Source organism: Mobula hypostoma, chromosome 5 (genome assembly GCF_963921235.1).
Source record: "Mobula hypostoma chromosome 5, sMobHyp1.1, whole genome shotgun sequence".
In the NCBI taxonomy this organism is placed as follows: Eukaryota; Metazoa; Chordata; class Chondrichthyes; order Myliobatiformes; family Myliobatidae; genus Mobula; species Mobula hypostoma.
In genome coordinates this window covers 169980005-170268362 of record NC_086101.1, presented here as the reverse complement: position 1 = coordinate 170268362, position 288358 = coordinate 169980005, and the positions used below count along the sequence as shown (strand labels likewise).

Sequence of the window (288358 nt, the reverse complement as noted above, 5' to 3'; positions counted from 1 at the left end):
GACCTCTCTCATGTTGTTCTGCTGGAGTTTCCACTCAAGCTTCCTCCTGTACCTGTCTTTAGCCTCCCTGATCCTGGCTTTTAGGTCCCTCTGTATTGCCCTCAGCTGCTCCTTATTTCCATCTCTAAACGCCCTCTTTTTAGCATTCAGGATGTCCTTAATGTCCTTTGTTACCCATGGCTTGTTATTTGAATAACAAAGGACAGTTCTTGTCGGAACATTGCAGTCCACACAGAAGTTGATGTAACCAGTGATGCACTCTGTGAGCCCATCAATATCCTCTCCTTGTGGCTCACAGAGTGCCTGCCAATCTGTCACCTCAAAACAACCCTGGAGCGCCTCATAAGCCTCCTCCGACCATTTCCTCACTGCTAGTCTTCAGAGCCAGTTGATTTGAAAGTCCAATATCTCAAGGGAGGCAGAATACAAAACAGGAGCAAAGCGCTGCTATGTTCTGTCCAGTTCTCGACAAGCACTATGACAACAAGAATGGAGTTAAATACTGTCACGATTAAATAATAATTACCTGACACGTGCAAATTCACAAGCGCAATTGCCCGTGGTTGTGACAGGGCCCCCCTCTCTAGGCACAGCCCCTGAGGCGCCACAGACCTGTGTCCGCTGGAAGTCCTGGATCAGTGACTTGTCCAAGATGTCCTTCACTGGGATCCAACTGCATTCTTCTGGGCCATACGCTTCCCAGTCCACAAGGTACTGGACGTTACCACGTACCCAGTGAGATGCCAGGAGGCGCCACACAGTATAGACAAGGGAACTATCTACCAGGCGGGGAAGAGGGGGAGGTGGGGTGACTGGGGCAAGGGGATAGATAGTAACTGGCTTGAGCTGGGAAACATGGATTACTGGGCAGACCTTCAGTGATCCTGGCAGACACTGTGTACATACATCTATTGATGGACACATCTTCAATGATGTTCCTGGAATCATCGGGTGTTTCGGGCCTTTCAACATCATACAACCTCCTCCAGGTGACCCAGCCGGGGCTGATCAGACCCCAGCTTGTGTCCAGATGGCTAATTACTTATGACTCCATGGCTCCCCTCTTTTGAGCCACAGTCATCTTGAGGCCCTGTCTACCGCATCGGTGGTACTGCGGATGGCTCTCCTCTTCCTCTCTCCCTCGATGCCCAAAATGCTGAAGGCTCTAACTAAAGAACGGGCTACGAATCCCCTACAACCAACCTCCACTGGGAGACACCTCGCTCTCCATCCAGCCTGTTGACAGTTGCTGACCAGTCCTGCGTACTTGGAGAGCTTCCTTTCAAAGGCCTCTTCCAAGCTATCTTCCCATGGGACTGTCAGCTCCAGCAGCACCACTTGCTTAGTTGACTCAGACACTAGGACAATGTCTGGTCGCAGGGTGGCGGCTGCGATATGCTTGGGGAACTTCAGCTGCCCTTCGAGGTCCACCAACAGCTGCCAGTCCCTTGCAGAGGTCAGAATGCCTGCAGATGTCCTTTTGGCAGGTATTGGCTGCTCCCCAGCTCTGACAAAGGCAGTGGTCTGCTTGGAGGATCAGGACCGCTTCGCCCACTCAACTCCTGCGCTGACGGCTTCAGCGATGGTCTTCAGGACCTGATCATGCCTCCACCTGTACCGTCCCTCACCAAGTGCCCTTGCACAGCCGCTGAGGATGTGCTCCAGGGTTCCTCGCTTGGAGCACAGTGGGCACGCAGATGACTCTGCCTTGCCCCATGTGTGCAGGTTTGATGGGCTTGGAATCACATCGTACATAGCTGGATGAGAAATTGGATGCGGTGTGGTTCGGCTTTCCAAAGATCAGCCCAGGTCACTTCCCTCTCAACCGCATTCTCCCATCTTGTCCAAGCTCCCTGTTGCTTCATTCCCACCGCCTTGCAGGCTCTCATCTCCTCCACTACTGCCCTCACCTCCTCCTGAACTAGACGACACCTTTCCTTCCCTCTGGTGTCCATTTGGGGAGTTGGAAAGGATCCTAGCCCAGCTCGGCCTGTGTGACCTCTCCCACCAGCCTCCTGTGATGCAGCCTCGCCTCTGCCTCCTGAACAGCTTCCTCTGCCCTCCACTTCCTGCCAGTACTTACTTGGATCCCTGCTCTAGCCACCTTCGGGTCACTTGAGTCCCTATACTGTAGCACTTCTCTGGCTCTTGTTACCTTGAATTCTTCCCCCAAGGATTTGAAGGGCAGTTGCAGTTTGTTGTGGTGTCCATAGAGTACGATGCTGCTCAGGCTCTTTGGCAGCCCCAGCCATCTCCTGAGGTGGTTGCTAACCCTCCTCTCTAAGGTTTCGACTGTCAAGATCGGAACTGCATAGACGAGGAAGGGCCACAGGATTCTGGGAAGAATGCCATGCTGATACAACCAGGCTTTAAACTTCCCAGGTAAGCCAGACTTGTCCACAGCTTTCAGCCAGCCATCCAACTGGGTGCAAGTTGCCTGAATGGATGTTGTATCCCTTAAAGAGCTGTCAAAAACTTTCACAATCTATAGGACACTTTGTTGACAGCCTTTTCCACTACAAACAACAGCACAGTGCCAATTTCCAGTTCTCAACTTTTAGGGGAAGATCCCTTGATGCCAACCAGACCTTCTCTCCTGGCTTGAATGGCCATACCTGTTGACGGAGTTGATCAGCCTGCTGGGAATGCTGTTTCTGGGCGCGCAGCAGAGAAGCCCTGGCTCGTCTCCAGTTGCGCTTGTAGCGCTGGGTCAGCTGTTCAGCAGCAGGAACTCCTACATCGATCTCCTGATCAGGGAAGAGCGGGGGCTGGAATCCCTTCTGGCATTCAAAGGGAGGTATACCAGTGGAGGACGACTGGAGGTTACTGTGGGCGATCTCTGTCCAAACCAATTGGGAGCTCCAGGATGTGAGGTTGGAAGAGGCAAGACAGCGCAGGGCTGTCTTCAACTCCTGGTTCACTCTCTCAGTCTGGCCATTAGATTGGGGGTGGAAGCCAGACGAGAGGCTGGCCGTTGCTCCTACAAGAGAGCAGAAAGCCTTCCAAAAGTGGGAAGTGAATTGTGGTCCACAATCAGACAGTATGTCTTGAGGAATGCCAGGGAGCCTGAATGCATGTTGAACCATGAGTGTGGCAGTCTCACGAGCCGATGGGAGCTTAGGGAAGGCAATGAAGTGGGCAGCCTTGCAAAATCGATCCACAACGACCAAGATGGTGGCGTTTCCATTAGACAGGGGCAGACTAGTGATAAAATCTACTGAGAGGTGGGACCAGGGGCGGTGGGGCACAGGCAGTGGACATAACAGACCCGCAGGAAGCTGGCGTGATGTCTTGTTCCAAGCACAGGCGGGACAGGCAAGTACAAAGTCGTGGACATCCTTGAACATAGATGACCACCAAAATTGTCTCTTTATAAACTCCTGAGTCTGTTGAATTCCCGGATGTCCAGCCAGACGGGAGGAGTAACCCCATTACAACATTTTGGAACACACTGCAGCAGGGACAAACAGCCGGTTGGGAGGTCCCCCATCCGGGCCTGGATCTGATTGTTGGGCGGCTCTCACCTCTGCCTCTATTCCCCAGATCACCGGAGCAGCGATACACAAGCGAGGAGGAATGGGCTCTGGATTGGCATTGTCCTCAGATCTGTCGAACTGCCGGGAGAAAGCGTCGGCTTTTGTATTCTTGCTGCTGGGACGATAAGTGAGGACAAAATTGAACCGTGTGAAGAAGAGAGCTCACCAGGCTTGATGAGAGTTGAGTCACTGAATATAGGAGAGGTTCTTGTGATCTGTCCAGACCAAGCTGGACATGCTCCTGTCCATGCTCTGCCTCCTCCAGCCAGTGTCGCCATTCCTCCAGGGCCTCCTTGACAGGCAGAAACTCCCAGTTCCCGATGTTGTAACTCCTCTCGGCTGGAGTCGAGCGACGGGAAAGAAAGACACAAGGGTGCAGCTGGCTATCCTCAGGCGAACGGTGAGAAAGGACGGCTCCAATGCATACATCGGTTGCATGCACCTCAACAATGAATGGTTGAGATGGGTCTGGGTGTTGCAGCAGTGGGGCAGTGGTGAAACATCGCTTCAACTCGAAAAATGCTTGGTCAGCATCGTCCGTCTAGTGGAATCCTGCTGAGGTCTTCTTGGTGAGAGCATTAATTGGAGCCACGATGGAGCCGAAATTCCAGATGAAGTGGCGATAAAAGTTCGCAAACCCCATGAAGCCCTGTACCTGTTCGACTGTAGATGGTTTGGGCCGCTCTGCAACTGCCTGAACTTTACTAGGGTCTATTTGAACACTGGATGGGGTAAGTATATAGCCCAAAAATGACACCTGGTCTTTATGGAAATCGCATTTTTCAGGCTTGGCATACAGGTTATTTTCAAGAAGGCATCTGAGTGCTCCTGATGAGAGTGGGAATAGATAAGGATGTCACCTAAATACACAAACTGGTTCAACAGGTCCCTGAGCACGTTGTTAACCAAGGCCTGGAATAAAATTGGCCAGACGAAAAGGCATCATCAGGTATTCATAGTGCCCATTAGAGGTGCTGAAAGCCGTTTTCCACTCATCCTCTTCTCTTATGCGAACCAGATTGTAAGCATTGTGCAGATCAATTTTGGAAAACATTGTTGCTCCCTGGAGATGCTCAAACGCAGATGCCAGCAAGGGAAGAGGGTAGCGGTTCTTCACAGTGGTGTTGTTCAGGGGCCGATAATCGATGCAGGGATGGAGCTTGCCATCTTTCTTGCTCACAAAAAAGAAGCCCGCTCCTGCCGGCGAGGTTAACGGACGGATAAACCCCATGCTCAATGCCTCCTTAATTCCTCCTCCATGGCCACCATTTCAGAACGAGAGGGGGAAAAGAGCCAGTGTGGGGGCAGGGTGGTGGCCTTTCTTTTACTGAAAACATCAAGGAGATCTGCATATTCAGCCAGAATCCCAGACAGGTCCACATCCTTATCTGACACAGGAGGGGATTCACAGGATTGAGCTGGACCCAGGCAGTTAGACAGGCATGCTCGTCCCCACTCTTGGAGTACCTTCAGAGACCAATCAATCTGTGGGTTATGTCAGGATAACTAGGGGAGACCAAGTACCTGTGGCAGTTCAGGTGAATTAAGCAGATAGAAAGATATTTTTTCATGATGGTCACCTTCAAGCACCAGTTGGAGGGGTTTGGGTGGAAAGGCAGGTCTGGCCGGTTTCCAGAGGTCGACCATCCAGCGCCTTGACATTGATCTTTTCTCTTAATTCCTGAGTTGGTACTCCCCATCTTTGAGCAAGAGAGAGGTCCATAAGATTTCTGGCTGCACCCGAGTCAATGAACGCCTTAAATTCATGGGTCTGAGACCTCCACGACAAGGAAGCTGCGAGCATTACAGAATTAGGGGAAGCCGTCAGTAATTCCCTCCCTGCTGACAGGCATTCTCTTTTACTGGACGCTTGGAGCATGCCACCAGGAAGTGTCCTGGATCACCATAATTCTCCAATTCCGCTATCGTTCCTCCTGAGACAGGTGCATGCGCCCCACTTGCGTAGGCTCCTCCATGGGCTGGCTGCTGCATGGTGAGGGAGGCAGAGAGGGTGAGGAAAGACGGTGATCAGGTGAAGGAGGGAGAGAGGGCAGGGTAAGACGGTGATCTGACGGCACATAGGACGTTTGAAACATTCTTTCCCTGCGCCACTCAGTTACCTGGTCGTCAACTCAAATAGCCAGATTAATCAGGTCGTCCAGACTATCCTGCTCGTCCCGGACAGCGATCTCACACCGGACCCCCGCATTCAGTCCACGCTGGAAGGCAGCGATGAGGGATCTCTCATTCCACCCTGTCTCTCCTCCAAGAGACTGGGCTTGTCGGCACGAGGTTATCTGCCTCATTGCCACTGTAACTTCACTGAGAACAGATTCCATTGCCTGTAGCTTATCTCCTACCTGACCAAGTTCAGCTGCTCTCTTTCTGCTGGGTCCATCTTTCTGGTCGAGACTTGCTGTCACCATGGTACAGATATGGTCCACGTGACCAGTGGTGTGCCTCAGGGATCTGTTCTGGGACCCCTACACTTCATGACTTTTATAAGACCTGGATGAGGAAGTAGAGGGATGGTTTAGTAAATTTGATGATGACACAAAGGTTGGGGGGTGTTGTAGATAGTGTAGAGGGCTGTCAGAGCTTACAACAGGACATTGATAGGATGTAAAACTGGGCTGAGAAGTGGCAGATGGAGTTCAACGTAGATAATTGTGAGGTGATTCATTTTAGTAGGTCAAATATGATGGCAGAATATATCATTAATGGTAAGACACTTGGCAGCGTGGAGGATCAGAGGGATCTTGGAGTCCGAGTCCATAGGACACACAAAGCTGTTATGTAGGTTGACTCTGTGGTTAAGAAGGCATACGGTGCATTGGCCTTAATCAATCATGGGATTGAGTTTAAGAGCTGAGAGGTAATGTTGCAGCTATATAGGACCCTGGTCAGACCCCACTTGGAGTACTGTGCCTAATTCTAGCCACCTCACTACAAGAAGGACGTGGAAACCATAGAAAGGGTGCAGAGGAGATTTACAAGGATGTTGCCTGGATTGGGGAGCATGCCTTATGAGAACAGGTTGAGTGAATTCAGCCTTTTCTCCTTGGAGTGACGGAGGATGAGAGGTGACCTGATGGAGGTGTACAAGATAATGAGAGGTATTGATCGTGTAGATAGTCAGATGCTTTTCCCCAGGGCTGAAGTGGCTAGCACGAGAGGGCATAGTTTTAAGGTGCTTGGAAGGAGGTACAGAGGAGATGTCAGCGTAAGGTTTTTTTTTACGCAGAGTGGTGAGTGCGTGGAATGGGCCGCTGGCGGTGGTGGTGGAGGCAGAAATGATGGGGTCTCTTAAGAGACTCCACAATGGCTACATGGAGCTTAGAAAAAAAAAGAGGCCTATGGGTAAAGCCTCGGTACTTCTAAGGTAGGGACATGTTCAGCACAGCTTTGTGGGCCTGTATTGTGCTGTATGTTTTCAGCGCACAGACTTAGTGTCCAGTGAGACGAAGGAGAATTCCAGCCAGGAAACACCCCACAGAGCTGAAGATCTCTCCACACCTGAGTCACCTCAGCACCAAACAACAGATAAAGTGAGTTCCTCTTCGGCTACCCCAATCCATTCATCAAGGGAAGACAGGATCAAATGGCGTAGATCGTCAGACAACGTCGCCTGGATGCGGTTCGATGATGGTCTAGACGGCATCCTGGAAGATGCCTTAGCAGGTCCAGTACACAGAAAGATCGACTCACTCACGGCCATAACGTACAATCTAGCTAAGGAACGATTTGGTCCAATGGAGCAGAGAAGCCAGCCCAAATTATTGCGGCAACCAAATAGGAGGGAAAGGGAAGTTCGTCGCTTGAGAGGAGAATTAAAGACGCTCAACAACAGGTTTAAAACCAGCTTACCAGCCGAAAAAGATGGTATTAAGAACTTAACCAGTATGCTGCAGGAAAAGCTGTGCAAACTCCGGAGGGCGGAGCATCTACAACAACAAAGAAGGAGAAAGAGAAAAGGCCAGTGCAGTTTGTGAGAGATCCATTCAGCTTCACCAGGACTCTTCTCAGCCAACAAAAATCTGGTATACTATCCAGCTGCAAGCCAAAGGTAGAGGAGTTCCTGTGGGAGGCACACAGCAACCTACGGAGGGGTCAGAGACTAGGAACCAATCGGGCTGTGCGTAGACTGGAAAATCCATCAATTGAGCTCAAATGTGAAGGAGCCTACATGGCAGGAAATGCGGGGCATCATCCAGAAAGCTAAAGTATCAGCTGCCCCAGGCCCAAGCGGCGTACCTTATAAGGTGTATAAGAAATGCCCAAAACTTCTTCGGAGGCTGTGGAAGATCATGAGAAAGATCTGGACCAAAGGTACTATTCCATCAAGTTGGAAATTAGCAGAGGGATGCTTTATTCCAAAGGAAGAGGATTCTCCCACAATTGCCCAGCTTAGGACAATTTCTCTCCTGTATGTGGAATGTAAGATTTTCTCTTCTGTGCTCGCAAGAAGGCTGACTTCTTACATGACGCAGATCTGCTATATCAACACATCCATCCAGAAAGGCGGTGGTATTCCAGGCTTTTCGGGGTGTCTGGAACACACCTCGATGATTAGCCATTTGATCCGTGAGGCCAAGCAGAAAAAGGTGACCTAACAGTTGTCTGGTTAGACCTCGCGAACGCCTGTGGGTCTATTCCACATGACCTCATCCTAGAAGGACTGGACCACTACTACATCCCAGTGGCTATTCGAGACATGATCACCAGCTACCTAGGAGGATTCAAACTCAGATTAACATCAGCCCATTTCACAACTAGTTGTCAGGACCTCCAGAAGGAAATTCCAACAGGATGCACCATCTCCCCCACCCTAGTTATTATGGGAATGAAACTCCTATTATCAGCAGCAGAAGATGTAACCCGTGGCTCAACGCTGCAGTCAAGCATTGTTCAGCCGGCTCTATGAGGGTTCATGGACGACATCACCATAACAACTGTGTCATATGTCCCAGCAAGATGGGTGTTGGAAATCCTAGATAATGTAGCCATTTGGGCAAGGATGTCCTTCAAGGCCAAGAAGTCCAGGTGTATGGTGATCAGAAAGGGCAAAGTTACTAGCAAGTTTAGCCTCCAAGTTCAGGGTGAGATCATCCCTTCCACTGAAGATAACCTGATAAAATGTTTGGGGAAGTGGTTTAACTTGTCACTGACAGATGGGGCCCAATGTCACCAATGCTGTGAAGCAGACGGACAAATGGCTGAAGATCGACAAATCCGGACTTCCTGGTAAATTCAAGACCTGGCTGTACCAATACGGCATTCTGCCCAGGCTTCTCTGGCTCTTCACACTTATGGGTTCCCCATGACTGCCATAGAGGGCATCGAGAGGAAAACCAACAAGCACCTGTGGAGATGGTTGGGAGTTCCTGCTAGCTTCTCTTCAGTGGGCCTCTATATTCGATCTGGGCAACTGCAGCTTCCCCCTTCATCTGTTGTGGAGGAATTCAAGGTGGCAAAATGCAGAGCCTTATTAAGCTTGAGAGATCCCAATGATGTCTTGGTAAAGCAAGCAGTGTTACAACCAGATCTGGGCGCAAGTGGGCAGCCAACAAAGCTGTGGAGCTCGCAGTGCATCTCTGAAGCTGCAAGATAACATCGGGAACCCCTGCGTCGGGTGGCAAGGCCTTGGCTCAAGTTCACTTCCAGCAGTGGGGAAACGCAAGCGTATGAAACAAGCAAGACATAGTACAGGCAGAAGTACAGACCCATGAGGAAGAGAAGAGGATGTCAAAGGCAGTGGAACAAGGGTCCCAGGGTGCCTGGACAAAATGGGATCTGCCCAAGCGCAAGAACTCATGGGCAGAGTTATGGAGACTGGAGCCCTTCCGTATTTCCTTCCTCTTGCGGTCCGTGTATGACACCCTTCCTTCACCATTACATCTGTACACATGGGGGATGAGAGAGGACCCGAACTGTAAGCTCTGTGGTCAAAAGGGGACACTGGCTCATATACTGTCCGGGTGTAAAGCAGCTCTAACTCAAGGATGGTATAGGTGGCTCCATGATAAGGTGCTTCTGGCTCTTGCTGACACACGAGAGCGAGAGGGACGCAAGAAGAGGACGGCTGGCACAGATTTGAGGAAGGCCATCACCTTCATCAAAGAGGGAGCCAGACCTTTCGTAACCAAACAACCAAAGCCCAATCTGTTTCTAAAGGCCAGATCCTGGGAGATGAGGGTCGATATGGGAAGGAGGTTGCAGTTCCCGGATGTGGTGCACACAACGCTATGCCCGGACATTGTCCTGTGGTCAACTGAAGGCAGGAAAATAATTCTGGTTGAGCTGACTGTGCCGTGGAGGAGGGATGGGAAGAGGCCCACGAGAGAAAGGCCTTTGAGTACCAGCCCTTAGTGCAGGAGAGTAAAGACAAGTGATGGCAGGCATGGTTGTTCCCTGTGGAGATCGGCTGCAGAGGTTTCCCAGCCAAATCAGTATGGCGGTTGTTGTCAGCTCTGGGCCTGGACGAAAGGACCAAAAAACTCCTGTGTCTCTTCAGTTTGGTTCCCACCTCCCAGCAATCCTAGTTTAAACTCTCCCCAACAGCTTTAGCAAACCTCCTTGCCAGGATATTGGTCCCCCTGGGATTCAAGTGCAACTTGTCCTTTTTGTACAGGTCACTCCTGCCCCAAAAGAGGTCCCAATGATCCATAAATCTGAATCCCCGCCCCCTGCTCCAATCCTTCAGCCACGCATTTATCCTCCATCTCACTCTATTCCTATACTCACTGTCATGTGGCACAGTGAGTATAGGAATATACTTTCACAACCATGGATTCAGCTGCGCAGTTATATGGCAACTGCGCTTGTGAATTTGCACGTGTTAGGTAATTATTATCTAATCGTGATAGTATTTAACCCCATTCTTGTCGTCGTAGTGCCTGACGAGACTTGGACAGAGCATAGCAGCGTTTCGCTGCTGATTTGTATTCTGCCTTCCCTGAGATATTGGACTTTAAAATCAACTGGCTCTGAAGACTAGCGGTATTCGTTAAATGCTTTGATGTTCTTTTCAGCTGCAGTGTAGGCTTTGTTTTCCTTTGAGTGTTTTAGTTAATGACCCTGCTTTGCCTGGCTTTTATTGTTTTATTTTTATAGAAACATAGATAGGCCAAAATATGAACCCAATGGATAAAGGTTTAATATCCACTATTAGAGATATGTTAGCGATTTTGAGGCGAGCCCCCTTTGACAAAATTAAAACTGCCTGGGAGCATGATTTAAATTTTCCTCTGTCCGACGAGGTTTGGGATTCAATTCTCAAGTCAGTTAATTCAATTTCTTTATGTGCTCACAACTGCCCTTTACAGTTCAAGGCTGTACACAGGGCTCATATATCTAAAACTAAATTATCACAGTTCTATCTGGATATTAGTCCCTGTTGTGACAAGTGTAAAGGGGGCGAGACTTCCCTTATTCATATGTACTGGGCTTGTCCTAGCTTGGAGAAATTCTGGAGAGATGTCTTTTTAACTTTATCCCATATACTTAATTGCTATTTGAAACCTAACCCTCCCATTGCTCTTTTTGGCACCTCGGGAGAAGTTGGCACGCATCTGAGTCTGACTAAACATCGTACATTGTCTTTTGCCTCTCTTTCGGACAGATGTGCAGACCTTCTTAAGTGGAGAGATGTTAACCCACCCACTCATGCTCAATGGCTCAGAGACATTACCTTGAAAAGATTCACTATTCACTTCTTAATTCGGACATAAAGTTCCAAAAGGTGTGGGGACCTTTTCTTGAATATTTTCATAATTCCTGTTTAGATTAAGGGTTTATCCCTCCTCTTTTTTCCTTTTGCATTTAAATCCCTTACTTCCAGCTTCTTTCGGTTAAGACTTACGGTTTTTTTTGACATGTAAACATATTATAGCTCAGGTAGTAGGCAATATACCTTCTTTTTATAACTACAGCTCTGTGGTGATAAAAGTTCTGACCAACTTTTCTATACATCATAAGGTTGGCTTGGAGTCGGGTAGTACTTTATACGATTCCACTATGGGTGCTTTTCCTTAACTGTTAAAAAATGTACATTTGATATGTTTGTTTTGCACTGTATAAACCTCTTTTTTTAAACTTTTTTTTTGTTGTTGCATAGTGGACACTTATAAAAAAATTAATTAAAAAAGAAAAGTGTGCATGGAACTGGAGGAGATAGCAGAGATACTTAATGAGTATTTTGCTTCAGTATTCATTACGGAAAAGGATCTTAGCGATTGTAGGAATGACTTACAGCGGACTGAAAAGCTTGAGCATGTAGATATTAAGAAAGAGGATGTGCTGGACCTTATGGAAAGCATCAAGTTGGATAAGTCGCCGGGACCGGACAAAATGTACCCCAGGCTACCGTGGGAGGTGAGGGAGGAGATTGCTGAGCCTCTGGCGATGATCTTTGCATCATCAATGGTGACGGGAAAGGGTCTGGAAGATTGGAGGTCTGTGGATGTTGTTCCATTATTCAAGGAAGGGAGTAGAGATAGCCCAGGAAATTATAGACCAGTGAGTTTTACTTCAGTGGTTGGTAAGCTGATGGAGAAGATCCTGAGAGGCAGGATTTATGAACATTTGAAGAGGTATAATATTATTAGGAATAGTCAGCATGGCTTTGTCAAAGGCAGGTCATGCCTTATGAGCCTTATTGAATTTTCTGAGGATGTGACTAAACACATTGATGATGGTAGAGCAGTAGATGTAGTGTATATGGATTTCAGCAAGGCATTTGACAAGGTACCCCATGCAAGGCTTATTGAGAAAGTAAGGAGACATGGGATCCAAGGGGATATTGCTTTGTGGATCCAGAACTGGCTTGTCCTCAGAAGGCAAAGTGTAGTTGTAGACAGGTCATATTCTGCATGGTGGTCAGACACCGGTGGTGTGCCTCAGGGATCTGTTCTGGGACCCCTACTCTTCGTGATTTTCATAGATGACCTGGATGAGGAAGTGGAGGGATGGGTTAGTGAATTTGCTGATGGCACAAAGGTTGGAGGTGTTGTGGATAGTGTGGAGGGCTGTCAGACATTACAGCAGGACATTGATAGGATGTAAAAATAGGCTGAGAAGTGGCAGATGGAGTTCAACCCAGATAAGTGTGAAGTGACACACACAAACGTGAACGCAGCAGGCCAGGCAGCATCTCTAGGAAGAGGTACAGTTGACGTTTCAGGCCGAGCCCCGTCGCTGCGTTCACCAGCAACATTTATGTGTGTTGCTTGAAATTCCAGCATCTGCAGATTTCCTTGTGTCTAAGTGTGAGGTGGTTCATTTTGGTAGTTCAAATATGATGGCAGAATATAGTATTAATTGTAAGACTCTTGGCAGTGTGGAGGATCAGTGGGATCTTGGGGTTCGAGTCCATAGGACACTCAAGGCTGCTGCGCAGGTTGACTCTGTGGTTAAGAAGGCATACGGTGCATTGGCCTTCATCGGTCGTGGGATTGAGTTTAGGAGCCGAGGGGTAATGTTGCAGCTATATAGGACCCTGGTCAGACCCACTTGGAGTACTGTGCTCAGTTCTGGTCGCCTCACTATCGGAAGGATGTAGAAACCAAAGAAAGGGTGCAGAGGAGATTTACAAGGATGTGGCCTGGATTGGGGAGCATGCCTTATGAGAATAGTTTGAGTGAACTCGGCCTTTTTTCCTTGGAGCGACGGAGGATGAGAAGTGACTTGATAGAGGTGTATAAGATGATGAGAGGCATTGATCGTTTGGATAGTCAGAGGCTTTTTCCCAGGGCGAAAAAAGCTAGCATGAGGGCACAGTTTTAACCTGCTTGGAAGTAGGTACAGAGGAGATATCAGGGGTAAATTTTTTTACTCAGAGAAATGGGCTGCTGGCGACGGTGGTGGAGGCGGCCTGGACAAGTACATACAGCTCAGAAAAATAGAGGGCTATGGGTAACCCTAGGTAATATCTTCGGTAAGTACATGTTCGGCACAGCTTTTTGGGCTAAAGGGTCTGTATTGTGCTGTAGGCTTTCTATGTTTCCATGCTTGTGATTTCCTCAAAGAATTGCATTACGTTTGACAGGCAGGATTTTCCTTTCAGGAAACCATGCTGGCTTTGGCCTATCTTGTCATGTGCCTCCAGTTACTCCGTAATCTCATCCCTAACAATTGATTCCAACAACTTCCCAACCACTGATGTCAGGCTAAAAGGTCTATAGTTTTCTTTCTGCTGCCTCCCAAACCTTCTTAAATAGTGGAATAACATTTTCAATTTTCCAGTCATCTGGTACAATGCCAGAATCACTCGATTCTTGAAAAATCATCGTTAATGCCTCCACAATCTCTCCAGCTACTTCCTTCAGAACCCAATGGTGTATTCCATCAGGTCCAGGAGATTTATCTACCCTCAGACCATTAAGCTTCCTGAGCACCTTCTCAGTCATAATTTTCACTGCACAAACTTCACTTCCCTGACACTCTTGAATGTCCGGTATACTGCAGACATTTTCCACTGTGAAGACTGATGCAAAATATGCACTCAGTTCCTCTGCCATCTCTGCATCTCTCATTACAATATCTCCAGCATCATTTTCTATTGGTCCTATATCTACTCTCAACTCTCTTTTACCCTTTTTATACTTAAAAAAGCTTTTAGTATCTTCTTTGATATTAGTCACCAGCTTCCTTTCATGATTCATCCTTTCCTTCCTACTGAGCTTCTTAGCTTCCTTCTGCAAGTTTTTAAAAGCTTCCCAATCTTCTATCTTCCCACTACCTCTGGCTTCCTTGTATGCCCTCTCTTTTGCTTATACTTTGGCTCTGACTTCGCTTGTCAGCCACTGTAGTGTCCTTCTTATTTGGAATATATCTGTCTTGCACTTCCCTCATTTTCCGCAGAAACTCCAGCCTTTGCTGCTCTGCTGTCCTTCCTGCAAACGTCTCTTTACAGTCAACTTCAGCCAGTTCCCCTCTCATGCCACTGTAATTTCCTTTATTCCACTGAAATACAAACACATTGGATTTTATTTTTTTCCCCTCTCAAATTTCAATGTGAACTCGATCATATTGTGATCACTGTTCCCTAAAGGTTCCTTAACCTTAAGCTCTCATATCACCTCCGGATCTTTGCAGAACACCAAATCCAGGACAGTCGACCCCCTAGTGGGCTCAACAACAAGTTGTTCTAAAAAGCCATCCCTTAGACATTCTACAAATTCCCTATCGAGGTCCAGTACTGACCTGGTTTTCCCAATCCATATTTCTGTTAAAATCCCCAACGATTATCATGACATTGCCTTTCTGACACAACTTTTCTATCTCCTGCTGAAATTTGTAATCCACATCCCGGCTGCTGTTTGGAGGCCTGTACACAACTGCCATTAGGGTCCTTTTATCCTTACTATTTCTTACCTCAACCCATAGAGTCTCTACACCTTCCAATCCTATGTCATCTCTTTCTAATGATTTAATATTATTTCTTATACACAGAGCCACACCACCCTCTCTGCCTACTAACCTATCTTTCCAATACACCGTATAGCCTTGGACGTTCAGCTCCCAATATGTCAGTACCTCCAGTTGAACTTTGTCTTTTTGTGTGTTTTCCCCCTAGCCATCAGTCTGTGGTTTTGTATTGCCATGTGCTCGTTTGTTCCCATGCCCCATGTGCTCGTTTGTTCCCATGCCCCATGTGCTCCTGTCCCTGCTCCTGCCTCTGTATTGCTGAGTACTCTGTCTCTCACCTGTTTCTCATTATTACCTGTATTGCTGCCACTTCTGTCTCATTGTGCTCCACCTATCATCTGCCTCTCTGTTTATCGCTCAGTGTATTTCAGTCCTGTGTTTTCACCTGTTTCTTACCAGATTGTGCCAGTGAGTTTTCCTGAGCCTTTCCGGCATTCGTATCTGAACTCCATCTGTCTGAATATCGACTTTGCCTGTTTCCCGATTCTGGTTTTTGGATTTCTCTGGATGTTTTGATCGCTGCCTGAACTTTGATGCCGACTCTGTTTGCACCTTGGGATTTGTTACTCAATTAATATCACTGTGTGCACAGTACTGGGTTTGTGATTGGATCCCTATTCTAGCACCCTGACACAATGGCAGCCATTTCATTTTTTAGCCAAGATTCAGAGATGGCCACAACGTCACATTTAACAATCTGTAGCTGAATTTCAAGATAGTCCCTTTTATTCCTTATGCTGCATGCATTCAAATATAACACTTTCAGACCAGCATTTGTTGTTTTCTGTTTTAACTGCACTACGCCTCTATTCCCCTATAACTCATGCCACTGGCTGTGATTAAGCCTCATTTCCTGCCTGTTCTTTCTATAATCTCTGTTGCACACTATCTTTGATTTATTTCTGTTTCCCCCTTCCTCAAACCTATCACTCTGGTTCCTATCCCCCTGCCAAATTAGTTTAAACCCTCCCTAACAGCTCTATTAACTGTGCCCACTAGGATATTGGACACCGCTGGGTTCAGGTGTAACCCATCCTTTTTGTATAGGTTGTACCTCCCCTAGAAGAGGCCCCAGTGATCCAGGAATCTGAAGTCCTGCCCCCTACATCAGTCTCTCAGCCACGCATTAATATGCCTGATCATGCTATTCTTGCACTCGCTAGCACGTGGCACAGGCAGCAATCCTGAGGTTACTACCCTAGAGGGAGTTCTACTGCAGGAAAAGATAGTAAATTATAGGTATGCAGACTTTCATATTGAAGTATAATTATATAGTAAGCAAAGTGAGTCGATGCAGCTAGCTTTACATTTGGCATATTTTGGTTTAAGCTGCTCAAATCTATAACACATGTTGCGACAAACACCTCCTGAATAAACATTTTGATTTCCAACCATACGTGGCAAATACTAACATATAATAGGATTAAACTTTGTAATTTAATGTCACTGCTCCAGACCCACAAAAAGGGCATTTCCTTTAACTATCTATATTATAAAATATTTTCATGTCATAAGACTAATATGTTCAGGGTTAAAAGTTTGAGTCTCATCTTCCCAAACTACTTTAGGGAGGCAGAGAGCCGCAGAAGTTCACAGAAAATAGGATATTCTCCAATTTCTAACAGACTGTAAACTAGTGAAAAAACAAACTCACTTAAAACAATTAACTAAATCTAATCATTAGAGTGTGACCCTATAAGAAAGATTGAAAACTTTTCAGCATAACTGACATTGGATCATTATATTTTAAAGCATTGAAAATGAGCAAATCTTATGAAACGACTAGCTGAAAGATTACTTACAACTGCAAGAAAATACAACTCCAAGGGTATAAAGATTCTCAGTCAATTTGACAATTAGTAACAGTGGGATCAGTGCTTGAAAAATGAAGCGGCAAAATCTGAATACAAGGAATCAAAATTTAACAGGGCTGTGGAAATTTATAACTGCTTGAGTCTGCTTATACAGACCAATTGATTTAAACTCAGACATGCAGATCGTAAAAAAACAAGTATTGTCCAGTGTCAACAACATTGATTTTCTGTTCTCCAAGTCCAGTCTTGCATCTTTGACAAGGTTAGCAGATGTGATTGGTACAAAGAGATCAAGAGGGGGAATAAAAAAGATTATGTGTGAATGAGAAACAGTGACTTCTTATTGGTGAAACAATCCGGTTCCGTCGGCTGTGTAAGTCTAGGGAAGACAATCTCCGACCCTGCCAAACGTGGGAGATTGAAGTGCAAGCCCACCAAATCCCTGTTAGTGTGGATGCTGCGTGATTCATTACCCTGTTACAAGTACGTACCACGGAATAATGGACAGTACGCCACATACAACTAAACGATTTACCTTCATAATTCTTAATTTGACTAAAGGGTTAGTAAAGAAAAGGCAAAAAAAGGGCCCATTTTAATGAAAAAGACTAATGTGCACATGTTGAAGCTCACGGTTTTCCCTCTGCCCATCCCCCTTCGATCTCCCTGACCATCAAATTATTGCCCCGCTCCAGATAGAGTGCTACGATCTCTTCTTTCCAGCGTTTTCTGAACTTCATCTCCTGCTGAACCAAAATCCCAGCTCATACTGGTATCAGGCACACAACATGAAAATACATTTCCTTCATTGGACAGCTCACATTCCAAAACACCCGTCATCTCTAACCATAACCCAAACACTGCTTCTACAGAAAGACTATTATGTTAGCAGTGAAATCTTTCCTAGGGTGTTACACTTTCACCCCACCAAGATTAGGCATGTCCTCATGACATTGAGATAATTTGCCACCCCTTCATATAAAGCAAAGTCCAACCCAGGTGTAAATGGCACTGACACAGCTCACCAAGGCGATAGGTGCCACACTCTGTTCCGCCAGTGCTACATAGGCCAGCCTATCTGGGGGCCTCCTGATTCTTTGAGACCTCATTACCCTATATCTACTTCTTCAGGTTCAGACACTCCTTGGCTTTGACTAGGTGACCCACACACTCCCTCATCTAAGCTCATTATCCAGCCCAGTGCGGACATGCATTTGCTCAGAAGCAGCTCGAAACACCGAGTGAACAGACAATGTCTTCAGAAAGCTCTTTCCAGCTCTCTCCCTGCAGGCTCCCATTAGCCTCCTCATAATGAGTATTTGTCCCCACAAGAATTGAAACTCCGCCCCCCTCAACAGGGTCCGGACAAACTAGCGCTAATGTATCAAGGACCTCAGCCACCCCCACATCTGCCTCTGAAAATTCCTGCTTCACTGACAAATAACCATCATATAGATAATCATCCGCACTAAGACGCCAGATCTCTTGTGCACTGAGTGGTGTCAATGATAAATGTGTCAAAATACTGGCTGTAAAATGAATGGTACAGCAAAGTGATCTGCGACTCTGTGTCAAGTATGGTTCTAGCATAAATACCCTCTATTTGTAGCGATACACTGGAGCTTGGCCCCGCTAAACCTTCAAAAGTAGGATTTTTTTTTTGCTTTAGAGTGCTCCATGATAGTTTGCTGGGAATGTGTTCCCCGAGACAACAAGCCACCCCCTCACTGGGTCTCTTTTAACTTTTCCCAATGTCCCTGTATGCTTAGGTACCCGGGGGCTCACTCTCTGAGGAGTTTCCCGTCGTTCACATTCCCAGCTGAAGTGTCCCTCTTCACCACAGTTATAACAGACAATGCAGTCTGCTCCCCTTCTCGTGGGACCCTGGCTACTAGCAACCCTCTGCATAGTCCGACCTCTTAGAGGGTCCGCCTCCCTATCAGCTCCATCATACGGGGGCCACATCCGCTGATAAAAACCGGGACATTTCAGTTCTCAACTCTGCCACGATTTCCTCTACCACTCCCAAGGGTTGGCTATCCGTGGTCACTTCAACACAGGGGAACAATACCAAGGACTGTACCCTGCTGATGAAGGCCTCCCACGCCTCCAACGTGTTCTCCTCCTCCCATACTTCTCTGATCAGCTCAAAAAACGAGTGAGGGGGGCGTATTTTATGAGACAGTCGGTGACCCCAAGCAATTAGGTTCTGGGACTAGGCGCCCTTCGCCACTTGGTCCATTTTTAACTGACTCACCTCAGCTGTTTGAATGGTCCCTCTACACCGCAAGCAATTCAGCTGCCTCTCCAGCCAAAAAATCTAGGTAGAAAGCTTCTTCCCCTCCTCCTGACACCATTGGGCTTCCTGTCATGCCAAACACCTTTCCCAGTGTTTGCACGTAGACCACAGAAGTGGCAAGGGGGTTCTGTGCCTTTACAGTTCTCACTACGTCAGCAGCATGTCCTCTAAAACTCTCAACCAATCGTTGTCATTTTACATCATCAAAGCACCGCCATTCATCTAACAATTGAGAGGTCTGCTCTGCCCAAGTCTCATACTCCTCTTCCCCTTCAGGGGTGGGCTTTGTTCCTGAGAACAGGCGGAGCCTACGGTAGCTGGGATTTTGAACCTAGGCATTTTTCCATTTATTTAGCCAGGGAGGTAAGGGCTGCTACCATCTCAGAATTCTCACTCCTCACTGAGGGACTCATTAGACATTCCAAATCAGACCATTCCTTCCCCTCGCTCCGCAGAAACAAGAGCAGCCTGTCTTTGAAGTCTTGCCCCCAGCCCTGAGTGACTCAACTTGCAATTCAGCCCGCTCCCCTACACTCTCCTCCTTCCGGAAAGTATTGGCAGCCCACAACCTCCCCCCCGCCACCCTCTCCCGGGGCCCCAATACTATCTGGCAGTTCCACTGCCATTATGTCAGCACTAGTCTGGACTAAAACAAAGACTTTGCCCGCCATTTTATCAAACCTTTGCCCCACAATCTTAACTTTTCCTACAGCTTTAATAGTACTTAAAATTCGAATTAAAAATTCATCAGGGATACGAATGTCTACCCCACTCAACATGCACACATTCGTTACCAGTAACCCAATGGATTCACATCACTGCTCAACCTCAGCAACAGTGATAACCACGTACTGTAATCACTTTCCGTACAATAGTTTAGCACAGACTTAAACACGCAACCCACTGTATCAATACTCAGGGCAATCAGACAGCATCCAACAAAAATTGATCCCGGATGAGCCCCCACAACTGAAACACTCCCGTTCCGTCGGCTGCGTAATTCTAGGGAAGACAATCTCCAACCCCAGCAAACGTGGAAGACTGAAGCGCAAGCCCACCAAATCCCTGTTTGTGTGGATGCTGCATGATTTGCTACCCCGTTACAAATAAGCACCACGAAATAAAGGACAGTACACTATATATAATTAAACAATTAATCACAATTATCTTCTCTAGAAGGCTGCAAGCAATTTAAACATCACAGTGCGGAGGGCAAAAATGCACAACCTCACCCAGACACAAAAGCCAGACAGATCTCAAAGAATGATCTGACCTCTTGAACCATAAATAACCCATAGAAACAACCAGTTTTGGAAAAAGGGAACTCTGACATCCACACTGTCATCAACTGCCTAATCATTCACTCAGCCTCTTAAAGAGACACTGTTTTTTAAAATACAGTTCCGGAAGCATTTTTCACATCAAGTAACACAGAAATTTCCCTGGCTAAACACATTGACGAAGGTAGAGCTGTAGATGTAGTGTATATGGATTTCAGCAAGGCATTTGATCAGGTACCCCATGCAAGGCTTATTGAGAAAGTAAGGAGGCATGGCATCCAAGAAGACATTGCTTTGTGGATCACTAACTGGCTTGCCCACAGAAGGCAAAGAGTGGTTGCAAATGGGTCATATTCTGCATGGAGGTCGGTGACCAGTGGTGTCCCTCAGGGATCTGTTCTGGGACCCCTATTCTTCGTGTTTTTTATAAATCACCTGGATGAGGAAGTGGAGGGAGGGGTTTAGATTATGAAGACACCTAGTCCTCTTTTATTGTCATTTAGTAATGCATGCATTAAGAAATGATACAATATTTCCTCCGGTGTGGTATCACAACACACAGGACAGACCAAGACTGAAAAAACTGACAAAACCACATAATTATAACATATAGTTACAGCAGTACAACAATACCATAAATTGATGAAGAAGTCAATGAGCACAGTTAAGTTCAAAGTTTCTCAAATGTCCCACATCTCACGCAGACGGGAGAAGGAAGAAAAATTCTCCCTGCCATGCCGACCACAATCCGACTCTGAGTCATCCGAAAACTTCGAGCTCTGATCAGCTCTCTGACACCGAGTACTGAGTGCCATCTCCATCTGAACGATTCAACCTCCTTCTTGGTCGCCAAAAGCAGGCAAGGCTGGGGATTTTGAGGCCTACCCTCCGAAAGATTCCCAACCACACAGTAATGACAGCAGCGAACGGGCGTTTCAGAAATTTCTCCAGATGTTCCTCTGTGCTTTCACAGAGTCGGTTAGTAAATTTGCTGATGACACAAATGTTGGGGGTGTTGTGGATAGTGTGGAGGGCTGTCAGAGGTTACAAAGGGACATTGATAGGATGCAAAACTGGACTGAGAAGTGGCAGATGGAGTTCAACCCAGATAAGTGTGAGGTGGTTCATTTTGGTAGGTCAAATATGATGGTAGAATATAGCATTAATGGTAAGACTCTTGGCAGTGTGGAAGATCAGAGGGATCTTGGGGTCTGAATCTATAAGACACTAAAAGCTGCTGCGCAGTTTGACTCTGTGGTTAAGAAGGCATACACTGTATTGCCCTTCATCAACCGTGGGATTGAGTTTAGCATCTGAGAGGTAATGTTGCAGCTATAGAGGACCCTGATCATAACCCAATTGGAGTACTGTACTCAATTCTGCTCGCCTCACTACAGGGAGGATGTGGAAACCATAGAAAGGGTATTTACAAGGATGTTACCTGGATTGGGGAGCACGCCTTATGAGAACAGGTTGAATGAACTGAGCCTTTTCTTCTTGGAGTGGAGGAGAATGAGAGATGACCTGATAGTGGTGTACAGGATAATAAGAGGTATTGATCATGCGGATAGTCAGAGGCTTTTTCTCAGGGTTGAAACAGCTAGCACGAGAGGGCATAGTTTTAAGGTGCTTGGAAGTAGGTACAGAGATGTCAGGGCTAAGTTTTTTTACGCGGAGAGTGGTGAGTGTGTGGAATGGGCTGGCGGCGGTGGAGGCAAAAACTATAGGGTCTTTTAAGAGACTCCTGGATAGGTACATGGAGATTAGAAAAATAGAGGGCTATGGGTAAGCCTAGGTAGTTTTAAGGTAAGGACATGTTTGGCACAGCTTTGTGGGTCGAAGGGCCTGTATTGTGCTGTAGGTTTTCTATGTTCTATGTTCCAGATAATAAGTTTAAAGAAAATGTACAATTAATTCATTAACTCACAAGCTACTTGGCAAACATCTTTATAGCCTTCGCAGTCTTTCTCTGTCAAACATTAGTGAACACTGTCTATGAGCCTATGTTGGGGGTGGGGGGGTGTGAGTGTAGGGTTCCAAGCAAATTAAAATTAACTTCTGTTAGCAAAACATCATCTGCGCAGATGTCGAGGAAGAAAATTAAGATTTATGCTTATTTCTTTGATTTCTTTTCACATAAACTCTGTGAGAATGAATCCTTATTTGCTAGCAGAGATTTTTGGTAGTGATTTGTGAACTCTGTAAGGGCAAATTACCATTACCTGAACTGTATGTATTTTATGCATAATCTTCAGAAGTTTTTTTACAATATTTCCATATGACACTCGAGGTCTTTTGAACATTGTGTCTATCTCATCAGTCACATTCCCAATTTATAACCTCTCATATGCCCATCAATACTCCACACCACACCCCCCAATCCTCCGATTCTTTTACCACCAACCTGCAGGCAATTTAGCAGCAAGAAACCTGGTCAAACTACACAAAGGCAGTACCCAAATTCTGAATTAACTCTGGGCTGTGGAGCAGTGCTCAGACTGTTGTGTTACTATTATTAGTAGTCATTATTATTATGTGCTGTGTTGTATTACGTGGGCAATCATGATCTTATCCATGACTATGACTGTTCTTGGCAAATGTTTCTACAGAAGTGGCTTGCCATTGCCTTCTTCTGATCACCGCCTTTACAAGAAGGGTGACCCCAGCTATTATCAATACTCTTCTGAGATTGTCTGCCTGGCGTCAGTGGTCACGTAACCAGGACTTGTGCTATGTACCAGCTGCTCGCACGACCATTCATCACCTGCTCAGATAGCTTCATGTGACTCTGACTGGTTGTGAGTGGGGGGGGAGGGGGCACCTGATACCTCCTTTGGTTGAGATGCATTTCTACCCGCCAGTGCTGATGGTAGTTCAGTTGTGCTTGAACTAACAGGTCAATAATAGAAGTTGGAACAGAACAGTACGTAGGTGGAAAATTACCACTGAACCAAGACTGGGTTCAGGTCATTGTAGTTCCAACTGCTCCTATCAAAGAGTCCAATGAATGGGACGATAGAAATGGGTAAAATCTGCTTACCTGTGCCCATGCAGGTTCGGCAAGTTGTAAGGAGCTGTGGGCAGGTTAGTGGTTAAGGCCTCTGACAAGGACCCATGTTGCAGGCTAATTTATTTTCAGTTTATTTCATTTAGAGATACAGCACAAACTGGCCCTTCTGGTCAACCAAGCCTTGTCACCCAGCAACCCACCAATTTAACCCTAGCCTGATCACAGGGCAATTTACAATGACCAATTAACCTACAAACTGGTACATCACTGGACTGTGGGAGGAAACCAAAACACCTGGGGAACCCCCCCCCCAACACACACACACACACACACACACCAAAGAAAGAACAAACTTTTTGGAAAGCTATTATGGCATTTGGGAGAGCAAGCGAGATGAAATCAGAAATTGCTAGAAGATAGTTAGCTGGGTTTTGGGGAGGGGCTGATTGAAAGTTGATTCTCTGTCTGAAGGCCTGTGACTTGTGGGGTCAGTGTTGGGATCCTTTACTCATTATGTATGTAAATGAATTGAATATGAACGCACATGGCATGGTTAGCAAGTTTGCTGATAATACTAAACTAAATTGGTAAATTGTTTGTTTATTGTCACATGCACCATGATACAGCACAAAGTCTGCCTCAGATATCATCTATACACATCAATTCATTACAATGTAGGATTCAGGAATGCAGTGATTTAAACTGGCTGTTGCAGAAGCAATATCAGTAAACTGGAGAACATGCTGACCGTTCAGCAGGCAAGGAAAAGTATGAATAGTGCACGAGACATAAGGGACCAGGAAATTGTAAACTCTGCTATGACAGGAGTTATTGAGGAACAGAACATGGTAGATAGGTGGAAAGAGAAAAAAAAAATCAAAAAATGGCTGTGCAGAATGGGAGAACATATCTGGTAAAGTGCATAGAATGGAACACCAGTGAATAGAGAAACTGCAGTGGAGCTAACTCAATTTGAATGCAAGAAACTGACAAAACCCCTCAGACTTGGAGGAGATGAAATAGACTGCCATTTGTGCACAGTACTGAGAGACAGTTCAAGGGAAAGGAGGAACACCCAGAAGCATTTACTGATGGATTGTGGTCTAGTCATAATGAAACCTGAGGAAGAGGATTGATTCATAATCGATTGGCAGGAGACAGTCTTCACTAATGGGTGACAGAGAGAAAAGACGAATGTAAAAGATATTAGACCTTTACCTAGTCTCCACTAGGCTAATGAATTAATCCTACATTCCATCTAAACTAATTATCTATCTGAAAGCTTCTGTGTTATTTTACAATTTTAAGAAACATCTTTTTAAGAGGCTGGATGAATGAGAAGTTGTGCAAAGTCCCGTCTACTTCTCCCACTTTTCCACTGTCCCTTAGAACCAATAAATATTGAGAACATGAGTAGCATCCTTGAAAGTGAATCCAGAGGTTGTGGAATCAGTTTACTGTTGGTCTGAGTGCAGTATTACTTTGTACCAACTGGAACTTTTAGAGAAAGCAGTTTAGTTGGTTACCAAGATTTGGTAAAGAAAGAGTATTCAGTACTGTGCACTATTTTATCAGTATAATTTAAGCTAGAAGAAAAGATGAACACAGGGAATGGAGAGAGCTTCGAGCTGCTGTAGGTGACATAGTTTAGGCTAACTGCCTTTTGCTCAGTACATAACTTGATCCTGATCCAAATAGGTGAAATATAATATTGATGGCCAGGAGTACACATAGGGGAACCATGGTAATATAGCAGTTAGCATGTTGCTATTACAGCCAAGGGTGTTGGGAGTTCAAAGTTCAATTCCAATGCCATTTGTAAGAAACTTCTATGTCCTTGTGAGTGCATGCATTTCCTTCCACAGTCCAAAGACGTACCGCTTAGTAAGTTAATAAGTCATTGTAAATTGTCCTGTGATTAGGCCAGGGTTAAACAGGGGGATTACTGGGCCAGAAAGGCCTGTTCTTCCCTGTATTTTAAAATAAAATAAATAAATAAAAAGTTGCATACCACTAAAGGCTGCACAACAGAATGAAAAATTTGGATATGACAGGAAGACTATCTTTTCTTTCATATGTGAATGCCAGCTGCCCGATTTTCAATCACTGGTGGGATCGCTCTGCTGCTGGAGAGGGGAGAGGCTGTCGTTATGCCCGGAGAATGTTACACAGATTTCCTGCATTTTGGATATGGATATGGACTTGGACTATAGTCGTTTTTTTTTAATCCCCTGTCTTATAGTTCTTTATGTTCTGATTTTCACCCAAACTTTCTCATTTTTTTGTGTGCTGTGGAGGGGGACTTGGGGGTCGATGTGCCTGTTCCATTTTTGTTTGTTTTTTGTGCGAGGGAGTGGGTATTTGGGGGTTGAAGATCGTGCTGCTGTTCTTTTCTTTTTTGGTTTCTTGGCTATCTGGAGAATTTCAGAGTTGTATACTTTGATAATAAATGAACCTTTGATATTTTGCAGATTAGGCAACCACATGAACCCTTGGGGGTTCTCACTATGGCTGTTCTCAGTTACTGAAAGAATGTGTATAGAATACTATCAGCAATAATTTAGAAATGACTGTTCTGCAGCCAGTGTTCAAAGATACTACGGTGGAGATTTTTGGGATAACGACAGAGAGACAAGTAAGCATTCACTGCATGTCATGGAGGTGGACAAGGGAAAAAAAATAATAAATTCCTTACACAATAAGTTTAGGATGAACTGTAACAGTAGATTAGAAAATTAAGAAAGGGAAGTTATCCTGTCCTATTATCAGTAAGTGGACTGTCTTGTTGGAATCCACCAAATTACATGGATGGCTCAAAGACTAACAGGATGAATTTGAACTAGAGACAGGTTATTCCATCCTTACAATAAGGCCAAAAGACATGGAGTAGAATTTAACCCATCAAGTCTGCTCTGACATGCCATCATGGCTGATTTATTAGCCCTCTCAACCCCATTCTCCTCGTAACCTTTGACGCCCTATCAAGGACCTATCGACTTCCCCATTAAAATACTCTGGTCCTAGACACCCCCATGACAGGAAACATCCTCTCCACATCAGCTGCGTCGAGGCCATTCAATATTTGATAGGTTTGAATGAGATTCCCTCCCCCCAATTACACTGTTCTAAAATCCAGTGGGTACAGGCACAGAACCACCAAACACTCCTCATGTGTTAATACCTTTGATTAGGAAAGGTCTCTGGAATGGGAATCACAGCAGTAACTGCAGATGGGCCTAGAACAGCCATCGGACATCCTGGCAAATACCAGGGGAGGCAGTGCACTCAACAAGCTGGTAGGCTGGTCCACAAGTCTGTGAGAAAATAAATAAAACATCAAATGTCAAAATGACAGCTGTTCTACCCTCTCCTGGTTTTTACTTATTTGTATTTGCTCTGACCTGTAAGTGTTAGTTATGACTAAATTTCTCAAAGCCATCCCTTTCAACAACTTCAACATGAGCTGCGGGCCAGGTCTATGTTTTCCATCACTGATTACCCCGCAAGGATGAACTCCCTGATAAAGGAAAAGCAAACGCTGTGGGAGTATTAACTGTACCAGTAGCAAAAAACACAACCTGTTCTGATACATGCGGGTCATATCATTTCAACCCAGACAACCTGCAAGACTTGGGGCATAGAGACTTTACTAAACTTCTTACTAGTCTTCCAAAGCAATCTATTCACAAAATTCAACTCATTTGGAACACCTCTGCTAGACTTTTAACTAAAACCAGGATGAGGGAGCATATTACTTCGTATTAACTACGCTGCACTGCCATCTTATATAGTTTAGAATTAAATTTAAAGTTCTCTTTCTTGTTTCGAATGCTGTCAATGGTCTGGGACCGGTGTACATCACAGATTTGTTGATGTTTATAATCCTGCTCGAGCTCTCAGATCTTCTTCTGCCGGTTTCTTAAATTTAAACAATCATTCTCAAAACATAATTGACAGATCAGCTTTTTGTGAACCATGCTCCTAAACTGTGGAACTGAATACCTAAAACTACAGGGGATGTAAACTCAGTTGACATGTTTAAACGCTAGCTCAAGCCCATTTATTTAATCATTTTGTCTTTTATTTTTATGTTTGCACTTTATCCCATTGTAAAGCACTTTGAACGACATTGTTTGTATGAAAAGTGCTCTACAAATAGGTTATTACGAAACGTGTGTTTACATGAGAAATAAATGAAATGGCAATAGAAGGGTTAAAAGAGCAATTACCTCATTATGGAGGTAATTTCAAACAGGTTATTTAACCCTCAGAATGTGGCTGAGAAGGGATGAAAGATTGAAGATTAGTTTTATTTGTCACGTACATCGATACATCAACAGAGGAATGGATTGCTTTCTCATCAATGATCAAAACAGTCTCAGATGTGCTGGGAGCAGCCCACAAGTGTCACCATGCTTCTGGCACGAACAGAGCATGCCCATAACTTACTAACCCTTGGATCTTTGGAATGTAGGAGGAAACCCATACAATCATGGGAAGAACATACAAACCCCTTACAGACAGTCTTACAGCTGGCACCTGAAAGTATTACAGTAACTTCTTTAATCAGTTAAAAGAGAAGTCAAGATAATAACCAAAACAGAACAGTAAACAAATTAAGAAAGAGATTTCAAAGGTTCATTTATTATCAAATTATATAGCTACATACAACTCCGAGATTCAGTTTCTCCAGATAGCCACAAAACAAAGAAAGAGCATGAAAGTCATTCAGAGAGAAACATCAAACCCACGCCCCGCACAAAAAAAAACAGCATCCCAATCATCAACCAGCAATACACCCCAACGAGTTTGCTCTGCCATTTCATCATGGCCGATCCGATTTTCCTCTCAGCCCCAATCTCCTGTCTTCTCCCTATATCCCTTCATTTCCTGACCAATCAACAATCTATCAACCTCTGCCTTAAATATAAACAGTTGGCCTCCACAACTGCCTGTGGCAAATAACTCAACAGTTTCACCACTTGCTGGCTAAAGAAATTCCTCACGTCCATTTTAAAAGGACAGTCCTCTATCCTGAGGCTGCATCCTCTGGTCTTGGACTCTGCTACCATAGAAAACATCCACCCTATCAGGGGCTTTTATGAGGTAGAAAAACAGAAAACATAGAAAACCTACAACACAATACAGGCCCTTTGGCCCACAAAGTTGTGCTGAACATGTCCTTACCTTCGAAATTACTAGGGTTACCCATAGCCCTCCATTTTTCTAAGCTCCATGTATCTATCCAAAAGTCTCTTAGAAGACCCTATCATATCCGCCTCCACCACCATTGCTGACAGCCTATTCCACGCACTCACCACTCTCTGCATAAAAAACTTACCCCTGACATCTCCTCTGTACCTACTCCCAAGCACTTTAAACCTGTGCCCTCTTGTGGCAACCATTTCAGCCCTGGGAAAAAGCCTCTGACTATCCACACGATCAATGCCTCTCATCATCTTATACACCTCTCATCCTCCGTCGCTCCAAGGAGAAAAAGCTGAGTTCACTCAACCTGTTTTCATAAGGCATGCTCCCCAATCCAGGCAACATCCTTGTAAATCTCCTCTGCACCCTTTTTATGGTTTCTACATTCTTCCTGTAGTGAGGCGACCAGAACTGAGCGCAGTATTCCAAGTGGGAAAGAATGAGATCACCCCTCATTCTTCAGAGTTCTAGTGAAGTCAGCTCCAGAGCCATCAATCGTTCTTCATGTGACAAGTCAGTTAATCCTGGAATCATTTTTGTGAGCCTCCTTTGAACCCTCTCCAGTTTCAACACATCCTTTCCAAGGGGCCCAAAACTGGTCACAATACTCCAGGTGAGGTCGCACCAGTGCCTTATAAAGTCTCAACATTGCATACTTATTTTTATATTCCAGTCTTCTTGAAATGAATGCCAACATCACAGTTGCCTTCCTCACCACAGACTCAACCTGCAAATTAACCTTTAGGGAGTCCTGCACAAGGATTCCCAAGTCCCTCTGCATCTCCATTTTTGTATTTTCTCTCCATTTGGAAAATAGTCAATCCTTTCATTTCTTTTACCAAACTGTATGACCGTACACTTCCCAAACCTACATTCAATCTGCCATTTCTTTGCCCACTTTCCTAATCTGTCTAAGTCCTTCTGTAGCCTCTTTACTACCTCAAAATTACCTGCCTCTCCACCTATTTTCATATCGTCTGAAAACTTTTCAACAAAGCACTCAATTCCATCATCCAAATTATTGACATATAACATTAAAAGAATGATTCCAACACAAACCCCTGTGGAACACCACCAGTCACCAGCAGCCAACTAGAAAAGGCTGCTTTTATTCCCACGTTTTGCCTCTTGCCAATCAGCCATTGCTTTATCCATGCTACAGTCTTTCCTGTAATACCATGCTCATAGCTTGTTACGCAGCCTTAAGTGACACTTTGTTGAAGACCTTCTGAAAACCCATGTACACAACTTATACCAATTCTCCTTTATCTTCGAAGAATTCCACAGACTAGTCAAGCAAGATTTTCCTTTGAGGAAACCATGCTGACTACGGTCTATTTTATCACGTGCCTTCAAGTATCCGAAGAACTTATCCTTAACAATCAACACCAACATCTTCCCAACCACTGGTGTCAGAGTAACTGGCCTACAATTTCCTTTCTTCTGCCTCTCTCCCTTCTTTAAGAGTGTAGTGACTTTTGCAATTTTTTAATCTTCCTGAACCATTCCATTATCTAGTGATTCTTAAAAGATCATTACTAATACCTTCACAATCTCTTCAGCCATCCTTTTTAGAATCCTCAGCTGTGCACCCTCTGGTCCAGGAAACGTATCTATCTTCAGACCTTTCAGTTTTCCAAGAAGCTTCTGTCTAGTAATGGTCCCTTCACACACTTCGTGATCCCTGACACTTGGAACTTTCACCATACTGTGAGCATCTTCCACAGTAACAACTGATGCAATATAGTTATTCAGTCCGTCTGCTATTTCCTTCTCCCCCATTAAACCCTTTCCAGTATAGTTTGCTCATGGTCCAATATCCACTCTCACCTCTCTTTTACACTTCATGTATCTGAAGGAATTTTTGGTATCCTCCTTAATATTATTGGCTAGCTTACTTTCATATTCCATCTTTACCTAGCCACTTTTTTAGTTGCCTTGTTTTTTTTTAAAAACTTCACAATCCTCTAAATTCCCACGAATTTTTTTCTCTATTATATGCCCTCCATTGGGCATTTACGTTGGCTTTAACTTCTCTTGTTAGCCACGGTTATGTCATCTTGCATCTAGAATGCCTCTTCCTCTTTGGGATGTATATATCCTGTGCTTTCGAATTGCTTCCAGAAATTCCAGCCATTGCTGCTTTCCCATCAGCCTGCCAGTGTTCTTTTCCAATCAATTCTGGCTAACTCCTCCCTCATGCCTCTGTTATTCCCTTTAATCCACTGTAATACTGATACAACAGGAATTCTGCAGATGCTGGAAATTCAAGCAACATACATCAAAGTTGCTGGTGAACGCAGCAGGCCAAGCAGCATCTATAGGAAGAGGCGCAGTCGACGTTTCAGGCCGAGACCCTTCGTCAGGACTAACTGAAGGAAGAGTGAGTAAGGGATTTGAAAGCTGGAGGGGGAGGGGGAGATGCAAAATGATAGGAGAAGACAGGAGGGGGAGGGATAGAGCCGAGAGCTGGACAGGTGATAGGCAAAAGGGGATACGAGAGGATCATGGGACAGGAGGCCTAGGGAGAAAGACGGGGGGGGGTGACCCAGAGGATGGGCAAGAGGTATTTTCAGAGGGACAGAGGGAGAAAAAGGAGAGTGAGAGAAAGAATGTGTGCATAAAAAGGAGTAACAGCTGGGGTACGAGGGGGAGGTGGGGCCTAGCGGAAGTTAGAGAAGTCAATGTTCATGCCATCAGGTTGGAGGCTACCCAGACGGAATATAAGGTGTTGTTCCTCCAACCTGAGTGTGGCTTCATCTTTACAGTAGAGGAGGCCGTGGATAGACATGTCAGAATGGGAATGGGATGTGGAATTAAAATGTGTGGCCACTGGGAGATCCGGCTTTCTCTGGCGGACAGAGCGTAGATGTTCAGCAAAGCGGTCTCCCAGTCTGCGTCGGGTCTCACCAATATATAAAAGGCCACATCGGGAGCACCGGACGCAGTATATCACCCCAGTCGACTCACAGGTGAAGTGATGCCTCATCTGGAAGGACTGTTTGGGGCCCTGAATGGTGGTAAGGGAGGAAGTGTAAGGGCATGTGTAGCACTTGTTCCGCTTACACGGATAAGTTCCAGGAGGGAGATCAGTGGGGAGGGATGGGGGGGACAAATGGACAAGGGAGTTGTGTAGGGAGCGATCCCTGCGGAATGCAGAGAGAGGGGGGGAGGGAAAGATGTGCTTAGTGGTGGGATCCCGTTGGAGGTGGCGGAAGTTACGGAGAATAATATGTTGGACCCGGAGGCTGGTGGGGTGGTAGGTGAGGACCAGGGGAACCCTATTCCTAGTGGGGTGGTGGGAGGATGGAGTGAGAGCAGAAGTACGTGAAATGGAGGAGATGCGTTTAAGAGCAGAGTTGATAGTGGAGGAAGGGAAGCCCCTTTCTTTAAAAAATGAAGACATCTCCCTCGTCCTAGAATGAAAAGCCTCATCCTGAGAGCAGATGCGGCGGAGACGGAGGAATTGCGAGAAGGGGATGGCATTTTTGCAAGAGACAGGGTGAGAAGAGGAATAGTCCAGATAGCTGTGAGAGTCAGTAGGCTTATAGTAGATATCAGTGGATAAGCTGTCTCCAGAGACAGAGACAGAAAGATCTAGAAAGGGGAGGGAGGTGTCGGAAATAGACCAGGTAAACTTGAGGGCAGGGTGAAAGTTGGAGGCAAAGTTAATAAAGTCAACGAGTTCTGCATGCGTGCAGGAATACTGATACATATGACTTTAGCTCTCCTTCTTAAATTTCAGCGTTTATTTACCTTAAGCTCTCAATTCTGGTTCATTGCACAACATCCAATCCAGAATAGCTGATTTGAGCCCTCGTGGGCTCAACCACTAATAGGCATCCGTTAGTCTCGTGAGACCATGGATTTGCACCTTGGAAGGTTTCCAGGGCACTGGCCGGGGCAAGGTTGTACAGAAGACCAACAGTTGCCCATGCTGCAAGTCTCCCCTCTCCACGCCACCAATGTTGTCCAAGGGAAGGGCACTAGGGCCGATACAGCTTAGCAATGGTGTCGTCGCAGAGCAATGTGTAGTTAAGTGCCTTGCTCAAGGACACAACACGCTGCCTCAGCTAAGGCTCGAACTAGCGACCCTCAGATCACTAGACCAACGCCTTAATAACCACTTGGCCATGCACTCATCCACTAATTGCTCTAAAAAGCCATCTCGTGGATATTCTAGAAATCCTCCCTCTTGGAATCCAACACCAACCTGATTTTCCCAATCTACCTAAATATTGAAATCCTCCATTACAATTGTAACATTGTCCTTTTGGCATGCATTTTCTATTTCCCGTTGTAATTTGTAGACTACATTCTTACTATTGTTTGGGGATCTGTATATAACTCCCATCAGGGTCTATTTACCCTTGCAGTTCCTTAGCTCTATCCACAATGATTCAACAACTTCCAACCCAATGCCACCTGTTTCTAATGATTTGATTTCATTTTTTAACCACAGGAACAAGGCTGCCTTCTTTGCCTTTCTTGCGATACAAAGTGTATAGTTGGACATTAAGCTCCCAACTATAATCTTCATTCGGCCATGATTCACTGACGCCTACCACATCATTCATGCCAATCTATAACTGTTCATAAACTCATCTACCCTATTCCATATACTAAGCGCATTCAAATATAACACCTTCAGTCCTGTATTACCCGTTTCAATTTTCGAAGAAACGGGCGAAAAACACAGGAAATAAAAACCATGTCTGAGAAAGTCCACAGTCCATAAGCGCAATAGTCCAGTCCACACCGCAGAACCACGGTAACATCTTCCTCCGCTAAAGAAAAGAAAGAGCACAGAACCAACACACCTGCCTTCTTGGACAGCAATCAAAAGGAAGGTAGTCGGCGCTGAATTCTTGCTCGCCATCGCCACTCGCCTCGATGTCTTAATCTTCCTCGACGCTTTAATCGCCAAAGTGCGGTCGGTTCGCGTCCCGTCTCGAAGTTTCTTCGCCTTGAGACTGCCCGAGTACCCGCGCGCTTCCCGGAATCTTCTGGATCACTCAAATGTTCTTCAGACAGTAAATCGCAGGCTCCAGTAGTTCCAGAAACAAATTTAAGCCGGTCAGCAAACGCAAAAGCAGTAAAATAGATATTTTCGTGGGTTAATCTGGAAGATATCAATGGAGGGAGCGTTCTATGCTGGCGCCATCTTAACCGTAGATTGATCATATCGATGGTAATTCATCCTGATGAGAAATTAAGATGAACATGGAAGTCCACCCTTGGATTAGAATCTAGACACGTATTCCGGTGTTAGTACAAAGGAATATTAACGTTGTGTGTTGTTAAAGGCCCGTCGAAAAGGGATGTTAAAACTTGGCGAGATTGGTTGCAATCACAAACAGCAGAAAAGCGGCAGATGCTGGAAATCCAAGCAATTCGCACAAAATGCTGGAGGAACTCGGCAGGCCGGGCAGCATCTATGCAAAAAGAGTACAGTTGACGTTCCAGTACAGTAATGCATTCGCCCCACCTTCATCAGTCACCTCTCTCACTTTATCTGCCTATGGCATACCTCTGGTGCTCCTCCCTCTTTCTTTCTTCCATGACCTTTTCATCTCATATCAGATTCCGAATCAGAATCAAGTTTATTATCACCAGCATGTGTATTGAAATTTGTTAATTTTGCAATACATAATATAGAAAAAATAATAAATAAATTACAGTATATGCATTATGAGTAGATTAAAAATAGTGCAAAACAAATAATATATTTAAAAAGTGAGGTAGTATTCACGGGTCAACGTCCATTTAGGAATTTGATGGCAGAGGGGAAGAAGCTGTTCCTGAATCGCTGAGTGTGAGCCTTCAGGCTTCTGTATCTCCTACCTGCTGGTAACAATGAGAAAAGGGCATGCCCTGGGTGCTGGGGATCCCTAATAATGGATGCTGCCTTTATGAGACACCACGCCTTGAAGATGTCCCGGATACTTTGCAGGCTTGTACCCAAAATGGAGCCGACTAAATTTATGACCCTCTGCAACATCTCTCTGGAGCTTCTCCTCCTTTTCTTTCTTCCATGGCCTTCTGTCCTCTCCTATCAGATTCTTCCTTCTCCAGCCCTGTATCTCTTTCCCCAATCAACTTTCCAGCTCTTTACTTCACCACTCCCCCACCTTCCTGGTTTCACCTATCACTTGTGTTTCTACCTCCTCTCATCCCACTTTCTTACTCTGACTTTTTTCCCAGTCCCGATGAAGGGTCTTGGCTCAAAACGTCAACAGTACTATTTTTCCATGGATGCTGCCTAACCTGCTGAGTTCCTCCAGCATTCTGTGTAGATCTGTTTCAAAATTAATTGCTATAAGCAAATTACAAAATCTGTTTCAGTGCAAGGAAAGTAACTTGATCCCAAGAGTGTGTTATCTTCAGAGCTATTTGGAATTAAACTATACACAGGATTAATATTTCAAACTGAAAGTCAGGCCGCAAGGTATAAGCTTGTACAGATGGCAGCAAATTCTTTCAGATTTAGATATGCAAGCTGAACTGTCAGTCAAAGGTTAAATCTCTGTAAAGTCATTACAAAGCAGAGGTTCTAATATCTCCAAGATATTTTGTAATGGTTTAGGTCGTAGAGCAACATAGCATGGATACAGGTCCTTCAGCCCATGCCAACCACATCTCCCATCCTGCTCATCCCAATTTAATGCACTTGGCCCATATCCCATCAGACCCCTCCCTTTCATGTACACACAAGCTTTTTAAACAATACCATTGAAACTGTCTCAACCACTTTCTCTGGGAGCTCATTTGAAATACCATCCTCCACATGCAAAAGTTGCCCCTTGCATCTGTTTTAAATTTTACCCCCACCCTAAACTTATGTCCAATAGTTCCAGGCTCCCCCTTACCTCAAGGAAAAAAGAATGTTATCGTCCAACTTATTTATGCATCTCCTAATTTTAAACATTGACATTAATTCACGTTCATTCTCCCACATTCAAAGAAACAAAGATTTAGCCGGCAAACAACAGGAATTCTGCAGATGCTGGAAATTCAAGCAACACACATCAAAGTTGCTGATGAACGCAGCAGGCCAGGCAGCATCTGTAGGAAGAGGTGCAGTCGACGTTTCAGGCCGAGACCCTTCGTCAGGACTAACTGAAGGAAGAGTGAGTAAGGGATTTGAAAGTTGGAGGGGGAGGGGGAGATCCAAAATGATAGGAGAAGACAGGAGGGGGAGGGATAGAGCCAAGAGCTGGACAGGTGATAGGCAAAAGGGGATATGAGAGGATCATGAGACAGGAGGTCCGGGAAGAAACACGGGGGGGGGGGGTACCCAGAGGATGGGCAAGAGGTATATTCAGAGAGACAGAGGGAGAAAAAGGAGAGTGAGAGAAAGAATGTGTGCATAAAAATAAGTAACAGATGGGGTACGAGGGGGAGGTGGGGCCTTAGCGGAAGTTAGAGAAGTCGATGTTCATGCCATCAGGTTGGAGGCTACCCAGACGGAATATAAGGTGTTGTTCCTCCAACCTGAGTGTGGCTTCATCTTTACAGTAGAGGAGGCTGTGGATAGACATGTCAGAATAGGAATGGGACGTGGCATTAAAATGTGTGGCCACTGGGAGATCCTGCTTTCTCTGGCGGACAGAGCGTAGATGTTCAGCAAAGCGGTCTCCCAGTCTGCGACGGGTCTCGCCAATATATAAAAGGCCACATCGGGAGCACCGGACGCAGTATATCACCCCAGTTGACTCACAGGTGAAGTGTTGCCTCACCTGGAAGGACTGTTTGAGGCCCTGAATGGTGGTAAGGGAGGAAGTGTAAGGGCATGTGTAGCACTTGTTCCGCTTACACAGATAAGTGCCAGGAGGGAGATCAGTGGGGAGGGATGGGGGGGACGAATGGACAAGGGAGTTGCATAGGGAGCGATCCAGCGATCTTGGCGGAAGTTATGGAGAATAATATGTTGGACCCGGAGGCTGGTGGGGTGGTAGGTGAGGACCAGGGGAAACCTATTCCTAGTGGGGTGACACCTCCCTCCCCTTTCTAGATCTTTCTGTCTCTATCTCTGGAGACAGCTTATCCACTGATGTCTACTATAAGCCTACTGACTCTCAGAGCTACCTGGACTATTCCTCTTCTCACCCTGTCTCTTGCAAAAACGCCATCCCCTTCTCGCAATTCCTCCGTCTCCGCCGCATCTGCTCTCAGGATGAGGCTTTTCATTCTAGGACGAGGGAGATGTCTTCCTTTTTTAAAGAAAGGGGCTTCCCTTCCTCCACTATCAACCCTTCTCTTAAACGCATCTCCCCCATTTCACGTACATCTGCTCTCACTCCATCCTCCCACCACCCCACTAGGAATAGGGTTCCCCTGGTCCTCACCTACCACCCCACCAGCCTCCGGGTCCAACATATTATTCTCCGTAACTTCTGCCACCTCCAATGGGATTCCACCACTAAGCACATCTTTCCCACCCCCCCTCTCTCTGCATTCCGCAGGGATCCCTCCCTATGCAACTCCCTTGTCCATTCGTCCCCCCCATCCCTCCCCACTGATCTCCCTCCTGGCACTTATCCGTGTAAGCGGAACAAGTGCTACACATGCCCTTACACTTCCTCCCTTACCACCATTCAGGGCCCCAAACAGTCCTTCCAGGTGAGGCAACACTTCACCTGTGAGTCGACTGGGGTGATATACTGCGTCCGGTGCTCCCGATGTGGCCTTTTATATATTGGCGAGACCCGACGCAGACTGGGAGATCGCTTTGCTGAATATCTACGCTCTGTCCGCCAGAGAAAGCAGGATCTCCCAGTGGCCACACATTTTAATTCTACATCCCATTCCCATTCTGACATGTCTATCCACGGCCTCCTCTACTGTAAAGATGAAGCCACACTCAGGTTGGAGGAACAACACCTTATATTCCGTCTGGGTAGCCTCCAACCTGATGGCATGAACATCGACTTCTCTAACTTCCGCTAAAGCCCCACCTCCCCCTCGTACCCCATCTCTTACTTATTTTTATGCACACATTCTTTCTCTCACTCTCCTTTTTCTCCCTCTGTCCCTCTGAACATTCCTCTTGCCCATCCTCTGGGTCCCCCCCCCCCCGTCTTTCTTCCCGGACCTCCTGTCCCATGATCCTCTCATATCCCCTTTTGCCTATCACCTGTCCAGCTCTTGGCTCTATCCCTCCCCCTCCTGTCTTCTCCTATCATTTTGGATCTCCCCCTCCCCCTCCCACTTTCAAATCCCTTACTCACTCTTCCTTCAGTTAGTCCTGATGAAGGGTCTCGGCCTGAAACGTCGACTGCACCTCTTCCTACAGATGCTGCCTGGCCTGCTGCGTTCACCAGCAACTTTGATGTGTGTTGCAAAGACTTAGCCTGGCCAACTTTCCCTATAACTCAGGCCCTCTCGTCCTGGCATTTATACTAATAAATCATTTCTCAACTCTTTCCAGTTTAACCACATATTTACTGTAACAAAACTGTAACTTTTGACTAAAACTGTACAAGGTACTCCAGATGACTTACACAACTGCAGTGTAATGTTCCAAGTGGTTAAGGTGTCGGTCTAGTGATCTGAAGGTCACTAGCTCGAGCCTCAGCTGAGGCAGCGTGTTGTGTCCTTGAGCAAGACACCTAACCACACGTTGCTCTGTGACGACACCGGTGCCAAACTGTATGGGTCCTAGTCCCCTTCCCTTGGACAACATCGGTGGCGTGGAGAGGGGAGATTTGCAGCATGGGCAACTGCCGGTCTTCCATACAACCTTGCCTAGGCCTCAGTCAACATCGAAAATAGATGGACAGCTGAAGAAGTAAAAGCCAACATGTCAAACACCTTTTTCAACATCTGACCATCTGGGGCACCACTTTCAGCAAATCATGCACCTCAATGCCCACATCACTGTCTTTAGTGTTTATATCAAATAATTTTCCAGTGGTTGCGTGTTATCAACAAAGATCAACTTTATTCGCTGTATACATTTACAGGTATAAGGAATTTGTTGTGGTGTGTTGGTGTGACATGCAACAAGAAACAACAATCAACAATTATAAAGAGTAAAAAAGATATAAAAAATAAAGTTAGAGGCTAAAGTATAGATATGGAATAAAGCATGCAAAAATCACAATTACCACCATGCATTTACAATGTGAACACCATTATAAAAATGGTTTTAAGTGTTTACAGTACAGTGACTGAGGTCACTGATTAACAGAGATATGGTGGGCAGGGGGTGTAACTGGAATGGTCATTCAGATTAGCTGCTTAAGGGAGGAAACTTCTAAGATGGCTTGATGTTTTAGTTTTAATAGCCATTGTTTTAAATTATGTAATATTGTATGTTATGTCTTGTGTAATGTTTGTATTTATTTTGTTTTTAGCATTTTCTTGGTGATAATAAAGTCTTCTGGGAGCAGGCCAGGCAGCATCAATGGAAAAGAATAAGCAGTCGAACTTTCAGATCAAGACCATCATCAGGAGGTATGTTGCTTGGATTTCCAGTATCTGCAGATTTTCCTTTTTATCCTACCTGGATGAGCTCAGGCCTAATTCAGACAACAGGTGTACAAGAACGCTGAATATGGCTTGAAAAAAAAATTTGAAATTGTCTGCATTACTGTACAGCTGTATGAACATAGTTGTAATCAGAATCAATTAGCTCTAGTGACACAAATTATCTCCATGTAAGAAGATAATAAACACAGTATACCATTAAATCCCTTAATTGAGTTAATTCAGATTAAGAATCAACTTTCTCGAAGGGTGTGCTGACTCAATAACACTCATGGTAAGTTTATTTGTTTCTTTGTCTTATTCTAATTCACGGCAAGATATCAAAAGGTCACAAAACACAATCTTTTCTAAGCGTCCTTGGATTTGGTGGGGGGGACTTAAAATTTAAAATACTGATTAGCTTTATCCTGGACATCTTAGTAACTATGTTTTTAAGAATCCAATACGTAATTTTCTTAAACATTTTTGACCAAATGCTCAAAAAAAATTGAAATGCAAGTAATGTAAATGTCTCCCACTTTACATTTACTGATAAATTACTTTGTCGTGTGCAGCTTTATCTGTATTTTGGGTGACAGTTGAACTAGGAGGTAAGTGTGGCGATACAAATGTGTTGTTTGAATAGTTTCTTTTAAGCTGAAATCCATAGAGTATATTTATTTTAATCTAGAGATGCAGTGTGGAACAGCCCCTTCCAGCCCAACAACCCACATTGCTGGGCACTGCCTAGCAACCCACACACTTAATACTAACCTAATCACAAGACAATTTACAGTGACCAATTAACCTACCAACCTGCATATCTTTGTACTGTGGGAGGAAACCAGAGCACCTGGAGGAAACAATGTACTTCCTCCTGACCATCTCGTTTCTTCCCAGCTTGGCCAATTTTACTTAAACTGATTCTCAGTTTTGATCTGCCAGAAACATAAATGAATCCATTCTTCTGAAAGGTGGTACGGATTCACTGTGTTCAATAATCATTTAGAACAGAGCGCAACAGTAATTTAAACTCTTGTAATCTGCTTGATTTTGCTCCATCACATCTGCTCCAACATATTTCTCCCATCATCAAGAATCTAAGGAAAGAATTTTCAAGTTATTTTCTTTCATAATCAGCAAAGATGCAAATCTCAATTTTACTGATTTAGATTAATTCCAACAGGTATAACTTGTTCCATGGAAGTCTTAAAAGACATTGATTATACTACCAAGTAATACACACAAAATTTTAGAGGATCTTAGCAAGTCAGGCGGCATCTACGGAGGAGAAGAAACAGTCGACATTTTGGGTCGAGACCTTTCATCAGGACTGGAAAGGAAGCAGGCAGAAGCCAGAATAAGGAGGTGTGTGAAGGGCGAGCTGTACAAGCTAGCAGGTGGTAGGTGAGACCTACACATCTTTTTAAAATTTCAAAATATACTTTATTCAAAAATAAAATTATATACAATAAACTATTCAATAACTTTCCATCCTTTACATACGTTCCATTATGGTCTGTACATATCTATACTTTTGGCCAACCATGTGGCATTCCATTGGTTCACCTTACCACATCATTGTTGAGGGGTATGCTCCCCGTCACTCAACCCCTCCCACTCCAGCAGGAGAAGAAACCTAAACCGTGGTCCTTCCCCACCGGGCCCTTGCAGTGGCTGCACCAAGTTTCAGGTCATCCCTCAGCATGTACTCCTGCAGCCTAGAATGTGCCAGTCGGCAGCATTCTCCCACGGACATCTCCATGTGCTGGTAGATCATCAAGTTTCGGGCTGACCAAAGAGTGTCTTTCACCGAGTTGATGATCTGCCAGCAGCACCGGATGTTGGTCTCCGTGTGCATCCCCGGGAACAGCCCGTAGATCAGAGAGTCCTCTGTCACGCAGCTGCTGGGGATGAAACGTGACACTAGCCCGTCCATCCTCCTCCACACCCTCTCTGCAAACTGACAGTGTGCAAAGAGGTGGGTTACAGACTCCTCCTCACTTCAGTCCTCCCGTGGGCAGTGGGGTATGGAGACAACGTTCTGGGCGTACAGGGGGGATCTGACTGGGAGGGCCCCTCTCACCACCAGCCAGGCGAGGTCCTGGTGCCTGTTGGTAAGATCTGGCGATGAGGCATTTTGCCAGATGTACTGGACCTACACATGAGAGCAACAATAGAAATTCATTACATTTTCAACTGAAGATGCTGGATGCGAACTTTCAGGGATGTTATCAATAGACCACATTTGATTTAAACCGAATTAATTCTTAAGCCTGGAAGCCAACCACAGCCTACCCTCAAGACTTCTTTTTAGATATAACCTATTCTATTTCCCAATGTTTGAATTTGAATAGTTTGATTAGATTAATTTTATTAACATGCAAATGATCTCAAATTAAATTATTATGATCTTCCACCTTCATTTGTTGGGATTTATTTCCTGTAAGTACCTTTTCCTTCCAACCATTTTACTTGGTTTAATATGACACTTCTACCCATCCCTCCCTACCTAATTTATATTTATGGGCAAATGGACATAAAATACAATAAGTTACAAAACAAAGAAATTTTGTCTGTCATGAAAATCCAGGAGGTTTAAATTGTCAGTCACTATTATGCATGACCCCACAGGAAAAGGGAAACATCATTTATCATTCTTGATCACATAAGGTTAAAGAAATACCCAATTTTCTGTTCAAAGAAGTTAATAAACATGATGGTTAAGTAAGTGGAAATTCAGTACATTTTACACTTATGGATGCAAACCATAATGTTGGTTTTTTAAGGCTACTAACAGTAGCATTCAATATTTCATTCCTAAACAAAAAGAAACAAAGCTCACTTCATTCTGCTACAATCTCACAAACCTCTACCACAGCAGAATGATAATGTTCTAGATCATAATAGCCAGCCACTGCAGAGCAAAACTGAGTCAATTTACTGTTGATGTTTCAGGCAGAGTCTCTGCTAGCCTGATGAAGGATCTTGGCCCAAAATACTGACTGTTCATTTACCTCCACCAATGCTGCCTGACTTGCTGAGTTCTCCAGCATTTTGTTAAAAATCACTCGAGAGAAGCTATCAAAGGAATAAAGATAGTCTCATTCAATCCCATTTCACCAACAGCAAAAGAAAGGTCTTGGATCAATCAGTCACTATTATTTGATTGAATTCACCCCAGGTATGGGCCACAGCACACCATTCCATTCTGTGAAATGTTATTTGAAAGCCATGAAGGGGCTTCTATGTAGATTGCTAACCTGGTATTACACTTCCCACCAGCTCGGAAACACATGAATGCAGTCACTAGGGAGCAATTATTCAAATAAATCTCATCAGGTTCAGATCTTCAAATAATCCCGATTTCTCTCTGCAACTTTCAATTAACCTTACTTTCAACTGATCCTGAAAAAAAGCTGTCTTGATCTAAACTCTGATGGTGGTTGCTACCAAGTATCAACTCTAAAAGGATCCGCAGTGTCTGGCAACAGTGATTTCATCAAGGTAGCTGAGTACCAATCATGTTGATTAATTCCCAATCACTAAACAGAAATACAAGAACACCAATTTTTAACAGATATCCAGTACAACATAAGAACGTAAGAGATAGGAGCAGGAGTAGACCATCTGGCCCGTCGAGCCTGCTCCACTATTCAATAAGATCATGGCTAATCTGGCCATGGACTCATCGCCACATACCTCCCTTTTACCAATAACCCTTAATTTCCTGACTATGTAAAAATCTATCCAACGTTGTCTTAAATATATTTACTGAGAGCCTCCACTGCTTCATTGGGCAGAGAATTCCACAGATTCACCACTCTCTGGGAAAATCAGTTCCTCCTCATCTCCGTCCTAAATCTACTCCCCCGAATCTGGAGTCTATGTCCCCTAGTGCTAGTCTCACCTACCAGTGGAAACAACTTTCTTGCCTCTATTTTATCTATTCCTTTCATAATTTTATATGTTTCCATAAGATCTCTTCTCATTCTTCTGAATTCCAGTGAGTACAGTCCCAGGCAACTCAATCTTCCTCATAGTCTAACCCCCTCATCTCTGGAATCAGCTTGGTGAACATCCTCTGGATCGCCTCCAAAGCCAGAATATCCTTTTTCAAGTAATGAGACCAGAACTGCACACAGTACTCCAGGTGCGGCCTCACCAGTACCCTGTACAATTGCAGCATAACCTCCGTGCTGTTAAATTCAATCTCTCTACCAATGAAGGCCAACATTCCATTTGCCTTCTTGATAGCCTGCTGCACCTGCAAACCAACCTTTTGTGATTCACGTACAAACACTCCCAAGTCCCTCCGCACAGCAGCATGCTGCAATTATTTTTTACTATTTAAATAATAATCTGCTCTTTCATTTTCCCTTCCAAAGTGGATGACCTCACATTTAGCAACATTATACTCCATCTGCCAGACCCTTGCCCACTCACTTAACTTATCCATATCTCTTTGCAGAATTTCCATATCTTCTGCACAATTTGCTTTTCCACTCAATTTGGTATCATCAAACTTAGATACACTACATGTGGTCCCTCTTCCAAATCAATAATGTCACCAGTTGCAGATATGACCCAAGTGCAGAGTGAGAGACACTGAAGCGGGTTGATATTTCATGGATTTTAATGCGAATAGTGTTCAATGGAAAAGAAAACAATAAACTCTAGGCCAAACAGGACCGTTAGCTAAAACTCTCAAATGGTGAACGAAGCCTACACTGCAGCTGAAAAGACCAACTAAGAATAAAATAGATACTGCCTGTCTTCAGAGTCAGTTGACCTAACTGTCCAATTTCTCAGGCAAGGCGGAATGCAGGCAGCAAAGCATTACTCTGTCCGTGTCCAAGTCTCGACAAATACTACGATGGAATGAATGGAATTAAATACTATCACAATGAAGTAATAATTAGCTGACACATGCATATTCACGAGCACAATTACCGTATCTGCTGCGCTGCCGAATCTGTGGTTGTGACATATAAATCGTTAACAGTTGCGGGCCCAGAACCAACCCCTGTGGCACACCACTCACCGCCAACCAGCGTAACACCCACGTATCGCAACTCTCTGCTTTCTATTAGTTAACCAATCGTCTATCTATGCTAATTCATCACCCACAACTCTGCATCCTTACCTCATGGATAGGTCTTTTATGTGGCACCTTATCGAACGCCTTCTGGAAATCTAAGTAAATAATGTCCATCTGTTCCCCTCTATCCACTGCACTCATTATACCCTCAAAGCACTTAAGTTTGTCAAACAGGACCTCCCTTTACTGAATCCATGCTGTGTCTGCCTTATGGATCCATTTCTTTCCAGATGCCTTGCTATTTCTTCTTTAATGTTAGCTTCAAGCATTTTCCCAACTATAGATGTGAAACTAACTCACCTATAGTTACCTGCCTTTTGCCTACATCCTTTTTGAACAGTGGCGTGACATTCGCCGTCTTCCAAATCACCGGGTCCTGCCCAGAGTCCAGAGAACCTGGGCAAATCATCACCAAAGCTTCTACTATAACTTCTGCCATTTCTTTCAGCATCCTGGGATGCATTCCATCAGGACCAGGGGCCTTATCTATCTTCAGGCCCACAAGTTTGCTCAGCATTACCCCTTATAGTGATAGCTATTGTATCGAGGTCCTCACCTCCCATCACATCCACAACATCTCTCTCTGGCATGTTAGATGTGTCCTCGACCATGAAGAATGACACAAAATAGTCATTCAAAGCCTCGGCCACTTCCTCATTATCCAATATCAATTCCCCCTCTCGTCCTCCAAGGGCCCTACATTCACTTTAGCCACCTTTTTCAGCTTTATATAATTATAAATATTTTTGCTATCCATTTTTATATATTGTGCTAGTTTATTTTTATAACCTAGCTTTCCTTTCTTTATTTCTCACTTAGTGGTACTTTGTTGCTTTTTAAACTTTTACCAATCTTCTAGCTTCCCACTACCCTTGGTGACTTTGAGCTTTTTTTTGCAGTTTCCATCTGGATTTAATGGAAACCTGTATCATTCCCTCACACGACACTTCTCACGCTCTTAAACTTTTCGATGATTTTAAGTTCCCTGGCCCCCACCGCTTTATTTTCACCATGGATGTCCAGTCCCTATATACTTCCATCCCCCATCAGGAAGGTCTCAAAGCTCTACGCTTCTTTTTGGATTCCAGACCTAATCAGTTCCCCTCTACCACCACTCTGCTCCGTCTAGCGGAATTAGTCCTTACTCTTAATAATTTCTCCTTTTGCTCCTCCCATTTCCTCCAAACTAAAGGTGTAGCTATGGGCACCCGTATGGGTCCTAGCTATGCCTGCCTTTTTGTTGGGTTTGTGGAACAATCTATGTTCCGTGCCTATTCTGGTATCTGTCCCCCACTTTTCCTTCGCTACATCGACGACTGCATTGGCGCTGCTTCCTGCACGCATGCAGAACTTGTTGACTTTATTAACTTTGCCTCCAACTTTCACCCTGCCCGCAAGTTTACCTGGTCAATTTCCGACACCTCCCTCCCCTTTCTAGATCTTTCTGTCTCTGTCTCTGGAGACAGCTTATCCACTGATGTCTACTATAAGCCTACTGACTCTCACAGCTATCTGGACTATTCCTCTTCTCAGCCTGTCTCTTGCAAAAACGCCATCCCCTTCTCGCAATTCCTCCGTCTCCGCCGCATCTGCTCTCAGGATGAGGCTTTTCATTCTAGGACGAGGGAGATGTCTTCATTTTTTAAAGAAAGGGGCTTCCCTTCCTCCACTATCAACTCTGCTCTTAAACACATCTCCCCCATTTCACGTACATCTGCTCTCACTCCATCCTCCCACCACCCCACTAGGAATAGGGTTCCCCTGGTTCTCACCTACCACCCCACCAGCCTCCGGGTCTAACATATTATTCTCCGTAACTTCCGCCACCCCCAACGGGATCCCACCACTAAGCATATCTTTCCCTCCCCCCCTCTCTCTGCATTCCGCAGGGATCGCTCCCTACACAACTCCCTTGTCCATTCGTCCCCCCCATCCCTCCCCACTGATCTCCCTCCTGGCACTTATCCGTGTAAGCGGAACAAGTGCTACACATGCCCTTACGCTTCCTCCCTTACCACCATTCAGGGCCCCAAACAGTCCTTCCAGGTGAGGCATCACTTCACCTGTGAGTCGACTGGGGTGATATACTGCGTCCGGTGCTCCCGATGTGGCCTTTTATATATTGGTGAGACCCGACGCAGACTGGGAGACCGCTTTGCTGAACATCTACACTCTGTCCGCCAGAGAAAGCAGGATCTCCCAGTGGCCACACATTTTAATTCCACATCCCATTCCCATTCTGACATGTCTATCCACGGCCTCCTCTACTGTAAAGATGAAGCCACACTCAGGTTGGAGGAACAACACCTTATATTCCGTATGGGTAGCCTCCAACCTGATGGCATGAACATTGACTTCTCTAACTTCCGCTAGGCCCCACCTCCCCCTCGTACCCCATCTGTTACTCTTTTTTATGCACACATTCTTTCTCTCACTCTCCTTTTTCTCCCTCTGTCCCTCTGAATATACCTCTTGCCCATCCTCTGGGTCACCCCCCCCCCCGTCTTTCTTCCCGGACCTCCTGTCCCATGATCCTCTCGTATCCCCTTCTGCCTATCACCTGTCCAGCTCTCGACTCCATCCCTCCCCCTCTTGTCTTCTCCTATCATTTTGCATCTCCCCCTCCCCCTCCAGCTTTCAAATCCCTTACTCACTCTTCCTTCAGTTAGTCCTGACGAAGGGTCTCGGCCTGAAACGTCGACTGCACCTCTTCCTATAGATGCTGCTTGGCCTGCTGCGTTCACCAGCAACTTTGATGTGTGTTGCTCATTCCCTCACCATTATTTATGTTTTAAATTCATTCTTTTTTTTTTGCTCAGCATAACAAAACTTCCAATTTGCATGAGCTTTTGTTCGATACCTTCTTTTATTTTCTTAGTTATCCAAGGATGACTCTTCCCACCCTTACTGTCCTTGCTTTTAACTGGAATATACTTTGGTAGAGCACCATGAAAAATCTCTTTGAAAGTCTTCCACTGTTCAACTGCCCCATCATATAGCCTGTGTTCCCAGTCTACACTAGCCAAATCCTCCCTCATCCCATTGTATTCTCCATTGTTTAGGTATAATACATTGGTTTTAGATTGAACTATTGCACTCTCCATTTGTATGAGAAATTCAATCATACTGTGATCACTCCTTCCAAAAGGATCCCTAACTACAAGATCACTAATTTTACCTGTCTCATTGCACAGGACCAGATCTAAGATAGCACATTCCCTTGTAGATTCAGTAACATGCTGTTCAAGAAAGCCAACACGGATGCATTCTATAAAGTCCTCCTCAGGACTGCCTCGACCAACTTAATTAACCTAATCTATGTGCAAGTTAAAGTCCCCATGATACCTACTGTTCCATTCTTACATGCCTCAGGTATTTCTCTGTTTATTGCCTGTGTCACTGTAATGTTATTATTCGGTGGCCGATAGACAACTCCCACCAGTGAGTTTTTCCCTTTACAATTCTTAACCTCTACCAAGATCGATTCAGTATTCTGCTTCTAAGATCTTACATTGTCTCTCACTGTCGCCCTCTCATCTTTAATTAAGAGCACCTCCCCACCTCCCTCGTCTTCCTGCCTATCCTCCCGTATTACCTCATATCCTTGGATATTTAATTCCAATCCTCTCCACCCTACAACCCCATCTGTAATGGCCATTAAACCATACTCTTTGTACTGATTTGAGCCACAAGTTCACTGACCTTGTTTCAAATCCTACCTGCATTCAAATAAAGTCCCTTTACACTCATTGAGCTTTTAAAATATTGTAATCATTTACTCTTTTCTCTTTTTTACCTTGTGTTTTTATCCTCATCTTTATCCACACTTTTCTTTGTTACTTCATCGATACTTCTCCAATCTGTTGAACCCACCCCCTATTATTTAGTTTAAAGCCCTATCCACGGCCTGATTCGCTAGGATCCAGGTCCCATCATGCTTCAGGTGGAGCCATCCCATTGGTACAGCTCCCTCCTTCCCCAATACTGGTGCCAATTTCCCATGAATTCAAACCCACCTCTCCCACACGAAGCCTTGAGCCATGCATCTAACTCTCTAATCTTCTTGACCCTATGTCAATTTGCACGTGGCTCTAGTTGTAATCCGGGGATTACCACTCTTTTGGTTCTGCTTTTTACTTTAGTCCCTAGCTGACTCTGAGTCCCTGAATGGCTCCCTGAACTACAGTGCCACAGTTAGGTTGCTCATCCTTCCTACAGCCCCCACTGTCAAGCAGACGGGGAGCAAAAATCTCAGACCTGTTGGACAAGCTCAAGGGCTGAGGCTCCTCCAGCACTGTCTCTTGGATCCCACAGTCCGCCTCACTCGCAGTCGCACTCTTTTATCCCTGACCACAGACCGACTTTGAGGCAGCTAATCTAATGGGTGTGACTAATCTAGGTAACTCTCTCCCTCCTCGATGTGCTGCCGTGTTTGATGCTCAGATTCCAGGTCATCATCTTTGAGCCCGAGTTCCTCAAGCAGTCACCAGAAACCACAATGGGGTCCACCAGCTCCCACATCATGCAGCTACAGCACATTACCTGATCCTGCATCATCCCTACTTTATTCAATTAGCTGTAATTTAGTGACTTTTTATTCAACCACTACAAAAGCCTTGCCTGCTACTTTCTTGTGCCTCCTCTCCAAAGCCTCAAGTTCCCACTCCTACACTGGTCCCCTCACACAATGACCGCTCTGCTTTGACCCCACTTTACTTTTATTTGCTTCTGTTAATAAATTGCTAATCGATTGGTCCGTCACTAATGCGCTGATCCCCGCAAAATACCCCTTTTTAAAAATCTTCTCCCCAACCTGTGCGAAGCTCTCTCTCTTTGAATCGATTGGTCTGCTGCTAACCATACACATAAAGTTAGGGAAGCAGAAATATAACATTTAAAACAAATGTAATTTTAAATTCTACGTTAATTTTGTAATTTAATGAGAGATTTACAACTGATAAACAGAGTCATATACATGTGGATTACTAACTTGGTATCATTCCAAAAATTAATGATATGCCTCAGAGAAGCTACTTTTCAAGGTAATTTGCAGTTATGCTAGAGATAAACACACCTGCTTGGAAAATGCCTGAAACTGAACCTGGTGAGCTTTTAAAAATGCATACACAATATCCCCAAGATCACCTAAGTGCACCTCAAAAAGATAGTGTGATTTTACTCTTACTTATTAGATCTTAAAAATCTCATTCAAGGTTTGGTCATCTCAATAATTTTCTATTCTGCTGCACACTAGCCAGTCTCTCTTATTCTACTGTCCAAGAACTCCACTGCCAATGTCCAATTCACTAATTACGATACACTAGGTTTGTAAATGCACACTGGCTTCCAACTATTTTGAGGAAAAAACTTTATCCACTAAATTTAAAATGTTCATTTTCCAAACCTCTCTAATGTTCCATCCCACAACAATTACAATGTCTCAGTTCTGGTCTTCTTCACATCCCCAAATTTAACTGATAACCATGCTTCAACTGTAAAGGCTTTTCACTCCTGAATCTACTCCCTAAACCGCTCAATCTTTCCTTACAAATGCACCCAAAAATCAATTTCACTGAACAAGCTTCTTTCTGCCAACTAGTACATGGCCTAATATCAAATTAGATAGAGAAAAATCTGTAGATGCTGGAAATCAAAATAACACACACAAAACGATGGGGGAACTCAACAGGCCAGGCAGTATCTGCCGAAGGGAGGAAGCCATCAACATTTCGGTCCAAGACCTTTCATCAGGACTGGGTCTTGGCCCGAAACGTCAACTGTTTCCTCTCTTCCATACATGCTGCCTGGCCTGCTAAGTTCCTTCAGCATTTTGTGCATGTTACTAATATCAATTTACATTTGGGAATGTCCTCCAAGTTCTTAGCTCCTTGGAAGTGGCTACCCAGCCTGATATGGTGGTTAAAGAAGGCTTATGGAATGCTTGGTTTTATTAGTAGAGGCATGGAGTTCAAAAGTAAAGAGGTTATGCTGTAACTTTATAAAACACTGATCAGGCAACATCTTCAGTATTGTATGTAGTTCTGGTTGCCCCACTATAGGAAGCATGTTGAAGCTTTGGAGAGGGTGCAGAAGAGGTTTTCCAGGATGCTGCCTGGTTTAGAGAGTATGTGCTATCACAAGAGGACAGATACACGGGTTGTTTTCTCTGGAACGCCAGAGGCTGAGGGGAGATCTGATAGAGGTTTAGAAGATTATGAGAGCCATGGATAAAGTGGACAGCGAGTATCCGTTTCCCAGGATTGACGCCGGAGGGCATGCATTGAAGGTGAGAGGTGGTAGGTTCAAGGAGGAAATGAGGTGTAAGTTTTTACTCAGGGAGTCGTGGATGCCTGGATTGCAGTGCCTGGTAATGTGGTAGAGGTAAGTACATTAGAGGCTTGTAAGAGACGTTCGGATAGGCACATGAATGCAAGGAAGATGGAGGGACATTGACATTGTGTAGGTAGGAGAGAGTCCTGCCGAAGGGTTTTGGCTGAAACATTGACTGTACTTTTTTCCGTAAATGCTGCCTGGCCTGCTGAATTCCTCCAGCATTTTGTGTGTGTTGCTTGGATTTCCAGCATCTGCAGATTTTCTCTTGTTAGGGCTTAATATTTAGGCGTTTCTGATTTGCTTTTAAGCTGGTTCGGCACAACATTGTGGGTTAAATGGCCCGTTCCTGTGCCGTACCCTTCTATGTTCTTGGGACATTAAAGCTATATAAGATATTGTTGGAAATTTTCTGAACCCACTGATTACACCAGAATTACAGGGAAGGAATCATCAATAGCAGCTTTTGGACTTAGCTATATATATGAGTAGTCCAGATGTTGGACAGTTTCAAAGTAAACACTAATTACTTGCCATCACTAGAACCTCAAAATCCTGACAAGGGAATTCCTGTGGTTCGATCCTGATGTTTTTGACCCAAGGTTCTTCATAAGTCAAGAATGAGGCATAATTCTTACGATGTTGCTTATGAGAGTTTTTATTAAGTATTACGACAACAAAATGAGGGGAAAGGAAAAGGAGAAAGAGCAAAAGACAGAGTCTGGTGGCAGGGGGAGAACAAAAGATTAAAGAGAGCAAACTAACATGACTTGGCCTTCTTATATCAGTTTACTGAAAACACACATTTCAATCAAATCCCATTGCTTAAATTAACCAAGATAGCCATATGCAAGTAATGCGTTACCTGCCAATGAAACCAAAAAGTTTCCAGAAAGATATAATTGCTAAAAGATGCAACTACTAAAAAACACACTGAACAATTTCATGTATCTAGATGATCATCTTAAAATGTAAACAAGCACAAGAGAGTTAAACCACAAGGAAAATAATTATACATTTCAATGCAATGCTGCCAAAATTGATTCTTACCAAAGCATAAGGATTACATTACTCTCTGCTTTTTAACAACTTAATTATATTTCCTACAACGTAACTAAAAGTCTATCCCTACATTACAGAACTAGAACATCATGCAAGATCAGCTACGAATCCAGTTTGGATCAATAAGTCACTGGAATGCTGTGACTGATTGTCTCCGAAGACTAAACTACATTATGAAAGCTAGCGCCCAATGTAGACTGAAAAAAATATTTAAACACGAGGAATTCTGCAGATGCTGGAAATTCAAGCAACACACAAAGTTGCTGGTGAACGCAGCAGGCCAGGCAGCATCTATAGGAAGAGGTACAGTCGACGTTTCAGGCCGAGACCCTTCGTCAGGACGAAGGGTCTCGGCCCGAAATGTCGACTGTACCTCTTCCTGAAAAAAAATTGCCATTTTTAAACTAATTAAGTGGCTCCACATTATTTTCACAAAATGATGTCATGAGATTGTGATGCTGAATGCTTTGCAAATTACCTACTGAATATTGAAGTTCTTAAATAGAGTAGTACAAGGCTGTTCCACTTTGGAAACATCTTCACCATGTCCAGGGGGGCAGAGCCTCAGACTAGAAGAACACCCCTTTAGTTCAGAGAGAAGGAAATTTTTCAACTGGAGGGTGATGAATCTGTGGAATTCATTGCCACAGACAGCTGTGGAGGGTAAGTCAATGGGTATATTTAAAGCAGAGGTTGATAGTTTCTTGATTAGTAAGGGCGTCAAAGTTTACAGGGAGAAGGCAGGGGAACGGATTGAGAGGGAAAAATAAATCAACCATAATTAAGTGGCAAGGCAGTCTCAATGGTGTAATTCTGCTCCTATGTCTTCTGATCCCAACTTAATTTCCTGGCCAACATTTATTCATTCAAAGCATAAAAACAAATTAAATAACGTTAACCACACTCCTGTTCAACACATTCCCATTTCTCGCTTCCCACTTACGAGAGTTTACTATGCACTAAATGGCTGGAAGTTTTCCTACAATCTAAGTGAAATCGCTCGACTTTAAAGCACTTAGAGTTATTCCAGTGCCATAATTCCCCTCATAAATACAAGTGTATTTCTAAATGTTTAATCACGTTCATCAAAAATGTACATGATTGAAATCAGTGTGGAAAGGTTAAAATGAATCTGGTACAGGTAAATATTGTGGCAGAAGACAACTTAAGCAGCAGGGTAACATCATTAATGAGTTTAGTGAAATAACATTGGTGTAGTTCCATTGTGTGTCTTGATTCTGAAAGATTATACAGCAGGCTGTTCTACACAAAAGCTGGTGCAGTGTACAGGCTCTCATTTCACCATTCAATAATATGACACATCTAAAATGAAAAAACTAACATGTGGCTTCTGCAATCAACTGGAACTTCTCCATTTAATGTTTCTTTTATGATTACTCACTGAGTACATAAACTAATGATATCACACAGCTTATGCAATTCAATACTTGGGCAATAAGCTTCCCTGTATTAAAAGAGTCTGATTTTAAATATATGCAGTACACAGAAAACTGGGGATATGTCCAAACATTATGGTGTTGCAAGTCTATGCTTCCTCACATAATCTATACCTGCACTAGGCAGCACAGGGATAGGCCATAACTGCTGGCTTAGCTGCTGACACCCACATCCCATAAACGAATAAATAAAAGAAACTTTCATTATAGCTGAATACAATGATTCAAATGCAATTTCCTAAGCAATCCTTTGATTTAATGATGATTTTTTTTGAGTACGTGCCTTAGCTTCAAAATAACTATTAAGTTGGTGCAATTTCCCTGCCTTTCCTCATAGCGCCATAATTGTTTAAAAGTGCATTTCAAAATTCCTCAATTATACTTCAATTCTCCTTTCAGACAAAATATTCTAGAACGTAAAAGTTTTGCTGAAAAGACATTCTCTTCTTGCTTATGATGTTTTCAGTAAGTACGTTAAATCCATGCCTTTGATTGATTATAGGTCAGCACCGCACACAGGCCCTTTGGCCCCACTAAATCTGTGCTGACCACAATACCACATTAAACTCTATGTCACTCCACTCTTTAAGAAAGGAGGAAGGAAGCAGAAAAGAAATTATGGACCAGTTAGTCCGACCTCAGTGGTTGCAAAGATGTTGAAGTCAATTGTTAAGGACGAGGTTATGAAGTACTCAGTGACACAGGACAAGGTAGTACAAAGTTGGCATGGTTTCCTTAGGGGAAAATCTTGCCTGATGACCCTGTTGGAATTCCTTGAGGAGATTACACATAGGATAGCTAAAGAGGATGCAGTAGATGTTGTATATTTGGATTTTCAGAAGGCCTTTGACAAGGTGCCACACCTGATACTGCTTAGCAAGTAAAGACCCCATGGCATTACAGGCAAGTTACTGGCATGGTTAGAGCATTGGCCGATTGGTGGGAGGCAGCGAGTGAGATAAAAGGATCCTTTTCTGGTTGGCTGCCAGTGACGAGTGGTGTTCCACAGGGGTCGGTGTTGGGACCGCTTCTTTTTATGCTGTATATCAAAGATGAGATGGTGGAATAGGTGGTTTTGTTGCCAAGTTTGTAGGTGATATGAAGATTGGTGGAGGGCAGGTGGTGCTGAGGAAACAGGTAGCCTGCAGAAGGACGTAGACAGGTTCAGAGAATGGTCAAGAGAGTGGCAAATGAAGTACAATGTTGGAAAATGCGTGGTCATGTACTTTAGTAGTAGAAATAAATGTGCAGACTATCTTTTAAACGGAGAAAATCCAAAGATCTGAGATGCAAAGGGACAGGCATTCATTTTAAGAGTCCCAGAATACAAGAGCAGGGAAGTGATGCTGAGGTTCTACCGGGCAATGGCGAGGCCTCACCTTGAGTATTGTGAACAATTTTGAACTCATCTCAGAAAAGATGTGCTGGCATTGGAAAGAGTTCAGAGGACGTTCACCAGGATGATTCCCGAAATGAAAGGGTTATCATATGAGGAACATTTGATGGCTCTGGGTCTGTACTCGCTGGAATTTAGGAGGATGAGGGGGATCCCATTGAAATCTTTAAAATGTTGAAGGGCCTAGACAGAGTAGATGTGGAAAGGATGTTTCCTATGGTGGGGGAGCCTAGAACAGGACAACACAGATTCAGGATAGAGAAGTGTCTATTTAAAACAGAGATGTGGAGAAAGTTCTTTAGCCAGAGGGTGGTGTATTTGTGGAATTCATTACCACAAGCAGCTGTGGAGGCCCGGTCGTTGGGTGTATTTAAGCTTAATCGGTTCTTGACTGGACATGGCATCAAAGGCTGCAGGGAGAAGGCTGGGGAGTGGGGCTGAAAAGGGGAAAAAAGGATCAGCCATGACTGAATGGCAGAGCTGACTCGATGGCCAAATGGTCTCATTCGGCTGCTATGTCTTATGGTCTTAAACTTATCCTTCGATTCCCTGCCAGCTCACTCACCTGTCTAAATGTCTCTTAAGTGTCACCATTGAATCTGGAACCACCATCTCCTCTAGCAGCGCATTCCAGGCATCTACCATTCACTGTGGGGAGGGCAGGGGTACAAACTAGCCTTGTAAATCTCCTTTAAACTCCCCTCTTTCACTTTAAATCTATGCCCTCTAGTGTACAACATCTCTTCCCTAGGAAAAAGACATTGACTATTTAGAACATAGGACATAGAAATTTACAGCACATTACAGGCCCTTTGGCCCACAATGTTGTGCCGACTATGTGACCTACTCTAGGAACTGACTAGAATTACCCACTGCATAGCCCTCTAGTTTTCTAAGCTTCATGTACCTGTCTAGGAGTCTCTTAAAAGACCCTATGGTATCCGCCTCCACCACCATCGCCTGCAGTGCATTCCATGCACCCACCACTGTGTGAAAAACTTACCCCTGACATCCCCTCTCTATCTACTTCCAAGCACCTTTAAATCTTGCCCCCTCATGTTAGCCATTTCAGCCCTGGGAAAAAGCCTCTGACTATTCATACGATCAATGCCTCTCATTTTCTTGTACACCTCTATCAGGTCACCTTTCATCCTCCATCGCTCCAAGGAGAAAAGGCCAAGTTCACTCAACCTATTCTCATAAGGCACACTCTCCATTCCAAGCAACAACCTTGTAAATCTCCTGTGCACTCTCTCTCCATAGTATCCACATCCTTCCTGTAGGTAGGTGACCAGAACTGAACACAGTACTCCAAGTGGCATCTGACCAAGGTCTTATATAGCTGTAACATTACCTCACGGCTCTTGAACTCAATCCCACTGTTAATGATTGCCAACACACCACACGCCTTCTTAGCACTGTCAACCTGCGCAGCAGCTTTGAGTGTCCCATGGACAAGGACCCCAAGATCTTTCTGATCCTCTATACTGCCAAGAGTCATACCTATAATACTATATTATATTCTGCCTTCAATTACATTTGCTCTGTCTGAGCCTCTCATTATTTTATATACCTCTATCAATTTTCCCCTCAGCCTCTGTCACTCCAAAAAAAATATTGCAACTGGTACTGCACAGATCACTTCAAATGTGCCCTAATCAAAGTTTTATATAGCTTCAACATGACTTGACAACTTACACGCACTGTATGCCATACAACCTCTTTACTTCTCTATCCACTCTGTTGCCCACTTTCAGGGAGCTGTAGACTAAAAGCCCAGGAATACTTTATACATCAGTGTTTTTAAAGGTCCTGCCTTTTTCAGACAACTTACCTTTAACACTTCACTCCACTAAGGGCAAACCCTCACACTCGTTCAGATTAAACTCCGTCTGCCATTTTACAACTGATCCTCCTTTACCTTTTGATTACCTCTCTCATATCCAACAACTTCCCCAATTTTAGAGTCATCTGCGATTTTACCATTCAGCCCACCCATATTTTTCTCTGAATTGGAATTGTTGGTAACAGCACTCCAGCCAAAATAACAAGACTGCAGCAGAAGAACAGAAAAAGAGTTTAGAATATGAATGGTGCAAAAAGCAAAAAATGTTATCGATGTGGCAAATCCTCCCATGATGCAAATGACTGTTGGTTCAAAGAAAAAGACTGCAGAAACTGTTACAGACAAGGTCACATAGACAGAATATGCAAGGCAGACAAAAAGCACAACCAAGTGAAAAGTCTTAAACATAAAACTCAGCAAATACATAAAGTTACTGGATGTAAACCAGAATCAGGGAACATAGGGTCTGACATAAGTGAACTATCATGCCCAGAACTGCATACCATAACTGAGGCAGATCTCAAAATCACCTGGATCACAATAGATGTCTCTGGGAGCTGGATACAGGACCAGCTTTGTCTATAATTCCCGAGGCTGACTACAATGGACTGTTTTCTAAGCTACTATTAGAGAAGACCTCAGTGACGCTAAAGACTTACACAGCCATAAAAGTGTCTCCCAAAGGCAAACTGAAAGTAAATGTGACATATTGCGGGAAAGCACAACAGTTAAGAGTTTTATGTATTGAAAAGTGGAGGGCCAGCATTTTTTGGACCTGAATGGTTGAGAAAAATCCAACTAGGCTGGCACTCAATTAAAGTTTTCAGTGTGACATCAACAGTCAACGGCAGCCCAAATGGTAGCACTAACCAGAGACTGTCACAGCTGCTTAATGCTAATCTGAAGGCATTTGAGAAGGCTATTGGTAAACTCAAAGGCAGGAAGGCCAGAATTGAACTGGATGAAGCAGCCACACCAAGATTCCATAAAGCATGTCCTTGCGCACGACATCCTAAAGTGGATACTCAACTCCAGAGCTTGGAAGCATCTGAAATTTTCTTCAAGGTTGAGTGGAGCAATTGGGCCACACCTATTGTCCATGTGATCAAGAAAAGGAAGGCCGGAGCCGTTCGCATCTGTGGGGATTTCAAGTTAAGTATCAACCCAGTGCAGTGTACTGTGCAGTATACCCTGCCACAAATAGAAGACATTTTTGCACACTTGGCAGGCAGGGAGAGGTTTTCAAAAATTGACTCATCACAGGCCTATCTGCAAATGGAGATTGAGGACTCAAGCAGGAAGTTCCTCACAATCAACCCTCACAAAGTCTGTTCCAGACTGGTAGGCCTTTGCAGAACATCACCTGTTGCTTATGAGAAGAGAATGCTCCAAATTTTGTGCCAGGAGAATAGCTCTGCTCAACTTGGTATTCCCTATTTTCTCCTTGTTGATCCAGGCTTTCTCATAATTTTAAGGTAAATGGGGGAAGTATAGGGGGAATGTCAGAGGCAAGGTTGTTGTCCCCTCGCCAGAGAGTATTGAGTGTATGGAACAGTGCCAAGGGTGGTGGTAGAGACAGATATAATGGGATCATTTAAGAGACTCTCAGATAGGCACATGGATGATAAAAAATGGAGGACTGTGTGGAAGAGTAGAGTTAGACTGATCTGAGTAGGTTAACAGGTCGGCACAACATCATGGACCAAATGGCCCATATCATGCTTTAATGATCCATGTTCCGCATCTTTTCCGACCCTGGTACTGATGTCACCAAAAACGATCAATTTGCCTATTACACTAAGATCTGCAGCGATTCAGCAGAATTACAACACCACTACCTCACCTCTCCCATGTCCCACCCAAACAATGCCAGACACAGCCATCACCCCAGCCTGGCCCTCTGTTCGGAGAAGTTCAAGACTGCCTGGCCTGGGTCACAGACCGAGCAGCTGCAGCTGGAACGTGGAAGGTGGTGGGGTAGTGTACAGCATCAGGGAATAGAAAAAAAAAGGATATGCTGTGAGAAATGTAGTCACTGAAGAATAAATTTAATCCCCCCTCACTCAATTCCCAATAACAATGAACAACTTATCATTTCCATGACTGCCAATCCTTATCAGCCACTAGAATATATAAACGAAGTCCAGAGCACTTCAAATGATCACACTGATTCAATTCTTTCATGCAATGGCTTGCAGACAAAAGTAACTGCAGTAATTTTCACAAACCCATCTACACAATACCGCACACGCATGGCATTTCTTCACCACAGACCCACCCAAATGCTCAGTTTCCAGTCGCATTTCTCAATCTCCATTTTTTTCCTGCAAAGGTATCAACATACATTAGCAACACACATCAAAGTTGCTGGTGAACGCAGCAGGCCAGGCAGCATCTCTAGGAAGAGGTACAGTCGACGTTTCAGGCCGAGACCCTTCGTCAGGACTAACTGAAGGAAGAGTGAGTAAGAGATTTGAAAGTGGGAGCGGGAGGGGGAGATACAAAATGATAGGAGAAGACAGGAGGGGGAAGGATGGAGCCAAGAGCTGGAAGGTGATAGGCAAAAGGGGATATGAGAGGATCATGGTGAAACGTCAACTGTACCTCTTCCTAGAGATGCTGCCTGGCCTGCTGCGTTCACCAGCAACTTTGATGTGTGTTGCTTGAATTTCCAGCATCTGCAGATTTCCTGTTGTTGACCTACATTAGCTTTGGTTCACATATATTAACAGTCTTGCCAGAGTCAGAAGGAGGTTGATCATGCTACATGTGATCTCAATTGACAAATTAGAACATAACTGGAGAAGTGTTTTACTCTGAGATGAAGTCAGTCAAGTCCCTTCTAGGTGGTCAGATGCAAAAAACACACAGATATTGCAGAAAGAATAGTAGGAAGGGTTATCCTTATGTTGGAATGGACGTACTTTTTGTCAAGCTCAGCTTTTGAAACACAGCAGATGACACTTGTAAAGATCAAAGTATTGCTTTTCAGCTTCCAACCAATTATCTCTGTTAGCTTCTTGTTGCAAACAGGAGCCAGTATTCAGTCCTTAATGTCAGTGGTCCCCAGCCACCGAGCCGCAGACCGGTACCGCTGTGCTACCGGACTGCAAGGAAACGATATGGTTTGGCGATATGAGTCAGCTGCACCTTTCCTCATTCCATCACGCACTGTTGAACTTGAACGCGTGCGAGGTCATTACCCGCACGTTATCCATGTCAGCGCGGGAAGGAGATCAACTCGAGCTTGTAAATGACGGTGGGCTGAAAAGTATGTTTGACATAACATCTCTGCCGGCATTCCGGATCAAAGTCAAGGCTAAATATCCTGAGACAGCCACGAAAGCACTGAAAACATTGCTTCCATTTCCAACATATCTCTGCAATGAATGCAGCGAAAACTAAATTGCGGAATAGACTGGACATAAGGAACCCCCTTCGAGTATCGCAGGGAACAAGTATTCAGCCCAGGGCTCCCACTGATTCAGCGATATTGGTGTGTTGCAATGATTTTAAATGTTCATACGGGGAAAATAGGTGCTGTGTGTTTAATATCCAAACATTACTTAAAATGTTATGATGCTATTGACTTACAAGTGACTTATATAACCATATAACAATTACAGCATGGAAACAGGCCATCTCTGCCCTTCTAGTCCGTGCTGAACACTACTCTCACGTAGTCCCACTGACCTGCACTTAGCCCATGTACTCAACCCTCCATTCCTTTCCTGCCCACATACCTATCCAATTTTTCTTTAAGTAATATCGAACCTGCCTCTACCACTTCTACTGGAAGTTCGTTCAACACTTACTTCAAGCTCCACTGATAATTGACTTATCACTATATTCATGCGAGGAAAATATGCGCTGTGTGTTTAATATTAAATTCGTTAGATAAACCCTTTTAGAAATGAAATTGAGTGTATTAGGGTGGTGATTAACAACCCCTCCCCCACCCGACAGAATCGCCAAAAAGGATTTGTAGAAAAAAATTGGCACATACACGCATGTGCACTGGTGCCCGCGCAAGGCTTCACGGTCATTGTAGTCTTTCTCGGGGTGAGCCGAACGTATTTGACTGCTACTCTTGCCCGTTGGCAACCCTACCCCGCCCCCGGGTTGGCCAGTCCGCAAGAATATTGTCAATATTAAACCGGTCCGCAGTGCAAAAATGGTTGGGGACCCCTGCTTAATGTAACCAACAAGATTCAGTTTGACGTTTAAAGGACAACTTTGAAAACAAGCAGCATCTATAAGCAGACTTACTGGCCTACACTTATTGCTCAAGAGATGCAATGTAAGACACTAGGTTGTTTAGTTTGGCTCATTTCAAACCAGACATCATTCGCTAAGTTGTTTAGTTCAAAGGAGCTTACAGATCAGATTGATATTATCACTTAGCATATCAAATAGCTGATCTCTTAATAGCTGGAAAATTTACACACTCTAGACACAGAAATCAGTGGAAACATGATCCATTCATTTACTCTGTCTAGTCCCATGGAATTATTGCACCCCATGCTTCAATGAGATTATCTCTCAGCCTGTGGTCTCGCTAAGTCTGTTTACTATACCTTATACAACAACTACCCTTATTCCCCTTACAGCCTCATCACAGGGATCAGGCTGGCAAATCTTTCTTGCACTCTCTCTAGTCCTGCCAATTCATATAACAGCTCACATACACAACATTTCAGTTGTGATCTCACCAGGAATGTATATAATTACAATGATATTTTGAACCCCAATGCAGGTCTTCCTCAGGTTACAATAGGGTTAACCTTAACCCTAACCCATTTCGGAGAACGGTTTGCAAACTCAAGTAGTTTGTATGTCAGAAGTGAACAGTTCATCCAGTCTTCCAGTCTTAGTGAGCGAACCTGCCAAACACTTCCAGCTCTACATTGAAACATACAGTAAAATGTGTTGTTTTATGTCAAATCAAATCAGCGGGCATTCTGCTGGGCAGCCCACAAGAGTCGGCAGACTTCTGCAACACATGGCATGCCCAAAACTCCAACCCGTACATCTTTGGAATGTATGAGGAAACCAAAGGAAACCCACGTAGTCATGAGAGAATATACAAAGTCTTTACTCTGATCGGTGATCACTGGTGCTATAACTACCGTGCTGTCTTCACCTGAACAATAACTTGCTACCACAGTAGCAGGTAATGGAGTTGGACTGATTTAGCACTGTTTCAGAGCTCAAAGCAACATCACATAACAAAATATGGAAAAAATAAAGTTGTAAAATCCTCAATTAAATGTTACTGTAAGCTAAACTTTTAATTGTAAATATATTTAATATTTAATGGTTGGTTCAACAAGACTTTGAGGTCAACATGATCCATGAAGACCACTAATTCAAACAATGCAATATACTGTACATAATTTGTTCCCTTACACATTAACTGGAACTAATTAAACATTTCCTTTCCTTTGTGCATTATTGTCTTAAGAGGAATGTGGGGAAAGCAAAGTATTTGAATTAGCATTGGTTAACTGCTTCAGTGCACCAGGTGTACAACTTACACCAACCAGCAGAGGCACATAAATACATATAAATTATCTTAAATAAACACAGAAAACTGGAAACACTGAGCAGGTCAAGAAGCATCTATGGAGAGAGAAAAACAGTTAACATTCCAGATCAACAGCCTTTCATTGGAATTCATAATGGTGACAACAGTTTTAATGAAAGGTCATAAACAGATAAGGTTAATTTTATCTTTCTTTCCATATATACAGAGAATGTAAAATATAGAAACCTACAGCACATTACAAGCCCTTCAGCCTCAATGTTGTGCTGGCCATGTAACTACTCTAGAAACTGCTAGAATGACCCTACCACATAGCCCTCTATTTTTCTAAACTCTGCGTACCTATCCAAGAGTGTCCTAAAAGACCCTATTATATCTGCCTCCGCAACTGCCACCAGCAGTGCATTCATTCCAGGCACTCACCACTCACTCTCTGTGTGAAAAACCTACCGCAGACATCCCCTCTGTAACTCCTTTCAAGCACCTTAAAACTATGTTTCACCCCTAAGAAAAAGCCTCTGACTATCCACACAATCAATGCCTCTCATCATCTTAGACATCTCTATCAGGTCACCTCTCATCCTCCATCGCTCCAAGGAGAAAAGGCCAAGTTCACTCAACCTGTTCTCATAAGACACGCTCTCCAATCCAGGCAAGGTCTTTGTAAATCTCCTCTACACTATATACATACTAGTACATAGTATATACTAACCCACTTGCTGAAAATTTCCAGTATTTTGTATTTTGTTTCAGATTTCCAGAATTTGCATGTTTTGTTGATTTATGCATTTAGAGTTACAGCATGGACTGGGCCCTTACAGCCCTTCGCGTTGCACCACCCAACAACCCCAGTTGAACCCTAGCCTAATCTCTGGTTGATTTTCAATGACCAATTAACAATTGTAAATGGTGTATCTTTGGACTGTGGGAGGAAACCAGAGCCTGCAGAGAACACCAACGCATTCCACGGGGAGGACATACAGATTCCTTACAAATGACATCTGAATTGAACTCCAAACTCTGACAGCCTGAGCCGTAATAGCATTGTGCAAACAGCTACACCAATGCAGTGCTCCAAAAAAAAAATGACACGTTGTTTAGAGATTTTAAAAAATCATGTAGAATCTTTCAGACATTAGAGGGAAAATTAATCTCAATTATTTTCTCCCACAAGGAGTGGAATGTGAAATCCTTCAGGAATTGACACATGTATGAATAAGGGTTTTACAGTGTAAAGAATGTAATCTTATTGCCAGCAAGTTTCAGCTACTTAGTCGTCACCCTACATGCACGAACACAACACAATATACTGTACACACCCAAATGAGAGAACGAAGTAAAGACCAGAAGAGTAGATCTTCATTTGCAAATACCTTCAGTTAGTGACTACAGGCTCTCTGAGGATGGCATATACGACCTATGAAAGAACTTACTACCTACTGTTATGGGTTGTGGAAGCAATCGTAAAATAGTACTTTAGCATGCAACAAGTTCTGTTATGCAATATATTTCACAGGGTAGCTATATCCAACTCATTTTGGCACAGCAAGCATATTTTTTGCTGAGTAATGCATAACAATGAACAAATATACAGAAAACATACTTTTTATTTTTATTTCACTGATAATTTGCAAATCTTCTTTAGGTTCTCTGTACAAAAACATCTACAATGGCAAGCCTTTTTAACATAATCAAATGTCAGGGAGATATAAATTAAACATGTAATCCTGTTAAAGCTTTCAGTATTAATTTTCATTTCACTTTAGACATTTGTGCAACAGCTACTGCATACATAGATATAAAAATTATGTTATTCAATAGTGCATTTGTGATAACTGTACATCCTTCCACACAAGTGCAACTTAATTTGTGCTTCCTTTTCATTTCAAGTTTGTGATGCCATTCCCCCATGAAAGAGATGAATGCTTCAAATATAAGGCATTTTGGAAATTAACAAATATATTTAAACAGTGATAAGATCTGATATTTTTTGGCTCACAAGGCTTGTTGTACAAAATACGAATATATTTATACATATATATATTCTGGTAGATCATTGCAAAGCATCAGTTACCATTATCAAATTAACAAGGACACTAATTAGATTTGCCTCAAAAACATGCACATGTTTATACAGTGTGCTTTGCATAAAGTTCAGCAATGTGTGTGCTGAAGAATTTTCTTAGTTCTGCTCTCTTTGCCTTCATTGTTGGTGTTAAAAGGCCACTTTGAACAGTTAGCATCTCAGGATAGAGATAAATATCCTTCACCTATTCAAATTGAAAGATACAAAGGCAAAGTCAAATCAAGTTTGTTATCATAGTACATACAGTGCCTATGAAAAGTATTCACACCCCCTTGGAAGTTTTCATGATTTATTGTTTTACAACATTGAAGCACAGTGGATTTAACTTGGTGTTTTTGACACGGATCAACAGAAAAGATTCTTTCATGTCAAAGTGAAAACAAATTTCTACAAATTGGTCTAGTTTTATTACAATTATTAAACACCAAATAATTGATTGCGTAATTACCCACCTCCTTCAAGTCAGTATTTAGTACCTTTAGCAGCAATTAGTCTTGAGACTGTATGGATAAGTCTCTATCAGCTTTGCACATCTAGACACTGCAATTTTTCCCCATTTTTTTTTTAACAAAACTACTCAAGTTCTGTCAGATTGCATGGGGATCATGTGTGAACAGTCCTTATCAAGCCCAGCCACAAATTCTCAATTGGATTGAGGTCTGGACTCTGACTTGGCCACTCCAGGCCATTAACTTTATTGTTTTTAAGCCTTTATTTTGTAGCTTTGCCTTTATGATTTGGCTCTTTGTCTTTCTAGAAAACAGATCCTCTCCCAAGTTGCAGTTTTCTTGCAGAATGCATCACATTTTCCTCCAGGATTTCCCTGTATTTCGCCACATTCATTTTACCCTCTACCTTCACTAGCCTTCCAGGGCCTGCTGCAGTGAAGCATCCCCCACAGCACAACACAGCCACCCTGCTTCATGGTACGGATGGTGTGTTTTTGATGATGTGCGGTGTTTGCCTTACACCAAACACAGCGTTTAGTCTGATGGCCAAGAAACTCAATTTTGGTTTCATCAGACCATAGAATCTTCTTCCAGTTGACTTCAGTCTCCCACATGCCTTCTGGCAAACTCTGGTGGGATTTCATGTGAGTTCTTTTTCTCCCAACAGTGGTTTTCACTTTGCCACTCTCCCATAAAGCTGTGACTGGTGAAGCACCTGGACAACAGTTGTTGTATACACAGTCTCTCCCATCTCAGCCACTGAAGTTTTTGTAACTCCTCCAGAGTTGTCATAGGTATCCAAGGGATATTCAGAGACTTGGAAATTTTCTTGTATCCATCTCCTGACTTGTGCTTTTTCAATAACCTTTTCCTAGAGTTACTCAGAGTTCTTTTATCTTCGTGGTGTAGTTTTTACCAGGATACTGGCTCACCAGCAGTTGGACCTTTCAGATAAAGGTATATTTTTACTACAATCAATTGAAGCAACTTGATTGCACACAGGTGATCTCCATTTAACTAATTATGTGACTTCTAAAACCATCAGCTGCACCAGTGATGATTTGGTGAGTCATATTAAAGGGGCTGAATACCTCTGAAATAAATTATTTGGTGTTTTATACTTGTAATTAATTTAGATCACTTCGCAGAGATCTGATTTCACTTTGACACCAAAGAGTCTTTTTCCGTTGATCAGTGTCAAAAAAGCCCAAATGAAATCCAGTGATGGTATATTGTAAAACAATAAAACATGAAGCCTTTCAAGGGGGAGTGAGGTAGTGTATATGTCACCATAAAATTCATTATTAAAGACGTTTGAATGAAATTGTCAAAGTAAATTTGATTTAAATTTGGCATTAAGGGATAATTTACTTACTGTACTTCCAAAATATTTCACCTCTTCCACAAAGGTCCACCTATATTGGTCCTCTTCCCCTGCCCCTGGAATTCAACATTTTCTCACCAGGTAATATTCTGATTTAAAGTTCATGTTGACTGTCCCTCATTTCCTCTTCAGCTAACTGACATTCTACATCTTCCCTTCCATGCTAAGCACACTCCTATTTTCCACACCACTCTCTCTGTCCCACTCCCTTCCCATTTTAAATTCTTACCCTGCCCGATCTTATTCCCTTATCTATTCCTACGCCAGTACTTTTGCCAGTCTCCTCTGCTAGCTGGTAGGTTGATGGGTGATGGCAAATTATCCCTGGTGTAAATGGGTGGTAGGAGAATCAGTAGTTAGAATGGACATGTGAAAGAGAATAGGTTATGATTAGAGGACACTGATCCTACTGGGGATTAAAAATCAAAATTTTCAATATTACAAAAGTATCTAAAGTTGCTATATAAAGAAAAACAGAAGTATCCTCAATTTCATTAATGTAGAAGAGATAGTGCATTGGGAAATCGCAGCTCATCACAATAATTTCAATCCCACAAAAGAATAGTGTTTCAGTTTTTACAGAAAATAGACAAGCTGAAGCATGGAAGGCATTGTTCAAACCACAAGGTGAAGTATGGAGTGTGATGGTCAAACCACTTGTTTAATTTCATTAGTCGAGAGGCCTGGAGTAAAAATATTACATATAGTCAGGGCCCATTTAGGAAATTTGGATAGTGTGTTTTTCTTAAAGATTATCTAGCTTTCTGCCTTTTCTTGGAGCTGTGACCATTCAGATCTTTGCCAGCTTTGGTTAATACATTCTTAGTCTCATCAACAATACGTTTGTGTTAACATGAAAAAAAAGAGTTGATTTGGATGAGTATGTAGGTGGAATGAATCAAAATCAGAATCAGGTTTAATATCACCAACATACGTTATGAAATTTGCTGTTTTGCGGCAGCAGTACATTGCAATACATAATAAAGATAATAAATTACAATTAAATATATATATTAAATAAGTAGTTTAAAAAGAGAGCAAAACAAAGTGAAGTTGTGTACACGGATCCATTGCCCATTCAGAAATCTGAAAGCGGAGGGGAAGAAGCTGTTCCTGCAACATTAGTAAGAGAATGACACCAAAATTGGTGATGTAGTGGTCAGTGAAGTTTATTTACGGTAACAATTGCATCTGGATCAACAGGAAAAGTGGGCAAAGCAATTGAGGTGGAAATTTCACTCAGATAAAAGAAAAATTATGCATTTTTGGAAATTAAACCAGGACACAATAAAAGATGGGGCTTTGGGCTATTGTAAAACAGAGACACGCCAGGGTAGAAGTACTTAAAATTCTACAATGTGGGAGAATTAGGCCATTTGGCCGATTGACTCTGCTCCACCATTCAATCATGGCTGATTAGTTTTCAATACCATTCCCCCATTTAATCCCCTTATCGATCTCTACCTTTAATACACCCAGTGACTTAGCCAACAAATTCCACAGATTCACCATTCTCTGGCTGAGAAAATTACTCCTTACCTCAGTTTTAAAGGGACATCCCTTTATTCTATGGCTCTGCTCTTAGATCCTAGACACCCCAACTAATGGAAATATCCTCTCGTACGTCCATCTATCAAGACCCTTCATTATCTGGTAGGTTTCAGTGAGATCCTCCTATCCTTAAGATCACCAATAAGAAAAGGTTCAAAGATGGTCAGGTTCCTGAAAGTGGCCACACAGCTGAACAGGATGGTAAGGACAGCATATGGCACATGTGTCTTCAGAGGACAAAAATTTGGATTTCATTGTTATACCTAAACAAGATGTTTGTGAGATGGGATTTGGTGTACTGTGTGCAGTCACTATACTATAGAAAGGATGTGATTAAGCTAAAGAATGTAAAAAAGATTCACAAAAATATTGATGGTATTGGAGGGCTCATGTTATAAGGAGAGAGGAGACAGACGTGGACTGTTATCTGTGCAGCATCAGAGCCCGAGGGGTATGCTTGCAGTTCCAGTGGCCTGGGTTCAATTCCTGCCACTGTCTATAAAGAGCTTGTACGTCCTCCCCATTACTGTGTGGGTTTCCATTGGGTGTTCTGGTTTCCACCCACAGTCCAAAAACATACTGGTTGACAGGTTCATTGGTTATTGTAATTTGCCCCATGATTAGGCTAGCGTTATGCTGGAGGATGCTGGGCACTGCATCTCAATAAATAAATAAACGTACAGTTGTTTAGAAAATCATGACGGTCATAGATAAGGTGGATGATCACCGTCTTTTTCCCAGCACAGGGAAGAACTACAGGGCATAGTTTTAAAGTGAGTGGGGAAACATTTAAATTGGGCCCGAGGATCAAATTTTTCCATATGGAGAGTACTGGGTACAGGGAACAAACTGCCAGTGGAAATGGTGAAGTTTGAAATGGAAACAATGAGAAAGTTTGAAAGACATTTGGACAGGTGCATGAACAGGAAAGATTTAGAGGAGCATGAGCCAAACAAAAAAAAGGTTCAAGTTGAGATAGGTGCTTCAGCATGGAAGAACTGGGCCAAAAGGCATGTTTTCCACACTAATAATACTATGATTATGACTCCATCAGAAACTCTCTCCTTAAGTAATGCAAAGGGAAGTTACAAAATTTGGAGGAAGGAAAGAAGGAAGGATATTAAAGATTAATTTTAAAGATATGGCACAGCCAGTAAAACAGTTGCATGCTTACTTGTTCAAATGTTTTCAGTCCAGCTTCCTTCCCAATCGTTAGTAAATTTACTAAAATAGCATCCTTTAAAGCCTAGACAAAATAAAAGGGAACATGAACACACAGAAAGAAAATGGTTAAGACAAGTGGAGGAACAACAATTAATATACCATGGATTCTGGTTCATTGAGACCAGTACATTTTGGCACAATTAAGCAGCTATCCCAACTAGCCAAAGTTTCACGGAAATTAATTAAAAAGGTGCAAAATAAAACACTGCTGTATAACTGAGTAACAAATTATATATTTAAATGAAATACAGATCAAATTAGAACACTAACAATACAACCATAATACTATAAAACTGTGTATTTGTTCCTAACAGCTATCAGCAAAGGAATTCATCCAGTTTACACTGCTTTGTTCTTTTGATTGACTGAAAATGAAAAAACAAATCAGTGCAGACATCTAGTGTAGATAATGGACTGCCTTCATAAAATGCTTTTGATGACTGCATCCTCCAAACCTTCATTTACATTGTAACATTGAAGATGATTGTCGATACCTTCAAATTCTTCAAAGTTCCTAACTTGCTGAAATAGCAAATTCATTTAATTTTCACTCCCAGCCATTTCTCGCATCTCCATGCCTGAATGGTTGAAACCGCAGTGAGTAAAACACTTTTATTCTCTTACTGCCTATTTCTCATCAAAAATCACTGTTCTTTGAACAGAAACACACACAACTGATGCTATTGAAAAACTCTTTTCTCTAAGCACAGTGTAGTATCTAACGGCCACACATTTACATGTGACCAACACCAGTCAGAAACTGTTTGGCAACAGTCTCCTGTCCCAATTAACTGGCATAGTGTCTGTCTCAAAAACAAAACAAAGGGAATCCCAGCTATTTTCCCCATTAGTTTTTGTTCTTTAAGAGTCGTCCCAAATAAGTGGCTGCCCGATAAACTAATAGCCCAATTAACCTGAATCCACTGTATTATGTATCTTAATAAATTAATTATGAAAAATATATCTGACTAGTTACCTAAAATATTTTGAGCCAAATTCAGACAACCAAATTAGAATCAGGTTTATTATCACAGAAATACAGTACCTATAAAAAGTATTTCCTCCCCCTGGAAGTTTTCACGTTTTATCTTTTTACAACATTGAATCATAGTGGACTTAATTTGGCTTTGTTTGACACCGATCAACAGAAAAGAATCTTTCATGTCAAAATGAAAACAGATCTCCACAAAGAGATCCAAATTAATTACAAATATAAAACACAAATTAATTAATTGCATAAGTATTCACCCCCTTCAATATAGTATTTAGTGCATGCATCTTTGGCAGCAATTATAGCCTCGAGTCTGTGTAGTAGGTCTTTATCAGCTTTGCACATCTGGACACTGCAATTTTTCTATATTCTTCTTTACAAAACTGCTCAAGCTCTGTCAGATTGCCTGGGGATAGAGGGTGAGCCGCCCTTTTCAAGTCCAGCCACAAATTCTCAATTGAGTTGAGGTCTGGACACCAATTTGGCCATTCCAGGACATTAACTTCGTTGTTTTTAAGTCATTCATGTGTAGCTTTGGCTTTATGCTTGGGGTCATTGCCTTGATGGAAAACAAATCTTCTCCCAAGTCACATTTTTCTTGCAGACTGCATCAGGTTTTCCTCCAGGATTTCCCTGTATTTTGCTGCATTCATTTTACCCTCTACCTTCACAAGCCTTCAAGGGCCTGCTGCAGTGAAGCATTTCCACAGCATGATGCAGCTAGCACTATGCTTCACAGTAGGGATGGTATATTTTTGAAGATGTACAGTGTTTGCCTTACACCAAACATAGCGTTCAGTCTGAAGGCCAAAAAGCACAATTTTGATTTCATCAGACCATAGAATAGTGGTCGCCAACCTTTTTAAGCCCAAGATCCCCTACCTCAACCTTAGTGAAAGGCAAGATCTATCTACTAAACCATTTAGAGAAAAAACAGCTCAGATTGTACTTCCAATTTGAGGCCTTTTATTTGGGTTAATTGTATTTGAATTACCCAAAATACTTTTGTCAAACTTTCAAATTAATTCAAACAAGAAAACACTGTAACTAGCATATCAAACAGGCCATAGCTGTCTTTCTTTAAGAATATTACAATACTTCACACCTTCAATTCTAAGTTTCATTATTTAATTTTATTTCAACACGAAAAATAAATGAATAAAAATTGACTGTTGCACTCAGTGTGATGACTGGGGCTGAATACTTTCTGCTTGTTCCCTGAAATTTGGCTCATAACTACAGACAGCCAGTCTGAGACAGTCTGTGAGGTGTCTGTCAGTAAGACAGCTCCTGTACTTAGATTTAATCATTTTCATCTGTGAAAATGCAATTTCACATAGATAAGTTGACCCGAAGTAGGCACTGACTTTTAGTGCTATAAAACCAATGCGCACACCGCGCATTGCTGGGGCCCCTCCAGTTGTAATTGCCACCAGTTTATGAATGGGGATATCATTTTCACGGACATATTTTTTAAACCCACTGTAAATATCCTCACCTCTCATCCTCTCCTTTAATTGCAAAAGAGTGAGGAGGTCCTCCTTTGTTGTAAAATCCTGGAAAGCCATTCTGACAAATACAAGAAGCTAAGCTGTTTGCATTACATCCAGGGATTCATCATACTATAGTGATAAATATTCACAGAGTGACAAGTCCTTTAACACTTGTCGATCCACATCCTCTTGACAGTGACTCTACCCTCCTTGTCACTGTTGCAGGGCCAAGCAGTATATTATGTATTGCGGTGGTGATGTCGTTTTTGTTTTTAAAGTCATTAAAAACAGTCTCTGCGGTAATGACCATTGCTTCCTTGAATAAATCGCCATCTGTAAAAGGCTTCTTGTGTTTAGCCAAAAGGTGACTTACAAGAAATGATGCTTCAATAGCAGCCTTATTTTGAGAAGCATGTTTTGTGAAAAACAATTGCTGTGCTTTCAACCCCGATTTCAGCTCCTCAACTTTCCTGGCACGAATTGCGCTCTTTGGGGGGTAAGAGTCTTTATTTTTTTTTTAAATTTTATTTTTATTTGGATAAGGAGTTCACAATTATCATGTACTTTTTTCACACATATAACCTTTTCCATTTTTTTATATGTATAAAACTACAATTATTTATACATTCTTAAGTACACATTAAGATGATATAAAAGCAAAATAAACATTTAAATAGATAATTATGTACTGTGGTAAATCTAACCTATTAGGCTAAGTAATGAAATTAGTTGTTAAGAAAAATGGTAATAATAGTTTCCATACAACCCTTCTGGACCATTTCCACTGGTCCAAAATGTTGCATACAAGCCTATATACCAAACATTGTAGGTGTTTATATCCCAATTTGTTCGTGCTTGTTCCTGCCCGCAGACATAATTATCCAATCCCTACGTACTTATTTACTTAATTTTTTCTTTTTTTTTTATCCCTTTCCCAAATCTTTCCCTTTACTTGTGTTAATTCTCTATTTTCCAAAAAAAAAACAACAAACATTTAGACTAGGGGTGCTTACGTTAGCAATATTACTGTGTTGATGAGAAGAGCAATATAAATCATTAGGAGAGTCATCTAAAGTCTGCTCGCATTGGGGTTATATATTCAATCCATTTATTCCAGATTTGATAAAATGTTTCTTTTTGAGTTCTCAGGGAGTAGGTCAACTTTTCCATTTTAAATATTTCCAAGATAATTTCGTACCAATCTTCTAATGTAGGTGGTATTGGATTTAGCCATTTTCTATGATTGATTTCTTACTTGCCGCTAAGAGGGCCTGCAGCAACTTTATATCTTCCTTCTGTTCAAGGAACAATACATGCCCCAAATAGAGTGTCTCAAAGTTCAGAGGTATCTGGTACCTTAACTAATGTTCTATGAATACCTTCCCAAAATAGACTCAATTTAGGGCAATCCCAGAAAATATGAAAATGATTTGCCTCCTTGGAGCCGCACCTTCTCCAACACATCACATTTGTATCTTTATATTTTTCCTGATATGGGGTCTTGAAGCATCTTATAATGTTTTTCCAACAATGTTCTCTCCAAGTCAAAGAATTAGTCGAGGACCATTGAAAGCTGCAGATTTTCCCCCAAGCCTCCTCTGAAAGTACCAACCCCGCTTCTTTCTCCCACTTCTCTTTAATATACAGTGTATTTACATTTTTAGCATGGGAGAGTGCATTATATAGGCGAGAAACTGATTTACTAGGTATTGAACTGCAAGCCGAATTCAGAATCTTGAAAAATTCTAATTCTACTGTTGATAGGTCTGTATATCTACAACTCTGGTTAACATAGTTTCGTATTTGAAGGTACCTAAAAAAGTCACTATGTTCTAGGCCATGTTTGTCCTGCAGGATTTGGAAACTTTGTAATACTCTTTTATCTATAAATGAGAGGTAGGTTGTAAGACCTTTCTTTATCCATAGCTCAAATCTTTTATCTCCTCTGTTGGGAAGGAATTCGGTATCATATGCACACCATCTAAAGAGTTTTAGCATGTTATTAATTCCACATGAATTAACCACCTTCTGCCATACTTTTTGGGGGGTAAGAGTCTTTAAATTCCTGGTGGTTGGTGTTGTGGTGCCGCTCCAGATTCCCTCTTTTAGTCAGTGCTTGTGTTTGGTGGCACAACATACATACACACTTGTCTTTCACCAAGGTAAACAGAAATTCCTCTTCCCATTCTGGATGGAAGTTGTACGTCTTCACCTTCTTTCGTGAAACCTCCGCCATGCTATCAGGAGATCACAAGCGATTGCCGTTTACGTCACCTCTGCTCTGGGCCAACATGCTAGGCGGCACCTAATTAATTAGCTGGTTTATTTCGGCTTTTTTCTTAAAGGTGTGCTGGGTGCGTTCTGGCCACTGCTGCACCACTGCATTCCTCACGGCAATGTATCGGTCTGCGGCCTGGAGGTTGGGGACCACTGCCGTATATTGATGTTTGCGACAGTCTGTACTCTTCTCTAATCTAATTGGTCACTTTGATGCAGCACAGGCTACGCTGAAAACGCGGTGCATGGCAGGGGGAGCTACACACATGCGCACTGGGCAGAAAGAACGGAACTAAACCCCCGCAACCCAGAAACAATCTCTCTTTACAAACAGCTTTCAGTAGCGGAAGTATTGCTATATTACCATTATCCTAATTAGTATTACTTTTTTTTAAATATATAATGCTCACATTACAGCAGTATTTGTGTATTTACTTTTGATTTTTTTCGAGATCTACTGGGAAAGTCTCAAAGATCGACCGGTCGATCGCAATCGACAGGTCGGTGACCACTACCATAGAACCTTCTTCCAGCTCCCACATAATTTCTGGCAAACTCAAGCCAAGATTTCATACGAATTATTTTTCCCCAACAGTGGCTTTCTCTTTGCCACTCTCCCATAAGGCTGTGACTGGTGAAGCACCTGGGCAACAGTTATATGCGCAGTCTCTCCCATCTCAGCCTGTGAAGCTTTTGTAACTCCTCCAGAGTCGTACTAGGTATCTTGGTGGCCTCCCTCACTTGTCCCCTTCTTGCACAGTCACTCCATTTTTGAGGACGGCTTGCTCTAGGCAGATTTACAGATGTGGCATATTCTTTCCATTTCTTGATGGTTGACTTAACTGTACTCTAAGTGATATTCAGTGACTTGGAAATGTTCTTGTCTCCATCTCTTAACCTGTGCTTTTTAATAACCTTTCAGCGGAGTTGCTTGGAGTGTTCTTTTGTCTTCATGGTGTAGTTTTTGCTAGGATACTCACTCACCAGCAGTTGGACCTTCCAAATACAGGTGTATTTTTACTACAATTAACTGAAAAACCTGACTGCACACAGGTCTCCAAAAACAGATCTCCATTTAATTAATTATGTGACTTCTAAAACCAATTGGCTGCACCAGTGATGATTTGGTGTGCCATATTAAAGGGGGTGGATACTTTTGCAATCAATTATATTGCATTTTATACTTAGAATTAATTTAGATCACTTTGTAGGGATTTGTTTTCATTTTGACACAAAAAGAGTCTTTTCTGTTGATCAGTGTCAAAAAAGCCAAATTAAATCCACTGTGATTCAATGTTGTAAAACTATAAACATGGAAACTTCTGGGGGGTGGGGGGGGGGTGGTGAATACTTTTTATAGGTGCTACTTGTTGTTTTGTGGCAGCAGTACAGTGCAAGACAAAAAAAAAAGTTAAATTAATTCACTGACAAGCTCTGCTTTGCTTCTTATGTTGAGATTTCCAGAAACACACCAACTTGGCTGATGACTCAGTGCTCAATTTTAGAAAGTACCATCTTTCTTACACTATTAAGTTTGGGTCTAAATGCCTGTTAATAACATTATTTGAACGTCTGTAGAATGTTGTTGTTCCTTTGATCGATATTTATGTCATACCTACCAACACCAAAATAGTTTAACTGACCATTTATAACATCACTGCTTCTAGAATCTTTCTACGTGCAAACTGACTACTTTATTTCCTTCACAACCATCAATATTCTACTGAGTATTGCAAGATCCCTGGCAAAAATATTTAAAACACCCTTAGCCATGGGTGTAGTGCTGGAGGACTGGAGTATAGCTAATGTTCCATTGTCTAAGAAAGGCTCTAGGAATAAGCTGGAAAACTACAAGCTGGTGAGCCCGACATCACCAGTGGGTAAATTACTGGAAGGTACAGAATTCTAAGAGACAAGATGTGCAAATATTGGATAGTCAGGGCATGATTAGGGACAGTCAACATGGCTTTGTGCGTGGCAGGTCACATCTAATTAATCTTACAGAACTTTCCGAGGAGGTTAGCAAGAAGTTTGATGAAGGAAAGACGGTGGACTTTTTCAACCTGGATTTTAGCAAGGCTTTTGACAAAGTCACACACGGAGGCTGGTACAGAAGGTTAATTTGCTTGCTATTCAAGATAAAATAGTCAATTGGATTCAACATTGGCTTAGCAGGAGAAGCCAGAGAGTGGTAGTAGATGGTTGCTTCTCTGACTGGAGGCCTGTGACTAGTGGTGTGCTGCAGGAATCAGTTCTGGGTCCATCATTTGTCATCCACGTTAATGATTTCAATGACAATATGGCAAATTGGATCAGTAGACTTGCAGATGACACCAAGTTTGGGGACATAGTGGATAGTAATTAAGGTTATCAAGGATTGCAAATTGATGTGGACCAGCTGTGGAATTGGGTTGCAAAATGGCAGATGGTATTTAATTCAAACAACTATGAGATTTTGCACTCTGGAAAGATCAATCAGACTAAAACTTACACAGTGAATGGTAGGACACTGAGGTGTGCGGTAGAACAAAGGGATCTGGGAATATAGATCCACAGTTCCTTGAAAGTCGCATCACAGGGAATGAGGTTGAAAAGAGTGTTTTTGGAGCACTGGGCACAGAGTTCAGGAGTTAGGATTAATGTTGAAGTTATACAAGACATTACTTGAAGTATCATGTGCAGTTTTGGTCACCTACCTACAAGAAAGAGAAAATTTATAAGGATGCTGCCAGGTTTGAGTTACAAGGAAAAGTTGAAAAAGTCGAGATTTCATTTACTGGAGTGCATTTGAATGAGGGAAGATCTGAAGAAGAATATAAAATGAGGGGTATAGATAAAGGTAAATACCTGAAGCTTTATTTGTCATGTGTATATTGAAACAGAGTGAAACGTGTGGTTTGCGTCAATGTCCAACATCTCCAAGATGTGCTGGGGGCAGCCCACAACTGTTGCTATGCTTCCAGCACCAACAGAACATGCCTGCAGCTTACTAACACTAACTTGTATTATCTTTGAAATGTGGGAAGAAACCAGAGCATCCAGAGGAAACCCACACTGTATGTATGGTTCTTGTGGGAGAGTTTTAAATTGGAGTAGGGAAAATTACGAGGGCATTAAAGAGAGAGCTCATAGTTAATTGGGAGCACCTTTTTCCCTGGCAAGTCCATGTCAGACATGTGGAGGGTGTTTAAAAATCAACCGCACAGAGCATAGGAAAAGTATGTTACTGTCAGGAGGACGGACAGGGATGGAAAGATAAGAGAACCTTGGATGTCCAGAGAGGTGATGAATTTAGTCAAGTAAAAGGAAAAGTATGTAAAGCTTAGGAAGTTAGGATCAAACAAAGCACATGAGGAATATAGAGAATCTTGGAAAGAATAAAGAAGGGAATGAGGAGAGCCAGGAGGGAGTATGAAAAGTCCTTAGCAAGAAGGACAAGGTGAATCCCAAGGCAATCTATACATACATCAAGAACAAGAAGATGACTAGGGAGAGGATAGAACCACTCAAGGATAAAGGGGGCAACATTTGTTTCGATGCAGAGAATGTGAGTGAGGTACTTAATGAGTGCTTTGCTTCAGTATTTACCAAGGAAAAAGATATGGAGGACCAGGAGATCAGTGCTGAGTGTACAAGTACATTAGGAGACTTAGAGGTCAAGGAGGAGGAAGTGTTGGGCCTCCTAATGAGTATTAAGATGGACAAGTCCCCAGGGCCTGATGGAATTTACCCCTGCTTACTGAAGGAGGCAAGAGACAAGACTGCTAGGGCCTTGACCAGTATCTTCATGTCCTCTCTATGCATAGGCGATGTCCCGGAGGACTGGTGAGTGGCTAATGTTGTATCTCTGTTAAAGAGGGGAACAAGGAAAAGTCCTGGGAACTATAGACCAGTGAGTCTCACATCAGTTGTAGGAAAATTGCTGGCAAAAATTCTTAAGAGTCAGGATATATAAACATTTGGAAATCCATGGCCTAATTAGGGAGGCCCAGTATGGCTTTGTACAGGGCAGGTTGTGTCTTGGCAACTTGATTGAGTTTTTTGACAACATGATAAGCGAGATTGACCAGGGCAGGTAGGTGGATATTGTCTATATGGATTTTAGTCAGGCATTTGACAAAGTCCCTCACGGGAAGCAAAACCAGAAGATTAAGATCTGCAGCAAATTAGCTGTTTGAATTCAGAACTGGCTTACGCATAGAAAACTGAGTGCAGTGGTTGAAGGGACATTCAGTCTGGAGGTCTCTAATTAGTGGTGTTCCACAGGGATCTGTGGTGGGACCTCTGATGTTTGTGGTGTACAGAAATGTCCGGGATGAAAATGTAGATGGGTAGGTGAGTAAGTTTGCAGATGATACTAAGATTGGTGGACAGTGTGGAAGACTGGCAAAGAATACAACACAATGTAGATCAGTTGCAGAGGCAAATGGTTCTCAACCCAGATAAATGTAAGGTGTTGTACTTGGTAGGGCAAATGCAAGGAGACAGCACACTGCTACAGGCAAGATCCTTAACAGTGTTGCTGAGCGGAGAGATCTTGGGATCCAAGTTCATAGCTCCTTGAAAGTGGCTACACAGGTTGATAAGGTGGTTAAGGTGGCTTATGGAATGCTTGCTGTTATTAGTCAAGGCACTGATTTCAAAAGTCTGGAGAGCTGGAGGCTGAGGGGAGATTTCATAGAGGTTTGTAAGATTATGAGAGGCATAGATAGAGTAAACAGGGAGTATGTGTTTACCAGGATTGAAATGCCTAATACCAGAGAGTATTGAATTGAAGGCAAGTTGGGGTAGGTTTAAAAGGGGATATGAGGGGCAAGTTTTTTTTTAAACTCAAGAGTTGTGGATGCCTGGAATGTGCTGCCTGGCATGGTGATAGAGGTAAATACATTAGAGGCTTTTAAGAGACATTTAGATAGGCACATGGATGTAAGGAAGATGGACAAATATGGGCATTGTGTAGGTAGGAAGGATTAGTGTTTGGGTGTTTTTGATTTGCTCTTTAGCTGGTTTGGCATAACACTGTGGATCAAGGGGCCTGTTCTTGTGCTGCACTGTTCTATGTTCTATACAAACTCCTTACAGGCACGGGTGGGAACTGAATACCGATCTTACAGCTTGATTGTAAAGCATCACACTTATCACCCCACTACCTTGCCGCCCTTTAAGAGAAGTTTCAACAAATACATAGATAAGAGAGGTGTGAAGGGCATTAATCCAAATGCAGGTAAATGGGACAAGGCAGAAGGACAAGCCAGAACATAGACCAAAGGGCCTGTGTCTAGGCTCTAATGCTCTATGATTCTGACTATTATTCCGAGGCAGTGAAATGTGATAGAGCACCATGAGAACACAAAGTAATTAATCCCTACCCAACTCTACTCATCCTGAACAGTGATCAAACAGGACTATACCCTGTAACATACTGTATATTGGCAAACTTCTGCTACCATTTCAATCAAGGGGAATGAAAATAAATGTGCAACTTTTTTTTTTAAGTTTAGTGAACTCACTGTACAAATGGATCTTTAGATCACAGTACTTGCCTCGTTTTTACATAAATCTTCAAATGATCCTTTAATGTTCCTCTTTAGGGCCCAGTCAGTTAACACCTCAGGATCAGGTATCACAATTCCCACCAGAAAAGCCTGCAATACAAGAAATCAGTACATCATTTCATGTTTCTAGCTTACACCAATATTATGTAAAAAGGTGTTTTTTCATAGATCATTGTTGGATTCAAAGGATTTCTGGCAAAGTATCTTTTAATCATTGTAGGGAAAAGTAAGAGTGCCAATAGAGTGTGAGTGTGAGTGTTTAATTTCCCCTCACTGCCCCCAATACCAAAATATACAGAGCAACATGCATTTAAAAAGGGACCAGTCAATTTTCCAACGTCTATTTGCAAACATGTATACAGAAGATGCTTGATGTTCCCACATTCTGGTGTCTTCTTTAACTTTCTACAGCAAACAGTGCAGAATGATTAATTTCTATAAGATCATAAGACACTGGAGCAGAATTAGACCATTGAGAGTGCTCTGCCAATCCATCGTGGCTGATGTATTATCCCTTTCAACCCTATTCTCCTGCCTTCTCCTGTAACCTTTGATGCCCTCAATAATCATAGACTTATCAACTCTGCTTTAAATATAGCCAATAACTTGGCAATGAATTCCACGGATTCACCACCCTCTGGCTGAAGAAATTCCTCATCTGTTTGAAAGAGATGTCCCTCAATTCTGAGACTGTGTCCTCTAGTCTTTGACCAACCTACTGCAGGAAACATCCTCTCCACATCCACTATATCTAGGTCTTTCAATTTTTGATAGGTTTCAATGAGTTCCCATTTCATTCTTCTAAACTCCAGCGAGTACAGCCCTAGAGTCATCAAACATTCCTCCTTCCTGGAATCATTCTCGTGAAACCTCTACTGGACCCTCTTCAATGCCAGCACATCCCATCTTAGATAAAGGGCCAAAAGCTGCTCACAAAAATATAATCACAAAGAGGAGAAAATTTGCAGTTGCTGGAAATCCAAGCAACACACGCACACAAAGTGCTGGAGGAACTCGGCAGGCCACGCAGCATCTATGGAAAAAAAGCACAGCTGAAGTTTTGGGCGGAGACCTTTCATCAGGACTGGAAAAAAGATGAGTCAGAATAAGAAAGTTGGGGGGGGGGTGGAATTGGTGTTGCACAAAAATCAGTGTGGTCTGATCAATGCCTTCTAAAGCTCCAGCATTACAACCTTTTCCTTTTCAAAGGAGAGAGACCATATGGTTCCAGAAATGAGTGATTTTAGTCATCAAATTATGTTGGAAAAGCTGGGGCTGATTTTCTTGGGGACAAAAGAAGTTGAGAAAGATTTAAAATTTATACCTCTAAGATTATAACACTTTCAAATAAAACAGGCAAAGAAAAACTATCGTAACACAGTATTGATACAAGGACTACAGAACAATGCAAGGTTCTAAATGAGAAATACATCACTACCCACCAACTCCATCTGGTACCTCTTGCCTGTCTGTTTGTGTGGCATAGGCCTAACCAGCTACCTCTGAAGCCACATGAAAACACTGGAGATGCACCACCAATACTACATCTCCATTCCCAGTACCTCCCTCCGGGACAAATTCTCCAACAGTTAAACCCTAACTACAGTCAATCAGCTCCATCACTCAAATGTCATACCTTTAGAAGCTCATGACCATGTGTTGAGAGCATAGAGAAGTCCAGCCCAAATGATAGAATGACTGCACACCTTCCCATAATACTCAAGATTGAGCTCTTTAGCCATGTTAGAGCAAACAAACCTACAGTGGAAGCAAGTCATCCCTCAGCCTGATGGATTGCTGAAGAAACTAAAGCAAATCTACTTGAGAATACTTTCCAGTTCTAGGAAGCCTTTAATTTGTAAATTAGTTTGATGTATTGTGAGGCAAAACCATGAAGTGACCTGCTCCGAGTGTAGTCAGCAGGGAGTTAAATGCTGGGCAGAAGCACAAAATGCTTTGAGTGTGAATAAGCAAATTGCTTGATGGTGCCACTCAATCTAAATTTTAGCTGCAAGGTTCTACTTGAAAGCTGTAACGTTTCAATTGTAAAACAGAACTAAGTTCCAATTAGAAGTGCAGAGACTGGATTTACCTGCAGACTGTCACCATGAACAAACACCTGAGCAACTGGCTCAGATCGTACATAGATGTTTTCAATTTTTTCAGGTGCTATGTACTCGCCCTGTGCCAATTTGAATATGTTCTTTTTTCGATCAATTATCTTCAGAGTCCCATTCTGTTTTAAAAGAAAAGCAACAGAATTCAGTTTTCTGTTCCTTTACCAGAGCCGGCAACACATTTACAAAACATAAAACGGCAGATGCTAGAATCCAAAACAAGAATAGAAATGCTGGAAGAACTCAGTCAGGCAGGATCTGTGGGAAGAGAAACCAGTTCTGTTAATGCAAAACAGCAAATCTTCCTCAGAACTACAATTCATCATATTGTTTTGATCCAATTTCTTTTGATCAGTTGACAACATTATCATGTGCCCTAAATACAAAAAGAAAATTAACAATTGTTAATTTTATCTTTCTAGTATTTCATGGAATGAGATTTCTGCTGAAAGTGTGTGTAATCACTTCAAAATAGCACATAAAACTTTTTTATGCCAGTTTGATGAAAAGGTACAATGTCTCTTTACAATCCAATTCTCAGTCTTTGGTTCCTTAGCGCTTTATTTTAAATGAACAATAAATGAAGATTTAAAAAGAGATACTTGTTTAGAAAGAGAAAATATCCTTATCATCTTCTGCTACTGCATGTTTATATAGAAATAGATATATTACATACATTCCTTCTGCTTGTGCAAGCTCTTTCAAACTTACAGAAAAATCACCTGTAGGATTTAAATTCTGTCACTAAATGAATAAAACTTCTAATACCTAATCATACTGGCATTTATCATATATAAATGTGTATACGTTTACAATGGGATGACATCCCAACTGTTGAAAAACCTCTGCATATTCAAACAACTTTGCTGGGAATCCAGTTACCCAAAAAAGCCCTCTTTTACCACTGTGTTGAGGGATGGTTCTCTGAATGTAATAGTGTGTATTGATGTAGCTTTCCATGTCCTAGATTGAATATTGCTTACCGTTTGCATTAATTACTGTGATGAAAGAAACTCCTGAGGGATGTCCCACTGCTAAAAAAAAGTGTAATGGGAATCTTTCCATATTGTTAAAGAGATAAGTGTGATCAACCAGAATAATCATGGAAGTAGTTCAATGTTCACTTTACCACCACCACACCAGCATCCCTTGAATAAATGCCTGTAATCTGAGTTCATATTGGAAAAACAGCTACAGGATCAGAAATAACTGATAGAACCAAAGACCAGAGTCCAAGACAGCTTGTACATATCCCAAGTGCTGTAGAACAGTGTGCAGTACCATATTAACAATAACATCCTTTCTAGAAGAGAAGGTTATAAAAATAAGAGAAGAAAAATAATGAGTATTCTAACATTTACAAAAAATATAATGTGTAGAATTCTGTACATTTCTGCTTATTCAGAGTTCCACACTAATGTAATTGTCTTGCAAGTCAATTGCACTTAAGTGTAAAGGTAACTGAAACAAGTTAGTCAAGGACATATATACAGAAAAGTGCCAATAACATCACCCACCATGCTCGTGGAATGTTTGTCCCACTCCCACCAGAGAGGAGGCTATGTAGCATCCATGCTGGACCTCCAGGCTCGAAAACAGTTACTTCCTCCAAGCAGCAAGGATGATCAACACCTCCACCGACTAACCTACCCTTCCATACCCCTTATCACCCCCACTTTATCATTTCCTGTCAGAGTCACCTTATGTACAGACACGACTGTGCCTGGAGTCACTTTATGGACATACAGTCTATGTATAAAACCTATCTTATGATTTATTTTATTTATTAAGTGTTTATCAATTATTATCTTATTTTATTTTTTATCTGTGCTGCATCAGATCCAGATTAACAATTACTTAGTTTTCCTTTACACTTGTGCACTGAAGATGACATTAAACAATCTTGAATCTTACCGGCAGCCACTTTCCTATATCCCCTGTGTGCAACCAATCATCCTCATCCAGGGCTTCTGCAGTTTTCTCAGGGTCTTTTAGGTAACCAGAAAACACATTGGGCCCCTTTACACATACCTGAAATAATAAGATTTTATATTTCCATGATAACATAATAATGAGTTACAAGACTAGACCAGCTGGTCCAGATCAGCTTCTCATCAACATCTTAAATGATCTTACACCTCTGAGCCATTTTTCTGCACCATCCAGATATTTTTCATTATCTTAATATCCAGAAATTGTTCAAGCTCTGCTTTTAATGAACTCAGTGATTGAGTTTCCACTGCACTTTGGCAGAGGGAATTCCAAAACGAAAGCACCTTCTGAGTGGAGAAACTTCCCATCATAGACATTAATGATCCACACCTTATTTTAAGCCTAAAGGCTTACCCTTATTCAATATCAATCCCCACAAAATAATGTGATGTACACAAGATGAGGAATATTCAAGCACAATTTCAAACAGATCTGTCATAGCAAGAGCTGTTTCCCACTGCTGCAATTAAAAAAAAAAATCCAATGTTCTAGCAAGCACATTTGATAAGAGTTTTCCAAAAATGCTGTGACCAATTCCACCCTTCAAAAATTCAATCAGTAATGGAGTATAACATATTCAAAACCTTATTCACACAGACTGGCTACAACATGTATGCTATTTGTGCATAAAATGACTTGAGGTTATGTTCTGCACAATATATAAATACCAAATTAAAAACATTCAAACCAAATTAAATATCCACTCTCCGTGAGGTGGTATACAGGAAACTGCCTACTGTGGAAAAAATTGAAAGAAAGATGCATTAAAGTAAGTAACTTACAGAAAGGCCATTCCTTTCTGTCTTTTCATTTTGCAGTGCATAGAAATTAAATATTTGCTCCTGTCACCTCTTCACCTCCTTAAATTAATGCCTCCCAACAAGGCAGAATGGAAAAAAAATGGTCCAGAAAGGAACATGGACTTGAGTTTCACAGTTTCGACCAAGGTGGATCGATATGTGCAAAGTTGTTAATGAGATTCAGGCAGACTGGCTTGTTAGCTAACTAATCCAACTCTACATATTGTAATTATGTAGGTGTAGTCAAGGGTCAGACAAATTATGAGAAGTCCAAACCCATTTGCTGTATCAGTCCATCCATAATTATGGATGAAGCTATATAATTATGAACACACCTCTAAATTGGTAAAGGAAAATTTACTGGGTTCAATGAACTGAGTAGATCTAATTTTACTTTAATTCATTCACAGGGTATGGGTATAGTTATCAAAGCAACAATTTACTGAGTCTAAGAAAGTGCTTCTGCGCCACCATCCTGGATCGCTTCCATTCTTCTGACAAAGGTGCTCACAAGGTAATTAGGTAGAGAGTGCCAGTATTTTAATTCAGCGACCATTAAAATAACAGAGGTATGTTTCTAAATCAGGGTATTACAAAATTTAGAGAGGACCCCCCAAAGCTGGCAGTACTCTCTCACATACCTGCTGCATGTGTACTAGGTGATGGGAGCAATTTGGAAGGTGTGCAATATAAGTGCAGGGTATCTTGTAAATTGTGGTTGGTATGATACCAATAATGTGCCATAAATATTACTTGTCACTAATTAGTGCAAACAAACTTCATCCAGATCTTCCTGCACGTGGGCACAGACGGGTCGATTAGCTAAGAAATTTTAAATGTAACCAAAATCTTTGTAACCATATTTCTGACCTTAAGATGGAGGGAAGGTAGCTAGTGATAACTGAAGAATACTTCGTAAGGAATTTCTACAGCAATTCCCTGGGGGCCAAGATCATTGACTAAAAATAACCACTTTTCTTTCTTGAAGCTACAAGTCCAACCAGAGAAGAACTTTCTAATTCCCAATGACTTCAAGTGTGGCAATAAGGAGTTCTGGATTAACTGGTCTGGTAGGGGCTGCCCCAATGTCAAGGACAGTCATTGAACCTGGAAAAGTACAATGCATCTACCAATGGTCAATTAGACAAGTTAATGCTTGGACACATACAGTACCTGAAATATTAATTATTTTTCTCTCTCCAATAATGTCACATGACATGCTGAGAATTCCCAGCAGTTTTATTTTAAATACAGATTTGGCATTCAGTACTTTACAGCCGAGCCAGCTGCTTGACAAAATTTAATTGTTGGTCCCTGGTTAAATTTCCATAGCCCAGCAAAATTCTTATGAAGCTAACTAGAAAAATCAAGGGCAAAAGTCATAACACCAGATCTTCTCTCACAGCTGAAACAGTTAAAAATATTTGTTAAATTGTTCTATTTCCATTTGCCTTTATCACCCAAGAATCAGAAATCAATCACTCTTCACCTCTTCAACCCTCTGCCAGTCGTACCTGGTTTTCTTGTACAGACTGTGGTTACCAGACTTAAATGCCACAGATCTAGCCCACCTCCTGCTTCAACCATGGCTTTTAGTTTGGGAACCTACAGCAAGTTTCTGGAAGCACACACTCATCCACACAGGTGTTAGTGAAGTTGGTAATCATGGAAAAATAGAGTAACACACACAAAATGCTGAAGGAACTCAGTAGGCCAGGTAGCATCTTTGGAGAGGCACAGAGTCAACGTTTCGGGCTGAGACCTTTCATCACAACTGGAAAAGAAGTGGGGAGAGACCAGCATGTACACCAGAAGTACGTGCTGGCAGAAGACAGCTAAAACCAGGTGAGGAGGCAGGTAGCTGGGTGAGGGAAGGGGAATGAAGTGAGAAGCTGGGAGGGGACAGGTGGAAGAGGTGAAGGGTTCAAGAAGAAGGAATCTGATAGCAGAGGAGATTGGACAAGGGAGAAACAGAATGAGGAGGGACACCAGTGGGAGGTCATAAACAGGATCACCTTCCACTAAGGGCACAGATTTAAAGTGAGAGGGGAAAGATTTAAAAGTCTTCTGAAGGTCATTATCTTCACACAGAGGGTGATACGTGTATGGAACAAGCTGCCAGAGGAAGTAGCTGAGGCAGGTACAGTAACAACAATTAAAGACTTCTGGATAAGTACATAGATAGGAAAGGTTTAGAGACACATGGACCAAATGTGGAGAAATGGGACTAACTTAAGTGGGCACCTTGGTTAACATGGATGAGTTGGACTCAAGGACCTGGTTCCATGCTGTATTAATCTCCGACTCTATTAATGTTGCTGTGCTCTGCCACATTGTTGGCCAAATAGTTTGAAAAATATTTTTATATAACATACTGATGTTTACACCATTTAAAACATTCTACTTACCTCACCCTCCCCTTTAGCAGCGAAGTAGTTCATTTCTTCTACATCAACAAGCTTAATCAGACTGCAAGGCATTGGAGCTCCAACATGTCCTGCAAACGAAACAGGAGATCCAGCTTTGAAAGAGTTGACCTGGATAGACTGAAATACTGTCCGTAACTCAGAACCTACCTTAACTAGCCACTGAGAATTTACTTCTATTAAATACAAACTCTTTTTACTGACATCAGGAATTTTCGCACAAATGTTATATTTCTTCGTTCTTTCACAGAATGTGGACATGGACATTGCTGGGAATATCAGCATTTATAGTCTATCATTATCTGGTCCCAAATTGGAAAAACACATAGGAGATCAGCTACATGGGTGGGTGTAGAGTGACATTTTCATCAAACTTGGCAAGGATGATGGATTTCCCTTCCTGAAGGTCATGAGTGACCCAGATAGATTCTTGCAACATTCCAGTAATGGCTATTATTAATATAATTAGGTTCTTTTTTTAAAAAAAAGAAAACCTCTAGAATTTAAATTATTTGAATTTAACTCCCTAGCCATTCTTGTGGGATTGAACTCATGGTCCAAATGCCAGCAGGTGGTCCAGTAAGGTGAGGATTGAAACCATGTTTTTGGAGTTGAGATGCCCTTCTTAGTAGTGTAATAAATATACTGTTGATAGCAAATTACACAAGCCTGTTCTAAAATAAAAATGGAAAACAAAGATGATTTTAAGATTATAATTTTACAAACATGACATTCCGGATTTATGACATTTCTATAGAGAAAGAAACAAAATAGGCAAGAACTTAACCTATACACCGAGAGTTTATCTGTGCTGCTGCTATGAAACTCTACTGATCAGCACACTACTTTGGGAGAATGATGAGAACAAGGGGAATTCTTTTTCAGGAAAAGATGCAGAGGAAAGCAGCAAAACATCACTACTCAAAGCGGACATGTTTAACTTTAGAAAGGATGGGTGCTCTCTAAATTTGAGTAATTGAGTACCGATTGTTCCAAAATCTTAAAAATAGCTCTCCCTCATAACACATCCAGACAATTCACTTCAACATCTTTACACACTTAGTGAATCAAATTGATGTACAAAAAGTGGCTTTTATTTCAGCACACAAAAGTATTGCTTGACAGAAAATTTGCAAATAATCAATATATCCCTACGCTGGCATTAACTACTGAAATGAGCCAAGGTCTTTGTGTTCGATGTGAAATAAAAGGAAGATCATATAATATAATGAATGTTTAACTATACAGTATGGATCAACTGAACTAACAAAAGAGAAATCTGATCTAAAGCATCTTCGTGTTTTACAACTGACAAACAATGGTGAAATCTTCAGATTACATGATATGGCAAAATTAGAACAATCACAAAAGAAAAAAAAATGATCGTATGACCTAAAGCAGCAGTCATTTTATACAATTCCTCAACCAAACAGCTTAACTTTCTGAATAACCCTGTACAATTTCAAAACCAAAGTACAAGTATTGTACAAATGTTAGGAATGCCAACATCTCACAGCATGAGTATTTGTTGACAAATTAAATGTAATAAAGAACAGATTACTGCCTGGAAGTCAACAATGGCAAATGGAGTAACGGGGGGAACAATGGCATAGTGTTAGGGAGATGATGGTGCAGTGTTTGTCATCACTGGATAAATAAGCTTGATACTTAAGATAATGTCCTGGGGATATGGGTTCAAATACAAAAATCAAAGTTAAAAGTAAATGTATTATCAAAGTACATTATGCATTACCCTGATATTCACTTTCTTGCAGGCATTCACAGTGGTTACAGAGAAACAAAAGAATCAATGAAAAATTACACACAAATCAGAAGAACAACCAATGCACAGAAAACATTGTGCAAATACAAAAAGAAAAAAAACAAAATAATAATTATGAATAAGCAATAAGTATCAAGAACATGAGATAATCAGTCCTTGAAGGTGAGTCAATGGGTGGTGGGAACAGTTTGAAGTATATTTTATCAGATTACATACATGTCACCACATACAACCGTGCGACTTTCTTGTGGGCATACTCAGCATACTGAGAATAGTAACTATAAACAGGTTCAATGAAAGAACAAGTAGAGCATAAAAGTTAACAAACTGTGCAAATGCAATTATTTAAATAAATAGCAATAAATAACAAAAACCATGAAATAAGATAAAAAGTCCTTAAAATGAATAATGTTGGCGCGTGGCCAAGTGGTTAAGGCGTTCGTCTAGTGTTCTGAAGGTCACCAGTTCAAGCCTTGGCTGAGGCAGCGTGTTGTGTCCTTGAGCAAGGCACTTAACCACACATTGCTCTGCGACGACACCGGTGCCAAGCTGCATGGGTTCTAATGCCCTTCCCTTGGACAACATCGGTGGCATGGAGAGGGGAGACCTGCAGCATGGGCAACTGCTGGTCTTCCATACAACCTTGCCCAGGCCTGCGCCCTGGAAACCTTCCAAGGCGCAAATCCATGGTCTCATGAGACTAACGGATGCCTATAAAATGAATAATGGTTGTGGTTTTAGTTTAGTGACGGGGTGAGTGAAGTTGAGTAAAGTTATCTCCTTTAGTTCAAGAGCTTGATTGAGGGGTATTAACTGTTCCAGACCTGGTCCTGGTTGTGTGGGTCCTGAGGCTCCCGTACCACCTTCCTGATGGCAACAGTGAGAAGGGTACACGTGCTGAATGGTGAGGATTCTTGATGATAGATGCTGATGTGCTCAAATTGGGTGGGGGGGTGCAAGGGGAGAAGGGCTTTCCCCATGCTGGACTGGACTGTAACCACCCGAGACGTTGACTGTACTTCTTTTCCACAGATGCTGCCCGGCTTGCTTGGATTTCCAGCATCTGCAGATTTTCTGTTGATTGTGATTAGACCAGTACTTTTTTAGGCTTATCTGTTTAAGAGCATTGGTGTTTCCATACCAGGCCTTGATGCAACCAGTCAGTGTACTCTCCACCGTGCAGCTATAGAAGTTTGTCAAAGATGAAATGCTGAATCTTTGCAAGCTTCTAAGAAAGAAGAAGCACCTTCTTTGTTGCTGTGCCTTCTTTGTGATGGCACTTACAAGCTGGACACAAAGACAAATCCTCTGAAATGACCACGCCGAGAAACTTAAAATTGCCGACCCTCTTCACTTCTGATCCCCTGACAAGGACCGGCTCATGGACCTCTGGTTTCCCCTTCCCGCAGTTAATAATCAGCTCTTAGGTTTTGCTGACTTTAAGTGTGATCGATACAATCACACCAACCAACAAATTCAAGTTTGACTTTTGTAACTGAAGAGTCAAAATGATGACCATGAAAGCCACAGCTGATGACCGAAAAGACCCATTAGGATGGTGCGCAGCTTGAAGTGGAACCTGCTGATGGAGCTGTTCCCTGCACCCAAGGCCCAGCTCCTTTTCACAGGGAATGGTAGATGCCTAGAAAGGGCTGCCAGTGGAAGTGGTGAAAGCAGATATGATAGTGGTATTTAAGATGTGGCTGGATAGACACAGGAATATGCAGGAATTGGATGAATATCGATCATGGACAGGAAGACAAGAATTAATTTAATTCGGGATCGTGTTTGGCACAGAAATTGTGTGCTGAAGGGCCTTTTCCATTTCCACACTGTTCTATGAATTCCTCTAAACACAGAATCTCATGTGGCAGCAGATCATTTCACTGAAAATATCTTAAGGTATAACGGCAGAAAAGGGCCATTCAGCCCCTCATGTCTGCTCTGCCAGTCAATGTTTTTCACTTTAACATTATTTCCCTGTACTAACTCCATCTCTCTATTAATTTCCGAATTTCATCTTGAATATGTGCAGCAAATGAACCTCAACAGTTCTCTTTGGTAAAAAAAAAAACTCCAAAGATTCGCAACTCTATGGGTGGAGAGATTTCTTCTTGTATTTTGGTAAGAACATGCTGAGATCTTGAGCTGTTTTTTTATATTACTCCTGTGTAGGCAAACTCTTATGCAGAGAATGTGTCAGAATCAGGTTTAATATCACCAGCATATGTTGTGAAATTTGTTGACTTTGTAGCAGCTGTACAATGCAATACATGATTATAGAAGGAAGAACTGTGAATTACATTATATATTAGTTAAATTAAATTAGTGCATAAAGGTCGTGAGGTAGTGTATATGGGTTCAATATCCATTCAGAAATCAGGTGGCAGAGGGGTAAAAGATGTTCATGAATCGTTGAGTGTGTGCCTTCAGGGTTCTGTACCTACTTCCTGATGGTAGCAGTGAAAACAATGCATGATCTGGGTGCTGGGGGTCCTTACTGATGGATCTGGCCTTTTTGAGGCATTGTTCCTTGAAGATGTCCTGGATCATACGGAGGTTAGTACTCATGGTGGAGCTGACTAAGCTTACAACTCTGTAGCTTACTTTGATCCTGTGCAGTAATCCCCTACCCTCATACCAGATGATGATGCAGTCAGTTAGAATGCTCTCCATGGTATTTCTGTAGAAATTTTTGAGTGTGTTTGGTGACATACAAATCTTCTCAAATTCTTCATGAATTATAGCTGCTGTCATGTCTTCTTAGTAGTTGCATCGGTATGTTGGGTTCAGTTTAGGTCCTCAGAAACAGTGACACCCAGGAACTTGAAACTGCTCACTCTCTCCAATTCAGAGCCCTCTATAAGTACTGCTGTGTTTTCTGTTGTCTTACCCTTTCTGAAGTCCACATCAGTTCTTTGGTCTTACTGACATTGAGTGCAAGGTTGTTGCCATGATAGCAGTCAACTAGCTGATATCTCACTCCTGTCACCATCTGAAATTCTGCCAACAATGGTTGTATCGTCAGCAAATTTATAGATGGCATATGACAGTTGATTCGACTCTGCCTCTTCTCTTTGTATTATTTTGATCTGAAACAATTATCTCTACTCCCACAGATCTGCGTTTGGCAAAAATAATCTTAATTAGTCTGGAAGGAATTCAGAGCATGTATATTTTTGAAGTCTGCCGTAAATCTACATTATGACACCCTGATTTTATTTGATAAAAGAAATTGGCATTTGAACTGACGAACAAGTTGAGAGTAAACCGCAAAGGAATGGAAAATAATAAGGTGGAATATCCAGAACCCAATCAGTTCAAAAGCAAAATGATGTGAGTCTTTAATGTGCAATAAAGTATTTCTCCCATTTCTCTAACATATCAACAATTTGCCGTCTGGATATTCTTGGGTTACTTTGCTAAAGGGACAAAGCAAAGTGGAGTGGGGAGGGTCAGGTCAGTAGGTTAGAGCTCAGCTACCAAGTCCACTAAATCAACTTTGGCTTCCATTGTTTAAAAAAATGAAACAAAACTTTAAATCTGAATATCTGGTAGGGAAAACAAGCCTTACCTGCTGACCAGTCTCCAGGAACAGTCATTGAGCAGCCTGCTGTACATTCCGTTTGCCCATATCCCTCATAAAACTGTAATGAGAGAAGTCCACAGCTTATTACCATTTAAAAAGTCACACCAGTTGAGAAGAATTGTCGTTCAGCCTTTTGCAGCTAAGATTTTAAAATATCTAAAGTTTGGAGTAACTCATTATGTAGAGCCACAACCTCTCAGTTTAAAAAGAGGAAGAAAGTCGCAGACTTTTTCTCTTCGGATCAAGAAGACAGTGCTAAGAGGCTAAGGATTTCTAGCGAGAAGACATTTTATTTCTCGGAGTAGGAGAGAGGCCAGACTGCGCAGGTGCGTGACATCAGCCAGTTGAGCGCGAACAGTTTAAAAAGAAAACCGCCATATCCAGTGGGCAGTGTTGGAGCGGGCTACAGAGTGAGAGGGTGCAGAGTGAAAGGGCTTTGGCTCAACGGGCTTTGGCGGAGACGGGAAGAGGCTTCCTGCGACCGTTGAGTCTCATAGTAACGGAGTAAGTTACAGTTTTTTGGTACTTAGTACAAACAGTAGCATTAGAGGTATGCATCTAGGATTAGTGTTGTGCTTGGAGTGCCAGATGTGGGGACCCTGGGAGACTCCCAGTCTCCCCAAGGATTACATCTGCACCAGGTGCACTGAGATGAGGCTCCCGAAGGACCTCGTTAAGGAGCTGGAGATGGAAATTGATGACCTTCGGCTAATCAGGGAAAGTGGGGAGGTGATAGATACTACCTATAGAGAGGTAGTGGATAGCACCCCTGTGACAGTCCCCCTCAGAAATCGATATATCATTTTGGATACTGTTGAAGAGGCAGACCTGACAGAGGAGGACCACAGTGAACAAAACTCTGGCATTCTGCCCAGTGCCGAAATCAAGAGAGCAAGAAGAAATGCGGTAGTTATAGGAGGGGATTCCATTCTAAGGGGGACGGACAAGAGATTCTGCAAGCCGAACAAGGATACCCGGATGGTATGCTGCCTCCCTGGTGCCAAGGTACGGGATGTCTCAGATCGAGTCCAGAGTATTCTGAGGAGAGAGGGTGTGCAGCCGGAAGTCCTGGTACATGTTGGTACCAATGACATAGACAGAAAAAAGAGGAGGTCCTGAAGAAAGATTACTGGGAGCTAGGAAGAAAATTGAAAAGCTGGACTTCCAGAGTAATAATATCAGGATTGCTGCCTGAGCTGCACGCTAATGATGGGAAGAATAGCAGAATTAAGCAGATGAATGTGTGGCTAAGTAACTGGTGCATGGGGCAGGGCTTCAAACTCTTGAATCATTGGGATCTATTTTGGGGAAGGTATGACTTATACAAAAAAGATGGATTACACCTGAACTCAAAAGGTACTAATATCCTGGCGGGATTGTTTAATATAACTGTTAGAGAGGGTTTAAACTAAGTTGGCAAGGGGAAGGAAACCAAGGTGTTAGGGTCGAGGAAGAGGAAAATAGAAATAAGTCAAAAATACTGTACAGCAAAGATGTCAAGAAGGACAGGCTGGTGAATATACAGGATAATTTGCTGCAAAATAGAAATATAGCAAAATCAGCAACAGATACTGATCTAAATGTACTGTACTTAAATGTACGCAGCACTAGAAATAAAGTGGATAACCTTGTTGTACAGCTACAGGTTAAAAGATATGACATTGTGGCCATCACCGAGTCATGGCTAAATGATGGATGTGATTGGGAGCTGAATATCCAAGGATACACAGTGTATAGGAAAGATAGGAAGGTAGGTAAAGGGGGTGGCGTGGCCCTGATGGTAAGTAACAATATCAAATCAAAAGAAAGAAGGGACATAGGATCAGAAGAGGTAGAATCCTTATGGGTAGAATTAAGAAATGGCAAGGGTAAAAAGACACTAATAGTAGTTATATACAGGCCTCCAAACAGCAGCCAGGATGTGGACTAGAAGTTGCAGCTGGAAATAGAAAAAGCATGTCAGAAGGAAAATGTCAAGATAATTATGGGGGATTTTAATATGAAATTGGATTGGGAAAGTCAGGAAGGTAATGGATCTCAGGAGAGGGAGTTTGTAGAATGCCTACAGGGTGGCTTTTTGGAGCAGCTTGTCCAGAAGCCTACCAGGGGACCGGCTGTTTTGGATTGGGTGCTGTGTAACAAACCTGAGGCGATTAGGGAGCTGGAGGTAAAGGAACCCCTTGGAAGTAGTGTTCATAATATAATTGAGTTCAGTTTCAAATTTCAAAAGGAGAAGCTGGTATCAGGTGTATCGATATTTCAGTGGAACAGGGGAAATTACAGTGATATGAGAGAGGAACTGGCCCAAGTCGATTGGAAAAGTAAACAAAATGGAGGGACGGCAGAGCAGAATTGGATGAAATCCTACAAGTAGTAAGGAAAATGCAGGAAAAATATATTCCAAGAAAAAAGAAAATCATGAATGGAAAAATGGCACAAATGTGGCTAATGAGAGAGGTTAAGGCAAAGATAAAAGTAAAAGAAACGGCGTACAAGGAAGCAAAAATTAGTGGGAAAAATGAGGACTGGAAGACTTTTAAAAACTTACAGAAGGAAACTAAGGAAGTCATTAGGAAACAAAAGATGAATTATGAAAGGAAGTTGGCGATTAACATAAAAAAAGATACTAAGAGTTTTTTTTTAATATATGAAGAGTAAAAGAGTGACAAGGGTAGATACAGGACCGATTGAAAATGATGCTGGAGAAATTATAATGGACAACAAAGAGATGGCGGAGGAACTGAATGAGTATTTTGCATCAGTCTTCACAGTGGAAGACATGAGCAATATACCTGATAGCCAGAGGTATCAGGGAATAGAATTAGGTACAGTCAAGATTACTAGAGAGAAAGTGCTTGGGAAGCTAAGTGGACTAAGAATAGATAAGTCTCCCGGTCCGGATGAGGTGCACCCAAGGGTTCTGAAGGAGGTGGCTTTGGAGATTGTGGAAGCATTGGAAATTATCTTCCAGGAATCAATAGACTCTGGCATGGTTCCGGAGGACTGGAAGGTCGCAAATGTAGCTCCGTTATTTAAGAAAGGAAGGAGGCAGCAAAAAGAAAATTACAGACCTATTAGTCTGACATCGGTAGTTGGAAAGATATTGGAGTCAATCCTCAAGGACATGAAATACCTTGAGGTGCATGACAAGATAGGCCAAAACCAGCATGGTTTCATAAAGGGAAGATCCTGCCTCACCAACCTATTGGAATTTTTTGAGGTAATCTCAAATAAGATTAACAAGGGAGAGGCTGTAGATGTTGTGTATTTGGATTTTCAAAAGGCCTTCGATATGGTGCCACATATGAGGCTGCTTAATAAGATGAGAGCCCATGGAATTATAGGAAAGATATTGAAATGGGTGGAGCATTGGCTGATAGGCAGAAAGCAAAGGGTGGGAATAAAGGGATCCTATTCTGATTGGTTGCCGGTTACTAGTGGTGTTCCGCAGGGGTCGGTGTTGGGGCCGCTTCTTTTTACGATGTATATCGATGATTTGGATTATGCATTAAATGGTTTTGTGGCTAAGTTTGCGGATGACACCAAGATAGGTGGAGGAGCAGGAAATGTTGAAGAAACGGAAAGGTTGCAGAGAGACTTAGTCAGTTCAGGAGAGTGGGCAAAGAAATGGCAGATGAGATACAACGTTGACAAATGTACAGTTGTCCATTTCGGAAGAAGAAATAATCAGGCAGATTATTATTTAGATGGGGAGAAAATTCAAAAATCGGAAGTGCAAAGGGACTTGGGGGTCCTCGTGCAGGATACCCTAAAGGTCAACCACCAGGTTGGATTGGCAGTAAGGAAAGCGAATGCTATGTTGGCATTCATTTCAAGAGGAATAGTGTATAAGAGTAAGGAGGTGTTGATGAGGTGCTATGGGGCATTAGTGAGACCTCATTTGGAATACTGTGTGCAGTTTTGGGCCCGCTATCTTAGAAAGGATGTACTGATGTTGGAGAGAGTTCAGAGAAGCTTTACGAGGATGATTCCTGGAATGCAGGGGCTAACATATGAGGAGCGTTTGTCGGCTCTTGGATTGTATTCATCAGAGTATAGAAGAATGATAGGGGATCTCATAGAAACATTTTGAATGTTGAAAGGGTTGGACAGAGTAGATGTGGAAAGGTTGTTTCCCTTGGTGGGCGAGTCCAGGACAAGAGGCGATAGTCTTAGAATTAGAGGGTACCCGGTTAAAACAGAGATGAGGAGAAATTTTTTTAGCCAGAGGGTCGTGGATTTGTGGAATTCGTTGCCACATACAGCTGTGGAGGCCCGATCATTGAGGGTGTTTAAGGAGGAGATTGACAGGTATTAATTAGTCAGGGTATCAAGGGATATGGGGAAAAAGCCGGAAATTGGAACTAGATGGGTGAATAGTTTAGCTCATGGGGGAGCTGCGGAGCAGACTCGATGGGCCGAATGGCCTACTTCTGCTCCTTTGTCTTGTGATCTTGTGATCTCTTGCACTAGCTTTAACTGAGTTTTAACAGAGATTCATTGAATATAGGCAGCTGTCATGAAAAGCTGAATCCAACTGAACTGACATTAAGCAAGAGGCAACACAAAAATGGACAGTTATTCAATCAGTTGGATGCTTCCTTGCAATTGAGGTGCTTATGAATTCCAGTACAGCAAGCTGGCCTATGTCTAGGGGTGATAGCAGAAACGTTGCTCGCTGGCAGAGTCAGTTGGGAATTATAGAGAGAAAGTGAGGGATGGTTGGAAGTGGATGAGGAAGAACTGAGACATGGGTATGGAGAAGCTATGAATGTGTGACCCAGGATAACTTGCTGGGAAACAGCAGGATATCAGAGAGCATCCAGTGAATGCATATAGAAATCAGAGCATTGTATGAAAAACAAAGTAAAGGAAAGACAATTTTAAGTGAAGTCACTTAACATTTCTCCAAATATAAATGAAATGCTGTTTATAGGGATAATGTTATATGTATGAAAAATGGAATAAAGGGGGAAAAATGGGGGAAACAAATCAGAATATTGTGTCAACAAGAACTAAATGGGCTGAAAGGGACTGTTTTCTGTACAGATTATTCTCCAGAATATCATTCATGGACATAGTGACTACACAGAGGCTGCATACCCACTAAGACAAATTTCTATCATTACTTTTTTGTTTTGATTTGCAAATGTCAGCATTGAGTTGGGTTGAAGAGTGTTCCTATGAGAAGTGCAGAAACTCCATGCCTAATGGTCTTTAAAAAGTCCATCTGAAAGACGTGTCTAGTTGTCCCTTTGGAGAATCTAGTTCCAAACAGGAGACGAAAATCAACCACAGGGGTCGTGCCAGTGGGACCTGTAAAAAGTTGACCCTCTCAGGAAGCCTGTCCATGTGCATTACTGGGCGATATGGACAATAATTAAAGTCTAAGTATCAGCAGAATACAGATATTCGATCAGCTATGCTAACAGTATAAATATAAATGGCATGATACTCAATACTACCAATGATGGGTAGGCTACTGCAAGTTACTATTTAGATTATAAAGACAATCCCAACGTTACCATCATTTTTATTCAACCAACACCTGGAGCACATAATCACATGCATTTGGCAAACCTCTCCAATTAACTCATATTTGCCTTGTCTTGGGCATGTCTCCATGAATGTTTTTTTAAACACCTTTTCATTTATGATCTCAAAATCTGGATGAACTTCCAAGAGCCCACTTGGAAAGAGCAATCCTGATAGATGATGTCAGGCAAAATTAATACTTTGCTGACTGCTGGTAGCAGAAGGCCATCCAAAGAAACTTGAAATCTGAGGTGAGGCCTGGAAACAAACCTCAAGTGATAGTGCAGACATGAAGAAAGGATGTGAGAACTTGTTCTTGAATTCCAAAGAGATGGCTTCATTCGATTTCTATTTTCTTTGGAGCATCCGCAGTAGGAAACTGATTGAATCCTGAATTGTCTTAGAGGAAAATTTGAGAGAGCCACCACATAGTTTCAGGACTATGATATCTACATTGGTGCAGATGCAAGCAAAGCTGTACATGAGGATCAAATAGTATAGAGTTTCCCACAAACAATTCATTAAGATTGAGGAACCATGACTGTAATCACAAAGAAACATCAGTAACTCTGGTACTATTGTATTAGCATGAAAACCGAAGTGGGATTGATTAGAGAAAGTGCTGCTGGTAGGTCAGTTTTCCCATAGTACTGATCCACATCACTCAAATATCATAAGTGCTTTCTTTCATAATTCACTCTCATTTATTGTACAAAAGATAAAATTAGTTAAAAATAGTAAAGAAATTAAAAGTGCAGCTTACCTGACAACCTAAAGCTGCCCTGATAAAGGTAAGCACAGTTGCAGACACAGGAGCAGCTCCAATTACCATCAGTTTTACTTGACCACCCAGACTGGCCTGTGGACAAAATGGATTGATGACAAGAAAAATGAAGGAGGTTATGACTTCATATCCTACTGCAGAGACTCTGAACACATGACAATGCCTGTATGATGCTTTTCATCTTTTACACAATTTATCTTGTAACATACTGTAATTTTTCTTGCACTGTACTTCTGCCACAAAACAACTAATTTCACAACACATTAATAAAAATAAACCTGACTCTGATCCCATGGCATTAACCACCTTGCAAACTGTCTTTTCCAAAAGCTTCCTTCTGCAAAGCACTATAGGTTTATTATAACAAAAGTGTAACGCCATCTTTATTTATTTATTGACATACAGCATGGTGTAGGCCTTCTGTACCTTTTGAGCTGTGCTGCCTAGCAACCCCCCAGTTCAATCCTAGTCTAATCACAGGACAATTTACAATGACCAGTTAACTTACCAACAGTGCACCTTTGGAGTGTGGGAGGAAACCGGAGCACTCAAGAGGAAACCCACACGGTCACAGGGAGAACATACAAACTTCCTGACAGGCAGTGGCAGGAAATCTTTAAAATTTCTTCCCCTAAGCAGTTAATCGGATCAACCATTCTAGTTAGACCCAAACCCACTGCTGTCCAGTACTCTGTCATTGCACTGTTAACATTATAAACCACTTTTTATAATGCTGTTTATGTTGTAAATACATGCTGGTATTTATGCACATTGTGTATATATATATATAGTGAATAAAGTTGAACCTTCTTTAATTTCAAACAGATTTTTTTTTATATGTCATGGACCCCTATCAAAGTTGGGAACCCCTGGTTTAAGATATAAGTGAGTTCCCAAAATGTCCTGATCACCATTTATCATTCAATAAAGGGGGGATCTGCACATTATTCGAGACCATCTGGGAGGCTGAAAATGTCATAGATGATACTTGTATTGAGGTGGTCACAACCAGAGTACAGGTTTCAGATAGATGGGTGACCACCAGGAGAAGTAAAGGGAGTAAGCAGTCAGTCCCTCTGTGGCCATTCTCCTCAGCAACAAATATACTGCTGAGGGGGTTATGATCTATCAGAGCAGAGCAGCAACAACATACCATAGCTGGCTCTGAGGTTCAGCAGGGAAGGGTAAAGCCAGGCACAGCAATAGTCATAAGAGGCACGATAGTTAGCGAGGTGGATGAGAGATTCAATGGCTGTAAAAGACCACAGGATGGTGTGTTGCCTCCCAGGTGCTAGAGTCGGTGTCTCAGAGTGGCTACAGAAGATTCTCAAGAGGGAGGGTGAGCACACAGGAGGTCATGGTGCACATTGACACAATTAAGCTTGTCCCCATTACCAGTCCCAGCTATAACAATCTTCAATAAAATTACTACACACGAAATGATGGAGGAACTCAGCAGGTCAGGCAGCCACTATGGTACAGTCAGAATAAAGAGTTAATGTTTTGGGCTGAGACACTTCACCTGGATTAGAAAGGAAGGCATGTGTCAATGAGATTATTGCCAGGTTTACTGAAGCCTAGAAAACAATATCCCATTCTATTCAATATTTTCTCAAACATCAACCCTCACATTCCAAATATAATCTAAATTATGGTAAATGTTTATTGCACCCATTAGGAGTGAAACTTTACTTATTGACATAGAACATGAAGACTAAGAGCAAAATATTTGAATTGAGGGCAAGCTGGACATGAGGCAATTATGAGCCACAGATACAATTTAACCACAATTTAAATGTTCAACTAAATTTCCTTCAATGATTGTTCTCAATTTTCCATCCTTTGGTCAAAAGACAGAAACTGTACCGCATAATAGCGCTTAAATAAATGAAGGTCAAAATTATTTTGCTACCCCACTTCATTATGCCTATATCTCTAAAACTAAGAATCTAAAAAACAAGGATCCAGTACATTCTGTGAAGCTTTAATTAAATACAATGTTACAAATGCAATGTACATTATAAAACCTCTCAGATAAAAGCTCAGACAAAACCTCTGGCAAACCAGAGGTCATACAAGAAGCCCAGGTACAAGGTCACTGAGTGCAAAGAGGCACTCACTGACACTTGACAACTATGGCAGAGCTTCCACAATATAACCTCCTTCAAGGCGAGATCATGTGGTGTAAAGTGGCAATGACCCATCATTCCCAGATGAGCTCAATGCTTATTATGCATGCTTTGACTGAAAGAACTATCAATCACATGAGCTACCACAACTCCAGATGACCCTGTACTTTCACTCTCCAAGGCCAACAACTGGGCATCCTTCAGAAGAGTGATTTCATGAAAGTCATCTGATCAAGACAGCATATCTGACCCAGTACTGAAGATCTGTGCAAACCAACTACCTGGAGTATTTACAAATATATTCAACCTCTTGCCTCTGTAGTTTGAGGTACTCACCTGTTTCAAAAAGACATCCACTTTTCTAATGCTCAAAAACAGGGTGGTGCCTGCCCCAAGGATTACCATCCAGTGGCACTTTTATCACTGTACTATGTACATTGAAGGCTTAGTTATAGAGTGAATCAACTCTTGCTTCAGATTACTTAGATTTGCTCCATTTAGCCTGCCACCACAACGAATCAACAGAAGATGGGATTTCTCTGGACTCCACTCCGAACGAAATGGGCAACAGGAACTCGTATGTCAGGCTACGACTCAATTATCACATCCAAACTCATTAACAAGCTTTAAGGCCTGTGGCTCCGCACTTCCTTCATTAACTGGATACTCGATTTCACCATTGCCAAACCTCAGTCACTGAAGATCGATAATATCTCCTCCTCACTGACCATCAACACAGGTGCATTTCAAGGCCATGTGTTTAGCTCCTTGCTCTACTCTCTATACTTGTGACTGTTTGGCTAAGCACAGTTCCATTGGTATCTTCAAGATTGCCGAAGATAAATCATAAGTGGCCACGAGTCAGCTTATTGGAGTAAGATGGGTCCCCTAGATGGGTGCTACTGCAAGATAACGTCTCGCTCAACATCAGCAAAACTAAACAGCTTATTATTTCAGGAAGGGGAAGAGGGGATACAGATGTAGTAGTCCAACTTTGGTAAATCGACAGTAGAGAGAGTCAGCAGCTTTAAATTCCTGGGTGTAAGCATATTAGATGTCCAGCACATAACTACAATCACAAGGAAATTCCACAAGTCTCTTTACTTTCTTAGGGGAATCAGAAGGTTTGGCTTATCCGGACCAGATGAACTGCACCCTAGGGTTCTGAAGTGATAGCACTAGAGATTGAAGGCATTAGTACTAATCTTTCAAAAAATTATTGGACTCTGGCATGGAGCCAGAAGACTCAAAAATTGAAAATATCACTCCACTCTTTAAGAAAGGAGGAAGGCAGCAGAAAGGAAATTGTAGACCAGTTAGCCCAACCTCAGTGGTTGGGAAGATGCTGGTGTCAAATGTTAAGGATGAGGTTATGGTGTACTTGGTGACACAGCACAAGATAAGACAAAATCAGCAAGGTTTTCTGAAAGGAACATTTTGCCTGATGAACTTGTTGGAATTCTTAGAGGAGATTTCAAGTAGGATGGATAAAGGGGATGCATGGATGTTGCATATTTGAACTTTCAGAAAGCCGTTGACAAGGTGCCACACGAGGCTGCTTACCAAGTTAAGAGCCCATGGTATAACAGGAAAGTTACTGGCATGGTTAGAGCATTGGCTGATTGGTAGGAGGCAGCGAGTGGGAATAAAGGATCCTCTGCTGGTTGGCTGTCAGTGACGAGTGGTGTTCCACAGGGGTCAATGTTGGATCTACTTTTTTTTATGCTGTCTATCAATGATTAGATGATGGAATATATGGCTTTGTTGCCAACTTTGCAGATGATATGAAGATTGGTGGAGGGACAGGTAGTGCTTAGGAAACAGGAACGTTGCAGAAGGACTTGACTGAATTGGAGAATGGGCAATTAAGTGGCAAATGAAATGCAATGATGGAAAATGCATGGGCATACACTTTGGTAGAAGAAATAAATGTGCAGACTTTTTAAAAAATGGGGATAAAATCCAAAAATCAGAAATGCTACGAGACTTGAGCGTCCTTGTGCAGAACACCCAGGTAGAGTTGGTGGTGAGGAAGGGAAATACAATGTAGAGTCAGTGGTGAGGAAGGGAAAAACAATGTTAGCATTTATTTCAAGAGATCGAGAATACAAGGGCAAGGATGTGATGCTGAGGCTTTATAAAGGCACTGGTGAGGCCTCACCTTGAGTATTGTAAACACTTCTGGGCTCCTCATCTAAGAAAAGAATTGCTGATATTGAACAGGGTTCAGAAGAGGTTTACAAGGATGATTCTGGGATTAAAAGGGTTATCATACGAGGAACATTTGAGGAGTACAGTCCCTGCTCTGGGTCTGTAATCGTTGGAATTAGAAGGATGACAGGCGATCTCATTGAAATCTTTTGAATGTTGAAAGGCCTGGACAGAGTAGATGTGGAAAGGATGCTTCCCATGGTGGGGGGACATCTTGGACAAGAGGGCACAAACCTCAGGATAGAGGGGTGTCCATTTCAACAACCTTGCACTCAACGTCAGTAAGACAAAAAGCTGATTGTGGACTTCAGGAAGGGTAAGACAAAGGAACACATACCAATCCTCAGAGGGATCTGAAGTGGAGAGAGTGAGCAGCTTCAAGTTCCTGGGTGTCAAGATCTCTGAGGACCTAACCTGGTCCCAACATATTGATGCAGTTATAAAGAAGGCAAGACAATGACTATACTTCATCAGGAGTTTGAAGAGATTTGGTATGTCAACAAAAACACTCAAAAATTTCTACAGATGTACCATGGAGAGTTTTCTGATGGGCTGATTCACTGTCTGGTATGGGGGGTGGGGGGTGCTACTGCACAGGACCAAAAGAAGTTGCAAAGGGTTGTAAATTTAGTCGGCTCTGTCTTGGGTACTAGCCTACAAAGTACCCAGGACATCTTCAAGGAGTGGTGTCTCAGAAAGGCAGCGTCCATTATTAATGGCCCACAACACCCACGACATGCCTTTTTTTCCCACTGTTACCATCAGGTAGGAGGTACAGGAGCCTGAAGGCACATACTCAGTGATTCAGGAACAGTCTCTTCCCCTCTGATTGCTAAATGAACATTGAACCCATGAACACTACCTCACTTTTTAATATATATTATTTCTATCTTTTTTGCACGATTTTAATCTATTCAACATACATATACTGTAATTGATTTACTCAATTATTTTTACTTTTTTTTCCCCATCTATATTACGTATTGCATTCAACTGCTGCTAAGTTAACAAATTTCACGACACATGCCGGTTATAATAAACCTGCTTCTGATTCTGGTCTGTGCCACATTTTCACAGCTACCATCAGGTAGGAGATTCAGAAGACTGAAGTCCCTTACCACCAGGATCAAGAACGGCTAATTTCCTTCAACCAGCAAAATCCTAATCACAACAGTTTAGCAACATTATGAAACACTTGACCACTTTGCACTTGACTTCATATTAATCGTGTTTTCTTGTAAAAATGCATAATTTATATATTTTATCTTATAAATGCTGCTTGTGTGGTGCTTTGTGCCTCAGATGTTGCTGGGTTAGTTTTTCATTGAATCTGTGCACAGATGTGGTTGTGTATATGACAGTGTGGGCACGTGGCCAAGTGGTTAAGGCATTGGACTAGCGACCTGAACGTCGTGATTTCAAGCCCCAGCCGAGGCAACATGTGTTGTGTCCTTGAGCAACATTCTTTTAACCTCTCTAGTTATTATTGGCATGCCTTTCACTTGCCTGTACTTTTCGAAAGACCAAAATGTCCCATATGCTGTTGCGTCGCATTATCCCTTTCCGAAGTTCTTCTATTTTTCGCCAGGAAGCAAGCTGCAATACTTTTCTTTTCACAAAACTATTAGCTTGGCTATGAATCTACAAATCAAAATCAGGTAAAAATTGCATTAAGGGTCACTGACATTGCATACCAAACTCATTTATTTTATCTCTGAATTTAGAGATCACCATTAACTGGAAATAATTAATAAAAAAATTCATCTGGCCTTCCCAATTTAAGCACAAAGGAAGTTAATTGGACCAATTTTATACCACAAAAGTATGACAACAGACTTTACAGTTCTGCAAATACAAATTTGCTTTCACAAGTACTTTACTTTCACCATAGAATGAAACCACTCAGTCCGTGAAGTTTGCAATACTATTTTCCAGAAGACCATTTATTTAACCCATACCCTTGTTTAGTCCCATATATCCATATTGCCCTGCAGTCAAAAGGATTTATGACATCATTTAGGAGTGGCAGAGCTTTCCCAATCCCCCTCTCACTTAGTTTTCTCACCAACTTAAATGCACATCCTCTTGTTTGGGAAGGATGTTAAATAAGATAACAAAATAATATTCAACTTCCCTTTTTTGCATATGTTTAAAGCGGTGGACAAGAAGCCATCCAAGTAACATACTTAGACCTGGATTTCAGAACCTGCTGGAATTGTTCTATTCCAGGTAAGTGGGAAATTCCCTGCACAATGCTGATGTAGAGATGGGAATAATAGGTTCTGGAGGGAAGAAATGGTTGGCAACTAGAAACATCTTTGGTCTACTTTCCTTTGTGCAAGCTATGATTCCAGCTACTTAAAATAGACTCCCTAACTTCCATCAACTTAAAACTTACCAGGGTCTCCGATTAAACATCATGGAATACTTAATGCACACTAACAAATGAAGCAGACATCACTCTAACCATCATAGAAGGATAATGACTCATGCAAACAGGCAAAAGGAATTAGGATTATGATCATATAATTAACCAACTTCAATGACAGTAGTTTGGACAGAATAACCTACTTACATGCTGTAAAGCTGCATTAAACAATTTTTACTACTCATTAGTCCAATCACACTCAGCAAAAGGTTCAAGTTGATTCTAGCTTTTGGTTGGAGTTTACAATTTACTTACAGTAGTCCTGTGGTTTGATTTTGAACAAAACACCCAGAGATAAGAGTGAGGACTGAAAAAGATTCTAGTTTGCTTTATAGATAAAAGTAAAGCTTCTGATTTTAAAAAGAAAATACAGCAGATATAGGAAATCTGAAATTAAAAACATAAAATTCTAGTAGCACTCAGCAGGTCAGGCAATACCCATAAAAAAGAGACAGATTACTGCCAGATTGTTGAAAGGGTCTTTGACCTAAAACGCTCTGTTTCTTTTTCCAAAAATACTGCTGGACTTGCTGATTGTCATGCATTTTGCTTTTGTTTTAGTAAAGCTTCCGAACTTTGTTAAAGAATTCAGGCTCACCTTATCATACATCCTATTAAGCAAACGGGGAACAACTGGAAAGATCGTTGGCTTCAAAACTTTGATGTCATCCATTAACAGTCTGATGTCTCCTTGAAAGAATCCAATCCGTGCACCATGACAAAGGACCACAACCTGTAAAGCAATGCCAGAAAGCAGCAAAGACTCATTAATCACATATATACAGTACGTCCCCAATAGAGGAGAAGGAATCTTGTGTTGCTGAAAAATACAATGGGTTAATGTGAATGAGTGAATAACTAAGCAAGAAGTAAAACCCAAAGTATTAATATTTCCTTTTTCTCTGTATGGACAAGTCAAACATTTGGTGTGTTTCCTGGACTCATGGAAGTATACAGCACAGAAGCTAATCCTCACGGTCCACCTTGTCGACACTAACCATGATGCACATTTCCAAGCAGTCTCATTTGCCCACATTAGACTTGTATCCCGAGATTTCCCTCCTATCCAAATATTTGTCCAAATCCCTTTGAAACAATGTAATATTGTCTATTTTCACTCTTTCCTCTGGGAACTTCACCACACTCTGGAAAAACTTACGCCGAAGATCTCCTTTAAATTTATCCCCTCTCACCTTAAACCTATGTCCTCTAGTTTTAGACTCTCGTCTTGAGTAAAAATAAGATGCTATCCTATCTACACTACTCATCATTTATGTAAGCAGTTCTTTCTTTATATACCTGCACACAAGCATTTAATGTCAAACGTTTTTACATTAGTGTATGGTTTCTAGATCAAAAAAACCTTCAGATTCAACCTCCAAATAAAAAAGATGTTTCCCCTTCTGCTCAGCTATTTAGCTCAATAGTTCTAATTTCTTGTAAATCCCTGGCTTCCAAAGTCTGTTGTGTATTTCAGTAACAACCAATACATTTATTCTCGGTGCAGGAAGTGGTGTTTCCACCTGAAGAAAATGTTTACATACGTGCAAAATGCCACCAAATACACAAAGTGATGGCAAAGGTTGGAATTGGTAAAAAGGTCTAAGTTTTGTTAATTTTTTTTCTATCTGGGATTACTAGCGGGATACACGTGATTTTAACACCTGTGGTTCATCAAAAATGCTGCCTGCTGACTTTCCAATGAAAATGTGTGGGAAGCCAGTAGATTGCCACTGATCCCTTTCCCACCATCTCTTTAAGCAAAGGATTGGAAGGACGTCTATCAGAAGGACCTTGAGATTTGCCTCTACATAAAGAGCATGAATCAGAGGAACTCACAAAAGGAGAATGGAATGCTCAGGGCTGAGATGAAAGCAAAGCCTAGAGGGCACAGTCCTGCCTGAGGAGGAAAGTTAAACTTCATTTCTTTAATAAATAAACCACACTCGGCCACTTTGGCTGTTAGAACATGTGTGGAGGCAAATTGGCCTGCAGAGATGCTGTTCGACCCATTGGGTTCTACTGGCATTCGGAGTTTTCAATAAGAACTATCCTATCCAATCCTAACTACATACTTGAACCGATGAAACCCTCTCACCTGTTCATTTTTCAGGATAAGTGCTATTCTGTACTAAAATACAACTTCTGTAGTTTTGTATACTTTATCTATAAATCATTACACTTAACTTAATAACAAAATGAAGAACCTCATTCAAAACTACCTTCCATCTGATCAGATACACTGGCAAATTCTAGTTGAAAAGTTCATTTCCATGCAAATTGCAAATTATTGCACACATTTTATTGAGGAAACACTGAACATTAGAGGGTATTCACATACCAAATAAGTAATTGATCAAATAAATCCAAAATCAATCCCAAAATATAGAACATAGAATATTACAGCACATTACAGGCCCTTCGGCCCACAATGTTGTGCCGACCCTCAAACCCTGCCTCCCATATAAGCCCCCACCTTAAATTCCTCCATATACCTGTCTAGTAGTCTCTTAAACTTCACTAGTGTATCTGCCTCCACCACTGACTCAGGCAGTGCATTCCACGCACCAACCACTTTCTGAGTAAAAAACCTTCCTCTAATATCCCCCTTGAACTTCCCACCCCTTACCTTAAAGCCATGTCCTCTTGTATTGAGCAGAGCTGCCATGGGGAAGAGGCGCTGGCTATCCACTCTATCTATCCCTCTTACTATCTTGTATACCTCTATCATGTCTCCTCTCATCCTCCTTCTCTCCAAAGAGTAAAGCCCTAGCTCCCTTAATCTCTGATCATAATCCATACTCTCTAAACCAAGTAGCATCCTGGTAAATCTCCTCTGTAGCCTTTCCAATGCTTCCACATCCTTCCTATAGTGAGGCGACCAGAACTGGATACAGTACTCCAAATGTGGCCTAACCAGAGTTTTATAGAGCTGCATCATTACATCGCGACTCTTAAATTTCATCCCTCGACTTATGAAAGCTAACACCCCATAAGCTTTCTTAATTACCCTATCTACTTGTGAGGCAATTTTCAGGGATCTGTGGACATGTACCCCCAGATCCCTCTGCTCCTCCACACTACCAAGTATCCTGCCATTTACTTTGAACTTTGCCTTGGAGTTTGTCCTTTGAAAGTGTACCACCTCACACTTCTCCAGATTGAACTCCATCTGCCACTTCTCAGCCCACTTCTGCATCCTATCAATGTCTCTGAAATCTTCAACAATCCTCTACAATATCTACAACACCACAAACGTTTGTGTTGGCTGCAAACTTGCCAACCCACCCTTCTACCCCCACATCCAGGTCGTTAATAAAAATCACGAAAAGTAGAGGTCCCATATATGAAAGCAAATATGGTTTCATATAAAATCTATAAAATTTTTTAAATGCCCCAACATTTAATACTCATTAAGTTTACTTTGTATCATTTCTGCACAGCAGGCCAAACTAAATATATTTTGTTTAAATGAAAATGTCGAACCTTTTACTGAATTCCATCATCTTATTAAAAAGCAAAGCGACGTAAATTTTCTCCTCTTTCAAATGACAGAAGGAAGTTTCATCACACAAGTGCAGTCGACCACACATCGGTAACACTAATTGATGTCTGGCATATTTCTGGACCATTTGGGGGCCTTGCTGCCTATATCGGTGAAGTCACCATATTATGGTCCAGAAATATACAACCTACAGGCCTATGACTCTGGATGCCCGAAATCTAGAACAACACACACAAAATGCTGGAGGAGCTCAGTTTAGGGAGCATTTATGGAAAGGAATAAAGAATCGACGTCAACTCTTTATTCCTCTCGATAGATCCGTATGACTTGCTGAGTCCCTGCAGCATTCTGTGTATGTTACTCACGTTATGGCCCTTATCGCCATTTTCCATATCACAAAGCCGCATTTTCTGTGCAGGCCTCAAAAGATCAGAGGCTGAAAAGAAATTCTGGTTTATTTATTTACGTTTTCCTCCCTCAGATTCTGTGAGGGTGATTTTCATCCCAATTGTCAGGTAAATGGTTTGAGACTTCTGAATCTCAATTACCTAAATGGCCACAATGCAGAGGTTGCCTCTACTTTCATCCACTATTCCTACTTTTAATTACACTCCTATGAAAATTGGACAATTTTGGCAAGGCTAACAATTATCAGTCATAAGCAACCGTCCTTTGAGTGGTCTCTGGCTTATTCAGGTATCTGTTATTAGGCAATAACATGAAGGGACTCCAAGTAAAGGCCAGATTGGTTAAAATTTCCTTTCCTGAAGGACATTAGCGAAGTAGGTAAGTTCTGGAGAAAAAAATCTACTTAACTATTTGCCAGAACAGATATTAGTTTTTCACCTCTAGTATTTAATTTATTTTAAAAACCCATTGTGTTATAGGGTCATGGGGCACATTGTGGTAGAACTAGATTTAATACCATTGAAGTGTTGGTCCTTGTATTTGGCTTAATGCTCTACAAAAATCATAAGAACATGAAAGAGAAGCAAGAGTAGGCCCCCTCCCTCAAGGCGATTCCTTCATTCAATATGATCATGCCTGATCCATACTGGCCTCAAGTGCTCTCCTGTGCCAGCTCCATATAACCCTCAATTCCTCTATCTTTCAAATACTGATCTATCTCCACCTTAGACACATCTCATGATCTGGCCTCCAACATCCTCTGGGACAGAGACTTACAGAGCTTCACTACTTTCTGAGAGAAGAAATTTCCATGCACCTTTGTTTTGAAGATCCATGCACAAGCTCCTTACCTTGCAGTTTTATCCCCTTTGTTGTAACTCTCCTACTAGTGAAAACATCTCAACAGTCATCCAGTCAGGATCCCTTTAGGATCTGATACGTTGGAGTAATTTGCCCCTCATTCAACTAGCTCTTAGGAATACAGACTCGAGCTGTCTAGCTTCTCTCTCCTGATAAGACAAACCCTTCATTTCAGGAATTACCCTGGACTAATCTCCTTTCGGCTTTCTCCAAAAACATAACAATCACAATACTACAGTAATCCACAAAACAACTAATACAATAGTAATAACTCTGAAGACAAATTCTCCACAAGCCCACTAAACCATGCTGAATATTGAAATACATCTTAATGTTTACAGATTGTGTCTTACCTGTACCAGGCGCTCAAACATGTGTGCAAGTGGTAAAAAGGAAATGTGTATGTCAGTGGGTGATGTCACCCATTGTCCCTGTAAAAACATAACACATGATCCATAGTACACAGATTAACCAGAGACACATACCTCCACCAATCTTTCAAACATATGGCCCAGAGGCAAGAAAGAGATTAGAGTATCATCTGGACTGGGCACATTCACTTTCTACATGATTTGAAGAAAAGAATGGAGTGAAAGGAAAGAGGAAAAAAAGATAGATCAGATCGATATTAAGTTTAAACTGAGAGCGTAATTATAAAGGATAGAGTGCCATTACATCAGAATTTTCCACTTGTTAATTGCATTGCTAGAACCAAGTTCAAGAACTTTTGACCATTTGCTGCAGTATGGTAAACTATAAATACACAGCTTTACATTCAGTACATAAACTACCATTTTCTTTTAATCAAATAAAATTGTATGTGCAACCGTGAACCACAAAGATAAAATAGAAAAAGATGTATAGTCAATTTTACCTCCAGCTGTTCACTGGAAGTTTAACTGTTTCATTTCACTTTTCTGTGTATATCAAGTATTTAAGCCTTAGGTTTTTAGAAAGGCATTATACCTTTTGCCTTGGTTTGCCATACATCTTCTAACAATGTGTATAATATTGTATGTAGTATGTTGCAATCATTGTTTTGCTAACCATAATTATGCCCATTAGTTATGAAAATAATTGAACTGTGATCATCACAATATCTCTAGAGCAGATATTCCCAACCTGGTGTCCGTGGACCCCTTGGTTAATAGTAGAGGTCCGTGGCATAAAAAAAGGTTGGAAACCCCTGCACTCAAACAGATTATCTGTAGGTATCTTGCAGGTAGGTGTCTTTAGTCACTTGCTTAACTGCAGTGTCTAGATTTCAAAATATCATGGATTCTGGAAGCCACTTATTTGCAACAATTCTTAAAGAACAAAAAGCTGGGATTCCCTTCATTTATTTGCGACAATATGCTGCTTAATTGGGACAGGAGCGTCAATCACATGAACTTGTATGGCCGTTAGACACTACACCGTGCTTACAGTGAACAGTTTTTAAATAACACCAGTTGCATGTGTTTGTGCTCCAAAAGCAGTGATTTTTTTGTCACTGATAGTTGGCGAGAAATAAGTAGTAAAACAACTTAGAACTATTTTGCTCACTGCGGCTTCAGGCAATCAGCCTTGGAGATGCCACGAAAAGCCGGGAGTGAAAACGAAACAAATTTTATAACTTCAACCAGATAGGATCTACAAAGAATATAAAGCTATCAACAATCATCTTGAATGTTACAATGAAAATTTGGAGGACAGAATCGTCGAAAGCTTTGTATGAAGACAGTTCATTATCCGCAGTGGGTGCATGTGCTAATTTTGTTCATCTGCAGTCAATCAAAAGAACGCAGTAGCATGTTGATTGACCGTAGCATTCAATGATGGTAGTGAAACCCGTACGGGAGAGCTGTTAAAGTGGAAAAGCCATTGTATTGGCACATTTATCTTCTCTCAACCTCAGAAGTCTAGGTCCAGTGGTATGGGTAGCCAGCGCAAACTAGGATCTTCCTTGGTCACAGTGGATAACCATGACATTTTCTGTGCCTAATCATGTCCTCCGCTCTCCACAAAGCGTTGCAGAACCAGTTTCTTGGCCGTTGGATCTCACTGTTGATCTCATCCGCCCAGTCCGCTGAAGCTGACTTCACATGCTAGGACAGGCATGTTTCTATTTCACAAGCGTACAAGCTCCTCCTGTTTCCCTCATCTAGTTTAGCCTGCCTGTTGAAGTGGTGTATCGGGGTGTGGCCACTGTTGCATGCAAGAGGCTGAGGGGCTGGCGGAGACCAAAAGTGAGCGAGGTGACCCAGAATGGACATGACAAGCTCCTTCACCAGAGGTGCTACTCCTCCATGAACACCCACACATGGCACCATACACTGGATGAATTCCTCCATTGTTAACTACTAGGAACTAATACAGTTTTATAGTACTATAGTAGCATTGGTAGTATTATAATTGGTTCTGTAGTTTACTTAAATACATAATTTGTAACATTCAAGATGTGTTGATACCTTCAAATTATTTTTAGTTCCTAATTTGTTGAAGAAATGAAATAGTTTCATTTTCACTCTCAGTATTTTTACATCTATTTAACTATTTCCATGAAACTTCAGCTCAATGGGGTAGTCCAAATTGGGCAAAAATGTGCTGTGTTTCAACTAACCAGAATCCACTGTACCTCTCTAGTTTTGAAACTTTGGGGAATCTCCCAGTGCTCTGGTATGCCTCTCCAATACCCCCACACAAGGAAATAACAGAGATAATCTGATAAATTCACATCATTGTTGTTTGTGGACCTTTGCCATATACAAAACAGCTAGTCGCGCCAGCTTCACTCAGTCCTCTACTCTTAATACAAGCATTTATGTTTTAGGAGTCATACATTTCACGGAAGGTATAATTATAAAATCATTACAACCTGAAGATTATTCTGTCACTTGAAATCTTTAAAATCCTTACTTCAAAACTGTTACAGATGCAGAGAATCAACTTACATATTGGCAGCACATATTAACAAAGACTTACTGGAAAGGTCTGACATTTACCTCTGTAAGTTTGATAAAAGCAGAGAGATTAGACACAATGTTTGCATGAGTCAGCAGTGCCCCTTTGGGGTTTCCTGAAAGAGCAACAGTAATCAAGTTTAATTATCACATTACAAATCGGCATCAGTCCATCATCACGATCAAAAGCAATGAAAAATTAACATATGTAATTTTAAATCGGGGTCAACTGTTATGACATCAAATGAACTTTTAAAACAAAAACAGTAGATTTCATATATTCTTTCAGCCAAAAACTAACAAGTGACATAAATAAAATAACTGGGACATTGAAATTATTTAACACAGAACTATTTTGTTGCAGTCAGAGAAAAAGATCATTAATACTTTGACAAGAGGAAGTAGGAATGGACATATAAAAATGTAAACAAGGCAGTTTTCTTCGAGGTACTTGCCTGTGGTTCCACTGGTGAAACAAATAACAGCCAAATCATCAGGATGCGGTGGCTGGAATGAGACAAGGTAAAAGATTATCAAATGGAAACTCCATTGGAAAAATTTCCAGCATCACTGAAGGTAACAAATGAGGGATAGTGGATTTCATTGCCTCGGACGGCTGTGGAGGTTAAATTATTGGGATACTTACAGCAGGGATTAACAGCGTCACAGGTTACAGGGAGAAGGCAGGAGAAGGGGTTGCGAGGGAAAATAAATAAGCTGCGATCAAATGGGGAGCAGACTTGAAGGGCTGAATGGCCTAATATTGCTCCCCTGTGTTATGGTTTTAAACCAAAATTATACCCCCACACTTACACACACAAGAAACCAAAATATTTAGATAATTGAACCAGTATGGGTTACTTGCCACAATGGTAGCGTTTTGACAGCAAATAAAAATTAAAATAGCACTCCAGGAAGTTTTGCTATCTCTGCACAGAAGAGCCAGGTGGAACACTTCGCACAGCTGCAGGGATAAGAGCCGGGAGGCAGATCGGTGGGGAGGCACAAGCAGACAAGGAAGCCGCAGCAAAAGTGGTTCATGTGGAAAGTGGAGAGGGAAGGGGGAAGATGTACCTGGTGGTCAGATCCATTGGAGATGGCAGAAGTTGTGCAGAATGGTATGTCAAATGTACAGACTTATAGGATGGTATGTAAGAACAAGGGGTATCCCATCCCTGTTACGTCAGAGGTGGGGGAATGGGGTGAAGGGAGACATGGGGGACATTGAGGAAATACTTAGATAACAATGGAGGGGAGACCCATTTTCCAGCTGCCTCTGTTAAAAAATGAGGGCCAGTCTGCACATCTGTTCAGAGGGTCTGAACAGATTTGCAATGTATTTGCCTTGCCAAGTGCAAGTTGTCTAACCACATAACAGAAATAAATCAGATGTTGAAAATGCTCAGATATCTGGCATATGAAGAGGGCAAAATTTTTAAATTCCATCAGAACCATTATATTCCTGAAAAATCTGTGTGTGTGTCTCTCTCTCTGTGCAGATGCTGCCTTTATTTGCTATTTCAAGCAAATTCCAGTTCAAATATACAGTACTTTGGTTTTGACAGTATAAATAAAGTACTGAAAACAGAAAATGCTGGTAATACACCACAATTCTATTAATTAACAATAATGTATTGTTAATGGGGGTGGGTAGTGAATATGGATAGCTTTGATTACAAAATCAATGAAAGAATATTACTGTCAGTGAGGAAAGGTATTACGATACCAATTTCTGAAGTAATTTCAAAGAACTACACTTGTTCTTGGTAGAAAAGTTTCAAACTCAATATCCTAATTTTCAAAACAAAATTGATTGTTCAAATATTGCTGGATTGAACCATTTGACTAAGTAAAATAGTAATCAAATCTCTTTATTTTCTCAAGTATGGCAAGTTGCAGGACAATGCAAAATTAATATTTTGGTGTGATATACAGATAGAGATTGATTATGTCAAGTTCAAGTTTATTGTCATCTGACTGTCCATATGCACAGCCAAATGAAATAACATACCCCCAGACTATGGTGCACCCACAAAACATATAATACACACAGCACAAAAAAACCAAAATATTACCACAAATAAGTTAATAAAATATATTTAAAAGTGCATATCAGCACAGGTAAGCAGTAAACAATAAACAGCTCACTGTCCCAGTGATGAGATCTCATTGGTGGGGCAGGGAATTTCTTGGTCTCATAGCCGGAGGGAAGCTGTTGTTACCCGCTCTGCCAGTCCTAATCCTGATGGCAGTGGGTTAGAGATTGTGGATGGATAGCAGGATCCTCAACAATGCTTCAGGTCCTTCATCTGCAAGGCTCCTGGTAAAGGTTACAAGTGGGGGGATAGAGACCCTGGTGATCCTCTCAACAGTTTTTTTACTGCCCTCTGTAGGGTCTTGCGGTTCGATTCCTTGCAGTTTTTGTACCACACAATAACGCAGCCAGAGAGGACACTTGCGATGGAGCTCCTACAAAAAGTTGCTAGAGTGGGAGCTTGGAACTTTGCAGGTCTCGATCTCTGCAGAAAGTGTCAATATTACTGTGCCTTCTTGACTAATGAGGAAATGTTGTGGGTCCAGGTTCCATCATCCGTTACGTAGACACAAATGATCTTTGCACTCTTCATTCTCTCCATGGCAGAGCTATTGATGTGCAAAGGAGAGTGGCTGACCTGCGCCTTCCTGAAGCCCACCATCATCTCTGTTGTCTTGCCCATGTTCAAACTCAAGTGGTTGTTCTCACACCATTTGACAAGTCTCTCTACCTACTCTCTGTATGCTGATTGATAAGTGTTGCTGGTGAGGCCAACCACTGCATTATTATCAGCGAACTTGTTGGAGCAGCTGGAGCTGGATCTGGCAGAGCAGTCATGAGTCAGCAGTGTAAACAGCAACACATTGAACACTCAACCCTGGGGGGCACCAGTGCTCATTGTGATGGACTTGTGGTGCTGCTGCCAACTCAGATTGTCTGGGCCTTTTCCAATAAGAAGTCAAAGATCTAATTACAGAGAGGGGTGTTGAGTCTCCTAATGAGCTCTATCCACTAGACTGTAAGGAATGATACAGTGAAATGCCAAAATGAAGTGGATGAACAACAACCATGAGCATGAAGATTTGTCTTCTAGGTAGGGCAGGACAGAATGGAAGGTTGAGGCTATGAGATCATCAGTGAACTGGAAACAATCCAATGTAGGGATTCAAAATGATTCATTATGATCCATTACCAGCCAGTCCAAGCACTTCATGTTTGTTGAGATCTGAGCCACATTGAACTGATCTTTCAAGTCAGTTACAGATGCTCTCATGGACCCCGGAATGTCGGTGGCCATCTTGAAGTCTGCACAGACAGTAGACTGTTGCGAAGGGATACTAAAGATGTCCATTAAGACCTCAGTTAGCTGGGCCACACAATCGCTCAGCACCCAACCAGGTATGTTGTCCAACACCACATCTTTATGCGGGTTTACCCTGGTTAGGATCCTCCTCACCTCGGCTGCAGTCAGAGAGGCTGCCTGTTCCTCGTGGGGAGAAGGGGCTTTACTCAATGGCACATCATTCATTGTACATAGTTCTATAGACAATAGACAATAGGTGCAGGAGTAAGCCATTCGGCCCCTCGATCCAGCACCACCATTCATGGTGATCATGGCTGATCATCCACAATCTGTACCCTGTTCCTGCCTTCTCCCCATATCCCTTGACTCCGCTATCTTTAAGAGCTCTATCTAACTCTTTCTTGGAAGAATCCAGAGAATTGGCCACAACCGTCTTCTGAGGCAGAGCATTCCACAGATCCACAACCCTCTGGGTGAAAAAGTTTTTTCTCAACTCTGTTCTAAATGGTCTACCCCTTATTCTTAAACTGTGGCCTCTGATTCTGGACTCCCCCAACATCGGGAATGTGTTTCCTGCCTGTAGCATGTCCAATCCCTTAATAATCTTACGTGTTTCAATCAGATCCTCTCTCATCCTTCTAAATTCCAGTGTATACAAGCCCAGTCGCTCCAATTTTTCAATATATGACATTCCCGCTTTCCCTGGAATTAACCCAGTGAACCTACACTGCACTCCGTCCATAGCAAGAATATCCTTCCTCAAATTTGGAGACCAAAACTGCATACAATACTCCAACAACATACATCAAAGTTGCTGGTGAACGCAGCAGAACAAGCAGCATCTATAGGAAGAGGCGCAGTCGACGTTTCAGGCCGAGACCCTTCGTCAGGACTAACTGAAGGAAGAGTGAGTAAGGGATTTGAAAGCTGGAGGGGGAGGGGGAGATGCAAAATGATAGGAGAAGACAGGAGGGGGAGGGATGGAGCCGAGAGCTGGACAGGTGATAGGCAAAAGGGGATACGAGAGGATTGTGGGACAGGAGGTCCAGGAAGAAAGACGGGGGGGGGGTGACCCAGAGGATGGGCAAGAGGTATATTCAGAGGGACAGAGGGAGAAAAAGGAGAGTGAGAGAAAGAATGTGTGCATAAAAATGAGTAACAGCTGGGGTACGAGGGGGAGGTGGGGCCTAGCGGAAGTTAGAGAAGTCAATGTTCATGCCATCAGGTTGGAGGCTACCCAGACGGAATATAAGGTGTTGTTCCTCCAACCTGAGTGTGGCTTCATCTTTACAGTAGAGGAGGCCGTGGATAGACATGTCAGAATGGGAATGGGATGTGGAATTAAAATGTGTGGCCACTGGGAGATCCTGCTTTCTCTGGCGGACAGAGCGTAGATGTTCAGCAAAGCGGTCTCCCAGTCTGCGTCGGGTCTCACCAATATATAAAAGGCCACATCGGGAGCACCGGACGCAGTATATCACCCCAGTCGACTCACAGGTGAAGTGATGCCTCACCTGGAAGGACTGTTTGGGGCCCTGAATGGTGGTAAGGGAGGAAGTGTAAGGGCATGTGTAGCACTTGTTCCGCTTACACGGATAAGTGCCAGGAGGGAGATCAGTGGGGAGGGATGGGGGGGACGAATGGACAAGGGAGTTGTGTAGGGAGCGATCCCTGCGGAATGCAGAGAGAGGGGGGGAGGGAAAGATGTGCTTAGTGGTGGGATCCCGTTGGAGGTGGCGGAAGTTACGGAGAATAATATGTTGGACCCGGAGGCTGGTGGGGTGGTAGGTGAGGACCAGGGGAACCCTATTCCTAGTGGGGTGGTGGGAGGATGGAGTGAGAGCAGATGTACGTGAAATGGGGGAGATGCGTTTAAGAGCAGAGTTGATAGTGGAGGAAGGGAAGCCCCTTTCTTTAAAAAATGAAGACATCTCCCTCGTCCTAGAATGAAAAGCCTCATCCTGAGAGCAGATGCGGCGGAGACGGAGGAATCGCGAGAAGGGGATGGCGTTTTTGCAAGAGACAGGGTGAGAGGAGGAATAGTCCAGATAGCTGTGAGAGTCAGTAGGCTTATAGTAGACATCAGTGGATAAGCTGTCTCCAGAGACAGAGACAGAAAGATCTAGAAAGGGGAGGGAGGTGTCAGAAATGGACCAGGTAAACTTGAAGGCAGGGTGAAAGTTGGAGGCAAAGTTAATAAAGTCAACGAGTTCTGCATGCGTGCAGGAAGCAGCGCCAATGCAGTTGTCGATGATACTCCAGGTGGGGTCTCACCAGGGCCCTGTACAACTGCAGAAGGACCTCTTTGCTCCTATACTCAACTCCCCTTGTTATGAAGGCCAACATGCCATTAGCTTTCTTTACTGCCTGCTGTACCTGTATGCTTACTTTCAGTGACTGATGAACAAGGACACCCAGATCTCGTTGTACTCTGGTCATCATCGCATACTATCAGGGCAGAATAGACTCAACATTGAGATATCCTTCAGGTGTTTCACAAAGCCAATCACAAATAAAATTTAACTGAAGTATGAAGGGAGATATCATGAGAGATGATTAAACACTGGTTAAAGGTGTAGGCTTAAAGAAGTATTGTAAGAGAAGGAAAAGTGAGTGAGGGATTCTTAGAGGGGATTTTAATATGTTAAGACAAAATTTAAAATCATAATCCTGAAACTATATGGTTGAATTATTAGCTTGCTCATTAAATAACATTCAAACCAATTGCACTCTAACTTGAGTAGGAGCACTGGAAATAAATACGGAGTTTTACTTACTTTCAGTTTTTGTTTCTTTCCCCTTCCTAGTTCCTATATGGAGACAGAAAAGAAGAATGAACTGGCAAATTATTTGTTTCTCAGGGATAAACTCATGGAAAATCAGATAACACAAATTATATTAACATCCATACATAGATCCCTTAGATAATCTGATCCAAAGCATTTAGTTTCATTTCTTTTCTTTTCAAATCTTTTTATTGTTATATTATACAAAAAAACATGAGTACATTGGAGTAATAACACTTGCAACGTCTCAAAAAAGACATTATCTTAAGGACTGAAAAAAAAATTGTGATAGTTTCATTTCAATCCTATCCAATGGATGGCAATATTTGTATGGATGACTTAATGTTTGTACAAATATTGGAACTCAAAAATAAAAGAAATAACGAGTTACTCAGTAAATTTTACGAGGTAAATGTTCCTTGTTTTTAAGAAATATTTCCAAGGTATATCCACCCCTCCGAATAATGTCAAAAGGAATGAAACACAGTTCATGTTCTGAAACAGATCTCACATCACTGAAAATGTTTACAAAAAAGCAAAGGCATGATGGCTATAAGCAGCAATATTAAACAATGATCTTCTTATCTTTCATCTCTTTGCGCCATTAATTAAAAGTGCATGTACTGCAAACAGGCAGCACACACAATATGAATTGTTTACAGAAATCTCACCTCTATTTCCGCTAAAGAAACAAGCTCAACTCCAGATTTAACTCCTCGTTCTTTTAGATCTTCTCCAAAAGGATCCATGACAATGATCATCTTTAGTTCTGACGTTATCCCAGTTTCCACCCCCTTTAGTAGGGTTTCTGCTCTGACTGCTGTGTCACAGATTACAACCTCAATATCCGCTAAGAGCAAGAAGAAAACTGGTAAATATTTAAACTGTAAGGTCAGTTCCAATTACATTAAAGCTAGATTATATCACAGTGTTAAGAAAACATTATGATCCTTGCTAAAGAATACTTCTGGCATGAGTTTTGCCACATTGCTTCAGGAGATGATAAATGGTCTGTGTGGAACCTTACCTCAACTCATATGACTTCCAAGAACATTCCAAATTATTTTTACCAACCTCACTAACTCACAGTGGATTTGTGGTTTAGCTTGTGATAAATTTGATGATCACACTGCACAACACAGAACTGTAGTGGTTAGCGCAATCACTTTACAGCACGAGCAACTACTGATCGGAGTTCGATTCCCTCTGCTGTCTGTAAGGAGTTTGTACATTCACCCCGTGTCTACGTGAGATTCCTCCAGTTTCCTCCACATTCCAAAGACCTACGGCCAGGCTTCGGGTTAGTGAGTTGGGGGTACGCTACGTTGGCGCCAGAAGTGTGGCAACACTTGCAGGCTGCCCCCAGCACAATCCTTGACTGTGTTGGCCAATGATGCACAATGATGCATTTCACTGTATAGAAACATAGAAACATAGAAAATAGGTGCAGGAGTAGGCCATTCGGCCCTTCGAGCCTGCACCGCCATTTATTATGATCATGGCTGATCATCCAACTCAGAACCCAGCCTTCCCTCCATACCCCCTGACCCCTGTAACCACAAGGGCCATATCTAACTTCCTTTTAAACATAGCTAATGAACTGGCCTCAACAGTTTGCTGTGGCAGAGAATTCCACAGATTCACCACTCTCTGTGTGAAGAAGTTTTTCCTAACCTCGGTCCTAAAAGGCTTCCCCTCTATCCTCAAACTGTGACCCCTCGTTCTACACCTCCCCAACATCGGGAACAATCTTCCCGCATCTAGCCTGTCCAATCCCTTTAGGATCTTATACGTTTCAATCAGATCCCCCCTCAATCTTCTAAATTCCAACGAGTACAAGCCCAGTTCATCCAGTCTTTCTTCATATGAAAGACCTGCCATCCCAGGAATCAATCTGGTGAACCTTCTTTGTACTCCCTCTATGGCAAAGATGTCTTTCCTCAGATTAGGGGACCAAAACTGCACACAATACTCCAGGTGTGGTCTCACCAAGGCCTTGTACAACTGCAGTAGTACCTCCCTGCTCCTGTACTCGAATCCTCTCGCTATAAATGCCAGCATACCATTCGCCTTTTTCACCGCCTGCTGTACCTGCATGCCCACTTTCAATGAGTGGTGTATAATGACACCCAGGTCTCGTTGCACCTCCCCTTTTCCTAATCGGCTACCATTCAGATAATAATCTGTTTTCCTATTTTTGCCACCAAAGTGGATAACTTCACATTTATCCACATTAAATTGCATCTGCCATGAGTTTGCCCACTCACCCAACCTATCCAAGTCACCCTGCATCCTCTTAGCATCCTCCTCACTGCTAACACTGCCACCCAGCTTTGTGTCATCCGCAAACTTGGAGATGCTGCATTTAATTCCCTCATCCAAGTCATTAATATATATTGTAAACAACTGGGGTCCCAGCACTGAGCCTTGCGGTACCCCACTAGTCACCGCCTGCCATTCTGAAAAGGTCCCGTTTATTCCCACTCTTTGCTTCCTGTCTGCTAACCAATTCTCCACCCACACCAATACCTTACCCCCAATACCATGTGCTTTAAGTTTGCACACTAATCTCCTATGTGGGACCTTGTCAAAAGCCTTTTGAAAATCCAAATATACCACATCCATTGGTTCTCCCCTATCCACTCTACTAGTTACATCCTCAAAAAATTCTATGAGATTCGTCAGACATGATTTTCCTTTCACAAATCCATGCTGACTTTGTCCGATCATTTCACCGCTTTCCAAATGTGCTGTTATCACATCCTTGATAACTGACTCCAGCAGTTTCCCCACCACCGACGTTAGGCTAACCGGCCTATAATTCCCCGGTTTCTCTCTCCCTCCTTTTTTAAAAAGTGGGGTTACATTAGCCACCCTCCAATCCTCAGGAACTAGTCCAGAATCTAACGAGTTTTGAAAAATTATCACTAATGCATCCACTATTTCTTGGGCCACTTCCTTAAGCACTCTGGGATGCAGACCATCTGGCCCTGGGGATTTATCTGCCTTCAATCCCTTCAATTTACCTAACACCACTTCCCTACTAACATGTATTTCGCTCAGTTCCTCCATCTCACTGGACCCTCTGTCCCTTACTATTTCTGGAAGATTATTTATGTCCTCCTTAGTGAAGACAGAACCAAAGTAATTATTCAATTGGTCTGCCATGTCCTTGCTCCCCATAATCAATTCACCTGTTTCTGTTTGCAGGGGACCTACATTTGTCTTTATCAGTCTTTTCCTTTTTACATATCTATAAAAGCTTTTACAGTCCGTTTTTATGTTCTCTGCCAGTTTTCTCTCATAATCTTTTTTCCCCTTCCTAATTAAGCCCTTTGTCCTCCTCTGCTGAACTCTGAATTTCTCCCAGTCCTCAGGTGAGCCACTTTCTCTGGCTAATTTGTATGCTACTTCTTTGGAATTGATACTATCCCTAATTTCTCTTGTCAGCCACGGGTGCACTACCTTCCTTGATTTATTCTTTTGCCAAACTGGGATGAACAATTGTTGTAGTTCATCCATGCAACCTTTAAATGCCTGCCATTGCATATCCACCGTCAATCCTTGAAGTGTCATTTGCCAGTCTATCTTAGCTAATTCATGTCTCATACCTTCAAAGTTACCCCTCTTTAAGTTCAGAACCTTTGTTTCTGAATTAACTACGTCACTCTCCATGTTAATGAAGAATTCCACCATATTATGGTCACTCTTACCCAAGGGGCCTCTCACGACAAGATCGCTAATTAACCCTTCCTCATTGCTCAAAACCCAGTCCAGAATAGCCTGCTCTCTAGTCGGTTCCTCGACATGTTGGTTCAAAAAACCATCCCGCATACATTCCAAGAAATCCTCTTCCTCAGCACCTTTACCAATTTGGTTCACCCAGTCTACATGTAGATTGAAGTCACCCATTATAACTGCTGTTCCTTTATTGCACACATTTCTAATTTCCTGTTTAATACCATCTCCGACCTCACTACTACTGTTAGGTGGCCTGTACACAACTCCCACCAGCGTCTTCTGCCCCTTAGTGTTACGCAGCTCTACCCATATCGATTCCACATCTTCCCGGCTTATGTCCTTCCTTTCTATTGCGTTAATCTCTTTTTTAACCAGCAACGCCACCCCACCTCCCCTTCCTTCGTGTCTATCCCTCCTGAATATTGAATATCCCTGAACGTTGAGCTCCCATCCCTGGTCACCCTGGAGCCATGTCTCTGTGATCCCAACTATATCATAATCATTAATAACAACCTGCACTTTCAATTCATCCACCTTATTACGAATGCTCCTTGCATTGACACATAAAGCCTTCAGGCGCTCTTTTACAACTCTCTTAGCCCTTTTTAATGCTTGCCCTGGATTTGTCGGCCTGCCACTTTTACTTTTCCCCTTTGTACTTTTTGCTTCTACGCTCACTTTACACCCCTCTGTCTCTCTGCACTGGTTCCCATCCCTCTGTTGTGAACTAACCTCCTCACACCTAGCCGCTTTAATTTGATTCCCACCCCCCAACCATTCTAGTTTAAAGTCACCTCAGTAGCTCAGTATAGTTCAATGTACATATTAAAAACAAAGTTAATCTTTATCTTTTGAAGCTTCAATTGCCAGAAGCGCAAGTTATTGTAATACAAAATAATTCTCTATTTTTTTTTCTTCCACCAGCTCACCCCCACCTACCAGCCAAAACCAGGCAAATGCTCAGAAATGTTGTTGTCATGGTTCCAGTGAACTCAGCCTACTCTGAGAACAGACTGGAGTCCAGGAAGTTTGACAACCTGCACATTTCAGGGCTGCAAGCAATTAATAAAATTAATTCCAACAAATTAGTTCCAGTTGCATCTCCAATAAAATTAATTTGTCTTGGCAAAAGTAAAACCACAGGTAGTCTGGGAATCAAAATCAGGTTTATTATCACTGGCATGTGTCGTGAAATTTGTTAACTTAGCAGTAGCAGTTCAGTGCAATACATAATATAGAAGAATAGGTATATAAAGTAAATCAATTACAGTATATCTATATTGGATAGATTAAAGATCATGCAAAAACAGAAATAACATACATTCAAAAAGTGAGGGGAAGAAGCTGTTCCTGAATCACTCAGTGTGTGCCTTCAGGCTTCTCGACCTCCTGTCTGATGGTAACAATGAGAAGAGGGCCTGCCCTGGGGCTGGGGGGTCCTTAGTAACAGACGTTGCCTTTCTGAGACACCGCTCCCTGAAGACGTCCTGGGGACTTTGTAGGCTAGTACCCAAGATGGAGCCGACTAAATTTACAACCCTTTGCAGCTTCTTTTGGTCCTGTGCAGTAGCCCCCACCCACCACCCCCCCGCCCCCGTACCACACAGTGATGCAGCTTGGATTACACATTCCAGATTTGTTCAGAGCCTAAAACTGAAATGGCCAATGAAGTATTACATCAAAATACTTATGTAGAGCATGACTAAAATCAGAGTGCAACTGGAGACAAAACGTAAGGAGTGACAGGCCACAAAATATACATTCAGTGGCCACTTTATCAGGTACAGGAGGTAGCTAATAAAGTGGCCACTGAGCATATATTTGTGGTCTTCTGCTGCTGTAACAGCCCATCCACTTCAAGGCTCAACATACTATGCAATCAGAGATGCTCTGATGCAGACTACAGTTGTAATCTGTGGTTACTTGAGTTACTGTTGCCTTCCTGTCAGCTTGAACCAGTCTGGCCATTCTCCTCTGACCTCTTTCATAATCAAGCTGCTTTCATACAATTTATATTTAGTAAAACAGGGTGATGAATATATAGAACAAGCCACCAAAGGTGGTGGTTGAGGAGGGTACAACTACAATCTTTAAAAGACATTTGGACAGATTCATGGATAGGATATGGCCAGACGAAGCAAATGGGACAAGCTCAGAGTGACACCTCGTTCTGCATGGACAAGCTTGGCCAAAAAGCCTAGTTTCAGGCTGTATGACTCTGACTCCACGAGGAGCGGAGCAGAAAGCAATTTGTTTCATGTTCCTGCTGCAGCTCCTCTACTTAGTTGAAATGACAAGCCAAAGGAGCTGAGACAACCCATCAGTTATTTCTGGGAAAGAAACATATTATTTGCCTCCTTGGAGAAACTTCAATCTAAAGCAAACTTTTAAAAATAAAAATATGAGTTTATACAGTTTGTTACCCCTATTTGGGACTAACAACAATTAGTCACAACAAATGCTATGTGAAGAATGGTAGATATTTTGTCTAATTTTCATCCATGACTGTCACCTGCTCATCCAGTTTAATAGTTGATTTACTATAAAGTTGAGCACAGAACATCAAGCTTCACATTTTGAAATGCTTTAACTGGAAGTAAATTAATTAAGGAAAATACATTCTGCTTTATTTCCTTTTCATTCCTCTGTATATCCACCTATTTTTTCCACAAGTGTTTACGTATATGAAGACACGTATCTTTAGTGGCCACTTTATTAGGTATACCTGTTCACCTGCTCATTAATACAAATATCTAATCAGCCAATCATGTGGAAGCACTGTGCCAAAGTCTTCGGCACCCCACATTTTTTAAATTAAACAAAAACATCCAAGGCAAAATTAATCTCTTGGGTTAATGAGTCAGTAGAAAAAAAAAGAAAATCATAGTTTTCCAAACATTCATTTTCCAAAAAATTAAATGTAACAAAAATGTTTGAACTTCATTAAATTAACTTATTAATTAGATCACTTTTGAAATTAAAAACTTCATTATTTTGGGAAGTATATAGCCCAGTGTAAGTTAACACGAGAAAGACTGCAAATACTGGAAATCTAAAGCAACACACGCAAAATGCTGGAGGAATTCAGTTGGTCAGGCAGCATCTTTGGAAAAGAGTAGGCAGTCGACATTTTGGGCCAATACCCCTCTTCAAGACCCAGAAGAATCCTGAAGGAGGGTCTCGGCCCAAAAATATCAAAAGTTTACTCTTTTTCAAAGAGGAAAAACAGATCCAAAATATACATGACACAATGAATTTAATGAACTAAACTGATTAACTGAAAAAGAAGTGGGTATAAATAGAATCGAACTGGGTAAAGGACAACCAGACTAAAAAGTGAGATTGTGGCAGATGTGGTAAATCAACCTTCAAATTATCAATTCTTACACCATGGCAAGAGTGAGCAGAGCAACAAGACACAAGGTGATGATGCTGCATCGGTAAGTTCTGTCCCAAGCAGAAATTTCACTGCAGACAAGAGTTTCAAGGTGTACTGTCCAAGCTTTTGAGGATGCACAAAGAAACAGGCAAGGCTGAGGACCAGAAATGCAGTGGTCGACCACAGAAACTGAATACAGAGACGAGAGATACAGCATCTGAGGTCCTTTCTAAACTGGAAGTCGTCCAGCACTGCTATCAGCTCTGAACTCACAGAAACTATCGGAACCCAAGTACACCTTTTACAGTCCGGAGAAGTCTTGTCAGAAGTGGTCTTCATGGAAGAGTTACAGTCAAAATGCCATTCCTCCGAAGTGTAAACAAGGCAAGAGGCTCAACTACACAGAAAAACACAAGGAATTGGGTGCTGAACAATAGCAGCAAGTGCTCTGACAAGTCAAAATTTGAATTTTTTGGCACAAACAGGAAGCAATTTGTCCATAGAAGAGCTGGATAGCGCTATATGGATGAGTGTCTGCAGCCAACAGTGAAGCATGACAGAGGTTCCTTGCAGGTTTGGGGCTGAATTTCTGCAAATGGAGTTGGTGATCTGGTCAGAATTAATGGAATCCTCTGTGCTGAGAAGTACAAGCAGATTATCATCCACCACACAGCACGATCAGGGAGGCACCTGATCTGACCCAACATCATTCTGCTGCAGGTACAGGAAGAACTTAATAAAGCAGCCAGTGACTGGATGTTCTTCTTTATTTCCCCATCGTTCCTTCATATACTCAATTATTTTTTCATAAATGTTTACTTATATGAAGACAGTTGCACTGAATCAGTACTTTTTTACATTTTAGAAGTCTGAAGATTGGAACTCCTACCCAGAAATCCATAAAAGTTTATGGAACATTACACTGAGCTGACAGAGTTCCTCAGGAGTCTGTGGAGATTCAGCATGCCATCAAAAACCAAGACAAACTTCGATAGCTGTGTGGCAGAAAGTGTGCTGACTGGCTGCATTACTGTTGAGTGGAAAATCCCACAAAAGTTACTGGATTTGGCCTAGTACATCACGGGTAAAAAGCCTCCCAGCTACTGAGCACATCTACATGAAATGTTGCCGTAGAAGAGCAGCATCCTTCATCAAAGATCCCCACCAACCAGACCATGCTTCTTTCTAGCTGCTGCAATCAGGTGCAATGTACAAGTACCTCAGGACTCGCACAACCAAGTTCAAGAACCGTTCCTATCCATCAACCATTAGGCTCTTCAATAAAAAGGGATAACTAGACTCAGTTAAGGACTCCCATCCTGTTATTTCATGATCGTTATTGCTATTTATTTATATCTGCTTTTATACAGTTTGTTGTCCATTGTTTACAGTTACAGTCGTATAGCTTTGCTGAGTATGCCCACAGAAAAAGAGTCACGGCGTTGTATGTGGTGACATGTACGTATGTACTCTGATAATAAATTTTATTTTGAACCTTTGACTGAACTGACAGACTTCTTTGCACGGAAGCACGTGGCAGGCAGCAACTGTGGAAGTGAACACTGCAACCTTTAAGGTTTTATTTTTAATAACGTAGCTAAAATAAAACGCATCTATTTGGAAAAAAGGAAAATGGGATCTGTCCTGAGTTACTCAGTTTCCTTCCTGAGGAAGGAAACTAAAAACAGAAAACATGAAGACAAAGGTAAAGGGCAACAAATTAAATTAACTTAGAGTAAACATACCTTTGTTTATGATATAGGAAACAGCTTCATCTCCCAATGTGTCGTACAATGGTACCACTACCATGGAGTACGCGTAACAAGCCTGTTCAACAATAACCCACTGTAGTGGGATGGAGGAATATTATTACATTTATAAACACTTTACACCATAATTCAGCTAGTTTATTAAAGTGAGGTCAAAGAATTGGAAGATTTTGTCTTAGAAAATGCACAAAATAAACAAGTTTCCCTATGGGATTCATCATCATAATTTTTATTATCATTGAAACTTACTGAACATGGAATTTTACCTCTATTAAAACGGTACCAAGATCCACATAGGACAGGAGGAGGATCTCTGGCCCACCATGCCCAATCCAACCATTGCAGTTACCCGAACAAACCGCATTTAACTAAATTTGTTACTTGCCTTCTATGCCATGATAAGTCACTGCTTGCTTAGATGCTTATTAAATATTTGGAGGATACCTGCCTCCACTAGTCCCTCAGGCAGATCAGTCCAGTAATAGTGTGGGGGTAAAAATACCCCTCAGATCTCTACTCTTTCTCCCACCTCTCACTTTATACAGGTTCTCTTGTTTTAGTCAACCCCACATCCTGAGGAAAAAAGATTTGTACAATATATGCTCCCTGTCCCCTTCATAATCTTGTACGCCTCTATCAGGTCACCCCACAATTTCTCCTTACAACTGAAATGCTTCAATCCAGGCCACATCGTGGTGAAGCTCCACCCACTACAGAGCATTCACATCATTCCAAATGATCACCAGAACAAAACCACATGTGGCTGAAGTGGTGCTTTAGGCAGCTGTATCACACTGTATTATCCCCTCCCTTATATACCATGGCATTCCTGAAGAAGGAAAACATGATTTATGAGCTTGTATCCCAACACTCATGTTCATCAGTTCACCTTTGTGCCCCACCATTTACAGTCTACCCTGAGCTGACATTCCCAGAGACATCACTCTGGCATGCCTCAGTGAAATGAATGGCACAATGACCAAGATAAAATCTCAACACTCTCAATATTTTTTTTCTATCCATTGCACTTAGTAAATCTACAGATAACCATACTCTATGACCAAACCTCCGACATTGTTGATCAAGGTACCACAGAATGACCATCTCCATAGTGAGAACACAAGATTAAGGCAACTTAGGTCTACTTTAGGACTCAGCGAATTATACATTTAATTCACTTATTTTCTGCAAGTTAAGACAATAAGAAAATAAGTGATTTCTACTCCTGTCTGTGTTAGCTCGTACTTTCATGAGGTAGGTTTGGATTGTTTCTATGCCTCTTGAACAGATCATGAATTAATTGAGAATATTAGCATCAAAAAGTAGGACATTCAAATTGAAGTTCCTGCATTTGGTGGAGTACAAGTTGGGGAATCAGGGTTGTTCTGGGACTAATATATTCATGTCAGCCTGGGAATGCTGTCTCCAGTTGGAAAAGGAGATTTAAAAAAAAGAGGAGACGCTGCCCACTTTCAAACTTCATCCCTTTTTAGGGCCAGTGGGTTAACCTCTTGCATCTGCCAACACTAGCCAAATGCAGAAAACTACTTCTTTATGAAAATAACAGGCAGATTTCCCCTGCAGTACTTTCCAGGAAACTTATAAAGCTGATACTTCTGCTCTCCCTCAAGTTGTTGCTTCACACCAAAAAATGCAAGAACAGAAATGAAAGAGCATTTACATGCATTTCAGCGTCATTTTCATGGGTATTATGATTATTGCTTTGAATTAAAACAATTGCTGTATTTATGGCAAACAATACAATTGCTTAAAAATTTTAAGAGAAACTCACCTCCGGTCTGTTTTGGGCAAACACCCCAATATATTCACTATTCCCTCCCCTGTAGCCGCGAAGGAAAATTCCTGAACCCACAAATTCTGCCCTATCAATAACCTAGAAAACAAAGTGAAAATATCAAATCAAACAACTATTTTATTTGCCAATACAGTAAATCAGCTACTTAAAGAGTAGTGGGAAAATCATGCCAGTGTGAATCAATATGGCCCTTGTGGCTACGGGGGTCAGGGGGTATGGAGGGAAGGCTGGGGCGGGGTTCTGAGTTGGAGGATCAGCCATGATCATAATAAATGGCGGTGCAGGCTCGAAGGGCCGAATGGCCTACTCCTGCACCTATTTTCTATGTTTCTAATACCTCAATAACATGAATGCTCGCTACATGATTGTCCATTATCTCAAGTTTTACACTGCACTCAGTGGATACCTTATTAGGTAAAGGAAGTGCCATCAAGTGTATATTTCAGAGAGCAATTTAAATACATAGATCACCTTGCGATATACAAGGCAAGATCTGGACTTCAAAATCTGTTTCATGAAATTGAGACCTACAAATTTATGTGCTGTTTTCCCATTGATTTATTGGCAAATTCCTTAATGCTGGTTCAAAGGTCCTTTAAAAAAAAGGCACAAAGTTCCTTTGTACTTGTTCCAAAACAATGCTGGTAGGCACATTCATGCTGTAACAATAAGAGTCGGGTGGGAAAACCTCCCCAGTGGGGCAGAAGAATCAACACAGGGTTTTGAAGAACGTATTCACGGAAGGCAGTTTACTTGAAGACAAGCACTCAAGGCTAGAAGTTACCAAGGAGACAGTTATGAGGGTATGAGCACCCTGCCTGAATACCAGCATTTCTGAAAGTCCTGGCCTACTGCTAAACTCTTCTCTCAGATGTAAGTAGCAGCAACGATGAACCAGTCAGATATTTTGGTATTAACAAGTCCAAGAGTATGAAGGAAAACTCTGAAAACAGGATCAGGCTAGAGCTGAATGCAAAAGTGTGAAATTTATATACGACAGACACTACAAGAAGCTGTAGAAAGACCTGCGGTTATCATTTAGAACAATGAGATCACCTCTTTTGTATAATTTCTCCAGTTATTTGAAAAAAAAACCTTTTCTAAGATCTTCATAAATGGGAAGCATTGACAACAACCCACAGACTTTCTCAATTTTGAAATAAGTTATTCTGAGTCTTAACTCATCAGAAAGTTTTAGACTACACAAATTAGACTGTTCCATTTTTCATATATGCATTGGCATCTTCATGGAAAAGGAAGTAGTTTACTTACTTCACGATAGGATATCCACTGGTAAGGTTGATTTGGCTTTCTAAAACCTAAACAAGGTCCATTACCTAAAAGAAATTTGAAAGTGTTAACGCTATAGTAAACAACTTTTGATAAGATAATATTTGATTAGATAAGTTTGTTAAAAATAATGCACAGTAATATGAATGTGCTGAACTAAAATCTTCCATGTTGCTACTGCATTGCTTTATGATCATTGCTGGGTATCAGTCCAGTTAAAATGCTATATAAATGAATACTCTGCATGTTCTTACCATCAAGCCCAGGTTGTTCAACCCTTGCACATGTGCATGCATTAAACCATTAGTATAGGAAACAGAGGCCAGTGAAATGAACATTGAAGCATTATGCCATAAATCATTTTCAGCTCATAAAGTCTGTTTTTCTTTCAAATTTACCATTTTGCTATCACACTAACACAATCTCTAATCTAAGCCACCCAAAGAGTTGTTCCTCATTCATTACAATATGCACCTTTTTCCAGAGACAAATATACCAAATGTTGGAGCTCTTCTCCAATAGCTGAGAATTTCACATTTCTCAAAAGGTTTTCTGTGAAGATTTATTTTTTTTTGCTTATCTCCTTTTTAGGTCTTTATTTCTAGCTTACATTTACTGCTTCTAACTACAATTAAAAATCTCACTAGTTCCCCCAACGTTCACAAAAGAAGATTCCTTAACGGTGCAGCATTTACCTTATACCCATAATGACACAGAAAGGAGGCCTCTCAGCCCATTATGAATCCTAGGGTTGCAATTTCATTATTCCTGTTTCTTCTCCCTGTCGTCCGCAACTAAAACAGACCCTCATATATACCTTCCTTGATTCTTTTTCTCATGAACCCATACAAAATACTATTTTATTGCAGTCAATCGACCACATTTACGCATCTTTTTTTGAAGCACAATAAAATCCTATAAACTGATCTAATTATGAGCAAGAAACTTAATCAGGAAGAATAACAAGAGTGCACTTGACTAGTAGTGACTATAAGATACATGCAAGCAGAATAACGAATCAGAATTATTATCAATAATATTGTCCAAGATAATGGCATCAGGTTTTGTTTTTCAGAGCTTCACCAATTCAAGTTGAAATAGAAAAGGAATTAGTTATCCATTGCTGCCCACACAGAAAGGTAATTTTTATAATCACCATAATTTTGGCAAGAAAGCAAGTGAACACAACATACCCAGTGCTCAGCTAAAATTACCATAACTGATTTATTATCCCTCTAAATCCCCTTCTCCTCATAACCTTTGACACCCTTGGTAATCAAGAACCTATCAACCTCCACTTTAAATACACCCAACAACACACACTAAATGCTGGAGGAATTCAGCAGGCCAGCCAGCATCTCTGGAAAAGAGTACAGTCGACGTTTTGGGCTGAGACAGTCCTGCCAAAGGCCGAAACGTCAACTGAACTCTTTTCCATTGAAGCTGGCTGGCCTACTGAGTTCCTCCAGCATTTTGTGTGTGTTGCTTGGATTTCCAGCATTGGCAGATTTTCCCGTTTGTCTTTAAATACACTCAATGACTTGGCCTCTATAGCCATCTATGGTAATGAATTCCACATATTCACCACCCTTTGGCTAAAACAAAATCCTCTTCCTCATCCCTGTTCCAGAGGAATGCCCATGTATTCTGAGGCTCTGCCCTCTGGCCTTAAACTCTCCAACCACTGGAAACATCTGGTTGCCAGCTACTTGAAGGTGCAGTTGATCGTCCAGGGAGTTTTGTTATCTGATTGGTAGAAAGGGTTAACTTGGATGCCATACCACCAACTGTAAATGTGATCATTGATAATCTGAATTTTCTGCACCAAACACGAGCTTCCATTTTTAACCAACATTTAAAAGGATCTGCACATTACCCAATACTTACTTGATACAATCAAACCCCTTTTTAACACATCATATAGTGTTCTTACATCTTGATAGTAGCAACTTATCAGATCATCACCTTCCTTAAGCAGCGTACTTCTCCGAGCACGTTCACCAGTCTGAAATGATTCAAGTCATACAAGCAATTACAAGATTCAGTGCAGCCCCTACAAAGTTATAACTTCGGTTTTCAAATTAGGTTTATGTTTCAGCCTTTAATTATGGATTAACACATTGAGCACATTCAAGTCAGAGAAAGTACTCAAATCGAACTATTTCCTCCCTCTTCGGATGCAAAATCAGAAAGGATAGGAAATACAGTACTCAAGGTGTTGTATCTAAATGCGCGCAGTATAAGAAATAAGGTGGATGATCTTGTTGCACTATTACAGATTGCCAGGTATGATGTTGTAGCCATCACTGAGTTGTGGTTGAAGGATGGTTGTAGTTGGGAGCTGAATGTTGGAGGGATTGGAAGGTAGGCAGAGGGGATGGTGTGGCTCTACTGCTAAAGAATGGCGTTAAATCAGTAGAAAGATGTGACATAAGATCAGAAGATGTTGGATCCTTGTGGGTTGAGTTAAGAAACTGCAAGGGTAAAAGGACATTGATGGCAGCTATATACAGGCCTCCCAACAGTGACTGGCAGGTGGACCACAGATTATAACAGGAAATACAAAAGTCGAGTCAAAAGGGCAATGTTATGGTTGTCATGGGAGATTTTAACATGCAGGTCGATTGGGAAAATCAGGTTGGTAATGGATCGCAAGAGAGTTTGTTGAAAGCCTAAGAAATGGCTTTTTAGAACAGTTTGTCATTGAACCTACTAGGGGATCAGCCATACTGGATTGCATGTTATGTTATGAACTAGAGGTGATTAGGGAGCTTAAGGTAAAAGAACCCTTAGGACCCAGTGATCACAATATGATTGTGTTCAACTTGAAATTTGATAGGGAGAAAGTAAAGTCTGATGTAGCAGTACTTCAGTGGAATAAGGGAAATTACAGTGGCACAAGAAAGGAGTTGGCCAAGGTAAATTGGAAGGAGCTGCTGGAATGGATGTCAGCAAAATTTGTTGCCACATGCAGCTGTGGAGGCCAGGTCATTGGGTGTATTTAAGGCAGAGATTGATAGGCTCTTGATTGGACATGGCATCAAAGCTTACAGGGAGGCGGCCAGGAAATGGGGCTCAGGAGGAGAGGGGAAAAAAAAGAATCAGCCATGATGGAATGGTGGAGCAGACTCGATGGGCCAGATGGCCAAATTCTGCTCCTATGTCTTATGATCTCCCCCCCCCCCCACACACACACACTTCCTCTATTCCTCACCTTTCATCTCTTCTCACCTGCTGATACATAACCCTGGGTCCCCTCCTCCTCTGGTCCACTCTTTTCTCCTATCAGATTCCTTCTTATCCAGCAATTGACTTTTTCCATAAACATCACTTCACGTTCCCCTCCCTCCAACCCCCGCCCCCCCCACCGCATCTTTATATTCTGGCATTTTTCTCCCTTCCTCTTCAGTCCTGAAGAAGGGTCTCAGCCCAAAACGTCAAATGTTTATTCATTTCCATAGGTGATGCCTGACCTGCTGAGTTCCTCCAGCATTTTGCGTGTGGTGCTTTGAATTTCCAGCATCCGCAAACTTCCTTGTATTTTATAAGTACCTCATTAATATTTGCTGTCTGACAACATTTCAACTGATCAAACTGACATTATTTTAGCCACTAAATACATTGGCCATTAACCTTACACATTACTCCCACAACTCATACTCTTTGGGAATGAAATAAACTTTGGATTATATATTTGATGGTGATATTTTTCAGCTTTCAAGTGCTAACCAACCATCAAAGCCTCTAATACAACAGGCAGAAAACAGATGCTTGTTGATAATGATGAACTGTTCACAAAATTGATACAAGTATAATTATAGCCTTACATACCCTGACCTCAGTTCATTCAGAAATGCATGGGATTCAATTACATAAACAACTGTTTAAGATAAAATACTGTTCCCGCAGGCAAATGAGTTTCTTTGAACAGAAGTCCACTGTAGACTGTCATCAGCAAAGCAAGTTTACATCAATACAAATCTGGAGCAGGAAGGTTCAGGAGTACATCCTGTCATAGCTCACATCACAATCTGCTCATTCATTGCCCAAGGAGCATTCTAATTCACCCACTGATATCCTAAATCAGGACTTGATGACTTGAGTAACAGAGAAAGGCTGAATAAATTAAGACTGGAGCAAAGGAGAATGAAGGAATATGTGATAGTGGTATACAAAATTATGAGGGGTATAGTTTGGGCTAATACAAGCAGAAGTAGGGGTCATAGGCAAAAGGTAAAATAGTTAATAGGAGGCTGAGGGGGGAATTTCTTCACTCAGAAGGTGGTGCAAGTGTGAAACAAGATTGCTCGTAGAAGTGACGGTCGCGGGCTTGATTGCAATATTTAAGAGAAGTTTGGATGGGAGGAGATTGGAGGGCTATGGTCCAGGTGCAACTCAATGGTACAAAGTAGAAAAACAAGTCAGCACGGACTAGATGGGCCAAAGGGCATATTTCTGTGCGGTGATACTTTCTGACTCTCTATCACTTTAACCTTTCATCCGTCACATCACTATCTATCTTCTTTTTAAAGCAAATGCTAATTTTGCAGCTATTGCCAGGGTAACTACTCAAGTTTACAGAGCAAGTGGACACAGTTGAAAGGTTTTTCATGAATGCACTTCAGAAACAGGGCATTCTTTGCTCCCAATAACCTCAGTATGTCAAATGTCAATACAAAGTGTGCTACAACCAACAGCGTTCACTGAGTTACAGATTAACTTGTACGAAGAAGCTACTGCTCCATCTTGGCCAGCGAACTGTTTGTGTTAACTTTACTTTATTGACGAAGCCTGATGTGTAACTTGCATCAGCTAATTTGAAGGTTCCATACAAGCAGTGAACAGCATCATGGCACAGCAGGTACTTCCGCTGCATCAAAGCAACAAAAGCCCAGGTTTGATCCTGACCTTGGGTGCACTTTGCGTGGAGTCTCTTTGTGACCAACAGGATTTCACCCCATGTGCTCTGCTTTCCTTCCCACATCCTAACAACATGATTAATGGGCTATTGTAAACTACAGTTACCATAGGTAGGTTTGTGGTCGGGGAAATTTACAATAGCCAGGTGGAAAATCGGAGGGAGTTCATGGGTCTGCAAGCTGGAATAGATCATAGAGAAATAGTTGGGTGGGATTCATCTGAGAGACAGCAAAGACTTAAAAGGGGCTGAATAAGGAAAAAGAAAGTAAAATATGAGAATCCGATAAAGTTTAATGGGGTGAGATAATAGGAGAACAGGAAAGAAAGAGAAAACAAAGGCTGGAATTCAATCTAGAGATTTATTAACTAACTGAATTTAATTCCCAGAACAACAGCAATCTATAGTGAAGTTGAAGGACTAACCCAAAAGGCATTCTCATTGTTATTATATACACAATATCCCATTACCAACTGGCTGAATTTCACCCCAAGCCGTTTGAATCTTAAATTTGCAGTTATTTCTCTTTCAGTTTATGTTTGTATTCAATATGAGAATTGAATTGCAGGTTGGAAATGTGTGTTATGTAATTAGCCCATTAAGGATTAGTTTAACTTTACATGCTAGTCAGATCTTTAACTATTATCGAAGCAGAGAAGGTGGCATCTGTGCCTTTCCAACCAACCTATCAACTTGTACTGTAACTTTTAGGGATCTATATTGCTGCAATGGTAGCTTTGATTTTGCCCGTTTGCAATTGCCCTCAAAAAGGTAGCAGTGAGTTGCTCTTCTTGAACAGTTGCTGTTCTTCGGATAAAGGTATTCTCATACCATTCTCAGATTGGAAGTTCCAAGATTTTGATGGTGACAATAATAAAAACCAAAATACAGTGGATTCAGGTTAATTGGGACCAGTACACTTTGGTGCAAATAAGGAGCTGCCCCAATTAGCCAAAGTTTCATGGAAATTGTTAAACTACTAAAAAGACAAGTAACAAATTATATATTTAACAGAAATACAGGACAAATTAGAAGACCAGAAATGCTACTACAGTTGTACAAACCTGTGTATGAGTTATTGATGGAGAAATTCATTGTATGCTGCCATATATGGGGTCTCCAGGGAGGGGTAGCACCTCTGGTTAAGGGGCTTTTCATCTCCATTCAGGGACAGGTCATTCACCTTTGGTCTCCATCAGACATTCTCTCACCTGCGGCTCCAAGTTGCTGGCTGTATGCAACATTGGCCACACCACTTCAATAGGCAGGCTAAACCAAAGGAGGTTGTCCGGCAGACATCACACACTGGTGAGATAGGGACATGTCCTAGTACGTGAAGCCAGGTCCCGCAGATTGAGCGGATAAGATCAACAGTGAGAGCCAACGGCCAAGGCGGCGGTTCTGCAATGCTTCATGGAGAGTGAAAGCATGATAAGGCACAGAAAAAGTCATGGTTAACCACTGTAATCATGGAAATCCTCAGATTGTGATGACTGTTTGTACCACTGGAACTGGACTTCCGAGATCAAGAGAGTGGAACTGTTTCAGTACAATCGCTTTCCCACTTTAAAAACTCTCTCTCATAGGTTTCACTGTCATCGTTGGATACAAAAGACAACCAACCAACATGCAGACATGTTTTTCTGATTGACAGTAAATGAACAAAATTGGTGCAGACACCTAATGGACTGCCTTCAAACAATGCCTTTGATGATTGCATCCTCCAAATTGTTATTTTCATTGTAGCATTTAAGATGATTATCGATACGTTCAAATTCTTCGTAGCTCTTAACTTGACGAAGTAGTGAAATTGTTTCATTTTCACTCCCAGCCATTTCTGGCATCTCCAATCCTGAATGCTTGAAACCGCAGTGAGCAAAATAATTCTAAATGGTTTTAGCACTCATTTCTTGCCAACTATCCATGACAAAGGTCACTGGTCTTTGAACAAAAAAAAACACACGCCAATATTTAAAAATTGTTTGTTCCAAGCACAGTACAGTGTCTAATGGCCATACAAGGTTACACAACAGGCACGTTCAGCAACAAATGACTGTCCCAATAACGAGGCATAGATCAGATTCTCTTCGTTAATTTGAGGCACTACGTTCTCAGTTTTTGTTCTTTAAGAATTGTCCCAATTAGTCAATGGACCAATTAACCAGAATCCACTGTGTATGGTGTGTGATTTAAAGGCGAATCCCCAATTCCCATTGTAATTCTGGGCTGTGTGTTTGGAAGGTGTTATTAGATGTGTATCTGCAGTGCCCTTTGTACTTGTAGGAATCAATGTTCAAGGTGATGGATAGAGAACCAACTAAACAGTTGTTTTTTTGAGTATTATTAACTTTTCAAGTGCTGTTCGAGGTTTTGTTGATTCAGGCAAGTATAAAGAAGTCTATCACATTCATATGCATGAATCTTTTAAGTTCATTTAGCAATGCTGGCAGTAAAATTCTGTAGTATGGAAAGTTGTTGTATTTCCTATTTTTAAAAGCAGAGCACTCAAAGGAAATCCACACATATCAGGGGAAGGAACATAAACTCCTTATAGGTGATGTCAGGATTGAACTCCGACGCCCTGAGCTGTAATAGTGTCGTGCTAGCCGCTGCTCTGCCATGATGCCTGTTTAATTTAATGTTTTCAACTCCTACCCAAGCTGAACTGTTAGTCACATCAGGTCATCTAAGTATTCCAAGTTTCTCTTCTAATATCAGACATTTTACAATTAATTCAAGAATTGTATTGGAATACCACAGATATTTGAACTATTAATGCAAGTATTGTAGGACAAGTTGCACAATAAGAAAATGACTAACAGGGGAACTCAGGAGAATGCCTTTATGTAATATAGGGTCAGGAAATGGAACCAATACTAGCTCGGGTGATTTGACACAGGTGCAAATAAGAGAGTGCTCAGTCGACAGATGAAGAGGAAATCTAGAAATGGCAGAGATACACAAGTAGGATCACCTGTAAAATAAATTTAATACTGACCAATTAAGGCAAATAGCTGCTTTTTGACATGTGAATGAAGGTAGCTTACAGTGTGGACAATAGAATACCTCTCCACCCACTAAAGACCATGACTGAAGTAAGTACAAACGTTTGTAAATCCTTCTGAATCAGAGGTTCCCAACCCTCTTTTATGCCATGGATACCTGCCATTAACCAAGGGGATCGTGGAACCCAGATGGGGACTGCTGTTCTTAATTATCTCTTTGATGAATTCTATCAACTGGATTTAAAGCAGTAGAAATCAAGGTTATTTTGCAATCGCAGTCCTTCTTAAAGTAAGGATTGGAAGGCGCCCATTCAGAACAGAAATGCGAAGAAATTTTTTTAGCCAGAGGGTGGTGAATCTATGGAATTTGTTGCCACAGGCAGCAGTGGAGGCCAAGTCATTGAGTGTATTTAAGGCAGGGATTGATAGGTATCTGAGTAGCCAGGGCATCAAAGGCTATGGTGAGAAGGCGGGGGAGTGGGACTAAATGGGAGAGTGGATCAGCTCACGATAAAATGGCGGAGCAGACTCGATGGGCTGAATGGCCGACTTCTGCTCCTTTGTCTTATGGTCTTATGTCTTATGGTCTAATTATTGCAAGCTTTCTCCAACTCCGTAGTGTTGCAATTTAGAAGCACAAAATGCAGGTTATATCAAAAAATTCTCACCAGGTCAGACATTGCCCACTAAGAAACTAATAATTTCAGGTTAATGTGTTTTGATTGGGACTGACCTTACGAGTGTTCCTAGCATTTCCTGTTTTTAACTGAGATTTCCAGCATAAGCAGGATTTTACTCTATTTTTGTCTGTATGCAACTCACCCTGACAAAACGAAACACAGTTAATCAACCTGCACAGATTACTTTAATAAATGTTAATATTCACAATACTCTTAAATTCATCAGTAATTTCAAACCTTACTTCAATTTCCACAGACTGCATTGATAGGTTGCATGGTGGTAGGTGTGCTTTGGGTCTCGTAGCATACCAGTATATTGCAAGAGCTGCAATAGTACCAATCCCTATTACAGTGGATGATGGAAGAGAGCACAGGAATTGCTGGACTTCCCCCAATTCTGGAATACGAAGGTGTGTCCACAGTTCCTCTTTTTGCATTGTTGCAGTGGGTTCTTCACTTCTGTAGCCTGCAAAGAAGAGCGGACATAAGTACACATCTACTGGATGGAGGAAGAAATGCAATCAACCCTTTAGGATCATATACCTAAAGGAATTGAAAGTGAATTTTAAACACATTCGCTGACTTCCTGACGAACTGTCTCGGCCAAAACATCGACTGTACCTCTTCCTAGAGATGCTGCCTGGCCTGCTGCGTTCACCAGCAACTTTGATGTGTGTTACATTACCTGCATCAAGCTGTTCCAGATCAATACAAGTTAGAGTAAATATATGACTCAGAAAAACTTAAGCTACCTTCAAAATCATGCCTTGATCACTTCAGAAGTCATGCTGCATGTTCACTTTCCCACAAACATTTATAGTAGACAAATACATATTCAAATCCTTTCATCAGTTTTGCAGTAATATCAACTACTGGCTGGATGAACTTGTTGTCATATATTTTTAAGATGGCATGTGATTATGTAATGATTTCCACAATTTTAAATCTCCCAAATTTTCTCATGTAAATGCTCAAGTAATCAGGAAATAACCTGGAATATAATGATGTGATACTGAGACTTCTTTTACTCAACACCAGTTGTAGAAGGACATTTAACTAGGAACAAAGATGGTGAAACATTACTGTCCAAACTGATTTATATTTCTTGCATTCAAAGCCACTCAAAGTAATTAATTTTCAGAAGTTCTTTGAGTATTGAGCATTGACACTCATCAAGCTAGGATCACTGCAACACACAGAAAATGCTGGAGGAACTCAGCAGGCCAGGAAGCACCTATGGAAAAGAGTAAATAATTGACCGATGAGAGGTCTCAGCCCAGAACAACGACTGTTTAACGCTTTTCCTCAGATGTTGCCTGGCCTGCTGAGTTCCTCCAGCACTTTGTGTGTGTTTCTTAGATTTCGAGTATCTGCATATTTTCTCGTGTTGGCGAAGCTATGATCACTCTTTTTGACAATGAAGTATGTTACATTAATATCGTGCAGCAGCTATATGGTGGAGCTGCTGCATGAAGATACACAGCAGGATTAGCTTCATTTGTCACACATGCATTGAAACATACTGTGAAATGCATCGCCTGTCTGAAGATGTGCTGGGGGCAACCCACAAGTGTCACCATGCTTCTGGGACCAACATGGCATGCCCGCAACTTAATAATCCATACGCCTTTGGAATGTGGCTATAAACTGGAACACCTGGAGGAAATCCACACAGTCACAAGGAAAACCTCCAAACTCCTTACAGACAGAGGTGGGAACTGAACCCTGATTACTGGCACTGTAAAGTGTTACACCAGCCGCTACGCCACCATGCTGCCCTTTTATGCAATGTAAGCTGTTACATTCTCATCCTCCCTCATACCTAGAGTCCTTCTTAACCCAGAACATAAGGCAACAACACCTCTACCACAATTATTCTAAACATTAGTGCTCCAAAAACCAGTGCCCTCAGCCCCCTGCTTCAATGCCTGTGTGGCTAGGTTCTGTTCAATCTCCATCTGTAGGTCTGCAGATGATGCTACCACAGTGAGGTATTTCTCAAAGAACAATGAGTCAAAATACAGGAAGGAGATAGAGAATTTGGTGACATGTCATCATGACAACCTTTCCCTCATGATCAACAAAAAAAGCTGGTCATTGACTTTGGGGGTGGGTTGGGGGGGGGGGAGTGGTGCACATATTCCTGTCTTCGTCAACAGTGTTGAGGTTGAGAGGATTGAGTGCTTCAAGTCCCGAGATATCCTGAGACACATCACCAACAGTGTCTTGATCCAACTACATTGATGTCACAGCCAAGAAAATTCATCAATGCCTCTAACGCCTCAGAAGACTAAAGAAATTTAGCATGTCCCCATTGACTCTTACCAACTGCTGTTGTGACACCAGGGAAAGAATTCTATTTGAATGCTCAAGGGCTTGTTATGGCAACTGCTCTGCAAGTGACCGCAAGAAACTGCCTCCCCTTCATGGACTCTGTCTATACTTCTTGCTGCCTCAGTAAAACAGCCAGTATAATCAAGACCCACCCAACCTCAAACAAGTTCTCTTCAACCCTCACCAATCAGGCAGAAGATATACCACCAGGCTTAAGGACAGCTTCTATCCAGCTGTTATCAGACTGTTGAATGAACTTTCAAAGTATATTTAGTATCTAAGTACATGTATGTCACCTTATACAATCGTGAGATTCATTCTCTTCAGATAATAATGAATTATTAACCAATAAATAGACAATGTGAGATGAAGAGCCCTTGAAAGTGAGTCCATAGATTGTGGGAACATTTCAATGACAAGGCAAGTAAATTTGAATGAAGCCATCTTCATTCTTGTGTGATAAGATAGACTCTTGGCCTCACAAACTACCTTGTTTTGATCAACACACATCAAAGTTGCTGGTGAACGCAGCAGGCCAGGCAGCATCTCTAGGAAGAGGTGCAGTCGACATTTCAGGCCGAGACGTCAGGACGAAGGGTCTCGGCCTGAAATGTCGACTGCACCTCTTCCTAGAGATGCTGCCTGGCCTGCTGCGTTCACCAGCAACTTTGATGTGTGTTGCTTGAATTTCCAGCATCTGCAGAATTCCTGTTGTTTGACCTTGTTTTGATCTTCCACTTTATTGCTCAGTTGCACTGCACTTTCTCAGTAGCTTTTATGCTTTATTCAATATTGTTTTACCTCAATGCACTGTGTAATGATTTCATCTGTATGAACAGCGAGCAAGACAAGCTTTTCACTGTATCTTAAACATGTGACTATAATAAATGAATACCAATAACAGGCCTTTCAGCCCAACATATCTATTCCTACCATGTTGCCAGCAAGCACATTTGTCCCAATACCCTCTAATCCAATGTTTCCAACCTGAGGTCCACAGACCCTTCAATTAATGGCACAACTTCATGGCATAAAAAAGGTTGGGAACCCCCAAAAAACTTTCTCTATCCATGTGCTTATCAATAATATATGGCCTTTAAAAAATGAATAAGCATTTTCTGTAATTTCTGGTGTAAAGCCAACACAAAAATCACCCATTGTGGCCATGTATCTCTTCCCCCAAATGGTACGATTTCCCTTTTAGTGCAGAAATTAAACTGAATCTAGCACTGTTGATACAACTACCAATGCAAACTAATCTGAACTTTCAAAAGTCAAGTAAACAATTTAAGTTTTTTGACAGCGGCATCAGTGAACACACGATCATTCACATGAAAATGCATACATTGTATTATCATGCTAATTTAGTCACTAGAGATTTTGGTAGGGAAAAAAAAATCTTTCCAAACAAAAAGAGCTGTGTATATCAGCTTTCAAAGTAAATTTATTATGAAAGTACATATATTGTTTGTCACCATATACAACCCCGAGATTAATTTTCTTGTGGGCATAATCAATAAATCCATAACAGAATAATAACTATGATAGAATCAATAAAAGACTGCACCAACTTGGGCATTCAGCAGAAGACAACAAACTGTGCAAATACACTGTGCACAAATAAAGAAATGATAATAAATAAATATGCACTAAACATCAAGAATATCAGATCAAGAACTCCTTGAAAGTGGGTCAGTAAGTTGTGGAAAAATTTCTACGATGGGACAAATAAAGTTGGGTGAAGTTATCCCCACTGGTTCCAGAGCCTGATGGTTGAGGGGTACTCACTATTCCTGAACCGGGTGGTGCGAGTCCTGAGGGTCCTTTACCTTCTTGCTGATGGCATCAACAAGAAGAGACCATGTCCAGGTTCAGTCTTTAAAAATTGACCACTCTGTACCTTTGTACAACTACCTTTTTCCATGCATTCGGATCATGAGATTTGTCAATAATTCCAATACAAGAAGAAACATGACTAATGGATGCAAAGAATATTCAATTAAAATTAGCTGCAATCAGTCAAAGGTACAATTTAGCAGATGTTTTTGCATCAGTGTCTGGATTAATTTTAACTGCCTTCTGCACAATAGGCTGTAAAGTAGCTTTCCTAACAACATTGCACAGTAGCTGCCAATTTCTAAAACACTTAAAAACTACTATTCAAAAAAAATCAGCTCTGTACACGTGAAAAAAGTCCAGTGTTACTTATGGGTTTGTCTACATCAGACTCAATGTCAAAAGTAAAATCTAGAAATTACTAGAGACAATCAAAAAGATAGTACAGGGAAGACTAACCTGTGTCCTGTAAATGTAATCTGCAGCAAGTTTTCAAAAGCTGAAAATGGATCCGAAAGCCACAAATTGACCACTGTGTACCTTCGTACGACTACCTTCTTCCATGCAGTCGGATCACAAGATTTGTCATTGCCCAAGGTCACGCTCCAGGTTAACTACCATGTTAATAATAGATGATAACACCAGCAAATCTGATCGGCAATTCACTGTATCTAATTGTATTTCCAGACCTAAAACCAGTCAGCAATGAAATTATTTTTCAGATTCCTGAAATACACGGTGAAATTGAGGCAGCTGTACAAGCAACCGCACATTCCATGTATCAACTCAGTACAGAAATCTGTATGGCTTTCAACAAGAGGATAAAGCAGAGCCGTAATAGCGACGACAAATTTGATAAACGATATTTGATAAACTCTTCAGAAACCACCAGGACACTGCTTTGCAATATCCTATTCCCAGTGATCAAGGTAACACATAGTGAATGGAAAACCTGTTTTACTGGCTGTTTGGTTTTCTGCAGGGTTGGGGGGGGAATTTAGTTTTGTTGTGCCTGAAACTCATTTTACTGGGACAAAGGTGAAAACCCTTAAATTACAGCCTTAGTTGGCAGGACAGAAAAATAGACACCATGAGGAAAGCAGACCGGCATCTGAATGTCACTCCATTTTTAGAAGCACATCAGGCAAATGTAGCACACCAAACTTTCCCAACACACGTAGAGTTTTGCAATGATCTTCTATACCTTGACATTCAGGAGGCATCTGGCATTGCACTGTTGCACAAATAAACTGATATTCTCCAAACACAAATTCACAAGCCCTACTTTGCGTTTTAAAACCTTCAACTAAGAGTAAAATATAAATACTATTAATTCAAGTAGCTCTTCACCATAATAAAGTGAAGTTTTAAAAAGCATTAGCCTAAACTAAATCAACATGGGGTGAAATGTGGCTTATATTAGTAATAGTTTTTTTTCTGCTGTGTTATGGTTTTCTAGCTTCCTTTCACAAATTTGCTCTGAAACACTTGTTGTTCTTATCCAGGAAAATGGACAGTTGGCTGTAAGAGGTGGGGGAGGGAGAGAGGGTTTAGAATTAATTATATTCATTCACGGGATGTTGGCATCATCAACTACTCTGTACTTACTGCCCATCTGAAATGTCAGTTAAGATCACTAGTGGTTCTGGAGTCATATTGCAGATCAAAACAAGTAAGGGCAGACTTCTTTCCGGAGAGTTCATTGCAACCTTGCAACCACTTGCCACAACACAACCCCTCACCTTCCCCAAGGCGGATCTTGTGATAAATTAATAGGTAGACCACAATTAGTCCACCACATTATGCTTTTATTCCCGTAATTCATTAACTGAGTCTACATTCCCTGGTTGCCCTGTGACATACAAATTCATGTTTCTGTCGCTTTTGATATTTGTTCAGTAACTAATCCGGTGTGTTAACAAGCCCAGCTGCTTTAAAAATAAAGAATCTGCCTCGTACTGAAACCATTGCACTTTCTGAACCTCGGCTTGTTTAGTGAAAACTTCCAAACTTCTCTCCTAGCCATGCAAACACTTAATCATTTCTCTCAATCTTTAAAGCAGCAAGTGGTTAAAAAAGTAAAATGTACTTTTTGTTACTGCAATGTCTATGAGCAGCATTAAATTATAAAATTCAGTCAGAATAAGGTTTATTAGCACTGACATTAGCTTTGATTTTGTTCTTGATTCATAACACCAATACACTGCAATACATAAAAATACTACATATATAGGAAAAATTTAGATACATAGTGCTCAACTCTCTTCCCATCGAAGTTCCTGTCCAAGTGTGTACCGCCCCTGCCATGTCCCCTAGTAATTCATTCCATTTACCAACCACCCACTGTTTGAAAACTTGTGCCTCAGATTCCCTTCATATCTTTCTGCTTTCACCTTAAATCTATGTCATTTAGTTTTAGATTCCCCTATCGTGGAGAAAAAAAACTCACTATCCATGCCCCTCATAATTTTATAAACCTCTGCAAGATCACCCCTCTGAATCCTTTGTTCTGGGGAAAACGGTTCCAGCGTCTCCTTATAATAAACCCTCCAATCAAGGCAACATTCCCATGAAAACTGAATTGAAAAAGCAGATGAGGTTAATGAAGAGGCATACAATCTTACAAAAATTTGTGGTAGGCCAGAAGATACAGATTTTTAAAAAGAAAACCATGGCTGAAAGAATATTATAACAAAAAAGATAGAATATGAGAGCGAACAAGTAATATAGAAGAGACAGCAACAAGTTGGCCCCAGGGATGAAGAGGGATTGAGCAGGTTGTGTCTACATTCGTTATGGGCAATGATAAGACAACACACACAAGATGCTGGCCAGTGGCATTGACACTGGACTTTGAGGCGAGTAGTCCTGGGTTCGACTCCAGCCAGCTCGTTGCATGCTTTCCATCCGTGCTGGGTTGAGTGGGCCGAGCTAGCAACTCGGAGCAATGCCACAAGAAGACAATGCAGTGGGGAACAAGAAGAAGAAGAACACAACATACTGGAGGAACTCAGCAGGTCAGGCAGCATCTAGGGAAAAACAGTCAATGTTTCGGGCCGAGATTCTTCTTCAGGACAATTATAAGACAGTTTATTTGTCATGTGATAAATCCCCCCAAGGTGGGGACTGATAGAGTTGGTACTGAGAGAATATTTTCCCCAATCAGGATATCCGGAACGAGAGTGCAGTTTCAGAACAAGAGGCCATTCATATAAGATCAGCACAAACAACTTCTCTAGGAGGATCATGGAATTTTCATGGATCTCCATGATTCTGGAACTTTATATCCCAGAGAGCTGTGGAGGCAGACTCAATGACTGTATTCAAGACAGAGCTTGCCAGAAGAGAAAGAGAAAGTTCCATTGAGGCTACGAATGGATCAGTTTCCATCCCACAGTTATCAGACTCTAAATGGACCTCCTGGAGAATAAGATGGCCTCACATTCTACCTTGTCATGATCTTGCACTCATCATTTACTTGCAATGCATTTTTTTCCAGTCACTTTTACACTTATTTTGCATTGTTATTATTTTTACCTTCCTCTAGCTCAATGCACTGTGTAATGATTTCATCCGTATAAACATTATGCAAGGCAAGTTTTCACTGTATGTTGGCACATGTGAAAATAATAAACCAATCAGGTACACTCTTGGTGAATGGTAGAGCAGGACTGAGAGACTGATTTGCCTTCACCAACTCCCAACTTGTTTTTTTTAAAAAACAAGAGAATAGGTCCGAACAGAACCTTTGCAAGAATTCATTTTCTGAAGAGGGACCATGTCTCAATCAAAAGAGCAAAGTGCCGGTGGAATTCTACAAGTCAGGCAGCATCGGTGGAGGGAAACCGACAGTTGACATATCAGGTAGAGACCCTTCACCTGGACTGAAAGAGTAGAGGGGATATATCTAGTCAAAAGAGATGAGGAGAAAGGCAGGGGGGAGAGTAAGAGCTGGGAAGTGATAGGTGCCTCCAGGTGAGGAGAGAAGATTGGGATTATTGTTGGAGGCCAGGAGGTGACAGGCAGAGGAAATACTGAGCCACAGGTGATGGAATCGGATAGGAAAGGAAGGGGCAGCAAGGAACCAAATTAGGAGATCAGAAGGGCAGATGGCAACAGTAGAGGAAGGGCATCCAGCAGGAGTGTGTTGGTGATAGGGTCAGTGGAGGAGGGAAAAGAAACAGTAACAGGGGGCTGGGGAGTGCTCATGCTGCATGTGTGTACGAGGACCTGGACAGATCAGCAAGAAGAAAGTGACGGAGAGGAAGATAGTTTCCACAGATGCTGCCCGACCTGCTGAGTTCCTCCAGCGTGTTGTGAGTGTTGCTTTGACCCCAGCATCTGCAGATTATTTTGTGCTTAGGAAGTTAACTCAAACTGGAGAATTCAATGTTCATGACCATCAGGTTATAGACTACCCCCATCTAAATTTGACCAACTACATACATGGCAACCGACCCACTGAATATGACCTGAATGTCAGGTTTCTAGCTTCCATTGACCTCAACAAATCTAACATAGGTATCCTCACCCACCCTTGTGACTTAACGCTAAAATACAACCTTTGTCTCTCTTGTCTAAATCAAAGATCATACAAAACTATGCTGCTCACAATTTCATTTTGCACTGAAGCAACACACACAAAAGTTGCTGGTGAACACAGCAGGCCAGGCAGCATCTCTAGGAAGAGGTACAGTCGACGTTTTGGGCCGAGACCCTTCGTCAGGACTAACTGAAAGAAGAGCTAGTAAGAGATTTTCATTTTGCACTGTCCCATTTGTCCATCGTCCCTGCCTTGAGTTGCCTACACCGGCTCAGGGTCCCAGCATGTGTCTCAGTTGTAAAATTTATGTCACGTTCAGACCCTGCACACCCATGCTCTTCCCCAGTTGTGACCTTCAGGGAACTATATTCCTTCCTACCGGTACTGCAGCCTCCTGAACATCTCTTATATTGATTGCTGCTCCTCATAAAAGAAACATCGAGCAAAAGCAATAAATTAAGAATGCAATTTGAAAAAGAGAAGGCAAGCAAAAGCCCATCAAGGTATACTACCTCCTCCACGATAGGTAGGTGCCTTGTGCACCTCCAACCATATATTCAATTCTTGCCCCACTTATTCCCCCCAAAAATCATACACAAAAAAATAACAGGTTAAAACTTGAATCAAATTATCTGGAAAATTCCATGCCCTGAGACAATTCAAACTAGCCTGAGTGATAAGATAAAGTGGGATTAGCAAAGGTTAGAGTTACAAAATGTGATAATGGCACAAAAAATACTCAAATAGGAGTAAAGATTACTGTGTCATTGTAAAACATTGAAGAGCTGCCTACATTGCAACATTACAAAGTATCAGCAGGAAAAAGTGAGAGAAATGCATCACCGAGGCAACACCGGGTCATCATCCAAACAGAACTGTTCACAAATGTTTGAACATGTTAAAACAAATAGGTTAACAGAAATACAGCCCAAGAGCTATGTCATAGTTACTACAGTAAGCTACGGACATGATGGCAAAAACTGGAAAAGGAGCGGCAATTATTGCAGGCAAAGTTAAAACAATCTCATTGAAGATAAACTGCCTGTGAAAACACCACCTAGAAAAGAACTGCAACAAAGGATACAAAGCCCAGTCAGAGATTTAATCGAGTTTTTTTTAGTGTGAAGAGATAATGAACTAATGATCCACCAGAATGTACAAAATATATACATGAAAAAACAGCTCAGCTCATAAACCCTGCCATTTAGTTTATTTACTGCCCATTATGCCACTGGTGTTTAAGGCAGCAATGAAAGTCCTCCATCTCAGGAAGTGTTCACAGCTTCCTTTATCATGTCAGTAGCTGCCTCTCAGTTTTCACGACGGTCAGTCATGCAAATCCCAGGTGGAGGTAGAAGGATACTTCATTGTTGTTTCCGTAATAATTCTGTTTTACCAGTCAGGGTTGTTGGCCCTGGGATGAACTCCCAAACCTGAAGGACCGTTGGACCAGGCTTAGACTGGCCTCAACCTTTTGACCCATTCGGCATGGGTGACCCTGCCAAGAGCCAAAGCATGAAGTCCTGACTCCAGCCAACATGGCTTTCCAGGTCATTGAGGCACACAAGCCTCGAAACCCAATGGCAAGGTTGTCGTCCTCTTGGAGGACCATTTAATATAATCGTGTCTAATCTGCCTCATGCCTTCTGCCAGGTCCCCATGCTCCTCAATTCCCTTAAGTTTCAAAAATTTATCCATTTCCTTTTTAAATACTCCATAATGATCTAGCCTCCACAACACTCTAGAATTCTAGATTCACCATCCTTTGTAATAAGTTCTTTCTTCAGTTTTAAATGACTGTCCCCAATCTTATAACTATATCCCACTCGTGGAAAGATCACAACATCTTATGCTCCCCAAGGAAAGCGTGTTTCAGTAAATCCACCTCTCACTCTTCTAAACTCCAAAGAATACAGAACTAATTTCTTCAGCTGCCTATGATATGAAACAATTTCACCCCAGGAATTAGCTGCATGAATCTCTTTTGGAATTTCTTCAATGCCAGTGTATTTCGTCTTGAGTAAAGGAACCAAAATGTCAGGCAGATAAATTATTCGAGTAAAAATAAGTGAATTTAGCTTTCCAACTTTGAACTTGGCAGCTTACTACCACTTTAGTTGTGCAAGATTGAAAAATATTCATTTCAGCTTGTCGGATATTTGCTTTTGTTACTGTAATGGCTAGAATATCCATACTATTGAATTATAAAGAGATTAGTCCTCCAACTACATTTCACTGGTTTTCTCAAACTACATCTTGTTTAAATCTAGAAAAAATTAGAAGTGTCATGTATGACCCATCTATTAAATTTCATGAGATGGAGACCATTTATTCAATATTTCCACATGATGTAATTTGACCCTTGCCAAATCTATTTGGTGATTTCAATATATGGGGAGAGGAGCGGAAGTGGTGACACTATTGGTTCTATCTGAGGTATCATAATAGCCCTTTCTTTTTCTTTTCCTCAGTTTTCTTTTAGTTTGTATAGATTAGTTTTTTTTAAAAAGGGAATATATTTTTTTTCTTTTTGTTTTTTTTTACGATATTTTTGTATTTTATGTATACTCTTTATATATTTTATTGTTAATCTGTGAGACTTTGGGAGGTTTACTATGTGTTACCTGACTATATGCTTTTACAATTATTAATTAATACAATCCCAATTGTTCTGTACTTTCTTTATAAATGTGTATGATGTTGAAACTAATAAAAAAATTGAAAAAGAAAAAAAGAAAAGAAAAATATTCATTGAAATGAAGGACATTAAAGATAATGAACAATTTACCGGTTTCCCTTCCTCTTCCCTTTGTAAAACCATGTTCCTCCTAGCCAACAAAATTAGCAAGTCTTCCCCTTTCGTTCAAGAGCCTGATGGTTGAGGGGTAGTAACTGTTCTTGAACCTGGTGGTGCAAGTCCCGAGGCTCTTGTACCTTCTACCTGATGGCAGCAGCGAGAAACAAGCATTAGCTGGGTAGTGAGGACCTTTGATGATGGATGCTGCTGTTATGCAGCAGTGGCATCAACTTGGTGATACCAACAGGCTCAATAAACTGATTAGAAAGGCTGGCTCTGTTATAGAGATTAAACTGGACACACTGGACACTGTGGTAGAACAATGAATCCTATGGAAAATCCTGGCAACTCTAGACAAAGTTTCTCACCCTCTGTATGCTACCTTGGCTGAACGGAGGAGCACTTTAGTAACAGATGAAGATAACTGCACAGCTCCAAAGAGTGCTACATGAGGCTAATCTTACTCTTGGTTCTATAATGAGTCAACCTATAGCCAGGGGCCTGATGACTCCCTCCTGTTGGTCAGTTTGAGATAATTTTTTCTTTCTTCTCTTCTGATATTTGTATATCTGTATACTTATGATGCTACTGTGATGCTGTAATTTGGGATCAATAAAGTATCTGTCTATCTTTTCTACGGCAACATTTCATGTAAATGTGCTCAATGGTTAGGAGGGTTGTATCCATGATGTACATTGTGCAGGTGGGTACTTGATGGTCAGCATAGACATGCAGGGCTGAAAGGCCTGTTTTTCTGCTGTTTGACTCACCACACCAAGTTGATCCTGACTGTGCAGATGGCTAGTTTTTGCTTGTTTTCCTGTGCTTAGCTGCCACTTAGCAGAACAGGTTCATTTCTTAGGAAACAGTCCAAAAAGACATGCCAGGTTGGTTAGTCTGTCATTGTAAATTATCCCGCGATTAAATTAAGGTTAATCGGGTCTGTTTGGGGCTGCTGGGTGGCGTGGCTTGAAGGGTCAAAAGTGCCTACTCTGCGCTGTATTGCCAAATCTAAAATAACAATACTCCCACGGGACCATACATGGCACATGTCCCACCCTCAAAGTGCATCATCTCACAGTAACATGCCGAATAGTCCCAGAAAAACCTGTAGTTGACTTGTATTTTCCTGCGTTTGAAATTTTGTGATTTCCACTAAGTTGGCTAAGAATTATTGCTGCAGAAGTATCAGGTTCCCAACAGCTCAGCACGCAGAAACAGGGAGGTCAGGGTGTTCATTCCACGTTCTCCACACTACAGGGGAAATGGAGGGATCCACACCAGATCTTCAGCACAGCACCATCATCAGTCCTGTATCTCTCTGCATACTAAGCCAGAGCCAGTCCTGTTAGGACATAATTCCTGGCGATGCACATTGAGTGATAAGGGAGATGGCAAACTACACAGAACAGTGAAGCACAGTACAGATTGTTCAGCCCATGACTCTTTAACTTGTTCCAAGATCAATCTAATCTTTCACCTTCCACGTAGCTCTCCATTTTTCTTCCATGCACCTATCTAACAGTCTCTTAAATGTTCAAAATGTATCTACCTCTAGGATCACCCTTGGCAGCACAATCCAAGCACCTACGACTCCAAGTAAAATACCCCCTAATGACACCCCTGCCCCCCCCCATATGTTCATCCCCAAACAAAGTTATTGCCTCCTTGTATTAGACATTTCCACCCTGAGGAAAAGGTCTCCAGCAGTCCATTCCATCAAACTGAACACCTCTATTAAATGTAAACACAAGGAATTCTACACATGCTGGGAATTCAAGCAACACACATCCACACATTTTAATTCCACATCCCATTCCCATTCTGATATGTCTATCCACGGCCTCCTCTACTGTAAAGATGAAGCTACACTCAGGTTGGAGGAACAACACCTTATATTCCGTCCGGGTAGCCTCCAACCTGATGGCATGACCATTGACTTCTCTAACTTCCGCTAATGCCCCACCTCCCCCTCGTACCCCATCAGTTATTTATTTATATACACACACACACATTCTTTCTCTCTCTCTCTCTCTCCTTTTTCTCCCTCTGACTATACCCCTTGCGCGTCCTCTAGGTTTCCCCCCCTCCCCCTTTTCCTTCTCCCTGGGCCTCCTGTCCCATGATCCTCTCATATCCCTTTTGCCAATCACCTATCCAGCTCTTGGCTCCATCCCTCCCCCTCCTGTCTTCTCCTATCATTTTGGATTTCCCCCTCCCCCTCCCCCTCCCACTTTCAAATCTCTTACTAGCTCTTCTTTCAGTTAGACCTGACGAAGGATCTCAGCCCGAAACGTCAACTGTACCTCTTCCTAGAGATGCTGCCTGGCCTGCTGCGTTCACCAGCAACTTTGATGTGTGTTACCTCTATTAAATGTAGTACAACTACTTTCATTTACTCACAAGTAACACATGCTTAATTTATACTTTTCAGCATAATAGTTAACAGGAATTTCTGCTATCCATCGTTTTCAGCTATTGAGAAACACAGCATTCGTTATATACTGATTCTTTTTGTTCTTTTTATATTGAATTCTTTTTGCACTGAAACATACAAAATTGCTATCAGAGGTCCTAGTGTCAAAATAATGGACAGAGATCTGATAAAAATATGAAGACTCTTTGGAACCCTCTGAAATACATAATTTTATGTATTACAGTGTACTGCTGCGACAAATAAATTTCACAATACATCTGAGTGATATTAAACCTAACTCTGAGTTTATGTATTGCACTGGGCTGCTGCCACAGAGCAACAAATTTCATGACATACCTCATTCTGATAAGATGCAGTGTCTGTTCTTTATGTTCTTCTAAAAGAAAGGTGGAAGGCTTCAGGAATATTTTATTGAATACACAACTGCTTCACAGGAAGGGATGGAGTGCCAATAATAATCTAAGCAGAGTTCCATAACCAATCCCACAGATCTTCAATCAATTCACATCAGTTAACGAACTGTATCTGAATCACATCTCAACAGTAAGCCAATAATCCAACTGAACAGAACTTAGACTAACTTTCAAAGACTCTATAACTCATATTCTCAGTATTATTTATTATTATTTGTATTTGCAGTTTGTCTTCTTTTGCACATCGATTATTTGTCAATCTTTGCACGTAGTTTTTCATTGACTCTATTGCACTGCTTTGTTCTACTGTGAATGCCTGCAAGAAAATGAATCTCAGGATAAGATATGGTGACAAAAACGTACTTGGATGATACATTTACTTTGAACTTTGAGCAAGTGACAGCTGCATCCTGAATCTTGAATGGCCAATCAACAGGATTAACAACTGAGTTCCATGACGAAGGGTCTCGGCCTGAAACGTCGACTGTACCGCTTCCTAGAGATGCTGCCTGGCCTGCTGCATTCACCAGCAACTTTGATGTGTGTTGCTCCATTATAATGTCTGCAGATTTCATTAATACTCTGAAGAACATCTTGTTTCAAAAAGTGTTAGTGCTGCTAAGTATTATCAAACAGCACAAAAAAAATCTGCTCAAACTCAGCAGGTCAAACAGCATCTAGGATGCGGGTGGCAATGGGGGGGTGGGGGGAAATTATAAAACACAGAACATTACAAGACAGGGCCAGGCACTTCCACCCATGATAACGTGTCTAATTATACTAGTATTTAAATGCCAAACTACAGTAAATGCTTCTACCTGCACAACAGCTCTCCATATTCATGTGCCTATCCGGGAGCCTTTAAACACCTCTATCTTATCAGCTTCCACCACTATTGGTATCAGCACATTCCAGACATTCACCACTATTATGCCCCATTCATCTCCTTTGAATTTGCCCACTCTTACCTTAAATCCATGCCTTCTCATATTAGACACTGCAACTATATCTATGCCCCTCATAAATTTTATAAATTTCCTTCACATCTTCTCTTATCCTCTGTTGTTTCAGAGAAAAGAACCATAGTTTGTCCAATCTATTACCTTGCTCTTGCCCGTCCTTCCTCACAGACTTGCTCGTCACAGAACGGTCGAAGTTTCAGGTCGAGAACCTGTATCAGGACTGCAGTTAGGGGGAGAAGACAGCTAGGATAAGAGGAGAGGGAAGGGTCGGGACGAGGCTGGGGCCAGCGGATGATTGGTGGACCGAGAAGGGGTGAAGGATGACGGGCCACTGGGGTGAGATAAGCAAGGGGGTGGGGTGGAGTTGTGAGCCAAAGGCGGGTGAATGATAGATGACGACAGACAAAAGCAGGCAAATGAAGCCTCCTCAGGGTGGGGAGGGGTGGAGCTAGGTGGATGATAAGCACAGGAATTTGATAAATAAGGATTTGTGTCTCTAACATCTTTCAGCATTTGTCTAGCCAATAAGGTATTTTAACCCAGGTTAGATTACTGTGGTAAGCATTCTAAGGTGAAACAGCACCTATCAGAAAATAAATCTGGAGTCTTCCATCAGGAGTCAGATATCAATACAGTGCAGAAATAGGCCCTTTGACACACCAAGTCCACATACACTATCAAATCCAGATTTTCACTAATCTTACAATTTTAAATATAATTTCCCCATATTCCTACGAGTTGCCAACAATATAGACTCACTCTTACATCGAAGGCAAATTACAATCACCAATTAATCTACAAATTGGAACACAATACCATAAGGTATAGAAGCAGAAGTAGACAATTCGGCCCATCGAGTCTGCTCTGCCATTCAATCATGGGCTGACCCAATGACTTAGCACAACAGCCGCTCGTGGCAACAAATTCCACAGATTTATCACCCTCTGACTAAAGTAATCTCTCCGCATCTCTGTTCTAAATGGATGTCCTTCAATCCTGAAGTTGTGCCCTCTTGTCCTAGAATCCGCTACCATGTGAAATAACTTTGCCATATCTAATCTGTTTAGGCCTTTTAACATTCGGAATATTCCTATGAGATCCCCCCTCATTCTCCTGAACTCCAGGGAATACAGCCCAAGAACGGCTAGACGTCCTCATACGGTAACCCTTTCATTCCTGGAATCATTCTTGTGAATCTTCTCTGAACCCTCTCTAATATAAGTATATCCTTTCTAAAATAAGGAGCCCAAAACTGCACACAATACTCCAAGTGTGGACTCACGAGTGCCTGATGGAGCCTCAACATCACATCCCTGCTCTTATATTCTATACCTCTAGAAGTGAATGCCAACATTGCTTCGCCTTCTTCACCACCAACTCAACCTAGAAATTAACCTGTAGGGTATCCTGCAGAAGGACTCAAGTTCCTTTGCATCTCTGCATTTTGAATTCTCTCCCCCATCTAAATAATAGTCTGCCCGCTTACTTCTTCCACCAAAGTACATGACCATACACTTTCCAACATTGTATTTCATTTGCTACTTCTTCGCCCATTCCCCTGAACTATCTAAGTTTCTCTGCAGGCTCTCTGTTTCCTCAACACTACCCACTTCTCCACCTATCTTTGTATCGTCGGCAAATTTAGCCACAGATCCATTAATACTGTAGTCCAAATCATTGACGTACATCGTAAAAAGCAGCGGTCCCAACACCGACCCCTGTGGAACTCCACTGGTAACTGACAGCCTCTGTATTCCTACTCTGTTTTCTGTTGACCAGCCAATGCTCCACCCACGCTAGTAACTTCCCTGTAATTCCATGGGCTCTTATCTTGCTAAGCAGCCTCATGTACAGCATCTTGCCAAAGGCCTTCTGAAAATCCAAGTACACCATGTCTACTGCTCCTTTGTAATTTCCTCAAAGAATTGCAGTAGGTTTGTCAGGCAAGATTTTCCTTTCAGGAAACCATGCTGGCTTTGGCCTATGTTGTCATGTCCCTCCTCTGTAATCTCATCCCTAACAATTAATTCCAACAACTTCCCAACCACTGATGTCAGGCTAACAGGTCTATAGTTTCCTTTCTGCTGCCTCCCACCCTTCTTAAATAGCGGAGTAACATTTGCAATTTTCCAGTCATCCAGTACAATGCCAGAATCTATTGATTCTTGAAAGATCATCATTAATGCTTCTGCAATCTCTCCAGCTACTTCTTCAGAACCCGAGGGTGCATTTCATCAGGTCCAGGAGACTTATACACCCTCAGACCATTAAGCTTCCTGAGCACCTTCTCAGTCGTAATTTTCATTGCACAAGCTTCACTTCCCTGACACTCTTGAATGTCTGGTATACTGCAGACCTCTTCCACTGTGAACACGGATGCAAAATACACATTCAGTTCCTCTGCCATCTCTGCATCTCTCATTACAACATCTCCAGTGTCATTTTGTATTGGTCCTGTATTTACCCTCAACTTTCTTTTACCCTTTATATACTTAAAAAAGCTTTTAGTATCTTCTTTGATATTAGTCGCCAGCTTCCTCTCATAGTTCATCTGTTCCTTCCTAATGACCTCCTTAGTTTCCTTCTGCAAGTTTTTAAAAGCACCCCAATCCTCTATCTTCCCACTAGCTTTGGCTTCCTTGTATGCCCTCTCTTTTGCTTTTACTTTGGCTCTGACTTCACTTGTCAGCCACAGTAGTGTCCTTCTTCCCTTTGAAAATTTCTTTTATTTGGAATACTTGCACTTCTCTCATTTTACTCTTTCAATATTTTTATTGATTTCTTGCATAAAAGAATACAGAGTACAGAATACAATATAGTAGAATACACTTATAGTCTCAAAACCCCATATTCATGTAAATTAAATTGGTAGTGGGTTTAGAGTTTTCTGTATAATTATTATTTTTCATTTTTGTTGCTCTGCTGTCTTTCCTGTTAGTGTGCCTTTCCAGTCAACTTTGGCCAGTTCCCCTCTCGTGCCATTGTAATTTCCTTTATTCCACTGAAATACCAACACATTGGATTTTTTTGCCCTCTCAAATTTCAATGTGAACTCGATCATATTGTGATCACTGTTCCCCAAGGGCTCCTTAACCCTAAATTCTCTTATCACCTCAGGATCACTGCACGCAACCTAATCTTGTGGGCTCAGAAACAAGCTGTTCTAAAAAGTCATCCCTTAGACATTCTACAAATTCTCTCTCGAGGTCCAGTACTGACGTGGTTTTCCCAATCCACTTTCATGTTAAAATTCCCAGCAATTATCATGACATTGCCTTTCTGACATGCCTTTTCTATCTCCTGCTAAAATTTGTAATCCACATCCCCGGCTGCTGTTTGGAGGCCTGTATACAATTGCCATTAAGGTCCTTTTACCCTTGTCATTTCTTAACTCAACTCATAGAGACTCTACACCTTCCGATCCTATGTCATCTCTTTCTAATGATTTAATATTAATTCTTCTACACAGAGCCACATCACCCGCTCTGCCTACTAACCTATCTTACCAATACACCGTATATCCTTGAATGTTCAGCTCCCAATGGCAGCCATCCTTTAGCCCAGTTTCAGAGATGGCCACAATGTCATATTTTTCAATCTGTAGCTGAATTTCAAAATCGTCCATTTTATTTCTTATGCTGCATGCATTCAGATACAACACTCTCAGTCCAGTATTTGTTGTTTTCTGATTAAACTGCATCACAACTCTATTGCCTGTAACTCATGCCAATGGCTGCGATTAAGCCTCACCTCCTGCCTGTTCTTTCTATAATCTCTGTTGCACGCTATCTTTGATTTACTACTGTTTTCCCCTTCCTCAGCCCTATCGCTCTGGTTCCCACCCCCATGCCAAATTAGTTTAAACCCTCCCTAACAGCTCTATTGAATGTGCCTTCTAGGATACTGGACCCCTTTGGGTTTAGGTGTAACCCGTCCTTTTTCAGCAGGTCGTACTCCCCCAGAAAGGGCCTCAATGATCCAGGAATCTGAATCCCTGCCCCCTACACCAGTCTTTGGGATGTGCAATGAAGCCCAAGGACCTGGAGTAAATTCCCACAGTCATGGGTGGGAGTAGTGGTGGAATGTTTAAACTCTACGAAGAACCCAGAGTCGGCACTGAACACCCCATAGAGTCTCTGGTGCTGTGAGGCAACAGCTCTACTAGATGCTCCGTTGATATTAAGTGAGTCAGCTTTTCCCCAGAATCAGATGGACATCTATTAACATCCTGACTGGCATGATGTTAGGTGTAACCCGTCCTTTTTCAGCAGGTCGTACTCCCCCAGAAAGGGCCTCAATGATCCAGGAATCTGAATCCCTGCCCCCTACACCAGTCTTTGGGATGTGCAATGAAGCCCAAGGACCTGGAGTAAATTCCCACAGTCATGGGTGGGAGTAGTGGTGGAATGTTTAAACTCTACAAAGAACCCAAAGTTGGCACTGAACACCCCATAGAGTCTCTGGTGCTGTGAGGCAACAGCTCTACTAGATGCTCCGTTGATATTAAGTGAGTCGGCTTTTCCCCAGAATCAGATGGACATCTATTAACATCCTGACTGGCATGAATTGGAACGCTAGAGTGTAATGTTGGCACTTTTGTTGTACAATCACATTATAACTAGGAGTACAGATTGATACTTTATTGATTGCTATTTCAAAGGTCACTCTAGTGCCATGAAGAATTGACCGATCAGCTTTACTACTTCCAGAACACCTTCCAAAGCTTAAGACTATGCTATAATTAATGGTGATTGCTTTCTCTAGCACCCAACTCCAGAGATACTTAATCAATAGATAATCCAGCATTTTAATTTTATTTATTTAGAGATATAGCATGATAGCAGCCTCCTGGGCCAACAAGCTCGTGCCCCCCCAACTACACCTGCGTGACCAAATAACCTACCAAACCATATGTCCTTGGGATGCAAGAGGAAACTGGAGCCACCAAGAAAACTCACGTATTCATGGGGAGAACGTACAAACTCGTGACAGACAATGAAGGAACTGAACTGAGGTCACTGGTGCTGTAATAGCATTACACTAACCGCTACAGTACCATGTCACCCACACACCAATAGCATTTTAAACTGTCTTTCTGGCCAAATCACATTTTCCCTACATCTCTTGCTGTGTCAGGAGGCAACTCATCAAAAAAATGCAATCGAAAGTTCTAGGCATTCTACATCACCATGTAGAAGATTCAAAGTACATTTATTATCAATGTTGTAATGTGAGCATTATTGAAAGTAAGTTAATACTAATTAGGATAATGGGGGGGGGGTTCACTTCCGTTCTTTTTACTTCCAGTGTGCTTTGTATATAGTGTTCCTGCCATGTCGTATGGGTTGTGAAAGCCTCTGTACATACATAATGGTTTTGACGTTCGAGATAAAGTGGTTTCTTTGGGCATGAAGCTGTTGAGTGTGCCTTTTTCAAAATAGAAGTTACCACAATCAAAGTAGGTATAATTTATACAACCTTGAGGTTCATCTGCTTACAGGCAGCCAAAAAACAAAGAAACCCCAACAGAACTCAACAAGACCGTCAAACACCCAATTTGCAGAGAAAAAACCTGATCATGCACAGAATAAAAGCAAGCAAACAGCATTCAGAACTGAAGTTCACGAAAGTGAGTCAGACATGAAGCCAGACATCACTGTAGCCGATTCAGGAGCCTGTTAGGTGCAGGCCGCAGCCTCAATTCAGCCCACAGACGAGTAAACCTCATGGAGCAGCGAGTTGAACCACCCGTCTCTGGCCCTGATTCCCTGACCTTTTCAACCTGGCCCAGCACTTAAATCGTCCGAACATCTGGTCATTCCTTCCTCTCGGACCCTGGCCTGCCAAATCAATACCCCTTTGGGCAAAGTGAAAAAAATAGAAATACTTCTGCTTTTAGTATCACCAAATCATTGACTAGATTATTGCCTTTAAAATCATCCTACTCTATTAACCCCACCTCTAACCCTGAGTGCAAATGACCATTTGCAATGATCTCTGCTTCACTTTAAAACAAACTCACACTGGGTTATACAAAGATAATGTGGGAAAGAGAGGATAAGGTTAAATGACGGGGAGGCTCAGGATGAAAATAATTGAGTATCTTAGACGTACTAATTCATGTTAAGATTAAAAGGCATTTTAAATATGTGGAGGAGTACTGGACAGGAAACACATTTAGCACCATGTTTTAACAGCAGGTGTCAGTAAACCAAAGTAAACACACCTTTCCAGATAACTGCAACATTAACTGGGGAAAAAAACAAAGGCCAACAAGTTATTGTTTGTAAAATGGCTGCATCACTTGGCACTTTTCTATCACATTTTTCACTCAGATTCAATCACACTGATAACACATGGATACCAAGAGCAGCAAGTTAAACATTTCATTAAGGACCAATTCTAATAAAAGATATGACAAGTACTAGAAATTTGGAATAAAATATCAGTAAATGCTAAAAATGTTCAGCAAACCAGTTAGCAACTGTAAAGAAAAAAAAAGTTCAGGTCAAATGATGAAAGTCATTGAATGGAACCATCTGCCTCTCCACAAATGACAAATCACATGCTGAGTTTTCCTACAGTTTTCTTGTTTTATTCATAAGTGTCACGTACCCCATGACAGGAATAAAGAACCAGCAGAAATAGAAAACACTTTGGAGTCCAGTATTGCTATACACTAATAATATTTATTAGTATCTAAGCAATACAGTAATATAAATGTAGATAAATCAAACAGGTTAGCAATGATTATATTATATATATGTAAATCAATAAGTGTGGAAATATATGTGAAAACCAAGTTAAGTCTAGGGTAAAAAGATACAGTCTTACAATGATGAGTAAAGTTCAGTCCAGTTCAGTTCGTGGTATTGAGTTGAGTAGGGAGAGGGAGAGATGGGAGAGATGGGAGAGATGGGAGAGATGGGAGAGATGGGAGAGATGGGAGAGATGGGAGAGATGGGAGAGATGGGAGAGATGGGAGAGATGGGAGAGATGGGAGAGATGGGAGAGATGGGAGAGATGGGAGAGATGGGAGAGATGGGAGAGATGGGAGAGATGGGAGAGATGGGAGAGATGGGAGAGATGGGAGAGATGGGAGAGATGGGAGAGATGGGAGAGATGGGAGAGATGGGAGAGATGGGAGAGATGGGAGAGATGGGAGAGATGGGAGAGATGGGAGAGATGGGAGAGATGGGAGAGATGGGAGAGATGGGAGAGATGGGAGAGATGGGAGAGATGGGAGAGATGGGAGAGATGGGAGAGATGGGAGAGATGGGAGAGATGGGAGAGATGGGAGAGATGGGAGAGATGGGAGAGATGGGAGAGATGGGAGAGATGGGAGAGATGGGAGAGATGGGAGAGATGGGAGAGATGGGAGAGATGGGAGAGATGGGAGAGATGGGAGAGATGGGAGAGATGGGAGAGATGGGAGAGATGGGAGAGATGGGAGAGATGGGAGAGATGGGAGAGATGGGAGAGATGGGAGAGATGGGAGAGATGGGAGAGATGGGAGAGATGGGAGAGATGGGAGAGATGGGAGAGATGGGAGAGATGGGAGAGATGGGAGAGATGGGAGAGATGGGAGAGATGGGAGAGATGGGAGAGATGGGAGAGATGGGAGAGATGGGAGAGATGGGAGAGATGGGAGAGAGGGAGAGAGGGAGAGAGGGAGAGATGGAGAGATGGAGAGATGGAGAGATGGAGAGATGGAGAGATGGAGAGATGGAGAGATGGAGAGATGGAGAGATGGAGAGATGGAGAGATGGAGAGATGGAGAGATGGAGAGATGGAGAGATGGAGAGATGGAGAGATGGAGAGATGGAGAGATGGAGAGATGGAGAGATGGAGAGATGGAGAGATAGAGAGATAGAGAGATAGAGATAGAGAGATAGAGATAGAGATAGAAAAAAAGAGATTTGAGCCTTCAGGTGAGCTGACGCCAATCTTCTCGTTGTCCTTCGAAATCCTTTAAAAGTCACCGACTGTGACTTTAACAAAGGGGACCGGTTTTATGTGGTGGAGCTATCCCCCAGGCAAGGGTGGACACATGGACAACTCCCCACCAGTCAACCCCTTTTCCTTTCCACTGCAAGAGCGATGGATCGATCCGCCTGATCGATCCTCCAAAACCCACTTTTCCTGCGGGCACAACAATGCTCATTCAGTGTCCAAATAGGTGTCTGAGGTCTATCACCTGACCTCCTATTTTATCTTCTCGTGCTGAGCATCAACTGTCATTCAAATAACTCCTCCTTCCTCTCTCTCTGTAAGAAATGCAAGCAGGCAAACTGTCCCTGAGAAATATCAACAACCTGCCGAAAATCATAACATCTAGAGTCCATTAAATAATGCCCTCAGTCACCATAGCAACTTACGAGCTGCTCGGTGCTGTCTCCAACTCAGCAGAAATCCAAAAGTTACTTCCAGTGCTTTAAAGTGACAGTCCAATAGTTAGTCTTCAACTCTCCCTCTCTTTTACAAACAAGTTGTTGGTGGTGTTACGAGAATACACCTAAAATTAAGATGTTTGCTGGCCTGGGCTAGCATCAGTGGCATCAGCAGTTGGTCTGCCACCTGCCCTCAGGGGAAGGAGAGATAAGGAACAATGGAGCAGCGTCTGGGGATGTGTAATGAGGGGATGTGGGAGGAAGAGCTGTCTGGAGCGGCTCCCCCCTTTGAACCCTGAACTGTTTGAAGTGATGGACAGGCGATACCCCAGCAGGGGGATAAAAAGGGACAGGTTCGCTAAGACAGACACACACGCCACCCGAGGTAACGAGACCCTGGAAGCGGTGCGCTTCTCACGAGTGGATGAGAAGTACCAGACAACGACAAGGGTGGAAAGGTACGATCAGCGGGAACCCGGTGTGTGTCCACCCTTGCCTGGGTGCCGGGTTCACTGCAGAGGATCGACCGCATCTGGAGGAGGGGTCACAGTCGGTGACCTCAGGTGACATCACCAAGGACCCGCCCAAAAGTTGCTCGTGAGCAATCTCGCTGGTCTGTGAGTGAAGCTGTGCTGAATGATGAGTTGTTCCTATTCTATGTCTCTCTTCCCCCACCTTGTCCATCGCCATGGCAACGATTACCGCGAACTGAACTTTGAGTCATTTTGAAATTTGGTCATTTACCCCTAGACAACGATAGAGCTTGATTGATGCTGTTATCTTAATTCTGTGCACATGTGTGTTTATCATCACTGAACTATTGCATTTATTATCCTTTCGATTACTGTGTTGCTTGTTTCTGTAATAAAACTTTCTTAGTTCTAGTACTCCAGACTCCAACTGAGTGATCCATTTCTGCTGGTTTGGCAACCCAGTTACGGGGTACGTAACATAAGTGGGGTTCTCGTCCGCGATTTTGAACGCTAAATTTGGGACGGAGTAAATTGATTGGGTTAAAATTCCCGAAAGAAAGAAAAGACAAACAGCAGAAATGGAGGTTGAGGAATTTATAAAGGCGCCGACCTTGGAGGCATTAGAGGATGCCAGGAAATCGGAATTGATAGCTGTGGCCAAACGGGTGAATCTTGCCAAGGTGAAGTCGACAATGAAGAGAGAGGAGATACACAGAGCTATTGTAGAGCACTATGTATCTAAAGGTGTGTTTCCCCAAGGTGAGCTGGGGGTGGTGTCTATTGAAAAACCTGCTGGAGACGCGGTACAGGTACAGCTTGAAAAACTGAGACTCGAGCACGAGTTCCGGGTACGGCAGTTAGAACACGAAGAGAAGCAGTTAGAAAGGCAGGAGAGAGAGTTAGAAAGGCGGGAGAAAGAGAGAGAGTTAGAAAGGCAGGAGAAAGAGAGAGAGTTAGAAAGGCAGGAGAGAGAGTTAGAAAGGCGGGAGAAAGAGAGAGAGTTAGAAAGGCAGGAGAAAGAGAGAGAGTTAGAAAGGCAGGAGAGAGAGTTAGAAAGGCGGGAGAAAGAGAGAGAGTTAGAAAGGCAGGAGAAAGAGAGAGAGTTAGAAAGGCAGGAGAAAGAGAGAGAGTTAGAAAGGCGGGAGAAAGAGAGAGAGTTAGAAAGGCAGGAGAAAGAGAGAGAGTTAGAAAGGCGGGAGAGAGAGAAAGAGGTAGAAAGGCGGGAGAGAGAGAAAGAGGTAGAAAGGCAAGAGAGAGAAAGACAGTTGGAGAGAGAAGAGAGAGAGAGGGACAGGCAGTTGGAGAGAGAGGAGAAACAGAGGGAAAGGGAATTTGAGCTGGAGAAGTTAAAGATAAGGGCCGAGCAGGGGCTCGTGCCGAACCAAGGTGGAGGGTTCCGGGCGACCCAGGAGGTTAGGCTGGTTCCCCATTTGACGATACCGATGTGGATCGGTACTTTCTCCACTTCGAAAAAGTAGCTATAAGTCAGGAATGGCCGAGGGATAAGTGGGTTGTCTTACTTCAGAGTGTACTGAAAGGGAAAGCCCAACAAGCTTACTCCGCTTTATCCGCGGAAGATGCCCAGAAGTATGAGGTGGTGAAGGAGGCCATCCTCAGGATTTATGAGTTGGTCCCGGAGGCATACCGGCAGAGGTTCCGGAATGCGAGGAAGCGGTGGGACCGCACGTATTTGGAGTTTGCTCGTGAGATGCAAACATATTGTGAGCGTTGGTGCGCCTCGAAAGGGGTAGAGGGGGATTATGACAGACTGCTACAGCTGATCCTGATTGAGCAGTTTAAAGGTTGTGTCCCTGAGGGTATGAGACCCTACCTCGATGAGAAAGAGGCAGCCACGTTAGCCGCAACTGCTAAGTTAGCGGATGAGTATGCGTTGACGCATAAAATGAAGGTTGCCCCGAGTAAAGGCTACCAGAAGGGTAGTCAGGACGGCGGGGAGAGTCCACCGGAAAAGTCAGAAAGTAAGCCGGGGACTAGTGAAAAGGATAAGGTAGACCGGGAGCAGTCTGGTAGGAAGTCTCCTGGGGTCGTCTGTTATAATTGTGGGAAAGTCGGACACTTTGCGTCCAGGTGCTTTGCCCCAAGGAAGGAGACGGGGAAAGGAAAAGCGGAAATTTTGAATGGCTGTATTGAGCTGTTAAGCGAACCGCTAGGGAAGGACAGGTCTGAAAAAGTCCAGGAAGGGCGCGAGAGGTTTACCTCGGCCGGACTGGTGTCAGTGAAGGAGAGGTTAAAACCAGTTCCAGTGCGGATCTGGAGAGACACGGGAGCGTGTCAGTCACTAATACTGAAGAGTGTATTAGAGTTTAGCTCAGAGACCCAGACTGGGGAGGTAGAGGTCAAAGGTGTTGGGGAAGGGACAGAGTCAGTCCCTTTGCACCAGATACATTTACAGAGCAACCTGGTCTCTGGACTAGTCACGATCGGGGTGAGGTCCGAATTACCGATGAAAGACGTGGAAGTCTTGCTCGGTAATGACATCGCCGGAGGGATCGTGTTCCCAGTCGTGAGATTGACGGGTCAGCCTGCCAGCATGGAGGCCCCGCCCGCGATGGTGAATTTGGCTGAAACATTTCTGCCAACCTTGTATGAGACAGGGTGTAGTGAGATAAGAGGTAGTGAGGGAGCTGGGACGGACGTAGCAGTAGCCAGGAAAGAATTTGTGCAGACGCAGGAGCGAGACGAGGGGCTGATGGTTTTTGCCGAGACCGCTCTCTCTGACACAGCCTTGACAAGCTATTGTGCGGAGGAGGAAGTGCTAAGGAAGAAAGGGAAATCAAGTACAGTACCCGCAGATGAGGAATGGGGGGTGGTGCAAAAGAGTTATGGGGATGAGGTTTTTAACATGGCCCACGAGGTACCCCCCGGTGGACATTTTGCGGTGCTGGAGGAAACAGTTGGTGGAATCATGAAAGAGATTTACCGGCTGCCCAGGGGGAAGAATGTTATTGATCATGACCGACGCGAACTGAGACGGTCACCGGCTTTTGATATGCTAACAAACCTAGTCGGTGTTAGCGTGGAAATCAATGATGCTAGGGGCCCCTTGATAAGAGGAAAAAACCATTTTGAAAAGATTAGGATGGGATCGGTCAGATGGGAGAAGGCTATTGTTTTGGCCAGGTCTACTGATAGGGTCTCTCCCTTAATCCCCGAAGGAGTAATTAAACGACTCGCACCCATGTGTTTGATTGTCCCGAGGAAATGCAAAGAACTGGGACGTTGGGTTATGTCTGTTACAATAGGGCAGCCAAGTAAACAACACCCATATTTTTCGAGTAATTCAGTGACTAAAGGGCTGATGAACACAGAGGTGTGTATTGGCAATTTAACACGGCTGTCTGAAGCCAGTTTGATAGTGAACCTTGAAAAAAATGAATTCGGCCACACGAGAGTCACTTACCTGGGAATTGTGGTGACACAGGGGCAGCTGGCAGTGATGCAAGCTACAGTGCAGGCTATCGCTGACCTCCCAACCCCGACAGACAAGAGGGCCCTCAGAAGGCTTTTGGAGATGGTGGGGTACTGCAGGAAGTTTTGCAATAACTCTGCGGTCAATACCCGTCCCCCTCCTACTAAGCCCTTGCGAGAGAAAATTGAGTCGGAATGGGACGACCCTTGTTATTGTGGTCCGGGACAAAAACCAAATGAGAGGTTACATTGGTCGCAATTCATCAGTGTTTTTGGCCACTATGAAGTTTGCTGAGTTGGAGCCTGGTCTAAGGGATTATTAATAACACGTGTAAAAGGAACAGAAAATGTGATGACTGTCTGTCAAGGTGTTGACAGCTTCAAATTCTCTGTATTAGCTAAATAACTGTTAAAGATGTATATTGTGTATGTATCGGATAATGTAGTCATGTTTGTAATTTTTACCTCCCGGTAAAAATCCTTAAAGGGGGGAAGTGTTACGAGAATACACCTAAAATTAAGATGTTTGCTGGCCTGGGCTAGCATCAGTGGCATCAGCAGTTGGTCTGCCACCTGCCCTCAGGGGAAGGAGAGATAAGGAACAATGGAGCAGCGTCTGGGGATGTGTAATGAGGGGATGTGGGAGGAAGAGCTGTCTGGAGCGGCTCCCCCCTTTGAACCCTGAACTGTTTGAAGTGATGGACAGGCGATACCCCAGCAGGGGGATAAAAAGGGACAGGTTCGCTAAGACAGACACACACGCCACCCGAGGTAACGAGACCCTGGAAGCGGTGCGCTTCTCACGAGTGGATGAGAAGTACCAGACAACGACAAGGGTGGAAAGGTACGATCAGCGGGAACCCGGTGTGTGTCCGCCCTTGCCTGGGTGCCGGGTTCACTGCAGAGGATCGACCGCATCTGGAGGAGGGGTCACAGTCGGTGACCTCAGGTGACATCACCAAGGACCCGCCCAAAAGTTGCTCGTGAGAAATCTCGCTGGTCTGTGAGTGAAGCTGTGCTGAATGATGAGTTGTTCCTATTCTATGTCTCTCTTCCCCCACCTTGTCCATCGCCATGGCAACGATTACCGCGAACTGAACTTTGAGTCATTTTGAAATTTGGTCATTTACCCCTAGACAACGATAGAGCTTGATTGATGCTGTTATCTTAATTCTGTGCACATGTGTGTTTATCATCACTGAACTATTGCATTTATTATCCTTTCGATTACTGTGTTGCTTGTTTCTGTAATAAAACTTTCTTAGTTCTAGTACTCCAGACTCCAACTGAGTGATCCATTTCTGCTGGTTTGGCAACCCAGTTACGGGGTACGTAACAGTGGTAAATAACCCCCTCTCTCTCTCTTCAAAAGCACAGTTAACAGGGGTAAACGAGCACAGTTCATAGGGGTAATTCAGGACCCTGTCACAATAAGAAACATCCTGACCTTAAATGATAAGCACAAAAGATTCTGTGGATGCTGGAAATCCAGAGTGCACACACAAAAAACTGGAAGAACTCATCAGGTCAGGCAGCATCTATGAAGAGGAATAAAGAGCTGACATTTCAGGCCAAGACCCTTCATCAGGACATATTGACTGATTTGGTCCACACCTATGGAAAGAGGGACTTAACATTTCAGGTCAACGAATGTTCACTTGAACTGGCAGAGTTAAAAACAAGCAGCCACAAGAGAGCAGCATCCACCATCAATGGCTCCCATCCATCCAGGCCATGATCTCTTCTCTTTGCTACCACTGGGAAGAAGTTACAGGAGCCTTACCTGTACCTCACTACCAGGTTCAGGAACAGTGGTTACCCTGCAACCATCAGGCTGTCCATCTAGTGTGGATAACTTCACTGACCTCAACACTGAGCTGATTCCACAACCCATGGGCTCACTTTCAAAGATTCATGTCCGCAATCTTATTTATTATTACTTTTTCTCTTTTTGTATTTGCAGCTTGTCGTCTTTTGTCCATTGGTGGTTCATCAACCTTTGTGTTTAGTTTAATTTAATTTATTCTATTCTGTTTCTTTGTATCTACTGTGAATGCCCACAAGAAAGTAAATCTCAGCATAGTACCCTATAATGGTAACACATACGTACTTTGATAAACTTACCTTGAACTTTGTGGGTGTGAAGAGGATTTGAATTTGAATTTATTTAAATCTTCATCCATCCCACAACTTGAGGAAGTAAAAATCTTCGCGTTATCTCTCTGTCGCAGTGTACAGGCATATGAATTTATAAGTTTGATGGCTTGTAGAAAGAAGCTGTCCTGTAGCCTATTGGTCCTGGCCTTAATGCTGAGGTACCATTGCCGAAAGGGCGGAAGCAGCTGAAACAGTGTACGGTTGGGGTGACTGGAGACCCCGATGATCTTCCAGGCCTTCTTTAAGCACCTGCTGCTGTAAATATCCTCAATGGAGATAAATTCACATCCACAGATGCACTGGGCTGTCCGTACCACTCTCTGCAGTGCCCAGCGATCAAGATTGGTGCAGTTTCCATACCAAGTGGTGATACAGCCAGTCAGGTTGCTCTTAATGGCACCCTGTAGAAGGTCCTAAGGATTTAGGGACTCATGCCGAACTTCTTCATTCGCCTGAGGTGGAAAAGACGCTGTCGTGCTTTACTTGCCACAAAGCCGGTGTGTACAGTCCAGGTGAGATCTTCGGTGATCTGTATACTGTACTGAGGAACTTGAATCTACTTGCCTCTCAACGGCAGTCCCATTGATGCTGATCGGGGCGATGTTGATCTGTTCCTCCTGTAGTCCACGATCAGCTCTTCTGTTTTTTGGACACCGAAGAAGCGGTCGTTATCTTGGCACCACTGTGTCAGGATGTTAATCTCTTCTCTGTAGGCCGTCTCCTCACTGCTAGAAGTAAGGCCAATCATGTCATCAGTGATGTTTCTAATAATGGGGGTGTCAAGGAACACAGGACACAGCCTCTGAATAGAAGGATGTCCCTTTAGAACAGAGATTAGAGAGAATTTCCTTGGGCAACTGGTGGTGAATCTGTGGAATTCTTTAATACTGGTGGCTTACGGAGGCCAAGTTATCGAGTATATATAAAGCACAGGTCAATAAGCTCTTGATCAGTAAGGACATCAAAGGTTACGAGGCAAATGTAGGAGAACAGGGTTGAGGGGGAAAATAAATTAGCAGATCGAATGACGGAGCATACTCGATGGACTGAAAATACATACCATAAATTCCCCTACTAAATTTCTTTAGGACCTAAGATTTTAAGCCTGATGTTCCAGTTCTGCTTTTCATCAAAGTGAACTATAACAGTGTATTACACCAATTTGCTGTACTTCAGTCACTTTCAAATTGTTTATCTAAAAAATGTTTAATCAAACAATATTTGAATCAACTTACTCCAAAGTTTAAGAGGCTGCTTTTTCATTATTGCTCAATGTTTACCATGCCCATGAATTTCCTATGCTCCAAAGCTGGTAGAACAAACCATGGTTGTACTTTGTTAGATCTAATTATACTCTCCACTCAATTATTTCCTGGGCAGCTCCATGCGGAGCAAACCTGTAAGTCTGATGTGCCAGTCAAAGGTTTGCTTTCCTGTTCTTCTGAATGGCCTTGAGCCGGAATCCCACAATGATACTCCTGAATGCTATTGTCTTTTTGTCAACAGGATTTAATTTTCTGCAGATTCTCTATACGTAACTGATATAATTTCTCTGTCTTTTTTTTTGGTTAAGACCTGGTTATAATAAAACTCTCAACGAGTAAGGAAGAAACAAGAGCTTTAACCCATCACAGACACCAAAATTTAACAGCATCCTTCCTTTACCATTAATTCCCAGTGGGTTAACACAAATTATATGCACACTTTGAAAACAAATTTTGAGATTATTTTAATTGACTTTCAGTAATTATGATCAATTTTTGAAGCATGAAAATTATCAACATTATCAGACTCATGAATACTTGTAACCAATAGTACAGCTTTCTATAGATGTGTTTTACTTTGCATTATTTGCCTGTTATAAGTTAGTTCCAGCACAAAAAATGCACACATTCAGTACCACTTTCTCACACTGACTCATCATACTTTGATTCCCTTGATCTTTAAACATCCATCACTTTCTATTTTGAATATTGCACACTCGGTGACCTTGGGTGAAGAAACGTCTCATTTCAGTCCTGAGGAGCCATTCTTTATTTTAAGGATACTCCATCCAGTGAAAACATTATCACTATATCCTCATATCAGAATTCAATTCATTGAGACTCTCTCTCATTTTTCTGAATGAGAGGTGGGCCCAATCTATTTAGCCTTAGAATCACAACTGTTTATCACCGACCTAAATGACACAAACTTTGTTTCACATTCTCTCTCCACATATGACAACCTTGTATTGACTATCACATCTAATAAGATACAAAATTCAAATCGAAAGTTGTATTTCACTATTGAAGATCCTGCATGTACGCTTAATTTTACAAGTTAAAAATAAATCACCACAGTCAACACCCACCACAGGAAGGTGATTTCCTTCCTCCCCATCTGACACAAATCAATCAACAGAACCGTCAGTCCGCCAAAACACCCAAAGTCAGTTCACAGTAGTCAGGCAATCTGAAGCTTGGTCACAATGAAGACTTTGCACCAAATACCAAACACATTCAATAAAATGTAACAATAAGCAAAGGTTTTCAAATGATGGCAAATAAGAGCCTCTAATATCATCAATTTCCTGCATCTTCTAACTTCAGATTAGGCGATTTCCTTTTAAAACCACTTCTAACACATAGGATGCTCCTTGCATAGATCACAGTAGAAAAGCTGCTAAAAAGTATTAGCATGTATAAAACAAAGTCTATTGCTGAGGCAACTCGAAGTATTAGCTTTGAAATAGCGCAAAGTCCTTTTTAGTTGTGCTTTGTGAACAGAACATTTTCAAAAATGCTGAGTAACCAAACTGTAATTAAGATATTCAAATGCATATTTGAAGCTAATTTGAAGCATATTTGAAGTAAATTTGTTGTCTGTCATTGGTCCTGGTCTCGTGTCACATCAACAAAGCTGATCTGTGAATTGTCTATAAAAACAAAGAGGTGCATCGGGGAAACAAGAAAACAAATATCACAGGGTGTCATTTGGCCCACCAACTGCATGTAAACTATGCAAGAGAATCAGAATCAGGTTTAATATCACTGGTATATGTCGTGAAATTTGTTGTTCCGTAGCAGTAGCACATTAGAATATGTAACCAAAAATTGCCAGTAAATTACAATGAGTATTTATAAAAATTAAGTAGTGCAAAAAGAGAGCAAATTTTTAAAGTGAGATAGTGTTCACAGCTTCATTATCCATTCAGAAATCTGATGAAATCAGGCTGAGTTTACAACTTCCTGTGTCTTTTTCTGATTCTGTGCAGTAGCCACTCCATACCAGATGGTGGTGCTACCGGTTACAATGCTCTCCACAGTATGCCTATAGCAATTGACCCGCGTCTTTGGTGACATACCAAATCTCAAGGTCTTAATGAAATATAGTTGCTGTTGTGCCTTCTTTGTAATTGCTTCAATATGTTGCGTCCAGGATAAATCTTCAGAAATGACACCCAGGTGCTTGAAACTGCTCACCCTTTCCACTCTGAGCCACCCAGCAGAGCACAGCAGACATCCAGCTTGGCCTATTTCACCACCCTCTAAACATAGTCTATTTTTTTTCCTTTTCCATTTAAGTACATTGCAATTAAATTCATCTTCATAAAATCCGATGGCGTTCCAGGAAAGATACTGGCATGGATAAAGAATTGGCTGACAGGCAGGAGGTATCAAGTGGGAATAAAGGAGAGCTTTTCTAGTTGGCTGCCAGTGACTAGTGTTGTTCCTCAGAGGTCAGAATTGGGACCGCTACTTTTCACATTGCTTGTCAGTAATTTGGATAATGGAATTGATTTCTTTGAGGTAAAGTTTGCAGATGATACAAAGATAGATGGAGGGGTAGGTAGTGCTGAGGAAGCAACTCGATTGCAGCAGGACTTAGCAAATTTGAGGAATGGGCAAAAAACTGGCAGATGGAATACGGTGTTGGGAAATGCATGATAATGCATTTTGGTAAAACGAACAGTAGTGCAGACCATCTTCTAAATGGAGAGAAGGTTCAAACATCAGAGTTGCAGAAGGACTTAGGAGCCCTTGTGCAAGACCCCCAGAAGGTTAATTTACAGGTTGAGTCTGTGGTAAAGGCAGCAAATGCATTGTTGGCATTTATTTCAAGGGGAATAGAGTACAAAAGCAAGGAGATAATGCTGAGGCCTTATAACACACTAGTCAGGCCGCACTTGGAATACTATCAACAGCTTTGGGCACCATATCTCAGAAAGGATATGTTGACACAAGGATGATTCCTGGAAAGAAGAGGTTAGGATATGAGGAGAGTTGGGCAGCTTTCAGCCTATAATCTACTCACTGGAATTTAGAAGAATGCAGGGAGATCTCATTGAAACCTACTGAATGTTGAAAGGAGTTGATCGGGTGGATGTGGAGACGATGTTTCCTGTGATGAGGGTCAAAATTGAGGGGTGGGCTTTTAGAACAGAGGTAAGGAGGAGTTATTTTTCAGCCAGTGAGAGGTGAATCTGTGGAATGCTCTGCCACAGGCTGCAGTGGAGGCCAAGGCTGTGGGTATACTTAAAGTGGAAGTTGACAGTTTCCTGATCAAATCAGGGCATCAAAGGATACAGCGAGAAGGCAGATGTATGGGGTTGAGTGGGATCTGGGATTAGACATGATGGAATGGTAGAGCAGACTCAATGGGCTGAATGGCCTAATTCTGCTCCTATGTCTTATGGTCTTCATTATTATGGTAGTGCATTCCAGACCCTAACAACTTGTTAAGTAGGAGCTTTCCCTCAGGTACTCTTATTCTTCTGTAATTTCAGAGGAAGACCACTCAGCCCCTCAAGCTACTTCCTCCATTTAATAAAAAAATCACAATTCACCTAATTATAGCCTCAACTCCACATTCACACCTGTCCCAACAATCTTCCACAATTTTACTGTTGAAGAATGCATCCAGCTTGTCCTAAAATTATTAAATACTTAAAACATATGGAAATTTAACTCAATAAAGAGTGGCTGAAGTAAAGGCTCATAATGAGATAATTTGTTTTTTTTTAATTGAGAGATATAGTACGGTAACAGGCCCTTACAGCCTGATGAGCTCGTGTAATCAATTAATTTACTACACTGCATGTCTTTTGGAATGCAGGGAAAAAAAGCAGAGCACACGTTAGAAACCCGTATGGTCACGGGGAGAATGTACAAACACCTAATGGACAGTGGGGGCAGGTTGCTGGCACAGTAAAATGTCACATCAACTGCTATGCTATTGTGCTGCCCTGAAGGAAGGTAGAAGAAAATATTAAAACACACCTACTTTACTCACAAGCTTCAAGGTCCATACCAGCCCAGACTCCACTTTTAGTTGTTTACAACATGCGTAAGAGACATAATCAGCAGGTCGTTAAGTAACATTGTGAATCATAATTAGTCCAGAGACATGGAAAAGAAAGCAAAAGTCCAGTAACAGGCAGCACAGCAAAGGAACCCACACTGACTTATACTGAAGTTTAGCAGTAATACATTTCAAGCATCAGATTGGCATCCTGCCTTCAACTGCAGAGTTAAGAGTTATTTTGCAAGACCACTACTTTACCAAAGGGAGCTGTTTCTCCAAACGTTGTTTTATCTGTTTACTTCCTGCCAGTGATCTTTCTGGAATTATTAAATTATGGACAGCATAAATGTGAATCAAAATCAGGTTTAAAAACACTGGCCTATGTTGTGAAATTTGTTGAATTCCAGCAGAAGTACATTGCAATACATCGTAATAAAAACTAAATTACAAGACCTGAAGGGCTGGCAGTGTCCTGATTCCAAAAGAAAAGGATGCAGAAAACAGTCAGTTTCGATGAATCCGCCTTCTGAACATCAAGGGGAAAAACCTTCGTCACTATAACAGTACAGTAGGCCTGCCAGCTACCTGGAGAGAAACAAGAACACTGATACATCTGCACAGAAAGCAGGAATTCCAGGGTTCTCTGTGTGTTTGGAACATACAAGCATGATATGGCACCAGATCCCACACAGCTAGTTAGGACAAAATAAATCTGATCTTCCTGGACCTCATGAATGCACTTGGCTCAATTCTCCATGTACCCTTTCAGAAAGCATTTGTCTTCCTTCAGAGCCCATCACAACACTGGTGAAGTTGTACTTTGAAAACCTGAAATTGAGTTTCACAACGGCAGATTTTACCACAACATGGCAGAGACTGAAAGCAGGCATCATGGCCGGTTGCACTATCACCCCTGGCCTTCACAGTGGCCATAGAGGTCATTTTCCGGGCCTCAAGATGGTGGTAGACGATGAAAGAACAAGTGCTGAACTTCGTCTTCCCCCTTTCAGGGCGTACATGGACAATATAACAACAATGACCACGACTGCAGCATGCACCAAGCGACCACTTGGGAAGCTGCAGGAAAACATCAAGTGGTCCAGAATGAAAATCAAACCCAGCAAGTCACGAACCATCTCCATAGTCAAGGGAAGGCTGAAAGACAAAGTTCTTCATCGGTGATGACCTAATTCCGACAGTGACTGAATAGTCTGTCAAAAGCCTGGATAGATGGTTCAACGCCAGCCTCACTGACAAAGAGCAGGTGCAGCAACTAAAGCAAAATATCACCAATGGCCTGGATAACATCGACAAGACCATGCTGCCTGGAAAACCGAAGCAAGCTCTGGTGCTTACAGTTTGGACTCCTACCCCAGGTGACGCGGCCACTCACTGTCTGAGGTCCCACTAACAACCATGGAAGAAGCTCGAATGAACCATCATGTTGTTGGTAAAGAAGTGGCTCGGTGTCTCAAGGTGGATCAGTAACATCAGTCTCCATGGTAAAGGAGGCCTTGAACTACCTTTCACTGGCCTTACAGAAGAATTCAAGAGTTCAAAGGTGCGTCTGCAGATGACACTTAAAGACTCTCATGACAAGACCACCAGTAACACTGCATGGACCTTATCAACTGGGTGGAAATAGACCCCAGCTGATGCAGTGCAGCGTGCAACAGCACCCCTTGGGCACAGAGACATTGTGGGGCAAGTCCAACAGGGCAGGAGGGTAGGGTTTCGTCTGGCAGCAAGTGGACCCACCTGGCACAAGGCCACAATTCTAGAGTGAAGGAAGATAGTCATTGAGGAAGTGTGTGACAAGAAGAGTCAGACAGAAGTGCAGAGGCTGTCTCCCTGGCTAAGCAGGGGCAATGGATGCGGTGGGAAAGCACAGAGAGGAAGAAAATCAGCTGGAAGGACATATGGAAGATGGAAGCAAACAGACTTAGCTTTCTCATCAGAGCTACACATAATGTGCTTCCCTCACAAAGAAACCTCAACCAGTGGTTCAGTGAGGGCCGAACTTGTTCCCTGTACCCGATTCTGGCAATCCTCAGTATATCCTGACAAGCTGTAAAACCAACTTCACACAAGGCAGATACACATTGCATCACAATTAAGCTTGAAGAGTATGGCAGCAGCAATTGAGACCAACAGGATAGCAAGCAACTCCTTGCCCCCCTAGAATGACTAACGCTCTGACACCAGCAGTGTTTGTCCGGGAGGGAGTGAAAAGACCGACTAATCTCCCTCCTAAGCTAGAAACAGGGTAGACGAACAGCCTGTGAATGGAAAATGCTAATGGATGTTAATAAATAACTCACCTTTTCACGGAAATTGCTACCACCAACCTTAGGCCAGACTTGGTTCTCTAATCCAATTCATTACAGATTGTCAACATCATGGAATTCACAGTCCCTTGGGAGGATTCAGCGGCTGAAGCGTATGAGCGCAAGAGGCTACACTATGCAGATCTAGCAGCTGAAGCTCAACGGCGGGGCTGGAAAACAAAGTTTGTCCTTTGGAACTGGGTCATAGAGAATTTATAGTCACATCCATCATCAAATTGCTGAAGGAGCTAGGGATCCATGGTCAGACTCCATAGCAAGCCAAGAGAACCACATCAGAGGCAGCAGAAAGAAATAATCAGTGGCTTTGGATCAAGCGAAAAGACCTCCCCTGGGCTCCAAGACACCATCAAGAAAATGGGAAGACACAATGAGTTGCGGGGGGTGGGGGGGGGGAATGACGCTGGGACGCCAGAAGACATTGCTGAGCCCTCCAGAGATACAGTGGGCTAATTGATGAAACATTGAGGAAGGAGGGTGCCCACTTGAAAACACCTGCGTGTCAACCCTGTGCCACTCCCAACATCAAGGCAGTCTTGAGCAAGTGTTCATGACCCATTAGCATGAGGGATATTAACATCTTATCCTGTGCTTTTTGATTTTATAAAAAATAAAAAGAGGGAGAAAAAAAAACTGAGGAAGTGTTCGTGGGGTTCAATTTCCATTCAGAAATCTGGTGGTAAAGGGGAAGAAGCCGTTCCTGAAATGCTGACTGTGTGTATTCAGGCTCCTGTACCTCCGCTTTGTTGGTAGCAATGAGAAGAGGGCACATCCTGGGTGATGGGGGTTCTCAATGATGGAAGCTGTCTTTTTGAGACATTGCCTTTTGAAGGTTTCTTGCATATCAGGGAGGCTACTACCCATGGAGCTGGCTGAATTTGCAACTTTCTGCATCTTTTTCTGGTCCTCTACAGTGACTCCTCCATACCAAACAGTGGTGCAACCAGTTAGAATGTCCTCTACGGTACATCTGAGGAAATTTGTGAGTGTCTTTGGTGGCTTACCAATTATCCTCAAAGTCCTAATGAAGTATAGCCACTGTTGTGCCTTCTTTGTAATTGCATCAATACGTTGGGCCCAGAATAGATCCTAGAGATTTTTTTTTTAATTTATTCATTCACGATATGGGCTTCACCAGCTAAGTCAGCATTTATTGCCCATCCCTAGTTGCCCTTGAGAAGGTGCTGATGAGCTGTCTTCTTGAACCGCGGCAGTCGCTGAGGTGTAGGTACACTCAGTGCTGTTAGGGAGGGAATTCCATGATTCTGATCCAGCCACAATGAAGGAATGATGATAATGTTTCCAAGTCAGGACAATGATTGACTTGGAGAGGGATTTCCAAGTAGTAGTGTTCTCAGCTATGTGCTGTTCTCATCCTTCTAGATGGTATTGGTCATGGGTCTAGAAGGAGCTGCCTTAGGAACTTTGGTGTGTTGCTGCAGTCTTGTAGATAGTGCACACTGCTGCAACTGTCCGTCGATGGTGGAGGGGCTGGATACTTGTGGAAGGGGGTTGCCTTGAACTGGATGTTGTCACAGAGCCAGAGTGCATACGTCACGCAACACACATAAAAGTTGCTGGTGAACGCAGCAGGCCAGGCAGCATCTCTAGGAAGAGGTACAGTCGAAGTTTTGGGCCGAGACCCTTCGTCACCATGTGCAACCCTGGGTTTTGTTTTCCTGTGGGCAATCACAGTAAATGCAAGAAACAAAATATAATCAATGAAAGACCACACCCAATGGGGCAGACCACAATTAATGTGTGGGAAAAAACAAGCTGCAAATTGAAGAAAGAAAGAAAAAAATATATATTTAATAACTAAGCAATAAATATCGAGAACATGAGATGGAGTCTTTGAAAGTGAGCCCATAAGTTGTGAGAACTCTTCAGTGATGGAGTGAGAGAAGTTATCTCCTCTGGTTCCAGAGCCTAACTGTTCCTGAACCTGGTGGTGCGAGTCCTGAGGCTCCCGTACCTTCCTGACGGCAGCAGCGAGTAGAGAGCATGGCCTAAATGGTGGGGATCTTTGATGGATGCTGCTGCTTTCCTGTGATAGCAGTCTGTGTAGATGTGCCCAGTGGAGGAGAGGGCTTTACCTGAGACGGAAAGGGCAATATCCACTACTTTCACAGGCTTTTCTGTACAAGGGCATTGGTGTTTCCATACCAGGTTGTGATGAAACCAGTCAATATACTCTCCTCCACACACCTATAGAAGTTAGAGGTGACATGCTGAATCTTTGCAACCATCTAAGTGCAGGCAGGGCTGTGCTTTCTTCATAACAGCACTTTCATGCTGGGTTAGGACAGATCCGCTCAAATGATTTAGTGTTGCTGACCGTCTCCACCTCTGATCCCCTAATGAGGACTGGCTCATGGCCTTCTAGCTTCCTCCTCAAGTCAATAATCATCTCCTTGGTCTTGCTGACAATCAGTGAGATCAGCCCGCTGCTATATGCTGATACAACCAACGGCATTGTTGGCAAACTAAATTGTTCAGCTTATACTTTTCCTATCTAAATCCATTCAAACACCATGAACAGAGATCTGTGTGCTAACTTTGCCCCATCTAGTAAGTAATGCACTTGGAGATATGGATACCCATGAATTTGAAACTGCTTACCCTTTCCACTTCTGATCCCTCAGTGAGGACTGGTGAATGTTCCCTCGACCTCACCTTCATGTCCAAAGTCAATTCCTCCCTCTTACTAACATTGCGTGCAAGGTTGTTGCTACAACACCACTCAACCAGCTGATCTATCTCACTCCTGTATGCCTCCTCATCGCCATCTGAAATTCTGCCAACGATAGTTGTGTCATCAGCAAATTTATAGATGGGGTTTAAACTGTGCCTAGCCACACAATCATGGGTGTAGAGAGAATAGAACAATGGGCTCAGCACAGATCCTTGAGGCAAGTCAGTGTTGATTGTTAGTGAGGAGGAGATGTTTCCTGAACTAGTCTTCAGAACAATAGATGAATGTTCCTGTTATTAGCATATTGTTAAAGGTGTATCCCTCGCACAGTCAGGACCAATCTGTTTTGTCACTTAACCTTCTGGTTAGTTGTATATTCATGGCCTATCCTTCAACACTATGACACTCCCTATGGATGAACACCATCTAAACCAACTGGCAGGAGTGTTCAAGGACATTTTCAACCTTCCACTGCTACAGGCAGAAGTTCCCACTTACTTCAAAACAGCAACAATTATACCAGTGCTCAAAAAGAATAATGTGAGCTGCCTTAATGACGATCACCCTGTAACACACACATCGACAGTGATGAAATGCTTTGAGAGGTTGGTCATGACTAGACTGAACTCCTGCCTCAGCAAGGACAAGGACAGACTGCAATTTGCCTATCGCCACAACAGGTCAACGGCAGATGCAATCTCAATGGCTCTCCTTGCAGCTTTAGACCACCTGGACAACACAATACACCCATGTCAGGGTGCTGTTTGTTGAATTATAGTTCAGTGTTTAACACCATCATTCCCACAATCCTGATTGAAAAGTTGCAGAACCTGGGCCTCTGTACCTCCCTCTGCAATTGGATCCTCGACTTCCTAACCAGAAAACCACAATCTGCGTGGATTGGTAATAACATTTCCTCCTCACTGACGATCGACACTGGTGCACCTCAGGGGTGTGTGCTTAGCCCACTGCTCTACTCTCGAGATACACATGTCTGTAGCTAGGCATAGCTCAAATACCGTCTATAAATTTGCTGATGATACAACCATTGTTGGTAGAATCTCAAGTGGTGACGAGAGGGTGTACAGGAGCAAGATGTGCCACCTAGTGGAGTGGTGCCACAGCAACAACCTGCCTCTCAACGTTATTAAGAAAGAGCTGATTGTGGACTTCCAAAAGGGCAATACAAAGGCGCACATACCAATCCTCAGAGGGATCAGAAGTGGAGAGAGTGAGCAGCTTCAAGTTCCTGGGTATCAAGATCTCAGAGAATCTAACCTGGTCCCAACATATTGATGCAGTTATAAAGAAGGCAAGACAGCAGCTATACTTCATTAGGAGTTTGAAGAGATTTGATATGTCAACAAATACACTCAAAGACTTCTATAGTTGTACCGTGGAGAGCATTCTGACAGGCTGCATCACTATCTGGTATGGAGGGGCTACTGCACAGGACCAAAAGAAGCTGCAGAGGGTTGTAAATCTAGTCAGCTCCATCTTGGGTACCAGCCTACAAAGTACCCAGGACACCTTCAGGGAGCAGTGTCTCAGAAAGGCAGCGTCCATTATTAAGGACGTCCAGCACCCAGGGCATGCCCTTTTCTCACTGTTACCATCAGGTAAGAGAGACAGAAGCCTGAAGGCACACACTCAGCAATTCAGGAACAGCTTCTTCCCTTCTGCCATCCGATTCCTAAGTGGACATTGAACCCTTGGACACTACCCTACATTTTTAAAAAAAATATAGTATTTCTGTTGTTTGCACGATTTTTAATCTATTCAATATTAGTACACTGTATAAATTATACTGAATAAGATTTACTTATTTATTTTTTCTCTTTTATATTATGCGTTGCATTGAACTGCTGCAACTAAGTTAACAAATTTCACTTCACATGCCAGTGTTAATAAACCTGATTCTAATCATTTTAACTCTAATAAATATTCCGAGATACAATGCAGTCCACCTATCCTCCAGTCACAGACACTCCAGGCCTTGTCTTTATTGTTACTTTTTTTTAAAAATCTGGGCATGCTTCTCTTGGGGTTCTGGATAATCTGGAGTACAACTGGCCAGGTAATGATCCTCCTTCCTTTCCAACCACAGTGCAACAAATTCAAAGCATTTATTTACATCTGAAATTTCCAATACAAATTTTAATGTACAAACAGCAAAACAGATTATAGAGAGATACGAGGAGGAAACAGGCCTTTCAGTCCAATAAATATGCATGATAGCATTCACCCGTTTACACTAATGATATATTCACATGACATTCTTATCAACCCTGCTCCCCCACCCCCCGCTGCAGATTCTGCCACTCACCTGCACGCTACCAGCAACTCACTGTGGCCAATGAAGTACTAACCTGCACAGCAACACACACAAAATGCTGGATGAACTCAGCAAGTCATGCAGCACCTATGGAAATGAATAAACAGCCAACGTTACCGGCTCAGACCCTTCAACAGGACTGCTGAAGAGTCCCAGCCCAAAACACTGACTATTTATTCATTTCTACGGATGCTGCCCGACTTGCTGAGTTCATTCAGCATTTTGTGCGTGTTGCTCTAGATTTCCAGCACCTTGAACCAGAGGATTGGTGTTTAGGTGTATACACGTGTGCGGCTGAATGACAATGAACTTGAACAAGCAAACTCTACACTAACAGCAGCTCAGTTAGCTGTGTCAATGTGCTGATTATAACAAAGATCAGAATCAGGTTTAGTATCACTTGTATATGCAGTGAAATTTGTTGTGATATTAAACCCAATCTTGGTTGTATCCTTAGCTGAGCTCAAATGCAATATTAAAGTTGAAATGCTGTTATGCAACTTCATTAGTGGTTGCACCCAATTCTGAACCTCCCTGGAATCATAAGCTTAATTACACTTATTCCCAAATGCAGTAACTTAAAAGCAAAACAATTAGCATTTATCTAACATACTGATATCTCTAGACTAAAATACAAGTTCTGGTCCCACACTATCTCATGTTGCTTATTATTTTCCAAACAGGATCGTAACAAAGTTCAGGCACTAATAAATCATATCTGCGACTCATTCTGACACCACATTAGAGACATTTACTGACATATATAAACTTATTTCCCATCTTTTCATGTACAAGTTAAAATGTGTATCTAAAACGCTCTAACTGCATGTGGTAACTGAATTATTCTGGGCATTGTATCCAACAATAAATACGATTTTAAAAAAAAGAATTCCACTTAAGTTTCTACAACTATACAAGATATCTCAAAAATGTGAATTATGTGAAAGTTTTGGAGCAGGAAATCGTATATACAGTACCACATTCAAGAATGTGGAGAAAGTACAGCACGGTGCAACAGTCTTGGGTAGACTTTTACACAGTACTGTACAAGCCAGAAAGAAATACAAAAGACAGTTCTTCTCCTGGCTACACAGAAGGTAACCTACACAGTAAATTTGAACCTTGTGTGATTGCCACAAAGCATCCAAAAATATCCAGTGCAATTTCTCAACTTCCTAACATTGAAAGACTTCACAGAATACAAACTGTTATGTAGAACATAGAACAGTACAGCATAGTATGGGCCCTTCGGCCCACCAAATTGTACTGACCGACATAAACCTACTGAATCTAACCCTTCCCTCCTAAACAGCCTCTACCACCATCCCCTGAAGTGCATTCCTGACACCCACCATTCTCTGTGTGAACAAAAAAACCTACCCCTGCCATCCCCACTCATCATAAACAAATGTCCTCCAGTGTTCGTCATTGCCTCCCTTTAATTCATAGCTAACCCTCAGCCTCCCAAATGATCCTGAGTTCATCCATCTCCAGATCCCCAATATGGTCTGCAAGGAACTGCAGCTGGATGAACGTCTTTCAGGTGCGGACATCAGGATTAGTAGAGATCTCCCTGATTTCCCCACATCTTGCAACAGGAGCATCCCACTACTGTGACAGCCATTCCCACTGTGCCAGCTGTGCAAGAAGAAAGAAACAGGCCTTGCCCTAACCACCTCTCCAAGCCAAAGCCTCTTGATCCAAAGCCTCGGCTGTCCAATCTAACACTGGGCCGTTCGCACAATGGGCCGCTCAAATACTCACTCCCCTAGATACCAACTTCTTTTTATTGGCTGATGCCAATTAGTTAATCAATTAGAAACTAACAACTTTCAACTGTAGCTGTTTTAGTGCCCTGTTCAGAAAATCTTACCAGCAAGTCCTGAAACCTCCCTCATTCAGACACTTGCAGCGTAGTGGTTAGCATGATGTTATTACAGCTTGGGGCGTTCCAGAGTATGAGGTTCAATTCGGCTGTCTTTCTGAAAGGAGTTTCTGTACTTCCTCCCTGTAGAATGCATGAGTTTTCCCCGTGTCGCCTGGTTTTCTCCCACAGTCCAAAGACATACTGGGTAGGTTAATTGGTCAATGTAAATTGTCCCGTAATGAGGTTTGTTTGCTGGGCGGCATGGCTCAAAGAACTAAAAGGGCCTACTCTGCACTGTATCGCAAAATAAATACTCAGTAGTGGAGCAAATGTTAATTACTCTGAAAGATTCAGAATGCATAGGAAAAGGAACTGCAATGTCTCACGTTTATGTAGGCCACATCTTGCTGGCTTAGATCCATGACAGTGTCTCAGCACATCCATGTGAAGGGCTTACTTGGATGCTTCAGTGCCTCACAGAATATAGTGACATGAGCTAAGTAATATTTAACGATGACCCACCGATAAAATATTGAAGAATGACCCACCCATAAAATAGATCTGAAAGCTTTGTCAACTGGAAAACCTCCAGCAAACCCTCCCCTCTGCTTTTGCATATTGGTTGCAGTCAGGTGTGGTCCTTCATTAATTATATTGTGTGTTGTATTTATTATGATTGCCCACAAGGAAATTAATCTCAGGGTTCTACATGGTGACAGGCATGTACTTTGAAAAGTTAAAAATAAGGCCTTAAGACATAGAGCAGAATTATGCCATACAATTATGGCTGGTTTACTCAAGTCAAATTTATTTATACAGCACATTTAAAAACAACCCACATTGACCAAAGTGCTGTACAGATCAGAGCAGAATAGCTAAAGTTACAAATACCAGAAACACAGACATAACCAACAAGGCAAACAGCTTATAGGCACAAAAGAAACAACACAAGAGCCTAGGCACAAGGCAAAAATCAGCCACATCAGGAGAATTCAAACGCTAGTGAATGAAAGTAAGATTTGAGCCTGGATTTAAAGAAGTCGATGGAGGAGGCAGATCTGATAGGGAGGGGAATGCTGTTCCTCAGTCTAGGGGCTACAATAGCATAAGCACAGTCACCCCTGAGCTTAAGTTTAGATCACAGGAGAGCCAGGAGCCCCAAGTCAGCGGACCTGAGGGACGTGGAAGTAGAATAAGCGGTTAGAAGGTCTGTGATATACAGGGGTCCCCCACCTTCCGAACATTCGCTTTACAACATTTTGCTTTTACGAAAGACCTACATCAGGTCCTGCCTTCACTAACCAAAAGAGGATTTTCGCTTTTACAAGAAAAGACGCCTGCTTTAAACTTGTGCTTACCCCGAGAAAGACTACCATAACCATAAAGCCTTGCACGGGCAGGTGTGTGTGCATGTGTGTATGTGCTGATTTTTTTTCTACAAATCACTTTTGGCTCAATCTTCCCAATCCTGTTAAGTGAAACTACACTGTACATACATTATTTTTACTTTATCTAGGCTGTATATTTATCATATCATTCCTGCTTTCATTATATGTTAGTGTTAGTTTAGGTTTTATGTACTATTTGGTAGCTTATTTTTTGAGTGTGGGAACGCTCAGAAATTTTTCCTATATAAATTAATGGTAATTGCTTCTTCACTTTACGCCATTTTGGCTTACGAAAGGTTTCATAGGAACACTTTACAAGCCAGAAAGAAATACAAAAGACAGTTCTTCTCCTGGCTACACAGAAGGTAACCTACACAGTAAATTTGAACCTTGTGTGATTGCCACAAAGCGTCCAAAAATATCCAGTGCAATTTCTCAACTTCCTAACATTGAAAGACTTCACAGAATACAAACTATTATGTAGAACATAGAACAGTACAGCATAGTATGGGCCCTTCAGCCCACCAAATTGTACTGACCGACATAAACCTACTGAATCTAACCCTTCCCTCCTAAACAGCCTCTACCACCATCCCCTGAAGTGCATTCCTGACACCCACCATTCTTTGTGTGAACAAAAAAACCTACCCCTGCCATCCCCACTCATCATAAACAAATGCCCTCTAGCGTTGGTCATTGCCTCCCTTTAATTCATAGCTAACCCTCAGCCTCCCAAATGATCCTGAGTTCATCCATTTCCAGATCCCCAATATGGTCTGCAAGGAACTGCAGCTGGATGAACATCTTTCAGGTGCGGACATCAGGATTAGTAGAGATCCCCCGATTTCCCCACATCTTGCAACAGGAGCATAACACTACTGTGACAGCCATTCCCACTGTGCCAGCTGTGCAAGAAGAAAGAAACAGGCCTTGCCCTAACCACCTCTCCAAGCCAAAGCCTCTTGATCCAAAGCCTCGGCTGTCCAATCTAACACTGGGCCGATCGCACAATGGGCCGCTCAAATACTCACTCCCCTAGATACCAACTTCTTTTTATTGGCTGATGCCAATTAGTTAATCAATTAGAAACTAACAACTTTCAAATGTTCCTGTTTTAGTGCCCTGTTCAGAAAAATTTACCAGCAAGTCCTGAAACCACCCTCATTCAGACACTTGCAGTGCAGTGGTTAGCATGATGTTATTACAGTTCGGGGCGTTCCAGAGTATGATGTTCAATTCCGCTGCCTTTCTGAAAGGAGTTTCTGTACTTCCTCCCTGTAGAATGCATGAGTTTTCCCCATGTCCTCTGGTTTCCTTCCACAGTCCAAAGACATACCGGGTAGGTTAACTGGTCATTGTAAATTGTCCTGTAATGAGGTTTGTTTGCTGTGCAGCATGGCTCAAAGAACTAAAAGGGCCTACTCTGCACTGTATCACATAACAAATAAACTCAGTAATGGAGCAAATATTAATTACTCTGAAAGATTCAGAATGCATAGGAAAAGGAACTGCAATGTCTCACCTTTATGTAGGCCACATCTTGCTGGCTTAGATCCATGACAGTGTCTCAGCACATCCATGTGAAGGGCTTACTTGGATGCTTCAGTGCCTCACAGAATATAGTGACATGAGCTAAGTAATATTTAACGATGACCCACCCATAAAATAGATCTGAAAGCTTTGTCAACTGGAAAACCTCCAGCAAACCCTCCCCTCTTCTTTTGCATATTGGTTGCAGCCGGGTGTGGTCCTTCATTAATTATATTGTGTGTTGTATTTATTATGATTGCCCACAAGGAAATTAATCTCAGGGTTCTACATGGTGACAGTCATGTAGTTTGAAAAGTTAAAAATAAGGCCTTAAGACATAGAGCAGAATTATGCCATACGATTATGGCTGGTTTACTCAAGTCAAATTTATTTATACAGCACATTTAAAAACAACCCACATTGACCAAAGTGCTGTACAGATCAGAGCAGAATAGCTAAAATTACAAATACCAGAAACACAGACATAACCAACAAGGCAAACAGCACATAAGAAACACAAGGGCCTAGGCACAAGCCAAAAATCAGCCACATCAGGAAGATTCAAACGCTAGTGAATAAATGTAAGATTTGAGCCTGGATTTAAAGAAGTCGATGAAGGAGGCAGATCTGATAGGGAGGGGAATGCTGTTCCTCAGTCTAGGGGCTACAATAGCATAAGCACGGTCACCCCTGAGCTTCAGTTTAGATCACGGGACAGCCAGGAGCCTCAAGTCAGCTGACCTGAGGGACCTGGAAGTAGAATGAGGGGTTATAAGATCTGTGATATACAGGGGTCCCCCGCTTTCCAAACGTTCACTTTACGACATTTCGCTTTTACAAAAGACCTACATTAGTACCTGCTTTCACTAACCGAAAGAGGATCTGCACTTTTACGAAAAAAGACGCTTGCTTTAAACTTGTGTTTACCCTGAGAAAGACTACCATAACCATAAAGCCTTGCACGGGCAGGTGTGTGCACATGTGTGTATGTGCTGATTTTTTTTCTACAAATCACTTTTGGCTCAATCTTCCCAATCCTGTTAAGTGAAACTACACTGTACATACATTATTTTTACTTTATCTAGGCTGTGTATTTATCATATCATTCCTGCTTTTATTACACATTAGTGTTATTTCAGGTTTTATGTGCTATTTGGTATGATTTGGTAGGTTATTTTTTGGGTCTGGGAACGCTCAAAAATTTTTCCCATATAAATTAATGATAACTGCTTCTTCGCTTTATGCCATTTTGGCTTACGAACGGTTTCAATGGAACGCTCTACCTTCGGATAGCGGGGGAAACCTGTAAGGGGGAGCCAGCCCATTTATGGCTTTATAAACAAACAGGAGAATCTTAAAATCAATTCTGAACCGTACTGGCAGCCAGTGGAGGGAGGCCAGGATAGGAGTAATATGGTCTTTCTTTCGGCCACCTGTCAGAAGCTTAGGTCCAGCATTTTGGACCAGTTGCAGATGGGACAGGGATGACCGACTAATCCCAGTATACAGGGAATTGAAGTAGTCCAAGCGGGAGGATATAAGGGTGTGGATGACTTTCTCGAGATCTTTGAGAGAGAAACTGTTTGATTTTGGCAACAGTACGAAACTGGAAAAAACTGGCTTTTACTACTTCATTAACTTGTTTGTCAAACTTAAACGTGGAATCAAATATCACACCAAGGGATTTAACATGGGGTTTGACAAGGGTGGACAGGTTACCAAGACTGTTAGTAATCACTTTGATGGAGTCAGGGGGCCAAATAGGACAACTTCAGACTTGCCTTCAATTAACTGTAGGAAGTTTTGTGCCATCCAACACTTCAAGGCAGTTCATGAGGCTGACTAGATTTGACTGGTCGTTTGGTTTTAGGGGGAGATAAAGCTGTGCGTCATCAGCATAACAGTGGAAAGAAATGTCCTCTTAACCCTTTTTCCTGTTTTATTCTTGAAATCTTTAACACCCTTACTAATCAAGAAACTATCAAACTCTGCTTTATATATATATCCAATGACTTGACTCCACAGCTGTATGTGGCAATGAAATCCACAGTTTCATCACCTTCTGGTTAAAAAAAAATCCCCTCATCTTTGTTCTAAAGGAATGTCCTTCTATGCTGAGGCTGTCTTCTCTGGTCCATTGCCACCACTGGAAACATCCAATACATATCCATTATATCTATGCCCATCAATATTCGATAGGTTTCAATGAGATCACCCTTTCATCTCATTCTTCTAAATTCCAGCGAGTGCAGGCCCAGATCCATCAAAAGCTCTTCATTCGTTAATCCTTTCATTCCTGGGATCACTCTTGTGACCCTTCTCTGGATGATTGCCAATACCAGCACCGCTTTTCTCAGATATGGGGCCCAAAACTGCTCATAATATTTCAAATGTGGTCTGATCAACACATTATAAAGCCTCAATATTTCATCCTTGCTTTAATATTCGAGTCCTCCTGAAACGAGAGATAACATTGCATTTGCCCTCCTTACTACCTGCAAGTTAACCTTCAGCGAATCTTGTACAATGACTACCAAGTCCTTTTGCACCACGGACTTTTGAATTTTCTCCCCGTTCTGAAAATAGTGAATGCTTTTCTTTCTTCTACTAAAGGTGTGACTATATCCTCCCCAGCACTGTATTCCATTTACCACTTACTTGCCGATTCTTCTAATCTGTCCCAGTTTCCCTGCTTCCTCAGCACTACGTACCCCTCCACCTATCTTTGTATCATCTGCAGACTTGGCCACAAATCCATCAATTCTGTCGTCCAGTAAATTAACATTTAATGTGAAAACAGCAGACCCAACTCCAGACATCCCACCCTGCAAAAACTCATTTCAGGGAGGTAGCACCACCACCCCCTGCAACCCCATATCCCCCCAACCCCCAGTTGACCTCCAAGGGTGTATGTATACAGGACATTTGATTATGAAAGAGCACAACAATTCATTTGATCACATATTGAAACTATATATTTTTTTGTTGCCAGTCTTAATGTTCATAGCTAAATGCTAATGCAAATAGCTTTTCTATTTCTTTTGCAAACGTTCTTTGTACTGTGATGTGGCTTGCTTGGCAGACTTGAGCATTTTGCCAGAAGTCTCAACCTCATAGCACTCTGTGTCAATGAATTTGTTAATTTTGCAAGACATCAGATTCACAAGATTCACCATTATATTATATTATCATGGAGTTGTTTGTTTTACTCTATTACAACTTTAAGTCAGTCTACAGGGAGCTTAACCTCATCATGTAGGACATCAATAGAGTAGCTCCTTAGCAGCTAGCCAGCTAGTTTAAATAATGTTAGCTATGCTAATGAATGAATGACACCTGTTAAACTCACCTCAACATGACTTTTACAGTCATTTAACCCACCATGGGCAATAGAAAAGTCACTGTTGCAAATAGTGCAGCGAGCAACACCGTCATTATTTTTGACCCCTATTAGGCAGGGGTACACTTCAGTGTAGTCTGGGGTGAAGTACATTATATATTTTCTTTTTATGGAACACTCTGCCATGGCGCTGCACGACACTAAACTGTACTGATGGACAATGAAAGAGAGAGAGAGATCGACTGTAAAGCCCGCCCACAGAGAAAACTGATTGGTCTCTCTTTGTGCGAAGTAGACCTATCAGGCCCTCTGTCACTCTCTTGCTACATCTGTCTCTCGCTCTCTCTCATCACTCTCTAAAAAAAACGATTTCTGGGTTATTGTATATAATTTGCGGGCATCAGGGAGCCGCTATCAATATGCAGGAGACTCCTGGAACTTCCGGGAGAGGTGGGATGTCTGCAACTCTGACCCCTACTGAACACGACTAGTCACTAGGAACCAATCAGAAAAGGCCCCTTTATTCCCACTCTGCCTTCTGTCAGGCAGCCAATCTTCTGTCTACGATAGTATCTTTCCTGTAACAAAATGGACTATTGTCTTGTTAAGCAGCCTCATGTCCAGCAACTTGTCAAAGGCCTTCTGAAAATCCAAGTACTGTACACAACATCCAGTGATTCTCTTTTGTCTATCTTGTTTGGTTTTTTTTCCCCCCCCAACGGTTGCGTCAGGCAAGGTTTTCCCTTGAGGGAACCATGCTGAGGAAATCAACCTATTTTATCATGTGTCTCCAAGTACCCTGGAACCACATCCTTAACATCCAACATCTTCCCAAACAGAGGTCAAACTAACTGGCCTATAATTTTCTGTCTTTCTTCTCCCTATCTCTCCCTTCTTAAAATGCCATTTTCCTATCCACTTTCAGCACTACACCGAGAAGCCGATTCCACTCTGTGTGTAAAAAAACTTTCCCCTCAAGTTCACATCCTCTAGTATATGATGGGATAAAGATTCGGCCAACTGCCTCCCATAATCTTTAAAACTTAACTAGATTTAAACAGGTTCAATGTTTCAAATTTGCCAATAAGTAACTAACATATTGCTAATTAAATGGCAAAATATCAATAGTTTTAAACCCTACTTCCTGGTATATTTTGTAAATTTAGTCAGCCTTAATGAAGGAACTAAAATTACATTAAATATAAGCGTTGTTTCTTAGAATTAAAATAGCAATCATCTTATTGAATGGCAGAGAGAGGATGTAATGGAAACATATTTGTCAAGAGGCCATTTCATACAATTCATGTCTGATGAGTTCAGAATATTAAACAGCATGACAGATTATCTCTTTGTGTTTACTCAGTGTTTTGACATCCAACACCAATAACACATCTTAATGCAATTTTGAAAAGTATAGTTTCTGGACAGTATTACTCTGACAACGAAAGCAAAGCCGTTAAATCCCAAGGTACACTATGGAGCTCGAGTTCAATAACTGAAACAGGAACCTGTGCCCTAGAGTAACCTTGAAGTCAGCCAGTCAACTGTCTCCTTGGCTGAGAGCCAAACAAGCAGCTGTGCTCCTCCCAGTCTTCCACAAACTATCAATGAACTGTGGTAAAGGTCAGCAAGGATTATTGACTATTGTTTTGTGCTATTCGCATATACAACCAAGGCACAGCTGGATGAATACACAGAGAGTAGATACCCAGAGGAGAATAGTTGCACCAATCCACATTTATACAATGCTCTCTATGCTTACAAAGTGAGCTTTCACTTGCAATGTACCAGCTTTTTCTTCATAAACTACTTCTTTAGGTTCTACCAGTGTTGTGACCAATGCTAATTTACTGAGGATAGAATCATAGAGTCATGAAGTAATACAGCACTGAAACAGGCCCTTCGGCCCATCTAGTCCAAGCCAACCACAGCATCCTTCCTGGTAGTACCAGATGCTGGTATTTGGTCCACAATCCTCCAAGCCCTACCTCTCCCTTCACCTACCCAAATGCCGCTTAAATGTTGCAATTGTATCCTTGTGCAAAGAAGTTACCTCTCACATTTGTGTTACCTATAAATTATTTCTGCATCCTTTCCAGCTTGACAATGTCTTTCATAACAGAGTGACTGAAACTACACAATGCTCCAAGTGCAATAAAGTATCAAAAATATTTCACAACTGTTCAGTGCAAAGTTCAGTATTGTAATCACATTTAACTTCATACAGAATTTAATTTTCTTGCCCTTAATTCTAAACAGCTTCTCAGATGCGAACTCAGACTTAACAACTTGCTGGTTTTTAGCCCATTGCCTGAGCCCACTTTCACCAGCTTTACTAACACCGCCATACAGCCTGACCCTTGTCATGCCGTTGAGAACTTAATCAACATTTTACCATTCCAGGTACTGAACCATCCCATAAATCCTTGTCTCTGCCACCATCTTGTTACTTTGTCGACTGTTCACTCCTCTCCATGGATGCTGTCTGACCTTGCGTTTGGTGCACAAATCCTTCACTTCCCTGCACAAATACTTAATTCCGTGCCAGACAAATTCCTACTCAGCTGACACTTAAAACTCTCGCAACTTCAAAAAGCTTCTTCACTTCCCAAGCTGTCTGTCTACCTTTTTCTGGAAAGTTCCTCAAGCCTTGCCAGCATCCTCTGCCAAAGCTAGTGCTTCACACCTCCTTTGGTGCACTATTGGCAGACGAATCCTACACTTATTGCACAGAGTACCCCACTCAAAATTTCTCCTTAAAGTCCACATACAAACACTTTTCAAGCATGCTCGACTTTGAATCAAGCCCTGGATTTAGGCATCTTATTACATTTGGTACTGCTGCAACAGCAGTAACTTTACAAGTAAATGGATCTTCAGAACTAAACAAAGAAGATGGAAACAGATTCAAGATTTAAGGCAGTGGGTTATTTTCAGAGCATATTAATACATAGAAAATGAACAAATCTGTGGAGCTCCTTGTGCTATTGAAAGGTGCATATAAAATAGGTGCTATTATTCATACCAATCCCTCCTTTTCAGAAAAATATATCTATCAAACTTAAAATATTACCAACTTTAGATTGTTTAAAGTGATTTAATAAGGAGAAAGATTACAACTTTAGATTGTTTAAAGTGATTTAATAAGGAGAAAGTAAAGTCTGGCATAGCAGTATTTCAGTGGAGAAAAGGAAATTACAGTGATATGAGAGAGGAGTTGGCCAAAGTAAATTGGAAGGAGCTGCTGGCAGGGATGACAGCAGAGCAGCAATGGGATGAGTTTCTTGGAAAAATGAGGAAGTTGCAGCATAGCTCTACTCCAAAAACAAAGAAATACTCAAATGGCAAAATACTACAACCATGGCTGACAAGGGAAATCAAAGATAATGTAAAAACAAAAGAGGGCATACAACAACCAAAAATTAGCAGGCAGGCAGAGGATTGGGGAGCTTTTAAAAACCTACAGAAAGCGACTAAAAGAATCATTAGAAGAGAAAAGATGAAATATAAAAGCAAGCTAGCAAACAATATCAAAGTGGATAGTAAAAGCTTTTACAAGTATGTAAAAAAAAATGAGAGTGGATATAGGACTGCTAGAAAATGAGGCCAGAGAAATAATAACACGGGACAAGGAGATGGCAGATGAACTAAATAAGTATTTTGCAGCAGTCTTCACTGTGAAAGACACTAGCAATGTGCCAGTTGCTGTACTGTGTGAAGGAAGTGAAGTGAGTTCAGTTACTATTACAAGGGAGAAGGTGCTCAAAAAGCTGAAAGACCCAAGGGTATACAAATCACCCAGACTAGAGGAACTGCACCCTAGGGTTCTGAAAGAGGTGGCATTGAGTGATTGTGGAGGCATTAGCAACGATCTTTCAAAAATCATTGGAACTCTTGCAATTTTCCAGTCCTCTTGCACTATGCCAATGTCACTCCACTCTTTAAGAAGAGAGGAAGGCAGCAGAAAGGAAATTATAGACCAGTTATCAGTGGTTGGAAAGGTGAAGTTATAGAGCACTTGGTGACTCAGGACAAGATGGGGCAAAGTCAGCATGGAAAAATCTTGGTTAGTCCTGACAAAGGGTCTCGGCCTGAAATGTCAACTGCACCTCTTCCTACAGATGCTGCCTGGCCTGCTGCGTTCACCAGCAACTTTGATGTGTGTTGCTTGATTTTCCAGCATCTGCAGAATTCCTGTCGTTTATGGAAAAATCTTGCCTGGTTAGCCTGTTGGAATTCTTTGAGGAGATCACAAGTAGAATAGGTAAACGGGATGGAGTGGATGTTGTATATTTGGACTTTCAGAAGGCCTTGACAAGGTGCCACCAAGTTAAGACACCATGGTATTACAGGTAAGTTACTGGCATGGTTAGATCATTGGCTGATTGATCGGAAGCAATGAGTGGGAATAAAAGGATCCTTGTCTGGTTGGCTGCCAGTGACTAGTGGTGTTCCGCAGGGGTCGGTGTTGGGACCATTTCTTTTTATGCTGTACATCAATAATTTAGATGATGAAGTAGATGGATTTATTGCAAAGTTTGTGGATAATACAAAGATTGGTAGAGGGGCAGGTAGTGTTGAGGAAACAGGTATGCTGCAGAAGGACATAGATTAGGAGAACAGGTAAGGGAGTGGCACATGAAATACAATGCTGGAAAATACATGTTCATGTACTTTGATAGTAGAAATAAATGTGCGGACTATTTTCTAAACGGGGAGAAAATCCAAAAATCTGAGATGCAATGGGACCTGAGAGTCCTTGTGCAGAACACCCTAAAGGTTAACTTGCAGGTGGAGTGGGTGGTGAGGAAGGCAAATGCAACGTAATTCATTTCAAGAGGTCTTGAATACAAGAACAGGGATGCGATGCTGAGGCTTTATAAGGCCTCACTTCGAGTACTGTGAACAGTTTTGGGCTCCTCATCTAAGAAATGGTGTGTTGGCATTAGAGGGAGTCCAGAGGCGGTCCACAGGGATGATTCCGGGAATGAAAGGGTTATCATAAGAGGAACATTTGATGGCTCTGGATCTGTACTCACTGGAATTTAGAAGGATGGGTGGGGGGGGCAAGATCTCATCGAAACCTTTTAACTGTTGAAAGGCTTAGATGAGTAGATGTGGAAAGGATGTTTCTCATGGTGGGGGAGTCTAGGACAAGAGGGCACAGCCTCAGGATAGAGGGGTGCCCTTTCAAAACAGAGATGCAGAGAAATTTCTTGAACCAGAGGGTGGTGAATTTGTGGAATTTATTACCACAGGCAGCTGTGGAGGCCAAGTCATTTGGTGTATTTAAGACATATCGATAGGCTCTTGATTGGACACGGCATCATAAGTTACGGGGAGAAGACCGGGGAATGGGGTTGAGGAGGGGATAAAAGGATCAGCTATAACTACATGGCAGAGCAGACTCGAAGAGCCAAATGGTCCAATTCTACTCCCATGTCTTACTGTCCTATGATTAAAATGTAACATGCTCCCTTCAAACCATGGAATGAGTTCTACGGCAATGACAGATAGTAAATTATAGGTTTGCAGAGTTTCATATTGAAGTATAATGATAGAATAAATGAAGTGAGTCAACATGGCTAGTTTTACATTTGGCATATTTTGGTTTCGGCTGTACCTATAAGACATGCTGCTGACAAACTCTTTCCCAATAAGCATTTTGATTTCCCACCATACATGGTAAATACTAACATATAATAGGATTAAACTTCGTAATTTAATGTCACTGCTCCAGACCCACTAAAAGGGAATTTCCTTTAACTACTTACATTATAAAATATTTTCATGTCATAAGACTAATACATTCAGGGTTAAAGGTTTGGGTCTCCTCTCCCCAAACTACTTTAGAGAGGCAGAGAGCTATGCATAGAAATTCACATAAAATAGGATATTCTCCAATTTCTAACAGACTGTAAATTAGTGAAAAAACAAACTCAGTGAAAAAAGTTCACTAAATCTAATCATCAGAACATGACCCTGTAAGAAAGATTGAAAATTTTTCAGCACAACTATCTTTGGATCATTATATTTCAAAGCATTTAAAATGAGCAAATCTTATGAAACAACTGTAAGAAAATACCACTCCAAGAGTATAAAGATACTCATAGTCAATTTGACAAAATAGTAACAGTGGGATCAGTGCTTGAAAAATGAAACAACAAAATCTGAATACAGGGAATCAAAATTTAACAGGGCTTTGGAAATTTAAAACTGCTTGAGTCAGACCAATTGATTTAAACTTGGATATGCTGATTGTAAAAAGAACAAGCATTGCCCAATGCTGCCAACAATGATTTTCTGTTTTCCAAATCCATTCTTACGTCTTTGACATTGGTTAGCAGATGTGATTGGTACAAAGAGAACAAGAGAGGGAATAAAAAAAGATTGTGTGTGAATGAGAAACAGTGTCTTCTTATTGGTTTTGAAAATACCCATTTGAGCAAGAGCTCAGTGAGCAAAGATTCCATATGGTGACATAGTCAACCAGTCAGGCCACAGGAAGTGCCACTGACCTCTGCTGTAAGCAACTCCCAGATTAGAACATGCATCTGTAGTTATTAAACAAAAAAGCCATTTTCATTAAAATCCTGTTGTCACATACCCAACTGGCAATCAAAGCCGTTTTTTTACTCTACCGGCTTATTTTTCCCTACACATCATTTTTATCCAAGGGTGGGGCAACTAATTTTGAGCTGAACAGCACATTTAATTTCAATTGTCATTCAACCAATACACATGTATATAACTGAATGAAATAATTTTCCTCTGGGGCCAAGGTGCAAAACACTGGACATGCAGTCACACACAGCACATATAGTTAGGATAGCACATACAGCCACAAAGTAATATTACCACAAATCCCAGAGTGGAATGGCCTGAAGATTGATGGTGAATTTAATATTTATTCATAGGATCTGGACATCAACTAGCAATGTTAGTGGTTTTGTTTTCCTACTCTCAATTGCTCCTCAATTGAAGGGGCAGTGAAAAGTGGTGGATCATGAAAAGTATTTTTCCATCCCCGAATGACATTACTAATAAATATTACTGTCATGGTTACCATCACTTACATGCTGTTTATACTATTCTGTGTGTTTAAGTTTTCCCAGCCACAGTGATGATTGAACTTGAGCCTTCAAATCAATAGTTCTACCTCTGCATACTAGTTTAGGAACAAAGCTGTTAAACTAATCTCTGATTAAATCAACCAAGAGAACCATCACCTGGAACAGGACTGCCTTATTGCAGTAATAAAAACAAAACCAAAGAGCACAAACAAGGAGTGAGACTACTCCAAATCAACATGTCAAGAACTTTACCAACACCCGTCTCTCTTTATACCAAAAACTTGCCCATCAAAAACACTGAACCCACAAAACTTAACTCACTTACTTTTTATAATATTTGTTTTCTTACTACTTATTTAACACACACATATTTACTGTAACTCCACTTTTCCCCTATATTTATCACAAATTATAATATACTGCTGCTGCTAAATTTAAAAATTTCACAACATATAGCAGTGATATTAAACCTGTTTCTCTACTTTGACAGACACAAGAGATTCTGCAGATACTGGATAAATCACGTCCTGATGAAAGGCCTCAGACCAAAACATCATCTGTTGATTCTTCTCCAGGTATGCTGTCTGACCTGCTGAGTTCCTAAGGCATTTTGTGTGTGTTGCTCAAAACATTGATATTTCAAATCATTTACAATGAATTTCAAGTCCTCATAATGAAGCAATTACATATGAATTAGGTTAAAACATTGATACTACCAAATTATCCAGATAAGCATCAAACCCAGTAACAGGGGTCAAGCATTACTGAAATTTAGGCTTAGATTACAATTGGTTATTTGTGATATGGTATCAATGCTTCTGCCAATAAATATTATGCTCCTAAAGATGCAAACGCAATCAGTAAATAAAGATAGCCTTGGTATATAAAAAAAAGACCAGCTTTGAAATTTCTCTTCGCCTTTGGGAAGGAAAATAACTTAAATAACATCCCTTTAACAACAGAGATGAGAAGGAATTTACTTATCCAGAGGGTGGTAAATCTGCAGAATTCATTGCTGTAGAGGCCAAGTCATCAGGTACTTTCAAAGCAGAGGTCGATTGGTTCTTAATCGTTCATTTATTGAGATACAGCGTGGAATAGGCCCTTTAAGCCATGCTGCCCAGCAATCCCCCAATTTAATATGAGCCTAATCCCAAGACAATTTTACAATGACCCACAATCTAGTACATCTTTGGACTGTGAGAAGAAACCGAGGTACCAGGAGAAAACCCACATGATCACAGAAAGAATGTACAAACTTCTTACAAGCACTAGCAGGAATTAAAGCCAGGTCATCTGTACTGTAAAGCGTTGTGCTAGCCACTACACTACCGCGCCATCCCGTAGGCATTACATTTTACAAGGAGACAGGAGAATGGATTGAGAGCAATCATACAAAGATGAGTAGAGGGGCAGGTAGTGTTGAGGAAGCAGGAGTCTTCAGAAGGACTTAAAGATTAAGAGAACGGTCAAAGATATGGTAGATGGAATAGAGTATAGGGAAGTGTATAGTCATGCATTTTTGTAGAAGGAATAAACACATAGATTATTTTCCAAATGGGGAGAAAATTAAGAAATCAGAGGTGCAAAGAGACTTGGGAGTTCTCATGCATTGCACCTGGCTGACGAAACTAATTTCTTCTAAACTCGTCACTTTCAAATGGTCATATCAATTTTCCTTTAATTGATTTATGACAAATGTGTAACTATGTGCAAAATATTAAAAAGATGTTCTTATGAAATTTCCCCATGACCTGCTTAATAAGAAACATTCACAAAATCAATCAACACATACAAAATGCTGGAGGAACTCAGCAGGCCAGGCAGAATCTATAGAAAAAGAGTAAACACTTGACGTTTTGGGCCAAGACCCATCAGACTGGACAAATGAGAAGTTACAGAAGGAGGTGGTGGGAATGGAGGAAGAAATAGTACAAAATGAGAGGTGATAGATGAAACAGGGTGGGGGAGGAGTGTAGTAAAGGGCTGGGCAGATGATTGGTGAAAGAGATAAAGGGCTAGAGTAGGGAGAATCTGACAGCAGAGGGTAGAAGACCATGGAAGAAAGGGAAAGGAGAGGAACACGAGAGGGAGTTGATAGGTGGATAAGAAGATAAAGTGAGAGGGAAATGGGAATGGGGGAGTGGCGAAGGAGTGGGGTGGGGGTAAATTACTGGAAGTTCAAGAAATTGATGTTCATGCCATCAGGTTGGAGACTAGCCAAACAGAATACAAAGTGTCGCTCCTCCAGCCCGAGTGTGGCCTCATGGTAGGCCATGGACTGACATGTCGGAATAGCAATGGGAAATAGATTTGAAGTGCGTGGCCACCAGGAAATCCCATTTATTTTTCTGGCAGATGGAGTGTAGGTGCTTGGCAAGGCAGTCTCCTAAATTGCGTTGGGCCTCACCGATGTACAGGAGGCTGCACCAGGAACACCAGATACAGCAGATGACTCCAAAAGACTCACAGGCGAAGTGTCACCTCACCTGGAAGGACTGTTTGGGCCTGAATAGTAGTGAGGGAGATGATATAGGGGCAGGTATGGCACATATTCCACTTGCAAGGATAAGTACCAGGAAGCAGATCAGTGGGGAGAAATGAAGGGAGCCACACAGAAAGCAGTCCCTGTGGAAAGCAGAAACTATGGGGAGAGGGATAGATGCACTTGGTGGTGGGTTCCTGTTGGAGATGGCAAATTGGCAGAGGCTATGGAGAGTTATGTGCTGGATGTGGAGACTCGTGGGGTGCTAGTGAGGACAAGAGGAACCCTATCCCTGGTGGAGTGGCAGGAGGATGGTGTGAAGGCAGACATGCGTGAAATGGTTTGTAGGTTAATCGGTCATTGTAAATTGCCCCGTGATCAAGCTAGGGTTAAATTGGTAGGTTGCTGGGTGACAAGGCTTGGTGGACCAGAAGGGCCGTTTGTGCTGTATCTCCAAATGAAATAAAGTAAAAATAAATTAGCCTGCAACATGGGACCTTGTCAGAGGCTTTAACCACTAACCTGCCCACAGCTCCTTACAACTTCCTGAACCTGCATGGGCACAGGTAAGCAGATTTTATCACACACACAAAGAAGAAACTTTTTGGAAAGCTATTATGGCATTTGGAAGAGCAAGCGAGATGAAATCAGAAATTGCTAGAAGATAGTTAGCTGGGTTGGGGAGGGGCTGATTGAAAGTTGATTCTCTGTCTGAAGGCCTGTGACTAGTGGGGTCAGTGTTGGGATCCTTTACTCATTATGTATGTAAATGAATTGAATATGAACGCACATGGCATGGTTAGCAAGTTTGCTGATAATACTAAACTAAATTGGTAAATTGTTCGTTTATTGTCACATGCACCGTGGTACAGCAAAATGTCTGCCTCAGATATGATCCATACACATCAATTCATTACAATGCAGGATTCAGGAATGCAGTGATTTAAACTGGCTGTTGCAGGAGCAATATCAGTAAATTGGAGAACATGCTGACCATTCAGCAGGCAAGGAAAAGTATGAATAGTGCACGAGACATAAGGGACCAGGAAATTGTAAACTCTGCTATGACAGGAGTTATTGAGGAACAGAACATGGTAGATAGGTGGAAAGAGAAAAAAAAAAATCAAAAAATGGCCGTGCAGAATGGGAGAAGATGTGTGATAAAGTGCACAGAATGGAACACCAGTGAATAGAGAAACAGCAGTGGAGCTAACCCAATTAGAATGCAAGAAACTGACAAAACCCCTCAGACTTGGAGGAGATGAAATAGGCTGCCATTTGTGCACAGTACTGAGAGACAGTTCAAGGGAAAGAAGGAACACCCAGAAGCATTTACTGATGGATTGTGGTCTAGTCATAATGAAACCTGAGGAAGAGGATTGATTCATAATCGATTGGCAGGAGACAGTCTTCACTAATGGGTGACAGAGAGAAAAGACGAATGTAAAAGATATTAGACATTTATCTAGTCTCCACTAGGCTAATGAATTAATCCTCCATTCCATCTAAACTAATTATCTATCTGGAAGCTTCTGTGTTATTTTAGAATTTTAAGAAACATCTCTTTAAGAGGCTGGATGAATGAGAAGTTGTACAAAGTCCCATCTACTTTTCTCACTTTTCCACTGTCCCTTAGAACATGCAGTTTATTTGTAGAAACAAATTTCTTTAACTTCTAAAATTTTTTAGTTTTCAGAAAGTTATTCACCAGAAAGAAATGAACAATCTAGTAAGTCAGTTTGAAATGAAAGAGTGCGATACTCCATTTAGACCAAAGGATTTTCTTGTACACTGGTGTACAAAATGAGGAATTTGAATTCCCAATGATCAGTTTCTATCCTCAGAGAATGAAAAATTTAGCTGTGGACAGCAAACAATTTAAGTTCTTCAAAACTTGTTTTTACTTGTTTACAGTTAGCAACTGCATTTGTTTCATAAAATGCAAATGATAAAGATTTCAAAGTAAATTTATATGAAAGTACATACAGTAGATATCACCACACCCACCCAGAGATTCATTTTCTTGAGCATTCGCAGTAAATACAAAGAAACAACAGAATCAATGGAAAAAACTGCACACAACCAATATGCCAAAAGACATTATGCAAAAAAAACCAAAACAATTACAAATAAACAATCTAGTGAATACTGAGAACACAAGTTGTAGCATCCTTGAAAATGAATCCAGAGGTTGTGGGATCAGTTTACTGTTGGTCTGAGTGAAATAATGTTTTGTACTAACTGGAACTTTTAGAGAAAAGCAGTTTAGTTTGTTACCAAGATTTAGTAATGCAAGAGTATCTGCTACTAAATTATCAGTATAATTTAAACTAGAATAAAGGATGAACACAGGGAATGGAGAGAGCTTCGAGCTGCTGTAGGTGACATATTTTAGGCTAACTGCCTTTTGCTCAATACATACCTTGATCCTGATCCAAACAGGTGAAATATAATATTGGTGGCCAGGAGTACACATAGGGGAACCATGGTAATATAGCAGTTAGCATGTTGCTATTACAGCCAGGGGCGTTGGGAGTTCAAAGTTCAATTCCGACGCCGTTTGTAAGAAGCTCAAGTGCGAAACCTGTCCCTACACCTCCTCTCTTGCCACCATTCAGGGCCTCAAACAGTACTTCCAAGTGAGGCAACACTTCACTTGTGAGTCTGTTGGGGTCATCTATTGCATCCGGTGCTCCCGGTGCGGCCTCCTCTACATCAGTGAAACCCGACACAGATTGGGGGACCGCTTCATCGAGCACCTCCGCTCCGTCTGCCAAAACAGACAGGATCTCCTAGTAGCCACCCACTCCAACTCTGCTTCCCATTCCCATTCAGATATGTCCATACATGGCCTCCTCTACTGCCATGATGAGGCTAAATTCGGGTTGGAGGAGCAACACCTCATATACCGTCTAGGTAGTCTCCAGCCCCTTGGTATGAACACAGAATTCTCCAACTTCCGGTAATTCCCTCCTCCTCCCTTCCCCTATCCCTATGTCACTCTGCCCCCTCCCCCAGCTGCCTATCACCTCCCTCATGGTCCCGCCTCCTTCTATTACACATTGTGTTTTCCCCCATTCTTTCTTCACCTTTCCTGCCTATCACCTCCCTGCCTCCCTTTCCCCACCCCTTTATCTTTCCCCTTACTGTTTTTTCACCTGAAACCTATCAGCCTTCTCCTTCCCACCCTCCCCCCACCTTCTTTATAGGGCCTCTGCCCCTTCCCCCTACAGTCCTGACGAAGGGTTCCGGCCCGAAACGTCGACTCATCGCTTCCACGGATGCTGCCCGACCTGCTGAGTTCCTCCAGCGTGTTGTGAGTGTTGCTTTGACCCCAGCATCTGCAGATTATTTTGTGTTTAAGCTTCTATGTCCTTGTGAGTGCATGCATTTCCTTCCACAGTCCAAAAACGTACATTAATTAGTCATTAGTACGTAAATTAGCCACATGAACCCTTGGGGGTTCTCACTATGGCTGTTCTCAGTTACTGAAAGAATGTGTATAGAATACTATCAGCAATAATTTAGAAATGACTGTTCTGCAGCCAGTGTTCAAAGGTACTACAGTGGAGATTTTTGGGATAACGACAGAGAGAGACAAGTAAGCATTCACTGCATGTCATGGAGGTGGACAAGGGAAAAAAAAAATTCTTATACAGCAAGGTTAGGATGAATGGTAACAGCAGATTAGAATATTAAGAAAGGGAAGTTATCCTGTCTCATTGTCAGTAGGTAGACTGTCTTATTGGACTCCTGAAAGGGAACCATTAAATTACATAGACTCAAAGACTAGCAGGATGAATTTGAACTAGAGACAGGTTACTCCATCCTTACAATAAGGCCAAAAGACATGGAGTAGAATTTAACCCATCAAGTCTGCTCTGACATGCCATCATGGCTGATTTATTATCCCCCTCAACCCCATTCTCCTCATAACCTTTGACACTAATCAAGGACCTATCAACCTCCCCACTAAAATACTCTGGTCCTGGACACCCCCATGACAGGAAACATCCTCTCCACGTCAACTCCGTTGAGGCCATTCAATATTTGATAGGTTTGAATGAGATTCCCTCCCCCCACATACACTGTTCTAAAATCCAGTGGGTACAGGCACAGAACCATCAAACACTCCTCATATGTTAATACCTTTGATTTGGGAAGGTCTCTGGAATAGGAATCACAGCAGTAACTGCAGATGGGCCTAGAACAGCCATTGGACATTCCTGGCAAATACCAGGGGAGGCAGTGCACTCAACAAGCTGGTAGGCTGGTCCGCAAGTCTGTGATAAAATAAATAAGACTGCAAATGTCAAAATGACAAACATTCCATCCTAGTTTTTACTTTTTTGTATTTGCTCTGACCTGTAAGTGTTAGTTATGACTAAATTTCTCAAAGCCATTCCTTTCAACAACTTCAACACGAGCTGTGGGCCAGTTCTATGTTTTCCATCACTAATTACTCCACAAGGATGAACTCCCTGTTAAAGGAAAAGCAAACGCTGTGGGAGTACTAACTGTACCAGTAGCAAAAAACACAACCTGTTCTGATACATGCAGGTCATAGCGTTTCAGCCCAGACAACCTGCAAGACTTGGGGCATAGAGACTTTACTAAACTTCTTACTAGTCTTCCAAAGCAATCTATTCACAAAATTCAACTCATTTGGAACACCTCTGCTAGACTTTTAACTAAAACCAGGATGAGGGAGCATATTACTTCGTACTAACTACGCTGCACTGCCATCCTATATAGTTTAGAATTGAATTTAAAGTTCTCTTTCTGTTTTTAAAGCTGTCAATGGTCTGGGACTGGTGAACATCACAGAATTGTTTATGTTTATAATCCTGCTCGAGCTCTCAGATCTTCTTCTGCCAGTTTCTTAAATTTAAACAATCATTCTCAAAACATAATTGACAGATCAGCTTTTTGTGAACCATGCTCCTAAACTGTGGAACTGAATACCTAAAACTACAGGGGATGTAAACTCAGTTGACATGTTTAAACGCTAGCTCAAAGCCCATTTAATCATTTTGTCTTTTATTTTCATGTTTGCCCTTTATCCCATTGTAAAACACATTGAACAACATTGTTTGTATGAAAAGTACTCTACAAATAGGTTATTATTAAACGTGTGTTTACCTGAGAAATAAATGAAATGGCAATCAAAGGGTTAAAAGAGCAATTACCTCATTGTGGAGGTAATTTCAAACAGGTTATTTAACCTTCAGAATGTGGCTGAGAAGGGGTGAAAGATTGGAGATTAGTTTTATTTGTCACATGTACATTGATACATCAACATACAGAGGAATGCATTGCTTTCTTATCAATGATCAAAACAGAACGAGATGGGCTGGGAGCAGCCCACAAGTGTCACGATGTTTCTAGAACAAACAGAGCATGTCCACAACTTACTAACCCTTGGATCTTTGGAATGTAGGAGGAAACTGAAGCATATGGGAGAAACCCATGCAATCATGGTGAAAACGTACAAACCCCATTACAGACAGTGGCAGGAATTGAACCCCGATCTTACAGCTCATGCCTTAAAGCGCTACACTAACCTCTTTAACCAGTCACAAAGAGAGGTCAAGAAAACAACCAAAACAGAATAATAAACAAATTACAGTGCCTATAAAAAGTATTCACCCCCCTTGGAAGTTTTCATGTTTTATTTGCTTACAACATTGAATCACAGTAGATTTAATTTGGCTTTTTTGACACTGATCAACAGAAAAAGACTCTTTCATGCCAAAGTGAAAACAGATCTCTACAAAGTGATCTAACTTAATTACAAATATAAAACAAATTACAAATATACAAGAAAGACATTTATCATGTGGGTGATGATTCATATTGATGGGAAATTAGAATGAACATGGTCCACACTTGGATTAGAATCCAGTCACATATTATAGTCATAATACAAAGTGTGTTCTTAATTGAGGCCCGTCAAAAACAGATGGAAAAACTTGGCTAGATCTGTCGCAAAATTAATTGCCATGGACAAAATACAAAATCTGTTCCAGTGCAAGGAAAGTAACTTGATCCCAGAGAGTGTTATGTTCAGAGCTGTCTCAAAATCAACTATACACAGGATTAATATTTAAAACAGTCAGGCCTGTACTGATGGCAGCAAACATATTCCGTCAGATTTAGATGTGCAAGCTGAAATATCAGGCGTTGGTTCCAATATTTGCATGATAGAGTCATAGAGCAATACAGCATGGATGCAGCCCAAAAGTCCATGCCGAACACGTCCCACCCAGCCAGTCCCAATTTCCTGCTTTTGGCCCATATTCCACTCAGCCCCTCCCTACCATGAACCCAAGTGATTCTTAAGCAAACCCACTGTACCTGCCTCAACCACTTTCTCTGGCAGTTTATGTAATATACAAAGTAAAATTTATTATCAGAGTACATGCATCACCATATACAACACGTTCTTTTTCTGCAGGTATACTCAGCAAATCTATAGAACAGTAACTGTAAACAGGATCAATGAACAACAAACTGTGTAAATGCAAATAAATAAATAGCAATGAGGAATGAGCATGCTAAAGTGAGATCATCAGTTGTGGGAACACCAGAAATAGAATGAGTATAGTTATCCCATTTTGTTCAAGAGCCATTTGGTTGAGGGATAGTAACTGTTCTTGAACATGGTGATGTGAGTCCTGAGGTACTTGTACCTTTTACCTGATGGCAGCAGCGAGAAAACAGCATGGCCTGGGTGGTGAGGATCTCAGATGATGGATGCTTGCTTTCCTATGAGAACATTTCAAGTAGATGTGCTCAATGGTTGGGAGGAATTTAACCGTGATCTCCTGGGCTGAATTCACCAGCTGTTGTAAGGTTTTTTTGCTCAAAGGCATTGGTGTTCCCTTCTCAGGCTATAATTCAACCAGTCACCACATATCTATAGAAGTTTGCCAAGGTTTTTGATGACATGCCGAATCTCCGTAGACTCCTCAGGAAGTAGAGGTGCTATCATGTTTTCTTCGCAATTATATTCATACAATGGGCCCAGGACAGGTCTTCTGAGATGGTGACACCCAGGAATTTGAAGTTTCTGACATTCTCCACCTCTGATCCTCCAATGATTACTGGATCATGGAACCCTGCTTCCCTCTCCTGAAGTCTACAATCAGGTCCTTTGTTTTATTGACTTTGAGTGAGAAGTTGTTGTTATGGCACCACTCAGCCAAATTTTCCATCTCCCTCCTGTATGCTGATACATCACCACCTTTGATATGGGCCACAACAGTGGTGTCATCAGCAAACTTGAAAATGGTGTTGGAATTTTACTTAGCCATATGGTTATAGGTGTGAAGCGAGCAGAGCAGGGGGCTAAGTACACATCCCTGTAGTGCTCCTGTGCCGACAGAAATTATGGAGATAGTTTTGCCAATCTGAACTGACTGGAGTCTAGCAAGTGAGGAAATCCAAGATCTAATTGCACAAGGGGGTACTGAGGCCCAGGTCTTGGAGTTTACTGCTTAGTTTTGAGGGGATGATGGTAATGAATGCTGAGCTGTACTTGATAAAGAGCATCCTGATGTTTGCATCTCTGCTGTCCATATATCCCAGGGTTGTGTGAAGAGCCAACAAGTTGGCATCTGCTGTTGACCTGTTACTTCAGTCGGTGAATTGCAGAGGTCCAAGTCACCACTCAGACAGGATCTGACATGCTTCAACACCAGCTTCACTATGGATGTAAGTGCCACTGGGTGATAGTCATTGAGACAGTTACCATACTCTTTCTTGGCACTGGTATGATTGAAGTCTGCTTGAAGCAGATGGGTACCACATACTACCATAGTGAAAGGTTGGAGATATCCATGAATACACCACGGGTCTTCAATACCTGTGAAGGTTTGCCATCTGGAATTGATGCTTTCCTTGGATTCACTCTCCTGAAGGCAGTCTTTTTTCTGATTCTGAGACCACAGAATCATCATGAGACATCGGGGTGTGCGATGGTTCCTCCCTGTTCTGGTGGTTAAAGCAAACATTGAGCTCATCTGGAAGCAAAAGCTCTGCTGTCCCCTATGTCTCAAGGTTTAACTTTGTAGGAGGCTATGGCATTCAAACCCTGCCACAGCTGTCGAGCTTCCCTTGTTGGCTCCAGTCTAGTCCAGAATCTCCACTTTGCCCTTGAGATGGCTTTCTTGAACACGGCCCAGTCCACTGACTGAAGACAATCGAGAAACCATTCCTCTGCCTCCCACGACCATCTCTTAGTTGTCTTGATCTCTGGAGACCTTTTTAGGTTCTATGGAGTACTAGGAATACAGCCAAATGATCTGACTTGCCAAAATGCAGTCTCAAGAAGAAACAACAGGCATTCCTTATTATAGTTTAGAAGTGGTCTAGTGTGCTCGGACCTCTGGTGCAACAGGTTGCGTGCTGGTAATAATTGGGCAGTGTTTTCTTCAAACAGGCCTGGTTAAAGTTGCTGACTGTAATTGGAAATGCATTGGAATGGATTGCTTATCATCATCTGCTGGTGGTATGCAAACTGTGGTCAAGATCATGGATGAGAACTCCCAAGGCAAATAGAATGGTCAACGTTTAATCATGAGGTGTTTTAAGTCAGGGGAACAAGAAATGGTCATAACCTCAGCATCCAAACACCAACAGACAATAGACTGAAAAGAACACGCTGCCACCTTTCTCCTTACCAGAGATCGCGGTTCAATCCAATCTGGAAATAATAAAACCTTCCAGTCGTATCATGGCATCCAGAGTATCCACATTTAACCAACTCCCAGTGCAACAAACAATGGCTCATCTGTCTCTGACACAGCAGCCTTGCCCTGAGATTATCAGTCTTACTTTCTAGCAACTGTATATTTGCCAACAAGATGCTGGCTGGAGGAGGCCTCATCTCCCCGAGCTTCAGTCTGGTTTGTATTCTGCCTCTCTTGTCACGTTGACCCTTGAAGGGACTGCACTTAACTGCTTCACTGTCGATCATGATTTCTGCTCTGCATTTAAAAGTCAAACGTGAGATCTGAAGATCATTGATGATACTTCACAGTCTGTAGTCAAGAGGAAATTTACATGCTGCATATTACAGCGAAAGTAATTCAAAGGGGAGTATATTTAAGAAGAAAACTGGTACAATTTTCTGCAGCCCACAGACAATCCCGGATGTATGCCTGCACCATCTTACCCGCCACACTCTGCATGCAAAGGTTGCCCCTTGGGTCAATCTTAAATCTTTCCCCTCTCGCCTCAACCTGTGCCCAATAATCTTGGGTTCCACTACCTTGGGAAAAAGCATGTTACCATCCACTTTGTCCGTGCTCCTCCTAATTTTAAACACTGATATTAGTTCACCTTTCATTCTCCTACGTTCTAAGAAATAGAGACTTTGCCTGGCTAACTTCATCTTATAACTCAGGCTGTCTAATCCTAGCAGCATCCTCACAAATCCTTTCTGCACTCTTTCCAGTTTAACCAAGTCTTTACTACAACAGGGCAAATAAAGCTGTACAAAGAACTTCTAATAACTCATACAAATACAATGTAACCTTCCAACTCCTATATTCGATGCCCCAAATAAAAGCCAACATGTCAAAATGCCTTTTTCAACATCCTGACCACCTGTGACACCACTTTAAGCCAATTATGAACTTGAATGCCTAGGGCCCCCTCTTTAGTGTTTATATCAAATAGTTTTCCAGTGGTTGCATGTAATCAACTACAAGGATTAACTGCCCCCATCTGTTCCCCACTCTGCCCTTTAACCGCTTGTCACCTGCCTATTACCTCCCCCGTATCTTCTCCCCTTTCCCTTTCTCCTCTGGTCCACTCTCCTCTCCTATCAGATTTCTTCCTATCCAGCCCTTGACCTTTCCCACCCACTTGTCTTCACCTATCACCTTCCAGCTAGGTTCCTTCCCCTTCATCCACCTTTTCACTCTGGCATCCTCCCCCTTCCTTTGCAGCCCTGAGGTAGGGTCTTGACCCAAAACGTTGACTTCATTTCCATACTCGCTGCCTGACCTGCTGAGGTTCTTGTGTTTAGGATCAATTTGATTCGCCATATGCATTCACATGTATTAGAAATTTGCTGTGGTGTGTTGGTGTGACATACAACAAGAAACAACAATCAAAAAGATTAAGGAATGACATAAAAAAGAAAGTTAGAGGTTAAAGTACAGATATGGAAAAAATGTGCAAAAAATCATAAATATCAGTATGCATTTATAATATAATCGGCATTATAAAAAGTGGTTTAAAGTGTTTACAGTGCAGTGACTGAGGTAAATGATAAAGGAAATGCAGGGGAAACTAGAATGGTTGATCAGATTAACTGGTTAAGACTTCTAAAATGGCATAAATAACCATAGTTTTAAATTATGTAATGTTGCAAGTTACATCTTGGGCAATGTTTGTGCTTACTTTGCTTCTAGCATTTTCCTGGCAATAATTACTGGATTGAGCTGTGCTGTGAAGTTTGATTCATTTTATCCTACCTGGACAAGCTCAGGCCTAATTTAGACAGCAGGTATACAAGACCGCTAAATATAGTTTGAAAAAAAAAATTGAAATTGTCTACACAGCTGTATGAACATATTCTTAACAGAATCAATTAGCTCTAGTGACACAACTTACCTCCAAGCAAGAAGATAATAAACACAGTATACCATTAAATCTCCTAATTGAGTTAATTCAGATTAAGAATCAACTTTCTCGAAGGGTGTGCAGACTCAATAACACTCATGGTAAGTTTATTTGTTTCTTTGTCTTATTCTAATTCACGGCAAGATATCAAAAGGTCATACAACACAATCTTTTCAAAACGTCCTTGGATTTGGTGGGGGAGAATTAACATTTAGAATATTAATTAGCTTTATCCTGGACATCTTTTCATTTTGAGTAACTATGTTTGTAAGAATCCAGCATGTAATTTTCTTAAACATTTTTGGCCAACTCAAAACAAATCGAAATGCAAGTAATGTAAATGTCTCCCACTTTACATTTACTGATAAATTACACTGTCATGTGCAGCTTTATCTGTATTTTGGGTGACAGTTGAACTAAGAGGTAAATGTGGCAATACAGATGTATTTGAATAGTTTCTTTTAAGATGAAATCCATAGAGTATATTTATTTTAATCTAGAGATGCAGTGTGGAACAGCCCCTTCCAGCCCAACAACCCACATTGCTGGGCACTGCCTAGCAACCCACACACTTAATACTAACCTAATCACAAGACAATTTACAGTGACCAATTAACCTACCAACCTGCATATCTTTGTACTGTGGGAGGAAACCAGAGCACCTGGAGGAAACAATGTACTTACTCCTGGCCATCTAGTTTCTTCCCAGCTTGGTCAATTTTACTTAAACTGATTGTCAGTTTCGGTCTGTCAAAAACGTAAATGAATCCATTCTTCTGAAAGGTGGTATGGATTCACTGTGTTCAATAATCATTCAGAACAGAGCGCAACAGTAATCTAAATTCTTGTAACCAGCTTGATCTTGCTTCATCGTATCTATTCTAACATCTCTCTAGCCATCAAGAATCTGACTAAGGAAAGAATTCAAGTTATTTTCTTTCACAATAAGCGAAGATGCAAATCTCAATTTTACTGATTTAGATTAATTCTAACAGGTATAACTTGGTCCATGGAAGTCTTAAAGGACATTGATTACATTACCAAGTAATACACACAAAATGCTAGAGGAACTCAGCATCTATGGAGGAGAATAAACAGTCAACGTTTTGGGTTAAGACCCTTCGTCAGGACTGGAAAGGAAGAGGGCAGAAGCAAGAATAAGATGATGTGAGGAGCAGGGGAGGACAAGGCGTACACGTTAGCAGGTGATAGGCAAGATCTACACATGACAGCAACAACAGAAATACAACACATTTTGAACTTAAGATGCTGGACGCAAGCTACCAGGGATATAATCAATAGATCATATTTGATTTAAACTGAATTAACTCAAGCCCAGAAACCAACCATAGCCCATCATCAAGAGTTGTTTTTAAAAAGGTGTAACCACTCAGGATCAGAATCACCTCACTACTTTTTAAATTTCTGTTTGTTGCACTACTTATCTTAATTTAACTATTTAATATACATATACACAGTATATATATATATATATATATATATATATATATATATAGTACACATGCTGTAATTCAGTTTTTCTATTTTTAATCATGTATTGCATTGTACTGCTGCCACAAAGTAAAAAAAAATTCCAGCGATATTAAACCTGACTTTGATTGATTTAATATGACACTTTTAACAATCCTCATCTCCCTATTTACATTTAAGGGCAAGTGGACACAAAATACAGTAAGTTACCAAACAAAGAAATTTTGCTTATGAAAATCCAGGTGGTTTGAACTGTCAATCACTATTATGCATGACCTCACAGGAAAAGGGAAACACAATTTATCATTCAAGGTTAAAGAAATACCCAAGGCCATTTCCCGGTATATTTTACACATAGCTGATTTCAAAGAAGGGACATTTCATTTCACTTTCAGTATGATAGGATGTTTAATTTTTTTAAACAAATTTTCTGTTCAAAGTTAATATACTTGATGGTAACTCTGGAAATTCATACTGTAAGTTTTACACTTACAGGATGAATGCAAATCATTAGGAATGTTGGTTTTTAGGCTCTAAACAGTAGCATTCAATATTTCATTCCTGAACAGAAGGAAAAAAAAAATCACTCCTTTCTGCTACGATCTTTCACACCTCTACCACAGCAGAATGATAACGTTCTAGCTCCTCATATCCAGCCACGCAATTTACTGTTCATGTTTCAGGCAGAAACTCTCCTACCCTGATGAAGCAATCTTGACCTTAAATACTGACTGTTGATTTACCTCCACTGACGCTGCCTGACTGGCTGAGTTCCTCCAGCATTTTGTTAGAAGTCACTCAGAGAAACTAAGATAAGAAGATAGTCTCATTCAATTCCCATTTCCTTTTTAAATCTTTTTATTAAATAAGTATACAAAAAGGTAAGCCATATAGACACTAATACACTGTTAGAATATAATAAAATTACAGAAGATATTAATACAAAAAAAATACTACAAACAATGTAATTTAAACATAACATACCAAGGTAACATAATAGTATACTAATTTTATATATATATCAATAGAGAAAAGGAAAAAAAAAACCCCAAAAAAACCCACCGTGCAACTAACTAAAAGCAAAGCAAAGCAATGGGCTAACTTGAAACCAAACAGAGTTAAAAAACTTAAAATCACGTCCTCAATCCCGACCTCCATTAAAAACAGTGAAAAAAAACAAGGGTATATATTACATTAAATGAAAATATTGAATAAAAGATCTCCAAGTCTGTTCAAATTTAAATGAGGAGTCATAAAGATTGCTTCTAATTTTCTCCAGATTCAAGCATAATATCGTCTGAGAAAACCAAAAAAAGGTAGTTGGAGCATTAAGCTCTTTCCAATGTTGTAAGATACATCTTTTCGCCATTAAAGTAAGAAATGCAATCATTCTACGGGCTGAAGGGGAGAGATTACTGGAAATTTTAGGTAGTCCAAAGATAGCAGTAATAGGGTGAGGAGACCCATTTCATTAACAGCAAAAGAAAGGTCTTGGATCAATCAGTCACTATTATTTGATTGAATTCACCCCAGGTATGTTTCTTGGGCCACAGCACACCATTCCATTCTGTGAAATGTTATTTGAATGCCATGAAGGAGCTTCTATGTAGGTTGCTAACCTGGTATTACACTTCCCACCAGTTCAGAAAGACATGAATGCAGTCACTAGAAAGCAATTAAATCTCATCAGGTTCAGATCTTCAAATAATCCCGATATCTCTGCAACCTTCTTCAAAACTATCAATTAACCTTACTTTCAACTGATCCTGAAAAGAGTTGACGTGATCTAAACTCAGTGGTTGCTGTGTTAAATAAAGAACTTCAGTTCCCAGTGCGCAATGCAGGTGGCACACCCGGAATGGGAAGTGAATGAGTCACACATGCTCTTGGCAGGCTAGAGTGTCCCGAGTAAAATGGGGTCGAGCTGATGCCATTCTGTAAATAAACAATGGATTAGTATTTTTTAACCCATGCAGGCTTGTCTTCATTAAGAACAAACATAAAATGTGTCAGAAGTCAGCATGAAGTCTAAATACGGAGCACAAATGATTACCGCGAGCAACTAAGAGACACTGGTTCCAACTGGGGGAAGCTGCTGCCCAGAGAGCAAATTATGTCTTGAAGCTGTCAAAGTTCACTGGATTCACCAAGTGAATACCAGGTGAGAGCCCAAAAATTCTGGAATGGATAACCCAAATCCTCCTGCAGCTATGCAGATTTCTGGCAGTCTAGCTGATAAATGGAAATGCTTCAAACAGCGGTTCAATATACATTTAGCAGCATGTACAGCCAGAGGCAAAACTGAAAGTCTATCTTACTACATATAATTGGCAAATAGGCAGTGGACATCCATAAACAGCTTTCAAGTTGATGGGACAACCTTGACTTTGGACACTTTAATGACAAAACATGAAGAGTATGTTGTCCCAAGTAAAATCATCACGTTTGAAAGATACTGTAAAAATTCTTTTCCTGTGACCAGAAACAAAGGTCAACTTTGACCAATACTTAGTTGACCTTCACAAACTAAGTCCTGGGAGTCTGGAGATTTGAGATACTCACTAGTTAAAGACAGAATAGTCTGCAGAATCCCAGATGATGGACTTGGAGAAAGCCTGCTCCGTGAAAAACATCTAACGCTGGAAAAGGCAGTGTATGTGTGTAGGGTAGTGAAGACGTCACAAGCACAAACAAAAGAGCTGCACAGGGTAGAACCAACAGTGCATGCTGTGAAAACAGAGGGGCAGAGCACAAGACATTTCACAAAGCAACTGCAAACCAAAACTACAGGCTCAAACAGCAAACGTGGAGCTAAACACATCCCAAAGACGTGTCCTGCCTATGCAATAATTGTGGGAAGAATCAATTGTAGGGTGCCACAAAGCTGGGGCCACCAAGAGAAAGGTGCACGTGGTTGCTGAGGAAATCTTTGTCGATTCCTTATAGACTGCAGGATCTGGCAAGACAGAATGGATTGTTCCAGTGACTATGAAAGAGTCAGTAATTACATTCAAGTTTGACACCAGACCCCAGGTGAATCTGATGTACATTGATGATTGCAAGGCTCTCCAGAGCGAGATATAGTCAGTTAAGTTCAAAATGACAGGCTATACTGGAGAAAACAGTAAAAAAAAATGGGGCTGTATAGTGATCTTCAAGCACAAGGGGCAGAACCTAAAAGGCACAGCTCCTGATTGTTGAAAAGAGAGTACAGCTAATATTTAGGTCTGAGTGCATGTGAAAGCTCAACCAAGTGGAAAAAGTTTTCATTGTGGTTTCAGACCAAAAATAACCATTAACGCTCGTGGAAGAGGACACAGATGTCTTTGAGAGACTGATAATTATCTGAGGTAACTCGAGAAACAGCATCCTAAGGGCTCTGAAGAGGTTATGCAAGAGAAGCACAAGAACTCCACCTTCCACAGACATCCATAGCAGCTACACCAGCATGATAGTCAGAAAGCCAGTGCTGAACAGAGTGATCATGATGGAGAAGTTGCCAGTCTTGCTTACACATTATGCAGCTTTGGTTCAAAGTCTGTCTCTCATCGACTTCCAGATAAAAACTGGAAATCAAAAAACATCTCCATGATCCTCTCTAAAGTTGAAGGGGAAATGTTAAAAAAGATGGGGATACCACACAGACCCAAGGGTCACAACAGCAACAGTCCAATGGAAACCAACAGGCAGAATTGCTATCTAACAGGAGCTCTGTGAATTGAGACAGAACTTGTGCAAAGACCCACTGATCACATGGATGTAGTGCAGGGCTCCATTATGAGCAGAGAATTACGTGGAGTGAGTTATGGTCAGACAGCAAGAACAAAGATGGACAGATAAGATCTTGGAAGAAGGATGTGAAAGAAAGGAACATGTTGATCAGAGTTCTCAAAAAGACATATTAATGCAGCAAATGAAAGCAAGACATCCGGGGAAACAAACAGCAGTCCAAAAAGGATCGTTAAACCACCTCAAGGATGGATTGACAGTTGCTGAGTGAATAAGGGAATGTATTTGCTTATTACAATTGAAGTTAGTGTAACTATCTGTGTTGGAAAGCATTATTATGTCTTGTAAGTTTATGAGGATATAGTTTTGTTGTTTTCTTTAAAAGGGGATGACGTATTATTATTTGTGTACATAATAAAGAACTTTAGTTCCCAGTTTGCAATGTAGGTGGTTACCCAGAATGGAAACGTCATCGGTGAACAGGGCATACATTCAGTTGGTGGGTTGGAGTGTCCCGAGTAAAATGTGGTTGAGTTGAAGCCACTCTGTAAATAAACAATGTGTTAACTTTTTACCCATGCAAGTTTGTCTTTATTCAGAACAAACATAACAGATGACACCAGGAATCAACTTTTAAAGGATCCAGTGTCTGGCAACAAATGATGTCATCAAGGTAGCTGAGTGCCCAATCACATTGAATAATTCTCAATCACTAAACAGAAAAATAAGAGTACCATTTTTAAACAGATATATCCAGTACAAACATACACACAAAATTAGGGAGGCAGAAATAACATTTAAAACAAATTCTATGTTAATTTTGTAATTTTGAGGGAATTACACCTGACAAACATAATCAGTTATATGTATGTGGATTGCTAACTTGATAGCATTGCTAAAATTAACATTATGCCTCAGAGGAGCTCATTTTCAGGGTCATTTGCAATTATGGCAGAGATAAACACACCTCCTTGGCAAATGCCCGAAGCTGGACTGGTTGAGTTTTTAGAACCACATATAGACTTCTAAGATTACCTATGTTCACCTCAAAAAGGTACTGTGACTCTACTCCTGTTTACTAGATCTTAAAAACCTGATTCATGGTTTGGTCATCTCAATACTTTTCTATTCTGATGTACATTGAGCCAGTCTCCCCTATTCCACTCTCCAAGAACTCCAATGCCCATGCCCAATTCATTAGTTATACCAGGTTTGTAAATGCACACTGGCCTACAATTATTTTTTGGGGAAAACTAAATCCACTAATTTTAAAATGTTCATTTTCCAAACCTCTCCAACGTTTTATCCTTTCCACCTCTAGCTTCCTTCCAACCCGCAACAATTGCAATCTCGGTTCTGGGTTTTTTCACATCCCCAAATTTAACTGATAACCATGCTTCAACTGTAAAGGCTTTTCACTCCTGAATTTACTCCCTAAACCTCTCAATCTTTCTTTACAAATGCACCCAAAAATCTACTTCACTGAACAAGCTTCTGGTCTTCTGCCCAAGAAGCACAAGGCCTAATATTATATTATGTTTGATAATATTCATAGCTCCCTGACAGTGGTTCCACAGGTCGATAAGATGGTTAAGAAGGCTTATCAGATGCTTGCTCTTATAAAACTTTATAGAAGTCTGGTTGGGCCATATCTGGAGTACTGCATCCATTTCTGGTCTCTCCCTATGGGAAGGATGTTCAGACTTTGGAGAGGGCACAAAAGAGGTTTACCAGGATGCTGCCTGGTTTGGAGAGCATGTGCTGTCAAGGGAAACCTGGATAAACTTGGGTTGTTTTCTCTGGAGTGCCAGGGGCGGAGGGGAGATCTGATGGAGGTTTATAAGATTACGAGAGGCATAGATAGAGTGGACAGTGAATATCTGTTTCCCAGGATTGTAAAGTCTAATACCAGAGGACATGCACTGACGGCAAGAGGGGGCAGGTTCAAGGCAGATATAAAGTGACAGGTTTTTTTTAAACTCAGAGTGGTGGATTCCTGGATTGCGCTGCCTAATATAGGTGATAGAGGCAAATATATTAGTGGCTTTTAAGAGATGTTTGGATAGGCACTTGGATACAAGGAAAATGTAGGGATATGGACATAGTGTAGGTACGAGGGATTAGTGTGCGAGTGCGTGAGTGTTTTTGATTGGCTTTTGAGCTGGTTTGGCACAACAATATGGGGCGAATGACTTGTTCCTGTGCTGTGCTGCTCTATGTTCTATAATGTCCTGGGACATTAAAGCCATTGTCAAAAATCTTTTGAATCCACTGATTACACCAGAATTATAGGGAAGCCATCACCAAGAGCAGCTTTTGGGCTTAGCTGTGCATGTGTCTAGTCCAGATGTTGGACAGTTTCAAAGCAAACACCAATTACTTGCCATCTGCAGAACCTCAAAATCAAGACAAGGGAACTCCTGCTGTCCAATCCTGATGTTTTTGATCCAAGATTCTTCGTCAGTCAAGAATGAGGCATAAAACCTGTTGCTTATGATGATTTTTATTAAGTATTACGAGAACAAAATGAGGGGAAAGGAAAAAGAGAAACAGCAAAAGACAAAGAGCCTGGTGGCAGGGGGAAGAACAAGACAGAGGCGAGCAAACCAGCATGGCTTGGCCTTCTTATACCAGTTTCCTGATGACACACAATTCAATCAAATTCAGTTGCTTAAAATAACCAAGAAATCCTATTCAAGTAATGAAATACCTGCCAACGAAACTAAGAGGTTTCTAGAAAGATACAAAGGCAACTGCAACCACCAAAGAGCACTGAACAATTACATATAGGTAATTATATTAAAATATAAACAACACAAATTAAACAAGGAAAATAATTCAATCCAATACTGCCAAAAACTGATTCTCACTGAAGCACAGGAATTAAATTGCTCTCTGCTTTTTGATGACTTAATGGTATTTCCTACAACGTAACTAAAAGTCTATCTCTTACAGAACTAGAACATCATGCAAGATCAGCTACGACTCCAGCTTGGATCAATAAGTCACTGGATTGCTGTGATTGATTGTCTCCAAAGACTAAACTACATTATGAAACCTAGCACCCAATGTAGACTGAAAAAAATTGCCATTTTTAAAATAATTAAGTGGCTCCACCCTATTCTCACAAAATGATATCATAAGATTACGTTGCTGAATACTTTGCAAATTATCTACTGAATATTGAAATTTTTAAATCGAGTAGTACCAGGCTGTTCCACTTTGGAAACATCTTCATCATGTCCAGGGGGCTGAGCCTCAGACTAGAAGGACACCCCTTTTGTTCAGAAGCGAGAGGGAATTTCTTCAACTAGAGGGTGGTGAATCTGTGGAATTCATTGCCACAGACAGCTGTGGAGGCCAAGCCATTGGGTATATTTAAAGCAGAGGTTGATAGTTTCTTGATTAGCAAGGGTGTCAAAGGTTACAGGAAGAGGGCAGGAGAATGGTGTTGAGAGGGAAAATAAATCAACCATGACCAAATGGCAGGGCAGTCTCAATAGGCCAAATGGTATAATTCTGCTCTTATGTCTTCAGATCCTAACTTAATTTCCTGGCCAACATTTCTTCTCTCAAGGTATACAAACAGATTAATTAACGTTAACCACACTCCTGCTCATCATATTTCCATTCACGAAAGCTTGCTATGCATTAAATGGCTGCAAGGTTTCTATAATCCAAGTGAAATCCCTTGGCTTTAAAGAGTTTAGAGATATTCCAGTGCTACAATTCCCCTCCCAAATATATTTCTAAATGCTTGATCACGTTTATCAAAAATGCACATGACTGAAATCAGTGTGGAAAGGTTAAAATGAATCTGGTACAGGTAAATATTGTGGCAGAAGAGAACTTAAGCAGCAGGGTAACATCATTAATGAGTTTAGTGAAATAACATTGGTGTAGTTCGATTATGTGATTTGATGTGAAAAGATTGTACAACAGGTTGTTCTACACAAAAGCTGGTGCAGTGTACTGTGTACAGGCTCTCATTTCACCATTCAATAATATGACACATCTAGATAGAACCCTTATGAACTATCATGTGGCTTTTGCAACCAATTCTAACTTCCCCATTTAATGTTTCTTTTATAATAACTCACTGAATATAAACGAATGATATCACACAGCTTGTGTAATTTAATTCTTGGCTAATGAGCTTTTCTGTATTAAAACAGTCTGTTTTTAAATAGATATCGTACACAGGAAACTGGGGATTACATCCAAACATTATGGCACTAAAAGTCAATGCTTCCTCACATAATCTATTGATGCAATAGGCAGCACAGCTTTCATTATAGCTGTAGACAACAATCCAAATGCAATTTCCTAAGCAATCCTTTGATTAATTGATTATGTTTCTTGAGTTTAAAGAAACAAGAACTGTCATTTAGCCTAGCATGCCTTAGCTTCAAAAGAACTACTAAGTTGGTGCAATTGCCCTGCCTTTCCTCATAGTCCCACAATTGTTTACAAGTACATTTCAAAATTCCTTGATTGTACTTCAGTTCTCCATTAGACAGAATATTCTGGAACATAAAAGTTTTGCTGAAAAAAAACATTCCCTTCTTGCTTATGATGCTTTCAGTGAGTACGTTAAATCCATGCCTTTGATTGATTATAGATCAGCACCGCACACAGGCCTTTCGGCCCCACTAAATCTGTGCTGACCACAATACCAAACTAAACCAATCCTTCCATTCCCTGCCAGCTCACTCACTTGCCTAAATGCCTCAGAAATGTCACCTATGTATCTGGAACCACCATCTCCTCTGGCAGCGCATTCCAGGCATCTACCATTCGCTGCAGAGAAAAAAAAACTTGCCTTGTAAATCGCCTTTAAACTCCCCTCTCTCATCTTAAATCTATGCCCTCTAGCATTTGACATTTGTACCCTAGGAAAAATACACTACTTGCCCACATCACACACATCAAAGTTGCTGGTGAACGCAGCAGGCCAGGCAGCATCTCTAGAAGAGGTACAGTCGACGTTTTCTTGCCCACGTCTCTCATTATTTTATGTACCTCTATCAATCTTCCCCTCAGCCTCTGTCACTCCAAAGAAAACAATTCTAAGTTTGCCCAATTGCCACTTATAGTTAATACACTCAAATCCAGGCAATGCCCTGATGAACCTCCTTTGCACCCTCTCCAAAGCTTCCAGTCTTCCAACAATGTGGCAACTAAAACCGCGCACATTGCTTCAAATGTGGTCATGTTTTACACAGCTGCAACATGACTTGCCAATTTGCACACACTGTAGACAAGTACACCAGACACCTTCTTTACTTCTTTATCCACTCTGTTGCCCCCTTTCAGGGAGCTACAGACCAACAGCTCAGGATCCCCCTGTACATCAGTGCTTCTTAACGTCCTGCCTTTGTCTGACTACTTTCCTCTTACTTCACAAAGTGCAACACCTCACACTCACTCAGATTAAACTCCATCTGCCATTTTACAACTTTTGATTACCTCCCTCATATCCACAACTCCCAATTTTGGCATCCTCTGCAAACTTACCATTCAGCCCACTTTTGTTTTTGCCTGACTTGTATACATTACAAATATCAGATCCCTGCTGGTAACAGCACACCACCCCTGCCTACAGGCAAACTAATTTTGAATCCAGTGCAGCAAGTAACCAGAAATACCATGTGCCTTAAAAGTTCTGATTCTTGACTTCTTTTACTTGACTTCGAATATCTTTAATAAATTGATCTTTACTCTCTTGTCCTCTGTGAAGCACAAATGCCCTATTTCAAGATTAGAATACTATAGTTATTCATATTAGAATAAATTGCTGAAATATAAGGTTATATTTCCACATTCATAAATGTAACAATGAAAACTCATAACATCAATACAAAATGAAAACTGCCAAACAAAATTCTCGTTTGCATGAACTGACATACAATCAAAAATTAAAAATAAAATTGATGACTGGAAACTTCCCAAGTGCTGGGATAAAATGTTACTTTCTACAACATGATCCCTCAAATGGGACTGATCAGGATAAGATGGAGGTTTCTAAGTAGAGATGTTACATCAAACAGGAATATTATGAATGCAAATTTATCTGAACTGAAATCTGGAGATGCAAGGACATTGGAAATTCGATACAAGTTCCTGGGCAAGTACCTTCAAGCTGAAACTCTTTCTGTTCAGGAACAGCTCGGAGTTAATTTCAAGAGTAAATTTTGAGTCCAGTACTTTGGCAAAATAAGTTTTTTTTCCCCCAAATTGAAAACTCATGCTTGCAAACACCACAACAGGAATTCTGCAGATGCTGGAAATTCAAGCAACACACATCAAAGTTGCTGGTAAACGCAGCAGGCCAGGCAGTATCTACTGGAAGAGTTTCAGTCGACGTTTCAGGCCGAGACCCTTCATCAGGACTAACTGAAGGAAGATTTAGTAAGAGATTTGAAAGTGAGAGGGGGAGGGGGAGATCCAAAATGATAGGAGAAGACAGGAGGAGGAGGGATGGAGCCAAGAGTTGGACAGGTGATTGGCAAAGGGGATATGAGAGGATCGTGGGACAGGAGATCCGGGGAGAAAGACAGGGGGCGGGGGGGGGAAAACAGAGGATGGGCAAGGGGTATAGTCAGAGGGACAGAGGGAGAAAAGGGAGAGTGAGAGAAAGAATGTATGTATAAAAATAAATAACAGATGGGGTACCAGGGGGAGGTGGGGCACTAGCGGAAGTTAGAGAAGTCGATGTTCATGCCATCAGGTTGGAGGCTACCCAGACGGAATATAAGATGTTGTTCCTCCAACCCGAGTGTGGCTTCATCTTTACAGTAGAGGAGGCCGTGGATGGACATGTCAGAATGGGAATGGGAAGTGGAATTAAAATGTGTGGCCACTGGGAGATCCCGACGCAGACTGGGAATACTGCATCCGGTGCTCCCGATGTGGCCTTCTATATATTGGCGAGACCCGACACAGACTGGTAGACCGCTTTGCTGAACATCTACGCTCTGTCCGCCAGAGAAAGCAGGATCTCCCAGTGGCCACACATTTTAATTCCACGTCCCATTCCCATTCTGACATGTCCATCCACGGCCTCCTCTACTGTAAAGATGAAGCCACACTCAGGTTGGAGGAACAACATCTTATATTCCATCTGGGTAGCCTCCAACCTGATGGCATGAACATCGACTTCTCTAACTTCCGCTAGTGCCCCACCTCCCCCTAGTACCCCATCCGTTATTTATTTTTATACATACATTCTTTCTCTTACTCTCCTTTTTCTCCCTCTGTCCCTCTGAGTATACCCCTTGCCCATCCTCTGTTTCTCCCCCACCCCCATCTTTCTCCCCGGATCTCCTGTCCCACGATCCTCTCATATCCCCTTTGCCAATCACCTGTCCAACTCTTGGCTCCATCCCTCCTCCTCCTCCTGTCTTCTCCTATCATTTTGGATCTCCCCCTCCCCCTTTCAAATCTCTTACTAACTCTTCCTTCAGTTAGTCCTGACGAAGGGTCTCGGCCTGAAACATCGACTGAAACTCTTCCAATAGATGCTGCCTGGCCTGCTGCGTTTACCAGCAACTTTGATGTGTGTTGCTTGCAAACACCATCTACTTTATCATGATCTTGTACATTATTACACTTATTACCTGCACTTTCTCTGTAACTACTACGCAATAATCTACATTGCTTTTTAAAAAATTTTATCTTGTTCTATCTCAATGCACTATGTAATAATTTGATCTGTATGAACAATATGCAAGACAAGCTTTACACTGCATCTCAATACACGTGACAACAGAGAAAAAACAAATTCCAATGCTAATTCCAGGGAGTCTGAAGTCCAAAATAAGAACAACACAAGAAAGGGAGGTCTGGAGTACACATGGGTGCAGAATTTAACAAGAGAAGAAATTAAGAAAATGAGATTACTTAATTTGGGAAGGGTATCTTTTTTTGAGTGCCAAATCTGGCAGCCTTGGATAAAAAAAGGGTCTAACAATTTAGTGGAGGAAGAAGATAGCTGAGGCAAATGATCCAAATATTGTTTGATTTGGACAAACAAGCTACAATCACTATTCATTCTAGTCTATTTCAACCATTGAAATGTCCGAATGTTACTCCCACCCACACGACTGCTGGTCCCTTATTACCCACCTTTGGCCTTGAGAATCATTCCTTCAAAGTCAAGTCTGAAAGACATAGTCCAGTGGCAATTGGAGGGGGAGAATTTGCTGCTGAATCTCGAATCAGCGAGCTTGGAGGGAAAAAAGCAGATGTTAACACTGTAAATCAGCAAGCGATTGTTTTTTTGTCTTCCCTCTTGCTGAGTGACACCTTTCTGTCCCTTTATTTGGGAGAGAAAGAGAGCACCTGTAATATGTCAAATTGGTCGGGTGAGTGATTCATTTTTCTGTACTGCAGATCATGGTTTCTCTTGGGGGCTTTGCTATCGCTTGCTTGCTGGGTGGTGGGTGCCGATGCTTTTTTGCTCTAACAAGTGAGGGTGGGGGCGGAGAAGGGTTGATGCTTTTCCGCTGCTTGTGTGTGGGAGGGGGAAAAGGGGTCTTTGGGGTTCTGACATTTTTACTGTCATTCATTCTTTGGGGTACTCTTCTGATTTTGTGGATGTCTGTGAAGAGCAAGAATTTCAGGTTGTATGTTGTATATATTCTCTGGTATTAAATGGACCCATTGAAATTTCCCCCAAAACACACCAAAAGCATAAAAACAGAATATATAATCAAAATCACAATAGCTCTTCATTAAATTGCAGTTGAAATAAATACCCACAAATACTCTGAAAGAATCAGATTTTATGAAAATGACACAACTGAAGTTAGTATTTATCCTCTTAATAAAGAAACCACAAGGAATTTAAATTGCAATGGTTCCCATCAATTTAGAGATTACACAGCAATACACATTATTTTTTATTATTATCTGCAGCTATGGGGTAGTGTATATAGTTAACCATTCCAAGGTCAAGATCAAAAAAAAGAATGGCTGAACCAGCAAAGAAGCAGATAGCACTGGGGTTCAATGAAAAAGAAGTTCCTGAGTGTAGGATTTAAACAATGAATACTTCTGACAGCAATGGAATGGAGGATAATGGATAGCAAACGCGTCCATTCAGCTTATAGAACTGAGGTGGGTGGTGACAGAGATAGGGTCAATTGGCAGTTCTTGTTGAATTCAGATACAAAAGTTTAATCTTTTCTTTCGCACTCGTGTGAGGTTCAACGTTGTTAAGAATGGGGATGTCTTGGAACCTTTCCCCTTTCCTTACTAATTAAGTACCTATCAACCTCCACTTTAAATGTATCCAATGACTTGGCCTCCTCAGCCATCTGTGGCAATGAATTCCACAGACTCACCATCCTCTAGCTAAAGAAATTTCTCTCTGTTCTAAAGGGACATGCTAATATTCTCTTTGTAAGCCCAAAAATAGTTATGGGAAGAAAGCAGAATGGGGTTGAGAGGTAAAGTAAATCAGCCACAATTAAATAACAAATTTAAACACGAGGAGATCTGCAGATACTGGAATTTCAAGCAACACACACAAAAGCTGCTGGTGAACACAGCAGGCCAGGCAGCATCTCTAGGAAGAGGTACAGTCGACATTTCGGGCCGGGACCCTTCATCAGGACTAGTTATTCAAAGAATTGAGAAAGGGCCAAGTGATCTGGGAAGAATTCTGCTGGTGCTCATTTACAATTAGTGAAATGCATGTATTCATCACCAGGTTGAAACTGTAATTACTTCGATATTTCTCTTTCACATAAATGCACTAGATAGTTTAAAGATGCACTGAGGTGAACGACTGCCAACATAACTACTCTTTTGAGCTTTCATCTATGTACAATCCTGTGCAAGGTGCTCAAGAAAGCCATTCAACATTTTTTATGCTGAGACAACCAACTTCTCCAAGGCAACCAAGTTTATTATTTACACTGCAGGAATTTAAATGGACAGCAACATAAAAATGCAATCCCATTACTTGCTGCTCAATGCCTTATGATACTCAAGCTATGAAAGGGTGCTTTCATTGTGGCCTGTGGAAGGCTGATACATCTCCATGTACTCAACAGCATATGGCTTTGTCATCTGCCCCCAAGCAACTCTTTCCCTTGGTTTATTTTAGAAGACAAACTGGGAGATAAATGCTGTAACATCTACAAGCCAGAATTGCAAAGTGAAACACTGACACTTTTAGGGAGGTTAACACATTTTTGCTCAGCGGTTTCATTATCCTAGAGAATCAAGTAGATATTGTGTGTATCTAAGGGTGCTGGTACAGCTGCCAAATCCCACAGACACTGCTGTTGTCAGCTCATGACTTCTACTTCCCTGTTCCCGCACGACAGAAGTCTGCACACAGACCAGCAAGTTGCTCAGAGATATTCTCCAGATGCAGCTCCAGCTTTCTGCGTCAGGTTTATTGGTTGAACCAGTTCTGTGGCAGTGGTAGAGAAATCCACTAGCCATGCAATGCACAGCTGACCACAGTGGAAGACTATGAGTTTGGTTTAACCTCAGCCATCAAGCTTCTGCCCGCCAGGCTCTGAAGTGACAAGATGCAAGTAAAGAAACAAATGCTTATGTGATTTCCCATCTGGTACAACTGCCGGGCACAGAAGCCAGATATTCCACCCTGTGAAACTGACTCAGAAATTTAGATTCTGGTTACTCATTACATGATCTGCTGGTATCTGAGCTTGTGCTGTGCAGAGTGAGAGACAGTGCACATGGAGAAAGCAGGGGTTTCCAGAAACATGGGAAGGATGAGGACTGTTTGGATCCAGAACCTCAGACACATTAGGTGGATGCTCCACCCACACTGCTGCAATGTCCTCCTCTTCCTCCTGAAACTGAGGAATACAACTCCCTACATCCTCCCAGGCTGCTCCCTTCAGTAAGAACAGTTTGAAAGAGAAGCACATTCACATTTGACAGTATTTAAAAAATGAGCAAACATATTGCCAGCTTAGAAAAGAATAAAGAAAGAATGAATGGGATACTGAAAGACAATCCTATGAGGTCTTTCAGCAATTCCTGAAGCTTGTTTGGAAGGAGAGCCTTGGTGACTTTAGGTCTGCCCAAAAATATAAGTGTTAATATGAGCTTGTCTGGACAATTGTTCGCACAAGTGAATGTATATCCTTTGGCATTGCCACACATTGTATTTATAGCCATGTGAGTAAACGAGATATCATGAACAGTTGGACTTCTGTGAACCTATCAGATTTTATATTTTTATTAACCGTGTGGGAGTTGAAAGTACAAAGTAATAACCTTTTTCTGAGCAGCTGCACACAAAGTCTTACCTTGACATTGTACCAATGTCGCAAAACAACCAGCAAAGTTCCAGGAATTAAAGGAGTGTGCTGGCAGTTGTTGCCTCACCAAATCCAAGGCCATTCCAGAAAAATCCACGTCAGGCTGCTTGCCTCCATTACTTACACAACCAGGACTTAAAAAAAATAAATTACCTCCCATCTGGACTTCCATCACTCTTTCCAGGAAATGTCCCTTGGAGTCAGTAACCATTGTGCTGCATTGGCAACACACATACCTGCTCCAGATGGAAAACCGTTAATGGCCTCTTTAGAGACTCAGAGAGAGCTCAAGTTCAGTGTTGGGATAGTTGTTCTGTTGCATTGTGCTATTTGCCATACAAGTGCTACGAGAAAGCAGGTTCACAGGTTTGGTAGTGAGACAGAAGACACTGATTATAATTAACATTTATTTACCAACAGTAAAACATTCGACTTAATATCCAAGCCCCTCGCAAGATACACAACTACAAAACTAAATATTCAACAAACAGATACTTAGCCAAGAGCGCATGTAGACCCTCCTAAATCTGGGGCATACTTTCGCAATGGCTCTTCAACACTGGTCACGAGCTCAGTGTGAAGTGGGCTCTGGAGATGAAAGAAAAAAGGCTGAGCCTCCCACACATGCTATTCTTATAAGTGCACAAAATCAGATACCAGTGCTGTGGCACACAAGGCAACCAGTGGGAAAGAGCTGTTGCATCTTCGAATGAGCAGTCAAAGCCACTTTCAACCAACAAGTAAACTAACCCCCCTCCACGTGACAACAAGGCAGCATTTGCAATTTCAAACATAACACCGAGTCTTAAATGCTAAGTACTGATAACACAATATATACAGTACTTCTGCAACTGTCGGAAGTAGAACACATTACATGGTTTTAACACTGATATCCAATACTTAAGCCAGAGTTGCACTTGAAGTTAATTCTTCAATGTTACAGGCCGTAACTCAGGCCTGTTGTTTTCAAAATCTAAAGCAAAAGCGATGGGGGTAGAAATTCATGCTTTGTCATTTCTACTAAAGGACACCTACACAACAGCAGCTGCTGTATTCTTTTCAGAAAAACCTAACTCTTATCAGTGTTAGTCTTTGGTTTGTCCTGTTTTCTGTGATATCACTCCGGAGAAACATTGTATCATTTCTTAATGCATGTATGCATTGCTAAATGACAATAAAAGAGAATTGAGTGTCCTCATAAACTAACTGCAATGAGAGTTTGTTCAGATAAATCACAAAACCTTTGGCAGATCTTCTGGATACTTAGCAAACTTGCTTGCATTCATGTTCATGCTTCAGGAATCAAGGTAACATTTCAGTTGCTGCAGTAGTTGGGAACAAATGCACTGAAGATAAGGTACTGGGTTATGTGCTCAAGCAGAGAGACATTGGCATTTATCAAAGTTGTGGAAGAATATATCCTTGTAAACTCCAATTTAGGCAATGACATCATCCAATGGATACCACAGCCAGGGGTCTTTGCAGAAGTCACCTGTTGCTTATGGCAAGAGCATGCTCCAAATATTGCGCCAGAATGGCTCTGCCAAACTTGGTGTCCCCGATTTTCTCCTTGTCTATCTAAGCTTTCTTAGAATCATGGCTCATATGAGAGGGCATAATTTTAAGGTGAATGAGGGGGTGGATGTCAGAGGCGAAGTGTTTTTTTTATTATAGAGAATACTGAGTGTATGGAACGGTGCCAAGGGTGATGGTAGAGACAGATACATTAGGGTCATTTAAGAGACTCTCAGATAGGCACATGGATGATAAAAAATGGAGGACTGTGTGGAAGAGTAGAGTTAGAGTGATCTTAGAGTAGGTTAAAAGGTCAGCACAACATCATGGGCCAAATGGTCTGTATCATGCTCTAATGATCCATGTTCTGTATCTTTTCCGACCCTGGTACTGATGTCACCAAAAACAATCAATTTGCCTATTACACTAAGATCTGCAGCGATTCAGCAGAATTACAACACCACTACCTCACCTCTCCCATGTCCCACCCAAACAATGCCAGGCACAGCCATCACCCCAGCCTGGCCCTCTGTTCGGAGAAGTTCAAGACTGCCTGGCCTGGGTCACAGACCGAGCAGCTGCAGCTGGAACGTGGAAGGTGGTGGGGTGGTGTACAGCATCAGGGAATTTGAAAAAATAGGATATGCTGTGAGAAATGTAGTCACTGAAGAATAAATTTAATCCCCCTCACTCAATTCCCAATAACAATGAACAACTTATCATTTCCATGACTGCCAATCCTAATCAGCCACTAGAATATATAACCAAGTCCAGAGCACTTCAAATGATCACACTGATTCAATTCTTTCATGCAGTGGCTTGCAGACAAAAGTAACTGCAGTAATTTTCACAAACCCATCTACACAATACCGCACACGCATGGCATTTCTTCACCACAGACCCACCCAAATGCTCAGTTTCCAGTCACATTTCTCAATCTCCATTTTGTTTTCCTGCAAAGGTATCGACATACATTAGCAACACACATCAAAGTTGCTGGTGAACGCAGCAGGCCAGGCAGCATCTCTAGGAAGAGGTACAGTCGACGTTTCAGGCCGAGACCCTTCGTCAGGACTAACTGAAGGAAGAGTGAGTAAGAGATTTGAAAGTGGGAGCGGGAGGGGGAGATACAAAATGATAGGAGAAGACAGGAGGGGGAAGGATGGAGCCAAGAGCTGGAAGGTGATTGGCAAAAGGGGATATGAGAGGATCATGGTGAAACGTCGACTGTACCTCTTCCTAGAGATGCTGCCTGGCCTGCTGCGTTCACCAGCAACTTTGATGTGTGTTGCTTGAATTTCCAGCATCTGCAGATTTCCTGTTGTTGACCTACATTAGCTTTGGTTCACATATATTAACAGTCTTGCCAGAGTCAGAAGGAGGTTGATCATGCTACATGTGATCTCAATTGACAAATTAGAACATAACTGGAGAAGTGTTTTACTCTGAGATGAAGTCAGTCAAGTCCCTTCCAGGTGGTCAGATGCAAAAACACACAGATATTGCAGAAAGAATAGCAGGAAGGGTTATCCTGATGTTGTAATGGACGTACTTTTTGTCAAGCTCAGCTTTTGAAACACAGCAGCTGACACTTGTAAAGATCAAACTATTGTTTTTGAGTTAAACCTCCAACTAATAATTTTTGTTTAGCTTCTTGTCGTAAACAGGAGCCAGTATTCAGTTCTTAATGTAACTAGCAAGCAGTAATCTGTTTGAAGTTAAAAGGGCAGCTTTGCATACAAATACTGCCTGTAGAGCAGACTTACGGGCCTACAGCACCTACACATATTGCTCAAGAGATGCAATGTAAAACAACACGTTATTTAATCTTGCTTCTTTCAAACCATACAACACTGGCTAAGTTGTTTAGTTCAAAGAAGCCCGCATGTCAGATTGATATGATCACTTAGCATATCAAATAGCTGATCCTTTACTAGCTGGAAGGTTTATGCACTCTAGACACAGCAACCAGTGGAAATATGATCTCTGCATTTTCCCTGAATTATTGTACAGTATGTTTCAATAAGATCATTTCTCAGCTTATGCTTTAAAAAGTCTGTTTAATACTCCTTATATAACAACTACCCTTATTCCCCTTACACCCCCCCCCATCTTAGGGATCGGGCTGGCAAATCTTTCTTGCAACACACATCAAAGTTGCTGGTGAACGCAGCAGGCCAGGCAGCATCTGTAGGAAGAGGTGCAGTTGACGTTTCAGGCCGAGACCCTTCATCAGGACTAACTGAAAGAAGAGTGAGTAAGGGATTTGACAGTTGGAGGGGGAGGGGGAGATCCAAAATGATAGGAGAAGACAGGAGGGGGAGGGATGGAGCCAAGAGCTGGACAGGTGATAGGCAAAAGGGATACGAGAGGATCATGGGACAGGAGATCCGGGAAGAAAGACAAGGGTGGGGGGGAGGGACCCAGAGGATGGGCAAGGGGTATATTCAAAGGGACAGAGGGAGAAAAAGGAGAGTGAGAGAAAGAATGTGCATATAAAAATAAGTAACAGATGGGGTACAAGGGGGAGGTGGGGCATTAGCGGAAGTTAGAGAAGTCGATGTTCATGCCATCAGGTTGGAGGCTACCCAGACAGAATACAAGGTGTTGTTCCTCCAACCTGAGTGTGGCTTCATCTTTGCAGTAGAGGAGGCCATGGATAGACATGTCAGAATGGGAATGGGATGTGGAATTAAAATGTGTGGCCACTGGGAGATCCTGCTTTCTCTGGCGGACAGAGCGTAGGTGTTCAGCAAAGCGGTCTCCCAGTCTGTGTTGGGTCTCGCCAATATATAAAACGCCACATCGGGAGCACCGGACGCAGTATATCACCCCAGCCGACTCCCTCTGTCCCTCTGAATATACCCCTTGCCCATCCTCTGGGTCCCCCCCCTTGTCTTTCTTCCCGGACCTCCTGTCCCATGATCCTCTCGTATCCTTTTTGCCTATCACCTGTCCAGCTCTTGGCTCCATCCCTCTCCCTCCTGTCCTCCCCTATCATTTTGGATCTCCCCCTCCAGCTTTCAAATCCCTTACTCACTCTTCCTTCAGTTAGTCCTGACGAAGGGTCTTAGCCTGAAACGTCGACTGCACCTCTTCCTAGAGATGCTGCCTGGCCTGCTGCATTCACCAGCAACTTTGATGTGTGTTGCTTGAATTTCCAGCATCTGCAGAATTCCTGTTGTTTGCGTTTTTAAATCTTTCTTGCACTCTGTCTAGCCCTGCCAATTTAGATAACAGCAGACCTACACAGCATTCCAGATGTGACCTCACTAAGATCTTGCTTAATTACAATGAGATGCTTTTATATTTTCAACCCACTTGTAATAAAAGTCAATGCGGTTCTTTCCCAGGTTACAAGGTCAACCCTAACCCTTATCCTAACATCCAAGGGCCCACAGACCCCAACTAACCCAGAGTGCACCCAGACTAACATTGGCCACACCCCCACAAATGAGCTGACTTGTGTGAAGAGGAGAGAGATCCAATGAAGACAAGGGTTGGCCCTGGTTAATGAAGGCCAGATCAAAGTGGCAGGGTTGCGTGACATTGAACCTTGAGTGACGAGATCAAGCACAAGAGGGATGATTCTCCCACTGCTCGCATAATCACAATCTAACCAAACAGTGATGCGAGAAAGAACAAGCAAGTTAAGACCAAGTCGGGTCCGCAGAAAACAAGTCACTATTAAATTCAGAGTGTCAGGGTGGAGTGACACTGAGTCTCCAGGAAACCCTGTTAATTTTACCCTTGGGATCAGAATTAAAAAACAAACAAAACAATAGTGCAAATAATCGTGAACTATATACAATGGATACAAAACAAAGATCAGTGCAATTTTAAATAGGGAAGTTACATCTTACTTTGAGATTAAGCCTAAAAACTAGGCCTCAAAGTATTCTACTCCCCAGATGGTCAAAGTAACGTCAAAGAACGAGGTCTAAAATACACAAACCCCTGAAATGACATGGCTTTCATTATCTTGGTCCATGGGAAAAACACAAGCTGGGCCTGATCAATCCTGGCTGGGTCACCCAGTGATTAAAGACCCAAAGACCCCAAGTTACATTACTGATTGTGTGTCATAGTGCACACCCGGTTAATTAAGCCAAGTGGTGTCAAACCAGGTTAGTGAAAGGCAAGGACCAGATTAAAGTGGCTTCACAACACTATATGCTACAGCCCCACTTAACTCCTGACACTAAACTCCACAACTGTCTCCCCCAGCCCCACACATACATCCCCCAATCCTACCCTTAACCCTAATCTTAACTAACCCAGACCCACCCTGACTCGCCCTAGCAACACCCCTACAAACAAGCTGACTTGGGTAAGGAGGAGGAAGATCCAATAACGGTAAGTGTTGGACCTGGTTAATGAAGGCGTGAGCCAGATCAAAGCAGCAGGGTTGACACTGAATGTTGACTGATGAGATCAAGAAGCACAAAAGGTATCATTTTCCCACAGCCCGCATAATCACAACCTAACCCATTCCCGAGAACTGTTTGTAAACCCAAGCAGTTTGTTTGTCAGAAGTAAACAATTCATCCAGCCTCCCAGCTCTGCAGAAGGTGCCTGCATCCCTACAGCAGCTGGCTAATCTTTCCAATCGGGCTGCCAAATGCTTGTTCTCCAGTCCAGGCTACCCATAACCTGGGAAGGACCTGTATAGCATTCTTACCTCTAACTGCTAGCTGTGCCTACAAGTTTTTTCCCAGTGATTCATGTACAAGAACAGACACAAGAGACTGTAGATGCCAGAATCCGTAGCAACAAACAAATGTACTGGAGGGACTCAGCAGGTCAGGCAGCATTTGTGAAGGGAAATAGACTGTTCATGTTTCCAATTGAAAACCTTCATCTGGACAAGGTCAGCTTGGTCCCTCTGAACATCAACACCAATCTTTAAACAGTTCAAAGGCCTACTGCTTTGCTACTTTTTCCTACCAAAGTGGATAATCTCATACTCCTCCAAATTATTACTCTACCACCAGACTCCCGAACTACATGGATAACTTCATTCACCATTACTCACTTTCAAGGACTATTTACAACTCATGTTCTCAGTATTACTTCTATTTGCACAGCATGTCTTCTTTTGCACACTGATTGTTTATCAGTCTTCGTCGTTTTATGTAGTTTTATTTTGTAAAACTCTATTGCATCTCTTTTTTCCTGAAAATGCCTGCAAAAAGATATAAACCTCAGGGTAGCATATTGTAACATATTTAATTTGATAACAAATTTACTTTGAACTTTTTTCTACGATCTCCCAATCCTTACCAATTCTGTTAATCAGTCCTGCTGATACACCTCTGCATCCTACGTACATCCCAGCTTTATATTACATGGAAACTCAAGACATATTAGACTCCACTTCCTCATCCAAATCATTGACAGAACAACCTACTCACAATGTATATCAGTGTAGGTGCAGAGGGACTTGGGAGTCCTTGTGCGGGACTTGGGAGTCCTTGTGCAGGACTCTCAGGAGGTTAATTCACAGGTTGAGTCTGTGGCAAAGAAGGCAAATACAATGTTGGCATTTATTTCAAGGGGAACAGAATATAAAAGCAAGGAAATAATGCTGAAACTTTATAAGACACGAGTCAGGCTGCACTTGAAGTATCGTCAACAATTTTGGGCCCTTTATTTCAGAAAGGATGTATTATCACTGGACAGAGTCCAGAGGTTCACGAGGATGATTCCGGGAATGAAGGGGTTAACATATGAGGAGCATTTGGCAGCTTTCCTGGACTCACCGGAATTTAGAAGAATGTAGGGCATCTCATTGAAACTTACCAAATGTTGAAAGGACCAGATAAGGTGGATGTGGAGAGGATGTTTCCTATGGTGAGGGTACCCAGAACTAGAGGGCACAGCGTCAAAATTAAGGGCCGACCCTTTAGAACAAAATTAAGGAAGAATTTTTTTATTAGCCAGAGTGGTGAATCTGTGGAATGTTCTGCCACAGACTGTAATGAGGGCAAATCCATGGGTATATAAAGCGGAAGTGGATAGATTCCCGATTGGTCAGGGCATCACGGGATATGGTGAGAGAACAGGTGTATGGGGTTGAATGGGATCTAGGTCCAGCCATGATGAAAAGGGAGAGTAGACTTAATGGGCTGAATGGCCTAATTGTGTTCCTATGTCTTATAGGAACTCAATGTGCAAACTAGCTGCCAATCTACAAACAGGAACATGCCTCAAAAATATTGCACTGGCTAGGAGGAAAATGGGATCATCCAAAGGTCACAACAGGCACGGCTTTGCTTTTTTCCAGCCAGTTTTAAAAACAGTAAACCCATAAACATAAGGAAGTCTTCATCTCCTCCAAATACAGAAGTTTAAATCACTTGTTTTTAAATCGTTATATTAGCTACACAGTAAACCTATTTTTCTGTTGGTTCTCCATCAGTTTTGACAATGATGATCAGGAACCTGTGCAGGAAAGTATTTAAAGTGGAGAATCTGCTGCACTGGGGCAGTTCCATTCTCACGACCTCAGAATCCCTATTCCAGTGGTACGAGCGATCATCACAACTGGAGACCTCTGTGTTTGCAGTGGATGGCCATGAAGCCTTCTGTGCTCGCCATTCCCTTCGCTGCAGAACCACCTTCCTGGCTGCTGGATCTCACTGGTGACCTCATCCGTCCAGTCCACCAGAACCGACTTGGCAAGCGAGGATAGGCGTATCCCTATCTCACCAGCATTTGAAATAAACTGACTACCCTCACCTGGTTTAGCCCGCCTGTCGAAGCAGTGTACCGGGGTGTGACTGCTGTCGCGTGTAAACAGCTTCTTGGAGCCACAGGTGAGAGCAGAGTGTCCAGTGAGGACCAAATGAGCATCAGCTGTCTCAAGAGGGGCACACAAGCCCTTTCACTAGGGGCATCACTCTCCTGTGCAAGGCACCACCTAACTTTTAAAACAAAATTTCTATCAGCAAAAGGCATGCATTTATGACAAGTATAAATATTTAAATAGTACTCCAAAAGGCCTCCTCTGCCCTCCCCAACGGCTGCTATAATGCACATCTCCTTTCTAAAATTCATTCAATTATCACTTGTTTGTACTTATTTAAAGGTTTTCTTCCCTGGCTCCTCTGAAGTTGTATATTCAGAGCCAAGTTAAATTACAGCCAGCTTTGTAATAACAGCGCTAGAGAACACAGGCCATTTCTACTACATCGAATGGCTTGTCATATGAAGGGCGTTTGATGGCTCTGGGCCTGTATTCACTTGAATTCAGAAGAATGAGGGGTGACCTCATTGAAACCTAAATGGTGAGAGGCCTTGAAAGAATGGATGTGGAGAGGATGTTTCCTGTAGTGGGAGAGTCCAAGACCAGAGGACACAGCCTCAGAATAGAGGGGTGCCCTTTTGGAATGACGATGACAAGGAAGAGGAATTTCTTCAGCCAAAAAGTGGTGAATCTGTGAAAGTCTTTGCCACAGGCATCTGTGGAGGTCAAGACTTAATGTCTATTTAAAGCAGAGATGATAAGATTCTTCATTGTGCAGGGAATGAAGGGATATGGGGAGAAAGCAGGAGTTGAGGCTGAGGGGAAAATTGGAACAGCCATGATGAAATGGCACAGTAAACTCGATGGGCCGAATGCTAAAACTATAAGATGTTGGTCTGCTCCAATGTCTAATGGTTTTACATCTATAGTGTAGAACAGGACCGCATGGGCAGGGGTGAAACAAAGCATATTCATTTGCCGAGAAGTAAGACTACAGAATTTATTTTCAGCATCAGTGTACTCAACGGAAATATTAATATTTCATATTAGATAAAGTAAAAGATCAAACAGGACAGGGAAATTTGATTTGGACTGTTAGCTCACTGTGGGGTTTGAATGCCAATATAGACTGCTGGGTTCTTTTGGCATGCTCAATGTGACTTTCAATAGCTATAGAAGCTTTTTAAGGGATATTACAAATTAACCTTTTCTGTTTTTGGCATTAATTTACATGTGCAGTTCTGGTTGTCCCACTCCACAAGCGATGTGGATGTTTTGGAAAGAGCACGGAAGAAATTTACTAGGATGCTGCCTAGATTAGAGGGCACAAGCTAGGAGGAGAGTCTGGATAAACTTGGGTTGTTTGTAGGGAGTAGAGGCTGAGCCCTGATTGATGTTGATGAGAAGCACAAGTAAGGTAGACAGCCATTTTTTCACCACACCCCTGCCCCTGGGAAAGATTGTCAAGTATTAAAGGACAGTCATTTAAGGTCGGTGGGTGGGGTGGAGGAGTTTAAATGGGAAGTTTTGTGTTTTTTTTTAAAAAACACAGTGGTGGGTACCTAGAAAGGAGAGCTGGAAGTAGAGTTACTAAATGGTGGAAGTAAACACACTGGCTCCATTCAGTAGACAGACAGACAAGTGGATATACAGCTGTATGGAGGAATGTGGCTCATACACAGGAACAAGAGAAGTAGTTTGCTTCAACATCATGTTTACCTCAGACTTCACAGGCCAAAGGGCCTGTTCCTGCACGGTGCTGGTCTGCGCTACATATAATGTGTCCCACGTGCATTGTATAACATTAACAACAGGAGGGAACAAAATGCTATCCAAACTAAGCTCCAACACACACACACACACCCCCCGCCCCCCCCCCCCGAGGACTGCACCTGGCTCATTTTTGCTTTGTTGTCTTGCTATTAATTCAACGACAAAATTATAACTAATCTTTGAGGCAATGAAAATTTAGTTATTGTACAAATTAAGGATTCAATATAAGATTACAGTAAACATATCTGTACAAGTGTGGCCATGCAGTTATTCACTTACATGTTAAAACACTCCCCACTTGCATTCCCAATTCACCATCTGTAAGATTTAAGATCATTCAAATATTCACCACTTCCCATGTCTTAACTCATACATTCCCAGTTCAGCCATAACCATTGCATTCATTGGCATATATAATCAAGCATTGTTTAGCAACCTCGGCCCTCCTTGACGCTCAACCATTCCTGCACCCTGTTTACACTCCACTTCAGCACCCGTGAGCCCTGTGGATTTTAATCACAGGAGTAAATGAAAATTCAAAAATTCTTTAAAAATTCCAGACACTACAAATCTGAAATAAAAGTAGGCAACGCTGGGGGAAAAATAAAAACAGTAGGTTAGACAGCATTTATGAAAAGAGAAACAGTTAAAGTTTCACAGCTGAGAACCCCCTCCCACCACCCACTCATTACAGCTGAAAGAGAACACACGAGTCTAAGCAGGAGAGATGACAGGCTAATTTCACTTTATTCAAACTATTGCCCAATCAGAGAAAGTAATGTTGACATTAAGGGGCCGATATTGCAAAGGACAGAGAAAGGGGAGAGATCACGATGCTCATTTTCCATCCTCGAATTTCTAGATTTAATGAGTCATTTTTATCAATTACCGACTCCAACAAAATTCTAACACCAAAGATTCCCCTCCACTTTCACCTCTTCAAAGGGATTATTCCCTTCAGAACTGTTCACTCTTTCCATGCCACCCATTATTTTGTTATATGGTACTGCCCCACAGAAGGTCTAATACTCATCCTCTCAGCTCCTCCCTCCCCGTCATCCAGGGAGCACAGAACAGCCTTCCCATGTCTTTCTGCTGTATTCAAGGATCACAATGTGGTTTGCTCCTGAATTTCCACTTGTCTGTCACTTTAATTCCTCATTCCACTTGCACTCTGTACTCAAGTCTATGGCTTCTTACACTTACAAGCAGATCCAGCACAGCTGGAGGAAGAGCAGCTTATCTTTCATTTGGACATGTCACATTCAGCAGAACGATAGCAAATTCTCCAGCTTCAGATAACTCACTCTCCTTTCTGCTTGTGTGAGGACAGGCCATTAACTCCTGGCATCCATCCCTTTGCTATTTGTTCCAGCTGGCCTTCTGGGAATAACCAGTAAAACAGATGACATGGAGAAAGAAGATTAACTTCAATAATATAATATTTTACCCTGTCAGGTGACCTCTCTATGCTCCATCCATTGCTCATGCCTTCTCTACTACTAAAATTAATTAGTCTTCTTTTGATGAAGGGTCTCAGACCCTAAATATTAAGTGCTTTGGTTTTCATTGATGCTGCCTGACCTGTTGAGTGTATCCTGCACTATTTCCTTTTATTTCAGCCATTGCTTTAACCCACTATGGCTCGAAGCTCTGGGATTCCCCACCCAAGACTCTCTAGCTCGATGGCATTCCTGAACAGCAGCTGCTTTAGTACCTCTTTTGCAGCTCAGTGTCAAGCTTCGTTCAACGATGTTATTTGCCAAACTACAGCCAGCTTTACAACTACGCAGATCATAGCAATGTTCTGGGGTGTATGGGGTGTCAGGGAGGGGTAGCACTTCTGGTGGGGGAACATGTCACGTCCTTTTCAAGGCAGTTAGTCTACCGTTGGTCCCCACCTGGCACTCAGATCTCACCTGTGATCCCCGTAGCTGTTTGCATGCCACAGCGGCCGCACCCTGGGCAACGGCTTCGACAAGCCGGCTAAACCAGGTGAGAGTAGCCGATGGGTCTCAAACCCTCGGTGAGATAGGGAGTTGTCTATCCCAGCATGTGAAGACAGACTCCGGCGGATTGAGCGGACGAGACCCATGGAAGGTCCAACGGTCAAGAAGGCGGTCTCTGCAAGCGTCGTGGAACGTGTAGAGCAGGACAAGACACAGAAGACGTCCTGGTCATCCACTGTGCCTAGTCCCATCTCCAGTTGTCTCGACTCTGTCTTGCCACTGGATCCAGATGGGAATTGGGAAGAGAAAGTGAGGCTGACACTGCGCAACTCTCCCTCACTTAAATCCAAGTCACACGCTAGTCTCGACACCATCAATAATGGTGTCAAGGTCCTCACTGACGTTGACGATGGACGAACACACACACACACACACACACACAATGTTCTGAACACGTCTGCTTAAAATGATGAAAACTACGTGGAACATGGAGCAGTGCAGCACAGGACCATATCTACAATGAGTTATGTATCTAAAATAGAAATAGTGGACGAACCAGTTGCAGGGCAGGTTCCGCTGCTTCTACCGAACCTGTACAGTATTTCCGAGTTTTATGGCATCTACGGTATTTTACTTTTGGACAATATAAATGGCACTGTTCTGAAGGAGGGGGGTCAGCAGCAGAGGGAACAGTGGCTGCTTAATCACAAATCCTTGAAAGCATAACAGCCAGTTCACAGTGAAGACAACATACCCCAGACAATACAACTCTGATAAATTGCATCCAGTTGTCTGTAAAGCCTGTTGTCCAGCATCTGACTCACTCAGTGCATCATGCGAGCTGGGGGATGCAAAACACAAGCATGGCGAGCAATCAACTGAATTGAATTGACTTTATTTCTTACGTCCTTCACATAGGTGAGCAAAATTCATTACGTTACGTCTCCATCTAAACGTGCAATTTATAGTAATTTGTAATAAATAGTATGTACAACAGGATTGTAAATATAGCACAGAACTACAATTGTATCAGCGTGAATTATGGTCTAACGGCCTGGTGGAAGAAGCTGTCCCACAGCCTGTTGGTCCTGGCTCTAATACCGCGGCAACACACATAAAAATTGCTGGTGAACGCAGCAGGCCAGGCAGCATCTATAGGAAGAGGTATAGTCGACGTTGCAGGCCGAGACCCTTCATCAAGACTAACACTGCGGTACCATTTCCCAGATGGTAGCAGCTGGAATAGTTTGTGGTTGGGGTGCCTTGGGTCCCCAATGATCCTTTGGGCCCTTTTTACACACCTGTCTCTGTAAATGTCCTGAATAGTGGGAAGTTCACATCTACAGATGCGCTGGGCTGCCTGCACCACTCTCTGCAGAGTTCTGTGATTGAGGGAAGTACAGTTCCCATACTAGGCAGTCAGGATGCTCTCAATTGTGCCCTGTAGAAAGTCTTTAGGAATTGGGGACTCCGCCAAACTTTTTCAACCGTCTGCGGTGAACGAGGTGCTGTTGTGGTTTTTTTTAACCACACAGCTGGCATGTACAGACTAAGTGAGATCCTCAGTGATGTGTATACTGAGGAACTTAAATCTGTTCACCTCTCAATCCCTGATCCATTGATGTCAATAGGGGTTAACCTGTCTCCCATTCCTCCTGCAGTCCACAACCAGCTCCTTTGACAGGGATCAGGAGTGTGGATGGGGACCTGAGTGCACCTGGGGCAGAGGCTCAGAGTGTGGGCTGGGCCTGTGGCCAGAGCCAGCTTTGGAGTCCAAAACAAAGGTCAGAATAGTGATAGGTGTTTAAGATGTTAAAGATCAGCTTTGATGTACAAGTGACAATAAAACATACCATGAACTGCAATATTTGCCTCAAATTAAATCAGCGAGAGTGGTGCTGGGCAGCCTGCAAGTGGCACTATATTTCCAGCAACACAGCATGCCCACAAGTCACTACCTCTAACCATACATCTTTGGAATGGTTGGGGGGGGGGAGGGGGAGGAAACCAGGGTACCCAGAGGACACCCACACCATCACTGGGAGAACATACAAACTACTTACAGGCAGTCAGGCAGTGGGATTGAAACCCAATCTTACAGCTGACGGCGTAATGGCGTAACGCTACTACATCGCCACAGACTCTAGTTTGCATCCAGAGTGCTTGAACATTATAATAGTAACATTTTTAAAAACTGTGAAATAAAAATGTACTTGGGGTTTAAAGGTCTAATATTGAAAAGTCCATGAAGCATTTCCAAAATCCCAAAGATATCATTTTGTCTGAGTTTTACTCTCATTAGGTTTGTAAACAAATAGTCTTCAAAAAAAAACACCAAAACAAAACTACAAATCACTGTATATAATTCCGGAACACAACATGTTTTGAAAATGAATCGAACCTTTGGAAAGTATGTAACTGTGGTTTACCAAGGATAGAACACTTATTATATTGATTGAATGTAGAAATAGGTATTAGAACAGAAAAAGTAACGGACACAAAACAGAGGCATTCAAAATTGGAAGACTTTGTTTCCTCTGACAAGTAGATCAGTTACAGAGTTCATAGAGGTGAATAATCAAAAACTAGAAATGTACTGTTAAAACTTTGCTGATTCAAAATTAATTAGATGTACTTAATGTGAACTTAGTTTCAGGGTTATTCTAAGAAGGCTAGGCCTTTCAAAGAATTGGTATAGACATGCAGAACAGAAAGGCCTCTTTCCACACCACAAATTTCCAAAGTCCCACAGCTAATCCCATGACTTAATCACCAGTGGGATGTGCGCTATTTCCTTCCTGGAACAGCCAGCTGGACTCAAACCTGGAAGTTAAAATAGTGGCATTACTTTCTAAATCAACAGAAAAATAATCCTGCCTAACCAAAGTTGAAATCATGCCATAAATTTTAAAAAGGGGACTACAGATAATGAGTCAAGATTATACCAGACCCCAGTGCAAAGTCCAAATGACTATTTGAGTAAAACATAGGGAGCAATTGCAAGGGGAGGTGAGTAGAGATCCATTTGATCTACATTAAAAATAAAGTCAAGAGTATTTTGAAAAACTGCAATAAAAGTCCTCTTCTCCAGAGCACATCAATATTTAAATACATTTGAAGCTCAAAGACATGTTCTTGATTTATTGAAATACATTTAAAGCCTCTTAAAATAACTTAAGACATATGATATGGTAATATATCAATAATTTGCATTCAGTACATACAATGAATAATCATAGGCATCAGTCTAATTCAGAGTTTATTAGACTTCATATGTCATCAGAAATTTAAGAGTCATTCAAATCCCACTATTGATCCCACTTTGTTCTGCTCCCATGAATTGAACTGCATCAAAAGAACTTACAGGGCCATTGGTTAAATTAATGGAAATCTGACCTTACCAAAGTGCAAATCACATCTAAAAAGGGAAAAGACCAAAGACGTGGTCAAAGGAAACATTTTAAATTCCTTTTGAAGGCAAGGAGGCAAATTACAAGGCAAAGCAAAAATCTTGAAATAATTTTCAGTGCAGACGCAAGGCATCCATCTTGGCAAGGATAAGATAATGAGTACGCTGATGTTTTTATGGAAAAGGACACAAGCTAACATACAATGGATTAATGATGAAGGAATAAGAGAAGGAGGCAAGTAAAAAGGAGCAGTAGAGAATCCAAATAGATTTGGTTTCATCAGCAGAATGGAGAACTTAAATTAGAAGTTGCAGAGAGATAGAAGAAACTCCAGATACGGGCTAATTTTGAACTGAACAGAAAGTGGATGTTGCAGAGGTCTATATTTATCCAGATACAACAGCAAGGTTAATTGACTACAATATTTCAAAAAGAAGTGAAAGTGAAAGAACAGCAAATACGTTGGAGAGAAGCACAAGTTGGAAGACAGTGACAGAGAATGGAAAGCCCATAAGACCATAAAACATAGGAGCAGAATTAACCCAATTGGCCCACAGAAAATACCTACCATTCTATCATCCCTGTCAAACCCATTCTCCTGCCTTCTCCCTGTAATCTTTGATACCCTGACTGATCAATAACCTTTCAACTTTAACTACACCCAATGACTTAGCCTCCACAGATTTATCAGTTTGTCTAAAGAAATTCCTCATCTGTTCTAAATGGACATCCTCCATTTTGAGGTTGTTCCCACTGGTTCGAGAATCCCTACTGTAGGAACATCCTGTCTACATCCACTTGATCAAGGCCTTTTAATTTTTATTACGTTTCCATGAGATACCCCCTCATTCTTCTAAACTCTATCAAGTACAGGCCTCGAGTCATCAACACTCCCCATACAATAACCCTTTTATTCCCAGGATTATTCTGGTGAACTTCCTCTGCAATACCAGCACATCCTTTCTCAGATAAGGGGCCCAAAAACAGCTCACAATACTTAAAGTACAGTCTGACCAATGCCTTATAAAGCCTCAGCATTACATCCTTGCTTTTACATTCTAGTCCTCTCAAAATGAATGCCAACATTGCACTTGCCTTCCTCAACTCCATCTTAGCCTGAGAGGAAACCTTTAGGGATTCCTTCAGGACTCCCAAGTTCCTTTGCACCTTCGATTTCTGAACTTCCTTCCCATTTAGAAAATAGTCTCCAGGCTTCTGAATTATGATGTAAATAGATAACATTACGATGGCCCTTACATTCCCCAACTTCTAGTCTTTCTCATCAACGTGCCTGCTGGATGCTGCGGCAAGTATGTTTTTCCATTGTACCCCTGCGCAAGACAACCTAACATTTGATTTTGAAATGAAGTATGTGTTCCGTCTACAGCCTAAAGTATTCTCTTACCCCACTTACGTCTGTTTTTTTTTAAAAGTTAATTGTTTTGGGAGTACTTTTAACTTGACGGGCACTGATCACAAAATCCTAACGCCCAAATTAAAGCCCAGCATTCTGCAGCTGGATGCACTTTTGGTTGGCTTATTCAAAACCCAAGATCATATAATAAAGAATAATAGTTCTCTAGAGGAAATAATTACCATCCATTCTTCAAAGCACAAGACAACAAAGCTCCAGCATGTTAAATAACAAAAAAAATCAGCAATAATGAATAGCTTCATCACAAAATCTTACTCTTTCACAATGCCAGCATCCTAAGTGCCCTTTCAAATAGTTGGCTTGTTAACCCATTTTAGGAGTCATCCAGATCCTACCTGATGTGACCCATTTTAAAACCTACATTGGTGACATACTGAACCAGACCAGCAAGGGAAGGTTTCCTTCCCTAAAGAATATGTGAACCACCCTGGTTTATGATAACCCTGGTACTTATACGCTTACCACTACCATAAAGCAAGTTTAGTATTTAGTTGCAGATGAATTAAATTTCAATACAGTAAGCTGTTTTGATGCAAGTCCCAAAATAGTGTGTGAATTATTGGGACCACATCCTCCAACTATTCTTAAATATAATTGACAAAAAGCATCTGCTCTCTGAGCCAACGTACAACTTTTTTCAAACAAATTAATTTTAAGATGATATTGCACCAGAGAGGGTGCAGAGGAGATTCACCAGGATGTTAGCAGCATTGAAAGCTACAAATCAAGTGCCGGAAAAATGAAGTAGTATAAATATGTAATGGTAAGAATAGACAGTGTAGGTCAAAGGGCCTGTTTACATTCTATACGACTCTTAAACAGCATTGTGGGAAACTTACTTCACTTGCAAAATAAAACACACATAATTTAATTATCTGCTACTATATTAGTCATAGCTCAGCTGCTCCATGCAATTAGTAATACTCAACAAAAGACTTAGAAGACAGGCAGCAGGGTTAACTAAACATTTCTTTTTACTGGGCTGAGCAGAGAAACTGGAAGGAGTATATATATTGAACATTTCATTAAGAAGAACATGAAGGATAATTTAAAGGTGCTACTCTAAATGACAAGTATAAGGTCACATTTTCAAACAGTGGCTCAAGCAGCATCAGATTTTAGCTGTTTTGTCATTAAAATGCCTGGAACCCACTAGCAATATATTTAAAACAAGTATAGAAAACAAAAGGAAATATCAGATCTGGCATCATCAGTGGAGAGAGGAACAGTTAATGTTTCAGGTCAAAGACCTTTTATCAGTGTCTTTCCTCAGAAAGGAAAGATACTCAAGTCAGAAATACAGGCGTGTACAGGAGCAGAAACATTTTTTTCATTTGAGTAGCCAAGAACAGCTATTTAGAATTAGTGTTCCGATTCCTCTCTGAACACAAGCAGAACTTTTCTCAGCTCTGTATCTTCCCCATTTGTGCATGATTCCTGAGTGGGAAACAAGTGCTTGTACACAGCAAGAAAAGGAGAAGGCAAGAGAAAAAAAACGTCAGCCAACTATGGTCAGAGAAGTGGGGCTGTTTATGGCAATGTATACCCTTGGGATCCAATTAACGAATCTGTATCAGTAGTTGAAAGGAGCCCGTGAGAAAGCAATATTCACTTTTAATCAGCCAGACATTGAGAGCTACTACCTTTCAAAAGCATCAATTGATTCTGCAAGATCCTTCCAGTGTCACAATTGGAAACACAAGACCAAGTTTCCAATCACTAACAAGAGAAAATCTGCAGATGCTGGAAATCCAAGCGACACACACAAAATGCTGGAGGAACTCAGCAGGCCAAGCAGCATCTATGGAAAAAGTCGAGGTTTCAGGCTGAGACCCTTTGGCAGGACTGGAGAAAAAAAAGCAAGGGGTAGATTTAAAAGGTGAGGGGAAGGGAAAGAGAAACACAAGGTGATAGGAGAAACCTGAAGGGGGAGGGATGAAGTAAAGAGCTGGGAAGTGAAAGAGATACAGGGCTGGAGAAGGGGAGAGTCTGATAGAAGAGGACAGAAGGCCATGGAAGAAAGGGGAAAGGAGCACCAGAGGGAAGCCATGGGCGAACAAGGAGGTAAGGTGAGAGGGGAAAAAAAGGGGGGGGGGGCATTACCAGAAGTTTGAGAAACTGACATTGGGTCTCACCAATACACAAGAGGCCACACCAGGAGCACTGGACACAGTAAATGACCCCAAAAGACTCTCCAGTGAAGTGTCTGAAGTGGAAGGACTGTTTGGGGCCCTGAATGGTAGTGAGGGAGATGGTGTAGAACTTGTTTTGCTTGCAAGGATAAGTGCCAGGAGGGAGATCAGTGGGGAGGGATGAATGGACAAGGGAGTAGCGACTGTCCACTATGTTAGAATGCATCCAAATATAAAACAGAAACCAGAGAGGAGAATGAGATTGCTGTTTGGCTTCCCAATAGCAACGTCATACCCTTCTTTAGCATAAGCATGTCAGGATCATTTGTGCACTTTGGACAAGAGCATTCAGCAATTTTCAAATCAAGGAAGATCTTTGATTTACAATCTGACAACTCATTCAAAAGACAAAACAAGTGTAGCACAGATTAAAAAAAAATCTTACTCCTATTTTTTCCAAGCTGATTTTCTACTAAAGTTTTAAATTTGCTTGAAATTTGACAAACTCAGAAATTAAAACATTTGCTGTTTATGACACCTATATTTGAGGGTAGTTGAGTAAATAATATGCATTTCAAAGTTCTCCAATTTTTCTTTAGTGCATATTTGAAATTCCTTTTCATTATATGCATCCAAGCAGAAAAAGCAATAAAGTTCTCTATTCAGTATGGTACTTTGTGCCTTTCCTCTTGCTTTCAATCTGCCAACCTCTTCTGTTGCTGCAGAATAAAATTGGCATAAAATTCCACATACATCATCCCATGCTCAGTTTCCGATCTCTTGTGAGTCTATAAACACTCTAAAATGTTCCTACCCGAGGACAAAGCCTTCCATGGCTCCATAGTTCTTTATCAGGTTCAACTGTACACACATATACCACCAAATGAAACAATGTTCCTCTGGACTAAGCTGCACAACAGAGCATATATACAGTAACTCACACACATAACACAAAATAATATTACAAGTAACCAATATAACGCACTTCATACACTGTGAGACCGTACGATGAGATCCATATGTGGCAGGGAGTTCAATAGTTTTACGGCCTGGGAGAAGAAACTGCTTCCTTAAGAGTTCCTGTCTTCATGGTAGGATACCTCCTGCCAAATAGTGGGAGTCAAAAAGACTGTCAGAGGGAGGGGTCGTTGACAATGCTAAGGACCCTGCATATGCAGCGCTCCTGATAAATATCTGTAATGGGTGGAAGAGAGACCATGATGATCCTCTTCAAAGTCCTCACTATCCTTTGTAGGGACTTGCATTTATCATATGAGACAGCGATGCAGCTAGCCAGGACACACTCTGTTGTGCTCTGGAAGGAGGTGGCTACTGAGCAACTAGGAGAGATCATTCATTACATACACTCCCAGAAACTTGGGGCTCCCAACTCTCTCCATGAAGGAGCTGTTTATGTGGTGAGGAGTGGTCAGCCTGCACCTTCCTAAAGTCCACAAACATCTCTTTGGTCTTGTCCAAGTTCAGACTGGAGTTGGTGTGTTTGCACCTTTCTATCAGCCGCTCCGCCTCCTCTCGGTACACCGCCTCAGTGTTGTTGACGAGGCCGACCCTTGCTGTACTATCAGTGAACTTGTTGATTCAGTTTGAACTGGATCGAGCAGTGCAGTTGTGCGTCAGCAGTGAGCTGAGCACACAGCCCTGGGGAGTGCTGGGGCTCAGCATGATGGAGCTAGAGATGTTTTTTGCCTATAGAATTGGACTGTGGCCTTTCTGACAAGTAGTCCAGGATCCAGTTCCAGAGCGGGGTTTACCCACTGGCTTCTGAGGGATGGTCATATTACACACCACACCGAAGTCGCCAAGCAGCATCCTGACATACGAGTCACCATTTTCCAGGTGGGTCAGAGAGAGTGGAGTGCGGAGGATATCTCATCACCAGTAGTCTGATCTCAGCAATAAGCAAACTGGAAAAGGTCCAATGTAACAAGAAGATGGGATTTAATCATTCCCAAGTTTTTCCTCTTCCACCCTCCCCAACCCCATTCTTGCACCTTGTCCCACTTCAGCACTGATTACTGTGGCCTCTACTGCCTGGACTTAATTATTTAGGATTTTCTTCCAAGTAGGAAATACCAGTTTCAGGCCAACATGTCCAAATTTTATTCTGAAAGCATATATGACAGATAAATTCTGTATCTGTTAATATAACCTCGCATCTTTCTAAATCGCCTGGTGACACATATCGCCTGTAAGGAGTGTTGCTACATTTCAGTGGTCCTAATTAAAACAACTAACTTTTCCCGATACCAGTATTTCTCGTCGAAGCGCTTATCATTTAAGGGATCCCATGCTAACTTTTATGAGCAGTCAAAAGCAGTAAAGAATTACAGGTACTGGAAAACAAACATTAAAATAAATACCTGAATTAACTGCATGATTTTATTTCATGTTAAAGCAAAAGGTCCGCGATTGCATGTTTAATGAGTGCAAAGTTACAACATTAGGCAGACTTTTCAAGTTCAAACAAATTTCAGCACGCTCTGATGTAGGACCGTTCAACCACAGTCAATGAAGTTGGATTCCATAACAGGAGTAAATTAACATTTCCTTGGACGAATAAGATTTTCTCGCCCTCGGCCTAATTAATTACTGAGATCTCCGCAGTAAAAGACGTCCATGATTTCGAGACCATCTTTACTAACTCGGTGCCAGTAAGGCTAGCGATGAAATGATATCAATCATGTGTGAAGACGAACCACCCTTATCTAATTACACCCTCGGCAAGGGCAGACATCTTTCCACGCTGTTAGAGGTTTTGAACAAAGAGAAACATTTTACTTCACATTCTAACTCTCCATTCTGATTTCCCATCGGACACATAGTAACAGTGCTCTCAGCACCCAACGTCACAAACCTCCATCGCAACACTTGACCGCCCGGGCACATGCGCAGGTTGCAGCAGCCAGGCACTGGGTTCGCCTTGTTCTCACGTACTGAACTGTGTCAGTGCCAGACAGACCGCAGCACGCACACACCGAGACTGCAGCACAAACAAAAGCAGCCACCTCGCTTTACCCTCTCGCTCCCTAAGGTGCCTTCAAGAACTTTCACTTTGAAAAATACATAGATACATACAGACCTTCCGCTCCCTCATACAACCACTCCAGCATCTAGACCATGTGGCTCCACGTTAGTGCTCACCCGATTGAATTTACTGATCGTCCACGCAGTTGCAGCCAATCGTTTTCGCCGCCCGTGCTGAAGGAACGAACCGCGCGGTCCTAAAGTCCGAATGTTCGTGGGGCAGTGGATAAATAATTAGTGTTTATGTACCAGTTTACACATTCCCTCCCCCCCCCCCCAAGTCAAGCCACTGAAATTTATATTACAAGAACATTATCTGGGAACATTACATTCTTTTTTTAAATCATTATGAGTACGAGGCAGGAGTCGAACTTTTAATATATTTTTATTTGACTGAACAAATTAAAAATTTATTAAGAAATATTTATGTTATCTAGTACGAATTTGGGGGCAAATAATATATATCTCCTCCCTTTAACATCAACATGCACTATCACGAGTACAATACAGCTGGTATCAGAGAGAATGCAGATGGGGGTAGGGTTTGGGGAACATTGAAACAAAGGTTGCCAGATGATGTGGAAAAGAAGCAGGGAAGGTAGGTAGAGCCAGATTGGAGGTGGGGGGGAGAGACGCAGATAAACAATAGGTGTAAACACATAAGGGATGGATGATGGACAGATGAAACCAGGTGTGGAAGGATACAAGAAGCAGAGCGATGTGACAGGGCGTCTAAGCTGGGGTCGGTGCTGACCCCAGTGTTTGCTTAGCAGAAGATAAACTGTATTGTGTTCAACTGCAGGCTGCTAAAACACTCATGGAATCGGGGTCTTGGACAATATATTTTTTGTGTGACTGTATATTACTGATATCTTATATGTGCTATATGTGGCGGCTGTTTTGTACCTGTGTTTTATACCTTTGCCCAGAGTAATGCTGTTTTGTTTGGCTGTATGCATGGTTATTCATATATGGTTGAATGGCAATTAAACTTGAATTTGAACTTGAAAGGTGATCGAGAAAGAACCCAGGTCTGTGGGTAATGAGAGAATCTGGGTGAACTGATGGGAGTAGGAAAGGAACACAGTCCACATCAGTTCCCCTTGTTTATTTTCCCAGCACACCACCACACCCCCACCCCCGCCATCCCCAACCTCACCCCCAATGCGCCTGCGATTAATCGCTTTCCTCCTGCTGGTTCCCAGGGTGCATCGAAAACCAGCAGGTTTAAAATTGATCCTCTAATTCCCACCTCTAAGCAGACTAACTGTTGAAGTGATTTCATGTGTCAAAGAAACAGGGTGAGGTGATACGTGTCTTCTCAAAATGCCTAACCCTTGAGATGTTGCATGGAACAAAAAATGTGATTTTATTATGTTGTTTCATAACAGATGATAGCCTGTGTTTCATATCACTGTTGAGAGAGGAACGACCTCAGGATCTCATGGTACAGGCCTGTCTCAGTCCTCTCGACCTTATGTGTTATATTTGCATATTTTCCCTGTGATCATGCAGGTTTCTGCTACATAACATGTTAAGCTAATTGTCAACTGTATATTGCACCTAATACACGAGGGTACGAATACAATGAATGAGAATCGTTTAAAACCACTGGCATATATTGTGAAATTTTGTTGTCTTTGCAGCAACAGTACAATGCAATACATAACAGAGGAAGACTGGAATTACAGTAAGTATATATGTGTATATATACATTAAATAGTTAAATGAAATAAGTAATATGAAAATAAAAATGAAAAAGCAGTGAGGTTGTATTCATGGGTTCAATGTCCATTCAGTAATCGGATGGCAGAGGGGAAGAAACTGTTCCTGAGTCACCGAGTGTGTGCCTTCAGGCTTCTGTACCTCCTTCCTGATGGTAGCAATGAGAACAGGGCATGACCTGGGTGATGAGAGTCGTTAATGATGGATGCCGCCTTTCTGAGGCATTGCTCCTTGAAGATGTCCTGGAACTGCCTGGAGGTGTTTTTATGTCCTCCTTGTGACTGCGTGGGGTATCTCCGGGTGCTCCGGTATCCTCCAACAGTCCAAGGTCATGCCAGTTGGTAAGTTAATCGGTCATGATAAATTATCCCATGATTAGGCTAGGATTAAATCTGGGGATTGGTGGGCAAGGTGGCTCAAAGAGCTGGAAGGGCCTATTCTGCTCTGTAACTCAAAAATAGTAAAAAAGTAATACTGTAATAATACTTAGAAGGCTGGTGCCCATGTTGGAGCTAACTACATTTACAACTCTCTGCAGCTTATTTTGATGCTGTGCGGAAGCCCCCCTCCCCTCCCCACCCAACCATACCGGTAACGCAGCCAGTTAGAATGCTCCCCACAATAAGTGGGAATCAATGTGCATGCAAAAGAGAAAAGGTTGCAGGAAAATGAGAGCATGGGCTTGCCCTGGAAAACAACATACAGCCAATGGGATAACTGGCTCCCTTCTATAGAAACCATAGAAACCACAGCACAGAAACAGGCCCTTTGGCCCTTCTTGGCTGTGCCAAACCATTTTCTGCCTAGTCCCACTGACCTGCACACGGACCATTTCCCTCCATACACCTCCCATCCATGTATCTGTCCAATTTATTCTTAAATGTTAAAAAAGAACCCGCATTTACCACCTCGTCTGGCAGCTCATTCCATACTCCCACCACTCTCTGTGTGAAGAAGCCCCCCCCAATGTTCCCTTTAAACTTTTCCCCCCTCATCCTTAACCCATGTCCTCTGGTTTTTTTCTCCCCTTGCCTCAGTGGAAAAAGCCTGCTTGCATTCACTCTATCTATACCCATCATAATTTTATATACCTCTATCAAATCTCCCCTCATTCTTCTACACTCCAGGGAATAAAGTCCTAACCTATTCAACCTTACTCTGTAACTGAGTTTCTCAAGTCCCGGCAACATCCTTGTAAATCTTCTCTGCACTCTTTCAACCTTATTTATATCCTTCCTGTAACTTGGTGACCAAAACTGAACACAATACTCCAGATTCGGCCTCACCAATGCCTTATACAACCTCATCATAACATTCCAGCTCTTATACTCAATACTTTGATTAATAAAGGCCAATGTACCAAAAGCTCTCTTTACGACCCTATCTACCTGTGACGCTACTTTTAGGGAATTTTGTATCTGTATTCCCAGATCCCTCTGTTCCACTGCACTCCTCAGTGCCTTACCATTAACCCTGTATGTTCTACCTTGGTTTGTCCTTCCAACGTGCAATACCTCACACTTGTCTGTATTAAACTCCATCTGCCATTTTTCAGCCCATTTTTCCAGCTGGTCCAAGTCCCTCTGCAGGCTCTGAAAACCTTCCTCACTGTCTACTACACCTCCAATCTTTGTATCATCAGCAAATTTGCTGATCCAATTTACTACATTATCATCCAGATCATTGATATAGATGACAAGTAACAATGGACCCAGCACTGATCCCTGTGGCACACCACTAGTCACAGGCCTCCACTCGGAGAAGCAATTCTCTACTACCACTCTGGCTTCTTCCATTGAGCCAATGTCTAATCCAATTTACTAACTCTCCATGTATACCTAGCGACTGAATTTTCCTAACTAACCTCCCATGCGGGACCTTGTCAAAGGCCTTACTGAAGTCCATGTAGACAATATCCACTGCCTTCCCTTCATTCACTTTCCTGGTAACTTCCTCGAAATCTCCAATAGATTGGTCAAACATGACCAACCACGCACAAAGCCATGTTGACTCTCCCTAATAAGTCCCTGTCTATCCCAATGCTTGTAGATTCTGTCTCTTAGTACTCTCTCCCTCCTCTACTACCGACGTTAAATTTACCAGCCTATAATTTCCCGGATTACTTTTCGATCCTTTTTTAAACACCGAACAACATGAGCCACTCTCCAATCCTCCGGCACCTCACCCGTAGACACCGACATTTTAAATATTTCTGCCAGGGCCCCTGCAATTTCAACACTAGTCTCCTTCAAGGACCGAGGGAACTCCCTGTCAGGTCCCGGGGATTTATCCACTTTAATTTTCCTCAAGACAGCAAGGACCTCCTCCTTTTCGATCTGTACAGTTTCCATGATCTCACTACTTGATTCCCTTAATTCCATAGACTTCATGCCAGTTTCCTTAGTAAATACAGATGCAAAAAAATCATTTAAGATCTCCCCCTTCTATCTTCTAATGAAATATAAATTAAAATTGCTTGAATGTATCGCTGTGGCATGAATCACAAAAATGTTCCTCAGCCAACAAAAGTTTGGAAATCTTTCAACATAAAAAGCTAAGCTACCATAAATCTTCTCTTTGTGAACATATTTTCTGCTCATTATTGCTATCGGTGCACCAGTTTGCATTCATTGGCCACTTGTTGCCAACCCTCAGTACTTTTATTAAGTGTTCAGGAAGTGCTGGGTTTCACTTGCACAAAAAGGGTTTGAATGTTCCACATATTAGCAAGATAAATGTCATCCCTGCCTCTGGGCCGCATGTGAAGTTGGTTTTAGACAGTCCCAAGTCAGTCTGTTGTACCAGCATAAAACTTAACCTATCTGAATTTTAACTGAATATAAGGGGAGAAAGTAAAGTATTATGAGTGAGTTTTCTGGAGTAATGTAAATATAGCAGATACTAATTCAATCAGGAACCCATCTTCCATTTTTATTGTACTTAGCAAGCAGAAAGTTGAAGTTAAACTGCCCGCAGACTAAGAGATGTAGTTTGCAAAATGGTGATCTTGAGACATTTTCATCTGTATCAGCCAAAAATGTGCATAATTGTAAAGTTTAAGGAAGCTTACAATTAGCAAAGATATTTGAACACTCAGGAGTGTAGATATGTACAAAGGAACCATTTGTCAATCCAAAGTATTGAAGTGTACAATACTATTGTAACTATTGAAATTGTGTTGAATCACCTGTTACTTTTGATCCTAAAGGTATAGAAATCTGATGTACATTGAGTTTGCGGGACTATACCGAGCGAATCCGAGAGAACGTCTATTTTTCATGATGAATATCTACACATTCTCCAGTGACTTCGTCACAGCCACAACAGTATGACAAGTGGAAAAAGTGACGTAGATGGTGGATAGAGTGCAGTGTTCTTTGAGGATGCGATGAGGAATGAAGATAAAGATTTGCTTTATTTGTCACATGTACATCGAACCAGGTTCCCTAAGGTTGTTACATTCAGAGGTGGTGGTGGGGACAAGCTCTCACCTATTAAATGCTCCCAGTGGCATCTGCCTCAAATAGCCTCTGACAACCGAGTCCAGCTCCCGGCCTTCACATGTGGCTTAGTTACTGAGCCTGGCAGCACCGTTTCTACTGACAGGAGAAGAGGCAAAGGTGGGTTACTGACACCTTAAAATCAGTCGCTTGGACTGATGGGGCTCATCAGCCGTGGTTGGCAACTCATCTAGGAGAAGGAGAACTCTGATCTCAAACTTGTGGCGTCTTGTAGCTATACCCACTCATGGGGAAGGCTTCGGGAGTAAACCCCAAGGAAAAATCTGGAGCTGGCATCATTAAGACAATCCTACATTGAGTTTTATGCTGACTGGCAACTCCTTCATCAATTGTGGGATTGAGTTTAAGAGCTGAGAGGTAATGTTACAGCTATATAGGACCCTGGTCAGACCCCACTTGGAGTACTGCGCTCAGTTCTGGTCGCCTCACTACAGGAAGGATGTGAAAACCATAGAAAGGGTGCAGAGGAGACTTACAAGGATGTTGCCTGGATTGGGGAGCATGCCTTATGAGAATAGGTTGAGTGAACTCGGCCTTTTCTCCTTGGAGCAACAAAGGATGAGAGGTGACCTGATAGAGGTGTATAAGATGATGAGAGGCATTGATCGTGTGGATAGTCAGAGGCTTTTTCCCAGGGTTGAAACGGCTAGCACGAGAGGGCATAGTTTTAAGGTGCTTGGAAGTAGGTACAGAGGAGATGTCAGGGGTAAGTTTTTTTTTACGCAGAGAGTGGTGAGTGCGTGGAATGGGCTGCCGATGGCGGTGGTGGAGGCAGATACGATAAGATATTTTAAGAGCCTCCTGGATAGGTACATGGAGCTTATTAAAATAGAGGGCTATGGGTAAACCTAGGTAATTTCTAAAGTAAGTACATATTCGACACGGCATTGTGGGCCAAAGGGCCTGTATTGTGCTGTAGGTTTTCTATGTTTCTATGATCCCTGGTGTCTAACTGTATCAGTCTCAGCCATTCCTTTGGATTCATCAGCTGTGTGGAGAGAGGGAGCCTGCTGCCTGGGCAACAGCTTGTCCTCCATATTGTACTGCCCTGGCCTGCACATCACAGACAGGTAGGACGCACTATCCGTGGTCGACCCTGACCAACGAAGGCCTCACTTTGAAACATAGAGTGAAATACGTCATTTGCATCAACAACCGACACAGTCCAAGGATGTGCTGGGGGCTGCCTGCAGGTGGCGCCACGCAGCTTGACTCGTCCGTCGTTGGAGTTCGGAAGAATAATGAAGCTCCCAGAGGAAACCCGGATGGTCATGGGGGCAACGTACTAACTCATTACAGACAGTGACGGGCACTGAACCCCCATCGTGATCGCTGCCACCGTAAAGTGTTATGCTCACGTACAGCTCACTGCTATCATGCTGCCCCACCACTGCGGAGCTTCCCCAGTGATACCGGGCCCTCTGAATTTCTTTCATGCAAGGTAAATAAAGCTTTGCTCATTTATCTGATCAAGGAATGCTTGGTTGTTGCTGATGAATTCCTGAAATTATCACTAATTCACAGGACAAATCATTCAATCTTAATAATAGTGAACACAACAGACACCGATAAATGTAGATAGACACTATTGCTTGCTAGCCAACATGCCTTCTACTGGAAACTGCAGTGTTAATGGTGTACGTGCGCTCATAATTACCAGCTAAAGTTTCTTAAGCCAAAAAATAGCTTTCAGAACTCTTGCTGAAATTCAAAATACAGCAACATGCTGTGATTCCATGTTACTGTAAGAATGCAATCAGATTGTAGTAGAATCTGAGAAATTCTGGTGCTTCAGAAATATGACTTAACCGGTAAAATACATTAAACTCTTGTTACAAAGAGATGATTGGGTTCAGGTGCTTTTAAGACAGGGAGTGATTGAAGATTGGAATGCACTATCTGAAGAGGTGGTGGAGGCAGAGACCCTCATAACGAGAGAAGACTTGAATCATCAAAGCAAAGAAGGCGTTGGGCCTAGCAAGGTAATGTCGGCAGAGGTGACAGATGGTATTGACCTGGTAGGCTGAAGCTCCTTTGATCACTTTGTACTAAAATAGACTTTGTTTCCAATCGTTCCATTTCCTGGAAAAATTGTGCTTAATTTACTTGTATGTTCTCCTTGTGAATACTACTTCTATGATACTATGGTAGCTTAGGAGTTAGCACACACCTTACAGAACCAGCAACCCAGGTTCAATTCCTGCCACTGTCTGTATGGAGTATGTATTTTCTCCCTCTGACTGTGTGGGTTTCCTCCGGGTCCTCCAGTTTGCTCCCACAGTCCAAAAAGCCCCCACTTTTTTTTTCTCCCAGCCTCTCCTCAGCATCTATAACCTGATTCTTGTTGTGTTGTTTTTTCCTATCTCCCCACTGCCCAACCCAGAATCACTAGCCTCTCCTTATTTGACCACAGCGTGGTCAACTAACATAAAAGAATAAAATTCATACCAGTGTAAAACGCCAAATATTTTTGTTTATATCTGTATCCTTTCCAAATACATTGGAAATTTCTCAGAAATGACGGCCCGGCTGCTCCAAGAACACAGAATTTCGGTCGCACATAAGCCAACAGCAATATTGAGGAGAGTATCTTGCAGACCGAAAAAATGAACCGAGCTATTATACAAAACCAATGTGGTCTACAAAATGCAATGCGGGGACTGCAGCAAATATTATGTCAGCCAGACTGGGAGGGAACTATCCACAAGGGCCCAAGAACATAACAGGCTGAGAAGCGACACGGCCAAACCTCGTCTCTACCTGTGAAGGTCAAGAGGGGTACAAATTCGACTGGGCATCAGCGGAAGTCATGGCACAAGTAAACACGCAGCATGCAAGAGAATTCCTAGAAGCACGGTTTTCTGCCAACAATTCTGGAAACAGACATGTAGACCTTGATCCAACATCTTTTTTTCCAAAAATAAACTTTATTCAGAAATATTACAAAATAAAGTTATTTACAATAAATCATGCATTGGCTCTCAGTCCTTATTCAAAATAAAGATGTTTACAATAAATCATTCGTTGACTCTCAAACCTTAGTCAAGAATAAAACTTATTTACAATAAAACTATTTACAATAAAAACCAGGCATTGACTCTCATTCCTTTACCGAAGTTCCTTTATGGTCTATACCTTTCCACATTTCCAGCCACTCCTGTGGCACTATGTTAATTCATCTATCCACACCACTGATCAGGGGCATACTCCTCCCCACCTGACCCCTCCCACTCCCATGGGTGATGAACCCTAAACTGTTCACCATACAGCCAATCAGTGACAAGACTTCCTCCCCACATCACAATTGAGTTTCCATAATGATAACCAATCAGCTGATTGATAAGTATATAAAGGTCGAGCATTCAGAGGACACACCACAATTAACAGCATACTGATGATGTCTCCTCGTATGGTGATGAAACGTATACAAGTAAATTGTCGAGATTTGAGAACAACTCAACCCAACCATTGTACCATTGACCACCCAAGCTATACTTTTTCCGAATTATTTCCTATCTATGGGTAAGCCTAGTAATTTCTAAGGTAGGGACATGTTTGGCACAACTTTGTGGGCCGAAGGGCCTGTATTGTGCTGTAGGTTTTCTATGTTTCTATCTATATATACCTTTATAACTATATCCATATCTATCTATGGTATATAGATGCATAGATATCAAAACATATATAACAATTCAGTTGAACATATTTACATTTATACCTTTAGTGGTGAAAAACTTTGGAAGACCATGTTCATCCCAAGGCCTTACAAAAGTTGTTTGTAGTTTTAGCAGCTCCTTCTCCAGTTACATTGTGTCATAGCACCCACCAATCCTTTCAAAGGGAAAGAAAAAAATGAACAGAGGAGCAGATGAGAAGAAAGGAGTGATGAAAATATTGGAAAGAGAGCTGCAGAGAAATCAGAACAAAGGAGCTTGGACAGCTGGAGAAACAATGTCATGTAGCAGGAGAGGTAGGTAAGGCTGAGGCCAGATTTCCCAGTTAAATCCTGTATAATCCCACAGGAGACTGAATAATGTAAAAAGAGTCCTTTGCTGGCTCACACTACTTCCCGATGTGATGCTTCTGTCATACACACTTGTCACCTGTCAACTTTTTCCTGACAAAAAAAAATTGCAAAACCCTTTGGTCCATAAGCTCGGCGGCAGTTTTGTTGCTCTAAACATGATACAGTACAGAGAAGCAACAGCAACTTACAAACCATATCCTAAATTTGGTTCCATTGATGTGATCGGTTTGGAATTTCTGAGAGAGGAAACCATGCATCTTCTTTTCCTCAGAAAGTCCCTCAGGCTCTAGCTACCAAACTTTTCCTCCAGGAGACTTACAGTTCCTCTAGCATTTTGTGTGTGAAACATCTCACTAATACTGTATTGATACCAATGTGAATATTTTCAAATTGTATTTCTTTTTGAGTTATTTATATGAATTATTTTGTATATAAAACATTTGATCGTGTCAGGTGACTATGCTGCAATCAGATAGCAACAGATTATGGATTTTGGTGGTGACCTGACTAATGTGGGACTTGCAAATGGGGGAATGTAGTTGTGATTGAGTATCCCGAGAGGTGTTGGATTTCTGCCACAGATTACCTGGGGCTTCTGCATGTTCTCAACATATGTAAAACATAGAAACGTAGAAAACCTACAGCACAATCCAGGCCCTTCAGCCCACAAAGCTGTGCCAAACATGTCCTTACCTTAGAACTACCTAGGCTTACCCCTTCTATTTTTCTAAGCTCCATGTACCTGTCCAGGAGCCTCTTAAAAGACTCTATTGTTTCCGCCTCCACCACCACCACCGACAGCCCATTCCATGCACTCACCTCTTTCTGCATAAAATACTCACCCCTGACGTCTCCTCTGTACCTACATCCAAGCACCTTAAAACTGTGCCCTCTCGTGCTAGCCATTTCAGCCCTGGAAAAAAGCCTCTGACTATCCACACGATCAATGCCTCTCATTACCTTATACACCCCTATCAGGCACCTCTCATCCACTGTCTAGCATTCATGTCTCATTGTTATTACACAACACATTTAGTGTAAGTGACTAGAGATGTCAGCTGTGTTTACGTTTTGCCAGAGGCGGAAAAAGTTCTAATCAACATTAAGACAATATTAAACAGTGTGAAACTCCCCACCCATCTCTGATGTATTTTTATCATTCGAGATACTACAATTTAGTTTGTATCATTCAGTACTACATCGAGTCTTGCAGCATTCCTAAGCATTGTGTAGATCACACCTGAACCAACATTACTCAAACTTTAATTGTTGAGTATTCGGGCGATACTTACACTTCGATACAGTGACGAGCTGGTCTCCAAGTTAATATTAGTGCCTTCACTGAAGAGGGAATAACATGCAACTTGCATGGAACTCCTGCAAGACAAAGGTCTTTTGCCATTGACAACAAAAGTTCACAGCAGAACCTTAGAAAACATGGTCCACTTCCCTTATCTCGGGAGACAGCTCTCAGCTAAGACAGACCAATGATGAAAGTTGGCATAATTTTCAATGCAGCTTCACATTGTTGATAAGATTTCTGAAGATCAAGACTGCACAGAGGTAGCATGACTGTCCAGAATAAAAAGGTGGGGGGAGAGGGGAAGAAGGACCAGCTAGAAGGTGATCACCACCCCCACCTTTTTTATTCTAGCATCCTTTCCAGCCTTGAAAAGGGCCTCAGCCTGAACTACCAACTGCTTCTTTATTTTCATAAATGCTGCCTGACCTGGTGAGTTCCTTCAGCACTTTGTGTGTTTTGCTCTGGATTTCTGCAGAATCTCCTGTATTTGTGTATCCATAAAGATCATTTCAGTGCATTGATATAGTACTGGGGAAAAAGAATAACAGAATGCAGCATAAAGTATTACAATTTCAGAGAAAGTGCAGTGTGGGTCGATAATATGGTGCAAGAGCATGGTGGAGTAGATTGTGAGGTTAAGGGTCCTTCTTATCTGCATGGGTGGCATACAAAACGAAGTTATTTCACTGTACCTTGGTACATGCAACAATATCCAATGTTTCAATTTATTTGGGTGGCCAATATAACTTACTTTTGGCTCCCTCTTCAGTTCAAAATTAAGGACTGCTCTGCCAGCAATGATCACATCCTGCGAATAAGGAAACGACGACATTAGGAATGTGAAAACCCAAATAAACTTTTCTCTTCTTTTTCTACAGTATCTTACTATTTCAGTTAAGCGTACCTGGCTGGCCAAGATAGAAAGAACATTTCTTCTCCTAATGATCTACCTTGCACTCCCTGTATGAGGGATATGGGATGAGCTATGAGAAGCCAAAAGACAAGTATCCTGGATGTGTAACTATGCCTGCTTGGATTCAGCTTAATGATCCATGATTTACTGTGGATGTGACCAAAAGAAGGTGTCAAGTCAGTCTCAATTGGCAGTTGTAATGTATCTCAGGAAAGTCAGAGTTAACATAAGAGGAAGGATTGAATAATGCCCACAACATTCATGCAGGTGTTTATTTAATACAATTGTTGTCAGCAACATTAAAGTTAAAAATTCAAGATACTGGATGCTTCTCAGTATATTGGAAAATAGTCCAGTGAGGAGATTGTTCTGATGTTATGAACTGTAACCCAAGTTAGTTTACATCTGATAAGGGGTCACATTTCTCTTACCACTGGTGCACAGTGGTAGGAGAAATCTACAGATCTACAAAATCTTACTTGTTTCAATTACTCTGACAACACCTTCCAAGCCCATGACTCCTACAAACAAAGGGCAGCAAGTTCATGGGAACACCAATTCCTGCAGGTTCCTCGCCAAGTCAATGCATCCTGACATGCAGATATATCATTGTCACTGGATCAAAATGCAAGGACTCCTTGATCACCAACACTGTGCATCAGTGGACACAGTGGTTCAACAAATATGGCTGGTGTGAGGGGCAATTAGGCATGGGCATTAAATGCTGGCCCCACTTACTGTATGATGCTCAGGTTCTGAAAAATGAAATAACTAAAAAATTACCAAGACAAATCTAGGAAGTTATATGAGCTAGAAGTTGGGCCTGTGGTCCATTGAGTCCATGCTGACCATCTATACAAATGACCTTTTTATTTATTTTTCCCATATTCCTATAAACACTGCTCTAATTCTATTCGGCTACACATGAAGGATAACTTCCGCATTGGCCACTTAACGTACCAATCTACAACTCGCAATGAGTGATGTGAGAGGAAACCAAAGGACCTGGGGAAGCAACATGGTCACAGGGAGAAGGTGCAAACTCCAAGCAGGTCAGTAGAGTGTTGAGTAGCATCCATCAGCAAGGACTCCCACCATCTAGATCATGCTCTCTTCTCCCTGCTGCCATCAGGAAGAAGGTACAGGAGCCTCAGGGCCCACACCACCAGGTTCAGGAAGAGTTATTATTATTTTTTTCCCGCATTCTTTTTTTATTTGCTCAGGTTGGTTTTGTTTTGCACATTGTTTGTTGTCCATCCTGCTGGGTGTGCCTTTTCATCGATTCTATTGTGTTTCTGGTATTTACTGTGATTGTCCACAATAAAATGAATCTCAGGATATGCGTATATGTACTTCCATAATAAATTTACTTTGAACTATGAACGTTGAGGTGGCTTTGTAGGAGACTGGAATTGTGAATGGTGACACTGTGCTGCTGGAAAATATCTGATCTTATTTGTTGCATGTAATAGACATTTTTTTCTGTAAATACATTCTTACCTTACAAGTTCATGTCTTTTCCTTCCAGCATGGAGGAAGTAAAGATTCAGAGCATAGTCGGTGTTAGAATGACAAACTATGACGTAAACCCTTTGTGACACCAGATTGCAGTAAACCATTAGATGTAAATCCCAAATCAGAATCAGGTTTATCATCACTGAAATGCAGAGTTATAGAGTCATGGAACAATAAACACAGAAACAGGCCCTTTGGCCCATCTAGTCCATGCTGAACGATTGATCTGCCTAGTCCCATTGACCTGCATCTGGATCATAGCCCTCCATGTCCCTCCCATCAATGTACCTATCAAATTCCTCTTAAATTTTGAAACTGAACCTGCATCCGCCACTTCCCCTGCAGCGCATTCCACATTCTCATTACCCTCTGAGTGAAGAAGTACACCCTTGTTCACTTTAAACAGTTTGCCTTTCACCCTTAACCCATGACCTCTAGTTCTAGTCTCACCTATGAAATATGTCATGAAATTTGTTGTTTTGTGGCAGCAGGACTGTGCAACATATGTAAACTCAGTAAAAGTTACAGGAAATATTTCTAAAACAAGCAGTGCAAAAACAGAAGAAGTGTTCATGGTCTATTTAGAAATCTGAAGTGGAGGGGAAGAAGCTGTTTCTTGCAGTTGCACAAGGACTTGCCAACTTTTAACACATAATGCCCAACCAATGAAGGAAAGCATGCCATCTGCTTTCTTTACTGCCCCTTCTGCTTGGGTTGCCACTTTCCCTCATTAACCCCTCTGTACATCAAAGCTCACAAGGGTCCTGCCACTGATTGTATACTTTGCTCTTCCATTTGACCTCCCAGAGTGTGACACTTCACATTTATCTGGTCTAAACTCGAAAATGCAATCCACCTCTTGATATGCCAAGGTTCATCATGTGTAAATTGTGTTGTGAGCATGAATCTTCATAAGTAGATTAGAGTTTTCATTAACATTGGAAATATTCATCGATGGGGCCTGCTGCTAATACCGTACAATGTTCAGAAACCAATTCTGAAGCAACAGTAACGAGGTGGGGTTTTCCCTCACAGCTCGAGATCCTCCCAAATCCCACAGAAGTGAAGATTGCTAGTTAATAAGCCACTGCGAATTACCACTAATACATGGCTGAATGCTCATTTCTGGGGGGAATTGATGGGAAAAGTGAAAAGGAAAGAGTGGGGACCATCCTGGAAATGAATGGTTCAAGGTTGGCTCAGACATCATTAAACATATGAGAAGAATTAGACCATTCAGCCCATCGAGTCTGCTCCACCATTCCATCATGGCTGATCCTGGATCCCACTCAACCCCATACACCTGCCTTCTTGTCATATCCTTTGATGCCCTGACTGATCAGGAAACGATCGACTTCCTCCTTAAATACACGCACAGACTTGGCCTCCACTGCAGTCTGTGGCAGAGCATTCCACAGATTCACCACTCTCTGGCTAAAAAAATTCCTCTTACCAATGTTCTAAAGGGGCACCACTCAATTTTGAGGCTGTGACCTGTAGTTCTGGATACCCCACCACTTCATTTCCTCATTTCCTCATCCACCCTATGTAGTCCTTTCAACATTTGGTAGGTTTCAATGAGACCATCCCCCACATTCTTCTAAATTCAAGTGAGTACAGCCCAAAGCTGCCATAACATTCCTCATATGTTAACCCCTTCATTCCCAGAATTATCCTCGTGACCCTCCTCTCGACTCTTTCCAATGACAACACATCCTTTCTGAGATATGGGACCCAAAACTGTTGACAATACTCCAAATGCAGCCTGACTAGTGTCTCATAAAGCCTCAGCATTATCTTCTTGCTTTTATATTCTACTCCCTTTGAAATAAATGCCAATGTTGCATTTGCCTTCTTTACCACAGACTCAACCTGTAAATTAACCTTCTGGGAGTCTTGCATGAGGACTCCTAAATCCCTCTGCACCTCTGATGTTTGAACCTTCTCCCCATTTAGATAATAGTCTGCACCGTTGTTCCTTTTACCAAAATGCATTGTCATACACTTCCCAGCACTGTATTCCATTTGCCACTATTTGACCAACTCTTCCAATTTGTCTAAATCCTGTTGCAATCACATTGCTTCCTCAGCACTACCTACTCCTCCACCTATCTTCATATCATCCGCAAACTTTACCACAAAGCCATCGATTTTTTTATCCAAATCATTGACAAACAATGTGAAAAGAAGTGGTCCCAACACCAACCCCTGCAGAACACCACTAGACACTGGCAGCCAACCAGAAAAGGATCCTTTTACTCCCACTCACTGCCTCCTTCCAATCAGCTAATACTCTAACCATGCCAGTAACTAACTTTCTTTTTTTATTAATTTTTTAATTGATTTAAAAGAAGCATAAATACAATCAAGAGGAGAATTATCTCAAGTATATATATCAGTAACAATACAAACTGATATTAAGATAGACATTGTCAAAAACATAGATATTGTTAAACTAGTATGAAATATACAATTAAAAAATTTAAACAGCAATTCTCCTTTTATCAGTGAAAACATTGAGTTTTAAATGAAGAGAAAAAAAACACTGCACTATATATAAAAAAAAACAAAAAAAAAGGGACTGGGCAGTCCATTTTGAGGATACGACCAAAAAAAAGAAAGACTTTCTGATCAAATCTAAAACTTCAAAAAAAAAGATTTAAAGGAGTAATAAATCAAGTTAAATGAAAATATTGAGTAAAAGGTCGCCAGATTTGCTCAAATTTAAAGGATGTATCAAATGCCCGACTTCCTATTTTCTCTAAACTTAATCAGGACATAATAGAGGAAAGCCAGTAAAAGACCGTAGGTGGATTAGAGTCCTTCCACTTCAATAAAATGGCTCTCCTAGCCAGTAAGGTCGAAAGGGCTATCATACGTTGAGCGAAAACAGAAATATTTCCTGCTTCCGATGGGATAATCCCAAAAATTGCCATAAACAAATTAGGTTGTAGATCCAGATCAGATCCAAATCTTTTGAAAGTTTTTTTAAAAACATCCCTCCAAAAGTTATCTAGCTCTATACAAGACCAATACATGAATTAAAGTGGCCAGCTCAGTATTACATCTGTAACAAGTAGGATTGATATTGGAGAAAACACGCATTAGTTTATCCTTTGACATATGGGCCCGATGCACTACTTTGAACTGTATCAAGGAATGACGGGCACAAATAGATGAGTTGTTAACCAAATGAAAAATTTTACTCCATTGATTATCTGAACATGACTCTTGAAATTCCGATTCCCAAGCGCGTTTAATTTTATCATTAGATATCATTCGTGAGCTCAATAACCGTTTATAGATTATGGCTATCAACCCTTTTTGAAATGGTTTAAACTGAGAGAGAGCGTCTGTCATATTAGGTGGATAAACAGAAGGGTAATTTGGCAACAAACCACGTAAAAAATTCCTAATTTGTAAATATCTAAAAAAGTGTACATTAGATAAATCATATTTATCCACTAACTGAGAAAAAGACATTAAACCCTCCCCTAAAAACAAATCTGAAAAAGTAATTATTCCCTTGCTTTTCCAAATTAAAAAGGCCTTATCCAAAATTGATGTTTTAAAAAAATAATTGAGATGGATATTACTAGAAAGAATAAAATTATTTAACTCAAAAAATCTACGAAGCTGAAACCAAATTCTTAATGTATATTTAATAATTGGATTAAAATCTTGTCTACTAATCTTAGAAAACAAAAAGGGAAGAGGAGCTCCCAGTAAAGAGGCCAAAGAGAATCCTTTCACCGAGTTTTCCCCCAAATCCAACTATGAAGGACATTCATGTATATATAGCAGGGAGGAGAGAGAGCAGCGCACCGTGCGTGCGCAGCCCTCCGGTGAAAAATGATATTGTACCTGTTAAATAGGGGCCGTGGACAATTCTAATTTGATGGAGAGGGAAGTGAAAGCACAGAGGAACATCTGGAGACATTTCTGAAACGCTTGTTCACTGCTGTCGTTACTGCGTGGTCAGGAATCTTTTGGAGGGTAGGCCTCAAAATCCCCGGCTTTGCCTGCTGTTGGCGACTGAGATTGAGGTCAAATCGCTCGGACAGAGGTGGCACTCAGTACCGGTGTTGGAGAGCTGATCAGAGCTTGAAGTTTTTGGATGACTCAGAGTCGGACTGTGGTTGGCATGGCAGGGAGAGTTCTTCCTTCTCCCGTCTACGTGAGATGTGGGACATTTGAGAGACTTTGAACTTTTACTGTGCTCATGGACTTCTTCATCAAGTTATGGTATTGTTGCACTGTTGTAACTATATGTTATAATTATGTGGTTTTGTCAGTTTTTTCAGTCTTGGTCTGTCCTGTGTTTTTGTGATATCACACCGGAGGAAATATTGTATCATTTCTTAATGCATGCATTACTAAATGACGATAAAAGAGGACTGCGTGTCTTCATAATCTAATCTGAATAGCGAATCCAAAAAGTAATATATCGAATATTAATTGCCCAATAGTACATTCTAAAGTTAGGCAAAGCCATACCACCATCCTTTTTTAAATTTCTGCAATAAGGGTTTACTCAATCTAGGATTTTTATTGTTCCAAATATATTAACTTTCCCTTAATACCATGGGCTCTTAACTTGGTAAGCAGCCTCACGTGTGGCACCGTTTCAAAGGCCTTCTGAAAATCCATATACAACATCCTCTAAGAATTCCAATCGGTTCGTCAGGCAAGATTTTCCCTTAAGGAAACCATGCTGACTTTGTACTATCTTGTCTTGTGTCACCCAAGTGCTCCATCACCTCATCGTTAACAATTTACTCCAACATCTTCCCAACCACTGAGGTCAGGCTAACCGGTCTATAATTTCCTTTCTACTGCCTTCCTCCTTTCTTAAAGAGAGGAGTAACATTTGCAATTTTCCAGTCCTCTGGCACCATGCCAGAGTCCAATGATTTTTGAAAGATCATTTATAATGCCTCCATAGTCTCTACCACTACCTCTTTCAGAACCTCAGTGTGCAGTTCATCTGGTCTGGGTGACTTATGTACCTTTAGGTCTTTCAGCTTTTTGAGCACCTTCTCCCTTATAATAGTAACTGCAGTCACTTCTCTTCCCTCACACCCTTCAATATCTGGCACACTGCTGGTGTCTTCCACAGTGAAGGCTGATGCAAAATACTCATTTAGTTCATCTGCCATGTCCCTAGCCCCCATTATTATTTCTCCAGCCTCATTTTCTAACAGTCCCCTATCCACTCTCATTTGTCTTATTTTATTTATATACTTGAAAAAGCTTTTACTATCCACTTTAATATTGTTTGCTAGGTTGTTTTCATATTTCATCTTTTCCCTCCTAACAGTTCTTTTAGTTGCACTCTGTAGGTTTTAAAATCTTCCCAATTCTCTATCTTCCCACTAATTTTTGCTTTGTTGAATGCCCTTTTTCATTAGCTTTGACTTCCCCTGTCAGGCATGGTTGTGCTATTTTGCTATTTGAGTATTCCTTTGTTTTTGGCATACATCTGTCCTGAACCTTCCTCATTTTTCCCAGAAATTCACGCCATTGCTGCTCTGCTGTCATCCCTGCCAGCATCTCCTTCCAATTTATTTTGGCCAACTCCTCTCTTATACCACTGTAATTTCCTTTACTCCGCTGAAATACTGATACATCAGACTTTACTTTCTCCAGATCAAATACCTCAGCATGAGGTTCCAAACCTCAGCAATGGAATACCTCTTGGACTAGTCTCAGGTTATGTCTTTTGATTTTTTTTTAAGCACTCGGGTCTTGTTTTTGCAGTCTTTTTTTATCTCCTTTTCACTATCTTGTTTAAATTCCGTCTAATTTATATTCTGTGTGTTGTCTGCACCTATGTGCCTTGATGCCACTTGCAGGCAAGTTCCTCAGTATACAGTACCCGGACTTGGTGTTTCAGATCAATTGAAGAGCAGAATTTTTGACGTTCTCCCTCCCTCTAGTGGCCATATGGAATAACATTCAGGCATCAGTGCAGCAAATCCCGAGAAACAACAGAGGCGTTCAACAGTAAGGCCGGCCTTTACTGTCCACCCATAACTGCCTCGTAACTGAGGAGGCAGCAAACAGACAAACATATTGCTGGGTCATGAGGTTAGTTCAGGTAGGTTGGCTGATCTCCTTCCATTGTCATTAACATGAGGATGAGATTTCTTAACATTTCGGAGTTACTTGAACGAAAATCCCCCACTTGTTGAGGTGGGATTCAAACCCTGGAGCAGTGTTCCAGAATTCAGATTCAGCCACTATGCTATCTTGCCCATTTTATGCATTTTAAAAGGAACCATGCCAACCTCAGGGTGTTCTTTACATTTATCCAATTCACACTGGTGGGAACAATGGAACTGGAACTCAGTGACTCCTGTACCTCATAAAGCGGCCACTGAGGTATGTTCATGGTCTTAGACTGCTGTAGCCTATCCTCTTCAAAGTTCAACAAGTTGTCTTCTGCACACCAGTGTTATAATGTGTTATATTTCAGTTAGTGTCACCTTCCTGTCAGCTTTAACCAGTCTGGCCATTCTGCTCCCACTCCTGTCATTAACAATGCATTTTTGCCACAGAACTGCCATTCATATAGAAACTACATAGACTAGTACAGCACATTACAGGTCCTTCGGCCCACAGTGTTGTGCTGACCCTCAAACCCTGCCTCCCATATAACCCCTCACCTTAAATTCAATGGATGTTTTTTTTTTCGCTATTCTCTGTAAACTCTGGAGATCGGTGCATGTGCAAATCGCCGGAAATCAGCAGATTCTGAGATACCTAAACAATCACGTCTAGCACCAATGGCCAAGGTCACTTAGATCACATTTCTCCGCTATTCTGATGTTTGGTCTGAACAACAACTGAACCTCCTGACCATGCCTGCGTGCTTTTTAATGCATTGAGTTGCTGCCGCAGGACGGGTTGATTAGATATTTGCATTAACAAGCATGTGTAGGGGTATACCTAATAAAGTGGCCACTGAGTGGAAACCATAGCCATCCGGAGTGGAGATTGTTGTATAATTCACTTTGGTGACCAGACTGCAGTAAATTTCTAGAATTAGTCTTAGGTACATAATTTCTATATAACTGTTGTCCATTCACTTCATTTTTATGAAAAAATAATCCTCCTCTATTGTGAGTAGTTCTTGTGACTCCAGTAAACTCCATTCCTTCAATGGATTTAACTTTCAATGTAAATTGACGCTTTTTTGAGAAACATATTCCCCTTCCCATCAGCTCAATGCTGATTCAGTGCAGTGAAAAAGTAAAATATTCTGGTAATTTTTTCTTAGGCTAGCAATGTTCTACACACTAATTCAGGGAAGCACAAATATGGCCTGCGGGGACCACCAGATAACTTCTTTGGCACAGCTTGGACTCTTCAAATTAGCTACAAAAACAGGGAGATAGATGTTACTGCTGATCATCATTATGTGCTGTGTGGTATGATGGGGGTGATCATGGTCTTCTATCTGTCTTTAATCTGAGAAGTTCTGATAAGCTCTTTAGTATTTCTGTCTGTCCATCCCTTGATATAACTCATGAATGTCATGCGCTGTCAACCACAACCTTTCATCAACTTTCCCATCACTGCAAGGTGATCGAGCTTCTCTTTCCTCAGTACATGTCCCAGAAATTCCAGCTGCCAATTTCTGATTGATGATATCAGCTTGCTTCTTATTCCGGCTATTCGCAACACTTCTCAAAAAACCATATTTCTGCAGCTTCGAGCTTTCCTTTATTTTGCTGTGACACTGTCCAGCATTCGCTTTCATATGTGAATGGTGAAAGAATGCAGCACCACAACACTCAGAGTTTCGCACCATAGAAATTATGTTACTCTTTAGTATCTTGCCCAAACACTTGAACGTGCATTTATGTGCAATCCTAATTTCAACAGCAGCCCTCCTGTCAGATGTTATCATGCTCCCTAAGTGATTCCTGCTCACAGGTTTAATTAATCAGAATCAGGTTTATTATCACCAGCATGTGATGTGAAATTTGTTAACTTAGCAGCAGCGGTTCAATGCAATACATAATATAGAAAAAAAAGAATAAGATAAAATAATAATGATAATAAATAAAACAATTACAGTATACATATATTGAATAGATTAAAAATCGTGTAAAAAGCAGAAATAATGTATATTTTTTACCACTAATTTTTCATTGCAACACCAACAAATCACATTCAATACAACCAGTTGCCGATTACATTTTGACTGTTTAACCCAGTCACCCCCAAAACCTCATCGCCATCCCCCTCCACTCCTCATCCCCACCCCCTCTCCACCCCTCTCTCTCCCCTCCACCAACCAACTGAACGGTAGTGCATACACAGACAGAGCATTCTTATTTTGACAGAAGATCCTTTAAGTTAGATATCAAATTTGTCCACATTAAGATTGTGTTTGGTCATGCAAAAATAGAAGAAGATACTAATAGATGGAGACACCTGCCAGCATCAGTCCCAGCCCATATATCGATCATTAAAATGAACATCTTACCCCGCATTAATTTTATCAGCTCTATGATCCCACTTGCAATACAATATAATACGCTTCAGACATATAGAATGGAAAAAGCAATCATAAGAACTAAGCAAAGGTATTATGAGTTAGGTAAGAGAGCACATAAAATTCTTGCTTGGCAGTTGAAAACAGAACAAGCTTCCAAAACAATAAATGCAATTAGAACAAGTACAAATAAAATAACTTATAAACCTTTTGAAATAAATGAAACCTTTAGAAGTTTTTATTCTGAATTATATCAATCAGAACCACAAAATGATGTTAATGAGATAGAAAGGTTCTTATCACAAGTAACTCTTCCAAAATTGAATTCGGAAGAACAGAAGGGATTAGATATGCCTTTTACATTAAAAGAGGTTGAAGAAGCTTTAGGATCACTCCAAAGTAATAAATCTCCAGGAGAAGATGGTTTTCCACCTGAATTTTATAAAAAGTTTAAAGATTCATTATTTCCTCCTTTTATGGAGCTAATATGTCAAGCAGAATAAATACATAAACTCCCAGAATCTTTTTCAACAGCAATTGTAATAGTATTGCCAAAAAAGGAAAGAGATCCTATGAAACCAACATCATGCAGGCCCATTTCTTTATTGAATACGGATTATAAAATAATAGCAAAAATTTTATCGAATAGATTATCTAAATATTTACCAAAATTAATAAATATGGATCAAACAGGATTTATTAAAAATAGACAATTGGCAGATAATGTAACTCGGCTACTCAGTATAATTCATTTGGCATAAAAAAGGGAGGAGAAGAGTATAGTAGTAGCCTTGGATGCAGAAAAAGCATTTGATAGATTGGAATGGGATTTTTTATTTAAAGTATTAGAAAAATATGGGTTAGGAACATCTTTTATAAATAGGTTTAAAACTTTAAATACTAACCCTAATGCTAAAGTAGTGACAAGTTCTCAAATTTCAACACCATTCCAGTTAAAAAGGTCAACTAGACAAGGTTGTCCATTATCACCTGCTTTATTTGTACTGGCGATAGAGCCATTAGCAGAACTAATCAGAATTGATCCAGATATTATGGGTTTTAGAGTTAATCAGGAGGAATATAAAATTAATCTTTTTGCTGATGATGTTTTGATTTACTTAACAAACCCACAACATTTGTTACATAAATTATCTTCTAGATTGGATGAATATGGGAAGGTATCAGGTTATAAAATAAATTGGGATAAAAGTGAAATTTTACCTCTTACTAAAGGAGACTATAGCCAATGTCGATTAGCAACCCAATTTAGATGGCCGGTAAATGGTATAAAGTATTTAGGTATAAGACTTGATAATGATGTAAAGAATTTATATAAATTTAATTATTTACCACTATTGAAAAAAATTCAAGAAGATCTTGACAAATGGATGATACTACCAATAATATTAGTGGGTAGAGTCAATGTTGTAAAAATGAATATATTTCCTAGATTACAGTATTTGTTTCAAACACTACCAATACAATTGCCACAGAAATTTTTTCAAGAGTTAAATAAATGTGTGAGAAAATTTCTTTGGAAAGGTAAGATGTCAAGAATATCATTGGAAAAATTGACATGTAAATTTGAGTTAGGAGGGTTACAACTTCCAAACTTTAAGAATTATTATAAAGCAAATCAACTTAGATTTATTGCATCTTTCTTCGATGATCGAAAACCAGCATGGATTAAAACAGAACTACACAAGATAGGAGAAAATAGACCTGAAGATTTTATATATAAATGGGAATCTAAATGGATACGGGAAAAGAAAGAATCTCCTATATTAATACACTTGATTGATCTATGGAATAAGATAAATGTTGATAATGAAATACAGAAATCTTTATTAGCAAGGAGACCTTTGTTCCAAAATAGTTTATTCCTTTTACAATGGACAATCAACTTTTATATAATTGGCACCAAAAAGGGATTAGATTTATAGGAGACTGTTATGAACGAGGTATATTGATGTCATTTGAACAACTAAAGGATAAATATAAAATATCAAATAACACTTTCCTTTGTTACCTTCAATTAAGGGCTTACTTAAAAGGCAAGCTGGGTCAAACAATGTTTTTGCCAAAACCTAATGAAATTGAAATTTTAATTCAGAAAGGGAAAATTAAAAAAATTATTTCTTCTATGTATAATTTGATTAAAAACAGACAATTGAACAAGGAATTCATAAGTCAAAACAAAAATGGGAAACAGATCTGAGTATTAATATTGATGAAACAAATTGGTCAAGACTGTGTCTTGACAGTATGACAAATACAATAAATGTTCGACTTAGATTAGTACAATATAACTTTTTACACCAATTATATATTACACCACAGAAAATAAATAGATTAAATTCAAATCTATCCGATAAATGCTTTCGGTGTAATTAAGAAATTGGTACTTTCTTACATTCTACTTGGTCTTGTTTTAAAATTCAACCCTTTTGGATAAATTTAAGAGTCTTATTGGAACAAATTACTGGAACTCAACTTGCACATAACCCTGTATTATTTCTACTAGGTGATATTGAAGGGATAAAGCCGAAACTTAAATTGAATAAATATCAGAAAGAATGTATAAAAATTGCATTGGCAGTAGCTAAGAAGACTATAGCAGTTACTTGGAAATCTGATTCGTATTTAAGTATGAATCGTTGGAACAATGAAATGGCTAGTTCTATTCCACTCGAAAAAATTACTTATAATTTAAGAGATAAATATGAAACATTTTTGAATATTTGGCGCCCTTATTTACAAAAGATAGGATGGCATATTTAATTGCTCCGATAAAGATCTTGGTCCCTTGGGGAAACTAACGAATAAGTATACTAAATTTATTTTGAATCCCATGGAGCATGTGGAAACCTTCCAATACCCAGGCGGTTCTTCTTTTTCTCCTTTCTTTCTTTTCTTTTTTAGGTAGGACTATATATGGGAGGAGAGGGTAGATATTATCGTTCCATGTATTCATTTTGAAAACTTAATAAAAAAAATTATATTAAAATGATCCCACTTGCACGCCCAGCAGGATATTGGCAAAAACTGGACTCCTTACTACAATGCTATATTTGGAATGGTAAATGACCCAATATAAAATGGTCAGCTCTACAATCCAAAAAGTCGGATGAGGGATTGGCATGTTCAAATTTTAAATTGTATCACTGGGCATTTGTATTAAAAAGTCTGAGCTATTGGATGGAGGAGGATAAAGTTTCATCATGGAAAAATATAGAACAAGAGCTAATAGCACCAATAAGGTTGAAGGACTTTCTCCTTATAGGTATGTCTACTAAAAAATGTGATTTGTATTACAGTCCAATTTTAACCCATATGCTACAAGTGTTTAGAGCAGCAGAAAAACTCCAAAAATTTAAAAGTGTATGGTGCAAATCATCTCCATTATGGAACAATAATCGTTTTCTATCTGGGGGGAAACCATTCACTAACAGAACTTGGGAGGATAAAGGTATTACTACTCTTCAAGATATTAACGGGGCAAGTACTATCCTTAGCTTTCAAGAACTGATATCTCGAAATAATATCGATAAACACTCTCTTTTCTTCTACTTTAGGGTAAGATCAGCTTGTAAAGCCTACAGCATTCCCTGGGAGTCAGATTTAAAGGGCCATCCCGTTTTAAATTGGATACTGAGTGCTCCAGGACAGATAGTGTCATATATCTATGATAAATTAAACTCCCAGAATTATATGCCCACATCGGGAATGAAAGCCTGGGATAGGGACATATCTGAATTGGGACAAGACTTAGACTGGGATGTGATTTGGGATAACGCTGCTGGTGCTTCAAAAAACCCAAATCATCGGTATGTACACTTGAAATTTTGTCATAGAGCATATTTAACACCGAGAATTAGACATCAAACGGGACTGGTTCCTGACCCTCATGGCTCATTTTGCCCCCACGGAACCGTTGGCTCCTTTATACATGTTGTATGGGAATGTCCAGGGGTTTTTGGTTTGTGGGGGAAGGTTATCAGTACTCTTACAGAACTAACAGGGGTACAATTACCAATGGATCCCGCTGTAATCTTCTAAATGATGACTCCCACCTTTCCCTTACGAAAAAACATGCAAAATCTGGCTGGCAGGCCTGACTGCAGCTAAGAAGATTGTAGTTCAGCGTTGGAAACCTCCCCATGATATTTCAAGTACTCACTGGCTTCAGAGATTTTTGGACATTTCTTACCTGAAATAATGTATATTTTTTAAAAAGTGAGGTAGTGTCCAAGGGTTCAATGACTACTTAGGAATCGGTGGGGAAGAAGCTGTTTCTGAATCGCTGAGTGTGTGCCTTCAGGATTCTGTACCTCCTACCTGATGGTAACAGTACGAAAAGGACATGCCCTGGGTGCTGGGGGGTCCTTAATAATATACAGCGCCTTTCTGAGACACCGCTCCTTGAAGATACCCTGGGTACTTTGTAGGCTAGTACCCAAGATGGAGCTGACTAGATTTACAACCATCTGCAGCTTCTTTTGGTCCTGTGCAGTAACCGCACCCCCCATCACCACCACCCCATACCAGACAGTGATGCAGCCTGTCAGGATGCTCTCCACTGTACATCTATAGAAGTTTTAAAGTGTTTTTCTTGACATACCAACTCTCTTCAAACTCCTAATGAAGTATAGTCGCTGTCTTGCTTTCCTCATAACTACATCGATATGTTGAGACCAGGTCAGGTCCTTAGAGATCTTGACATCCAGGAACTTGAAACTGCTCACTCTCTCCACTTCTGATCCCTCTGTGAGGATTGGTATGTGTTCCTACGTCTTACCCTTCCTGAAGTCCACAATCAGCTCTTTCGTCTTACTGACGTTGAGTGCCAGGTTGTTGCTGCAGCACCATTCCACTAGTTGGCATATCTCACTCCTGTACGCCCTCTCATCACCACCTGAGATTCTACCAACAATGGTTGTATCATCAGCAAATTTGTAGATGGTATTTGAGCTATGCCTAGCCACATAGTCATGTGTATATAGAGAGTAGAGCAGTGGGCTAAGCACACACCCCTGAGGTGCGCCAGTGTTGATCATCAGCAAGGAGGATATGTTATCACCAATCCGCACAGACTGTGGTCTTCCGGTTAGGAAGTCGAGGATCTGTTTGCAGAGGAAGGTACAGAGGCCCAGTTTCTGCAACTTCTCAATCAGGATTGTGGGAATGATGTTATTAAATGCTGAGCTATAGTTAATGAACAGCATCCTGACATAGGTGTTTGTATTGCCCAGGTGAAGAGCCATTGAGATTGCATCTGCCATTGACCTATTGTGGCGATAGGCAAATTGCAATGGGTCCAGTCCTTGCTGAGGCAGGAGTTCAGTCTAGTCATAACCAACCTCTCAAAGCATTTCATCACTATCGATGTGAGTGCTACTGGATGACAGTCATTTAGGCAGCTCACATTATTCTTCTTAGGCACTGGTATAATTGTTGCCTTTTTGAAGCAAGTGGGAACTTCTGCCCGTAGCAGTGAGAGGTTGAAAATGTCCTTGAACACTCCCGCTAGTTGGTTGGCACAGGTTTTCAGAGCCTTACCAGGTACTCCATCGGGACCTTCTGCCTTGCGAGGGTTCACGCTCTTTAAAGACAGTCTAACGTTAGCCTCTGAGACAGAGATCACAGGGTCATCAGGTGCAGCAGGGATCTTCACAGCTGTAGTTGTGTTCTCCCTTTCAAAGCGGGCATAGAAGGCGTTGAGTTCATCTGGTAGTGAAGCATCGCTGCCATTCATGCTGTTGGGTTTTGCTTTGTAGGAAGTAATGTCCTGTAAACCCTGCCAGAGTTGCTGTGCATCCGATGTCGCCTCCAACCTCATTCAAAATTGTCTCTTCACCCTTTATTGTTGTATATTGTCCAGTTTTAGTTGGTGAACCTACAATTACAATCTTGTGTACAGACAGTGATCCTAATTTTTTCATCACTTTTTTTGTCAAATACATATTGATCTTCAGAGGTACCAGCGAGATACAAAGTGGTTGGGTAATCCACCAGTGTGTGAATTTAACACTTGAGGGGCTGAAGTGATAGATAATTTACAAATTACTATAATCTAGTTTAATTCTCTTTTCATTTCAGAAGTCTAGATTGGCATACCTGTGCACTCATTTTATGAGATACAAGAAGCAAGTAAGAAATAATGGAATTAAGTATTTCCTTCTAATATAAGCTTCAAGACTATGCAAGCTTTGGAAATGTAATACCTTTCCAATTGCAGTGCAGTGTGCTGAGGACGCAGGCCCTGTAGACTGCAACTTTGGTGTGCGTCATCAGCTTTCTGTTCTCCCAGACTCTCTTTGTCAGCCTGGCAAATGTTGAGGCTGCTCGTCCGATCTGTCTGTTGATCTTGGGGTCTAGGGAGAGGCTGTCCGTGGAGCCAAGGTATGTAAACTCGTCAACTACCTCCAGCTCATTGTTGTTGATGGTAATGGCAGAGGGGTGCTCAACGCCTTGGCCCAACACGTTGGTCTTCTTCAGGCTGATGGTCAAGCTGAAGTCCTGGCAGGCTCTTGAGAAGCTGTCCATGAGGCATTGCAGTTGCTCTTCAGAGTGTGTTGCCAGTGCCGTGTCGTCTGCAAACAACATGTCCCTGATGAGTACTTCACGAACCTTGGTTTTCGCTCTCAGCCGGGACAGAATGAACAGCCTCCCGTCCGATCTGGTGTGGAAGTAGACACCATCAGTTGATGTTCCAAAGGTGTGCTTCTGCATGACTGCGAAGAAGATGCCGAACTGAAGGGTGGGGGAAGCACACAGCCCTGCTTCACACTGCTGCGGATGTTGAAGGCCTCCGAAGAAGAGCCGTCGAACTGAACGACGCCCTTCATGTCTGTGTGGAATGATTGAACTATCCTGAGGAGCCTCGAGGGACAACCAATCCTGGCGAGGATTTTGAACAGTCCGTCTCTGCTCACGAGGTCGAAGGCCTTTGTGAGATCAATGAAAGCGACGTAGAGTGGTTGTCTTTGCTCTTTGCATTTCTCTTGCAGCTGTCGAAGGGGGAAGATCATGTCGATTGTGGAGCTTTCCGACCTGAAACTGCACTGAGATTCAGGATTTACCCTTTCGGCTATTTTCTGCAGTCTGTTCAGGACCACGCAGGCGAAGACCTTTCCAACGATGCTCAGCAAGGAGATTCCCCTGAAGTTGTTACAGTTGCTTCTGTCCCCTTTGTTCTTATATATGGTGACAATGTTGCAGTCTCTCATGTGGCTGACAAAGAGAGTCTGGGAGAACAGAAAGCTGACGACGCACACCAAGGTTGCAGTCTACAGGGCCTGCATCCTCAGTACACTGTTTTACGGCAGCGAGACCTGGAGCCTCTACTCCAGATAAGAGTGGCGTCTCAACGCCTTCCACCTTCGCAGCCTGAGACGCATCCTGAGTATTATGTGGACTGACCGAGTCACCAACAATGAGGTCCTGGCCCACGCCCAGATACCCAGCCTCTTCACCCTGCTCCAACAACGCCGTCTCCACTGGCTGGGCCACGTACACCTCATGTCAGACAGGAGGATCCCGAAAGACCTGCTGTACGGGGAACTGGCCTCCGGCAAGAGAGTACAAGGGAGGCCCCATCTTCATTTCAAAGATGTCTGCAAGAGAGACATAATGTTATTGAACATGAATGTCGCAAGGTGGGAGGACATCGGAAGTGATCGCTTTCACTGGAGGCTGGAATTACGCAGAGGTCTAAAAAGAGGAGAAGAGAAGCTGAGGCTTGCTGCTGAAGAAAAGCGCACTCGTCGGAAAAACGGCACCAAGACAACACTGGAGGACAGCGCCTTCAAGTGCAGTCGATGCAGCCGAGACTGTCACTCCCGTGTGGGCCTCTACAGCCACAATAGACACTGCTCTAACACAGACTGAAGCAAGACCTTCCAGGCGCAGATCCATGGTCTCGCAAGACTAACGGATGCCACAACCTTTCCAATTTAGATCACATGTAAACTTCTAAAGTGAAAATAAACAACGATACTGTGACTATATACTTGGCAAAGCAGTGTTTTATTTGTTGAAGAATGGGTGCATTAAATTCCATGTAGTGATGCAAATGGGAGTGAAAGCTAGACTGTTATTAGAGTCCAGAACTTTAATACTGATTTTCTGCTTATGAGGCTGTTAAATACTTAAAGATACTGCAGGTAAATTATTCCTAGTGAGGGTGACTAATGGAAAATCAGGGGGTGTACAGGAGCAAGTAGGGCAGAATAAATTAAAGGGAAAGAGTTGGGGTCTGGCATTGCTCTGAGAATTAGCATGGACTTGAGGGGACAAATGATCACAGTCTATATAATTTAGAAGTATAAAATAATATATATTTTTAAAATATTTTAGAGATACAGTGCAGAACAGGTCCAACAAGTCGTGCCAACCGGCAGCCCTCCTATTTAACTCTAGCCTAATCATAGGACAATTTACAATGACCAATTAGTCGATGAACCAATACGTCTCTGGATTGTGGGAGGAAACCGGAGCACTCGGAGGAAAACCATGCGATCACAGGGAGAACGTACAAACTCCTTACAGATAGCGAACTCCGACTCCCTGAGCTGTGACAGCATCGCACCAACCGCTATGCTACTGTGGCACCAGGGAAATAAGGAAACCATTATTGCTCTGATGTTTATCAGAACATAACTTAGGTGGTTAATAAACTTAAGAATTTATGTCTTCAGCTAAGCATGTGAAAATATCAATAAACACACACAAAATACTGGAACACGAGGAAATCTGCAGATGCTGGAATTTCAAGCAACACACATAAAAATTGCTGGTGGACGCAGCAGGCTGGGCAGCATCTCTAGTAAGAGGTACAGTCGACGTTTTGGGCCGAGACCCTTCGTCAGGACTAACTGAAAGAAAAGATAGTAAGAGATTCAAAATACTGGAGGAAGTCAGCAGGTCAGGCAGCATCCCATATTCATTTATGCGATGTGGGCATCGCCAGCTAAGTCAGCATTTATTGTCCATCCCTAGTTGCCCTTGAGAAGGTGCTGAGGAGCTGTTTCTTGAATCACTACAGTCGCTGAGGTGTAGCTTCACTCACAGTGCTGTTAGGGAGGGAATTCCATGATTCTGATCCAGTGACAATGAAGGAACGGTGATATGTTTCCAAGTCAGGATGGTAAATAACTTGGAGGGGGATTTCCAAGTGGTGGTGTTCTCAAGTATCTGCTATTCTCGTCCTTCTAGGTGGTAGTGGTCGTGGGTCTGGAAGGTGCTGCCTTAGGAACTTTGATGTGTCGTTGCAGTGCATCTTGTAGATAGTACACACTGCTGCAACTGTCTGACGATGGTGGAGGGACTGGATGCTTGTGGAAGGGGTACCAATCAAGTGGGCTGCCTTGTACTGGATGGTGTCCAGCTTCTTGAGTGTTGATGGAGCTTCACTCATCCAGGTGAGTGACAAGTATTCCATTACGCTCCTGACCTGAGCCTTGTAGATGGTGGACAGGCTTTGGGGAGTCAGAAGGTGAGTTACACGCCGCAGGATTCCTAACCTTTGACCTACTCCTGTAACCACCATGTTTATATGTCTAGACCAGTTCAGTTTCCTGATAATGGTAACCCCCAGGATGTTGATAGTAGGGGATTCAGTGATGGTGATAGTAGGGAATTCAATGATGGTGATAGTAGGGAATTTAATGATGGTGATGCCACCGAATCTCAAGGAACGATGGTTAGAGCTCCTCTTGTTGGAGATGGTCATTGCCTGGCACTTGTGTGGCTTGAATGTTACTTGCCACTGGTCAGACCTGGATAGTGTCCAGGACCTGCTGCATTTGGGTATGAACGGCTTCACTGTCTGAGGAGTCACAAATGGTGCAGAACATTGAGCAGTCATCTGCGAACATCCCCACTTCAGACCTTACAACGGAAGGAAGGTCATTGATGAAGCAGCTGAAGATCGTTGGTCCTAGGACGCTTCCCTGAAGAACTCCTGCAGTGATGTCCTGAGGATGATGGTTGACCTCCAACCACCACAACCATCTTCCTTTGTGTCACATATGATTCCAACCAGCAGAGGGTTTTCCCCCTAATTCCCGCTGACTCCATTTTAGCTAGGGCACCTTGATGCCATACTCAGTCAAATGCTGCCTGGATGTCGAGGGCTATGACTCTCACCTCACCTCTGGTATTTAGATCTTTGGTCCATGTTTGGACCAAGGAAGTGATGATGTCAGGAGCTGAGTGGCCTTGACGGAACTAAACTGGGCATCTGTAAGCAGGTTATTGCCGAGTAGGTGCTGTATGATAGCACTGTTGGCGGCCCCTTCCATTACTTTGCTACATATATTTATATTAACTACTTAAATAAGTACTGTAAACATAAAAACAAAAAAGTAGTGAGGTAGTGTTCATGGGTTCAATGTCCATTTAGAAAATGAGTGGCAGAGGGGAAGAAGCTCTTCCTAAATCACTGAGTGTGCCTTCAGGCTTCTGTACCTCCTTCCTGATGGTAGCAATGAGAACAGGGCACCTTCTGGGTAATGGGGTCCTTAATGTTGGAAAGTGCCTTTTTGAGGCTCCTTGAAGATCTCCTGGATACTATGGAGGCTAGTGCCCATGATAGAGCTGACTAAGTTTACAGCTCTCTGTAGCTTACTTCAGTCCTGTGCAGTAGCCTCCCCCACCCCTGTACCAGATGGTGATGCAGCCAGTTGGAATGCTCTCCACGGAACATGTGTAGAAATTTGCAAGTGTCTTTGGTGACTTACCAAATCTCCTCAGACTTCTAATAAAATATAGCTACTGTTATGCCATGGCGATTTCTTTAGTTCGCCCAACGGAAGGCAAGAGCAAACCACTGTTGCTAGAAACTAGGTTTCCTAGAATCTATTTGCTAAGAAAACCATGGTCAAACTCACAAAATGTATCACACAACAATAGCGTCAAGAGGTTCTTCAGGACAATTCTGAAGATGCTTTGCTCGGTACGGTTGATTCTGGACAGCAGGGGATCCCCAACCGTCATCAAGCTACTGCTCATGAAGTTCAAGTAACACTAAAGAAAATGATTGCCACTTGGAATGGAAGAACCCTATATCAAGCAGAAAGATTGGACAATGTGATAAGTGAAATTGGAAGACTAAAGATTAACATCATGGGAATTAGGAAGTTTGTTGGATAGGTGCTGGAACATGTCAGAGTAGAAATAAAGCACTAATTTATTCTTGTGGAACATCCCATACTAATGGAGTAGGAATTCTTATGGATGAAAATATGGCAAAAAGTGTTTTAGGACATTGGGCAATATCAGAAAGAGTGCTCCTTGTTAGATTCAGAGGACAACCATTTGATCTAACAATTATACAGGTATATGCACCAACAACAGATCGAAAAAATGAGGATATAGATAAATTCCATGAAGAGCTTGAACAAGCAAAGACTGGATGCAAATCTCAAGATATTGTTATTGTCATGGGAGATCTAAATGCTAAATTAGGACAAGGTGCTGATGGAAATACCATAGGAAAATTTGGACTAGGGGAAAGATATGAAAGAGGTGAGAAACAGGTAGAATGGTGCAAGATGAATAATCAGGTTATGAATACCTACTTTTAAAACCATCCAAGACACTTGTGGACCTGGAAAGGTCCAGGTGATAACACTAGAAATCAAATTGACTTTATTATCATAAACCAAAGATTTAGAAACTCAGTGACTCAATGCAAAACATATCCAGGTGCATACTGTAATGGTGACCATAACCCAGTAGTATGTCATGTAAAAGTAAAACTTAAAAAACTAAAGAAGCAAAAACCTGAACAATCCCTTGACTACTTGCAATTAATTAAAGAAGAAAACTTAAGACAAAAATTTACAATTGAATTAAGGAATAGATTTCAAAGTCTAGAAATAGAATCTGTTGAAGATGAAAGCAATCATGTAGAAATGAAGTTTAACTCTCTAAAGGATGACTTGGTAGAATCAGCAAAGTCAGTGATTCCTAAAAGAGAAAAAAAGCACAAAGAATATATGGATGACAGATGAAATCAAAAATCTAATGGAAGAAAGGAGACGGAAGAAAGCAAATCCTATAGAATATAAGTCCTTAGATTTAAAAAGTTAAAAGCTTATGTCAAAAAGCCAAAGAAGAATGGTTAAACCAGGAATGTGAGCAAATAGAAAGAATCCCTATTACTGATCCAAAAAGGTTACATCAACAAATCAAGAATATCACTGGTAAAAAGCTCCTCTGTTTTTCAGGTGGATGTTTGAAAGCAAAGGACGGTACCATTATCATGGAAAAAGATGAGATTATGAACAGATGGACTGAGTATATTCAAGAATTGTTTGAAGACGATCGAGGCGAGAAACCAGAAATTAAGAAAAACATTGAAGGTCCAAGTATTTTAAAATCTGAAGTTTGTAATGCAATAAATAAGATGAAGAAAGGAAAAGTAGCAGGTCCTGATGAATTAGTAATAGAACAAATTATTGCCCTTGAAGATTATGGAATTGAAAAACTTACTAATTTAATCAATGACATTTATGAGACTGGAATAATACCAGAAGAGATGAAAAAAAACAGCATTTATCACTCTTCCTAAGAAACCTGGAGGAACAGAATGTGAATTACATAGGACCATATGTTTAATGAGTCATATCACCAAGATACTTCTAAGAATTTTGATGATAAGAGCTAAAAGTAAAATACAAGCTGAAGTAGGTAAAGAACAATGTGGTTTTGTGAAAGACACAGGAACAAGAAACGCAATATTGATGTTAAGGATACTATCAGAACGAGCTATTCAAGTGCAAAAAGACTTGTTTGTTTGTTTTATCGACTACACAAAAGCATTTGATAAAGTGAAGCACAATAAGTTATTTGAAATATTACAGAAAACATCTAGATCTAGATTCAAAAGACCTCCGCCTAATCAGAAATCTGTACTGGGAACAAACTGCCGCTGTAAGAATAGATGGAGAAGTGAGTAAGTAACAATATTACAAAAAATAAGAGACATCTTGGGAATCAAAGTTGGCGGTGAAAACATCAATAATTTCAGATATGCAGATGACACTGTGTTAATTGCAAGTATGGAGGAAGAACTACAAAACTTAATTGATATAATTGTTGAAGAAAGTGCAAAAATGAGTCTATCTATCAATTGCAAAAAGACAGAATGTATGGTGATATCCAAAAAGAAGGAGAATCCTATTTGCCGGCTGAGAAAAAACAGGGAAGACATAAAACAAGTACAGAACATTTGCTACTGAGGAAGCTGGGTGACATCAGATGGCAGGTGTGACTTGGACATCAAAAGAAGAATAGGGATGGCAAAAGACACCTTTATGAGAATGAAGAGTGTACTGACCAATACTAAACTAGGCATGACAACCCACCTCAGAGTACTGAAATGTTACGTTTATCCAGTTATGTTATATGGCTCAGAATGTTGGATAATATCCAGTAACATGAGGAAATGAATTGAAGCAACAGAGATGTGGTTTTTGAGGAGGATGCAAAGAATATCATGGACGAAACGAATATCTAATGAGGATGTCACGAACAGAGCAAACACAAAAAGAGAAATAATGTATCAGATCATGAAAAGGCAACGTAACTTCATTGGACATGTGATTAGGAAAGAGGAGTTAGAATGCATGGTAATTATGGGAAAGATTGAAGGGAAGAAAGCAAGAAGAAGACAAAGACAAATGATGATAGAGACAGCAGACAGAGAACTGGAAATGAATACCAATGAATTGATCCACTTGACCCGAAACAGGAGTGTGTGGGCCATGGCAGTCAAAGCTCAAACTGGGCACGGCACCTGATGATGATGATAACTATTTATGCCTTCCTTCTAGCTGCATCAATATGTTGGGTCTTCAGAGATATTGACACCCAGCAACTTGAAATTGCTCACTCTTTCCTCTTCTGATCCCTCTGTGAGGACTGGTGTGTGTTCCCTTGACTTACCCTTTCTGAAGTCTACAATCAACTCTTTGGTCTTACTGATGGTAAGCACAAGATTGTTGCTGTAGCACCGCTCAACCAGCTAATATATCTCGCTCCTGTACGCCCTCTCATCACCATCTGAGATTCTGCCAACAATGGTTATATCATCAGCAAATTTATAGATAGCATCGAGCTGGGCCTAGCCACACAGTCACGGGTGCAGAGAGTAGAGCAGTGGGCTGAGCACACATTCCTGAGGTGTACCAGTGTTGATTGTCAGCGAAGTGGAGATATTATTTCCAATCTGCACAGGTTGTGGTCTTCTGATTAGGAAGCCAGAGATCCAGTTGCAGAGGGAAGTACAGTGGCCCAGGTTCTGGAGCTTTTTGATCAGAACAGTAGGAATGATTGTGCTAAGCACTGAGCTGTGGTCAATAAACACATCATAACGTAGGTATTTGTATTGTCCATGTGATCCAAGGCCATGTGGAGGGCCAGTGAGATTGTGTCAGCCATAGCCCTATTGTAGCAATAGGCTAATTGCAATGAGTCCACCTCCTTGCTGAAATAGGAGGTGATTCTAGTCGTAACCAACCTCTCAAAGCGCTTCATCACCGTAGATGTGAACGCTGCTGTACAATAGTCATTAAGGCAGTTCACCCTGCTCTTCTTGGGTACTGACATGATTTTGCCCTTTTGACACAGTTGGGAACTTCAGACCGTAACAATGAGAGATTGGAAATGTCTTTGAACACAAGCACACAGGTTCACAGAGCCCTACCAGGTACTCCATCATGGGCCTGCCATCTTGCGAGGGTTCACCCCTTTGAAAGAGAGTCTGACGTCAGCCTCAGCGACAAAGATCACAGGGTCACTGGATGCTACAGGGATTTTCACAGCCTTAGTTTTATTCTCTCTTTCAAAGGATGCTAAAAGGTGTTGAACTCACCTGGGAGAGAAGTGTCACCGCCATTTCTGATGTTAGGTTTCACTTTGTAGGAGTGATGGCCAGAATTGATGTGCTTCCAATTCTGCCTCCTACCTCATTCGGAATTACCTGTGTTCATCATCAAGTCAATGACACCGGCCAATCATCCCTTTCTGATGATCGAAAAGGGATTTCTTAGATAACTTTCCAAACTTCGCCTAAATTTGTTACCTTCTTGAACTTTCCACTTTCTCAGAGGCTGTTTAGGGAGTTTATGGGAGTTAGTGTGTTGTTTTGTTGTATCATGCACTGAAAAAAGATCACCTGTAATATTTCCTGATGGTCAGGACTATCGGCTGGTTTAAATACACCACAAGGGGGCTCACAAACCACATTCTATTAATTTAGTCATCTTGGAAAGCAGCTGGATCCCCAGCCTGCTGACACAGTTTGATATGTCAGTTCAGCTACCAAGACGAAACAGAGATTATGCTTTCATAAAGATCACTGAAATCAAGTTTACTGACATCACCCTTTCTACATTTTGGGATTTTTTTTTCCAGGGAAGTATGGGCGAACTGAAAACTGTAGAAATCGGCAGCAGCAATGTAAGACATGTCAACGATAAGTGCATTACTAAGAACTAAGTTCAAAGTTGTAAAAATACAGTAATTGTAAAAATGGATAGATGAATTAGACAGCCACATTTGATCCTATGCTGAATATAAAGAGTTGTCCCACAATAGCAGTCTCTGTTGTGGCCATTGCCAAGCATCAAACAAAAATGAAACTGACACAACGTTTTGAATAACAGCCAGAAGAAAATAGAGAGTCTTGTTGAAGCAGATCTTTGTGATTTTGTGACCTGTGGTCTCCTCTATAAAACATTGTCCATTTGCAATCCTGCAAGCTCATGGCTTTTTAGAGTAATTACAAACTTAGAAAAGACGGTCTGGGAAATGATGATGCAAAAATAAAAAGGAAATATGTGATTTTAATTCAGCATGTAGTCTCTCTGTTTAATAAGCTTAAGTGAATTCAATTGAGGCAAGTGTTTTGGAAATCCAAAGTCTGGATGGGTATGAAAACTATTAGAAGGCCTTTAGGTGAAAACAGAATGTTCATCATAATCATCAAGTTCTTTATGAAATTAAGGGTTTTTCATTATTCAATTTAGTACCAATATTTGGTACTATGTTCAGTGATGGCCCAGATACATCAATGCTCAAAGTAAATTTATTATTGAAGTACATACTGTATATGTCACCACATACTACCTTGAGATTTATTTTCTTGCAGCATTCACAGGAGAACAGAGGAATACAATAGAATGAATGAAAAACTACACACAAAGACCGCCCAGCAACCGATGTGCAAAAGGAGACAATCTATGCAAATCAATCAACAAATAAATAAATAAATACATATTGAGAACATGAGTTGTAGAGTCCTTGAAAATGAGTCCATAGGTCATGGAATCAGTTCAGTATTGAGGTGGGGGAAGTTATCCATCCTGGTTCAGGGATCTTATGGTTGAAGGGTAATAACTATTCCTGCTCCTGGTTAATGTCTTATATCAGTTAGCTGAACACCATGAGGAAGACACAACCCTCTCTGTTTTACTCTGTTTATAATGTTCTTTACTTACAGCAAGGAAGAACTCAGTTATATATCATGTTTTGCTCTCTCAGACAACTCAGAGCATTTAACAACAATTAATTATATCGTAGTAACTGTGATGTTGAAATTGAAAGAGCCAAAATATGAACAAGGTCACACCAAAACCAGTGAGATAGATGACAAGACCATCTGCTTTCTGTAGTGTTCCTCAAATAAATGTTGAATGGGACAACTCCCCCAGTAATTGTTAGATGCCACAGAGCTTTCACATCTACCTCAGGGGCTAAAAGGGTCTTGGTTCAATGTCCCTTGTGAAAGACATGGTAATGAGAGTGGGCAATCAGCTTTCTCAAGTCTTTTATACCATTTACAATCTCAGTGTTCTGTGTTTTCATTTCCGTTGCTCATCTTTAAGCCTTCATGCCCTTGCTCAAAGATGTATCAATGCTGGTTTAAAAGTGTGCATCACCTTACCAGGCCTTATCAACTACTGGAGAAAAGAGTCCACTAAATGTGAATAAGTGTTTTCTAACATCTTGCTGAACTTTAAGTTTATGGCTCCTTTTTCATGACAAAAAAGCTTCTCTCCACCCTATCAAATTCTATAGGCATCTGAACATCAATTAGATTGCTCATCACTCTTTTTTCAAGGGAATGCAAGCCTACTCCTTACAAACGCTTCTGATACTTTAATTCCTTTAGCACTGGTGGCAAGCTGCACAGTCCAGTTTGCAATCCCACTAAAAGAATGAACCAGAAAATTATAGGCCAGTGAGTCTTATATTGGCAGTAGGAAAATTATTGGAGAAGATTCTTAGGGGCAGGATTTACATGCATTTGGAAAATCCTGGACTTATTGGAGACAGCATGGCTTCATGCAGGAGAGCTCTTGTACCACAAACTTGTTTGAGTTAATTGAGAAAGTGACCAAAGATGACTCATGAGGGTAGGACAGTAGATATTGCCAACATGAAGGTTATTAAAGTATTTTGTAAGGGCCTTCATTGTAGGGAGGTCCATCAGATTAAGTCACATGGGATCGACATGAGTTGGTAAATTTGATCCAAAATGGGCTTGATCATAGAAGATGGAGGCTTGGAGGGGTGTTTTTTTCTGATTTGAGATCTGTGACCAATGGTGTGCCAGAAATACCAGCAATGGAACCTCTGTTGTTTGTAATATATATTCAAGATGAAAATGTGGGTGGTCTAATTAGTAAGTTTGCTTATGACAAAATTGGTGGATTTGTGGACAGTGAGGAAAGTTGTCAAAGGCTACAGCAGAATGCAGATCAGCTAGAGGGTAGAGATCGAATTTAAGCAGAACAAGTGTGAGGTGTGCAATTTGGGACATCAAATGCTTGAGGAAAGTACACAATAAATGGCAAGACCTTTAAGGAATTCATATGCAGAGAATCTGGAGATACAAGTCCATAATTCCCCGAAAATGGCAACACTTCTCTGGAGTATTAGAGACTGAGGTGAGACCTGCTAGAGATGCAGAAAAGCCCTACCCAACGCATTACTGGCAGCAGCCTACTCACCATTAAGGACACGTATACAGAAAAGTCCAACAAAAAGGCTAGCAACATCATGATCTCATCCACCCTGCTCATGGACTGTTTGTCCCACTTCCCTCAGGGTGGAGGCCCTGTAGCATCCCCACCAGGGTCACCAGACTCAAAAACTGTTACTTTCCCCAAGCAGTAAGGCTGATCAACACCTCCACCTACTAATCCCACCACCACTACTTTATCATTTCCTGTCAGAATCACCTCATGTACCGACATTACTGTGCATAGTGGCACTTTATGGACATGCAATCAATCTGTGTATGTAAACTAAATTATGTATTTATATTTATAGTGTGCTTTTATTATCGTGCTCTTTACCTTATTGTGAGATTTTGTATCATCGTCGGATCTGGAGTAACAACTATTTCATTCTCCATTGCACTTCTGTACTGGAAATGACATTAAACAACCTTGAATCTTGAATATAAAATAATAGAGTATAGATAGGGTATAGATAATCAGAACATTTTCTCAGGGTGAAAATGT

The 288358-nt window shown here is 41.8% G+C and overlaps 1 protein-coding gene across 4 annotated transcripts; it reads right to left on the bottom strand.

Moving 5' to 3' along the window:
• Nucleotides 1–61539: 61539 nt before the first annotated feature.
• Nucleotides 61540–248491, bottom strand: LOC134347168 (long-chain-fatty-acid--CoA ligase 1-like). 4 transcript variants are annotated; one of them, XM_063049397.1, is made up of 21 exons: nt 248365–248471; nt 139266–139489; nt 132308–132425; nt 130403–130467; nt 129107–129208; nt 127291–127390; nt 119097–119275; nt 118417–118449; nt 112757–112808; nt 112344–112417; nt 109845–109922; nt 105184–105318; nt 103664–103798; nt 97797–97892; nt 91484–91556; nt 86109–86197; nt 82823–82939; nt 80884–81027; nt 78780–78881; nt 68426–68497; nt 61540–64051 (listed from the first exon to the last, which is right to left on the bottom strand). In XM_063049397.1, the coding sequence occupies exons 1-21, from the start codon at nt 248393–248395 to the stop codon at nt 63911–63913; spliced, it is 2160 nt and encodes a 719-aa protein (XP_062905467.1). In that variant the 5' UTR covers nt 248396–248471; the 3' UTR covers nt 61540–63910. The 4 variants fall into 4 exon arrangements, with proteins under 4 accessions (XP_062905467.1, XP_062905469.1, XP_062905466.1 ...); XM_063049399.1 differs by lacking the exon at nt 109845–109922 and adding an exon at nt 109713–109790 and having other exon boundaries at nt 61541–64051; nt 248427–248491; XM_063049396.1 differs by lacking the exon at nt 109845–109922 and adding an exon at nt 109713–109790 and having other exon boundaries at nt 61541–64051.
• Nucleotides 248492–288358: the final 39867 nt, after the last annotated feature.

Bases quoted from the DNA above. Each gene is read 5' to 3' on its own strand.
- LOC134347168 (XM_063049397.1), bottom strand. From the start codon at position 248,395: ATGCTGGAGTGGTTGTATGAGGGAGCGGAAG. The intron at 112,809-118,416 runs GTAAGTAAAACT...GTCTCATTCCAG, and splicing joins GAAAGAAACAAAAACTGAAA to CCACCGCATCCTGATGATTT. The intron at 91,557-97,796 runs GTAAGCTGCACT...CTCTCATTACAG, and splicing joins GGGCAGCTTTAGGTTGTCAG to TTTTATGAGGGATATGGGCA.